Here is a 215349-nt window from a genome sequence, read left to right on the forward strand (position 1 = left end):
TTTCTTTAAAAAAAGAAGAATTATTCTAAATATTGGAAGTGTAAACTAAACCCATCAAATTTTGGGTAGTATATATTTAAAAAATATATTTTAGTTGTTATAATTTAACATAACTATTTATTATATGGTGCAGATAAATAAATATTGATTGTCGGTAGTTCGCAAAGTTCTATTTTATTTACTATTTAGTTTGTTTACTAAACTCCATTCGCTTAGCTGGGGCATATTTTGACAGATTCATTGTCGGAAACCTACAACACAACAATTCCTACTTCTCAGTATTAATAGCTGAAGTATCCTACTATTACAGACTTCTTTCTTTAAAAAAAGAAGAATTATTCTAAATAGTCGAAGTGTATACTAAACCCATCAAATTTTGGGTAGTATATATTTAAAAAATATATATTTAGTTGTTATAATTTAACATAACTATTTATTATATGGTGCAGATAAATAAATATTGATTGTCAGTAATTCGCAAAGTTCTATTTTATTTACTATTTAGTTTGTTTACTATTAATATTGGCTATGAGTACGTGTGCTTGGTTGTATAGTAATTTCCAGCCACTTTTAGTCTGTCAAAAAGTAACTACCTTCGCAAAAAAATAATTACTAAATTCACTAGACAGTTCGGACTGGGAATAGTGAACCGAGTTTATTATATTAATATTGGCTATGAGTACGTGTGTTTGGTTGTATAATAATTTCCAGTAACTTCTAGTCTGTCAAAAAGTAACTAACTTCGCAAAAAAATAATTACTAAATTCACTAGACAGTTCGTACTGGGAATAGCGAACAGAGTATACACTTAGTTTTAAGATTACTGCAACACACTAAAATACATAAGAAAACATTTTAATACAAAATTATACATTCTAAATTTTAAACTTACCACTTTTAGAGCATTAATAGTAAAAATGTCCCGCCATTATTTCTTGTTCAAAATAATCTATCTTATATGAAAGCTTATCAGCTTTCTACAGACTATTTAGTTGTTTTGGCATAGCACAATCACAATACACAACAATAATTAGTTTTTAAAGCTTTTTATCTAAATTTAATATGTATTTATAAATACAATCTATTAATATATAATATATACTGATCAAATTGTGTAAGAAATCAAAACATAAACAAAATTCTTACTCTAAAAAAGCGGACCACACGCTGAACTGTCAAAAAAAGTATTTCTATATCAGTTGCGTACAATAATTGTCTAATATATTTAATTAAAATTATTATTTTGTGGAATATTAGACTTAAAGAGTTATTTCATAAAATTTATATTATTAATAATAACAAATGTTTTTGGTTATTTAATCAATATAATTCTAAAATTCCCAATATAATGATGATTACATTTTTCTGATTATTATATCATGTTGACGCCTATGAAAGATCGAGCAGTTCCGTATGGGTCTCCACAGTAGGCCACCACACCTATACGGAGTCCCAAAAATTCACAAAATATGCAAAAAATATCAATAAATTTTTCGTAAAATGTTTAGGTATCAAGTCGACTTGGCGAAGACTATCCATTTTAGAAAAATCATAGACTTTACAACAATGCCCGTTTTAGCAGATTTCTGTTTCTTTTAACATGTCATACAAATTTTTCAGTATATCATAACTTCCTGTGTTATATTTTTGTACTATAGATTCACTTCTTTCATCATACAATCTTTATTGATCATTATTTCATCATACCTTCACCGATAGATAGCCAAGTTTTTGCCAAATTTCCTCTATTCTAACAAAATATCTTATGTTTGTTTTCCCCTCGGCGACAGGAGCAATAAGCCTCAATTACACAAACATCAAATATTTTTAATCGCCGATTCTGTAATGCCCATTTAGATTTTGCATCTTTACGTTACACCTTTATTACGTAGAACTAATACAAGACGATGAGTCCTTACGTGACACCAACTCACGTAGATATTGAGTCTGTACGTGGCACCAGATCACAGAGCATTTCATAAACCTAAATCGCCATTGCCTGACGATGTCTGAAAAGGAACTGATGATTATTGCATCATCCAAGCCACCTTAGGAAAATCTAGTATGAACCTGCTAAATTCAGAATACAACGAAATATTCACAAATATGTAGCGTAGCTTTATCCGCTATGCTTGGATAATTTTATTTTAACTATATCCGGTTAATTCTAGTATATCCTATATTCGCGTTTTAACCAAAACATATATATTTCATTTTAATTGAATTTTAGTTCCGTTTTAATTTTATTATTTAATAATCGTGGAGTTAATATCACAATAGTTAATTTTTTTAATACATATTTATTAATTGCCGAAATTGGATTCCCGTGCTTAGCTACCTCTTTGGTAATTTCTTTCAACTAAAATTAACTAAACTAACACTGTGTGTAGCGCCTACTGTGGAGTTTTTAAAAAGCGACATTGAGATTCCTAAGCGAACACGTCTGTCTCGATTCTTAGTTTCGCCACTATGCTTAAGATGTCGCTGAAAACCTCATTTTGAAAATTAAAATTTTATTTATACTGTTCATCATCTACTATTGATATTATCACAGAATACACCAGTATGATGTATTCTGTGATATTATTCATTTTAATTCTGATGGGTTAGCAATAAAATGAATATTCGCGTAAAAATGATAAAGTCTAGTCCACACGGATTTCGATGTGTCATTTTTTGACTTAACGATTTTACTTGGTAGGCCCAACTCTTTCATTAGTTCTACATCTGTTGTCTATTTCCCCTATCGCAGGCCTGCTTAAAGTCAACGAACAGAACATGTACTGCTGTTTTATGTTTGTAACACGTAGTCTGTATTCCTTTTAGCGCAAATATTTGGTCTGTCGTCGACCTATTGTTTCTAAATCATGCCTGATATTCACGCAATATCTTTTCCGGGTATTAATTTAGCTTTTGCATTTTGATTTGAGTCAATATTTTGTAAACTACTTTTAGTAACTTGATGCCTCATAGCTCTCTTGGCATTTTTTACATTTACTTGGCATTTACTACTACGTGATCAGCTCCTAACTTGTTTTTCTTTCTTCTTATTTTTTATTTAACAGTTGTGTAAATTAAGTTTGCAATTTCTCACTATTTCCCCTGGATGACTAATTAATATCCCTTCAGCATTTTTCATGTATGGGTTATTCTTCTGATATCTTCTTTCCATTTTTCTTGTTTACTGGTAAAATGATCTTATTTCCTTTTTTTTGGAAATTTTGAGTTTGTTTTTGTTGTATTTTCTTTTGTTTTGGCATGTTCTCTTGATAGTTCTCCTCAATTCTCTGTATTCTTGTTTGCTACTGTCACTATTATTTATTAAATTTTCTATTTTCACTTTTCTAATTGCTTTTGCTACCTTTTAGCATTCCTCATCATACCATCCTTTTGTTTTGTGATTTCCATTAGTTTTACCACCTCTTACCACTCCAACAGAACCTTTAAAATTACTTATTACGGGTGATTAATAAAATTGTTAGATGGTGGGCGAACAGCATTCAGTATTTAGGCTGCCATTAGACGTTTATGATAGCAACAACACTCTTTTAGAGATGAAGTATTTTGTACTTTATTAAAGGATCCTGTAATAAAGGCGGCTGTCATCTTATCGTTTCAATAACTCTCTATTAACCATAGACGTATATATTAACCATCTTTTGTTGTCGTTGTTAGTTGTGTCTTACATCAAGTAAGTACAGCAGCATCTCTTTTTGGTTGGGAGAGCTCGAGTGAGGAGTTTTACTGTGCTAGATAGAGACAGATCGAACAACCGCCAAAATATGTTGTCGTCACTGCTCGTTGCTCACATGCTCATATACAAACGTCTATGATATTAAGATAAACGTATATATTAACATAGACCGAGCATACCGGCCGCGCGTACTGACGACAAGATCTCTTGCGGTTGTTCGATCTGTTCCTCACTAGCGCATTGCAACTCCTCACTCGCTTTTTCCCTCATCAAAAGAGACGCTGCTATACCTACTTAATGTAAGACAGAGACACAACTAACAACGAAAAAAAAAGATGGTGTCGCTTGGCTCTACAGACTGCTCAGTCTATGTTAATATATTCCTCAGTCTATGTGTATTAAAATAGAATGAGCATGACAACATATTTTGCGGTTGTCCGATCTGTCTCTCTCTTACTTGATGCAAGATAGAGACAGACGAGACATAACGAACAACGAGAAAAAGATGGTGGCGTCACTTAGCGCTACAGACTGCTCAGTCTATGTTAATATACATTATTAACTAACAATTACATAAATCGTCAATATCACAAAATAAAGGATAATAGAATAAAATACACAATCCATTGCAAAATTAAAATAAATTGCAAATTGCATAATAAAATATATAAATATATATATATATATATATATATATATATATATATATATCTCAACTAGCCTCTAACGTCCACTGCTGAACATAGGCCTCTCGCATGCTTTTCCACAGATTTTGCGCCATCTTAATCCAATATATATATATATATATATATATATATATATATATATATATATATATATACATATATATATATACATATATATATATATATATATATATATATATATATATATATATATATATATATATATATATATATATACTTTAGTTACTTGTGCATAAACGTAGTAATTTCTTAGTTATTCGTTAAGAAACTCTTCCACTGAATAATATGGTCTTTCAGATAGATAGGCTTTTGTCACTTTACGAAACTTAAGGAAACAAGTTGCAGATTTAAGTTGCAAAGGAAGATGGTGGTATAATTTTTTTGCCGAATCATTGATTATAAACCACACCCATTGTGTGGTTTATAATCAATGGCCGAATATAATATAGATTTCTTTACTAAATCAGTGGATGGGATCGGTCCCGTCACTGAGTACACATCAAAGGTTGAATTTCTGGTGGAGTAGCCATGATTAGGCCTTACTGGAGAAACATGTAGGTGCTTACGAATTTAGCAAACAGTTTCTAAAATATATAAAGAGAGAAGAGTTAAAATCGCGTGATTTTTGAAGTAGCTTCTGCAATGTGTTATTCGTTATTCTACTGAGGCCAAAAAGATACCGTATTGCTCTTTTTTGTAGTTTAAAAATAACATCAAATTGGGCAGGTGTACTGGAACCCCAAAAAGGAAGACCATATCAAAGATGAGACTCGAACAAAGAAAAATATGTTATTTTGGAAGATGCTGAATTGATTTCCTTCGAAACAGATCTTATTGCATAGCAAGCTGAGGCTAGTTTCTTACTTAACAAATCGATATGAAGGGACCATTTACGGTTGCTGTCTATAAAAATGCCAAGAAATTTTACATAATCAAAGATACTGAGCTGGCTGTTATTAAGAAGCAAGGGTTGAAGAGCTCCTTTATAGGATAATGCTACTGTTTCATCCACGTTAAAAGAGAGTAAATTAGAGTCGGACCAAGTTTTTATTGTAAGTAGATCAGAAGTTATAGTTGCAATATTAGAGTTACTCCAGGTAATACCGATATCATTAGCAAAAAGAAAAATTTTTCCATCGATTTTTAAGTTGATGTCATGTATAAAGATAAGGAAGAGTAGAGGACTCAATACTTAACCTTATGGTACTCCTCATACAATGCTATTTTGACTAGTCAGTATTATTTGCTCTAACTAGTTGTTTCCTATTCCTCAAGTAAGATTGGAACCAATTCAAAGAAATACCTCGAATTCCGTAAAAATTTAGTTTTTTTATCAAAATGTCGTGATTTACACAATCAAAAGCTTTGGGATAGTCACAAAAAACAGTGGCAGTGTAAAGATTATTGTTTAATGATAGACTAGTGCTCACCTAGTACAGAAAACAGCATCACTGGTACATTTATTAGATAAAAAGCCGAACTCACTGTGATAAAATGTTTCAACAAGAAAGGACATGAGTCCTTTTATAAGTCTCTCAATAATTTTGTATAGGACCGGTAGTAAGGCAATAGGTCTATAGTTGCAGACATTTTTATGAAGAGTGATAATTATTATAATTATTATTATCTTATAATGGCTGTCTTTAGGCACTCTGGAAATATACCTTTCTCAAAGGAATCATTAATTAGTGAGACCAGGACTTCCAACACATTTTTTGGGAGATTTAAGAAAATTTTTATGGATACTCCATCAGTACTACAGAAAGATTGGCTTTTGATACTACTGTTTGGATCAGTTCAGATTTATCAACTAGTCTTATAAAGAATGAATTCGAGACCTTTTTTGAATTAGGGAGTTAGGAAATAGGATCTTGTTGTGGCAAAATAGTTGATCGTTATATTTTTACTCACATTAACGAAGTATTCATTTAGATTTTCAGAGTTTGGAGTTCGAAGATCGTTTATTATGGACCAAGTTTCTCTTGCAACATTTTTAGAGCTTCGCAGACGATTGTGATAGTACATTTTTTTAGCTGTTTTGATAAGTTTTAGATAGGTTCCTGTGTACTTGGAGATATATTCAGTGACAGAGACGTTGGTAGTTAATTTCTTGATGTACAGTAGTGAACGCATATTCTTGGCTGCTATACGAATACCTTTGGTGGTCCAAGGTTTGTGATGTACCTCACTTTTTCGTCTGTCCAATGTTGGATATCACTCTTTATGTTTAAATTAGCTTAAGATTGTTGCTACACTAGTAAGAGAATAGAATAATTTAAATCTTACCTTAATCCACTTATTCATTTTATTTTCGCTGCATCGCGGGGTAATCGGGTAAAATGCAGGCGAAAATTAAACACTTTGTTTAATATCTAATGCCACGTCTATCTATACTTTGATAATTATATCTTAACTGTAAGAAATTTGTAGGACAATAAAACAATTCATAGAAACAATGTATATAATGAATGATATGCATATTTCTTAACAGATTGTTGAAATTTAATACTGTACAGTGTTTTAAAACATTTTTTAATGTTTAAACATAATCTCATTATTTTATATAATACTTGAGCAAAAACTGCCTAAGTGTATTTTTTAGGTTCTTTAATTGTATGTACATAAAAATATTTTTCTGATGTCCTTTTCTAAAATTAATCCATCTGTTATAGTTCAAGCAGTTAAACCAATATCAAGAGTAATGTTTTGTTCTTGCTTAGCTTATTCTTATTCAACCATCACTTTCCAGTTGGCCGATGAAAATTGAGCAACAAAATACATTTTAATATCCGGACTGACGGACCAATCATACGTAACTCTTCGATCTTTCGAGTCGATGTTTATTCTGAGTTTATCGTTTACTTCTTGGCATGTGAAACTAACCTAAAATAAAAAAAAACTCGAAATATAATAATAGACAGTAAATAATAACAATATGCACCTAAACATGCTTCCCAAATAAAGACATACACAAAATGACATGGATTTCACCAGATGGAACCACAACCAATTAAATCGACCATGTGCTGATAGACAAAAGGGTAGCCAGTAGTATCTCAGATGTGAGAACACGACGAGAAGCATGCTGTGGATCAGACCATCTTTTACTCCAAAACAAATTTAGATGCAGAGATAACAAAGAAAGAAACGAAAGGCAACAAAGAACAAACAAACTGGATCTGGACAAAGTGAAGATTCAGGAATGTAAAGAGAAGTAATATCAAAACAGCAGTACTGACAGTGGCAGCGTTCACCCTGGGAAACAGAAAAAGGCGAGAAGAGGAGCATGGTTCGATGACGAGTGCAGACAAGCAATAGAGGAAAGAAATGAAGTACATAAAATGTATATAACAAGAACAACACGGGAAAGACGAACATCATTTGAAGTCGCAAGACGAAAAACAGACAAGATATGTAGAAATAAAAAAAGGGCCTGTGAAAATGGACAAATAGAAAAAATGGAAGAAAATTTCACAAACAACGAAATTAGAGATTCTTACAAATATCTAAAAAAGATAAAAAGTGGGTATAAACCTCAAACAAGTCTATGTAAAGATAAAAGTGGGCAAATAATCAGTGACCAACAGAAAGTCACAGAAACCTGGAAGCATTATTTTCAGACCCTACTTGGTACACAAGTAGACATGGAAGATGAAATGGGTACGAACTACGTAGAAGAGAATGAAGTAGAGAATGGAGTAGAAGCTCCAACCATAGAGGAAGTTCTCGAAGCTATTAAGGCTCAGAAAAACAATAAAACCCCAGGAGTTGACGAAATACCAGCAGAATTGTATAAGGTAGGTGGCGACCACCTAGCAAGTCACATCCACGCGATCATCAAAGACATATGGCAAGAAGAGAAAATACCCGACGACTAGAAGAAAAGTATAGGATGTCCGATCTAGAAAAAAGGAGTCCTCACGTATATTATAAACCAGCGGCTCTAGCCACTAGCAGAAAATATTATTGGAGAGTATCAGAGGGGCTTCCGAAGGGGAAGATCGACACTGGATCAAATATTTACAGTCAAACAGATCTTGAGTAAATCATGGGAACATGACATTAATGTTCACAACGTGTTTGTAGACTTCAAACAGGCATACGACTCAGTCAAAAGGAACAAACTACAATATATTGGCTGAATTGGCAATACCACACAAGCTAACTAGACTCATTAAAGCCACAATGGATGAAACTCAGGCATGTGTACGAATACAAAACCACTGGACAGACTTTTTCAAAATTTCGCAGCGACTAAAGCAGGGAGATGGGCTGGTCCCAACTTTGTTTAACCTGACAATGGAGTATACGGTTAGACAAATACAAACTGGACGAGGAAACCTACTGACCAACCGAACGGTTCAACTGGTCGCTTATGCCGATGATATTAATATTATGTGTAGAACATCAACAGGAGCACAGAAAACATACGCAGAGTAAAAAACGCAAACAAAAAGGCTAGGTCTGGAAATTAACACAGAAAAACAAAAATAATGATACAGACGACAAGAAATATAGTCCCACAAAACAGTACACATGAAGATAAAATTGAAATGGTTGGAAAGTTTGCATACCTGGGAGTAGAAATATATGCCGACGGATCAGAAGATGGAAAAATACGGAAGAGAATAACGCAGGCAAACAGAGCTTATTTTGCCCTCTCCCATATATTTCGGTCTAAAAATGTCCACCGAAATACAAAGATGAGAATCTATAAAACCTTAATTCGACCAATAGCATGCTATGACAGTGAAGCATGGGTTCTGAAAGAAACATCCAAAAGCAAACTCGATACATTCGAAAGGGAAGTACTGACGAGAATACTAGGACCTGTGAGGGAAAACGTAATCTTCAGAAGTCGATACAACAACGAGCTTTATCAATTTTATAAGGAAGCACCACTGTCAGACTTCATTAGAATACAAAGATTGCAATGGGCCGGGCATGTGATAAGAATGGGAGAGGATAGGCTACCAAAAAGAGCACTGAATGCTAGAATGCAGGGAAAGAGACCGGTTGGAAAGCCAAGAAAGCGCTGAGAAGACACAGTAACCAGCGACGCACAAGCCCTTTTAGGAGTCCGTGTATAGAGAAGATCAGCCACAGACAAGCAAGGATGGAGGCAAAAAATGAAGAAGGCCAAGGCTCAATTTGGGCTGTAGTGCCCAAACTAACACAACTTTCAAGTTAAAATTTTTAAAGAATTTTTTTTTTGGGATTGTGCACTCGAAAGTACACATATATAAACCCCTTTTGTCAAATTTTTAGCTTCCTAGATGGCCCCAGTGGTCCCCTATCGCAAAAATGCTGTTATGTAATATAAAATTGATTGTTCTTACCTTAGAACCTCTGTGAAATTCTGGCAAAACTGTCGACTTTTCAACACCATCAACACTAATCTTCCCATTTCTATTAATAACAAACGTGCCTTCCTGGCATTGTTTTACATTTTTTGGCAGTTCATCTAAACCTTCACATACAAGACCCACTACTGCATCGCTCGTGTGACCTTCTAAAAACTATAAACAAGATTATAATGGTTTAATATTTTATTTATAATAATAATACTTTCTTAAAAATTATTCATACCTTTAATAATATTTAAAAGTTCCTTTTAAAACAACATTAAAAGTAGCATTATATTTTTAACATTTAACCCTTAATTTGGCAAGCCTTAATATAACAGTAATTTTTGTGGAATTGTTGTTTAGGTAGTGTGATATGGTATATCACAAGGCATTTTGTCCATTTTTATATCATTCTTTTTATAAATAAGGGAGATATGGACTGTATCCCACAAGAAACATAGTCAAATATCCAAATTTATTGTGAAAGTTTGTAGATGAAACCTCACAATAAAAGCAGAAACTAAAAGTACAAAAACTAGTTTTTAATAAAAAATGGAAGCGTAATAAAGTAAGATATTAATTTTTCATTCTAGTCAAAAACAACGAAAACTGTTGTAAAACTTACTCATGTGCTATTATGAAAAGAATTAAAACAATTTCTATCCCTTACTAAACACAATCTAAGAGAACATTTTGAACATGACCAGTGTGTCTCTGCTGATTTGCAATACCTACACTTGCCTTTGGTATCATAAATAGAAAAATCATCAAATCGTATTTCCTCTGATGGTCTGGGCAGAACGCACTTTTTAATTTTTTTAATTTCTTCGTTTTGCACGGCAAACACTCTCTTATTTTTTCTGCGCTTTGCTGTTAAAGAATCTGCTATGCACTGTCTAAAATATTTGAGAGTATAACCTTTGGACGTGTGTTGTAAAATATTTTTATCCTTTTATACAGAATCCATGCGTTATTTGTGAAAATATGGAGAGGCATTAGCGACGAGTTTTTAGGGGAATTCTGTAAAGGCTTACCAGCATGTCCATCAGATCTACTCTACCCATGTGAGAATTGTAGTGTTTTATAAGAGAGGGATAAGGGATTTCAATTTTTGTTCGCTGACTTTTATCACACATTTTAATTCTTTGGACAGGTGTAGAAAATATATGTACTAGCTAGGACAACAGGTTTGTTGTCAAAGCATTTCACAACATTTATTTTATAATTGGTGTCAATTCTTGAACAAAACGACTTTCTTCCTTTTTTCTTAGAGAGTTATCATCTTCTAAAACACAATTTTTTAATCGATCTTTTCTCATTGTTCCCAGGGCTAAAGTTCCATAATCATAGTCATGGGAGAAGAATGTAAAACAAATCAAAACTTGAAAAGAAATTATCGACATAGATAACACAGAGCGCCAGTGATTTCATTGATGGTGTTAGAGCAAGAACAACTTTAGCCCCTATCTATCCTAAGAATTCTTCTTTTTGTGAAAAAGTATGCTGCCTAAAAGTATCATCCCCTCCATAACCTATGAAATCGTACATCAACCCTGAAATGCCGGCTCTAACAGATATTTTAAAACCCCATTTTTTGGTTTTGATTTAATGTACTGTCGTCGTGAACCAGCCTTTTTCCCTTTATAAGGGACCATATTTTCGTCGATACTCTGGCGTTTTTCTTCTTCTATAATACAACAATTTCTTCTCACTATGTCCAAAACTGGGCGAATTCAGTAGTACTGATCGTTGTTTATATGATCGTTATTCTATTTATCTATACAGCTCTTGCTGTCCAATTTTGGACATATGCCTCCTCTTCCTTCTTCCACGTCTCTCTATTGTAGGCAGTTTGTATCCACTTCGGACCTGCGTGTTTCTTCAAGTCATCTGACCATCTCATTTGTGGCCTTCCTCTTTTTCGTTTGTAACTATATGGTCTCCAGTGTACAATCATCTTATTCCATCTGTCGTCTTTCTGTCTTATGGTATGTCCAGCGAACTTCCACTTAAGTTTTGCTATCTGCGTTAATACATCGGTCACTTTTGTTTTGTTGCGGATCCAAGTATTTCTTTTCTTGTCTGATAGCCTGATGTTCAACATTTGCCTTTCCATGGCTCTTTGGGTCTTTGCTGATCGTTATGTTCGCTGATAATCGTTATTAGCGAAGTGAATATACCGGCAAATTTTCTGATATTGTTTGAGAGGCATTATTTCTGATATTTTATCGTATCTGAAGTTTACACCCCAGTAGTCCAAGTATGATGGCATAGCTACTATACCCATCAAAATCTGTATCGCTATGAAGTCACTTATCTTATCTTTAGTAACGCTTATCGACTTGCCTGTTTGCTGAACGAAATAATAAAGGTTTCTATTAATCATCTCTATCGATAATCAACTCTAATAGATCGTCTGAAAAAAACATTTTGAAATATTCTAATGGTGACTTTAATTCATCCACCTCAGAAAAGTTATTTTCGGGAATGTTCACAGGATATTGAAATTCATCTTTCGTCCAGTGGTATTGAACCAAATTCTGTCGTTTCGTGCGTTTACTTTGTAGTTTGCCTTTAGGTTGGCTAGTATTATCGTTAATCTCTTTAGATGGTCCAGGTATCTGATGTTGTGATCGTATTTTTAGAGGAGTCAAAGCAAATTTAAGTATACTGCAAATAGATTTAGGAGTACTAAAAGCAGATTGATGTATTGATAGCTCTGGTTTTGATTTGTGAATGTTTAGTTTCGGATACTGAATCTGTATCTGATAATGTATCAAAAATCTCTTGATCTTCAGAAGGTAAACTTTCGACATTAGAACTTTCATCACTTTCAGAACTTTGAGTTTTAGATGGTTTAGTATAACTTTCATTTTCTTCATCGCTCGAATCATCCATATCAGATGAAGGTGGTGGAAGTAATGCCAAAATTTTTTCGGACCTTGATGATGTCATATTGGTATTTCGCTGAAAACAAGGAAACACTATACTTATATAACTAAATGAATTCATTTTGAAACGTTTCATTAAAACACATTCAATTAATGTAATTAAAATGAAGTGTGGGATAGGTACAAAACAAAAATATTTCACAATACTGAATATATGGCAAAGTAGACTATAAGATACATAACAAAAAAGTTCCATTAAGCTATATCTTTGGCAAAGTAGATTATGGGATTCAAAACAAAAATACTCCTTTATGCTGTATCTTTGGCAAAGTAGATTATAGGATACAGCTTAAAAAATGGTTCGGTATTGTCACTTCTGGCACTATTGGCACTTTACCACCTGTGTGACAAACCTGATATTATTAGGTCCATCAAAAATAAACCGGCTGCGGTGGTTAGGTCACATAGAGAATGAATTAGATGGAGCCGCCAAAACATATTTATAACCAAAGAATAGATGGAGTGAGAAGGAGAGGCAGACCCAGAGCATGATTTAAGGATCAGGTGGAGGAAGACTTCATAATGTTGGGAGTACGAAACTGGAAAGACAAGGCGAAGAATAGGAGAAAATGAAGACTTATCCTTGAGCAGGCCAAGACCCACCATGGGTTGTGGAGCCAATGATGATGATGATTGTGACTTCTGGATATTTATATATAAATATTGCGTTATAAGAGTTTCTCGTTTTCTGTCTAGGAGTCTAAGGCTAAGGTTTCGGAGGGGATCGGAAAATTACAATTACCTCGTACAAGGCAATGTTGCAGATTTTAGCGCTTTATATAGTTTGCAATATCTAATCCAAAACTTAACGTACTATATATATATATATATATATATATATATATATATATATATATATATATATATATATTTATATATAAATATATATATATATATATATATATATATATATATATATATATATATATGTACAGATAAAAATAATAGTCTTTGAAAGTCTAATTGTCACATTCATGAACGTTTGCTTGAATAATACGGGTTGCAGGTAAACAAAAAATAAATGATTAAGTTACCTTTACAGGCAACACTAATACATATTATTTTTGTTTGGATACATGTAGTTAATGATTATCAATTACCTCTTAATTGTTTGCTTCTTTTAATTATACCCACTTTCTAATCACAATTAAATTTCTTTGGTATACCAATTTGTATATTGTCATTAGTAATAAATAATAATAAGTGTAAAATAAATTTTTCAGTTAACCTTTCAGCTTCCAGATCAAACTTTTTTCCAGAAATACAATGTTTACAATTACCTATTAAATTAATAACTTATAATGGCAACTTATACATTTTACACGAACATCAGTCAGCATTTTTTAACGAAAGATATTCCATTTGATTACAGGAAATCATCTTTAATTCACTAAACTATAATTCCACTATTTGGAAGAGTGATTCATCGTTTGAAGGAGAAGTGGAGAAAGACGTATGAAAATCCAGTGGCGTACACTCACTTTTATTTCAACGTTAATTATATTATATTGTTTAAATATTATTGTTCGAAATAGGCCACAATATATTTATCTGTAGGTTTTTACTGAAGTTTCCATCTCTATATCCAAAGACCGTTTTCAAAGATATAAATTATAGTTATATTTATTTTATTTGTTTATTATTATATATTTATATAATCTTATATTATTTATTTTCTTTTTTTTCTTAACTTTAAAAACGGCCTCTGCAATAGAGATCGAAACGTCAGTAATTTAAACATGTAAATAGATGTATTGTGGCTTATTTCCAACATTTTCCCTAAAAATACGGAATGCCACAAGCAGAAAACTATAGAAAAATAAATATATATATATATATATATATATATATATATATATATATATATATATGTATATATATATATATATATATATATATATATATATATATATATAAATATATATATGTATATATATATATATATATATATATATATATATATATATATATATATATATATATATATATATATCATTTGTATATTTGAAAACGATCTCTTTATATAGAGATCGAAACGTCAGTAAATTAAACATTTGAATAAATATATTGTTACTTATTCCCAACATTATTTCTAAATATACAGAACGGCAAGCAAAAAGCCATAGAAAAATAAATATTACTATAATTTGAATATTTGAAAACGATCTCTTTATATAGAGATCGAAACGTCAGTAAATTAAACCTATGAATAAATATTTTGTGGCTTATTCCCTACAGTCTCCTAAAAATACAGAATGCCAGAACAAAAAGCTATAAAAAACAAGGAATTTTGCAGAAAGCTTACTGATGCCACCCGGCTGTCGCAGAAGTTACGCTAAAACGTCTTTTGACGTGACCCGTCCTTAAAGAGTTACACAATGAAATTTTTTTAAAACAAACTTTAATACAGTTTCCATACCACCCCAAAGGTATGTCTTGTGGCGCGTTACTTTTTTTAAATGAGTGTTCGCCAAGAGCCATATTGTCTCATTAAATAAAATGAACAAAACACTTAAACAGTATAAAACAAAACAAAATAAAATCCTATAAAACAAAATGAAATTCTATAAAAACAAAATAAAAATAATTTTTGATGTAACAAAACATTGTACTATTCTACACTATACACTGTACACACTTACTATATTCTTCTCGTTTTTTTTTGTTTTTGGTTTTTTTTTATGCTGATGTTCTTACTAAACTATTAGAAAATATTATGCGCTGTCTAAATCTGAAGATGCAGTGCTGCTATCGCTGTCATTATCTTCACCTGGTGTAATTATAATTGGCTCTAGTAAAACTTCGACATGAGTGTCAAGTTCCCACATACGATGTTGTTCTTTAATTATGTGGCCTATATATTTAGCCCATTTCTCTGGAGTTACATGGAGGAAAAGCTTGAATCAAAAGTTCCTTAACTTCGTTTAATTTGACGTTTTGTTATTGCGTGCTACTTCTCCTTTCACTTGCGCCCAGATAAAGTTCAATGGGATTAAGTTCGCAATGATAAGGTGGTAGACGCAGAACTTTGACACTATAATCTTTTGCAGTTTCATCCACAGCATATTTAAGATATTCACTTTTCCTTAACCGTGCAATGTCAAGTAGCTGAATTTTGAGAATTGATTCTTCGTATGGAATCCCCTTTTCTGTAAGCCATTCTTGAATTCTCCCATGCCGTCGTCGGTAATTGTTCTAGTCTGCGGCTATGATATGGCGCATTGTCCATAGCAACCAAAGACCCAGGTTCCAATTTTGGTAAGATTCTCTTAAACCAGCGCTCAAATACTTCGGAAGTCATTCCTTCATGATAATCTTTCCTGATGGAGCTTTTAATTCTGTAGACCAGCCTTTTATAAATGATTCGCGTTTACTTTTGACATTTAAATCTTGCCAAACTTTTCCAACTGTATGACCTTCGTTAATCCAGGTTTCATCCAAATAATATATTTTGCGTCCAGTGCTGTGAATTTTGCGTATTTCTTCTAAATATTTTCTTCTCCACAGAATAATTTCATTTTTTTCTAATAGCATACTTTTTCTGTTGCGTTTTACATATCGAAAGTTCATTTCGCTCATGGTCCTGATTAAGCCTCTACGAGATATCTTGTGTAAGGGGTCATCGTTTTTTTTTCAGTGTTGGAATTTCACTCCGAAAATAAAATGAATGAATTTTTCGACGTATAATATTCCTTGTCTCGTTATACAAAACAATGCTTTTCCTACCTCTAGTTTTACCTTTTTCTTGCTTTTTATTTTCCGATGTATTTTTAAGTACACGATAAATACAGCTAACGGATACTTTTGTTTAATGCCATTTTTCTGCCGACAATTCCTTCATAAACGTTTCGTATCATTACCTTCTCTTCGAACGTTAACATTTTCCGTCTCTTTTGCGGCTTTTCATTTTTGGAATCAACATCAGAATTTTGCTGTCTTCTCTTGGAACAACTCGGTTTTTCGTCCATTGTATTTCAATAATTACAGAATATAACTAAAAATTCACTATAAACCAAAACTTTACTATAAAAAAATTTACTATAAAACGACAAACTATAACACTCGTATTATCAATAACACGTTTTATCAATACTACAATACAGTATTGATAAAACAGTATTGACAACAATAAATTTACAAACTTATATCATAAAATATACTCACAAAATGCAACACATGCACTACCCTCAGAAACGCTAATGTAAATGAACGATTTTTGATTTCTTGATTAGCACTTGCTCGGCCATAAAATAATAATCTCTGGGTCGGAATTGTAAATCGGAGTTTCCTTGCTAATTGCAAAGTTGCCAAAATATTGAAAAATGTTTTAAAATATCGATTTTTATTTTATAAATTTAAATATGTAACGAAACGGAACATTTAAATAAAATTTATTTCATTACAATTTTGTGCTTAATTTTTACTATTGAAAAAATCATGTTTTTTGGTATTTTTATGACGGTAATAATCGCTGCGTGGAAGAATACAGGTTTTGTATGACCATAATTACTACTTGTGAACAAGAATTGGCTACACTGTACGACAACTTCTGGTCCAGTCTTCTATAGATAAGTACAAATAAATATACTACTTTATATATTCTGTAATTTCTTATGAGAAAACGCAAATTGCAATTAAGAAAACGGGAAGTTTTCGAGGGCCGCTGTGTAAATTTAAATTTGAGGATATTCGATACTCTTCTAAATTGAGAATTTATAGTATAGTTCCCATTGAACAAAAAATATTTTTATTTCTATACTTCAAATGGGACGATTTTAAGTAAAGCTGAAAAAAAATGATTTACCATAAAATCAATCGCATGCCCAGCGGAAAATTGAGCACCTTCTGAATACAACATATCCATATCATCTCTTTTAGGTTTGGCCACTTTGAATTCATTTGTTAACTCATAATCTTGACTAAATTGCCAGGAAAAGTGTTTAAGGCTAGTAGAACCTACTTGAGGCAAAGACCATGGAGACCACTCGGTTGTACCTTCGAATTTACAACAAACTCTAAAGGAATACTTTTCGTTGGCTTTGAGATCTTTTTGGAGGAACTGGTAATCTAGTCCTAAAAAAATTCGTATACAAACAGTGGAACATTATTTTAAAGCTTGTTTATTATAAATCTGCGGAAATTTATTGTGGACCTAAAAATACATACCTAAGCTAATAAAAAAGGAAAATAAATTGGGATCCAATATATTTTTTTAATTATCAACCACTAAAAATATTTTCTTCGTGTGTTTTCTTTCTGAAATTATGCGAGTAAACTTACTCTGACACTTGTACCAACCTTGTCCTTTCATTAAACTTCACCAATACATTATATGCTCCTAATAAACGCCAGCAACTTTCTTAAGGGGATTTTGAAAATTTCCTCCTGTCTAAATATTTGTTCTGCTGGTGTTTACCGCCTCATGTCACATTCACAAAGGAGATGTATAACAGTTTCTTCCACCATTTCGCATTTCCTGTAATATGGTTCATTATCTGCCTATGTTGTAAATATGTTTCCTAAGTATCCAGTCACCATATCTGTGATAATGCTAACATACAGTATGGTTGACTATACTAACTTACACCTCTAAACGATTAATGGAATTCGCAGAAAACCTTTCGTTGTAGTAAAAGGCACGGCAAACTGCACTGGAGTTCTCCATAATATTTTTAATTACTTTTCCCTGTATTATCAGTTAGAGTTAATTTGTATAAAATGAGGAGCAAAAATTCAAATCGCATTTTAAATATTATTGTTTATTTGGCTAATAATGAATGTATAAATATAATAATTAACCTGCTGTACAATTATTTTGTAAATAACATTATAATAGTGTACTTACTGATTATTTAAATTTCTAAATCATTATCATCGTCACTAAATTCACTATCTCTATCATTATGTAAATCTATAATCACTGGATTAATTTCACTAATTTTATTTTCCCGGATATACCACTCTTCTATTAATTTTTCACATTTATTTAGAGTTTTGGCCCATATTTCTGGAGTTGCAGTTTTAAGAGCTTCTTGCCACATTTCCCTAACTGCATAGTCTCTGTATCCACTGCATCCAACGTGATTATCATAATACGTTTTACATATACCCCGGATGTGTTCGATGGGATTAAACTGACAGTGATACGGCGGTAACCGTAGTACTTGATGTCCATAACTTTATACAATTTGAAGTAACTCTGATTTGAAGGCGTTTTCCGGAAAATTGATATTATTTTTAACTAACCAATTTTTTATGCTCGGTAGGTTCCACGACTGTTTTGGTTGTTTCTCAAAAACCCCCGAATGGTAAGGTGCATTATCTAAAATTATAACTAATGGTTCACTCAGACTAGGTAATAGTTTCTCCTCAAGCCATTTAACAAACATATCTGCATTCATGTTTTTATGGCAATCAGCAGATTTTGATTTTGAAGAAAAAATTAAATCTGCGTTTTCTATAAAACCTTCTTTCCCTTCTGCATGAAGAATGATGTGTCTTTTGCCTTCGCTATCTGTGTGTTTTATTGATTTTATGCTGTCATCTTGGCAAATTCTTTTAATTCCACCCTTTGCAAATATTCATGTCTTATCTTAGTATACGAATGTTGCATTTTTAGATTTAAGTCTAGTATATTCCATCAAAAATTTAATTCTTTTGTGAACCACACTACCCATTTCGCATAAAAGTGGCCTATTATTTTCTTTTTTGAATTTAAATCCTAAATCTCTCAACACTTTCCAAAGGCTAGTCCCCTTAATTTCAGAAACTTGTCTTTCTCTTATTTTCGCCAGTATAGTATCTAAACTGACATGTTGATTGTTTTCACGCATTCGATACAAAATATTGCGAATTTCAAATTTTTCTTCATCAGGTAAGTCAATGCTCCTAGAATGTTTACGAGTTGTTTTCTTGTCTTCATGATACTCAGTCACAGAAAGATCTTCTTAAGAATCTCGGACAGTCTTCATTACAGGTTTTAGCGTACTTTCACTTATCTCGAGTGCGTCACAAACGCGTTGATTTATACATAATAATGACTTTAAAGATCCCCCTTTGTCTCTTTCCATGGTAAGGTATTTATGCACATTTGCAATTAATTCATCAATATCCAACTTACGCCTATGCATGATGGTCACTTGAAACTACACGTTTGAATTACAACATACTGAGTTTAGATCAATATGACAGAAACTTTCTAACTGTTGTGCTTGAGAGGTAAGATATAATATAACCGCTTACAAAGATCCTAAACACATTAAGCAAATTAGCCTAATTAAAATGTTTCCCACAATTATTTTATTTTCAGTACAAGTATTTTCATTTGAAAATAAAAAGTTAAATATATTTACCAAAACCCTAACTTTAACCCGTAATCTCAAATGTCTCATAAACGGTACACTCTAACAGACATATGGTCAATCTAACCACCACTATTTAAATTGACAAAATGTTTTAGTTTACTCCGAAGTATTTTTTAACAAAAATTAAAAGTGATATTTTAGTACTTTGTATATCTACTTTGAATATAAATTATCCTTAGTACGGTAGTATTTGTTTCAGAAAAAAATTATTAAAGAAGTAGGTGAAAGGAATTTGCGTTAAATAGCATTATGCAGCAATTAGAAATTAAAAAAAAAATGTAACAAAATATGCAAAACTATGAACAACAGGTTAATGACACATATATTTATTTTATACCTAAAATTTAGCAAAGTGTTAAACATTATGGAGAACGCCGGTGCAGTTTACCGTGCCTTTTACTACAACGAAAAGTTTTCTGCGAATTCCGTTAATCGTTTAGAGGTGTAAGTTGGTTGAATGTACTGTATATTAAACCAGCGTAAATCTCCTGTCAACTTTTTTTATGCAGAAAGAACCCACTGTAAGTTAATAAAGTTATTAGCGGAACAGTAACAGTTAATTACACTTTGCTTAGTAAATTAAAGTCTTTTAAAAACAAAAGTAGGTTATCTATAGTGTTCTTTGAATATAAAATGTCTTTAAAATTGTTTAGAAAATGGTATTTAATTCTGTGACGATTGAACTATTCGCCCTTTTCCACTAGCACATGTTTTACCATAAGGTGAAATGCACTCGTCACAAATTGGGCAGTTATAAACGGGAAATAATTATTTGCTTTCGTCTGGATACTTCGGGTGGTTCTCCTTCGTGGTTCTCCTTCTTAGGGTGCCTGTCCGTTCCGAACGTTGGCGATCATTCTGGCTATGATGACTTTGTTGGTTGCTATATGGAATAGCTGTGTTGAGGTCTTTCTATACCATGCTCTCAGGTTAGCAAGTCAGGATATTCTTCTTCGTCCTGGGGCCCATTTTTCTTCAATTTTACCTTGCAAAGTGCATTCTGTAGCTCATATCTGCCTTGATTTCTCATTATATGTCGCAAGTACTGCAGCTTACAGCCCTTCACGATATTGACCAAATCTGCGGTTATGTTCATCCTCCGTAGTACTTCTTCATTGGTGACTTTGTCTCTCCATGGTATCTTCAGGATCCTTCTCTATAACCATATCTCAAAACCTGAAGTTTTGATAGAGTTTCCGCCTTCAATATCCATGTTTTACTCCATACAGAACCACTGAGTACACGTAACATATAAGGAGCCTTATTTTTGTTTCTAGGGTGAGGTCATGGCTCTTGAACACAGAGCTCGTAGTCAAGAATGCACTTTTTGCCTTTTCGATGCGACATTTAATCTCTTGGGTATTGTCCCACGACTCATTGATTATAGTTCCCAAGTAGTTGTACTGTGAGACACGTTCAATTCTCATTTAGTTCACATACAGATTTGCTCGGGTGGTTGCCACGGTCCAATCTTATTTTTTATCTGCTCAAGCTTTGATGGTGTATATATACTATATATATATATATATATATATATATATATATATATATATATATATATATATATATATATAGTATTTATTGAAAATGCACCGAATAGAGGCTCAGAATCTACAAAAGAAGTCGAGGCAGAGCACTAGATGGACTGACGACGTGAAAAAAATAACGGGAATCTGGCTAAGAGGTACCCAGTGTAGAGAACATTGGAAGAGACTGAGGGAGGCCTATGTGCAGTAGTAGACGCAACTGTCTCAATGATGATGATATTAAAATCGCAAATATTTAAGATCCATGCCAGTGGCCGAGGAAATTAAAATTCATTTAACTCACCTTTGTAAGTATCGTGAAAATTGACAACTAAATGTTTATCTTCGTACACGTTTCCCAGTGCCTTCTGAAGTCTAAATTCTTCTATATCAGTCACCTTTTCTTCATTATCAACCACAACTTTCCATTCAACTAAAACTGCTCCAGGTTTTTCTGTTAATTCAGCTATCTAAAAAACTAGAATATTAGAAAATAGATAACATATTTATACAAAAAATATTTTGTTTGTAGAATCTCATTTAGATTTTAGTAATATCTACAAGATAGTGAAGAACGTGTATGTCACAATTATACTCTACGATCAATTTCTTAAACATAATAAAATCGTAAAATACTTCTTGAAAATGTTACAAAAGTTCAACAATGTACATACAATAACAAAATTTTAATTTCTATATTAGTCCTTTTAAATCCAGAAAGTATTTTGTGTTCTGAACAGTTTTATTAATGCCGATGCGACATTTTGCAGTTAAACAAGGGATATATGTTTGCTTGATAATTTCATTTTTTTAACTTTGATCAGATAAAAGGCATATATCGAGCACAGTTTAATTAAATCTTGCCCAAGTACTTTCGATCCCTAGATCATCTTCAGGGGCATTTCGTCAATTGTGGCCTATCCGGCAAGAACAAGATGTCATAAACATATAATTGTACATTACACTACACTACAAATGTAAATGTACAAATGTAATGTACAATTATATGTTTATGACATCTTGTTCTTGCCGGATAGGCCACAATTGACGAAATGCCCCTGAAGATGATCTAGGGATCGAAAGTACTTGGGCAAGATTTAATTAAACTGTGCTCGATATATGCCTTTTATCTGATCAAAGTTCATTTATTCGAGCATTCAACCTTATATTTATTTATTTTTTAATTTCATTTTTATTTTCGATAACCTACTAATGCACTTTTAGGTATTACATAAAGATTTACATACAGGGTGAGTTTTTAGTGCGATCGGTCGATAATTCCATATTGGTATAGAATATCCAAAAAACTTACTTAGAAAAAATGTAGGCAATGATATTCTCCATACTTGGAAAATATGTGGAATTCTACAGGGTGATTAATAACTACGTGGTATAGTAAACATACAATTTTTTAAATGGGACACCCTATATATTTTTTATATTAATATTCCTCTCATAATTCTTGTTCTTATAATATTAGGTTTTGCATTACTATACAGAGTATTTAACAAGTGATGACCATTTTTATTTCGAAATCCCTATGAACAACACCATGTATGTAAAGAAGTAATGCATTAACAATTATTTATTTTATATAATAAAGTAAACAATATATTGTAGTTTTGAAATTAGGTTTAATTGAAATCATTGACAAAAATTTGTATGCAGGGTGAACTACAAAACAAAATTACGACTTTCTCATTTTTTTTAATGGATTATCCTATATTTTATTTTTTAGAAATATTGTATTTATGATACTTTTTCATTTTTATCTAGCATTCCCTATACTTAAACTCATTACATTCCGACATATTTTTAGTTTTCTTCAAATTTCGGAAATACATTCAATTTTTGTAAGTAGAAATAAGTATTGAGTATTGAGTGATAATATAACAAAATTATTTTTATTCACTAAGTAACTAATAAAAAATATGAACCATAACTACATGCAATGAATGTCTCAATAAATGTGATATTATGGAAATATCATATTTCCTGAAATACAAGATTCCTAAAATTTCTACAAGATAATATGTTTTGTATAATTATATAACAAGATTATTTTTATTCAATAAATAACTCACACAAAACAAAAAATAAAACAATATGATTGTTATATCAACAGTATTCTAAGCCAGGAATTTTTAATAAAACATTACATAAGTAAAAGGCCATTTGTGTCAGTTACAAAGGTAAAATAGTAGGCTTTAAAAAAATTGCAGTTTTCATCTTATTAAACCGTAAACGTAAAATGAGAGTTTTCATACTATTATCATTTTAATCGGTCTGTGTGGCTTGTCTTTATTGTTAAAAATGAATTTTTCTGTAGAAGATAACAGATATGATCTGGGTATTAGGAGAAAGTTCCAAAAATTGCTTACTTGCAATCAGAACATATCACGAGCGATATCCTGAATGGAGGAAGCCAAACGCAAGAGCTTTTGAAAAATTAATGGGCCGTTTTGTTCGCACTGTGTCAGTTGTATATGAAAAAAATGAGAGAACCAAAACTATTCTAAGTAAAGAAAAGGATTTTGGCTAATGTCAACATGACATTGGTCAAACTTCAGCGGCAAAAATCCTTTGTAAACATAAACTGCATCCTACCCGAATACAGTTACATCAAGAATCAACAGTCGATGATTATCAACGCAGATTAGCTTTTTGTCAATGGTCTCAATAGCAAGTGCAAAGAGATCGATTGTTTTTTCGATTATGTGCTTTTTGGAGATGAGGCTAGATTTCACAAAAATGGCACGGTGAATCGGTATAATTTTCATTACTACGCATCAAGTAATCCCTATTTTGTTAACACTCATAGTCAAACTAGGTGGTCTATAAATGTTTGGCGTGGTATTAATGGCGATTATGTGATTGGCCCACATTTTTTTGACGGCCGTGTGAATGGTCTCGTATATCTGGATGTTCTAAATAATCATTTGCCAATACTACTGCAAAATGTACCGCTTAATATTCGACAACGAATGTGGTTTTTATATGACGGTGCTCCAATTCACCACACTGCTTCTATGCACAATCATTTATATAATAAGAGGTGGATAGACAGAGGAGGACCAAATGTTTGCCACCGCGATCACCGGATTCTCCAAAATTGATTTTTTCATGTGGGGCTATATAAAAGACCTTGTATACCAGAAACCTCCAACAACGCCAGATGATATCAAAAATAGAATAAGAGAAGCTTTTAATAAAATTGACTTACAAATTTTAAGAAATGTGGCTCGGTCATTTGAATATCGGTTATAAACTTGTATACGTTGAATGTGGACATTTTGAACATATACTTTAGAATTATTTCCTTAATATCACATTAATTGTTACATTGATTATTTATTATTATGGTTTATATTTTTTGTTAGTTACTTCTTAAATAAAAAAATTTTACTTACAAAAATTGAATGTATTCCCGACATTTGAAGAAAACTAAAAATATCTTGGAAATAATGAGTTTAGGTATAGGAAATGCTATATAAAAATGCAAGAATGTCACAAATACAATATTTCTAAAAAGTAAAATACAGGGTGATCCATATAAAAAAAAATTAAGAAAATCGTAATTTTGTTTTGTAGTTCATTCTGTGTACAAATTTTAGTCAATGATTTCAATTAAACAGACGTAATAAACTGCAGAAGTTATAGAGGCGCAAACATAGACTCAGATCATTGCCTAGTGATCTCAACATTGAGGGATAGAATTTCAAACACCAGTAAAGAAAATAAAATGGACACAAACAAAAGGAACGTGCAAAAGCTGAGAGATGCCACAATTGCAGAACGGTACTCGGAAAACATCACCAAAAGGCTAAGGAATCAAAATGTAAATGAAGAAGGCCAGACAGATATAGACTCCTACTTGACTAGAATAAAGGAAGACATTGAAGCAGCAGCGAAAGATGAAATAGGAACAGAAAGTTGTGCCCGTAAAAATTATTGGTTTGACGATGAATGCAAGAATGCAACAAAAGAAAAAAATGAAGCCTACAGAAAGATGTTTACCCGACGAACTAGTAGAACAACTGTAGAGAATTACCAGACAAAGAGGAGAGAAGAAAAGAGAATATACAAAAGAAAAAAACGAAACCACCTAAATACGGAACTTAAATATATAGAAAACCTTAACAGAGAAAGAATTCAGAGCATTCTATAAGAAAGTTAACATCAACAGAAAAGAATTCAAGGCAACTACAAGACAATGCAGAAGTCAGAATGGCGACCTATTAACAACAAGGAAAGATGTATTAAGTAGATGGGTGGAATACTTTAACCAGGCACTTAATATAAAGGAAGAAGAACCACCAACGATTCTTGAAGTTAAAGATGCAGTTAAAAACTAGCCAGAAACAAATCACCCGGAATAGATAATCTTCCAGCTGAACTATATAAAGAAGGTGGCCTTGATACCATTATGGCATTACAGCAGCTTATAAAAGAAATATGGACACAGAAATCCCTCCCAATGATTGGATTATTGGAATATTTTTCACCATACACAAAAAAGAAGATATCTTTGAAAGCTCTAACCACAGAGGAATTACGCTTCTAAATGCAGCGTATATAATATTTTCCACAGTACTATGTCACCGTATGGCACCATATGCAGAACGGATAGTAGGAAAATACCAGGCTGGTTTCAGAGGTGGTAAATTAACAATTCATCAGATTGCAACCCTGAAACAAATTTTAGAATAACACAAGTAGATGGCATTGATACTCATCACATATTTATAGACTACAAAGCCGCCTACGACTCTGTGAATAGAAGAGAAATGTTCAAGGCAATGAAAGAGCTAGGAATACCAAATCAGTTGGTAAATTTAACAAAACTAACTCTTGAAAAAGTTGAATGTATAGTAAGAATTCAGGGGGAACTGTCTGAACCTTTTAAAACAAATAACGGGCTGCGCCAGAGAGACCTTCTCTCTTGTATACTGTTCAATCTGGCTCTGGAAGAGGTAATACGTATGTCACAAATCACAACCACTGGTTCAATATATAATAAATCAGTGCAAATCCTGGTGTATGCTGATGATATCAATATTGTTGGGAGAACGGAAACCGCTGTACGAGTGGCGTATATAGCATTAAAACACTCAGCTACAAAAGTGGGTATAATAATAAACACCTACAAAGCGAAGAATATGAAAATAAGAACGCAACCACAAATCCTACGACCACTCGTTATAGAAAACGACGTCATCGAAGCAGTGAACGAATTTGTATACCTGGGAGCGCTCCATAACACTGAAAATAATACTACCGCAGAATTTGCACGGCCAACAGATGCTATTTTGGGCTCCTTAAACCCACAATTATATCGAGAAATGCAAAAATAAAACTCTACAAAACAATAATACGCCCAGTCCTAACATATGGTTCAGAGACCTGGACTCTAACAAAAAATAATGAAAACATGTTAGGATACTTCGAAAGAAAAGTACTAAGGCGAATTTATGGAGCAGTGAATGACAATGGAGTGTGGAGAAGACGATACAACTTCTAACTTTATAGAATATACCAGGAACCTGATATCGTAAAACATATTAAGATATGACGTCTGAGGTGGATAGGACATGTAATGCGGATGGAATAAAATGACCCAGCTAGAAAAACGCTCCTTGATAGACCCATTGGTCAGAGAAGAAGAGAAGACCCAGAACAAGGTTCCTTGATAACATCGATGAAGACATGAGAAATATGGGAATACGTGCTTGGCGGAGAGAAATTCTTGAGGAGGCTAGGATCCACGCAAGGTTGGAAAGCCAAAATGATGATGATGATGATTTCAATTAAACTCAATTTAAAAACTAAAATATATTGTTTACCTTATTATATAAAATAAATAATTTTTTATGCATTACTTTTATATATATATATATATATATATATATATATATATATATATATATATATATATATATATATATATATATATATATATATATATATATGGTGTTGATTTCATAGTGATTTCGAAATAAAAAAAAATGGTCATAACTTGTTAAATACTCTGTATAGTAAAGCAAAGCCGAATATTATATAAAAAAAAATTATTAGAGGAATATAAATATGAAAAAATATAAAGGGTGTCCCATTAAAAAAATTGTATGTTTGCTATAACAGGTATTTATTAGTCACTCTGCAGAATTCCACATATTTTCCAAATATGGAGAATATCATTGCCTACATTTTTTCTAAATTAGTTTTTTGTATATCTTGTACCACAATGGAATTATCTACCGATGTTGCACTAAAAACTCACCCTGTATATTGAGCAATGCTTTTTGTATAAATATATACATTTGTGAATGCACTTGAAAGCGATTTATCTTTGGGAAAAAATTATGTATTTACAGTCATACATTTCGTATTTACGGTACACAATGTATTTAACGGATAATAAAACCGACCATTCCTCCAAATTTAGAAACAATACGAAAGCTGGTAGACATGACTGAAAGGAAAAACCGAATTCACCTATACAATGCAGGTCTTAAAATTTTTGGAATTAGTCGGGTGACAATTAATACCTCTATTGGAGGTACATAACGGTTGCTTATTATCTTAGCTGGCCTTCCCGGAAAAACAATAAAGCAATAACACTAGGTAAATAATAAATACATAAAAACAGAAGTTAGAGATTATAGTAGGTAACTGACAGGAATATTTATTTATATGAATTTTTTTATTTACAAACATTGTCGCATCAACCTCTGAGGTTATTAGCGACATATATACATATATATGGGATAATTTACTTTATATACATATATATATATATATATATATATATATATATATATATATATATATATATATATATATATATATATATATATATATATATATATATGATACATATTAAATTTTTTAAAGAATTCTTTAAATAAAATTTTAAAGAAATCTTTAAAGAATTTTACCAATTGCCCAATTTTACATTTTTCTCCTAAGATTTCACTTGTGTTGATCAGATGATGTGGTTGGTCTGTCTCTGCAACTGGTATCTTGGACACTCTACAAGGACATGCTTAACACTGAGTGGAACATTAAAATTGTCACATAAAGTAGGATTAGTGTGGCCGATTATATATGCTTGTGGATAAGTCGGGAATTTCCTAGACGAAGTCGAGTATTAACGACATGATGTTAGTTATTATCATGTTAGACATGATGAGCTCATCAAGTCGACTCAAAAATGATTTTAAGTCATTTAGCACTACATTTCTCACTCTACTTCACTCGCGGTTTCACTGTTTCTTGCTTGTTGGGCAATGCGGTCCGCTTCTTCGTACCCTTGAAGTCCAATGTGTGAAGGAACCCATAGAAATTGTACAGTATGGTTGCTGTTTTGTATGGTAGCTAGTTCTTTTTTAATTAGAAGAGCAATTGAATGTGCTGTGTAAAGCTGTGTAATGGTATTAATGGAAATGAGGGAATCGGTAATTATAAGAGCTTTGGATATATTACCTGAGTAAATATGAGTGAGGGCTTGGTATATGGCATATAGCTCGCCGGTATGTATGCAGTTAAGGATGTGTAGTTTATACTAAAATGTAATATTTGAAGTAACGACAGCTGCCCCAACTCCAGTTGATGTTTTAGAGCAGTGGTTGCCAACCTCTTCAATGTGTTGAGCTACTTTGTTAATTTTGGATTAAACAGCGAGCTACCCACAATAAACACAAAATTTTATCCAGCCACAACGGCATGTCACGTATGATTTAAAAATAGTTAATAATAACAACAAAAAAGTAACGCACTATCATAAACATAAACATTGAAAAATAAAAAAGCACGTTCAATGAGAAGGCTGACACTCACTCATCGATAATTTTTTTAATGTTTGCAGTATAATTTGATGCAGCCATTCGAATACAATTATCCAAATGTTTATCTGTAAGTCGATTGCGATATTTGTTCTTAATAAACTTCATATTGGAAAAAGATGATTCACACAAATAGGTTGAACTGAATAATGCTTTCACTTTCAAGGCAACACGGGATAGAACTGAATATTTGTCTTTACTTACAATAGGCCAGATAGATTCAGTACTTGAGACTAACGATTTTAAGGCTAAAACATTTTGAAACTCAATGACTTCCATTTCTGTTGCAGCGATGTCTTCGCCAAAGTTCTGCATAACACAAGCTGCAAACTGCTGGATATCAATTTCCATAAAGGGTGAAACAACAAACAGCGCTACTAAAGCCATTTCATTGAAATCCTTAAAACGATTTTTGAAGTTACTTTTCAGGGTAGAAATTATTTCTACATGATATTTGTTGTCATAGGGTTCTAATGGATTTTGAGATATTTTTTCTGAAAGAATAGGAAAATGCTTGGAATCGCTGTTAATTAGGTTTTGTTCCCAAAACTCCAGCTTTTTGATAAATGCTTTTATGTCAGAAATCATTTCCGCTAGCTCTTTGTCTCTCCCCTGAAGCTGCAAATTAAGTTCGTTTAATTTCTCTGTAATGTCCACGAGAAAACCAAAATTTCTAAGCCAGATTGAATTTTCTAGTTCCGGAGTCGGTTCATTGCGTTGTTTGAAAAATTGAACTATGCCAGATAGGACATCATTAAAACGTTTCAGCACCCGTCCTCTACTTAACCATCGGATTTCAGAGTGAAGGAGTAGGTCCCCGTATTGACAGTCAACTTCATCGGCCAAGGTTCTGAATAATCTTCTTTGTAACGCTTGAGCTCTAATCTTGTTCACAATTTTTACCACCAGTTTCATAACGTTGTTTAGTTTCAGGAAATTTCCACATAATGCTTGCTGATGGATAATGCAGTGGTAACAGAGAAATTGCGGAAAAGTTTCATCTTTACGACATAACGCCCCCAGACCCTTATCATAACCCACCATAGCTGGAGCGCCATCGGTTGTCAAGCCTACCATTTTCGATATTGGAATTTTCTCGGAAGAAATAATATTTTTTAAATGAGAAAACAACTCCAGTCCAGTAGTGTGTCCTTTCAGTGGAATGAACTTCAAAAGATCTTCTTTAATCGTAAAATCACTAAAAACCATCCTGACGAACACGGCCATCTGGGCAGTGTCAACGACATCTGTTGATTCATCCAGTTGAAGTGAACAATAAACACAGTTATCTAAGTCAGTTCTTAACTGTAAAAAAATATCATTGCTCATTACTTCTACACGTCTCATCACTGTATTAGCAGAAAGTTGCATAGATTTTATAGCTGAAACTATCTCGTCTTTATTTCTAAAGTTGGCAAATAACGAATCAGCAGTTTCTAAAAAAGCCTGTTTTATCATTTCCCCGTCTTCATAAGGTTTCTTTTTTTGTGCAATTATCTGGGACACACGGTACGAAACTTCAGTTGCAGCCTTATTTTTGTCGACTGTTCTTAAAAATATTGATTGTTTTCCAATTAACTGTTTTTTTAACTGTTTCAGTTTCTCCTTTCTGGCGGCAGAATGTAGTGGGAATAATTTTTCAAAATTAGAATGTACAGTTTTATGATGTCTCTCAATATTTCCTTTTTTAGCAACGGAGACCGAAGTATTACATAACAAACACACATTTTTATCTTTAACTTCTGTAAAAAAGTATTGTTCTTCCCATTCCGAATGAAAGTGGTATGTCTTTACCTTCTTACAACTGCTTGCCATAATATTATTTTTGTTGTTCTCTACTAACCCAACCGCTGGACGTTGGTTACGCGTTCAGTTTTAAACTAAGCGCAATGTCGCCGCGCCGTGCGTATTTATCCCGTTCAAAGCAATCCAGATCGTTCTCGAACACTAACGCGCTCGTCCGGCTGGTCGGTTCTATAAATAGCCAATTCTAGCTTGACGGCGTCAGGGGCAGATCGCTCACCGCAACGTTGCCGCTGTTTATGTTTAATATTATGACAATTAGATTTTTTTGTGGAATTTTCGGAAGCTTCTCTGATTTTTGCAGTTTGTATTTTTTAAATTAAAATCGTTGTGAGAGCTACCAGAATTGCCTCCGCGAGCTACCGGTAGCTCGCGATCGACAGGTTGGCGACCACTGTTTTAGAGGGTGTGTACGTGATAGAAGTTCAAAAATTTTGTAAGTTTTTTGTAGAAGGTATTTTTTATTAAGGGGTAGGGAGTATCGTTCTTTCTAAAGATATTTAAGGATGTGTCGGATTGAGGAATGCTTATTGTCCAAGGAGGAGGAATTCTAATGAAGTTGGAATAGGTATTTGGTATCGGAATTTATAAAACGATCAGAGTTTGTCTAACCCTTTCGTGGAACGGTGGTTTCACATTCCTGTTTTCAGTATATAAGTTTTTAAAACGATCAGTGAATATTTTGTATCTAGTTGGATTGTTTGGAATAGAATGCATCCTTCTATATTTAAGTCGTGCCTCTCCAGTTTCTGCTCTCAAACTTTCTGTTGGGTTGGTCCGGAATGCTCTTGTGGCTATTCTTAATGCCGTAGTTTGAATAACGTCAAGAGGATATAATAAAAATTCTTTGGCAGATGCATATACTATGGAATCGTAATCCATTTTACATCTTATTAGGGTTTTATAAACATGGATTAAGCAGTTATAGTCCGTTCCATAATTTTTATTACAGAGTTTTCATAAAATTGATTCCATTTTGGCGTGTTTTTTTAATTTGCAGTATATGTTTTTTCCATGTTAGTTTCGTATCATAGGTCATTCCTAAAAACCTAATGTCATCAGCGTAATTTCAGATTTGGTTATATAATTTTAGCTGTGGTTTAATTGGATCACGTTTCTTTGTAAATAAGAAGCACTTTGATTTGCTGAGTGAAAACTGAAATCTTGTATTCTTCGACCAGTTTTCGAGTTCGTGAAGTGCGGTTTGTAAGTGACGCTGAACTGATAATATAGTGTTCCCTGAAGATATTAACACCAGATCATCTGCATATAATCTGCCACGAACCAGGCTAGATTTTGATGGTATAATATTATTCATGGATTAAAAATAGCGTTGCACGCTTGAGAGGTGCTATTGCTTGCTGTCTCATTGAAGATGTCCAGTGGTTAACCGTTACTTGAAAATTCCGTTGTTTAAGAAAATTTGAAATGTAATTAATGATATTACCACTAAAACTCCATGTGTGAAATGTTTTGATAATATCATAACGTCAAGCCGTATCAAATGATGCTTTAGTAATATCTATGAATACTGCAATAGTTTCCTGTTTGTTCGCAAAAGATTCCAGAATTTCAGACTTTAAATCAATGAGGTTATCAGTAGTAGTTCGGTTTTGTCGAAATCCACTCTGCTCGTTTACCAGGAGGTGATTTTCTTCTAACATCCATAGCAATATTTTGTTAAGTATTTTTTCCATGACTTTGCACATTACATTGGTGAGTGAGATGGGTCTATATGAGGAAATTTCAGTTCATGCATTGCTAGTTGGAAAGACAATATTTAACCATATTCTATTGAAAATTTTTAGAAGCACATTTAGCGTTGTCTGGCATTTTTTCCAAGAATATTAAAGGTATATTATCAGGTCCAGGAGTACAGTTTTTAGTAGTATTAAGGGCAAAGTTAAGTTCATCTAAAGTTAAAAGGGTATTGAAAGAACTATTATCTTTACTAATGGTTTCAGAAAAATCTGTCCCACCACTAACAGGGTTTGATGCGGGATAACTATTAACCTGACAAGTTACCTTCCTTCACGATTTGACCTTGGTCATCTTAAACTTAACAGTATCCTTCATACCCCTTACGATATGAAAGGTTCGGCTTTTGAATGGAATAACTAAAAAACCTGTGAAAAAATATTTGAGACTACAGTTCATGGGATTCAATGTCTAACGAACCATATTTTTATGAACTGATTGAACATGATAGTATCGTCATATTGGTGAGTTTACCGTGTTACCAATCTAGCAACAGCGATTCAAAACTAAAATGCTGCCTATACACCAAAAATAATCGAAATCTGGATCGTCTTCAAGATACATAATACGGATATTTTTATAAACAAAAGGTAGAAAAATAATTATATCTATATATAGACGACTCATTTTTAAAGGAATCGTTTTTTTGTCAGAACTTGCACTTTCAAATGCCTTAATGTTTATAAACAAAGCCACGGTGAATTTTTCAAAAATGCCAATTTTTGCCAATGCCAATTGGACCCTGTTCTGCAACAATGGTGTAAGCCACCGGCATGTTGTGCTGAGATAATTAGCTTTTTGTATTTCGTTATCATAGAAAATTCCCTTGCTGAGATATTTTTCTTTAAATATGTTTTACTCTTTTACAATAATACATATAAACGGAAAATATCGAAATAAAAGAATAACCTTTAATTTTTGGTATAAAAAAACAATAAAAACTGGGTTACATGATTGTTGCAAAATTGAGTAAGTGATCATAGTTAATTGTGTCAAAATAGTTTATAATACAATTTGATACAAAAGATAGTCAGAAAGCATTTTTATTGAGAAAAAGTAGATACAGCTATTTTTATTATTCATATACAACGTCAAATTGCTCTTCATCAATAGTAAAATCTGGCATCTGTCCATGTCCTTCTACATCGTCTATGAAATTTTCACTTCCGACTTTATCTAAGAAATTATAAAAGCCTTTTGCATCTGTAGGTACCAAATCCAAGATGCCTTTCAGGTCTTTTATTTTTTCAGCAAAAAGCTGTCTACCATTTGGCTACAGTGGAGGCAGTTCTATGTTTCCAAGTAAAGGTTTTCTGCCCTTTCCTGCCTTTTCGATGTATACTGCTGAAAAAGAAGGATCTCTAACGTGATTTTTCATGTACAAAATAGTGGGTTCATGCTTGTTCACTCTCATAACGTGGGTTTTTATCCAATTAATACGCTGTTTATTATTTGAGTCGATCTTGCGATTTGTAATCGACCTCTCTAACTCATTAACTGAAACAATATCATTAGTTGCGATACGGTTTACGATAAACTTTTGTTTTCTTCGATAGGATTTCATGTAGTCAGTATCTGAGTATACTCTCTGTTGTGATTTTAGGGAGTATTCGACGTCTCCAAAATGTTGGTCGTTGGGTAAAAAACTGTGCCCAGAAAGTAAAAATTTTAATGAAATCGTTTCGAGGGAGGTATGATTCTGTAGTACATGAATAAGCATTAAAACAAGCTTAATACTTCGATTTTGACCTCCACATGAATCGGATCACGATATAAGTTTTTTAATGGGGGCATGTACATGTTCGTTAATGTATTTACGCAAGCACGAACCAACCTCTTGTGTGCCTCTGCCAGCTTCGTGTTCTAACCATATATTAAAAACACCTTTTCCTGTACTACCAACATTTATACCGAGATTAAACAGATTGAGTTGCCTTTTATAATAAACGATTCCAGTTGGCAACTTAGGTGTGGGGAGAGTTTTTTGTAGATCAAAAGTCAACGTCTCCAATGTGTCATCTTGTTTTGCAGCTTTTAGATCATCGTTCATTTGTTGTCTCAGCTCTTCCGCGATGTCAAGATGTCTCTTGTGATCTGCTTCCAGGTCTGCTCTTTCTTCATCTTGTTGTGTACTACGAATTTTGGCAGCGTATATATCGCACATGTGGCAAGTATAAAATAATTGATTTACTTTTTCTGCCAGTGCAAATACTGATATTAATGAAAAACATTTTGAGAGGTGTTTAATTTATTTTTACAGAATTTTTTGTTTAATTTACTTTTTGCAAACACTACGGATTAATAGTTTAAAAAATATTATAATGCATACCTTGTCTTTTACACGAACCACTTTATAAATGTTTTTAAATACTACTAGTAGTTTAAACTACTCAGAAAACTGCAACGGACGTAAAACGTGTTCTGTTTTGAAAAAGAATTATTGTAGTTTATGTTGATACATATACCCATTGAATATTTTTCAACAACAATGTAACCCGCACTGTGGATTACCTGGTTGTTGTAGATTTATGTATTATCACTAGTTTGACGAATGTGGATTAGAACTTTGGTTAATAGATGTCGCTAAAGTACCAGATACGGCTTCTACCATTTTTGTTTTTTGTCAAACCAGTCGTAATAAACTTGTTGGCATGTATATCACATTTGTAAACAAATTGTGGGTTACACCATTGTTGCAGAACAGGGTCCAATTTATGTTTATTCGAAATGCCATTTCGAATAAACATAAATTAAGTTCCTATTTTAATGCGTTCGAGTTATTTTAAATGTTCGTTAAGTAGTTTATGATATACAAATATAAAATTGGCAATTCAATTTATTTTGACGTAGAAGGCTTTATAAAATCTAACAAAGTAGTTTGACGACACAAAGATTTTTTTCTCCCGAAAAATTTCTTCATATCAGGCTAATAATTTTTTTATCCCTTGTTTGGTAGAAGAAATGCGCTCTTCGTTGTGGTCTATATGTTCTAAAAATTTTAATCTCTTTTTAATTAAACTGAGGCCTTCAGTCAAGTTTCCAATCGTCATTTGATCCTCAGATTGAACTGGATCCAAACACACAAGCTCTTCAATGTCTTGTTCTTCCTCGTGCATGTCTATGAGGTTATCTATTGTCAGCTCCTGATTGTGTGAATTCAACAGTTCTTCAACGTCATCACTATCAACTTCTAAATTTATTTGCTGGGCGATATCAACAATTTCTTTAATAACATTACTAACTTCATCGTGCTCTGGCATCAATTCCATTTCAGTGTCAGTGATGAAGAAAAAGGACACAGTTTTTTCCAGACGCCATTCAACGTTTTTTTTTTGTGAAACTTCATTCCAAGATTGTCCAATGATTGTCACTGCATCTAAGACGTTGAATTTTTTCCAAAAGTCTTTAACAGAGAGTTTGTCGTTTTTTCTTATAACTTCATGGAGCTGTGCAAATGATCTCTGGTGTAATAAGCCTTGAATGTTTTAATGACTCCCTGATCCATCGGCTGAAGTAAACTGGTTGTATTAGGTGTCAAAAATTCAACTTTCATACGTGGATCAAAACTAGTTAAAGTTGCAGGAGGATGACCTGGAGCGTTGTCGATAATTAGCATCACTTTAAATGGAATTTGTTTAAATTGACAATAACGTTCGACTTCAGGTATGAAATGATCCAAATGACCAAACCAATCCTCAAAAAGGGAAGCTGTCAGCCAAGCTTTACGATTAGACGTTCAAAATGCAGGCAAGTCAGATATAGATTTATTTTTTAGTGCTCTTGGATTTTCTGAGGGATAAACTAAGAGTGGTTTTAACTTGCAATCACCAGCTGCATTTGACCCGACCATCACTGTCAATCGATCTTTGGCAACCTTAAAACCTGGAAAGGTTTTCTCTTCACGTGCGATGAAAGTTCTCCTAGGCATATTCTTCCAAAACAGGCCAGTCTCATCTAAATTGAATATGGTTTGTTTGGTGTAGCCACATTCGTCTATTACGGCTTTTAATTTCTGTGGATAACAAGACGCAGCCTCTTTATCAGCACTTGCCGCTTCTCCGCTTTCTGCAATGCTATGCCAATTACAGCGACTTTTGAATCGGCTGGACCAACCGTTCTTCTTCAGCCTTAAGTAATCCAATTTTGGACATAGGCCTCCCCCAAATAAATCCAGTGTCTTCTATTTTGCGCCACTTGCTTCCAGTTGTTTAATTTTCTTTGTTAATTTTCATTATCTGTCCCAGGTAGATGTATTCGCTTACTGTTTCTAAATTTATGTCGTTCAACGTTATTTCTCTAATGTTCGGTGTATTTGTCATTATTTTTGTTTTTTCCAAGTTCATCTTAAGACCTACTTTTTCCGAAGCTTGAAATAGTTGCGTCATCATGGTCTGTAGTTCTTCGAAACTTCTAGCGAATATTACAATGTCATCAGCGTATCTTAAATGATTCAATTTTAGTTCAGATTTGGACTCAGAACCAACCGTTGCTAGCTTTAAACTGTTCATCCTTAGCGATTTCTCCAGCATCCTCTTTCAATCTCTCAAAAATTAGCTTAGCATTATCACACCATAATTTTAACATTGTCTCCATTTCGGCGATAATACCATGACGTTGTGGAATTTAAATATCATGCACTTTTCACAGCTTCGAGAATTTTTTCCTTGCCCTTTTTAATTGTTCTGACCGTTGATTCCGATAGATCAAACTTCTTTGATAGTTCACAGAATTTCATTTTTGATTCAAAATGTGTAATTACGTTAAGTTTATATTCCAAAGATAACGTTTTTCTTTTCTTATTTGCTACAGAAGGATCAGTTTTACTTCGTTTGGATGACATCATTGCTCTTTTAAGTCTACAGATATAAAATATAAATTCCCGCTATAAAAGTAACAAACACCCACTCCGTAGACAAAACTGTAGATAAGAAATACCTAATACAAAATAAATGTGCTGATTTCGTGCGAAAAGTAAAAACATGTACTTTGGATGAGCAATAATTTGTGGGCGGTAATTCTATCTAATGGATAATCGAACGATTGTGTGGAACTCAGATGACGAATCGACAAGATTTGAAAATCGTGTAACTTTGGATTTGTGTCGGGGTAGCGTAAGTCGAGATATTACTGTACTTTTGTAAACCTATTTTACAATATTTAAAATAATTTTTTTTTAATAGTTAAATGATTTAATTTGATAAAATAAGCCTTTCTCTTCAATTTGGTGCCGTCAGAATTCATGCAGACGCAATAGTTTATGCATAATAACGTTGTAGATAAAAGCTTTCTGGCATAAACAATTTCAATTTTGCAATAATTATTAATTTATTATTAAGGATAATTTTGCAATGTAAACACGATAAATGTTATTATTTTAAACTGGTACCCCAGTTTAAAAAAGAAATAGCAAATTTGGATTTGGATTTTTTGAAGAGCACTGCTGGCCTTTCACTCGGATAATCTCACTCCTTTTACTCTAATCAAAAAGCAAAGTACTGTTTCTTTGCAATATTCATGTTTAAACAATTTTTAATAATTTTGTTTGCTAAAAATTTTGTTAAAACGTTTACTTTTCTTATAAAAGATGGGTTAATTTCAGCTCTTAATGTTGTTAATTTACGTAACAGTGATTTTTTTTAAGTGGCTATCTTGGTTCCTAAGAGTCGTAGAACCTTTTTTGTTTTTTTTAAAAGTTGTGTTTTTAATCAGCTTCCCAAATATGTTTTTGTCATTTAATTTGAACTAAAATCTACGGAGTTATTGTAATTGTTTATAAGCGTAAAAAGAGCTATTACACATTCCAACGATAATTTTTTTTTATAAAATTACCTGTATCTTATGTATTTTAGTAAGCTGAGTCCGAAAATCAGATTAAAATGCTGTATCATCCACCATTCTTTCACAATTTAACATTTAAAATTGCATAATTACATTTTATTTTGTTTAACGAGCTGAGAAATCTAATGTTACTTGATTGGTAGCACTGTTAATTAATTGTACAACAAACTTTGTTCTTCTTCCTCTTCATTAACAAGTATGTATATATTTCCTTTATTCTAATAAACATAATCTCACTTTTCAGTGTTTGATTCATACGCTTTTAAGTATGGCTAGTCGCGGTTGTAAAAACTGTCCAAATACATTTTGTTACATACTTATGTGGTGATTTTGTTATTAAAAAACATCAGAGAAACATTACTGACTTTGTAAAAAAGGTGTATTTAGCATATTTTGGTGTGAAAATTGGTGACTAACACAAAGATTGGGCTCCTCACAATATATGTTATGTTTCTGTTGAGAATTTAAGGAAGTGGTCGAAGAAAGAAAAAAAAGCTTTCAGATTTTCAGTGCCTATGGTATGAAGATAGCAAAAAAAATCATTCAAATGATTGTTATTTTTGTACTGTCGATATTTCTAAATATAACTCCAAAAATAAGAAAGTGATTGTTATCCTAACCTCCCCTTTGCTATCCTTCCGGTAGAGCATGGACCTGAACTGCCAGTCACTGAGCCTCATCTACGTATTGATTGACTTTTTAAATACTAGTGAATCAGAATCTGCTGAAAGTGGTCCAAGAAGTGATGGTGAATTTCAATGTCCTTCAGAAAATTTACAACCCTAGTTATTTACACAAGCTGAGTTAGATGACTTAGTAAGAGATTTGGGTTTAACAAAGGAAAAATCAAAATTGCTTGGCTCAAGATTAAAAGAAAAGAATTTATTGTCGCCTGGTACATCTATTTACAAATACAGATACAGAAATTAACAGTTTGCTCAGTTTTTTTAGGCAAGAAAGGGATTTGGTCTACTGTCATGATATTGGTGGTCTAATGAATGAGTTTGTTATTGAGTATAATAAGGATCATTTGAGGCTTTTTATAGACCTTTCAAAAACAAGTTAAAAAGCTGTACTCTTACACAATGGGAACACTTATGCTTCACTTCCTATTGCTCATTCAGAGGGATTTACAAAGTTTCCATATTTCATTTGTGGGATAGTAGAGCAAGAGATAAACACTGGTCCACAAAACAATGGCTCATCAGAAATGTTTTAGCACGTGGCAAGAAAATTTTGTACAAAACTTTGGTAAATCCAAAAAAGTTTCTCCTTTTACCTCTATACATAAAGTTAGGCTTAATGAAACAGATTGTCAAGGCCCTGCCTAAAGATGGAGAATGTTTCAAGTGCTTGAGTGGAAAGTTTCCCCATCTATCAGAAGCCAAATTGAAAGAAGGTGTTTTTGTTGGGCCAGATATTCGTAAAATGATGTTCGACTCAACCTTTGAAATCAAGATAACTACTAAGGAAAAAGAAGCTTGGATATTCAAAAAAGTTGTAACCATGTTTTTATGTAAGGTAAAAGACCCTCACTACGAGCTTATAGTAGCTAATTTATTATATAAGTTTCAAGATTTGGGATGTTTAATGAGCCTCAAAATCCACTTTTTGCATAACCATCTTGACTTTTTCCTTGAAAATTTGGGTGATGTCAGTGAAGAACAAGGCGAACGATTTCACCAGGATATCAAGGTGATGGAGAAACGATACCAGGGACGTTGGAGCACCAACATGATGGATGATTACTGTTATTTACTTCATCGGGAACAACAGAGTGCCTCGCATGGGAGAAAAAGCTAGTTGAGAAGTTTTACAGAAAAAAAGAGAAAAAAAAATACAAAAGCATTGACTCCTGTATTTCGGTATTTTGTCTTTTTCAAATTTTATAATGTAGAATAAACCAGCTTTATATTGTGGGAAAACTGTGGGTGATACGTAAAATCCAATTTCAGATATTTTAAGCGCCAAAAAATACATAGGATTCGCAATAATGTGTAAGAAAAGTTTTATAAATATTTTTTTGTTGACTTGTGTTTTAAATCATTTTGTGTACATAAATATAATTGTTTTAAACATGTTTTCCATAGGTTATCTAAAAATCTAAATCTTCACTTATAATCTGTTCAATTTTCAGTTCCGTCAATGAAAATATGATTTCAAAAAATGCTATCGTGGTTCCTATTGGCCATAGAAGGTTTCTTCTTTTTTTTGAAGATTATGTTTTGCACCATCTTTTGAGTGAGTCTACTTACAAGCGCGTGATCAAAAATATGAAAGTTATTAGAAATGTTTATAAGCTAAAAAGTCAGCCCTTATTCAAACGATTTTGTTTAATAACAAATTTGATCAAATGTTAAAATTTTAATATATCTTAAAATTGAAGCCACAAAAAATCAATTGCGATCTGCTAAATACCTCTAGCGTCTCTGTATGGACAAGTACAGTTGTTTAAATAATCCCTTTCCGGGATAAACAAATTGAATAATTTACAAACTATTTGGTCGATCTAGCTGATATGCGGCACACTTCAATAACACATTAATTACTGCAAAAATAAGAGTTTTTGCAATTATCTCGGTCAATTTTTTATGTTATTTTAATTTAGAAACTCATAAATTAAAGAACTTTTCAAAATCTACATCTTTTATTTAAACCATTTCTCTAAAATGTATAAGTAACGTTTTAAATGCAAAAATGTTTTTTTTTTTTCACTTTTTACGATTGTTTAATAAAAAAACAAAGCAAAATCAGTTATACGTCTTCAACGATTTGTAATCAGCTATCCCTCATATATGTAGATACCTTTTAGATTAGAACCATCAAAAACCTGTATTTTATGTGAAATCGATGATTGTTTTCACAGATTGACTGGGGTAACTGGGGATTGACTAGTGGCGAGACGACGATCATTGTTCTAAGGCAGGTTCTTATGATTCAGGTAGGGAACTGTATTTATGATAGAGTTAGTACATGACATGACATTGTTCGTGTATAGGATTTTAGTTATCCTCTTCAAAAATACTAAATGGTTGAAAAAAATTGTGTTTTTTATCAAAAATAACTAGTAATTCGAGGTTAATTTCGACATAATTATTTAGTTTGTTATACCGCGCTTAATACAGGTATATACATCATGCTTTGTTAAAAACAACATCATAGGCATTCCACAGTCGCAAACTAGACAGGAGAGGGTGGGACTTACTTACTAGAGTACCTAAGCAATACGACCAATCATGACACAGGACTGTTTAGCCATAGCTTTGCGTGGCTTTACGTAAACTGAAGAAATTAGTTTCGGCGCGTTCTTATAGCTAGGCAGTTAATTTGGACTTTTCTTGTAGTAGTGAGCGAAAACGACAAATACTGGTAAGTAAATTCATTTCATTCATTCAATTATTATGGAAGGATCGAAAACATTACTGCTCTAAAATTTTTTTTAATGATATTTAAAAATTTTTAATAATAAAATAACCTAGAAGTTGTAAAATTAATACATATATTATATTGTAGATAAGAAGGGTTTGCCGCAAACGAAAGTTTGTCTAGACTTGAAAGCATATAAAAAATAGGACATACTTATAACGTTTTTCATAGTATAAAATAAACTGCGGGCATAAGTTAGGGATATAACTAAATATTAAATAAACAATTATACAACTGTATAAATCAATTAAAAATTACGGGCGCTATTTTTTAACTGAAATATCTGGGGGAAGTCAATAGAAAAGGCGTATTATCTCGTGGTTATTAAAAAGTTTACTGCATAATGACATTTCAGTAAACAAATGGACTTTTTTCATTAATTTCAATATTGTAAAAAACTACGCATTCTAGATAAAAACGTTTAACAGACGACTTTTTTGAAAATACATTCTCTTTAAAATGAGATTTTCTAAATTAAAGTTTATAATTATTAAAATAAACAATAAAAACATTTAAAACATATTTCACAATATGAATTTTTGGACATTTTTCACATTTGGTCCCGGCGAGGATAGCCTCAAATTAGCTGTCAATTACAGTACATTCAACCAACTTACACCTCTAAACTTTTCGTTGTAGTAAGAGGCACGGTTAACTGCACTGGAGTTCTCCATAATCTTTTTAATTATTTACTTTGTTTAGAATATTTTAGCCTGTATTATCAGTTGGAGTTAATTTGTATAAAATGAGGAGCAAAAATTCAAATGGAATTTTAAATATTATTGTTTATTTGCCTAATAATGAATGTATAAATATACTGGTTAACCTGTTGTACAATTATTTTGTAAATAACATTATAATAGTGTACTTACTGATTATTTAAATTTATAAATCATTATTATCGTCATTAAATTCACTACCGCTATCATCATGTAAATCTATAATCACTGGATTAATTTCACTAATTTTATTTTCCCGGATTCACCACTCTTTTATTAATATTGCACGTTTATTTACAATTTTGGTCCATATTTCTGGAGTTGCAGTTTTAAGAGCTTCTTGTCACAACTACAGTGACGATGCAGTTTCCTAACTGCATCGTCACTGTATACTGCCAGTTTATAATTTTTATGCTCGGTACGTTCCACGACTGTTTCGGTTGTTTCTCCGAAATCTCCGTATGGTAAGGTGCATTATCTAAAACTATAACTGATGGTTCACTCAGACTAGGTAACAGATTCTCCTCAAGCCATTTAACAAACATATCTGCATTCATGTTTTCATGGTAATCAGTAGATTTTGAAGAAAAAATCAAATCTGCGTTTTCTATAAAGCCTTCTTTCCCTCCTGCATAATGTGTCTTTTGCCTTCTCTATCTGTGTGTCTGTGCCTAGAAAAATTAAACTGACTGTATACAAAACACTAATAAGACCAGTGCTAACATATGGTTCAGAAACTTGGACACTAACACAGAATGACCAAGAATTGCTCGAACGTTTTGAGCGAAAAATACTAAGACGAATATATGGAGGCATAAAAGAACAAGGTTTGTGGCGCAGGTGCTACAATTTTGAGTTGTATAGAAGATTTGGAGAACCTGACGTTGTAAAATTCATTAAGGTAGCACGCCTCAGATGGATAGGTCATGTAATCAGACGAGAGGAAGATGCCATAGTCAGAAAAGTTTTTGACCGAAGAGGGCCGATCGGACAACGAAGAAGAGGAAGACCGAGACTTAGGTACCAAGACAACCTAGAAAATGATTTGAAGTCTATCGGAATTAGAGCATGGAGAAGAGTTGCCAGAAACAGGGGCGAATGGAGGATTGTTCTGAAGAAGGCTTTGGTTCATAAAGAGCTGTAACGCCACTGATGATGATGATCTGTGTGTTTTATTGATTTTATGCTGTCGTCTTTTCAAATTCTTTTAATTCCATCCTTTGCAAATATCCATGTCTCATCTAAGTATACGAATGTTGCATTTTTAGATTTAAGTCTAGTATATTCTCTCAAAAATTTCATTCTTGTGTGAACCACACTACTCCTTTCGTATAAAAGTAACATATTATTTTCTTTTTTGAATTTAATTCAGAAATCTCTCAACAATTTATAAAGGCTAGTCCTCTTAATTTCAGAAACTTGTCTTTCTCTTATTTTGGCCAGTAAAGTATCTAAACTGACATTGATTTTTTTCACGCATTCGATACAAAATATTGCGAATTTTAAATTTTTCTCCATCAGCTAAATCAATGCTCCTAGAATGTTTACGAGTTGTTTTCTTGTCTTCGTGATACTCAGTCACAGTAAGCTCTTCTTGAGAATCTCTGACAGTCTTCATTACAGTTTTTAGTTTAGTTGTGCTTGAGAGGTAAAATATAATATAACCGCTTACCAGTGACGGCTCGTGGCTTGAGAAACAAGGTCGGCAAGGTATTTTTGTCTCCTCAGATAGGTATACCGTCTAATAAAGACTTAAGTAAATCATCATAGGAGATTTTTTGTTTTCTTGTTTTTTGTTTTTTTTTTGTTTTTTCCTATAAATTTAGAACCTAAACATGTTTATAAATTAACTCAAGTCTACGTTGTTTGGAAGTAGCAAAATGGGTTATAACGTCATCGTAAAATTTATTAGAGTTTTGGAGAGATTTTAAAAGTTTTTTTTCTATTGACATTTGAGACAAGCTTGACATTCTCTCTTGTTTCATGGTATTTCGACAATAAGTTTTGATTCTTTTGAGGCAAGAGAATCTCGTTTATTTGAGGCAGACGTTGGTGGTAATGAGAGAATTAATGACAATAATTTATTAATTTCAGTAACAGTTTGTTGTAATGAATTGCAGTATATAAAATTATACATATCTTGTAACTTATCCTATCTTCCGAAAATATTTGGATCAGCATATAAAACTTTTAATTCATTTTCTAATTTTATTTTATTAAAGAATGATGGATAATTTTTAATTAACCTGTCTAATAAATATCTTGGAAATTCTTTGGCGTAACTTTTAAATTTTGAATCGTCAAAGAGGTCAAAAATTTGCAAATCTTCAAAATTCGAAAAACGAGTATCTATTTGCATAATAATAGTATCCAAAATTTCAAAATATACTCGTTTTTCGATATCTGTTTCTATGTCATGCCTTTGTCTTTTTTTTTTGGGGGTTCGGAAATATCAAGCGAGTCCAAAACTTCACTGCGTATATACTGGAAATTACTATCATTACGAAAATCTCTGAGATTTTGCACCAGTTTTGTTATTCTATTTTTGGAATGAATAATGTCAGTTAACTGATTTTGAACAACATTGAATATCAAATCGGTTTAGGTAAACACTTTCTTAAAAATATTTAAAAGTATGTTAAAAGAATAATCATTTAATAAAGTTTTCAAACCGATTGCTTCACGGATCGAGATATCATCACTTTGAAAATCATCGCATTCAATAATAAAATCAAAAACTTCCAAAAGCTGTTCACGAAAATCTGCTACAGTGAAAACTAACCGAGATTTAAAATTCCATCGCGTCTGACAAACTGTTGGCATTTTTTTCGAAACAAACCGTTCTAAAACATTAGTCTGTTTAGGTGAGCTTGAGAAAAATGAAGCAAATCCGCTTAAACTGGCAAAAAAAAGACGACATTCTTTAATTTTTTTACATGTATCCTGCAAAACTAAATTCATTCTATGCGCATGACAGTGAGTAAATAAAGCTTGCGGTGCAATAGTTTTAACTTTTGCCTGGAGACCATTTAATTCACCAGACATCACGGCAGCGCCGTCATAAGTTTGCCCTACCAATTTATTTTTGATATCAAAAAATTTTAATCTGTCCTTTAAAACACCAAAAATATATTCTGCCTTATGGCTTTTACTCACGTCTGTAAAACCTAAAAACCTCTCATAGATATTACCACGTAACGCGTATCGAACAACAATTGATAATTGTGAATGACATGATATGTCGGTAGTTTCATCTACTTCTAGTGAAAAGCAAATGGTTTCCTGAATCTCAGATTCAATAACGTTACTCAAAATGTAACTAATTGATTCTATTAATTCATTCTGGATTGTTTTAGATACACCGCTAAATGTCTTCGAATCAGAAAGTAAATTAGAAAATTCCAAATCGTATTTCTTAAACATTTTTATTAGTGCTCTATAATTACCTTGATTTAACGAATGCTCCGATTCATCGTGTCCCCTAAAAGATAATTCCTGACAACTTAAAAAATTACAATATCAATTAAACGACGTAAAACTGCGTGATTATTTTTTACAATTTCGTTATGTTTAATAACATTTTCACGTTGGGCATTATCTAATGAAACATAGATATTTTGTTTTCCAAATAAATCTAATTTAATCTGGCTGTAAGTATGATCTTTCGAAATATCATGTTTATGTAAAGCCCTAAATAATTCCTTTAAATTATCGTAACCAGATTCACATCACGGATTTTGATGTTTGCCCCTATTTGTCGAAAATAAAATGCAAGGCCAACAGAAAAGTTTGTTTTTTATTTCACTCCCGGTAAGCCATGAGTACTTGCTGTACCAATTATCTGAAAATGATCTATTACTTCCCTTACCCGCACTAATATTTATAAGCCGGGACATTTTAGGCAAAGGACGCCCCTTATTTTTAATAACAATTTGTTCTTCGTATGGAATAGATGAAAACCCATTATGCAAAATATAATTTACAATATCAGACTTATCAATACTTACAGTTTCTCCCATGGCTTGCATTTTTTAGGTTAATTTACCTGAATTTGTTTACACTTTAATTAAAAAAAAACTTCTACGTCAAACCCTTTAACCTTTAACTATTTACGGCAGACGTAACGTATCACAGTATTACTTTGGAAAATAAAAATAAATCACATAAAGAAAGGCTAGTTCGTGCACTGAATATCACTTCACTTTACTACTTACGTTCTTATATGAAATAACATTTCATCCCGCGCTCGCAATGTACAGTTCGCGACCAATCACCAATCTAAATGAAGCATCAGCAAATTTAATTTTGCCGTACTTGGTAATTAAGTTCATATGGAAAGAAATGTATATTTGGTTGCTAATCAACTAATATTCCGTTGATTTTTACAAGTAAATCGTCAAGGCTGCGATCGGCTCGCCGAAAATACAAAACGTGCCTTTTTAAGAATCCACAGGCGGATGGATGTCTCCGATATCGGATCATCAATTCGAAAAGTGTCTACGCAGGGATCACTTAACGCTCAGATTGGACGAATTCTTTTAAAAACCATGAATAACATTTAGTCTGGTCGAATTGGTCGATTTTTTTTAAAAACCATGAATAAAATTTAGTCTTTATTATCTCATTATCTCACAGATATTTTTTTATTTCACAAAAACAAATGACATCAACCGATTACCTGCCACAATTAATTATTGAAATACTGATTAAATTAAATATTAAAAAAATCTATAATATCTATAAAGGTGTGGGTCGGCACTGCCGACCCTGCCGACAATGACCGGCCGCCACTGCCGCTTACAAAGATCCTAAACTTTCTAGCCTAATGATCATTAGGAATGCCGATTGTAATTTAATCATGTTTGATAAAACGTTTAGAAATAGTTGGAAAACGTACATAAACAAATTAAAATGTTTCCCACAATTATTTTATTTTTAGTACAAGTATTTTCATTTGAAAATAAAAAGTTAAATATATGTATTTACCAAAACCCTAACTTTAATCCGTAATCGCAGACGTCTCAAAAACGGTACACTCTAACAGACGTATGGTCAATGTAACCACCACTATTTAAATTGGCAAAATGTTCTAGTTTACTCCGAAGTACTTTTTAACAAAAATTAAAAGTGATATTTTAGTACTTTGTATATCTACTTTGAATATAAATTATCCTAAGCATTACGCTAAATAACATTATGCAAGAATACTATTTATTAAAAAAAATGTAACAAAATATGCAAAACTATGAACAACGGGTTAATGACACATATATTTATTTTATGCCTAAAATTTAGCAAAGTGTTAAACATTATGGAGAACTCCAGTGCAGTTTAAAGTGCCTTTTGCTACAATGAAAGGTTTTCTGCAAATTTCGTTAATCGTTTAGAGGTGTAAATTGGTTGAATGTACTGTAAGTTTCACAGAACGAAATATTGCGTTGGTAGTGTTGCCAGAATCTTTAATGTATATGTTATATGCTTCAAATACAAAGAGAAAAAGCTTTTAAAAAATACATTTTTATTATATTATTTTATGGATTCTGCAATTTTATAATTTATATAAAACACGAATGAATTAATATTTGTTTCTTTTGATAAAATTTGCAATTACATAATTATTAGAAATTTTTTTTTTGGCAACTGCTCTTTGATATGTTACGAGGATAGATTTGGCAATGTAGTCAGAACCCTCAAACCACCAGTTGCCAGATTGCAAGAGATGTCTTTTTAACTTTATTATTAATAGTGACATTTTACTATTTACTTTTAAAAACTGTTTTAAAACTATTTACTTTTTCTTTTTTGGTAATTCTAAAGTATTAATTTTTAAATATCTTATTGCTTTTGATTGCATATGTTTCATTTGTAATGTAAATTTCAACATTGCCAAACACCAATATTTCCTTTTGTCAAACTCATTTGAGGCTATATTCACTGGAACCAAATGTAAAAAATGTACGAGTTTTTATGTAGTTACTACATTTGCGAAACATGGTAACAATCGGTAGTTGACGGTCACAATAATTGTTTAAAAAAAAGTAGTTCCTAATCAATTATATTTGTTTATCCCATTTGAGAGAACAAATGTCATTTTCAAATGGCAGTACAGGTGCTTTGTCAATACTTGGAATGTTTTTTTTTTGGTCTTCTTCTTCTTCTTTAAGTGCCGTCTCCGGATCGGAGGTTGGATATCATCATCACTATCTTTACTCTATCTACTACTGCTCTGAAGAGTTCTATAGAACTGCATTTAAACCAGTCCCTTAAATTCTTCAACCATGACACTCTCCTTCTTCCTATACTCCTTCCTCCTCTTATCTTCCCCTGTATTATCAGCCGTAGCAGTTCATATCGCTGTCCCCTCATTACATGTCCCAGATATTGTAACTTTCTTATTTTTATTGTGTTTATTATTTCGCATTCTTTGCCCATTTCTCGCAATACTTCAGTGTTAGTTTTCTTCTGTGTCCATGCTATTCTAAGCATCCTCCTGTAACACCACGTTTCAAAGGAATGTAACTTATTTATGTGTTCTTGCCTTAATGTCCAGCTTTCAAGTCCATATTGCAGTATCGAAAACACGTAGCATCTCAGTGCTCTTACTCTCAGTTCTAATCTAAGGTCTGTGTTGCAGAGAATTGTTTTCATTTTTACAAACGTATTTCTTTCTATTTCTATCCTGGCTCTTATTTCGGTTGTTTGATCATTATTGTCTGAAATCCAGGTTCCTAGGTATTTGTATCTATCAACCTTTTCTATCGGTACATTTCCCAAATGTATGTTTGTTGGTATAGTTGTTTTCTTTGTTATTATCATGTATTTGGTCTTTTTTATATTCATTTTTAGTCCATATTTTTCTCAGAAACTGTTTGTTTTGTTTAGCAGTAATTGGAGTTGTTCAGCAGAGCTTGCCATAATCACGGTGTCATTTGCGTATCTTATGTTGTTAATAGATCTTCCGTTAATTATTATTCCTTTTCTTTGAAATAGTAATGCTTCTTCAAAAATGGCTTCACTATATACATTAAATAGTAATGGGGACATAATACATCCCTGCCTAACTCCTCTACTGATTTCAATTTCTGGACTGGGTTCGTTATCTATTACGATTTGTGCTCTTTGATTGCAGTAGAGGTTTGTTTATTAGTCGTAAGTCCCTATGGTCTATGTTTTTTGTCTTTAGAATTTGGACTAATTTTTCATGTCTTACTTTGTCAAATGCTTTTTCAAAATCAACGTAACAAACATCAACATTTTTTGGTCTGGTTATCTTTAAAAGTCTCAAATTTTCATGTTTTTTAAAAACTATAATAGTTTTAAATTTATATAATAATAAAACCAAAATTTCCACAAAATTTATTATAAAATCTTATCACTACAGCTGTTTCGGCAGAGTGCCTTTCTCACGTGATCTATTTTTGGTATGTGTTTACACCTTAGAGTCTTTACCGAAATAGGTTGAGGAGGGGAGAACTGTTTGTCTCAAGTTGGTCATTCAGAATTATGTCTGTGTTTTTTAATTTGTTGATTTCAATAGATTCTAACAAAGATAGCTTAAGCCTTTTATTTTGGATGTGAGGAATTTGAAATTCGTCATTAAAAGAATGATTAAGATCTAGAAGGTGAAGTACGTATGTAGAATCTGTTTTTCTATTATTGATAGCCCTTTTATGTTCTGTATTCGTTTGTTAAAATTTCTACCAGTTTGACTGATGTAAGTTTTTGGTCAGTCGCCACATTTAAGTTTGTATACACCACTGTGTAAGTGCTTTTTTATTTTGGCTCTTGTTGTTTTGAATATATATTATTTAAGTTGTTGTTTGTTCTAAAAAGCTGGTGTTATTCCTTTCTTTTTTATGTTTGGCTATTTTTGTTGATATTTTTCCTGTATATGTAATCGAGCAGTAGGTACTGGGTATTTTCTCTGGTGGTGGAAATACTAATTTCAGGGCTTTCCTGTGTAGTTTTTGAGTTAAACTTTTATTAATTGTTTGTTTGTTGTACCCATTGTTTACTGCTATTTGCTTAATGATTTTCTGTTAATCTATGTAACATGCTATGATAGGCTGTCAGTTTATGTTGTGTAGGATGGGATGATGAATTGTGTATAGTCGTGTCAGTATGGGTAGGTTTATGAAATACGGAGAACTCATATTTGTTTTTAAGTCTGATAATTTTTTAATCTAAAAAATTTATGGATTGATTTTGTTCTGTCTCTATTGTGAATTCAATATGACTATGGAGTGAATTAATATACGATAAGAATTAGTCAAGTTGTCTGTTAGTTCCTGTAAAACATACCAGTACATCGTCTACGTCTATCCACCAATATAAAAACTGTTTGAATATGGGATGTTTTGAAATCTTTGTCTGTAGATGATCCATAAAAATATCTGATAGCAATGGGCTTAGAGGATTAACCATTACAAGTCATACACTGTTATTTGTATATATTTGATTAATACATTCAAAGTAGTCCTGGTTTATGCAAATTTCAAGAAGATGTAAAATTTCAGATGTAATCTACCGTATTTCAATAAAGGCATCTAAACTTCTTGGTTTCGCTACTAGGAATTGCAAGTATTTCTCCATTGATTCAACAAGATTAGTGTATTGTTGCTTAGTTGGAACTATTTTGGAATACTGTTCAGTTAATTGGTCACCCTATTTTCGGAACAATATTGATACCATATAAAGAGTCCAGCATAAATTCCTGGGATATTGTGCTTACCATGTCCACACTAATATTGAAAATCATAATTATTCCCATATTGAACAACAATTACCTTTACCCTCACTCAAGAACCGTCGTGATATGTCAGGAGCTATATTTATATAATATAAGATCATACATGGATTTATTGAGTGTTCAAACCTGTTAAGCCAGATTATCTTTAATGTCCCCCATTAAGCTCTATGTTACCACAATGTTTTCAATATTCCTTTCCACAGAACAACCTATGGTATTTAGAATCCATTGGATAGACACATAAGACTATTAAATGTTTTCGATTTTGATATTTTCAATATAACTTTATCTCAGTTAAAAAGATCTCTTGCTTTGTAATATGTATATTGGGATTGTTGAATTTTGTTCTTGTTATATTTTGTTTGTTTTTTTTTAGTATGTAAGATTTTTAGTCTCATTTTTTAAACTTTTTAATATTCATTTTATATTATAATTTTTGGTTTTGAATCCCAACTGTGATATTTTATATTGTAATTTAAACTGTTAATGGGGATGCTGTGTATTAAATAAAATAAAAATAGTTGTTGATGATGATGATATTGTGGAGTTTCGTTTTTTATAAATGACAATCATTTTTTGTTAAAACCTTTGATAGTAGGTTTTCTCATACAATGATTTAATGATCCTTTTTTTATGTTTACGTTGTGATTTGAGTGGTAATTTAATTTTTTTTAGTCATATACGCGCTTTGTCAAGAAATATGAATTTTATGTAATAAGATACCCCACAACTCATATTTTTTAACAAACAGCGTATTTTAGTGAAAAACTTTAATATTTGAGGATTGTATTTTAGGTTTTAGAACATGCAGAACTTTTAAGAATAAAGAATAACATTTTTTCATAAAACTAAAGATAAAAAAGTTTCTTTCCCATATGCTGCCGACGTAATTGGACACCCTGTATATACCATTTTTAAACTTAAGTACAATACTGTGTTTATTACAATTTTTAAAATATTTATAGTTTCTTGTTATTATAGCTATAAACGGGATTCTCTTATCAAAATCACTCATTTAATATATTCCATGTAAATATCATAAAATTAGACTACCATGACCTTCTATCTATTATTACTAATATGATTCAACTAATTATCTGTTACTACTGATTGAATGTAAAAATCACAACTTAACTATTATATAAGCCGGGAATCTGGGTAAATTTAAAATAAACAAACAATCCAGCTACCAAATTGGTAGATTTTTCCTGTTCCTGTCATACAGTAGTTGCAATAGTTTATCACGGAAGTAGCCATCGATTATTGCTGTAAATTGCATTTAAATATTACATTGCAAAAATACCCAACCTTCCTTTTTCAAATTTTACTATTGTCAGTGACTCATTTTTCATAAACTTATTATTTTTATTATTTTTTTATTATTTCATTAAAAGAATTGGTAATCAATTTTATGAAAGCCAGGATTATGAATCAGATTTATTATAAAAATAATTTTAAAATAAAATAGGTAAAAGGAACTTAGTATAACGTATGGTCCTAAAGTTTTGGGAAAAATTTCAAAAGCATATAACTCTGACCACAATAATCTTATATTTTATTAAATTATTCAACAATTTAACTTAACTATCCTTATTATAAATCAAAATTCAAATGACAGACAAGCAAGATCTGGCCAAAAGACTATTTGATCATTTGCATGATGTGTGTTCACAAACTGAAGCAATTTAGAGAGACATCTTTGAATATAAATATTTGCGTTTAAGGCTTCGCCTCGAACAACACCAATGTAGGGCTGTGAGATAAAGCCAGCCTCAGAAATTGCACACCATACCAAAATGTTGTCATCAAATTTTTTCTTACTTTTGAATTTTATTTCATCAGGTACATTTTCGTAATCGTTCGTGTAAAACCCATCGTTACCCTTCATCTCAGAGTTGGACAAAGTAAAATATTTTTCATCGTCCATCACGATCAACTTGTTGACGAAATGCACTCACCTTAACGCGCGGCAACATCTCGGAATTCTCTCTAATTGATCCTCTGTGTATTTTGGAGCTTTCCTTCTTTTCCGGTAGATAATATTGTTACTCGATAGGGTCCTGTATACTGTAGTCTTTCCATGAAATCTTCTGGCCAGTTTTCGCTGTGAGACCCCAATTTTGTTCTTAGCTGCTTCAATCAGTCTTGCCTCTCTTATATGGTTCAAAATCCGCGGTCGGCCACTTTTACGCAAGTTAACACATGGTATCGCTTTTTCACATTCTCTGATTGTGCGATAAATTGTCGATTTGCTTATGTTTTGATCTCGATAAATATTAACAATATCTCGTTTCGACATTCGCCCAACCATATTATAAACACCTCGACGAATATCAATTTTATAAGACATTTTGCAGAGCACAAACCAAAATATTCTGCTTTGTTTATTAAATGTCAATAACTGATGACATTTCAATTCCATGGCCTTCTTTGTTAAATGCATTTTGCTTCTCAATCAGACCAGGTGAAATTTTTCCCAAAACTTTAGGACCATACGTTAGTAGCCCTTATCAAGTTACTTAAGGACTCATACCCTAGCGGGGACACATAAGTGGAAACCAATATAACCTACGCCATATTCTTTCACCCATTTTTCACTAATTTATGACCATCCTAATAATTTTTCAACTCTTAACCACATATGGGAACGATTCTGGAGACTTAAAGTTCATGCTAGCAGAATTGAAAATATATATATATATATATATATATATATATATATATATATATATATATATATATATATATATTTTTAAATACCAGTGTTCTGCTAGGTGTTTACGAATTTATTACCACCCTAGTAAACCCGTCACCTACACCTTGTAGGAAGTTCTTAGGTTAAAATTTAAAGTGAACAAAAAAATTTTTACAATTGAATCGGTGAGTTGAAAAAGGTACACATTCCAAAATGGCTATTTTTCAGGAACTAAAAAAAACTGTTTATCTGCAAAACTAAATATGTTACAGAAAATGGTTCCATTATGAAGTTTCACAAGTAAATGTAAGACATTCAACTGTTATGGTTATTTTGGTTTTTTTAATACTATGTCTGAGTTATTAGCATTTTAGATAATGGAATGTGTCCCTTTTTACACTCAATATCTTGCAAATGAGATTTTAAGGCAACATGAAACAAAATAATTTGAAATATAGCAATGTAATATTAAAATACATACATGATTTATAAAAAAAGTTTACAGCACAATAATGGAAAGTTAATTTTCATCATTTTCATCAGGGGTCTCAGCTTCTGTCGTTGGCCAAGTACGACGTTCATCATAAAAGGGCAAGTATTCCTCTGGAATGTATTTGATGAGTTTCATGACGTCATTGATCTTGCTTGCCTTAATAGGTACCTTTCCATAATCGTAAGCCTTGCTTGAAGGAAGCACTACATCATTGGATTTTGTAAGTTTAAAGGTGTGTGAGAGAAAACCACCAATGAACGATGACGCTACCACGTATCCTTTCCGGTCACTTCTGTGAATCAGATAACTATATTTGCTTATGGCAAAAGATATTCTTTTATCTTCAAGGCTTTTTGGTAATTTAACAAAGTAAAGAGGCCACCACTTCTTACAGGCTAGTACATCTTCATTTTTTACTTCTTTTACTTTGTAAGTTGGTTGAATCTTTTTGGCGTTTTCTATGATGGCCTTGTATTGGTCTGGAGAATAAATGCGATCATATTTTCGTACTGCTCTCTTAATAACTGCAAAGGTTCTATCGCATGGCAAAAAGCTATGCCCTCTTACCGGGTAATATTGATGGATTGATGTAAATCTACCGGTCATAGTTAGGGCTGAAAGTACCCTCACCATAGTGTGGTTGCGGTTTTGGCCGCCACATGCGTCACTGAAAATGTGGAGTTCCGTAATCTCTGCAGGGATTTCATTTTGAAGAAAATCTAATACAAAAGAGGTGACTTCATCTGGTCCTTTGTTTGCAACACCTTCGGGGTATGTGTAGAATACTGCCCTATCGTTTTTAAAATCATAAACATTAAATACATAGTACCATAACTTTCTCAGAAAAAACATTTCTTGTACGGGCAAACTAGGTAGCGGTAAGTTTTGCATGTAGTCAAAAACTATCCCCATTACATTAGGTCTAGTTTTACTCAACTCTTTCACTTCATTGAGCTTAGTGTAAAATTTTTTTGCACGTCTCTTATGCACTATTAGCTCTGCAGCAGCGGTACGTTTAGCGATATCATTTAATGTAGTGGATTTTATTTTAGTTTGAAGGTCTTCGCAAGTTGAACATACGTTGACTTGTGGCTTCCCAAATCTATATCCAAAATTTTCTTTGAAGTATTTTAGAAAAAACTCGTACTTTACTTTTGTTCCAAGGTCAGGGTGTTTTTGAAGAAACATATCATACATTTTCAGTACATCTAACTTAGCATCCAAATAGGTTATAGGTTGCTTAGTGTAATGGGTTAAATATTTAGGATATGAATCGATATGTTCATGTATTTTGGTAGTTATAGTGGTTGGAATAGTATTAACACGATTTAAATGCTTGCCTCTCATGTCAAGAGGAGACATTCCCTTCGCCAAGAGATTTGTGAGTCTGATAACTATTTTGTGTGAAATTGCATACAAACTTATGAATGCTTTGCGACATACTTCTGAACGATTTCCAGACACGATCACATAATACTTAAATGAGGCATTGATTTGTTTTGAATGATCAACTGTTGGTCTGTGCCGTTTGACATCGAATCTTTCAATACACCCCATTAAAAAGGTGTCTTGTTCATTTTTTGATTGGCCAGCATAAAGTTTTTCTAAAATACGTTTTTTGTCTTCATCTAATAGCTTAGACATACACTGTTTCTTACACTGACAGTCAGGGCCAGTTTGTTTAGCTTCAACTAGTTTACCTGATGACGTAACAAACTCTTCACCCTTGCATCTAGCAATTTTTTCCATCTCTCTGACATGTAATTCTTTATTTAACTTTCCCTTCTTCCGGCGTGGCTCTACATTTTCACTGTCTGAACTCGACATCGCAAATAACACACTATAACTATTCACTGTTAACTGTTTACGTTATAACACAGCTCCACACTAACTAAACAACAACAGATAAATGACTGGCCGTTTATGTGTAGAAGCCGGATATGCGCAAACGATAACTGTGCGGACTCCCACTACACTTGCGCTGTGTGACACGCGTCGAGTTGAAGAAGGGACACATTCCAGGAATGTGTTCCTTCTTCAACTCAACGGAATATTTTGACCTCTGCATAAGTAATATTTTGTAATGTAATGTGTACCTTTTTCAACTCCATAGATGGAACTTGATCTTAGAAACAAAATGGCTATCTCAGTTTAAATTCGCATTTTTTGGAATGTGTACCTTTTTCATCTCACTGATTCAATTTCACTTTACTCTACTTATAACTGAAAAAGAAAGTGTTCTGGTAAGTTTTTACTAAACTTTGACCACCCTGATAATTTACCACCCCTAAACCAATCTTATTGGGAAAGGTTCCTGTTAGGTTAATATTCGAGCCAGCAGAATTAAAAAAAAAGTGGAACAGTAGATGGTACGGAAGACTAGCATGAAGTTTCATACTAGTTTTAGCATTTCAAGAGTTTAAAATTAACTCTAGACCTGATTGTGCCTAGATGAAAGTGCCGCACTGCTTTTTACTATTAACAATTACTCAAAAAATATTGTATTTAGCATAAAAAATACATTGAAGGAGTATTTTTGGTTACTATTTTTTTTTTGACACTGATCATTCTGTTTTGTGGCATTCTGCCTGATTTACCAGTAGATAAAGGAAAGACAGAATGACGGTATTAGATTTTTGTTTTGATACAGTGCAGAAAGAATTGTACAATTTGGTTATTTAGGTATGATTCCAAGGTTCCACGGATATTTTGAGCCTCCTCTTTTATACAGAGTTACTATTATTAGTTAGTATTCTATTTACATAGAGCTTGGAATTGACCCAGTGACAAGAGAGAGGTTAACTCCCATAAAGTTATAATCTTTAGCAAATCCTACCAAGGAAGGTATAAAATACCAAATATTTAGTTATTAATAAAGCTATAAAAAACAATGATACAACCAATAGTAACGTACCTACTACAGTTAGATATGGACAATAACAAAAAATGAACAAAATTTATACGAGATCTGAGAAAGGTCAGTTCTAAGGAAGGTGTATGGAAGGTTTGTGAATCATAAAAGACAGTCTATGGGTAAGGAAGTCCAACAACGGAGTTAAAGGAACTATACAATCAACCAAATATAACAACAGTGATAAAAGCGCAGAAACTTAGATGGCGAGGTCACTTAGAAAGGATGCTGAACAAGAATACTCCAAAAAATCTTAAAGTACATTATATGCTCAAAAAAGAAAAAAAGGAAGACAGAAATAAATAGGAAAGAAGCAATACATCAAAAAAGATATGGAAAGAATGGGAAGATTGAAAACTTTCGCACCAGGTTGGGTATATGTAAAAAGTTTTTTAAAAAAGTTACTTATTCATTACAAAAAATGTTTTTTTTTGCAGCAGCTATTTTCCCTTCTGATAAAACTCTTTAAAAACAATCAACAACCAACAACAAAATGAACAAACACATCCAAATTATTTTAGTTTTATATTGATAAAATTGGATTTTTGTTATTTCTATAGTATCTTCAGGTAATTTTCAGAATATATTTGTAATCATTACTAAACTTGGTGGTACTTAATTGTATTTCATAAAAACACCAAAATTCATAATCAATTCCTTGTCACTACAGATAGTGACAATATTACCATATACAGAGTGATATTAATGTACAAATTAAGAAGAATTATAGAAATAACTCAATATTGGAATATTTGCAATATTACTTAAATAGAAACATTCACAATGCAGAATATATTGTAAATCATTATTTAGAAATATTTTCAACAAACTTTCCAGGTTTTACAACCTCCTTTATCACTAGATTGTTAAACATTATGGCTGAACTTTACAGATTTTAACCTGGTCCTAAGATTAATGTTTGATTAGTTACATTAACATAACAACCTTAATTTCTAAGTCTATATAATATGTATTTTTTTATGAAATTGCCAGTGCTTAATTTAAAGCCATATCACCCTGATTAACCACTTGTGAAATGTTAAATCTGAAAACATACCTGTACTGGAGGAATCTTATAAATATCTCCTAGCTCGGACAATTTATCCACTATTTCAATTTCTAGGGATGGTTCATAACTAAAACTTATATAAGGCACTTCTTTGAGCTCTGGAACTTCTGGAAGAGTTCCCAATAAGCTTGCATTTTTTGAAAATATTTCAATGTTTTTAAATTCCGAGCTAATTATTGCTGAGCCCGTATTAATTAATTTAACTGTAGATTCAATTTTATCTAAAATCATACTGCGGCATTCTCTTAGAGGAGCCAGGGCTTCAAGTTTTGTCTGAAATGATGTTGATGTATAATTTGTCTTGATGATCAAAATATAGAAGTAACTAATAAGATTTAAAATACCTTTTTGGCTTTGTCCAAGAGGAACTTTTCTCTTTTATTAAGGGCTTCAATAAAAGCTTCTTTAAAGTTACAAAAAGTTTTGCTAACATTGGCTTCTGTTTCTTCAAATGTACTTAGAATTTGTTTCATTGCGTGGTCCAATTCGCTATTTAACCATTTTAATCGACTAAGGTATATATTAGCCGCTTGCACTGTATCATGTACTTCTGTATTATTCATTTTTAGTCTTTTTTAGTTATATATGAGAAAAGTATGAATTGAATGGACTGAAAACGAAATGAATACAAAACAAAAAATTTTAAACTGACACTTGACATTAACTAATTCTGCCACAACGTTTAGAGAATAGAGGCATATATCCACCAGTGACAGCCTGTAACATTATTTTGTATTACCTGTATTACCTGTATTACCACTAAATAAGAAACTATTTGCTATAACACATAAAGTCGTGGTTTCATAAAAAATACGCATATTAAATATTTAAAATTAACAAAAATAATTTAATTTTATTGCTATAAGATCAGTGAATAGGTGATTCCTTTTTTCGCTCCCGTAGGATTATAACAACCAAATAACAACTATAAGCACACTTATGTATGCGCACCGAGTGCGTATTGCAGTACCAGGTGGAACGTCACAAACATTTCTTTATTTTTAATGATCAGAAGGTCTAAGAATAATGTCCTCGCGATAAATGAACATTATATAAAATTCGTAATCTACCTAAATCGCACTATATCTACTTGTACAGTTTGCATCCCATGAGATGCTAACAAGCACGTAGCACAAAAACCATTAGAGAAATGGCGATGCGATAAGTCGAGGTAGGTGATCTGTGGATAAGTCAGTACAAATAGATTTGGCTGCTGATAGAACCTTTAAGTAGAAACGTAAAATAGAAAACTAAGAACAGCAATTAGCTGTTCTAAATGAAAAATAATTTAAACTATTTGCATGTTAATAAAGCCAAATTTGAAAAGAATATTGCAGATTAAACAAGCAGAGCCTTCATTCTATTACATGACGAGTTGTTGTGGAGGACCTATGAATCTTGCTTTTACCTAGCTTACGACCCAAAGTTTAAAAAATACTGCTGTAAATTATTAAAGAATACCAAAAAAAAATATTCTGAATTTAAATTAGCCTTCTTTATAGTATCACGGTGGTATCACCGTACGGTCATAAAAAACAACGAAACATTTAAGGGTATTTACTTATTGAGTACTCGCTAAGAATCTCATTTTTTACAGTTTACTCGTTATACATTTTTAGCCTGACAAATCCTTTATCGCCACCAATGTATTGTCGGAAATACTTTCAGTTATTCGTTCAAGCACGGTTGTCAGTTCTTGATTTTTATCACACCATCGTTTTTTATTTAGAGATTGATTTGAATGATTTGTTTGTATCATATAGTATAGGTTATAGTTCTGTTTATAATACTTTAGTTGTTGTAGTTTAGTGATAGTTTTAGATTTTAATGAATGTTCTGGAGGTGATTATTGTATTATCTATTAAAAACGTATAAATAGAAAAATCTCAAACATATTTATTTAGGAACTTCCCATATTTCTGTGTAATTTCCGTCTATAAGTATAGTACAAGTCAAATTCAAGGTTACTACATTGCAGTTTTGTTTTGGAAGTTGTCTAGTGCAATAGTGCAATATTTTTTCATAAAACCGTTGAGTCAAAACTTTGTTAATCATTATTTTATCGTAATTACAGGTTGATAAACGTTGCTGTAAGAGTATATATCAGTTCTTTATCAGTGTCAGTGATTATTCATCATAATGGCCGCACCAAGGAATCGGCGGGTAAGTCCCCGAAATTCTTTATATGTATTTTTAAAATGATTATTAGATTATATTAATAATATAATACTAATACAAATTATTTATATTTAAATATTTTCCTAAAAATTATTGAATATATAAACGAGAAGTAACACAAATTTTGGTTTTCTAATAATTAAATAAAATATGTGGTCAGCAATTCTAGTTAAAAAAAAATTAGTACAATTACAATAATTCAGTAAAATAAAACAATTAACAAAAGGCGTGTAAATAACTACAGGTCTTCCAAATGTTTTTATATTTTTACTTGTTACATTCATTGATATAATAATACTATATAGTGTATTATATCAATGGTTACATTTATATTTTATTAGTATAGCCATCTATGTATTTTTAAGAATCAGTATTTGTGTATTTTTATAATTGTCATATTTTATTTTAATATTTTTTTGTTCCTAATATGTACATATCTATTTTAATATTGTGTATTCATTATAACAATAAAGGTTTGATATTTGCATTCCTTATCTTCATATTTCCAATATTGATTATCTTATGTATTATTAATATTGTTTTTGTAGATTTAGATAGTGGTATTATCAATTTGTGTTCGTATGAGGTTTTCTATAAATGACTCATGTGTTTAGTCTGCACTTGTATAATTGCCTATTATTTTCTGCAATGTATGAATAAGCCAAATTCTCTCAAAGCTTTTTTATCCATTGTTCAGTTTTGTAAATTCTTAATTTGATGCATTTATAACTTAATAATCTTTTAGATTAACTTTTTATGTAGAATATTTATTTCAATGATAGAACCATTTAAAATAAAATACAACAAATAGTAAAAAGTAAAGATCAAGTACAATAAACATAATAACAATAACAAAGAAACAATTAAACAGTAAAAATTTGTACATTAAAACAATATATCAAATCACAAAAGTTAACATATATAACATATTTAGATTATTAATTAGACTCTTAAATTGCCTTTTGAAAACATTAATGTTTGGACAGAATGGATCCAATAGGAGGTCATTGCAAGAGCTGAGCAGTCTCGACAACAGAAAATGACAAGCATAAACAGTCCTATGAAAAGGAATATAAAAGAGTTGAGTGTGTCGAGTTCTATGTATAAGTACACATTGGCTAATAACGAAGGACAATTAATAACGTTGTTTAAAATTTTAAACAAAAATAACATATCAGCTCTCAACTTGAGGTTCTTTAGTGTAGCAATCTTAAATTAAGACATTATTACAGAATAATCAATGAAATAATTTTCAGTATTTCTTATATTAATATATGCTTTAAAAGCTAAAGATCTTAGAAACTTCCACTGAATGCTCTCCAATCCATCAATGTAGACTTGATGAAATGGGGACCAAACAACAGAGCAGTATTCAAGACCTGAGCATACCAGAGAGCAATACAAAAATTTGAATACAATAGGTGAGAGATCATGACTGTTACGATAAATAAATCAAGATTATGAAATCCTGTTTCCTTAATTTTTAGAAAAGGGCTTCATAATGTCAATGCACAATCCAATAATACACCCAAATCTCTAATCTCAGTAACGGAATCCAAGAGTACATCATTAAGAACATATCTATTAGCTATTAGATTATTTATATGACCAAATGAAATACAAGAACATTTAGTTGGATTTAAGCTTAAACCATTTTGTTTTGACCATAAACATATATTATTTACATCATCTTGCAAGAGATCTCTATCCAATTTATTATGTATACAACGAAATATCTTAAGATCATCAGCCAATAGCAGAAATTGTGAGTTTTGATAGCCTTACCAATATCGTTAATGAACAAGTTAAAAAACAAGGGACCACAATGAGACCCGTGTGGGACACCAGAACAACAATGGAATTCTTTTGAAATATAATTATTAATACGAACTTACTGTGTATGTCCCATCAGAAAAAATTTAATCCAATTAACAATAGAGTCACCAAAGCCAGATGCATGAAGTTTGTGGATCAAAAGGTTATGATTAACCTAGTCAAAGGCCTTTGAGAAATCAGTGTAAATGCTGTTGACCTGAATTTTATTCTCAAATGCACTCAACAAGTATTGTTGGTAATTCACAAGGTTTGTTACTATTGACTTCCTGTTAGAAAATCCATGTTGTTCATCAATAATTATGTTTCTGCAAGCCCAGGTGAGATTTATCGATACCAATTTATCAAGAAGTTTTGGGATTGCTGATTCAAAAGTTATACCTCTATAATTGTTAACACACTCACGATTGCCAGATTTATAGGTATGTGTAAGAAAACTATTTTTCAAATGTTGTGGAAATACAGATGATGACAATGATAAATTAAAAATTTGTTGTAAAGGTTTGCAAAGGGAAAAAATACAGTTCCTAATAAGTGCTGCAGGTACACCATCAGGCCCTGAAGAATATGTAGTTTTTAAACTCATAATCTCCTCTAAAACATCAGTCAGACTAAATTTTAGAATCTGGAAATCCACACTATAGTCCAATTCAAAATTAGGTAAATTATACCCACTATCATATATTCCTGAAAAATAACTGGCAAATAGATTGACTATTTCATCACCATTCTGAGCTATTACATCACCACCTTTATTAGAAATTACATAAAGATAAGCACTAGACCGACATGTAACACTAACATACCTCCAAAAAGAGTGGGGATTACTTGAAAGATTTGCTTGAATATTCTCTAAATAGTTATAACATTCTGCTTGTAATGATTTACATCTTTCCCTTAACACTGAAAATTCCTCATTAGAGTTACCTGATGCTTTAAAATTCCTGTAAGCTATTTTTTTCTGTATGACAAGCTCAATTAATTCTCGTGAAAACCAAACTGAAAAGTTTAATGATTTAAACCATTTGATAGGAACAAAAATATTGATGGCATCATATAAAATATGATAAAATATATGTTTATGAATAATTATCTCTTTTTTAGGTATGCCCAGTATGTTCTGTAGAACATGATGAAAATGATAGTATGCACAATACATCTCTTAGACACAGGCTCAATTATTTGTTAAGGCAATGGCATAATGATAGGTAAGGAATGGATGTTTATATATTTTGTATAATTTTTGTATGAATAACTACCAAAAACTTTACCTAATGAATACATCCCGAAACAGATCGATTTTTATTTTTAAATTATGGTCGCTTGATCATACTATCTATAGTGATGTAATCCATTTGGGCATGATACGTGATTGATGATTTTTTAACCTTTATCAGACTGGCTGGGGTCTATTTTAACCCCAGATCACAATTTTTTCTGTTACTTTATAGATCTTAATTTTTAATCGGCAGTCTTCCATCTATCTTTAATTTATAAAATATATTGTATTGATAAAAAATTATGCCTACAAGAACATTTAACGGTTAGATTAAATTTAAACTTCAATTTTATAGGCTGGGGTCTCCTAATACCCCGGCCAGCCTTTTATGTCATATAAAATGAATTCTAATAATGTTGTAATAACGTGGGAATCCCAAAGATTTTACGGATTCGTACCGACTATCTTGTCGTATTTGTGAATAGTGCATAAAATTCTTAACATGAGTTATGTTTCATTTATATCTATCTGAAAGCAACTGAGTGAAGATAATCTTTTACATTTACTTGAAAGTGATGATCCAGAGCTTGATATCAATGAGGATACAGCAAGTGATTTAAGAAGGTGAAGACAATGTAACATAGGTAGAAGAAGAAAATGACCTTATTATTGATCAAAGCATAGGGCAAAATGAACCAACAGTTACTGACTCCAAAGGCTTACCGGTATATGTATCTAAAGATGGAACTGAGTGGTCAAGGTTGCCAAGAAACACAAAAGTGTTCTAAATACATGCTCTAGGACTTACAGTGATGATATATCAAGTATCAAAAACGCTTTCCTTCTGCTTTTTTTTTCAGATGAAATTCTAAACATAATAATTGTCATGGAAACTAATCGGAAGGCTTAAGTGTATTACGATAAATGAAATAGTGAAAACCCAAATAAAACTAAAGTGTATGTCTTTGTTGATTCTGTAGAGATTCAAGCCTATATTGGAGTACTTCTTATACTTGTTGCTTTTCATGGATCAAAAGAGGCGATCGATATGCTTTTGGTGTGACGATATTGCTTACTGCCGCTCTATAATACCAGCTGCTATGTATAGTGATAGGTTCAAACAAATAACTTCATTTATATGTTTTGACAATTTTGAAATCAGATAAGAACGAAAATCAGTAGATAAACTGGCCCCAATAAGAGATGTATGTGATATTTTTATTTCTAATAATTGTAAATCGTTTAATCCAGGCGACCATCTGTGTGTAGATGAGCAGCTCGTGCCTTTTAGAGGTAAAGCACCATTTTGAGTTTATATGAAGAGCAAACCTGACAAGTACGGATTAAAGATATGGGCCCTTGTGGACAGCACTAAGTTTTTGAAGTGCCAATAAGAAAACAAGCAAATTTTTAAATCTATTAATTTTTAGGAAAACAGGGTCCTAAGGCGGAAAAACTCAACGCCAACGGAGGAGGGTTTGGAATAACAATTGACAATTTTTTTATGAGTTTAAACTTGCGGATAAGTTATGAGAGAAAAATATAACTCTATGTGGAACTCTTCAAAAAAATAAAACGTTTATTCCAAGGGAGCTTCTACCAGCATCATATAAAACAGATTGTTCAAGTATATTTGCTTTTAGAAAACATCGAACATTAGTCTCTTATGTTAGAAAACCAAGAACTGCAGTCATCTTACTTTCAAGTGAGCATGTTGACGACAAAGTGGTTGGTGAAGAACACTCCTATAAACCTGAAATTATTCTACATTACAACAAAACGAAAGGAGCCGTTGATACAACCGATAAGTTAGCTAAATAATATACAAGAATGTACAAAGAAAAACAAAGCGTTGGCCGATGGCTATATTCTCTCATCTTATTGATGTCGCAGGTATTAATTCCTATAAATTGTGACTACTAAAATATCCTGATTGGAAAAAGCACTGTATGAGTAGCGTAAAATGTATATTTTGGCACTGGACAAGGGACTTATAAAGGAATATGTTTTCAGACGTTATAACAATAGAAACATCGAAAAGAATAAAAAGCGTCATATGGCAGATGTATTCCCAGAACTTTTGAATATTACTGAGCCCAGAGTAGAACAAACAAAAATACAAGGGGGCGGTGCTATGTATGTTGTAGAGGCAAAGACAGAAAAACTAGTAAAATATGTGTAAAACGCAACAATTTTGTATGTATAGAACACGCAAAATCAGAGATAGTTTGTGTACATTTTACAAATAGTATGTAGTTGTTATTTAGTCTGTTAGTGTCAGCAGTAGAATGTATTTTGTAGTAATGTGTATGCTTTAGTCTAATAAATGTTCAATACTATAAAAATAATGTGTTACTGTTACAGTTTTTTTTCTTATAAGCATAGTTCACCCATTTAAGAATGGGGTCCGTTCAGACCCCGGCCCGTCTTTTGTGTAATATTTTGAGGCCCGTCCGATAAAAGGGGTCGTGTGATAACTCATTTGAAAGGTTATTTAATTTTTTCTGATTTACTATGATAACAGATGTTTTCCTAGGAGATGGATTGGTAGATGAGGAGCAATATAGTGGTCTCCAACATCTCCAGATTTTACACCACCTGTTTTTTCTCATGGGGTTAAATAAAATCAAAAGTGTACATTGATCGACCACAAATAAAGATAAGTTGTAGAGAATCTTCCTGAGACCTATTCTTAATATTGAAGCCCATATTATTTTTCTCCACTCTTTCTAAGGGTGTATTGTTGTATGTTAGTATTCTTACTAATGATCATTATTTTTGTCTTAGTACAATTTAGCTTCAGGCCGTATTTGTAACATGTTTCTACAATATTATCCATAATCCTTTGGAGCTCCTTCATAACAATCTTGTTGAAAAATCTTGAGAACATTTGGGCAACCTTCTTGAGAAATGCAATAAATTCTTAAGAAGTTGATCTTTTAAAAGTTATTCCCTCGAACATTCTACGGTAATTAATGACAAGTGGTTCTGAGTTGATAAAAAACACAAATATAGCCAATTTTAATGGGGAATTCAAAGATATGAAATTAGCTTTTAAATAAGCTAATATGTTAAAAATATTAAAAATAATAAAACGAAATATGTATAATATTTACTAAATACTTTTTCAAACATTTACTGTATCTTTTTAATATTTAATATTTCGATTTTTAGGAAGTCATTGGTAAGAAATCGTCATGGTGTAGAAGTCACGGTTGCACTTGGAAACACCCCCTTAACAACCAATGTTAATAACGGAAAATATTATTATAAAGTAAGTTATTAGATGTACAGTGTAAAAATTTTATGTGCCATATACTCATCATACATCAAAGGGCAGTAAATCATTGAGGTACTAATACACTGTTGTTTTAGAAAACATTTCAACATATTTTGTTTGTATATGGTTCAATTAGTTATTTAATCATATTTTATAAACTAGTTAAATTAGGTTTAGAACTTTCAGAGATAATTAAAATAATAGTTAAACAACTCATATTTAAGAGGTACAGATTAAGTGAAGCCTAGTCCGCCATTTGCATTGAGGAAAGAAATCTGCGTTGCCCGGTCATACAATTATAAAAAGGTCATTGAAACAAACAAATAAATAAATAAACCTTCTATTCTAAGACAAATAAGCAAACAATTTACTAAATAAACCTATCCTCAAAAATTTTGACAAGTACGACTTCTATTCATTTGATTTCTTTGAGAATTTTAGAAGAAGTCGTTTTATCTTCCAAAATTGCAGTGATTTTGTAATATCTCGAAAGCTGTTAATAGTTTGTTGATAAACAAACACTTAAGCATTTTTTTTATAATAATTGCTAGGCTTTCTTTATTAATTGTAAATTAATGAATCATAAAAAATTGTCTCTGATTACTTCTGTCTAATACGGAGTATGTGGCGTCATCTATAAGTTTATTCAAATGTAATATTCTTATGTATCGTTATTAAAAAGATCAATACCTCAATCTTCCGGCACTGATCTAGAAAAGTGAGGATTCCAATAATAATACAGTATACAGACTGTTGTATTTAAAAAACCAAAGTGACTTATGATATCAGAAAAATGATAAATATGGCAACATTACAAGTATCAAATTTGAAGTTTTTATATTGCAGAATAGGCGTCTCCCGGTTTTTGTACAGTTCGGACCATCCATTTGAGAGATACCTACGCGCTTTAGGACCCTCTGTATATATTTTATTTTTAAAAATTTAACTGTAACACCCTGTATAAATTTAAGTATCAGAAATGAGCGCTCTTAGACCCATTATTGTCAAATAAAATATTAATTCACTTGGTTAATTAAATTAAATACCTATTTCATATTTTAGATTACGCTGGCGTCATTGACGGAACGAGAAAATATACTTGATTTTAAATGTACGGCGACAAACAGAAGAAGAGATGATATATTTCTTACTAGAGTATTGCTATTATGTGAATATGAATATTTTTCCATTTTTACTACTAACAACAACATTACACCAGAGACTGTAATACAGCTAATGCCAAGTAAGTAAAGCAGTTTTTTAATATATATATATATATATATATATATATATATATATATATATATATATATATATATATATATATATATATATATATTGTGTAGTAACGACCGTATATTATTTAAAATAATTTTCTTGGGTATGTCAGGTTCTATCGGCCAGTAGCGCGGCTTTTTAAATCAATTTAATGTTTTAATTCAAATATGTAATAATGCAACCCTGCCGCTATTTCTTACGTATAAGCTGGATCGAAAATAATCGTCTAGCTTTCACTAATGGGCGTACATAAGGAATGTGGAGGGGGGACCAAAGGGAAATATACCTATATATATATATATATATATATATATATATATATATATATATATATATATATATATATATATATATATATATCATCATCATTCAATCTTCGCTTATCCACTGCTGGACATAGATCTCCCTCATAATTTTCCATCTATTTCGATCTTGTGCCTCTTGCATCCAATTCCTATGACAACGTTTTAGATCGTCAGTCCAACGTGTTGGTGGACGACCTCTACTTCGGTAGGCATCATCTCTTGGTCTCCATTCCAGTATCCGCTTTGTCCATCTATTGTCTGTCATTCGAGCCACGTGACCTGCCCAGTTCCATTTTAGTGTTGCTACTCTCTCTACTGCATCAGCCACTCCTGTTCTTTGTCGTAGCTGGCGATTTGGGATCTTGTCTCGTAGTGAAACGCCCAACATAGCACGCTCCATCGCCCTTTGACACACACGGATCTTTTGAACTGTTCTCCTTGTCATGGTCAACGTTTCGGCACCGTAAGTTAACACTGGCAAAACACACTGATTAAACGTTTTTCTTTTAAGGCATATTGGTATATCAGACGATTTGAAAATATGGTTTAGCTTGCCGAAGGCTGCCCAAGTCAGTCTTATACGACGGAGAAGCTCAACGGTTTGGTTATCTTTTCCTATGCGAATCTCATGACCTAGGTATTTATTACCTGGTCTATGGATCTTGTTCCTACGCATATATCTTCGCTGACTACAAGATTTGTCATCATCTGGGTTTTAGATATATTTATTTTCAATCCCCCTTCTAGCGAGGAAAGGTAGAGCTGATTTAAAAGTTCTTTGGCCTCATCTATCCTATCAGCTATTAGTACAATATCATCTGCAAACCTTAGATGGCTAAGCTTTTCTCCGTTTATGTTTATGCCCTTGTCGGTCAGTTTTGCCCGTTTACATATATATTCCAAAAGCGTAGTGAACAGTTTCGGCGATATGGTGTCTCCCTGGCGTACTCCACGTTGTATCGGGAATTTCTGGGTTTGACGATCACCCACTCTAACACTGGCTGTTGCGTTTTGGTATATATGTTTAATTATATTTATATACCGATAGTCAATTCGGCATTCTGTCAAGGCTTCCAACATTTTTTGTTGATTTACGGTGTCGAATGCCTTTTCATAGTCGACAAATATTAAAGCTAGTGGTTTATTATATTCAGTGCATTTTTCTATAAGATTTTTTATTACCAGTAGGTGATCGTTTGTTCCATAGCCTTTTCTAAAACCCGCCTGTTCTATGGGCTGATAAAATTCCAATTTATTTTCTAGTCGTTTCGTAATTATTTTTGTAAATAGTTTATAAATATGTGAAAGTAGACTTATGGGCCTGTAATTCCTGAGGTCGGTAGCATCCCCTTTTTTATGAAGTATGATAATTTCTGCGTTATACCACTGGGTTGGTGTTATTGCTTCCTGTAAACATCTAGTGAATAGTTTGGCAAGGACCTCCCATAATCTTTTTCCAGCCACCTTCAAGGCATCTGCCACTATTTCATCGCCTCCGGGGGACTTATTGTTTTTCATTTCTTGCACTGACCTTCGAACTTCCTTGGGTGTTACGTCCGGTAAAATTTCAGATCCCTGATTGATTATCTTTGGTAATGATCCACTCCGGTTACATTGCTGTTCTTTGTTATATATATATATATATATATATATATATATATATATATATATATATATATATATATATATATATATATATATATATATGTATATATATATACGTAGGAATATTTCTTAGTATAAGTATTTAGCACAGTTTTATTCATTAGTTACGCCACTCCAAGAAACCACTTAAAGAATAAGCTTAAGTCCGGTAGAGACGCGATTCAGTTGCGAAGGGGACAGGAGATATGTAGACGAGATCACATATTCCTCCTGAGCTAAAAGGGGATTCGATTTTTGTCGCCCGAACTGAATAGAATTAAAATTATCGTGCACGCCGAAAAAGACGAAAGACGAAACCAATTAACGACGGGGGTGTTCGATATTTTAATTCGCAGACAATTATCCGTATTTTTGTGTACATGTAAATAACATTACAGTGTATTTTATGTAATAAAGACTTCTCGCATAGATCGCGGACTTTTACTATAACGTTAACCTCTTCAAATAATAATAGAACTTAATTAGACCTACATATATATATATATATATATATATATATATATATATATATATATATATATATATATATATATATATATATATATATATAGTAAACTCTTAAATATTGGGGAAATCTGCAAGAAAGACTCTAATGAGTATCAATTGTTTCGCCGAACGTTTTCGCCAAAGAGAATTAATTTGGCTTCTTCAGGGCTGAAAGAGAATAAATTTATAAGTAGCTACCATATATTATCTATTAAAAACATTATTGATCTTACCGTAACTTAGAATTGTAGAGTTAGAATGTTAAAAAACTTAGCTAGTAACAACATAGTGGTGTTTTTTGTTACTATGTGCAAAAAAAATTTTTTTTTAACGTTGGAAATGTATGGTAGCTTTGAACTTAAAACGCAAAGGTTTACCCAAGGTTAATCGAAAAACCCAATGTAACTACATTTAAAAGGAGGTAATTCTTTGAATTGTCGGCAATAACCAAATTTTTGATTGTTAGAAAGTTTAAATGTGTGGTTCTGTTTTACCAGAACGCATGTGCTGACAATTCAAGTAGTTCTTTTGAATCTTTATGTCCTTAAGGTTCATTGGTAAAACCGAATGAAGTTAAATCCCAGTGTAGGGAAATATTGTTTTATTACCATATTTCAGAGATATCACTCCGGGGTTAACAAGGATTCTGAAAAGTGTTTTCATTTATACCCACAACGCGTTGTGAATTTCGTTTACTTCTAACATCACGTTTCGGGTACTTTTGACGTGCACAGGACGCGTTGTGGATATAATGCGAAGACCCACAATACGAAACAACGAAGATCGTTGAACATACACGACGATTTTTCGTTCGAGGAGGTAATTCTTTGAATTGTCGGCAATAACTAAATTTTTGATTGTTAGAAAGTTTAAATGTGAGGTTCTGTTTTACCAGAACGCATGTGCTGACAATTCAAGTAGTTCTTTTGAATCTTTATGTCGTTAAGGTTCATTGGTAAAACCGAATGAAGTTAAATCCCAGCATAGGCAAATATTATTTTATTACCATATTTCAGAGATATCACTCCAGGGTTAACAAGGATTCTGAAAAATGTTGAAAATAGCTTTGGTAATAATAATAACAACATTAAACTTAATGTGATTCTTACAATTCTCCACCGTGAGAAAAGAAAATGTGCGCTTTTTAAACATAAATTTGAATGTACAGGGTGATCCACGCAAGATCCACGCATTGAGCAAAATTTATACCCACAACGCGTTGTGAATTTCGTTTACTTCTAACATCACGTTTCGGGTACTTTTGACGTGCACAGAACGCGTTTTGGATATAATGCGAAGACCCACAATACGAAACTACGAAGACCGTCGAACATACACGACGATTTTTTGCGTTATGGACAATACAAATATCCACAAAGCGAAGCTTAATTTTATTTAAAAAATGCAGATAAAAATACGTTTTAAACACAAATATTTTTAGAACCAAATTTCTTCATTTATTTTTATATGTCAGCGATTCATAACACTTTAAATTACCTACATTGTTTGTTCCTTTGTTTACAGGAACATTTATTGTCGCCACAAAACCTTTTAAAGTTGCATCTGAGAAAACTTTGACCAGAACCTTTGGATGACATATTTGCTGCAGTTCTCAAGGGTATTTTCTTACTACTAATATCGTTTGATTCAAACATGAATCGGTTTGAAGGAGTTAATTTTTTGAAACTAACCTATCCAGTGGTCCATTCTCATTACTGAGTTTGTACAAGCCATCATTATTAATTTCAGAAACAATGGCTAATACAGTTCGTGGCGACCTCGTATCACATCCGGCACTCGAATCAAAACATTAGTCCCTTTTTTAAAGGAGAAAATCTTTTATTTGACTCACATATCGTCTTTGATGCCTGACTTATAATTTTATGTGATTGTTCTCACTCATTCAATATTCTCTTACTTCTTTGGGTTAACTGATCTTTGAAATTGCCGTCAACTTTGCCTTCTTGTATATTAGGTGCATCTTCATTATTTTTAATCAGGTTATTATTGTTCAGCATTTCTAAAGATTCATTCATATATTTGTCTTGATTCTCTAAAGTCTCTTGGCAGAGTTCTATACTGTTGCTTTCATCTCTATTTTTTAAATAATCATAATCATCTTCGTTTTCCATGCTATTTATTAATTATTCCAAGTCTTCTTCATTTTGTAGTTCGGAAGGTCTGCATCTTCTAAATCATTTGCTTGTCTGCTGCCAAACATGGCCTCATAAGGGTTCCTACCAATTCCTCTATGAAAAGATCTGTTTTTCTGTACAGACTGTATAAATCTCAACCCTTCGGACCATTTTGTATTATTATTATCGTTTACCCAGGTAATCAACATATCCATGACATCTTGATTAGCCTTCTCTACAGAGCCTTGACTTTGTGAGTGTCTTGGTCGACCGTGAACTATTTTCAGACCAGGCCGCATAGTAGTTAGTTCCATTAGCCACTTCAAGTGCTGTTTTGGTTTTCAGTGGTCTCAAAAACAAAAATTTAGTCAAATAATCCTGGTAGTTTAAAATAAAGTTATATGGACCATCGGACTCTGTTTGCATATATATCAGGTCAACCTACCATATGATTAATATTATTTTTTCATATAATTAGAAATTATAGGCCTGACAACCAAGCCTGTCTTTGGAATTTTTTTTCTTCAACTGGCATAACTTGCATTTACTTAGGTATAAGTTTATAATTTCTCGGGATATTTTTTCTTTAACTCATGCTCCATTGTTAAAAAAAAATTGTTTAAAGACTTTTTGACAAGAACTTTCCAGAGAGAGAGAAAGGGAGGTACCTAAAGACTGTGCCTAACGCATAGTTAAAAAAAAAACGGAAATATGTACCTACCTTGTTCTCTTTTATGTCATATATTTATGTGGGCTGTATGCACAATATCAAACAATTGCTCGCGATGAACAAAAATTTTGATTTCTTCTTCGTTAGTGTGTCTTTTGGCTATCAGATGTCCATTTTCTCCAATGTTTAATAATTTATATCGATTGAGTCTTCGATAATGTTTAGATAATAGTCCTTTGCCGAATCTTCACAATTCTTATTCTTCTTTAACCTCATAAATTAGTTTTTTATAGTCGCCTTCTAAAAGTAGCCTAGACCTAATACTTGACTCCACGTAAAGTTTATTCAAACCATCCTCTAATTCCTTTTTATGGTTTTCGATTGATTCACTCATTGTATTAGAAATTATCAAAAACTACACTAAATAAAACTCATGTTACCGGTAAGATTCGATATGCGATTTAAGTATTTTCCTTTGTGGGTATTTATATTCGCCATATAGCGAAATCCGTCGTGTGTTTCCGACGGCCTTCGTAGTTTCGCATTGTGGGTCATTGTAATCTATTTACAACGCGTTCTGTGCACGTCAAAAATACCCGAAACGCGATGTGAGAAATAAACGAAATTCACAACGCATTGTGGGTATAAATTTTGGTCAATGGGTAAATTCGGATATTGAGTAGAACATATATTAGAATAAAAGATCATTTTAAAAGTTGTAATAATTGAATACTCCACGAAATGTATACATATCTTGGAAAGTACTAATTTTTTTTTGGATTTTGTACTTGAAGTACCGATTGTTTTATACCAAGTTCAAATAGTTCATGTAGTGAGTCAAAAATTAATCATATATCGTTTATAAGTGATGTCATTCAACGAATTCGAATAATTTCTGATATACCTAAGCATTTTTATGCCTTATTTATAACGAAAAATATGAATTTTACGTATAAAACGTCAACATAATATATAATATAAAAATAAATAAAATGCGCAGAATAAATTCATAACATAAAATGCTCGATTTATGCAAAATTGAATAATATTCATAAGAGTAACATCCCTTTTGTAAAAGTTCCTCTGCAAATTATTTATTAACATAATCTTGTTTGTCCCAATTATCATATAATAAACTTCAAGCATTTAATTTCTAATTACGGATGGGTATGGCTGAAAGTGCCTTTGGAAATGAGAGGACACTTCAGTATTTAGTCCGACTTTAATCGAGTCTCATAAATTTAAACGCGGTGAATCATTAAATGGTTGCGCTAAACTGGTAGTGTTGAATGTTTTGTGTTTTTTACAAAATACGGAACAACTTAATGTCAGTGCTGCTGTAATGCGTGCTTCGTTGATGACTGGTGTTAGCGAAAGAAGCATTTATAATATCAAAAAAGAAAAACAACAAAATAGAACGTTGAAATCATAAAAAAAACGTAAAAAACGGGTGAGTCAAATCAATTCTAGAATGTTTACATATGACGAGGTTGTAAGAAGTTCTCTACGAAGAATTTTTTATGAAAAATGTGCCGCCATACTTAAAACATATACATAACTTTATACAAAGTAATGAGAATATACCGCCGTTGTCTCTTTCTACTTTATACAGACTTCTTGAAAGAAATCTAATTTATGTAGAATAAACGTGGCCGAAGAAGCATCATGGTGGAGCGAACAGATATTCTTTTTAGCCGTAATTATTTGAGAACTATATGACGTTTGCGAAGAGACGATTGCAATATCATATATTTGAACGAATAGTGTGTCTTTCGCATCTAGGTTATGATCATCTGTACTTTAACTATAAATAGGTAGCTTATTCGAACGTTCGGTGACGTCAAAACATTGCCGTTAGGATGGGGATCAGTAGCGTAGCGAGCGGGCTGACGTAACAATACTTATTACTTTGAAATTTCTATTCTGTTATGATCTATGACAACATCTCTGATTATTCCTTGAATATAAGTTCGAATTCTTCCTTTCAGATCATTTAGATTGGTAGGTTAACTTTTGTATCACTTACAACCCCAGATCAAAAATTTAGTCAGGCGATTAGGGATTAGTAATAAAAAAACGAAAATTCTAATCTTACGAGGACAATGAACGATTCCAGTAAAAGATATTATCTACCAACGAACTCTGGTGTAGATTAAAGAAGCAAATAAAAGTAAATTTGTGAAAAAAAAAAAAGTAAAAAAGTGATGAAAAGGAAATAAGAAACAAAAACCCACATAAAATGAGCAGAAAACAGCGTTGGAAATATATTTATTTACACTAGAGTAGAAAAAACAATGTTTCAGTAAGCTTAAAATGGTTTAAAATAAAGTGAAACAATAGTATAATTGGCAGTTGAAAAAAAGTGTTCTTTGCAAATAACTGGGAGTTAAGATGATATATAAAGACATTTGTAGAAGTAAAGTGAAATGAATGTTTTAAAGCTTAGACATCGCTAAGCCAAGCTCTAAAGGCAAATTTAAATAGACCGTTGGAGGAAGTGGTATTTTATCTTACACTATAATTATAATCACAATAATTTAGTATTTAATGCAAATGAAAATAGTATTTAAAATATAATGTAAATAGGAAAATAAAATTTTAATTTTTTTAATTGTTGATATATATATATATATATATATATATATATATATATATATATATATATATATATATATATATATATATATATATATATATATATATATATATATATATATATATATATATATATATATATGTATAAACATAATATGTTTGTTGTTTTTAGACACAAATCATAAAGTTATGGTTAGATTTGCTCCGGACAAGTCAATTGTTGGAGGTTACAACATTCCAATTTGTTTTAATTTCCAGACGAATAAAAAAGAAACTTTCTCCATAATTCGATCAATTGTAAGTATACTATATGATAATAAACCAAATTAAACATAACCAAATTAGCCGAACACAAAATAATCTTGCGTCAGCTTTTGTAATCGTTGACATTCAGTGGTAAATTTTCTGTAATATTCTAATTAGATTTCTAAATTTTTTTATCAATATGGTCGATTAAGATATGGTGCCTAAAGATTGGCACAAAGATTGAATTTAAGGTACTAGTACACTTTTGGTGTGCAAAAAAAGCATAATTCCAGTAACTTTTTTCTAGACTCCTTTATTATATTACAAATTGCACTTTTTTGCAAAAGTTTATTTAATTCTTTACAAACATTTTTTTGTTTTCTATATTTTTTTCCATTTAATAGAGGGCGCCAGATTCAAGGCCAAAAAAAAAATATTCGTCCAGGTATCTATCTAAATAAAGTAATTTTCCATCTGAAAAAATAATGAAAAAACGACGCCACTCGAATTGTGGAATTCTTCAATAGTTCACGATATCAGAATTTGTTTTTGAGAGTGAATCACCCTCTCCAATATATTGTTGGACAATAGTACTAATATTTGTATGCAAGTTTCGATCGCTCACTTGTTTTTTTTTTTCGACAGTTGCTCGAAATATCCATTCAATTTTTCTACAGAAAGATTATTAGCTATGATAACGATTGTCTTGAACGAATATATGTAAAACATTTCTTAGTTTTTGAATTTGATAGTAATCTTCCATAAATAATAGGTTATTAAGAGTACAAAAAAGTCAAATAGTTTATACTTTGTAAGTTAAGAAAATAACATTGCGCTTATGGAGATTAGTGTTGCCAAAACTCTCAGGCACGTGTTGCTATTAGATTGTCGATATATGGTTCATTCTAATCAGAGCTATATTCAGCACTGTGTAGTTGTAGTTAATTAATTTCACTAATAAAAGGGCATGTATATTTCAATACAAAATAATGCATTATAAATACTTGTTTCTATAATTGACAGATATAGATATGTAATTATTTTAGGTCTAATAAAAATAGTTAAATTTTACTATAGTTTAACATTACATATTTATTAACGATTTAGATAAGATGTAACTTAAAAAAAAAACAAGAGCAGCTTTAATTTTATTTTCATGTAAGTAATAACAACAATTACATACGTAAAAATTTTTACTTGTATACAGGGTGAATCACCACTAACAGAACGGAAGATTACATAAGATACAAAGCTACATTTTAAAATTATTTTGAAATATACAGGGTGTCCCAATAAATTTCGGCGTATCACAGTTTTATTTTATCTTCTTATTCTTCTTCCTCTTCCGGTCGGCCGATACTTCTTCTACCGATTAATGATTTATCTCTTGCGATTTTGACCACACGGGTCTCCCCCATTCTGCTTATGTGGTTATTCCATTCTTTGTTCTATTTAGTGTCCATTCATTTATACACTATACGTTATATATATATATATATATATATATATATATATATATATATATATATATATATATATATATATATATATATATATATATATATAATATATATATATATAGAATATATATATATATATATATATATATATAGAATATATATATATATATATAGAATATATATATATATAGAATATATATATATATAGAATATATATATATATATATATATATATATTATTATCTTTTCATATATATATATCATTATATATGAAATTTTTCGCACTATTCGCACTCACCTTCTCTATTATCGCTATCACTTTCATTACTGTCACTGTCAACCGTCACATTTATTACCACAGGATCAATATCGTCCATCAACCCGTCAATAACCAAAAATTTTTACTCTTCCTTAATAGCAAGTTTATAATAGTTTTTCCAGTTTTCCACTGTTACTACACCAAATGCACTTCTTATTAATTGTTCCATAGCGGCGGTATTAAACTCTGTGTTGTGTGAGGCAATATGTCATTGACTTAACTCCATACCATTTCAATTGGATTTAACTCTCAATGGTATGGAGGTAGTCTCAGAATGGCAACATTTTTCTCTTTGCACATCTCGTTGATTTTATATTTTATGTATTTTTCTTTGTATGTGTTTAAGACTTCCATGAGCTCTGATTTTAAATAATCTTATTCAAAAAAGATATCTTTCTCCAGTAACCATGTCTTAATTTGATCTTTATTGAATACTTGTGTCGGAATCACTTCTTCTCTCCTGGAATGGTACGAAGCGTTGCCCACCACCACAACAGTTTTCTCTGGACGATTAGGAAGCAGCTTTTCCTTAAACCATTGTTCAAATATAGGACCATCCATCTCATCATGATAGTCCGCTGAACTTTTTTTTAGCTAAAAACCAAAAAGCAGCACCTTCTACAAAGCCCAATTCGCTACCCACATGCACTATAACAAATCGGGGGCCTCGTTGTGTCGGCTGTTTTAGGCCTGTTGACAACCCCTTAAAAAACATATCCTTGTTTGAAGTCACTGAGAGGTTCTTCCATTCTTTGGAAACACTATCTCCAACATTCACCCAAGTTTCGTCCAAATAAACGACGGTGTATCCTTGAGAATGAAATTTTTTTATCTCACGCAAATACTGATGCCTCCATTTTAGAATATCGGGCCGTTCAATCATGCTTGACTTTACTCCTCGTTTGCAAAAAAAACAAAGTTCATTTCATGGAGTATTCTCCACATTGTTGTGCTTGACATGTTTGCTAAATCTTTGTCTTTTTTAGCCAGTGCAAAATCTTTGTTCAGTGTCGGCGGTAAATTTTTAAAGAAAAAACTATGCACGATGGTACGTAGCCACGTATGAACTACTGCATCGTAAGTGAATTTTCTGCTGTTCACTCTACTTTTGGTACGTTTTCTTGTTTTTTTTTTATGGGCCTTAGTCCTCCTTCCACAGCTTCTTTGCGTATTTTAGAAATAGTACTAAAACTTACTCCCGTCATAGCACTTACTTTATCGGTTAAACTTCTAACACTTTCAACACTTCTTAAATTTAGATGATAATTAAATACATTTAAAACAATTTGTTTTACACGGATGTCCAAGATATTCCCTTGGTTGGTTTAATTTTTGAATTTCCATTTTCAAATAACATTTAACTGTAAAATCAGAATAACTACTAAACACCCACAAAGCCTTATTATCATTATGTAGTCAGAGAAAGACATAAAATCGCTGACATACGCACACCGTATTATTTTAAGTTGCAATTAGTAATTAGATATATGCATTCCAACGGATAGCTGGACAACCGCGCTACACAAAGCGGTCCGTTTAATTGCTTATCTTTAATAGCCGGAAAAATGCATGATTTAGCTAAGCAATATTTTCTACTGATTTCCATGATTCATGTCATGGTATTCTCACCGAAAAACAAATAAACTATCGTTACTATAATTAAAATAATATGAAATAAAATTATCTTTTGTAAATACTATTTATTTAATTAAAATCATTTTCCCTACTTTTCATCTCTTGTTTCGAATGTCTGTGGAAACGAAAATACAAATAATACAACCCTGAATCGTGCTTGTGTTCGTCGTGGCATCGCCGCGCTTCTATCGTCCATAAGAAATACATGGCCCTATCTCCGCAATGTTATTTTCTTAACGTGGAACGCTCTATAGTGTCCGAATTTTATTATTGATTATTTATTAATGAAGGTATAAATGTTTTAATATGGTTGTTTATTAGAAATAGCGTGACATCTAATGATAAATAATTTATTTTTAAGAATATCTCAGTGGAAGAAAGTATTGAAGAAAATGAAAATGAACATATGACGAGCCCATTTACCGGAAATCCATGGCGGGATGTAACGCTAATACTCCCACCTACAGATTCAATGTAAGTATTAGTATCAGTAACTGAGTTTATCAAAAAAGAATTTTAATCATTTGCTATTTCAAGCAGTTTGCACTTTCTTGTTGAAGTTTTTTTTTCGATTCGCTTATGTTCACGAATCAGGATAGCATGTTTTAATTTTAATATAAATGTTGATCTTTATTGAAAATTTTTTTTAGCTAGTATTTTTATTTTTAGGAATTACTCCAATATGTATAAAATTCCAGAGGCTTCAAAACGATTTTACCTTTACGGTCTACAAGAATTTCAAGAAATGAGGGGAGACGATTTTTACCGCTTAAGAGAATTACAGTAAGTATGGTATATTTATAAATTATTATAATATATTATATTTTATTATAAATGATAGTCGACACACCAGCGCAGCCTCTCCTTGTCAAACATTGATAATGTCGGTACTAACCAATATATATATATATATATATATATATATATATATATATATATATATATATATATATATATACATATATATTTACTTGGGTATCACATGCAGCAACTTAAACTTATTAGTTCGTAAGGTTTTAATATGCAATTTGCAATTTATTTAAATTTTGCAATGGATTGTGTATTTCATTCTATTATTCTATTATGGGGACTTAAACCTCGCCTGATGGATTAACGAACAACCAAATTAATCATGTGATCATAGATGCTAGACACTAGACACTTCTGCAACCTTATGGATGTCCGCACCTATCGAGGCGCCAATATTGATTCAGATCATTTTCTAGTTGGCACAAGAATTCGGGCTAGAATCTCAAATGCGAAGAAGGAGAGCAGTACCAAAACAAGGCGCCTTAATATTGAACTCCTCAAAAACCCGCAAACGGTAGAAAGGTTTCAAAACTATATCGAAACTAAATACATAACTTAAGAGAATCTAACAATTAGTGAACAATGGAAAATGTGTAAAAATTACATTAAAGACGCAGCAAATAACATTCTAGGGCCGCAAAGACCACCACCATGCAATGAGTGGTTCGATGCTGAGTGCGAGGACATTTCAAGAAGAAAGAACAATGCATATAAACTGATGCAGCAAAGAAGAACCCGAGAAAAAGAACAAAAATATAAAGATCTCAGAAGAGAAGAGGCATTAAAAAAGGAAAATCAAACAAGAAAATTCTATAAAAATCTAAATGAAGCAAGAAAAGAATTTAAGCCAAAGATCGGACTATGTAAGGATAAGGAGGGGCATATATTCAATACAAAAGAAGTATTGAAAATGTGGGTGGAACAGTACCGATCGAAGTAGAAGATCCAAATCAACCACCCCCAGGAGCAAACAACAATACACCATTGGAGCCTCCATCAATTCAGGAGTGGTATATTGGGATCGTTTGCCCGCTACACAAAAAGGGTGATCAATTGGAATGTAGAAACTATAGGGGAATAACCCTCCTTATACAGCATACAAAATATTCAGTGCATATTCAGAGGAGCTTCTTGGCAAATATCAAAGTGGTTTTAGGCCTGGTCGATCAACAACAGACCAGATCTTTGTGCTAAGGCAAATACTGGAAAAAACCAATGAATTCAATATCGACACATACCATCTTTTCGTAGATTCTAAATCGGCCTATGATAGTGTCCTAAGAAATAAATTGTATGAAGCCATGGATGAATTCCACATCCCCGATAAACTGATAAGATTGGTTAAGGCTACAATGCGTAAAGTTGTTTGCAAAGTCGAAATACAGGACGAACAATCACAGGCATGACAGGCAAATAGACAACAGAGGAAACATTTTTAATAAATCATCCCAAATTTTGGCATATGCAGATGATGTTGACCTAGTTGCCCGCACAACACGCAAGCTAGAAGAAATGTATACCACCTTGTCAAACGCCTCAAAAAATATGGGCCTGCAAATAAATGAGGAGAAAACTAAGATAATGGCATCAACACCCAACAATAGAGGCAGAAACATCGGCCACCAATTCATGGTTGATAACTCTGCCTTTGAAGTGGTGGACAAATTCACATACTTAGGCTCCCTGATCACCAATGAGAACGTCATGACGGAAGAAATCAAGCGAAGAATAATCCTAGCAAACAAATGCTATTTTGGACTGAGTAGACATATGAGAAGCAGAAACTTAAGCCAAAAAACAAAAATAACCATATACAAAACCCTTATACAACCAGTATTGACATATGGGTCGGAGACATGGACCATTTCCAAGGCAGATGAAAATCTCCTGCTTATATTTGAACGAAGGATCCTGAGAAGAATATTCGGTGGCATCTGTGAAAATGGTGTTTGGAGAAGGAGGTACAACTACGAGATATATCACAGATATAAACATATATTTGGTGGTAAAGACGTAGGATCCTTTATAAAAATAGGAAGACTAAGATGGGCAGGACATCTGGCAAGATCACAGCAGAAAAACCCTCCTAGAAGAATTCTTATGTCACAACCTGTGGGAAGTAGCAAAACTCAGATGGAGAGATGGTGTAGATGGCAACAGTTGGCAATGGATAGAACTGACTGGCGTAATAGACTTGGGAAGGTCGAGGCACTTTTTTTATATGGCTGTAGCACCAATGATGATGATGGTGATGATGATATATATATATATATATATATATATATATATATATATATATATATATATATATATATATATATATATATTGCAGAGATTTTTTATATCTCGGTCTTATTATTGATGGAATTTTGATCTATTTATATGTGAATCATCACCACAGTATGCAAAGCATTTTTTTAAAAAAGTATTTTCTGTTTCTGATGAACGCATATCCAGGGTTCTAAAAACTAAACTAATCATATCTACTCCACCGATTGATAGAAGAGGGAAACATGTCCCTGTTAACAAGGACATAAAACTTCAAAAAGTGAAAGAATTCATTGATAAAATCCCCAGATATGAACACTTCATAAGAGTAGAAGCAGAGTATTCTTGTAAAAAATGTGATAGTCTAAACATTAAAATAGAAGTAGCTGATACACAAGAAGAAAAACGTAAGATGGAAGTGCAAAAAAATCTACACCTAGCTAAAGCTGACTCTCCTAAAGCTAACTACTTAAAAGACAAACAACTGGCTAAAGATAACTCAGATGTAACTGACATTGTATTTCATCTTATGAAAACGTTGCCTATTCCAGTAGTATCATCTACTGGTGTGTGTTATTATAAGAGGCAGCTCTGGACCTACTGCCTAGATATACATGAGACTGCTAATGACAATGCATCTATGTGTGTTTGGGATGAATGAACAGCTTCAAGAGGTCCGCAAGAGATAGGGTCTTTTTTGTTGTACTACATAAAAGAAAGTGTTAAGTAAAAAAATTAATTTTATATTCTGATCAATGTGGTGGCCGAAGCCGAAATATTAAAATGGCTCTTTTATGTCAATATATAACTAGCTATCCAGACTATGTTGTGGAACAGATAGGCCATAAGTTTTTTGTAAGTGGGCACTCATACCTAGCATGTGATCAAGACTTCGGCTTGGTAGAGAAACAGAAGAAAAATTTTAAGAATATTTACATACCTGGCAATTGGATTAAGGTAATAAAAGCGGCAAGAAAAAGAAATCATGTCATGATTATAAGAATGACCAAAGAATACTTTGTTTCAACAAAAAATTCAGAAAACAATATTACTAATAGAAAAATCACTACTACAAAGTCAAAAGTTAAGTGGTTAAGTATTCAATGGCTTTCATATAGTAAGCTATATCCATTCAGTTTCTGTTTTAAATACAGTAATAATATGTTTGGCAGTGTTGACTTAAAAAAAAAAAAAATTCTGTACATATACAAACTATCCAGCTAGATCAGTAATATCTAGAGGGAAAACAAATAACTGTTGACAAAAAAAAAAGATTTGGTGGAGCTTTTTCAATATATTCCTCCAATTCATCATGAATTTTATCAAAATATTAAAGACGGTGCATCTGAGCGGAATGATTTGGATATAGGCCAAGATGACATATTTAGTGACTAAGTAATACTAAAGTTCTCCTAATTTCGTTTTTTTATGTAGGCAACTGTTTTTTCTTAAGCTAAAAGTAAACAATATAACATTTTTAATAATTATGTTGGTTAAGTAATATTAGTAGTAAACTGATTATTGTTTGTATTAACTAAGATAACAAGAATATTATTTTGTAAGAAATAAATAATTATTGTGTTATTTTAGTTGAATCCTCGATGCCAAAGTGGCCTATCTGTAAATTAATTAGCTTCTAGGTTTAATGTAACCAGTAAAACAATGAAATATTACTTATTTTTAAGGATTTAAACCAAATTTAATCATCTTAGTCAACATACAATTACTAAACAATCATACAATTTTAGCCTCTCATATTTTCCCTTGATTATGTAAAGTAATGCTCATATCAGTTAGGCCACTCTGGTTCTCATGGCCTCATTTCATCTTGCAAGTCTTGTATATGTCTGCTTAGTGTATCTTCAAACAGGTCGTTGTTTTCTGGGGGAATCATTTCTTTTTTCCTTCTTTTTAGGATCATCTTTGTTCTTTCAAATTTGACATTTAATAGTATCTTAGCTCGGATTAATCTGTGGTCGCTTTCTATTGAAAATTTGTTGAGTACTTCGATGTCTTTAATTATTTCTTTTCTGTTTGTTATGATATAATCTATTTCATTTTTGAAACTGCCACCATATATTTATTTCCTCGTATTGATAATATTTATTTCTACATATTTTCTTGCAATAGGGAAAATTTCTAATAATTGACCCTATATTGATAATTACTTTTATAATTCAGTTAAGTTTGTAAAAACTTGGTACTGATATTCTGGTGGTCCACTTGGATTTTTATGTAAAATGAGTTCTCGATTTCCTAAAATTCTAACACGTTTTTACATTGGCTCTTTTTTTATTATTTACAAATATTGAACATTTTATGAATATTTAGGAGAGAAATGGAACCAGGAGAAGTTACTAGAGAGAATTTCAAAAAATTTTGGCATAATGTTCTTTGGATTGAAGAGATAGGACAAACCCTTGGTCTTCAACAGTACAATATGGAAAATGTAAGTATAATTATTTTTTCTTGAAATCTCAAACGTATTGTAGCGAGATTAAATAAAACGAGCGGTTCGAATTTATATAAATATATTTATTTATAAGTTTACAGTTCGGTACTCTCTTATCAATTAAACTACCTCAATCATCGTTACTTATATATATATATATATATACAAATTATTATGTTCGAGAATTTTCGAGAGTAGCCCACCTTTAATTCGTGTCGAAAGCGCATCGAAGACGTGCGTTATTGAAATGCCAACTCTTAGAGTTTTCTAGATTTATCGTTCTAAGAATAGTGACACATAGGAGATGGGCTATTTCGTTACAGTATGTATTTTTTTTTTGACAAAAATAATCCCGCATCGATTACTGAGAGTTCTTAGTAGACTTAGGGGATTAATAGGCCAATTTGCAAAAAAAGTGAAAAATATGCTCATAAATATGCACTAATTTACCCAAAATTATGCATTAAATATGTATTTCTTTCAGAAAATATGCATTAAATATGCATTTTTTTTAAATATGCATAGTTTCTTCTTATAGTTTTTTTAATAGTATATTGTTCTTGTCTTTTATAAACAAATAACAGAAAAAAGTCGTGTAATATTATTTTGCTAATTGAATAATTTGATTACAGAATGCATACAAATCCCGTTTAACTTTAACAAGAATTCAAATTCTACTCTCCAATTACGTCATGTGCGAACACGACCTATTTTGCGCTACGGGAAGATCCTATCATGTCATTTATAGTATCATGGTCTGAATAGAAAAAAGCGGCTTTCAACCATGTTCTCATCGTGTTAGAACGTGTTCTGCTGGAAGTAGAAAGTGGAATTCTTATAGGAGATTTGAGGAATACTTTTTTATGTTTAATATCAGGAATTATAAAGAATTTATCAAAGGATTTTTTTTTTAAACTTATTCCTCAACTCTATTCATTTCATGTCATAAACAAGTAACGTGTATTAGGTTGGTATAAAATTTAATATTTTTAAATTATGTCCTTCCTTGACCGTATATGGTGCAGTATCGAATAAAAAAAGCAATAATTTATGTCTAGGACCATCTATAGGAAAAAAAAAATGATATTTCTTCTTTTACAAAACGTGATATTGTTGCAGAGTTGGGTTGTTCTAGTTGCTTTGCATGAAATTAAATATGATTTTGGTAAGATCTGATCACTTAGAACACCGATCATTAAATGAGCGATATATCTTCCTGGCGAATCAGTGGTTTCGTCAACACACACGTAAAGTAATTGTCATTAATCTTAGTTTTTATATTATCTATTATTGACGAGTACAACGAGTTGACATGGTTTCTCTTTAGAGTCCTTTCACTAGGAATATTCAATTTACAATATTTTTTTTAAAAAGAAGTTAAGTTTTTATTGGATAATTTTAACAGCGGTATATTTGAAGAGATTAATGCATGACACAAGTCTTCATTAAAGGTACCTTGTTCGTTTCCTTCTTTCGAACTTGACCGAAGACTTAAAACCGAAGCTTGATATTTTTCTACAGATTTAGTTTTGTCTTTTTTAGAGCTAAATGTGACGCAGTTCTTACATGTTAATCTATCTGAAATGTTTTTTCACACGCAACTTGTAATAGATTATTTAATATAAATAACTGCAGTTTTACTGCGATTTTTAATAACCGATTTCTTTATAGTCTTAGACTAAAGGCATCAATAGAAGAAATTCCATGCAAGAAACTGCACGATTATTGCATGGCAGTCACTGATATTTCAGCAATAGTTAAAATACAGTGGTACCTCGATATACGAGCGCCCTAATATACGAGTGTTTTGAGATACTAGCCGCGGAGCGAGCGATATTTTGTTTTGAGATGAAAGCAAGATTTGAGATACTAGGAATCGGTTTTTATTCAAATTCATACCTCTTATTTAACTACTTCTAATTGGCTTTGTAAATAAAAGGTAGTTTTACTGGTAATAGATCTTTTTACGGGCCTGTACGTGATTATTACTTGGACCGACAAATTAAATGGTCATTGGAACCGACAAAAATTCTAATTCTAATACTAACCATATTGCACAATTTACACTGTGTAAATTTTTACTATAGACCTCAGTCTGTCTGCTTTGCTTGTTTCCCTCATTTTCGAAGTATTGTTGATAAGTTGGGTTCGCGTTTTGTGCTTTTTGTACATTACAATATTAAATTTATTTTTACGACCATGGGTTCGAATAAGATGATGTCTATTGAACTAAAACGTGAAATCATTGAAAAACATGAGCAACTTGTACGAGTAACTGACTTGGCGAGGATGTACGGGCGTACCACATCAATGATACGTACTGCACTTAAACGGAAGGAGGTGATAAATGGTATAATGCCAGTTAAGGGCGTACAATAATTTCTAAGCCTCGGACTTCTTCATGAAAATATGGAGAAACTACTAATGCTGTGGGTGACAGAGAAGCAGCTTCAAGGAGGAACCTTAACACAAAGCATCATATGTGAGAAGGCACGAGCGATTTACGAAGATTTGCTGAAGCAGATCTCACACACTTCCACAAATGATGAATCGGAAGACTCGTTTAAAGCCAGTCGGGGCTGGTTTGACAACTTAAGAAAAAGGACCGGCATTCACTCCATCGTCAGGCATGGTGAGGCAGCAAGTTCGGATGTGAAAGCAGCTGAGGTTTACATCAAAACGTTTTCCGAACTCATAGAAGCCAAAGGATACATCCCCCAGCAAGTCTTCAACTGTGACGAGACAGAACTTTTCTGGAAAAATATGCCGAATAGAACTTACATGACGGCATAGGAGAAGACGATGCCAGGTAACAAACCTATGAAAGATAGATTAACTCTACTACTTTGCGCCAATGCGAGTGGCGACTGTAAAATCAAACCTCTTCTAGTGTACCATTCAGAAAATCCCAGATCCTGTAAGTCACATAAGATTTTAAAAGAAAAATTGCCAGTTATGTGAAGAGCAAATCCAAAGGCGTAGGTCACCAAGAAATTCTTTGTGGAATGGATAAACCTGGTGTTTGCCCCTTCTGTTAAAAAATATCTACAGCAAAACAACCTACCCATGCAAATCTTTCTTGTTCTCGATAATGCCCCTTCTCACCCACCAAATCTCGAAGATAACCCAAGAATTCAAGTTTCTCTACCTACCAGCCAACACCACTCCTATCTTGCAGCCCATGGATCAGCAAGTGATTTCTAGTTTTAAGAAGTTGTATACCAAGCACATTTTTCTGTGCTACTTTGAGGTGACGGAGGTGACACAAACCTTACCCTTCGAGAGATCTGGAAGGACCACTTTAACATAGTAATATGCCTAAGAATTATTGAGCAGGCCTGGCTAGGTGTTACAACAATGACCTTAGACTCTGCATGGAAGAAGCTGTGGCCTGAGGCTGTATATAAAAGGGCCTGCGAAGGATTGGAACCCAAAGTGTCAGTGGTAGATGAGATTGTTTCTCTTGGAAAATTCATGGGTCTGGAGGTGAATGAAAGAGATGTGAACGAACTTGTCGAGGAAGCTCAGGAGCTGACAACCGAGGAGTTAGACGAACTATATTCGCAGCAGCATACGGTGGTTCAACGAAAAGTTAGTTTTGAAGAGGAGCCAGAATTGGAAGACGTTGTCTCTACAAGAGATATAAAGGAGATCCTGGGAATGTGGGAGAAAGTTGAGAGTTCGTGGATAAAAGTCACCCTGAAAAAGTTACAACTGGTCGTGCATCGGTGTTGTTCAACGAAACTTGTCTAACACATTTCCGCAATATTCTGAAAGGGATGAGGAAACAAACCTCCTTGGACAGTTTTTTTAAACGATCTGCAGATGAAAATGAGCAAAGTGTGACGAAAAAAGCGAAGACCTTCTTCTTCTTATGGTGCCGTGCACCTATAGTGCGTTGGCGAATTATCTTAAGGTCAGACGTCTGTCTTTTGCGGCATGCAAAAGTTCGCCAGTGTTAGTTACGCCTGTCCAGTTCTTTATATTTCGCAGCCACGACATTTGTTTGCGACCTACTCCTCTCTTGCCCTCAATCTGTCCTTGGATAATTAGTTGAGGGATTGCGTATTTTTCCCCTCTCAGGATGTGGCCCAGATCGTTTCTCCTGGGCTCAGAAAAACTTCCTCGTTTTTCACCCTATCTGTCCATGGTATGCGGAACATTCTTCGCAAGGTCCACATACGACCACTTACGAAAATTAAGCGCTTCACTTTTTCTTATATATTTACAGAATATGTATGTATTTTTTGTTACTTATAAATAAATGTTTCTTCTTTTAAATGCATTTTTCTTTTTTAAAACACTTAACAAAAACAACTAACGGGTTTTTTTTTGTTGACTGCAACGGATTAATGACGTTCCAGTTTATTTCAATGGGGAAAATTGATTTGACATTTGAGCAAGATTACGGAACGAATTACACTCGTATGTCGAGGTATTGGTATTATATTAAAATTTAATTATATTATTCTCATTTTATTAACGTTAATTTATGCAATCATTAAAATATTTTAAATAATATCAAATATAGAAAAGTATTAAGAGCGTAGGCGCAAAATTTCGGGCCAATGCTTTTTAAATGCATTCATTTTTTTCGAATCCTAAAAAAACTAATAAGTATTTTTAAAAATTTAAACGCAGAATGAAAGAATACATTATTACTGAGCGCCGAAAGTCCCTGCAAACTTCTATAATGTTCATTTTAATAAGTTACAGGGATGAAAAAAAAGAGAAAATTTAGTGTGATTTTTAATTTCAAATACCTCATTAAAAAAACTTTTTTGTTTATTCTAAGGTACTTTCGGCCCTCGGTAATAATGTAATCTTTCATTCTGCGTTTAAATTTTTTAAAAATATTTGTTAGTTTTCTCAGGATTCGAAAAAAATGATTGCATTTAAATAGCATTGGCCCAAAATTTTGCGCCTACGCTCTTAAGTATTTAGTACTTACAATTTTGCTACAAACTGAACAATAAACTTTGTCCATATCCTTTTGTACGGTTTAATCCAAGTAGCGACATAAGTTATTTTCGACATTTTAAAATCAAAATAGTTAAACAAATTAAACAAGCTCGACTGACGATGCTTAAGTTATCACTTTCACTTTTGAGAAAAAAATTATTTGCAAAAGAACAATTATATTCATACTCCACGCAATAAACTTTTAAAACACCCTTTTATTACGGGATTATAATCGGTTACCTGCTACAACAATATCAAAAATATTAGATAGTATCTATAGATACTATCGGTAATATCGAAGACTGAAGTTAAATAAATATTATTTAAAATCCGCAATTCGAAATAAATTGACGTATATGCATTTTATGCAATTTTTTGAACAAATATGCAAAATCCCCAGGTATTTGCATAAAATATGCAATATATGCATTTTTGTCTAAGTGTAGTTATTAGTAAGAGGGTACAACACAATTTACAAATTGTTACAATTATAATACAGTATTTTAAATATTTCAGGACTTGATTAAACTGTGAATTTGAGACTTTTTGTATTGGTATCCATTTTGTTTTCTTTACATTACCGAATTTAAGTAAAATATAGATTAAAAAAAAATAGTAGTAAGAAACCCATGACCATCTTGATTCATTCAACACGAAAAGCAAATAAATTATATACCAGTCATTTATAACGGTTACTACTATGATTTTGATTACAGGTTGCGTTAAACTTATTAGACAATGAACGACTAGAACTATATGTGCCTGGTTTAGCTGAAAAACGCCCATCAGTGATTGTTGGAGATATGGTACATATTCGTCCTCACATTGACCATACTGGTTACACGGGAATCATAAGAAAAGTTAATGATTCGACTGTAGAAATTGGGGACGTACATAGAGAGTGAGTATCAAGATTCTTGTTATGTATTATATGTAATATTGATATTTAAATATGAAGAGTACACTACAAAAAGGGGGAATATCAATCAAGTAAAATTGTGAGAAAATTGGTTTTAAAGGTTTAGAGCACCACGTTTTAAAAACTGTTACTTTTGGCAACTTCTCATGTATATTGTTTTGATTCTTAGATTATTTTTTAAAAGATTACATGATAATTTTTATTTATTTTTGACATTATTTATTTCTTCGTCAGCCTTTTTGAAATAGTGTAAAAATTAAAAACCGGTGTTATTGCAGTATTTCTTTTTTTGATTAGTGACTTCTGCGACTGGTTAATTTTCAAAATATTTCTTTGCTTTTGGTCCACAAAATGTCTTTAATTGCTGCAGATCTTTAAATTCAGCATCCGATATTGGTAAAAGTGCTAAAAGAAACATTTTCTTAATAACAATAATAATAATAATGATGAAAGAACAACCACAAGCGAGCCAAATAATACCAAGAGCTCGACTAGCTGAAGGTGCTGCGCTGGAACATCAGCCAGCGCTCACCCAAGCGGGAAGACCGAGGCAGTGCATGAAACGGACTTCGTTCATATATGAAAATATTTTGCGCTTCTATTACCAGGTGACAAACCTTGGTCAAGAAACGATCGGGTATCGACAAAATCTCTATGTCGAATTTTGCAGGGAGTACCCAGACATTCAAGTAACTGAACAACGAGTTGCTGATCAATACCCGGTAATTATAAAAAACAATCTTATCCCAGAGATTAGACGCAATACCATTAGAAGCGAAGTCGAACGGGAAATTAATCACCAAGAGGTAAATGTGGATCAAGTGCCTAATGAAATACATGAGCAGATTCCTGAGCTTGCCATACAAGAAACTCAACCTGATAATACACAATAGGACAACAACGAGTTACGCGATACCCTGGTAAACCAAATGGCACGTGCTGTACAAGAGTTTAATGGAACAAATCCACTTAGCAGACTTCTTCTTTAGGTGCCGTCTTCTTAACGAAGGTTGGCGATGACCTCTGCAAAGTCTTCCCTATTTTGGGCTTTCCTTATTAAACTTTGAAAGTCTAATCCTGTCCAATCTTTGATGTTGCGCAGCCAGGTCATTTGTCGTCTACCCGGGCCGCGTCTGCCTTCTATTCTCCCTTCTATAATAAGCTGAAGGAAGTTATACCTGTCGTGTCTAAACATGTGTCCAAGATAAGACGTTTTACGCCTCTTCATTTCTAACGCGGTCGGTCCATGGAATTTTCAGCATACGACGAAATACCCACATCTCAAAGCTCTCTAAACGTCGTAACGAGCTGACTGTTAACATCCAAGCTTCCACGCCGTGTAATAGTACACTATATACATAACACTTTATCATGCGGTATCGTACGGACAAATCAAGATTACGGGTAGTGAGTAACTGTCGCATCTTTAAGAAGGTGTTTCTTGCCTGTTCTATTCTACCTACCAAAAGTAAATTCTTCTAAAAAACTAGGTGCTCTGTTACAAATTATGAATACTGAAGTCCTACCCAATTACGTTGTAGAAGCCCATACGCTGGAATATTTGCACATGCTTATTTACTGTGCAGCAACAGCAACAGCTAATGTAATGGGAATTAAGATCAGAACACCACAGGATACCTACGTCGGAAGGACAGATAACAGAGTTGCACACTGGGAAAAACGGCTTCTAAACAAGATTGAATTATTGCGTAGGACATTGGTCAAATGACAGAATATATACGAGGAATAACAAGTAGAAAAGTCATTAAAAGAGCTGATCAAATAATGCTAAGCACTGCAAGACACTCGAAATATGATCCAGAAAACAACACAGCTCAACAGTGCCTGGATACATTAAAACAAAAACTCGCCGTTTATTCAGGACCACTAAGGAGGTACAAAGTTAGTAACAGCAAGAAATGTGACAATGCGCTTTTTGAGCATGCCGAGAAGGCGTTCTATCGGAAACTTAATTCCACTGTTGAAAGTGACAATAAATCATACCCAAGCCAAGAAGAAATTCAGGAGTTTTGGGGAAATCAACTTTCCACACTAGCTGCTCTTAACACCAATGCTGGATGGATAGAAGATACGACGCACATCTATCAACAATACCGTACAACTGTCTATGAACTCTTCACCACAGAAGAAGTCTCTAATATCATCAAAGAGCTTCATAACTGGAAATCTCCTGGACCAGACGGAGTTCAAAACTTCTGGCTTAAGAAGTTTTGGAGTACTCATGAGTGCTTGTTAACACTAATTAATCGTGTTATTTCTAATCCGCAGGAAATACCATCATTCCTATCTCAGGTAACAACTTATTTAATATCGAAGATTCAAAATAATACCCAAGATCCAGCCCAGTACCCTCCAATTACTTGTCATCCAACTCTGTATAAATTGGTCACATCCTGTGTAGTCCAGCGTATCTACCAACATTGCGCTCTAAACAATATCATAGAACCTCAACAGAAAGGATGCGCTAAGGGTTCCATGGGTTGCAAAGAACAACTTATTATCCACTCAGTCATTTCCAACGGGGCATATACCAAAAAAAGGAACATCTTCACTGCTTTTATTGACTATAAGAAAGCCTTTGACTCAGTGTCGCATCAAGGGCTGGTAGATATATTAAAAATATCTATGATAATATAGTGACCTTGGAAGTTCATTACTTGCCATTCAGGATCAGGTTATACCAACCAGAAATTACCTGAAATATATCGTCAAAGACCCTCAGGTCCAAAACGACAAATGCCGGTATGGATGTCAAGCCCAAGAAACCATCCAACATCTTACAGGGTGCTGCCAAGCATTTGCTGCTACTAAATATAAGGAACGGCATAACTCAGTAGGGAAGATCCTATAGCTTTTAAACTTAGACTTCTACAAACAAACCATCTCCCATATTATCAATACGTTCCTGCGAGTATGCTTGAAAATGACAACTACAAGCTATACTGGGATCGCACTGTGCTCACAGACCAAACTGTAGCACATAATAGACCAGATCTCATGCTAATTAATAAACTAACGAGACAAACAACACTAATCGATGTAGCGATACATAAAAAAAAATAATCTGCGTGTTAAGTATAACGAAAAGATCGCCGAGTACAGAGATCTGGAAATACAAATAAGGAGACAATGCAGAATGGAAAGTACTCAGACGATACCTATTATTCTTTCTACCGAGTCATTCCGAAGAACCTCCTAGAAAACATAAAAAGCTGGGTCTTAAGATAACATCTATATAAGATCATGCAGAAAGCTGTGCTACTTTCGACGTCCAGATGCGTGCGAAAATTTTTGGGAGATTCACCGACGTACCAAGTCACCCAGGACTCGATAACATGGAAAGAGTCCCATCAGAGCTCAATATTTTTGATACCATAGGTATCTGGGATGAGTGAATTTTCCCCTTAGAGGGAGTGTGAGCCGTATGGCTAAATCTGGGATAATAATGATATACTTACCTTTGCATAATTTTTGTGGCAACTCAAATTGGCCTTTTGGGCATACATAAGTTAGGTCTTTGATTGGTTCACGAATCACAGAAGATTCCCAATGCCCATTGTAACTTGATCTGTGTTCCACTGTTCGTGGATGAGGCTCATAAATTTTAAACTATCTAATAGTCCTTGATGCAAATGGACATTTCTTTTTGTAATAACAATCCAGAAGTGTTGACCTATCCCTAACCATTGCTTGATCTACTTTAATCACCTGAAATGGAGAAGGCTTTATTGGAGGATCTTCAGCTTTTGTCTTTTGGCATACCAATGCCATGTCTCCATCACACTCTAAATACGAATGCCCACGCATTGAAAAAGTCACAGTGATGCTTGATAGCCTCTTAGCAATGTGAACAACGTAGTGTAGGAAACGGAACATTGTTTTTATTTTGTCCGCCACATGAATCACAAAATATGGCTAAGTGGCGTACGCTTTCGTCAAGACACAAAACTATAAAATTACGAAGAAATGAGACAAGTTCATTTAAGCGTTTTCCTCCAACTGACTCTGTTTTTCTTTTTTTTTTTTTTAAATGGTTCAATTATATTATATGCACAAAATGTCTTAATCACTCTTTAATGATTACTATTAAACGACACTAAAAGTAACATTAGGTGACCAGCAAAATAAACGCATAAATAGGTTAAAATATTCTAACCTTTCGTATTACTTTAACCGCTAACAGTAAATGGCATCTAATGACATGACATTCCCCCGTTTTGCTTGGTTCGTTCTGATTATCCCCGTTTTTGCTTGGTACCATATATATTTACCGTTTCAGCCTTGAACGATAGTTGACATTAATCTGCTATATTCAGAGTAACTGTTACCAACCTTAACTCGAAAAATGAAAAAAAAAACTGCATTCTCCCCTTTTGCAGTGTATTCAAATATAAAACGATTAATCATTAGAAGAAACTCAATCTGCCAAGAGAATGTATGTACTGAGAATGTTTAACTGCGTTGTAACAGGTTTTCTTCGGGATACCTCTCCTATTTTTTACTTTGATCACTTCACACTAACAAATTCACTTTAACTCTTAATAGTCTCTTTTATGAAGACCGAATTTTTCAACATTTTTATGAATTCTATTTTTTTTAATTGATTTTGACAATAGCTATGAGTCATGCGGGTACAGTACACAAGTTTACCTAATATTTACAAGGGCATAGCTCTTGTCAAAATCCATTACCTATAACAAACTCAATTCCATCAACTCTCTATAGCCATATATAATACAGTAGAACTATATTCTAACTTCTCTTCTTCTTCTTCAAGTGCCCTGTCCGTTGCGAACGTTGGCTATTAACATGGCAATTCTGATCTTATTTGCGGCGCTTCTGAATAGTTCGACCGATGTGAGCCCGAACCACTTCCTCAGATTTTGGAGCCACGAGTGTCTTCTCCTGCCTGGCCCTCGCTTACTGTCTATTTTTCCCTGGGCAATCAATTGCAGTAGACGGTACTTATCGTGTCTCAATATGTGTCCTAGATATTCAAGCTTTCTTTGTTTAATTGTATTCACGATTTCTTTCTCCTTTCCGATTCTTTGGATTACCTCTGTGTTGGTGACATGTTCGGTCCAGGATATACGAAGAATGCGTCGGTACACCCACATTTTGAATGCTTCTAGTTTTCTCGTGAGCGTCTCCGTCAGCGTCCAGGCCTCCACACCATACAGTAAGATCGGAAAAATGTAGCATTTAACTAGACGTAGTTTTAGGGGAAGAGACAAATCCCTGCTTATGAGGAGCTTTTTCATATTGCTAAATGCTGCTCTAGCTCGTTCTATTCTCGCCTTAATTTCTGTGGCCTGTTCCCATTTTGCATTTACGTTGGTGCCAAGGTACACATAAGATTCTACATGGTCAATTAGTATGTTACTTATCCGTAACTGTCGAGCAGGCTGTTGCTTCCTGCTTATCAGCATCCACTTTGTCTTCTTGAAGTTGAGGCTCAGGCCGTATTCCTCACTAACTGAATAAACTCTTTCCATTACCTGCTGTAATTCGTCTATGGTACTGGCAAGGATCACCGTGTCGTCGGCATATCTTATATTGTTTGTTAACTCGCCGTTTATTTTTATGCCCTCATTTGCATTTTCCATACATTTATTAAATATTTCTTCGGAATAAATATTGAATAGGAGTGGGGATAATATACAACCCTGACGGACACCTCTTTTGATCTGCACACTTTTAGTGAGTTCGTTGCCAATTTTTGCTCTTGCTGTTTGACCCCAGTATAGGTTTGCCACAATTCGAATGTCCTTGTCGTCAATACCTGTCTTTCGCAGAATATCTATCAATTGTTCATGATTGACATTGTCAAATGCTTTTCTAAAATCCACAAAGCACAAATACACGTCCTTATCAACGTCTCTACACCGCTGTATGAGCACCTGGAGAGCGAAAATTGCTTCTCTAGTTCCAAGTGCTTTCCGAAAGCCAAACTGCGATCTATCAATATTTGACTCACATTTATCATATATTCTTCTATGAATGATCTTAGTGAACGCTTTAGTGACATGATTAATCAAGCTTATAAGCCGGTAGTCATCACAGATCTGGGCCTTTGGTTTCTTCAGGATTGTAATAAATGTTGACTGCAGCCAGTTCTCCGGGATTTTACCGCTATTATATATGTTGTTAAAAAGTTCAACTAGATTATCAAGGAACTGTTTGTCTGATTTACATAGGATCTTTAATATTTCGCAGGGTACATTGTCCGGACCTGCTGACTTATTGTTTTTTAGTGCTGCAATGGCATCTTCTATCTCCGATTTAAGGATTGAAGGTCCTGTTTCTCCTTCTCCATATAGGTGATCATCAGTCCTGTCAGATGCAAATAATTTTTCTATGTATGATTTCCATGTTTCTAAGATCGTTGATGGCTCCGAGATAAGATTTCCATCGCCATCTTTTATGCTGTTGGGTGACTTATTGAATTTCCTCTTGTTTGTCATTGATTTTATTTTTTTGTGCATATTGTAACTGTCGTATTTTCGTTCGTATTGTTCTATTTCCCTGCATTCGTTGGAAAACCATTTTTCTTTGGCTTCTCGAATTTTCGTTCTTATGATTTTGTGGATCTGCTGGTATTTTTCTTCATTTTTATTCTTGAATTTACGTCTTTCATCCATCATATCCATTATCTCATCAGACATCCATTCGTTCTTCTTTCGTCTGTCACGCTTTAATAGAGTCGCGCATGTTGTTTGGATTGCTTCCCTCGATTTATCCCATCTCTCTATTATGTCCGACGTGTTCTCGTTAATGTCGTTTATTTTCTTTCCTAGTTGTTCTCGTACTTTTATTTCGGTTTTTGGGTTAGTGAGTTTCTTAATATCAATTGTGTTTAAATTAGATCTTTTCTCGGGCCGTTTTACTCTCATGACCATTCTGCATACCAACAGATTGTGGTCCGTAGGAACATCGGCACCTGGGTACGTTTTTGATGATTTTATCATGTTTTTATATCTTGTTGGTACTGCTATATAATCTATCTGATTCCTTATGATGTTGTCAGGTGAGTCAGCGGGGGATTTCCATGTGTAAAGTCGACGTTTGGGGAGCTTGAAGAGTGTATTACTTAATAGCAGGTTATATTCCTGGCAGAAGCATATAAGTCTATCACCTCTATCGTTTCTCTCTCCTAGGCCGAAGTTACCCACGATCTCATTCACCTTGCCTCTGCCAACCTTTGCGTTAAAATCTCCCATCACTATTGTTACTTCATGTTTTTTTTGTCATTTTCATCAGGCTTCCCAGTTGTTCATAGAATTCTTCGCTGGTTACCTCATCTTTATCTGCCGTTGGCGCGTATACCTGTAATATGTTAATATTCACCGGTGTTGCTTGAATTTGTAAAAGCATTATTCTATCTGAATGGGGAGTGAAAGATTTTACTGCCGAATTAATACGTGGGGCAACTATTATTGCGGTGCCGTTTCTGTGATGTGTTGTGTCGTTTCCAGCATAGTAAACTTTATATCCAAGTATATCGCTTTGTCCAGAGTTTTGCCAGTGTGTTTCACTAATTCCCAATATATCAATTTTTAATCTTTTCATCTCTTTTACAATGTTATGAGTTTTGCCGCTCTCGTACATACTTCGTACATTCCAAGTTCCAATCCTTAGGTGTTGAGGACTTGCTTCCTTTTTTAGTCCGTAGGGATTTCGCTGGCTGACGACCAGGGAGGCCCTACTATTTGTTTGTGTGCATCCTCCCCTGCCGGATCTTGGGATCCGATCACCATGATCAGTAATGTTTTTGTTATCGTAGTGTATTGCCATGATAACTATTCTAGGAAATTCTTATGGGGTGGTTTTCCGTTGCCTTCCCCATCGCAGTACCACAACCATTCAAACTGCTCCAGTCATGCTTGTGGTAGTCCAGTTTTAAGCCGATCCAGGATCATTTCCTTTGCGCCTTGAGCTGGTACTGATGATCGCTGCTGCCCTTCATCAGGGTATCACTCGGTAATCACTCGGTGAAATTTTCGCCATAACTGGCTACCCTCACTTAGTTTAGCCTGCAGACCAATGCAGTTGCCCGGGGTGTGGCACATGGAGCCATAAGTGAGAGTTAGGTGTCTTATGAGGACCAGTTATCTAGAACCATCTCCCGTCTATGACGCTCGATGTGGTCGTTCCGATAAAAGGTACTACCTCTATAACACAACCCTACACCCCTACATTCTAACTATATATGTATATCGTATCTCATATTATATATTTGTTTTGTTTCAGATTAATAATGATCATTGAGAGTCAATCAGAAATTAGAGAAATTTACGATGTAAAATTTTTGTTAAGTAGGTTATCATTTGAAAGACAACACGCAGGTGTAGATCGAGTTTCGAAGAATGGTTTACTTCCATGTATATTTCCATCCCAAGATGCCACTTTAAGAGTTAGACAAACACAAAGAACCATTAACGATGGGGAGTAAGTATTTGTGGTAAATAATATTCATTAATGCATCAGTTCAGAGATATTTTAAAAGAAAATTGTATTTACATTTTTCATATACATCGTCTTTCCCAAAAGTATACATGTTCGCAATGTCGCATTCTTCGTCTTTCTGTCTGAATAATCTCCATGTAACTTAACAAAATATTGAAACAATAAACAAAGATCCAACGGAAACGTATCAAAAACAAATTAAACTAACGTTAGAAAATTTAAAATCAATATTATATTCAATAGAACAGAAATACCTTGACATCATGGACCCACATCCTCATAAATTATACTCTTTTATTAAACTACATAAACCTGATCACCCAATAAGACCTGTAGTTTCTTTTTATACAGCTCCGTCATATAAACTATCAAAAAAATTGTTAGAGATTATTTTAGAACACACTAAATTTTCACCTCAATTCACCGTAAAAAATACAAATAGAACTAGTTAATAAAATAAAACATTTTTAAATACCTAACAACTCAAAATTAATTTCATTTGACGTCAAAAACCTTTTTCCTAGTATTTCTCCTACAGAAACTTTTGCTCTAGTAAAAGACCTTCTAGACCATAATATTACAAATCCAATCATTACTTCTGAAATTTTACTTCTTCTTGAAATTTGCATAAGCCAGGACTACTTTGAATTTAATAATCAAATACATACAAATAACATTGCATGACTTATAATGGGTAATCAATCCTCTAAGCCCATTGCTATCAGATATATTTATGGACCATCTAGAAACAAAGATTTCAAAACATTCCATATTCAAACAGTTTTTATATTGGTGGATATACGTAGACGATGCGATGTACTGGTATGTTTTACACAAACTAACAGACAACTTGACCAATTCTTATCATTTACTAATTCACTCCATAGTCACATTGAATTCACGATATAGAGCGTTTCACGTTAAGAAAATAACATTGCGGAGATAGGGCCATGTATTTCTTATGGACGATAGAAGCGCAGCGATGCCACGATGAACGAACACAAGCACGATTCAAGGTTGTATATAATTTGTATTTTCGTTTTCACAGACATGAATTATTGAATTAATGTTTTTTAACGTAATTGACCAAAAGTGCCCATTCGAAACAAGAGATGAAAAGTAGGGAAAATGATTTTAATTAAATAAATAGTATTTACAAAAGATAATTTTATTTTATCTTATTTTAATTATAGTAACGACAGTTTATTTGTTTTTCGGTAAGAATATCATATACCATGAATCATAGAAATCAGTAGAAATATTGTTTAGTTAAATCATCCACTTTGCCGGCTATTAAAGGTTTAAAAGCAAATAAACGGACCGCTTGGAATGCATATATCTAATTACTAATTGCAACTTAAAATAATACGGTGTACGTATGTCAGCGATTTTATGTCGTTCTCTGAGACTACATAATGATAATAAGGCTTTGTGGTTCTTCAGTTGTTATTCTGACTTTACAGTTAAATGTTAATTGAAAATGGAAATTCGAAAAATATATCGACAATCTAGTAAACCGCATGCCTGAGAGTTTTGGCAACACTGATCTCCATAAGCCTAATGTTATTTTCTTAACGTGGAACGCTGTATAGAAACAGAACACAATCAATACATAAATGTTCTAAATTTAAAAATTATCACTTAAAAACAAACATGAGTGTTACGTATTTCATAAATCTACTCATACTGACACGACTATAGACAATTCATGATCCCATCCTACACAACATAAATTGGCTGCCTACCATAGCATGTTACATAGATTAATAGAAATTCCCATGTCAAAAAATAGCTTCGAGATATAACTGAATATCATTAAGCAAATAGCAGTAAACAATGGGTACAACAAACGCACAATAAAATTTTAAATCAGAAACTACATAAAAAACCCTAAAATTAGTATTTCCACCACCAGAGAAGAAACCCAGTACCCTCTGCTCGATTACATATACAGGCATAAATGTTCTAAATTTAAAAATTATCACTTAAAAACAAACATGAGTGTTCCGTATTTCATAAATCTACTCATACTGACACGACTATAGACAATTCATGATCCCATCCTACACAACATAAATTGGCTGCCTACCATAGCATGTTACATAGATTAATAGAAATTCCCATGTCAAAAAATAGCTTCGAGATATAACTGAATATCATTAAGCAAATAGCAGTAAACAATGGGTACAACAAACGCACAATAAAATTTTAAATCAGAAACTACATAAAAAACCCTAAAATTAGTATTTCCACTACCAGAGAAGAAACCCAGTACCCTCTGCTCGATTACATATACAGGCAAGATATCAATAAAAATAGGCAAACACATAAAAAAGAAAGGAATAACATCAACTTTTAGAACAAACAACAACTTAGGCAAATATATTAAGAACAACAAGAGCCGAAAGAAAAAGCAATTAAACAGCGGTCTATACAACCTTAAATCTGGCGACTTCCCAAAAACTTACATCGGTCAAACTGGTTGAACTTTTATCAAACGTATAACAGAACATAAAAGGGCTTTCAATAATAGAAAAACAGACTCACGTACGCACTTCACCTTCTAGACCATAATCATTGTTTTAATGACGAATTTCAAATTCTTCACATTCAAAATAAAGGCCTTAAGCTATCTTTACTAGAATCTATGGAAATTAACAAATTAAAAAATACAGACATTATTCTGAATGACCAACTTGAGACAAACAGTTCTCCTCTGATCAACGTATTCAGATAAAGACTATAAAGTGTGAACACACACAAAAAATAGATCACTTGAGAAAGGCACTCTGGCCGAAACAGCTGTATTGATAATTTAAAATAAATTTTGTGGAAATGTTAAAAACAAAAGTTTTCAGTGTTTTATTGTTAGGTAATTAATAGTATTCACCTCCACCTGTAACAAGGTTTTACTCAACAACTACAACTTACTGACATCTGACATGATAAACGAATAAAAGGTAAAATGTATATAACGACTACAATGATAGATGGCGCAATATAAATATGGATTAAATATTTATGATGTGATTTGCTTGTGATTTTCCAAAAACTGTACTGTGTCTTTTCTACTGTGTCAAATAAATTTTGACGAAGAAATCCGTCTGAAAATGTGACGTTTTCCTCTTACTGTGTCATGCAATCTTCTCAGAACTTGAAGCTAAAATTCTTTTTAGATTGTCTGACTTTTGGGAGCATAACAGCTTCATAATCGAAAAAATCAACACATGAATGTTTGAATGGAAGCTTCCATTGTGAAGGTTTTTTGTTTTGTTTCGGGACAATAATTGTCAACTTATACCCATGATCATTTTAATCGTGTGATTATTACTGGAGACCATTTCTAAAATGTCCAGAGCGAACCTGTTTCTACTCTGCTGTGAGAAATTTTGGAAGGAATTCGACAAACTTGTGATTCGTTCCAAATTCTCATTTAGATTTATCGAAGCATAACTTATCATAATTCCAAGATCGCTTTCTATTTCTCGCACAGTTAAACGATCTTCAGTCGCATATCTCACACGTTTAATATTTTCTGATGTGCTGGAAGATCGACCAGAACGCAGATCACTGTCAATAGACGTGCAGTCATTTTTAAACTGATTGAACCAATATGTGATCTGTGTTTTCATCATCAGTGGCTTTACAGCTCGTTATGAGCCAAAGCCTTCTTCAGAACAATCTTCCATTCGCCCCTGTCTCTGGCAACTCTTCTCCTAGCTTTAACTCCGATGGATTTTAGATCATCCTCTATGTTATCTTGATACCTAAGTTTTGGTGTGGTTCCTCTGGCTCGTCTTCCCACTGGTCCTCTTCGGTCGAACATTTTTCTGATAGTTGCATCTTCATCTCGCCTAATTCTGTGTTTTGCTCATACATTAATATCTAGAGTAAATAGTTTTCGTACAATTTTTGTTAAGTTTAACGCGAAACATAATGCAAATTCGTTACTTTGCAAACTCAAGGAAAATAATATAAACAAAAGCAAGTTATGAAGGAATACTTTTGGGACAGGCGTTATAAATGTTAAAAAACACACATGTTACGTCTGAAGATTGGGATTTGTTGGCAGTCAGTATTATACATATAAGTACGTATATTAATATTTATTTTTGATTATTTCCAGATTCTTAAATCAAACGATTGCTACAAACCAAGAGCAGAAGACGGCCGTTAGAAATATCTTAAATGCAACTTCAGTTCCATACCCTTACATAGTGTTTGGGCCTCCTGGAACAGGAAAGACTGTCACGATTGTAGAGGCTATTTTACAGCTTAAATTTAAGACCACTCACAAAATTCTTGTCTGCGCCCCTTCAAATTCTGCTTGTGATTTAATAACCGAAAAGCTGCTGGAACATTGCACTACGAACGAGTTGATTAGAGTTATGTCATCCAATGTTGACTTGTAAGTATATTAATTTTCTATGAGACCTTCCTCGTGTCATGATGTTTGTCCAAGCTAATATTCAAAAACCACTTACCAATTGCAATAAAATTTTTTGAAAGTGTATTTTTGGTTCAATTTAGGAGGTAGGATATTTTTGACCTCGATGAATGACCCTTATTTTTTTTAATTGTAAATTCAAAATGTTTTATATGACTTTACCTCTACAGTTTTAGTTCATTTGATCCGTTTGTTAAACGTCATTTTATGATATTTTATAACTACATATAAAATATCATAAAATGACATTTAACAAACGTAATTTTATGTTTTTTTTAACATTTTTTATAATAAATCGAGAACGACTGAATTGATTTGGCTTATTTTAGTTTTGAAATAATTATTTGAAATCTTAGGAAGGTCTTCTTCTTCTTCAAGTGCCGTCTCCATCAATGGAGGTTAGCGGTTATGGTGGCAAACGTTTGTCTATCTTCAGCTGTTCTTAAGAGTTCCTCAAATCCAAGTCCTGTCCAGTTTCTGATATTACGTAACCAGGACAATTTTTTTCTTCCAATTCCTCGCTTTCCTTCTATTTTGCCTTTTATTATCAACTGAGGGATGTAGTATTTCTCGTTGCGCAACAAATGCCCTAAATAACTGGTTTTTCTTCTTTTGACTGTTCTCAATAGTTCTTTTTCTAAATTGAGTCTCGCTAGTACTTCTTCATTTGTTTTTCGTGCTGTCCAAGGAATTTTTAAAATTCTACGGTACACCCACATTTCAAATGCCTCGATTCTATTCAGGCTCTTTATTTTTAAAGTCCATGTTTCGACTCCGTAGAGAAGAACAGACCAGATAAAACATTTTACAAGTTTTAATCTCAATTTAATATTTATATGTGTATCGCAGAATAGAACGCGCATCTTAAAGAAACTATCCCTAGCTTGAGCAATTCTCGCTTTAATTTCTTGTTCTGGGTCCAGCTTGCAATTAATCCAACAGCCAAGGTATTTGTATTGGTTTACCTGTTCTAAAATATTCCCATTTATTTTTATAGGTAAGGGGATATTCTGTTTTCTTTGGATCACCATTACTTTTGTTTTTTTTTCGTTGATCTTCATTCCAAACTCTCGACAAGCATCCTTAAGGTGGTCTATAACCCTCTGTAAGTTTGTGTCTGTATCAGCCAGTAGGACAGTGTCATCTGCATATCTTATGCTAGATATTGGTTCTCCATTAATTTTTATTCCTGTGGAAAGGTTTTCCAAGGCTTGCTTGAATAGTAGTTCCGAGTAAAGATTGAACAGCATAGGGGACAGTATGCATCCTTGCCTTACTCCTTTATTTATACTAATATTTCTAGATGTATGATCGTCGATCCTAATCTTGGCACTCTGCCTCCAATATAAGTTCTTAATTAGTCGGAGATCTTTGCTATCCAAGTTGATGCTCTGCAAGGAATTTAACATTTTATTATGGTTTACGCGATCAAATGCCTTTTCAAAGTCTACAAAACATAGAAAGACATCCTTTTGTTGGTCGTAACACTTCTGCAGCAGTACTTGTAATGAGAACAAGGCCTCTCTGGTCCCCATTCCGGCTCTGAATCCAAATTGATCGTATCCAACTTCTTTTTCACACCTTTTGTATACCCTATTGTGAAGTATTTTTAATAGAATTTTAAGCATTTGGCTCATAAGACTTATTAATCTAAAATCTGCGCATCGCCTGGAGTTAGCTTGTTTTGGAATGGGAATAAAAATAGATTCTAACCATTCCTCTGGTATTTCCCCAGTATCGTAGATTGTATTAAACAAAATTACTAACAAATCAATGTTATTACTTTCGATCAATTTAAGTATTTCAGGATAAACTTCATCAGGTCCAGGGCTTTTATTGGTCTTTAATTGTTTAATGGCATATTCCACTTCGACTTTTAGAATTGGTGGGCTTTCAGTGACATTATTTATTGTAATGTCTATTCTTTCATCTCGGAACAGCTGTTGTATAAATTTTTCCCATTCTTCTATTTTATCTTTGGTGTTATGAATTAACTCTCCGTTGTTATTTACCAGTGGGCAATGTTGTTTTTTGTGGATGAATGAAAATTCTTTCACCTTCTTGTACATATTAAAGTAATCATGTCTATGTTCTAATTCTTCTATTTCTTTACATTTTTCTTCGAGCCATTTCTCTTTTGATTCTTTTATTTTCCTTCTTATTTCTGTATTTAATCGTTTGTAATCGCTTGTGTTCTTATTTTTGTATTTCCTCCTTTCGTCTATCATCTTTAGAATAGCTGGTGTCATCCAGTCTTTTTTTGCCATTAATCGTGTATTTGGAATTTCTTCCCTTGCAGAATTGACGAGGATGGATTTTATTTGTTGCCAAGTTGTATTTATATTTTGGATATTTATTTGGGTTCGGTCTATTTCTGAGAGTTTTTCATTTAGTTTTACAGTGGTTTTATCTTTAATCTGTACATCTTTTAGTAGTTCCATATTAGGTTTGTTCTTCGGCTTTGCATTTTTTATTACTTTAATTCTTGTGCGAATATTTGCTACTACAGGGTTGTGGTCGGAATTTGCATCAGCACTAGGATATGTTTTTGTACTTGTAATGGAGTTACGAAATCGTTGGTTGATTAAAACATAATCTATTTGATTTCTTATTATTCTTTCTTTTGTGTGTAGCGGGGAAGTCCAGGTGTATAACCTGCGTTGAGGTAACTTAAACCAAGTGTTTGTTGCTATCATATTGTGTTGCTGGCAAAACTCTAATAGTCTCTCTCCTCTTTCATTTCGTTCTCCTAGTCCGTATTCTCCTACGATATTTTGGAATTTCCCTCTTCCTATTTTAGCATTAAAATCTCCTAGGACGATGTTAATATCTTCTTTCTTTGTCAATTTCATGAGCTTTTGTAGATCTTCATACCATTCTTCTAGTATGTCATCTGACTTATCTGCGGTTGGTGCATAGACCTGAATAATATTCACATTAAAAGGAGAACTCCTTATTTGCAACAGCATTGCTCTGTCAGAGAGTGGTATAAAGTTTGAAACTGCGTTACTCAATTCATCGTTTATTATTACACCTACTCCATTGAAATGTTTTGGATCATTGTTGCCTGAATAATAGAGTGTTTTGTTCATAATTTTTGTTGTTCCTGAGTTAGGCCATCTAACTTCACTCAGACCTAAAATATCTATATTCAATCTGTTCATTTCTTGGCACAGGTTTGCTAGCTTTCCAGCCTCATAAAGGCTTCTGATGTTCCAGGTCGCTACTTTGACGTCATTGTTTGTTTTAGTTTTGTATTTGTTTTTGTTCCTCCCGGGGATTCTTAGCACCCCCTGAACATTTAAGTTCTGCCGGCCACTGGGGGCCATCGATTTAGTTCCATTTACCATCATAACTTTCTTGGGAAAATTAATGAGGTGGTTTCCCATTGCCTTCCTCATGTTTTCTGTCGGGGTTTTCTCCCTTATCCGGAGTGTTCCAGTTTTAAGGCGCCGGAAGCTCGCCTTTCGCCCTTTCCCGTTAGCGTTACCCAGGAAGTACCACGTGGAGGTGGGAATCGGACTTGCTAACAGACGTAATGTTTAACTATTCATCCAGGAAGGTCTAATAGGTGAGAAAATATGATGAAATTATAAAGAGTACACTAAAAACAACTGTTTTATTTTCCCATACAAACAGTTACATTATACCCTTATACAAAATGTTTTATTAAGACTCTTCCTCTACTAGACCGGTGGTTCATTTAAACATAAAATGACGTTTAACAAACGCCATGTCTATTTACTTTTTTCGTTTCGCATAAACTCGAGAAAATATGATGAAATTGTAAGGAAAATAGTAGAAGCAGTTTTATTTTCCCATCCAAACAGTTATAATATTCTGATCTATACCATATACCATTATTTTTATTACTGTATATGAAGTGTTTCTTCTATGTTACTTTTATTAGTTGTATATGAAGTGTTTTAAAAACTGTGGTTTTTTCGAGAGTAAAATATTTTTATTTTTCACAGAATTATGTATGATTATAATTAAAAATAATTTTTAAAACGTTGAACACTGTTTATTTACAATAAAATACGATTTTTCAACATTTTCTCTGCAATAAAGTTAAAAATATATAAGATTGTGCATTAATTTAATACATTTTAATAATAATTATAAATTTTATGAAACCATTTTAAATAAACTTAAACTTCATAAAATTCATAAAAATTTTCATAAAATTTTCATAATTCATATTAATTTTTAATCGTAATTTATGATAATTTACAATCATTGAGTTACGCCAAATGTAAGCAACTTACAGTTGTTGATTCAGAAAATTTTTAGATGGTGGGCATCAACACATTCAGTACTCCAGCCGCCATTAGACGTTCATAGCAAACCAAATGCAATATTTAACATTAAACAAAGAAGTATAATGGTTGCATTGATATAAACGAGTTCAGTTATAATCTGGGATAAATGTACTATGGCTCATAAAGATTTACTCGACAAACTATTCGTTGATGCTGTATTTCTACTGTCTAGTGACTTCCGACAGACATTACCAGTTATTCCTCTTTACATATGCGGATGAGATTAATGCATGTTGTAACACAATCGTTTTTATTTCGAAATTTCGAAACAGTGCGATTGGCCATTAAGATTAATTAATTGGAAGTGTCTTCCCGGCTATTCTGAATAATTACTTGAATCATAATTGGCTCATTGAGCGCGCAATTTTGGCGGCGAAAAATATTGATGTTAACGAAATTAACTTCCAGATTCAACAGTTGTTACCAGATGATCTGATATCTTTTAAATCAGTCGACAATATTGTTAATGAAGACGAAACCGTAAATTATCCAAAAGAATTTTTAAATTCTCTAGATATACTGGGGATGCTATCACGGATTTCATGATATTTACTTAACTCTGTTAAATAAATTGAACATAATATTAGTCATATAATAACCAAACCACAGCAAAGTCTGACCGGGTCAGCTGGTATATATATTATTATTATGATTTTGAAATATATTTGAAAATTAAAAAAAAAATCTATTTTTAATGAATTTCAGTCTTTTAACACCCGCTAATAATCTTTTATGGTTAATGCGGCTTTGTTTAAATAAAAAAGAACTTTTATGTCATACTAGTTTATTATTGTGTTTTTATTGCTTAGTTACCAACTACGTAATAGTGTACTTTATGCCCGCGCGGGCATACATAATACAGACGATAGAATGTCTACTAGTAAATGTAAATAATGTATATATATTTATAAAATATAAAACGAACTAGTATGACATAAAGTTTGTACGCACCGCGGGTATTAATAGATGTATATGCCCTCGAGCGACTTACAAACTCTCTGGTCAGAGGCCCTCGCGTTTGTAACATCGTCGCCCTCTGGGCACAAACATCTATTTAATACCCTTGGTACATAAATAACTATTATTTACTCCACTTGTTCACTGCAAAATTTTTGTGTTTTAGGTCAAATGTCCACGAACCAGTTTTACCATACTCCAACTACGAAGAGTATGAGGGATCATGGCTATATAAAAAAATTGATACGGCAGCCTTGAATACTTATAGAATAGTCGTAACTACTTTAATTCTTGTCGGTAGACTCGCCGGTTACTACAAACCAGACATGGTTTTCATTGATGAAGCTGCGCAAGCATGTGAACCTGAAGTTTGCATAGCTTTAGGTATGGTTAAACATGGACAGCAGATAGTATTGGCCGGAGATCCCAAGCAGCTTGGACCATCATTAACTTCTGACGCTGCCGTCCGATATGGCTTAGGTTTGCAATGTCTATCTTTTATTTATTGATAGTTTTACATGCGCAGATACTGAAAAGTGTTCAAAAATACATGTAAATTGTAATAGAAAGTTCAGTGTCTAACTTAAAAGTGTAATGTTGTAATTACCTTTATATTCCAGGCGGTATCTATGTAAAATAAATATTTTTGGGTGTGATGCATATAAACGCAGATTTTTGCATAAATCGCTCCAAAATATTACTACAAATGATAACTTCACTATGTGTGAGTTGTAAAATGTGGGCTTAACAGAGCCAAGACTACATTCGAACTGTGGCTTCTACTATCATATATATATATATATATATATATATATATATATATATATATATATATATATATATATATATATATATATATATATACATATATATATATACATATATACATATATATATATATATATATATATATATATATATATATATATATATATATATATATATATATATATATATATATATATATATATATATATATATATATATGAAAATTACTGAGTTCTCGGGAAGAACCGCGTTGAGAATTTAAAACTCGACGTTTCGGCACCCATTTTGGAGCCATTATCAAGAGGGATACGGTTCGGTTCGAGTTCGGGGTCTCAATCTGCCTACTCCCCTCACTCGAGACGTACCAGTATCGTGTTCTATATTGCAAGAACTGTCTCTCGGCACTGAGGTCTCAATCTGCCTACTCCCCAGTGTCGAGTGACAACCGGTCTTACCCTGTGTCGCTGCTTTTATACTCGCTGTATGCGCGGGAACGGTATGCGCTGACGTGGTCTGAACTGACGTGGCCTGAGCGGTGTGGGCGGGAGGTCGCTGAAGAAGGGGTCGCCATGTTGCCGGCAATCGTTTCGCGTCATCGCGCGTGTTCAAGCTGTGAGGCCGTTTTTCGATTTCGATAGCTTCACGAATGATTCTCGCTTTTAATGAGCGGATGGGAGCGATGGTTTTTGCTTTTTCGAAATCTATTTTGTGGCCTGTCTGAATATGATGTTGGGCTAGGGCTGAAGTGGTATCGGAATGTTTGACTGATAGAGAATGTTCGTAAATACGGTTATGGATTCGTCGGTTTGTCTGTCCTACGTATGTACGTGGGCAACTGGAACAAGGTATCTCGTAGACACCATGGTCTTCATTGGGGATTTGGTCTTTTACGGATCTAACGAGATTGGACAATTTGGAGTGAGTGGTGAAGATGGTTTTGATATTAAGAGGGATAAGAGTTCTACTGATCTTGTCAGTGACACCTTTAATACAAGGTAGAAAGATTTTGGGTTGATCCGGCGGCAAGGTTTCTTTTTTGGATGGAATGGGGTTTAGAAGTTTTTGAATGCTTCTATTGATTTGGGTTTTGTGGTAGCCGTTTTGTAGGAGTGTTTGTTTTATTGAATTGATTTCGGATGACCTGTGATTGTTGTCGCTAAGTCTTATGGAACGGGAAATAAGAGTGTTGATGACTGAATTAAGTTGGGCGGGGTGATGATGTGACTGGGCATTGAGATAGCGGTTTGTATGAGTGGGTTTCCGGTACACGGAATAGGAAAAACTGTGAGGTGGATTTTTCTGAATAAGAACATCAAGGAATGGCAAAGACGCTTCAGACTCAACTTCCATCGTGAATTGAATGCTGGGATGTATTCCATTCAGGTGGGAGAGGAAGAGATCTAATGTGTCTTTACCATGGGGCCAAATGACAAAGGTGTCATCAACGTACCGTAACCAGCAGGTGGGTTTGAGATTTGACGAGGACAAGGCTACTGTTTCGAAATGTTCCATGTATATATCTGCTATTACAGGAGAGAGGGGCGATCCCATTGGGGCACCTTTGATTTGACGATAGAAACGATTTTGGATATATATATATATATATATATATATATATATATATATATATATATATATATATATACAGGGTGGTCCTTAAGTAATTGTACAAACAGAAACCGTAGATTCTGCACTTTAAAATATTACGATTTATGCCAACTTGCTTTAATAAAATGTTGATATTAAGAAAGATACAGGGTGTTAAAGTGGAAATTTAAAATTTTATTTTTCGCTATAACTTTCATGTTTGTAAAGATTTATGTATAAAAATTTACAACTGGGTACTTTTAGATATGACAAAATATAATTTGATGCACACTTTGATGTAACTGATAGGGGGCGCCACATATGTGGTATAAATTTGCACTTAACTTTTTTGCTCTTTAAGTTATGAAAGTCTTTTCAAATTTGAAAAGCCGTTGAAAGTATTTCAGTATATTTTTCTTTGATTCAAGAAAGCATATTTGTTTATGTACTCGCTTAAATATTTTAATTAGTTTTTCAACTTGTTACTTGTTTACGAAAATCAGTTCAGTTTCATTAACGATAAAAACGTCAACGACTCACCTGTACTGTTTTTCTCGTTAGAGAATTACGAACACAGTTTGTAGTTCAATGTCCTTACTTTTAGAGCTCACGTTGCCAAATAATTTTGTAAGAAGGTTTTTTATTGTGGTTTGATATTGCAATTTATTATTTTTATTGCGAATAAGGCACAATGTGACTTTAAAATAAGCTTATTTTGATGTTTAAATTTCCAATTCGGAAATCGTACTTAAAATACGAAACAATAAATTTTATTTCCATAAAACGATTTCCGAAGTGGAAATCAAAATGTTAAATTAAACTTATTGTAAAGAAAAACTGTGGCAAATTTAAAATAAAAAACAGTAAGCTGCCATTTAAATCAATTCGCCCAAATTTGATTATCTTAGAACGTTGTTAAAATGCTAAAAAGACAACAGGTCAAATAAAACCAATAAGTTTGGCAACGTTGAACTTCTCCTCTTTTCTTAGTTCCACTAATGCTATTTCGACGATATAATGGGCTGACCTAATATACCTCTCTCTTTTTAAATAATTGTTTCTCACTCCATCTCACATAAGGTACATACCGACCATAAACTTTTACCTACACTGTATATATACATACATATATATATATATATATATATATATATATATATATATATATAATATATATATATGTATATATATATCTTTAAGGAATATGACCGTTTAATTTATATAAAAAAAAATGTGCACTCGTAAGTGAATGGGATATTTTCGGTCAATTTGGAGATAAAAAAGACAAGAGTTGTGCTACTTTATCTATTTATTGAAGACGTTTCGCCCAATGTTCATTGGGCATTATCAGTTCATCTAAAAGAGTATTATAAGCGATACATCTATATGGAAAACAATTAAGTAAATTATCTTACCTTTAAAAGATCTGTAGCATTAAGATGTTATTATTGTGAAGAAACATCAAAAATTAATCTATTAAATAAATCAGCAAAAACACAGAAACACAGAACGCCGGAAGATTCCCAATTAAAGTAATTTTATATTAATTTTTTTAATTTAACTTTTGAAAACATTGATTGATTCTAAAATCTATCAAAAAATGTAATTGTCAATTTTGAAATGTTATATTAACAAAGGCAAGGCTAGGGATCTTCACTGTTATGATCATATGATGCAAAATAAAGTATTTGAAAGCTTGAATGTCAGAACTGACAATCAGCTGGTGAGATTTATATATATATATATATATATATATATATATATATATATATATATATATATATATATCGATGACTTAACTTGCAGAGCGGCTAACTCCGTTTTTTAAAACTTTACAGGAACACAAAAAAACTTCTTAAAAAAATTAATACTTATAATATCAATATTCCAAAAATCTATTTGTTGTCTATTTATTTTGCACTTTGAAGTTACTAAAAAGCAAAAAAAAATATTTTGATTAAATAACAATTATTTAAATTTTTGGAGTTACCCTGTTTGTAATTAAAAGAAAATATTAAATAATCGGAGTTGCCCATTTTTCTCTGCATCGTGTTATGGAACCTCTATAGGAAAACAAAATCAATCTGTAAGTATATTTCTGTTTATTTTTATTTTATAATCAAGTATTTTATTTTTATTATACCATAGAGTATTTTATTTATCAGTCTTCATGTGGCACATTGTCATAGTAGTCCCTGTAGTCCACCTGGCAAGGTACTTTTTAGTTGTTGTAAGTCTTTGAATTTACGACTACTTATTTTAAGCCGATTTTCATATAGATTCGGTAAGCTTTCAATAGGTTTAACTGAGACCCTTTTATCACATCGCTGTGGCAGTAAGTGCCATTTATCTGTAAACCGTAACTTAAAGTACAGGTTCCCTTGTTTATATTGTAGTCACGAATATCTGTGACCTAAAAACAAAACATTAATAATTTAACAATGTTTTCGTCTTCTGTGTCTGTAGAAGACCAAACAAAATTAACATTAAAAATACCTTGGCATCTCCTATGGCTTTTCCTGGTCTTATTGACTTTTATAAAACTGTAAACTTGCGAAAGATTTAAAAAATTCATGGGTTAGGTAAGATACGTTGTAAGGTTTAGGATGTTTGCGAGCTCCAACACAAACTTGTGCATATTCAGCTGGTACATGAATTATTTTGTTTTTCAGTTTCCTCTCTATGGTGGCATGCATTAAGTCCGCTTCCATCTGGGTATGGCCTACCTCTAGATACTTTTGCTGAATTGTGACATTGTTTAATGTTGCCACGTTTAGTAATGCATTTATCAATATTACGTTTCTATTTTGTGCTGTACATCCATCACTGTACAATATAATTTTAGTATTCTGTCCAGATTCTCTGTGGATACTCGGCAAAAGTTTCTCCGTGATAAACTTGACAATTATAGTAGCGTAATTGTCAGAGGATAACCCACCTTCGGTCTCGTTCCAGAGATAACAAAATCCGTCTTTACTTTTTATATTAAATAGACAGAAATTGTGCGTGCATATCTTAGTTTTATAATATAGAGATGACACATTAGATTTGGGTGCCAATAACACAGCTTGCGTGTCCGTTGTGAATACAAATTCTTCTGTGCTTTTATCCTGTTCTTTTTCAAGTCTAGCTTCATTCTTTCTTTCTATGTGCTCCTTGTATTCTGTGTCAGGTATATTTCATTAAAACTACTTACCGCCACTCTTATACACTGTATCGTTATCAAATCAACTTTATTTTATCTGGTAATTCAGTTTTCTAAAAAAGACCGCGCACTTAAAACGTGGCACTTGTTACTCACCGTCAAATACAAATAAACTGGCGGTTGACCTTGGAGTTAGCCACATTTCGGTGTTGTTATTCTAGTGTTAGCAGTTGACCGTTTTACGTGTTCGCCGTTTTCTCCGTTATTTTAAAAGCTAGGGAGATATTTTATTGATCATAATGTGATCGACAACTAGACGCAGTCGACAACGCCAAAACCTATATTTCGGTGAAAAATGGAGTTAGCCGCTTTGCAAGTTAAGCCATCGATATGTATATATATATATATATATATATATATATATGTATATATATATATATATATATATATATATATATATATATGTACGTGTGTATAAATATGTGTATACTTTGAATATAGAAATAATACGTAATGATGTACAGTTTGATAATTTCATATTTTTTTAGGTATATCCCTTCTTGAGAGAATTATGCAAACAGATTTGTATAGCCAAAACAACCAGAATTGTATAACAATGTTAATCCAGAATTTCAGAAATCACCGAACGATTTTACGTTTGCCCAATGAATTATTTTATGGAAATCAATTAGAGGTAAAAGTTATTTGAGACTTACTAGTTATTAAGATGTTTTAATATTCATTCAAAAGAGCCTATCATTACTTATTAGAGGAAACACACAAAAATCTAGGATCATACTAAGAGACACCAAACCTTTCAAATCCCGTATCACTTGCTGTATATTGTCATTTAGAAACCATGTCAATGGCTGAATATTGACAGATGACATAAAATAAACAAATGAATTTTATTAGAATTTGCCAAATTATAAAAATAAATTCACGTTTTCGAGTGTTTTTCCAAATTATTAGGATTAGTCCATATAGTTCGTCCCAAACCCTTCTTTCAGTGCGTCATAGTTGATCGAATTCTCTCTAACACATTAAGCTAGAAGTGACAGAAAAAAACGTGAGTCTGTGATTATTATACATAGAACTTAGAAAATTATTTATGGTAAAGCTAATTCTACTTACGGATGTATAATTGGTTGGAGTTTAGAATACGCTAAATAGATATCCAATCAACGATGCGCATAAATATAATTTGACGCAGATTGTCTCGATTGTGACAGTATTTTCACAATGTTAACTGATAAAATGATAACTGTCATTCCAGGTTAGTATTATCAGACATTTTACAGTGAAAATTAAATTTTGTATTTATTGTCATAAAAATATTTTAAATATGCCGAAATATATCGAGAACGAACAAAGACTAATATTAAAATTATTAAATTATTTTCAATTAGAAAAAGAGAGATTATGATCCTGCAACTGTCAATTTAACTAAAATGTCATGCAATAATTCTCGACATTCTTAAAATCCTATACAACGTCAAAATTAGTGACGCACTGAAAGAAGGGTTTGGGACAGACTGTACTTTTTTTGCTACACAGTCATTAAATACTGAACAGTCACTATTTTGAAATGGCGCTGCTTGAGTGACACAAAATGGAGCTTTCTGTTATTTGAATGTCACTAAAACATTTTATAAACAGAGATATACAGGTGCCTTAGTTCAGTTACCCAAAAATAATTTAATTTAACTTTTGTGGTCCAACTTTGGATGCGCATTGTACAGCAAACAGTAGACTTTAAAGTGTAAAGTTAATAGTGATATATGACTACTAAAAGACGAACGTGAAAGGTGCTTTACGGCTGTAGCATTAAATTTTTGGAGAAGAGCTTTACGAAGGTATAGACAAGAAGAGATTAGAGGGTGTCAAGCATATAATAAAAGACAACATCAAAATCAGATACTTTGAAATGGTATGACCATATGCAAATAATAACGTAGAAAAGTATCTAAATTGGAGTTAATAGGTGGTGACAATCTAGAAAAATCTGGATCTCTAACATTTCGTTGACCATTGGTATTTTTATCGTAATGTTAATAAGTGATGGATTCGACCGTTACTTGATAGAAATACATTTTATCTAACAATAAAACACTGAAAACTTTTGTTTTCAACACTTCCACAAAATTTATTTTAACTTATTATCACTACATCTGTTTCGACCAGAGTGCCTTTCTCAAGTGATCTATTTTGGTATGTGTTTATACTTTAGTCTTTAACTGAATAAGTTGAGAATTGGAGAACTGTTTGTCTCAAGTTTGTCATTCAGATTTATGTCTGTATTTTTTAATTTGTTGATTTCCATAGATTCTAATAAAGATAGCTTAAGGCCTTTATTTTGAATGTGAAGAATTTGAAATTCGTCATTAAAAGAATGATTACTGTCTAGAAGGTGAAGTGCGTACATAGAGTCCGTTTTTCTATTATTGCAAGACCTTTTATGTTCTGCTATACGTTTGATAAAAGTTCTACCAGTTTGACCGATGCAAGTTTTTGGACAGTCGCCACATTTAAGTTTGTATACACCGCTGTGTAATTGCTTTTTCTTTTGGCTCTTGTTGTTCTTGATATATTTGCCTAAGTTTTTGTTTGTTCTAAAAGCTGGTGTTATTCCTTTCTTTTTATGTGTTTGGCTATTTTTATTGATATCTTACCTGTATATGTAATCGAGCAGAGGGTACTGGGTTTCTTCTCTGGTGGTGGAAATACTAATTTTAGGTTTTTTTATGTAGTATTTGATTTAAAATTTTATTTATTGTGTGTTTGTTGTACCCATTGTTTACTGCTATTTGCTTAATGATTCTCAGTTCTATCTCGAAGTTATTTTTGAATGCTGAATTCAGAATTCTGAATGAATAACTTGAGACAAACAGTTCTTCCCTCCTCAACTTATTCAGTTAAAGACTATAAAGTGTAAACACATAGCAAAAATAGATCACTTTAGAAAGGCACTCTGGCCGAAACAGCTGTAGTGATAATACTTTAAAATAAATTTTGTGGAAGTGTTGAAAACAACAATTTTCAGTATTTTATTGTTAGATAAATGTTATTATTTACTTGCTCAAAATATTTTGTAGTGCTTTTCAATATAAAGCAAGTAATGCAATAAATTTTATACCTTTTTAGGCTCGTTCACAGAGATCAGAATTAGATCCCTTATCAACGATTTGCGTTTTCCAAAAAGTGCAAGAAATTTATAATAAAGGTAAGAAGAAGCAGCAGCTGCAAAAATTAAAAGGCCAGCCAGTTGAATTTTGTAGTTTGTTATCCAAAGAACAGAGACAAGGAAAGTCGCCGAGGTAATTTTTCATTAAGTTTTAATTTCAATACAATTCAATGTAATATATATATATATATATATATATATATATATATTGTTATGATGTGTTTTTTTGTTTGAATGATGAGCAATGAGTATTTTTAATAATATAATATATAGGGTTTTTATCGCGGTTCTCAAAGAATTAGCTTGTAAGTACTTTTTTAAATTATCTTTATTATAACTATTATGAAACACACATATATATCTAACCTAGTCAATGTAAATTTAAAATAAACTATCTTTAAACTGATATTCTTATAAAACTAATTAAATTCTATAGACAATCTAAAATTTAAACAAACTATCTTCAAAATTGAAATTGTTATGACACTAACTAAATTATATTAACAAAATTTTGTACCTTTCTTTCACTGAATGCCTAAATGAACTATTTTCCACTAAGTATATAGATTCTAATCACCACTGAATGTCTTCGTACTTCAGGTATCCTTGTTTTTTGTGAAATTACTTTTTTCAATTATCAGCTTCTACCAATTTAAGATATATTTTTCTTCACCAGCATCTATACACCACCAACCAAACCAGCAAACAGCATTTATATTTATTCTTCTTTTCAATATACCAATATCCAATTATTATAAGTTGATTTATACTAATCTCCAACCATAATATAATTTAATTTCTTCCAATATACCTTTTTTTATCTTCAATAATTATTTGTGTATAATTATAAATGTGCATTAAATTATATGCATAATTTTTAATCTTCATTTAACTCACTATATTAAACTATTGGACTATTTGTACTTGATTCACTGACTCTAACTAACTTTCATAATAAACTGCTTGACTTCTGACTAAAAAAACTTAAAAACTGCCTGACTTCTGAATAATAACTTAAAACTGCCAAAAACTCTTCTGACTGCACTATCTAAAACTTTTCTGACTAAAAACTTTCAAAAACTGCCATCTTGAATCCAAATCACGGGTATTTATATCTTTTGGACATTCTAGAACCATCTCGTATGAGATCCTGTTCCAATTTGTTCTATTTCATACTTGTATGAATTTTCTGGAACAAACCATTTCGCAAACATGGCCATCTCCGGAGATCCAGAGAATTCCATTCTTTTCTATTAATAATTTTGTTTACATTTAGGCTTTTCAGATCAGAATATATAATTAAATTAGTAACTAACACTCTAATTTAATAAAATACACATTTCAAACAATATATTATATAACCCCACTTTATATTCCCATTTATTTCCTAAAATGTCAACTTGGAGATAACGTATAGTGTGTTGCCTAGTCACATGGCTCACTTAAATGTATCTACAAAATCATAACTACTAAAATACAACTTTTTACAATTATTATATGCTAATTTCTTAAAATTGCCCTCACATAAATATATTTTTATTAAATTCTCTAGTATATAACTTATTTAAAACAACCAAATATCTAATATTATGTAGTATATAACTTATAAATTATTTTCTATAAACCCTAATCGTCACAATACCCCAAAAATAATATTTAAAATAAATAATTTACTTATTATTTTTTTAAATATTAATTTTCTCATACCTTATTAAATTTAATAAATTAATAATTCAATTTTTTTTTTTTTTTTTTTTTTTATTATTTAAAATGTGTTAAATACATCCCTGTTCGCTGTCTATGTCAAAACAGAGAACAACGGATCACAGTTCGGCTATTCTATGGTCAAACTGTCATGTCAAATGGAGAGAATAAAATATAACCTTAATTAAAAATATAATGGATATTGTGTTCTGTTTATTTATAGACAAAATCTAGGAATTATTTCCATTCAAATTAACTTTCATCAATATAAATTGGTAAGTTTTTCCACTTTTTATAAAGACATTTACATAATCAATTCTGTATCTAACCCCAAATTATGATTTTTAGGGTACCAAACAATTTCCATATGTACAAAATTCAACAAGTATGATGTCAAATTTATTCACAACAAAGAAATCTACCATCTATCTATGAAATGGATCTATCAGTAAGTTTTTTTTAAATTCTTTTCTTTGTTTAGTTGACATATTGGGCATTGGTTAGTAATTTCTTTTGCTATACTTATGTCATTCTTTGCAAAATAATTGTCCCTAAATAGCATCCATAGCTTTCTTGAACCAATATGCATATAATCGTTATGTAAATTTTTCAATATTTTCTTTGCTAAAGTTCTAGTTATTACATATACTTCTATGCCATTTATTATTTTATAATATACTCCATCTTTCCTAAGGACTTTTTGTTTTTCACTCAAATTGATCTGATCTCTTATAATTTCTTCTTTAGAATATAATCCAGTACTTTCTACTAATTGATTTAGTCCAATTTTTATTGTTCGCTGCCCTTTTTGTGGTGTATTTTCTAACCTTGATAAAGCATCTGCCACTATATTGGATTTTCCAGAAATGTATTTGATTTCAAAGCAGTATTCACTAAGTATTAGACTCCACCGATGTATTCTACTGTTTCCATATTTGTTATTTAATATAGACGTTAAAGCTTGGTGATCTGTTTCTATAGTAAATTCATTACCCAACAAATAAAATCTTAATTTTGTGACACAGTGTATTATACTTGCTAGTTCTAATTCTGAAACTGAGTAACCCTTTTCATGTGGCTTTGTAATTCTTGAAATGAATTGTATTGGGTATTCGACCCCATCATGTATTTGTAATAATACCCCTGATAATCTCTCTATTGATGCATCTGTTCTTAATATGAATGGCTGTGTGTAGTCAGGATAGTATATTTTCAAATTTGACAGAAAAATGTTTTTAATTTCTTGGAATGCTAGTTCTCTTCTCTGATCCCATCTCCATTTTACACCTTTTCTCAGTAGTTCAAGTAATGGAATTTCTTTTATACTTAGATCTGGTATCATCCTTTTATAATAATTAATTATTCCAATAAATCCTCTTAAAGTTCTTAAATTGTGTGGTGTTTTATATTCCTGAATGACTTGTGTCCGTTCTGGATCCATTTCGATTCCCTTAGTGTTAAGTTTATAACCTAGATATATGACTTCTTTTTGAAAAAATGTACATTTTTCTTGATTTATTTTTAGTCCAACTTTGTCTAATCTATTTATTATAATTTTTAGGTGTTTCTCATGATCTTCAGCCGTTTTAGAAAAAATTAATATATCATCAATGTAGTGAATTACAAAATGTTCATATTGATCCAAAATATCATGAAGACATCTACATAGAGCACTGCAAGATGATTGAAGTCCAAATGGTACTACTTTGAATTGATATACTACTCCATCTATCTGAAATCCTGTATACTGTCTACTTTTTCTTTCTAGAGGTATTAACCAGAAACTATGCTGTAAATCGATTTTAGTGAAAAATGACATTCCTGTAATTCTTCCTAGTATTCCATCTATACTCATTGGTGCTTCAAATTGCTTTTCAGTAATCTTGTTAATATTCCTTGCATCCAAACATAACCTGATTTCACCTGATCTTTTTCGTACTACTACTATGGGGTTGATAAAACGTGTGTCTGCCTTCTCAATGATCCCATCTTCTAACATATTATTAATTGTTTTGTTTACTTCCTCTCTGTATTTATATGGTATTGGGTATGATTTTGTTTTAAAATCTTTTTCTTCTTTAACTTTTATACTATGGATATAATTTTGTGCAATTCTATTTTCTTTATTGACAAGTCCCTTGTGTTGCTGCAATATGGAAATGACTATTGATTTATATTCTTCAGGGCAATTTAAAACTTTTATCACATCTTCTTCTTTACAAATAAAATTATTCTTCATTATGTACTCATTATTCCTTGCTTCCAATTTTACGCACTCCGCCTCGTAGGCATCCATCTGCTTAAAATTTCCATTCCTTAAATATTCACTACAATAATTATTCTTTACATTCTTTTGGGACATTTCCCTATCATCAAAATACATTTCTTCTTCATAAACATCATTATTTTCTTTTAATAATATCCTATCAACTCTTATTCCTTCTTCTACCTCATCTTTCTGCATAAATTTAATTATTTGCCCTTCCAAAGTTACCATTTTTTCTTCAAAATCTATCTTTACTTTCTTCTTTTCCAATTCATCATTTCCCATTAATATATCAACACATAAATCCTTGACAATAAATCCTTGCATATTAATTTCTTTATTAAGAATATTAATTTTAAAATTGGCTAGTTTATCAATTTCACCCAACTTCTTATTATTTGCACCAATAATTTTAATTTTTGGAATCTTTATTATATCTGATAGTTTTAATGTATTAAAAATAAAATTCTCCGAGACTAAAGTACTTTCTGAACCAGTATCTATCATAATCTTAATCATTTTATTTTTGGCCAAAGCATTTATATAAATTAAATTAATAGATTCAATAATTTTATCTTCATCTAAAGAAATAAATTCAGAAGGTTTTTCATAATAGCAATGGCCTAACTTGTAATTCAGAAAGTTTACTGCACAAAATTTTGATTATTAGAATTGTCAGATTGTATCTGACCACTTGGATCTGATGTACTATGTCTTTCCCTACTATGACTTCTACTCACATTTTCTTGCCTTGTACGATTTCGTTCCCTGTCTTCGCAGCTCCTATTCCTTCGAACACAATTTACCTGTCTGTTATAGTTAGGTCGCTCTGTATTTCTTCTATTGTTAAAATCTTGTCTATTATTATTAGTACTGTTATTAAAATGTTGTCTATTATAATTAGTATTATTAAAATTTTGTCTATTATAACTAGTATTATTATTAAAGTTCTGTCTATTTGGATTACTGTTATTATTATTAAAATTTTGTAAACTATCACCATATCTATTATATGATTGTCTATATTGTTGATTATCATTATTATATTGAAAGTTATTATTGTTTTTTCTGTTGTTATTATTACTTGTCATATTGCCTCTTTGTATTCTTTGAATAAAATTAATAAAACTATCTATTGTTTGAATATTTTGTACAGTTACGGTTTGCACAACATCAGCATCAAAATGTCTAGATACATTTAAGACTGTTTCATCCTCTCTAAGTGGTGGTTCTAAATATTTTGCAACTGTTATCAATTTCAATGCATAATCTACCATATTTGATTTTAAATTTTGATTATACTTTCCAAAATATAGAATTTCTCTAAACTTGGCTTGCTCTAGTTCACCCCAATAATAATTTAAAAATTTATTTTCAAATGTTTGAAAATTATCTAAATCATTCTCAATACTAGCAAACCAAGTTGCTGCATTGTCATTTAATGTCATTCTAATATAATCTTTAATATCATTAATATTATTCACAAATCTTAATTTATGTTTTAAACTATTTATGTATACTCTAGGATGCAAATTTTTTATATTACCAGAGAATTTAATCCCAGTCTCATTTGTTAAATTTAAGTAAGGTCTCCCTATGTCTCTCATTTGTGAAATATCATCTATTCTCTGTTCCACATTTCTTATTTGATTACTATTTATTTGGATATTTTGTTGTATATCGTCTAATTTTTCTTCTGTGTTTCTCCTGTCTTCGTTAATTTTTACTTCTAAGTTACATTTCTGTAACTCTATTTTCTGTTCTATATCTATTTTATTATCTTGAATAATCCTCTTTACTTCTGTCCTCTCATTGTCTATCCTTTTCTTGTAGTCATTCCGTATACTTTTTATTTCATTTGCTACTTTTTTTTCTGCAGCTTCAAGTTTTTTATCCATTTGTTTTTCCATTTGTTTTACAATTTTATTATTATTATCTTCTATTTTCTTTTCTAATTTTCTATAATTCTCTTCCAATTTCTGTTCCATTTTTTTCATGTCTTCTTTGACTTCTTTTGAATTCTCTTCCAATTTTTTTATGTCTTCTTTGATTTCTTTTGAATTCTCTTCTATTGTCTTGTTCATCTGCATCATTAATGACATCAAAGCTGCCATATTGACATTTTCCTCTCTTTCTGGATTCATTTCTGCAGTATCTTGTGGAACTTGAACTAAACTCTCCTCTTGTATAGGTTGTGTTTCTACTTCCACATCTTCTTCATTCTTTTTGCTTCTTGTACCTTTCTTTCCTTGAGACATTTTGAGACTTTACTTGTTCAAATATAATTAAAAATAAAATCTATAATTTTTTCTTTCTACTGATAATTAATTTAATTATATGAGAGCACTTATCTTCCCAAACTAATTCTTTTAAATAGAGAGCCCCACGTTGGGCGCCAAATTGTTATGATGTGTTTTTTTGTTTGAATGATGAGCAATGAGTATTTTTAATAATATAATATATAGGGTTTTTATCGCGGTTCTCAAAGAATTAGCTTGTAAGTACTTTTTTAAATTATCTTTATTATAACTATTATGAAACACACATATATATCTAACCTAGTCAATGTAAATTTAAAATAAACTATCTTTAAACTGATATTCTTATAAAACTAATTAAATTCTATAGACAATCTAAAATTTAAACAAACTATCTTCAAAATTGAAATTGTTATGACACTAACTAAATTATATTAACAAAATTTTGTACCTTTCTTTCACTGAATGCCTAAATGAACTATTTTCCACTAAGTATATAGATTCTAATCACCACTGAATGTCTTCGTACTTCAGGTATCCTTGTTTTTTGTGAAATTACTTTTTTCAATTATCAGCTTCTACCAATTTAAGATATATTTTTCTTCACCAGCATCTATACACCACCAACCAAACCAGCAAACAGCATTTATATTTATTCTTCTTTTCAATATACCAATATCCAATTATTATAAGTTGATTTATACTAATCTCCAACCATAATATAATTTAATTTCTTCCAATATACCTTTTTTTATCTTCAATAATTATTTGTGTATAATTATAAATGTGCATTAAATTATATGCATAATTTTTAATCTTCATTTAACTCACTATATTAAACTATTGGACTATTTGTACTTGATTCACTGACTCTAACTAACTTTCATAATAAACTGCTTGACTTCTGACTAAAAAAACTTAAAAACTGCCTGACTTCTGAATAATAACTTAAAACTGCCAAAAACTCTTCTGACTGCACTATCTAAAACTTTTCTGACTAAAAACTTTCAAAAACTGCCATCTTGAATCCAAATCACGGGTATTTATATCTTTTGGACATTCTAGAACCATCTCGTATGAGATCCTGTTCCAATTTGTTCTATTTCATACTTGTATGAATTTTCTGGAACAAACCATTTCGCAAACATGGCCATCTCCGGAGATCCAGAGAATTCCATTCTTTTCTATTAATAATTTTGTTTACATTTAGGCTTTTCAGATCAGAATATATAATTAAATTAGTAACTAACACTCTAATTTAATAAAATACACATTTCAAACAATATATTATATAACCCCACTTTATATTCCCATTTATTTCCTAAAATGTCAACTTGGAGATAACGTATAGTGTGTTGCCTAGTCACATGGCTCACTTAAATGTATCTACAAAATCATAACTACTAAAATACAACTTTTTACAATTATTATATGCTAATTTCTTAAAATTGCCCTCACATAAATATATTTTTATTAAATTCTCTAGTATATAACTTATTTAAAACAACCAAATATCTAATATTATGTAGTATATAACTTATAAATTATTTTCTATAAACCCTAATCGTCACAATATATATATATATATATATATATATATATATATATATATATATTAATGCATATATTAGGGTAGTAGTGTCTAGGAGCTCGGGAGACTGAAAACTCGGAATCCCTCAAAAAGACATCAGAGAGGATGCCGAAAGCTCGGCGCAATGATAATCGACACGGTTCAATCCGGAAGACTGTTGAGCTTAATATTAATTCTTGTAATATTATTAATCTTAGCTTTAGGTTTAATTGTCCTAACCGCGAAAATCTTTCTCAACATTTCGGCAAGTCGTACTTGTCGCCATTGTCAAGTTAGGTAGTAACGCTTCTTGTTGGTGTTTTGCTGACTCTCCTGGTCCTCTCCTTGGCAGGTAGGTGGGTTCCTACTAGTTGGTCTTGTGATCTGATGTATTTTTGATGTTTTATTTAATACCGTTTTTCATGTTAATGGAAGCCTTTGAGCATCATCTCTTTGGTTTAGACTGTTGGAATTATTTTCTATTTCTATTGATTCTCTGATTACGCGTTTTCTTTTAATTTTAATGTTAGCTAGCATCGTAGTTTGGTTCAGGTTTATTGTATGTTATGTGCTTGAGACATGTTGTGCAAGAGACGTCGTTTTTCCCTCCTTTCGATGGCATTTCGTTATTCTTCTCGTCTAACATTGATTCTTTGGTTGGTGTGTCCGATGTATGATTTGTCACAATCCCCACAAAATAGTTAAGATTTTTTGTCGTTATTAAATATCGTTTCTATTTTGTGTTTTCTTAACACTCCCCCTATTTTTTTTTGTTGTACCCTTTACATATGGTAGAATGGCTTTTGCAATAGGTTTTGCGTCTTCTGTTGGGTCTTTAATTCTTTCTTGAGCAGTATGAGCCTTTTCAATGGTATATATTGAAAAGCCGTTTTTTCTTAGCGCTGTTTTCACATTCTATAATTCTTTGTGTTCTTCGTCTATCAGTCTTTCAGATCTTGTTATCAGGGTTTTAATGTCAATGTAATTATGCAGGATGGTGATGTGAATCGGTATGTAGATATCTTGTATTGTGGGTTTTTGGTATACTGTGTGTCCTATGTGCCTGTATTCCTTCTTTATTATTAACACATCTAAAAATGGTAGTTGTTCGTTTTCTTCCAGTTCCATAGTAAACTGGATTTTATGGTGTATATTATTGATGTGTTCTAAAAATACCTTTAGTTGTTCTTCTCAATGGATCCAGATTTAAAAGTATCATACCTACCTAAGCCAAAGTGTGGGTTTGTGTTCAGCTGTTCCTATTGCTCGCTGTTATATTTCTTGCATAAACAGGTTTGCTATTACCGGCGACAGTGGTGAACCTATCCCTGGTGCTCCAGGGGTGGGTAAAATTTGTTGATATCTTTGCTCCTTACAGATACAATATGTGTTGTTTAAGCAGTGCTCTGTTAGATTTAGAGTATCCTAATATACGAGTCCATTCCCATATCAGTTGGCTCAACGGTAGATTGATAAGGAAATTAAATTTTAGTTGTAAGTTTACGTTTTAACTTTTAATGCATCGAACAACATGCTTGAATTTCCTAATTATAGAAAATATTTTCTAACGTAATGAAAACTATTGATTAAACAGAATAATAATTCATTTACAAGATGCATAGAATATGTAATATTAACAAAAAAAATGTGAAAGTTTACCACTTAGTTACATCCCCTTTATTTTTAATGACCATAATTGACCACAATTTTTCGAGGCATAGTTTTTACCAAGTTTTGACAAAATTTCATCGAGTTAGAATCTATGGAGAAACTATGAGCATATTAACGTGTGTATTAAAAACGGCGTCAGTAGGTGTGGCTAACAATTATACCAATATGGCGGTGGGATCAGGGGTTGACTCAATAATAGTAAAACTACTATACAAATATGACTAATTATTCAGAAGATTTAATCATAATCTAAAAAAATGCAATACATTTTTAATAAACTATGATTTATTTATCCCACGGTAAACACTAAAAACATGACATATTGTACATAAAGATAAACTAATACAGTCAAATAATAGGTTGTATCTGAAAGAGATAATAATATAAATAATATTTTAATGGGTAAAATGAACATACGGTATGAAATAAAAGAAATACGTTCGTTTTACGACTTATATATTTGATAACTACAAATTAACTGACACTTAAAAATTTAGTTCAATTAACAAAGTTAGGAAAGTTATTATTAAAAAAAAACAAAATTGAATACCTGCCGAATATCACAATAGAAATACTGTGTAGAAATAAAAATAATTAGGTTGCAGTAGTTAATAAGAAATTTTAAGATATTTAGGATAAAGATATTTGAGTATTCTCAAGAAAAGCACGATCTACCTTACTTATAAGATTTTTTATAAATACTATTAATTTATTTTCTGAAGTACGGGCCATTACTTTGTTTACATATTTGTATACTAACCTGTGGAACGTTATTCCTGAAGATTTTTTATTAACATTGCTTCTGCTACTGCAACTACTTTGAGAACAAGAAACCATTATTACGCACTATCACAATATAATATTACAGTTTTTATAAAAGTATTATAAAACTAAAAATATTCGAAAAACAACAAACGTAAACAATCATACACGATCTGTCAAAACGATCATAATAATATCGCCGAAGTGAGGTCGTTTTTAGTCACGTGATGCCCTCTCCATAAATTCCTCGATGCAAAATTCTAATGTAAACGAATCCCATATTTCTTGCAATTTTTCCTTCAATTCGTTGACGGACCTGGCAGGATGTTTTCTCAAAGCTTTTTTCATTTCACGCCACAAAGTCTCTATCGGAGACAAGTCGAGACTGTTAGAAACCCATTCCAGAAGTGGTATGCCATGGTCTTCAATCCATTTTAAACTCTTTTTTGAGGTATGACAACCTGCGCCGTCCTGTTGGAAGACAAAATCCTCAGCTGATATTAAACGGTGTTGCATAATCGGTAAAAGAGATTCTTCTAAAATATTCAAATATTTTTCCGTGTTTACTATCACATTAAAAAAATGTAACTTTCCCACACCTTTAGACGACATGCTGCCCCAGATCATGACAGATGCAGGAAATTTGACTTTTCTCTTCAGATAGTCGGGATGGAAAGCTTCATTTTTCCTGCGAATGATACGACTCCTACTGTCTCCAACACACACTTCAAATCCCGACTATTGTATTTAATCCCATTGCGACTGAGTCCAATCTTTATGCTCTTTTGGCCATCTTAGTGTATTTTTCTTTTTGTTGTAATGTTAAAAGTGGCTTTACCTGAGCCTAAAATAAAATGAAATTTATTAAAAACAATTCGTACTAATTTTTTCAACTATAAATCTTACTTTCTAAGTACCACATCCTAATTTGTGGTCCTCTCGGTGACATGTTGATCTAGAAACGTGTCTTCCAGTAACGTCACTCCATAAAACGGTTAACTCCATATAATTTGTTCGTCGATTTTTCACTATAATGCGTCTTAATGCCCTTCGATCTGCTTTGGTTATTTGACTTTTTCATACATTTCTAGGTTTTGTGACGACCGAACCTGTAGTTTTGTATCGCTGACTATATTTCTTACACTATATCGTGACAATTGCAACATATTCGCGATTTCCGAATTTAATTTACCAGAATTAAAAAATCTAATAATGACCTTTTATCGATGATTTTCTCATCGATAGCTTTACCTCGACCCATTGTACAATTCACAAACGGCAAAAGCTTGACAATATTACAAAATACATTTGACATTAACTGACAATATTATTGTTTTAATGTCATTTTTCCATAGCTACCTCTGGATTTAACGTAATTATGAAAAAAATCAACGTATTGTAGCGAGATGAAATAAAACGAGCGGTTCGAATTTATATAAATATATTTATTTATACCATATTTTAGCATATCCTGAAGAAGCAAATAAATTTTGCGAAAGCTTGATAAAAGAACAAAGAGTTTTACTTATCCTGCCCTAATAATGACTGCAACCTCAAAATAAAACTTTAGTTTTTATATATATATAATATAATTTAAAAGAGTACACGTTTCATTTTTTATTGCTGCAAACTCACTATTTAACGTTTACTTCCTTACGTTGTCAGCAAATACTTCTGGTTCATTATATATATATATATATATATATATATATATATATATATATATATATATATTTATATATATATATATATATATATATATATTTATATATATATATATATATATATATATATATTTATATATATATATATATATATATATATATATATATATATATATATATATATATATATATATACGTACTAGCAAAAACATGCCGTTTTTTAATAGTAATACTTAATTATGGTGTATGATGTTAAAATATGTTTTTAGTTATTACAATGAGAAGGAATTACAAATGATAGTAAAGTATATCAAAGCTTTGCACGCTTTAGAATTTGTAGATGAGGAAGATAAAGTGAAACCTTCCGATATTGGTGTTGTCACGCCATATGTCAGACAGGTAAGATATTTCTTATAAAATATTTGCAATTTTTATACCCACAATAAAATCATTTATTTTTCAAAATTTAGTTTTACTCACGAAAAAATATCATTAAGCACATACTATGTGGACGTATAATGCAACTTTCCTTTTTTTATTATTATTGCAACATTATTTTGTTTTAAAATTTGTGGAAATGCGATTTTTATTTATAGAGAATGTCAAATTTCTTAGGAGGAAAATCTAGCATATATCAATTCTTGTTTTTTTGATCGAATTTAGACCAAACTTTACCACAATTTTTTTTTGTAAATTATATTTTAAAATAATTTTAATTTGGTGCGATAGTTAAACTGATTTTTAACGAAATGTAAAAAATATACTCTTAATTTTCCGCAAGCTGTGTAGTAAACTCTATCGTTGTCCGAATATAATTCTTTGTAAGGTTTAATCCAAATAGAAACACTGTTCACTTTCGGTATGATAAAAATTTCAGTTATGCACAAAATAATAAATTAAATCAAAATTTTAAAACTTTCTCTGAGCTCCACTCTCTTGGGTTACCGCAAAACAATAAACGAAAGTTCTTAGGTAAAAACAACAAATTAAAGTTGCGCCAGATGGGACGTGGCGGCCAACCAGTTGAGAATTTCCCAGGTAATAAAGTAATAAAATAAAAATATAATTCTACGAAATTATGGGACAATGACAGTTCATTGACAGTAATGATTTTTTAACGTATTTTAGGTGCACAAATTAAAATACCTTCTTGAACAACATCATATCGAAGGTGTCGATGTCGGAACTACTGAAACTTTTCAGGGGCGGGAAAAAAGGATTATTATTATATCCACTGTAAGAGCTCAAAAAGATTTGTTGCTGTTCGATAAACTTTATAAGTTAGGCTTCGTTAAAAATGAAAAGGTAAGTTACTAAAAGTTCTCGTTAATTATTTTATTATGATCCAAGGTGAGTCAATGAAGCCAATAACGATACTTATGTAAAACTAGTTATTTTGCCCGTCACCATGCGACGAGGATCCAATCAATTGCATCTGTAATCACTCCTCTTAATTTGTTTCTGTCTTCCTCCTATTTATGGCTAGGGTGACAACAGAATAATATTTTAATCTGTTGTATAACTTTCATAACAAATAAGTCACTTTTGGAGAGTCGCTGAACTTTTTGCGTAAACTTGTCTTATGAAATCGACGTATAAAACCAGCGTAATTCTAGTTTGGCAATTTATTTGTTGGTAAAGCTCGAGTTTTGTATTATATTTTTTACCGATCACCAAATTCGCAGCAAATTTTTTACGATCAACAACATTTTCAAAAGAATTAAAAATCAATTTTTAAAATAATAAACTTCTTGCATGAAAGGGTCGGTCTTTTCACCTCCAGATAAATATTGTCCTATCTGAAAGATAGTTAAAAGGATAGACATTTATTTATAAAATAAAATGTATTATTTGGCAAATATAGGAAAAGGTTTCAGAATCTTAGCCGTTGGCGCAGAGAACAGGGAGAGCGCATTCGGAGAGTAAAAGAGGGAAGACGTAAACGCTCGGTTTGGTGATGAGGTACAGTCTTCCTCAAAAATTATTTTATTTTAATTTATTATAACATCTCGAGTCGGTAGGTAGGCATCATTAGGAAGTTAATGAATTTAATGGGTTTTTCAATGCCAAAATTTAAATACTAAGAAACATTTGGATATAATACAAATTATACAAATACCTAGTATGGAGTCATTAGCAAGAAATATTTTGTTGAATTTGACGTAATCCATTAATGTCTTTTTAATCATAATCAAGTTATACAGGAATGAAGGTTTTATTTAAAAAATACATCAAACATTTATTTTTTATTCATTAGCTTTTTGTCTTTATGGTTTACATTTTACATGTGTTTACTAAATAAGTAAACAATAATAATGAAATAAAACTATAAATAAAGTAGATACTACACCTAGAACTACGAACCTTGGACTCCCCCAAGGCAGTATTTTAAGTCAAGTTCTGTTTTATTGCATTCAATGGATGCCAGTATTAAACTAGTAAAAGTATTATATTTACAGATTGCAAAAGTCTCGTAGAGAGACTACAAAATATAAGCGCGTTTAAGAACTTAAATCATCTAGAAGCCATCTAATTAATAAATATATATATATATATATATATATATATATATATATATATATATATATATATATATATATATATATAAAGAGTATAGAGCCTTAGAAATGGACAGAAATACGGCGTCTAAGCAGGATCTTCCGGATCTGAATCCTTGTTGTTCATCTGATAAAATTGTTACTTTATTGATTTTGTTGGTTAGAAGATTTGTGGTACGCTTAAGTGCGGTGTTCAGTACATTTATACCTCTATAATTGTCGGGGTCTTCTTTATCTCCTTTCTTGAACATTGGTATCATTATGCTGTTTCTCCATGCGTCTGGTATCTTGCAGTGCAATATTAGTTTTTGTATAAATTTTGTCATCTCTAGGGTTATATTTTCTCCTCCGTGTTTTAGAAGTTCATTGGTTATTCCGTCTGGTCCTGATGACTTTCTATTTTTGAGTGAATTTATGGCTATCCCTGCTTCCTGAAGACTGATTTCTATTTCGTGTCTTAATTTAGGTACGTTCTTGTGTTGATTATTATTTTCCTTTCCTTTAAACAGTTCCGTCAGGTATCTTTCCCATTCGTTTGCTGGTATGTTATTGTATTCCTTCAATTCTGCCATTTCTTTCCGTTGGTTTCTTATGAATCTCCATATTTGTTTTTGTGTACAGTACAAGTCGCTTTCCATCCTTTTTGTAAACTGTTCCCAGTGTTCATTTTTTGTTCTTCTTACCAACTGCTTTGTTTCATTTCGTATTCTTCTATAGGTGTCTCGGGATTCTGAAGTATTTGATGATTTGTACTTCGTGTAGGCCTCTCGTTTCTCTTTACATTCATATTTTATTTCTTTTCTGAATGATGATGTATTGTTGTTGTTTCTTTTGTTCAGTATGACTTTGCGTGTTCCTAGAGCTTCTGTTGCTCTATAGTCGGACAATTTTCAATTAAAGGTGACTAATCTACAAATTGAACTAAACTAAATTGGTGCGATTCACGAGTGTATAGTGAGACAAGTTCAATGAATAGTTTGAAACATCGGTAAATTTATCAATATTTTGCTGGTCTATATTAATTTACGTTCTTAGAAAGAATGGGAATGAGAGAAATTTGATATGTTAGTTTATTCGTTATACATTAAATACGTGCATAGGCGTAGTGTGCTCTATTTCTTGGGAAAATATTTATTAAATAGACTTTATTATTAACTTTAAAATTGTTTGACGTAAGTAAAGTAAATTTGAGGCAAGTTTATTCTTTATATAGTATTAACCCATTAACGGCCGCTCAATATACAAAGAGAAATTTGACAATTAATTTATTAGATTGGAATAAAAACGCATAAATTAAGACTAATTTACAACCAAAAAGATTTTTTTTCTCGTTTTCAAGGAAAACAGTACAATTTTTAATCAAGAAACAAATTGTATCTTAAATGTAAATTAAATTTTAAGGTGAAAATTTTCGAAACATTCGGGGTATAGTTGCATTCTACACCTTTTACATAAATAAATAGTATTACTTTTGCATATCCTATATTCTTACACTATCGTCTCTTTTTGTAATGTGGCCAATATTGTCGAATCTGGTTTCATCTGGTAAAGCAAATTTAGATTGACGTCCATGTACTAAGTTTGACACTGATGTAGCGGTTTCTTCACTATTATAAATTATAAATATAAATCTATGTCGGCTCATGCTTTCTTTTATAATGTGCACTTCTTTACCCTCATCCTTTGACCAATGCATATCAACTTGAAGCAGAGTGTGAACGAGATAATATACATATGCTAATAATTTTTTTTAAATCTATGTTATTCATTTCAAAATCGTGACGGTTATTCTGCGATACATAAATATTTGTAAAATATAGAATGCTCTCAATTACTTTTTTATCAAAAAAGAGTGAAAAAACTTCAATGTATGACTTGCCTCCATGATTGGCTTTTATATTGTCTAAATATCAATCAGACTGATGTTGAATTACTACTGAGCATGAAGGAGTATCTGTTGTTACAACTTGAGACAAATTTGGATTTACTATTTTTGCTTGGTTTTTTCTTTGGACGTTTTATCTGTGGTTCAGAGGAATATCATAATCAGAATCGTCGAATTTCCAATCACTTGTATTTCCTATGTACCTGCAATATCCGATTTTATTGATTCTTCACAAATATCGGCGGCAAATAAACCACATTAAGTGAGTCAGAATTTTCACAATCTGAGTCTTCTTCTAACAAAGCTATTAACTCTTTAGTAGTTAGTGCCATCTTCATTTCATATTTCAAGAATTTACTGAAATAAACAAATGCACTACTATATACACGTATTCACATGATAATAGTTTAGCTTACTTCATTTTAATTTATATGAACTTTATACTATATTTTTATATTTATATAAACAAACACAAGGAAAGTTTCAAATTAAGAAAAACAAATATAACGTTTACAGCACACAGCAATTCTATAAATAGAGAATGATGTGTAATGACGAGATCGTATGTTAAAATTTCAGATTGTTAGTCTAATGAAAAAAGGGTAAAAGTTTTCTGTTTTTTGAAGTACTGTACTAGGTACTCTATAATAACAATAAAATTTTACTTTATTTTGTTAGACAACTATAAGATACCTGTTAAAAGACACATGATAATTTAATAATTATATCGGTCTTAGATTTAATTTTTACGTAATTACTTATGTGTTTAAATAAATAATTAAAAATATTTTTGGTACGCCTCTGCAAAATTGATAAGTGGAATATGATTTCGTTGAAAAGTTATCGTTAAGGGCTTCGTTAAGTGCGATCTTGCCAAGTAATCACCTTCAATTAAAAATTGTTTTAGTATAGGAAAGCAAATTTCTGTGTGAATTTATTTAATTAAGACGCAAGTAGACACTACGCAGTTAATATTTTCTTTAAATGTCTCACATATACACCTGGGTAAACAAAACTTTAGATTATTATTACGTACCAGCCAGGGGCGTATTAAATAAATTTTTATACATTTTAAATATTCGATAGTTAAAGACAATATTCATGCTATATTCTCTATAACGTTTTTTAATGTAATTTTAACTTTATTTTTCAGAGATTCAATGTCGCAATTACCAGAGCTATGAGTAAATTAATAATCATCGGATGCGCACAAGTTTTGGCTACGGACAACAAATGGTTGCAGTACATGAATCTATGTGAAACGTTATGCACTTTCTGGGGAGCTCCATTTCCTAGAAGGACTGATGCTGTTGTTAATCAAATCACTCAAAAGATTGGAGCCGTCCAAATAGACACTCAGTATCAACAATAAACTCTGTATTTTCAAAAATTTATGTTGTTAGTTTAAGAGAAAAACTGTTTACTTTTCAATTATTATTTTTATCAATCAACGTTCTCTTTCCTAAAAAGAATTTTTGTAATATGTATTTTATAATTAAACTCTGACACTAGTAAATGACAATCGAAGATTATACGGAAGAGAAAAAGGGATTCCTGGAATGTATAGTTAAAAAAAAAACAAATTTTAATGTACATACATGATTTTTTGTTTTGTTTCCTTAATTTTAAAAAATCAGTATTATTGGTAGCTTGAAAAATATTTTTAACAATAAAAACATTATTCTTAAATCCGCTTTGACACGCTAAAAAACCCGAGAAATCCTTTTATACTTGTCGATATTTCTATATTGTTTAATTTTACAAATACACGGCGTGAAAAATGTTTATATAATCTTTTGGCATCGTTTTAGAAATTTTGTAACAGGTCAATGTTCTAAAAAGTACTTCTTTTAAATCAACATTTGGGTGCACATAATAAGTGATTTTTAAATGTTGAGCCATCTTTGTTAAATTAATCACACGGAAAAAGTTTGGACCGAACGAAAAAAAATTAAAAAATCGATGTTTTAGTTTTGCTGTCCGTCCGGTGATTAATGCAGCCAACAATGCAACAGATACAGAAAACCTGATGGCGAATTTGGATTCCGCTTTAATAGTTTAAAAACTAGAAAAAATATATTTACTCCTAAAACTAGTTTAGGGTTTAATGTTTTAAGGCTTTTCGTTGTAAATTATCAGCATAATTCTTCAGATTATTTGTACAACCCTTTCATTACCGAGTTCATTGTACTTAAATAAGACTGTTTAAAATGACTTTACTGATATTCGTTGATACTCAAAGACATAACAAAGCGATTTTTTTTACATTGTTGCGTGTCCTTGTATCCTTAGAATGGACATGGGAAATATATGTCCCATTAGTGTTGAATGGTGGGATAAATAAATCTCATCAGGAAAGAAACAAACTTATATTCAAAATAAAAAAGTATATTACACAAAAAAACATTACTTCTTATGAATGATGTGGTAAAAACATTTTTTACATAGAGGCACATTACACGCTGTAAAAATCGTAATCATGATCTTCCACGTCGTAATCGAACTCAGAAGTAATTCAATAATCTGGACGTTGTATCAGCCTTTGCGTGGACTATTGTTTTTTTTGTACTTAATTGTGTAATTACTTTGAAGAAACAGTGCATAATGTTGAATTCTAGTTGTAGTTACTGATGGTAAATTTTTAGATGGAGAGAATATTTGAATTAAAGGATGACTATCAATATACAGTGTAAACTCTCTACCAAAATATTTTAATACCAAAAATTATTGCATATGCTTCCTTATTCATTTGGGCATATTTTTGTTGAACTTAAGTGTTGGTGAAGCAAATTGAATTGGTCTCTCAGATCCATCTGGATATATGTGAGGTAATACTGCTCAAAATGTGCCCAAACTTAATCAGATATCATTTCTCTTTTTACTACTGTAAATGCTTCTTGATATTTTCCGTCCCATTTGAAAGACACTCCATCTTTAAGAATATTGCAAATTGTTTGTAAAGTATGGCTCAAATTTTGTAAGAACCGTCCGTAATAATTTATGAGTCGTACCAATGCTCTTCTGTACCAAACTTCTGTCTTGTTTGAAGGCGCTTTTGATTTCTGGATAGCTTCCATCGTTTCTTTGGTTTTATGTATACCATTTTTGTCAATTTTATACCCACATTACTCAATCTGATTTGCTAAAAATTAACATTTGTCACGATTGACTCCAATATTTTAGTTTGGAAGTCTGCTACGAACTAATACTAGTCTTTGATAATGTAACCCATCATCAGGTGCTGTAATTTTTCTTAATGTCTTGTAAAATGTTTTAAATGTCTCTCTACCATATTGCATATGCTCCCTCCTATATAATCCTCTGGGTGTACTGTTTCCTGTCTTCTGAACGTACTTCCATTTCTAGGTATGCCTGTTTTAAGTCACGTTTTGTAAACTTATCTCCACCAGTAATTGTAGAAAATAGAACTTCAATTGTAGGCAATGAGTATTCGTCTACCACTAAATGCTTGTTAAGTGTACTTTTAAAGTCTCCGCAAATCCATACTTGACCATTACTTTTAATAACTGGTACTATAGGTGTAGCGTATTCAGAACTATTAACATTTCCTAAAATACCTTCTTTTTCTAGCTTCGTAAGTTCTTGTTCCAATTTTGGTAATAATGCTTATATTTCCCTAGCTCTTATATAAAAAAGGTGAAGTGTTTGATTTAACTGTTAATACAGCTTGTAAACCTTCAATTTTTTACATATTTTTATGTAAAATTACTGCATATTTTGTAAGTAAATTTGCTAGGAATTTAATTCGTTCATTTGTTCATAAGAGTGTACAAAACATTCCAATATTTTGCAAATATTTCATTGAATTAATAACAAAATACATTTTTTCTATTACTAATGTAAATTATTGACTGAACCCAGCGCTACAGGTCCTTTGGCTTCTAAAAACTTGGTTATTTCCCTCCATTTTTTCGGTCCCTTGCTTTCTCTCTCTTGATTTACAGCTTCAACTTCTTCTTTGGACGTCCTATTATTTTTTCTCACTTCTGCCTCCTTCAGTATTGTTTTAATATTTCGATTCTTTGGCATTCGTATAATGTGACCAAGCCATCTAGCTCTTTGGGCTCGTATTTTTGCCGTAATTGTTGGTTTTCCATATATCCTCATTATTTCTTTATTCGTTCGTCTTCTCCAAATATTCTCTGCCGTCTTTATTCCTCCGAAGATTTTTCTAAGTAACTTTCTTTCCTAGATCTCTACTTTCTTTTCTTCCTGCTGGTTCGTAATCCACGTTTCACTGGCATACATCACTGTCGGTCTGATTACTGTCTCGTAGACTAGCAATTTAGCTGTTCTTGCCACATTTTTTGCTTTCAGTAATGAATTTAGTGACCCTATCGCTCTGCTTCCCTACATTAATCTTTTGTCTATCTCTTTTTCTTTTTTTCCCGTGTTCGTTATGGTTACTCCTAAGTATTCAAATTTTGACACTTTTTCAAAACTATAGACAGTCTCTGCTCCTTTCATTTTGATATATTTGTTATGTCCCCTCTCATTTTCATATATTGCGTTTTTGTTTGGTTTATTATTAATCCATATCTTTTCGCTTCTTCTTCAAATTTCTGGAAAACTTTTTCTAAATGTTTTTTTGTTCTCGCTAGTATTACCACATCATCTGCGTACGCTATGCACTGTTCCCTGCTACTGAAAATAGTCCTGTTTGTGCTCATATTTGATCTTCTTACGATTTGTTCGTTGTTAAATAAATTCGTTGATAGCGGATCCCCTTGTTTTAAACCTCTATTCACAGTGAACTGGCTTGAAAAGCTTCCTTAAATTGTTACCCTATTCATCGTGTTCCTATGCGTCATTCTCACTAGCCTTATAAGCTTTTCTGGTATTTCTAATGTTCTCATGGCCTCATATAGCATCGTTCGATTTAGGGAGTCATATGCTTGTTTAAAATCAATAAATAGCATATGCAGTTTGGTCCGTAGCTATTATTTTGTATTAATTTTAACATACTTATTTGATCAGTAGTTGTTCTTTCTGATCTAAAAGCTTCCTGGTATTCTCCAATCACCTTGTTATCATATTTTATTAATCTTTTCCTAATAATTTTTGCAAGTATTTTATAGACTACTTCTAATAGTGCTATACCTCTATAGTTTTCGCACTCCGTTTTGTCCCTTTTTTTATAGATAGGACAAATAAGAGCACTATTCCATTGTTTCGGCATTTCTACCTTTTGCCAAATTATTAGTGTCAAGTGAAATATTCTTTCCTTCAATCTTTCGCCACCTTCCTTAAAAATCTCAGCTGGGATACCACTTTCTCCTGCACTTTTGTTATTTTTTTGGTCTTATTATTTCTTTGACTTCATTCAGAGTTGGTTCCTCGCACGTCCCCTCTTCATCTTCTTGCCAATTCTCTTTCCCCTCCAGTTCCTCTTGTTGGTCTGTATTTAATAGATTTTCGAAATATTCCGCCCATCTGTTTAATTTTTCTGTTGTTTCACCTAGAATTAAGCCTTCTTCTGGAATACTGTGGATTATTCTTTGTAGTTTCTCTGGATTTCTTAACTTCCTGCTAGAAATTCGTTACCTCTTTGTTTATGTAGGCTTCTTCTATGTTTTTCAATTGCTTTTCTAGCTGTTCTCTTTTCTTTTTTCTACAAATTCTTTTCACTTCCCTTCTTCTTGCCACATAGTTTTCCATCACATTTTGGGTATTTTCTTTATCTCTTGGCTGTCTGTATGGTCTGCCATTCTTCATCTATATCCATGTTGACTGGATTCTCTATTTTTTTATTTATTTCTTCCTCTAGTCCGTTTACAACCTGCTTCTCTTGAAGGCACTCTAATTGGTAATTTAATCTATCTCTAACAGGTTTTGGTATTATTGGTAGTTCTTGTTTTAGTTTTGCTATTATTAGTGTATGGTCACTGTTGTTATCTGCCACTCTGTAACTCCTACAATCGATTATCGCCTTATCATGTTTGCTTTCAATTAGGACATGATCTGATTTTTTATGTTTTACTCGGGAGAATTCCATGTTACCTTATGAATGTCTTTGTGATCAAACCTTGTGCTAGCTATCTTCATTTTGTTCTCTGTAGCAAATTCTATTAACTTTTTCCAGTTTTCATTTGATTCCTTATTCTTCGTCCTCCTGTTATTCTTCTATATATTTCTTCTTTTCCGACTTCGCATTCATGTCACCAATGATTATCTTTATATCGTATTTCTGTATATTCCCTATTAGGGTGCTTAGCTTTTCGTAGAACTCTGCTTTAGTTTCTAAGTCTTTATCTTTTTCCTTTTATTTTATTAATTTTAACCTAAAGTAAACAATTATTGTTACATGCAGTTTATCAACAAAATAAGACTACATCAATGAAAACAATAAAACAAGGTTTCAAATGTTTATTTTACAATTTTTATTTACAAATATAAAGTTTTTAATCAAAGTTAATAAATATTCACTTCCATTAGTAATGAGTATTCTTCTTTTTTCAATAGAAGTCCACAGTAGAAAGATTCCTAACAACACATTCTCGGAGTAACTAATAACTTTCTATAATAAATTCTGTGAACCAAACTGTTGAACCAAAAGTATTGCATGCCAGTGAACCCGAATGACAATGAAAACTATAAAAATGTTTGTTTAGAACTATTTTTTAGAACAAAAATCGACATGCAAATTTCTATAATTTTGTATTTGTTCACGCGTGGTAAAATTAGTTGAAAAAAATTGTTTCCATCAGAATTGACAATCAAACATGACAATAAGGTATTTTTAAGTTTATGTGATCGTTGTGCAGTAAAATAGTATTCTTGTAATATTTAGTTTATACATTATTGTAGTTGTTATTAACTAATAATTATTTTTGTAATATTGAGAAAGGCTTGAACTAAAAATACGTAAAATAATTGTCATTATCTTGGGATATAGTGTTTGTTATATTTCTTAGTTACTATCAGTCACGGTGCACATAATATATTAATACAATGTATTAAAAAAGTCGCTCCGTAGTGAAATATACAATGAAACTAGTACAAGTTAAAAATTTATGCAATATTCATTTTTAAAGTCACAAAAACATTGAATACACAATTCAGTTAGTCGAATCATGTTTCCCATACCACTGTAACATTTTCCCTATAAAAGAGGTACCGAAACTGGATATTGTAGTTTTCAAGTAATCGATGAATTTTGGATGGTTCGATAGATAGTTGCTTTCACTGTTAAGTCGCAGAACAAAAGGTCAAGTGGTGATAGTTCAGGCGATCATGGATATCAAGAGTCCCTATAAGATTGTGCAAGTGATAAAAGCATCTGCAGCAACTGAAGTATTTCTGTAGCTGGTCTAACATTCTGGAATTTTCCAGGTGGAAAAGAAGATGAATTTCATGCATCTCAATTGTCTTCAGTATAACTTTGTACATGATTAGTGTATTTTTTATTGACTTTCTGGCGAATAGGAATTTTGAGTGAGTCCATTTAAAGGGAAGTAACGTAGACGGAACAACAATACGTCGCATGACTACTGCGGAGCGACTTTTTGAAGGCAATATACCTGAAAATACAAAACATTATCATCGTAAAATACATCTAAATTGTTTAACATTACTTTACTTTAAATGACCATTTGCCATCAATATGTAAATTTATTTCACAATAAGTTTCTGGAAAACTTTCTTAACTGACTGATGTTTAGTTTCATAGGTCATAAGTATAAATTTATCTCATAAAAAGGCGTTGAAGATCCCACAACTAATTTTCCCAACAAAAACATGCATCAATCTATCATTTTATGTATTTGTTTTCCAGTCAACAAATATGGAATCCAACGGTTCGTTTATTTTCTTAAGGTCTGAAGCAGACGAGACTACTGGGTGGCGCTACCTGGGTCCTACGACTCAATAATCAAGGGAGTTTAAATTAAGCGTTCAAATGCGTGGTGGCAATGTATAGGTTGCACAAACTGGTCGACCATCGGTGACTCAATCTACCCACTACACTCTACACTCACACTACACTCATATTAACATAGACTGAGCAATCTGTAGAGCTAAGATGTGTGTGTCTCTGGATTGCATCAAGTAAGTATAGTAGCGTCCCTTTATGGTGGGACAGGAAAGTAGTGAGGAGTTTCAATGCGCTAGAGAGACAAATCGAACAACCGCAAAAGAAGTCTGTCACGTGTGGTCGTAAGAAGCAGACACAGCGATGAAATTGCATAATGCCGAACCAATTTTTATTGAAGTTCGTCAGCGCCCTATTTTTTCTGTGTAATTTCTGCTTGCATGATGTCACGATGTTTCTTAGAATATAAAACCATACGCGGTCATTTGCGCTTGATTGTTCATCGGTTAAGCACATTAGTTATAAGTCATAAAGATGGTAATTCCTGTTGCACAATAACATATTTTAAAATCCTTTCAATAGTTTTATTTTCTTAGCAATGGGTCGGGAGTTTCTTTCAGATTGGTGACTACTTCATCGAATTATGTCAGGGAGATCCGAAGTAAATTAAAAAACATATCAAGATATTTTCTGAGATGCTGATATAGTTCTTTTTCTTCTTAGGGTGCCTGTTCGTTCCGAACATTGGCGATCATTCTGGCTATGATAACTTTGTTGGTTGCTATACGGAATAGCTGTGTTGAGGTCTTTCTATACCATGCTCTCAGGTTAGCAAGCTAGGATATTCTTCGTCCTGGGGCCCCTTTTCCTTCAATTTTACCTTGCAAAATGCATTGGAGTAGCTCATATCTGCCTCGACTTCTCATTATATGACCCAAGTACTGCAGCTTACGGCCCTTGACGATGTTGACCAAATCCACGGTTGTGTTCATCCTCCGTAGTACTTCTTAATTTGTGACTTTGTCTGTCCATGGTATCTTCAGGATCCTTCTGTATAACCATAGCTCAAAAGCCTGAAGTTTAGCTAGAGTGATGTTTCTACTCCGTACAGAAGCATTGAGTACACATAACATTTAAGGAGCCTTATTTTTGTTTCTAGGATGAGGTCATGGCTCTTAAACACATAGCTCAGTCAAGAATGCACTTTTTGCCTTTCGGATGCGACGTTTAATCTCTTGGGTACTGTCCCACGACTCATTGATTATAGTTCCCAAGTAGTTGTACGGTGAGACACGTTCAATTCTCATTTGGTTCACATACAGATTTGCTCCAATTATGTTTTCCTTACTGATGATCATTAGCTTGGTTTTGCTGGTGTTTATATCCAGTCCATATGTTCTACTTGTTTCCGTTATTTTGTTCATTAAGTTTTGCAGTCCTTCTATGGTATTGGAAAACACCATTGTATCATCTACATACCGCAGGTTATTGAGCTTGACTCCATTTATTGAGATGCCTTTATAAATATCTTTTAGAGCCTCTTCAAAAATGTGCTCCGAGTACAGATTGAATATCAGTGGTGCAATTATGCACCCCTGTCTCACTCCTCTTAAGATTTTGACCTGATCTGTATATTCTCCATCTATTCGGAGCACCGCTGATTGATTCCAATACAGGTTAGCTATTATTTTTAGGTATCTACCGTCAATCCCTGTTCTCTTCAGCACTTCCATCATTTTTTCATGCCTGACTCTATCGAAAGCCTTCTTGTAGTCAATCAGGCATGCAAAAACATCACAGCTGACATCTCTACATTTCTGAAACAATACCTGCACGCTAAATAAAGCTTCCCTCGTACCAACGGCGTTCACAAATCGAAACTGAATGGGCGCAATTTGTTCCTCGCATTTCCGGTAAATTCTTTTATGAATGACTTTTAAAAACAGCAACAGCAGATGACTCATTATATCATTATATAGGCTTATGATCCTATGATCTTCACAAACTTTTGCTCCTGGTTTTTGGGCAATGGTACGAACTCCGATAAAAGCCACTGTACTGGTATTTTTCCTGCCTTGTATATTTCATTAAATATTTCAATTATTATTTTTATTTGTTCTGCATCTAATAGCTTTAGCAGTTCTGCAGGAAGTTCATCGAGTCCCGATGCCTTTCCATCCTTCATTTGTCTGACGGCTGCCGTTATTTCTTCTGGTAGGATTTCGGGACTTGAATTTTCTTCAATGATGAATATTGTTGTAAGGTCGTGAAAAAGTTTCTCCAAGTATTCTTCCCATACTCTCTTTTTATCTTCTTTGGTTATGGCAAGATTGCCTTCATCATCTGTTATTTTTCCGCTGTTGCGTTTTCGGAACTTTCCAGCTATTTCCTTCACTTCGATGGGCATTGAAGTTATCATATCGACTCTGATACTCCTCTATTTCTTGACATTGTTCTGTTTTTTGTTTCTCTTTGGCTTCTCTATCTTTCTTCTGACGATGGCATGTATTCTCTTATATTCTTTAAGATTTTCTTTGTTTTTTTTTCTCTGATCCATAAGTTTAAGTATTTCATCGATCATCCACTATTTCCGTTTCTCTGTATCTTTCTTCAGGTGTTGTTCTGATATAGTAAATAAAATAAATTAGTTTCCTTCATTTCTCTTAAGAAGGGGTGCACTCAAAACCATCTGTATCTAATTTTTTCCATTTAAAAAAGATAGGTTACAATTGCAAACTTTTTAATTTCATTGTTCAACTGGCCTTGAAGTCTGCGTCTGTGCTTTAGGTCTAGCCTAGCAAGTGACGTCAAAATAATTAGCCTGACGCAGGTAGCCCAACCTTGGAAGCCTCATCTGTTTGTACTGTGTGATAATACAAAGTAGGAAATAATGTTAAAATGACAAATATAACTTTAGATTAGACTATAGTTGAGTATCACAATTGTAGACACTAAATTCTGAGAAATGATAATTGAGTTTTAAGAACAACACTAGTGTCGGGTGATTATAGATAATTTATCAACTTCTTTATCAATAATTCATATACAATTACAAAATTAACTTTATTATATGAGGCAATATTGACAAAGTAGTTCGACATTCACAAAAGGTCAAAATATTAACTATCGTCTGAAGAAAACTCGTCGGATGACGAAGAACTATTGCAATTACTATTACCCACTTTTCAGGACATTTCATATCATGTCCATTTTAAAAGTCAAGTTTCCTCTCGCTCCTTGAATTTATAACTCTATATTTGAACTCTATAAAAACGTATTAACCGCTTCAGATTAACTATAGTATTGATGTATTTCAGTAATAGCAAGAACAAAGACGTTATCAATAAACCAGTTTTTTAATCAAATAAAAGGCAGATATCGAGCACAGTTTTTATTATTAAATCTTGCCCAAGTACTTTCGCTCCTAGAGCATCTTCATGGGCATTTCGTCAAATTAGGCTATCCAACAATATATATAGAATGTCATATACATTAAAAGATACATTGACACAACACGACACAAGGACAAACAGTTTAAAAATTATTGAGCTTGGTCGTTTTCAATAATTTTCAAACTGTTTGTCCTTGTGTCGTGTTCTGTCAATGTATCTTTTAATGTTTATGACATTCTATATATATATATATATATATATATATATATATATATATATATATATATATATATATATATATATATATATATATATATTGGATAGCCTAATTTGACGAAATGCCCCTGAAGATGCTCTAGGAGCGAAAGTACTTGGGCAAGATTTAATAATAAAAACTGTGCTCAATATCTGCCTTTTATTTGATTAAAATTCATTTATTCGGGCATTCAGCCTTATGTCACTTTAATAAACCAGTTGTTGATAAACAATATAATGGGAATTCCCAAATATTGAAAAAAGTGAAATTTTGTTTGGGAGCAAACTAAAGCATCTATTGTTTTATATTTAAATGTAAAGTTTGAGTGTTGATAAAATCAATGATTTATGAAACATGATTGAAGTTTTTAATTGTATAAATTTCCCTTCCTATCTATCATATTTTTTAAAATTTACTTTGTTAGGTCCTACATGTTGTGTACTTCATAATGATAACTTTACAACAAAAATAGTTTTATCTCCGTTTGTCCAGGACGAATTATAAGAAATTGATAATGAAAATACTGAAAAACAACAAATATCTGGTATATCAACATTCCAGGGTTTATCACAAAATTTGTAATTGATCCAATAATTTGACCTCATTTAATTCGAACAGATTGTATACATATTTTGACTTTTTGATAGTCAATACAATCCATAGTCCATATAATAATATAGAAAATAGTGGTACAAATAATTTGTAAAAATTCTTTAGTACCCTCACCAGGAAGACCAAGAATAACCCAGAATGGTCATAACCATTTCCTGCAATTTAGTGTCTACAATTTCAAAACTAAAGTATGTATAACATCTTTTATATTAGTGATTATCAGTGCCTTAATTGTAACCTATAAAAGTAACTTGTATAGAAGTCGAATGTGAGACTGTTTTTACTCTTCGTATCGATCAGTTTTAGAATATGTTCCTTATTAAGGCAGAATCATGTGAAAGTGATATAAACTAGGTGATTTACACTCAAGTAAAGGGTAAAATCAAAATCTGGCAAATTTTTCGACTTTCAGATATGGACTGTTGTCAAAATCAAATTATGAACATAGGTTTTAGTCAGGTCAGGTTATCAGTCAAGGAGAATAAAAAAGTAAGATATCAATCCACTGTTGTAATACCAAACTCTCTATTTTGCTTTTATATTAGCTACTATAATATTACAATTCCGCGCAAAAAGCTTTACCCATTATGTTTATATGAATATCTTTAATCGACACTAGGATTTTGTAATGTAACTTCACGGCAGTTTGTTATTGTTCTTGTTTCTTTCATTTCTTCTGATCTTGTTACTTTTCTCTATTCCGGTCTTTTTTTGTTTGGCTTTCCATATGATTGTCTATAAAGACTAAACATGTAGTGTAGATATAGAGATCGGTTTAGGGCGAAAACCTTCTGATTAATAATTATACCGCTACGAGTCCCTTCCCATATCAGTTAGCCCAACGTTAGATTGATAAGAAAATTTAATTTTAGAGAACAAAAATAAAAGCGCAGCTTAAATTTTAGAAGTTTTAATGCATCGAACAACATTTTTTAATTTTCTAATTATAAAAAATATTTTATAACGTAATGAAAACTATTGATTAAACAGAGTAATAATAAATTTTAAAAAACGCATAGAATATGTAATATTAACAGAAAAAATGTGAAAGTTTACCACTGAGTTACATCCCCTTTATTTTTAATGACATCCTCAATTCTTCGCAAATAACGTCGCACATTTACAACAAAATGAACTGAAGCTTCGTCTTGCTGAAAACACTATCTTAAAATTGGCTCAAAACTTGTTTTCCAAGGCAGGTACAATTTCATTCCTTAGTGGCATTTTATAATTATCTCTTGTTAAATTTCCTTATATAAAAAAAAACGGCAAAATCAACTGCGTACCCACCATACTCGATCATACATTTAGTTTTTTTGGTTTGAGTATGGTTTTGACGTATCCAGTGTGTATTTACCTCACTCCAATATTGTTTCATTGGAAAAACTTATCTTGTTAACGAAGTTATCGTCAGTTACAATTTTATTCATCATTACCCCACTAAACTGTAATCTACGGTCGTAGTCATCTTCATTTAATTCTTGCAACAACTGGATTTTGTAGGGTATCCTGCGTGAGGGTATTTATTCACATTGGCGAAGAATACACAATAAAAATGACCCCGGTAAGAATTTACTTCTGACGACATTAAACATCGTTGCCGCATGCTATCAGTTCAATTTGTAGATGAGCCGCCATATCGTCAGTTACAATTTTATTCATCATTACCCCACTAAACTGTAATCTACGGTCGTAGTCATCTTCATTTAATTCTTGCAACAACTGGATTTTGTAGGGTATCCTGCGTGAGGATATTTATTCACATTATCGAAGCGTACACAATAAAAATGACCCCGGTAAGAATTTACTTCTGACATTAAACATCGTTGCCGTTAGCTATCAGTTCAATTTGTAGATGTGCCGCGTTTAATTTAAAATTGTCCTATTATAACTTTATTTTAACTCACTCAACTACAAATATTATAAATTTTAATTACATTAATAATCACGGATATCGCTTTACAAAATAATCACTTCGCCAATACTCATAGAACTGATTCATCAAAGGCCGACTTAGCGCCTTACATAATAAGAATACCTGTTCTAGAAAAAGCTAGCAGGTGACGATGTGCAATAACACGAAATTCCAGAAAGGCACCATCGATACAACGGTTAGTGGAATATTCGATGAAGAGCTCGAATTAAAATGTACTGTACCTACAGTACTAAAAAAACAAATAAACATTAAATCTGAGATATTTCTCGTTAATTAATACTAATCGCAATCCATATCTAAATCGTCCTCATCCTCTGAATCATCTCATATATTAATAATCACCGGTTCAATATCTTCCTGCAAATTGTCCACCGCAAACATTTTTTTTCTACTTTCACTTTCTTGACGTGGTTCACATAATTATGCCACTGCTCTTTAGATACGCATTGGTAAGCTTCTTTTATCAACCGTTCTACCGTTTTTTCTTAAAAACCAGCTCCATGATATAGCCATTTTCATCCGCTTGCGAAAATGAAATAGAACTGAGCTTTCATAATTTTTGCCAACAAGTTTTTGGTCTAATGGCCAGTACCCAAATCGATAAAGAGACATGTTTACTTTGCGTGGACAATGGGGATTAAAGCTGATTCACTTCTCTTAATCACTTTATTTCCCAAAGAATGTGTTTACAATGGAAGCTATTGAAAATTGATAAATATAGATAAGCTATCGACAATGAGTTTTTAATATATTTTACCTTTTTTGTCGTATTTTTCTTCATGTTATTGTTTAGTTCGACAATGTAACTCTCTTATTTATATATCGATGATTGAATCATGCTTTAGTTGAAACAATAATGATAGTCTTTTATACAACTGTAGGCAATTGTTGTGTGCGCGTATATTCCAATGCTATGATTCTTAAATCCGGTCCTGATGCGCCGCTCGGTGCAAACCGGCAACGTTGTCGGCCGTTCTCCCGTAAGAAATAAATTGCCTATCTTACCTGCATTGCATTCTAACTGTGGCTTCTACTATAGAAATAGTTTTATATATTCTAATGTATCTGATCTGGACGTGATATCTTTATAAGCTTTATCTATTTATAAGACGTATTATACAATGTCCGTTGTGGAAGTCGAAACAATATTAACAAATTAACTTTACACAGCAGATTTTAAAACTGAAATACCAAAGTTTTTCTGTCGATTATATACATTATTTTTAAATATTATGAATGTAACAATTCTTATCTTTAAGATCGACAGAAACACTTATGCAAATCGAGGTGTTATGTTACCATTATGATTATTCAAAACTCTTTTGTGTTCCTGGTATATTAATTTTATCATGCAGTAATACGTTAATAACAAATTAAGACAAAAAATAGAGATTTACGTGATTTTTTTCCAAATGATACGTGATACCATCGATAAATACCAGATATAACATCAGTAAAAAAATCCTAAAAAGTATTATTGTATTAACCGGGATACACATTTAGAGTAATGAGAATGAGGATGTGATAGTTTTATTTAAGAACTTACCGTTAAGTTTTAAAGACTTTTAATTGTTATTTTTTAACAATTCACCTCTATTAAATACATTTATTAACTTTAGAAAAAAATCAAATACTTTTAGGAAAGATCTGCGATATGTGTTAAGTTTAAATAGTTTAAGCTTAGATTAGGTTAAGTTCTGTGTTATTAAAATGCAGCGAGTGCAATAATAAGTATTGTGTGTGAAATATTAACAGTATTTTATATTGTAAAATATAAAATTTAAGTGCCTCTAGCATTTTATGGCGCACAATTTTTGGAAATATTTTTGTGTTGTATTAGTTTTTTTATTATATATTTTAATAAATTAAAGTTACATGTCTATTTTTTGTAAATTATCATAGATGGTTCACTTCACGGCCTTTTTTCAATGCCTTATTTACTCTGTTCTACAAAAAAAAAAAACAACAACATTAATGAAAGAACGAAGAACCCTTGTTCAAAAAAACAAGGGACTGACATTAGAGTATTCGGAAATAAAACTATCAAGACAAAGATAAAATAAGAAAGGAATAAACAAAAATCTGGGAAAAATAGAAATACATTCCATTAAAACATCCACGAAGAGGAAAAAAAATCACATAAATGAAATAATAATACAACAATATTGTTTGTAGCAAGTCAAAAAAAAATACATAGTATATAAAAAAGAAACTTGAAATATCAACAGAGTAGGTAGCGGCATAATTTTGAACGTGATAAAGAAAGGCCGGCAGTGCTCTAGATAACCAACCCCTGCTAAAATCCTGATAGCTTTCTTTTACATTCTAAAAATTTTAAGTGCATTTGTTGAATTGCCCCATATGATTAAACAATAGTTTAGGTGAAAGTGGAATAAAGAAAAATATGTCATCTTTAATGTTTCAAAGTTGACAACCCTTGCTAGTTGGCGAATAACAAATAATGAACTTGATAGCTTTTTCTTAAGTTGTTAGATATGAGCCGACCAGTTCAGTCGATTATCTATGGTTATTCCCAATAGTTTAACAGTCTCTTTGTTATCTGGATCATTGAGTAAATTACTTGCAGATATAACCAAATTTTGCGTTATATCAGAGTTAAGTTTTAGTTTATTTGCAGCAAACCATGTACTAGATTTAGTAGAAACTACCTCATGAGACATTTTTAAATCATCATCATTTTTTTCTTTATGTTTAGAATTTAGGCAAATCTTTAACATAATTAATAAACAAAAGAGGTCCTAAGACCGAATCTTGTGGTACTCCATGTTTTACGGATAGAAAATCGGAGAGATAACCTTTAGACTCTACCTCCTGGTGTCTGCCACATAGAAAAGAAGTTATAAGTTTAAGAGGGATGCCTCTGATTCCATAGTAATTTAATTTGTCGAGCAAAATGTGTGAAACGCAGTCAAAAGCCTTCGACAAGTCGCGAAAAGAAATCACTTTCCCAAAAGTAGAAACAATGCTTATGGCGTAATTGTCAGTTTTTGAGAAATCACCCTTTTTGTAGATAGGTATTTTAGTACTTCTAGAAATACTCCAGTTGATAGAATTAAATTAATAAGATGAGTGAAAGGTGTTAAAACTATTTGGTAAGTTTCTTTTAAAATTTTGCAATTAATTTCGTGAACGTCGCTACAATTAGAATTACTAACAGACTTTATTATTTAAGAGTCCTCTTCTTCCACAACGGGACGAAAAAAGGACTTGCTCGGAGAAGGATAATTTCTATAATTGAAGAGGACATCTACATTAATAGTGGGAAGAGATGTAATTATATTCTCTACAATTGTAGTAAAAAACTGATTTATTTCGTCTGGAGGTAGATCAGGTTATACCAAACTGGATCTTGTGTTGTTTCCTTCGAAATTTTCTATTTTTCAACAATCTAGGTTTATTAATGGAATTAGTAATAAAATTACAGTAAGTTGACAATTTAGCTATTTGTAATTGCCGATTATATTCAAATTTTTGTTGTTTATATACTTTGAACAAATCGGGATCCTTAGTGGCATCTGTAATGTGTTTAATAAGAGAAAGATTAGATCTGTAATACCTTATTTCATTATTAAACCATTGCATGTTTGTCGTACTTTTGTTAGTGGGACATGCTTTAATATTAAGGTGTTATTTATAAGTTTCGGTAAGAAAGACTCAAAAATCAGGATCATTATTAATATCATAGAAAAAGTTAAAATATTGGTTTTTATTGAATGTACATAAATTGCAGAAAACTGGCTGTTTGCTCTACAATATATTCATTTAGATTAAGAGAACAATACATAAGATTTTCTTTTACATAAATTGTAACTCCAGCTTGTTTCTTTTTTACCCTACAAAAGAAATTAGCTAACGAAAAGTCGGAGATGCTAATTAATTTTAAATTTTCTTCACTTTGCCAGTGCTCCGAAAAACATAATATGTTTTTCAGAGCACAATTATGACGTCATATAAATTTTGATCCACAAGAAAAGCATTGATCATATCGACTTTATTTGAAATACACTGCAAAGAAACATGCTTACCGTACCTTGTCGAATTAGTTTATTTTGATAAAAGTTTGTAGTAGCTTCTAGGTTTCATCCGTCTTCTTTATGTGCTGAAAATTTCTTTTTGCAGTTAAATCTCCTAACTGCAGCTTCTTTGAGCCAAATATTAGGTCTGAAAAGATACCTTATATGTAGAGTATTTGTCAGTTTTATGCCATTCCACGTAGTTAAAAGTAATATCGGGTACCGTCTTACTTAAGAATTTTAGAAGATGATCGGCTGTCATATCAACACCTATGCCGGACACATGTACATGCGTTTGTCTAGGAATGGTGTTTGCAGTAGACGATTCGTTGCTTCCAATAATCTGTTTGTATTTGTTTTCTTTTTTCGATTGGATATTCCAAAATGAGTGTCCTGTTTTTTAAATTTTTTTTATTTTCTTTTTGTTTATCACTCATATATGGATGAGGTCGACTTGTGTTTTTGTTTAATGAGAATTTAATGGGTTCTTGACTGGTAGAACTCGAGTTGCTCGGACCTGCTTTATTTACAGTTTTTTCTCTAGATGACATTAGTATAGGTATGGCTGAATTTTTATTATATTTATCTTTTAATAAAGAAATTAAATCTTGTTGCTCCTCCGTACGTTTTTCTAGATGTAATGGTAGTTTACTTACTGCTACAAGTTCACTTTTTATTTTAGTTATTTTGTCTCTTTATACACTGATCACACACAATAACGTCTAGGTTATGTTCGTATCTTTTTGCACTGTTTGTGTTAATCTCGGTGCTCCCTATCTCCCTTCTAATAATTACATTCAATAGACTTCAACGTATTATGTTTATATCATAAGGATCGATTTGTAAACAATATATCAGTCTTTCGTGCTCGACTTAATCTATGAAGCACAAATATGCATCTTTTTGTTGATCGTGACATTTTTTGCAAGAGCACAATGAAACTATGAAACTTTGGAGAGGATGAACAAAACGATAACGGAGAACGTCTGATTGAATTATGCGAACTAAACAAGCTATGGACGCAAGAAACACGAAAGCTGAAATCGATAGACTACGTAATAGTCAAACAAGATACCACAATAAAGATAAAAGATGTGAAAGTCAAAAGAGGAGCAGAATGTGGAACAACATAAACTACTGACAGCAAAAATGGGCATTAATTGGAAACATAACAAGACCCCCTCTACAGAACCGTTGAACACTATAAGAGAAAAACAATACAATATAGAACTCTGCCTCATAAGCTAAAAGGCCCTAACTCCAACATTTTTGTAAATGTGTTTTATGGGCATTTATGAATCGGCGTATAAAAATACACCTATAATGTTGTTAGAAAGCCTTAAATCCATCAAAATGACGAGTTATTGTGAAATATATATTGCCCTAAATCCAGTTTGGTGTCATTTTTGTTAAGAGAAAGCCCTATGTAGCGAAAAAGAACTAAAAGTACCCCGAATCCACAAACATTTGTATTTAGGACCTTTTTTCTTCAAATTACGCCTATGAATACGGAATTAAGGAATCGTTTTTGGAGTTAGGGTATTCTTTCATCAAATGCTTTGGCGTGACTGGCTGTTTTGACATGGCTTTCGCCAGTTTCATTGTCATTAATTGTTTGACGCTGACGAGTACTACTTCTTTCGTTTTTGGATTTAATTTTGTTTAGTTGTAATTTTAAGTTGCCGTTTTCCAATGGCAGATAATAGTGCAACTTCCGAAATAATACCTGCTTATCCAGTGAATGAAGAAGATATGGACTCCTTAAATTTTCTGCAACCTACGAAACTTTTAAATAATCCAGATCAGAATTCTTCAAAATGTAACGAAGAAAAAGAAGATACGTTAATTTACACAACACTTGAGGTATTTACTCCATCTCAAAATGTTCCAGTCCGCAGTGAAGTAGAAACTTTAAATAACACGGTTATACCAGAAGAAATACAAACAGAAAATAAACAATTCGAAGCACAACAACAGTTCACTGACACAACATTAGAAGTTTTTAATTCATCAAATTTAAACCAAAATTTTCAAGGTGAAAATGATCCAGTACAAAGAGAAATAGAAACTGTAAACAATAGTGTAATTTATAATGAAAAACCTCAAGAAAAAGAACAGCAGTTAAATTTAGAACACGAACCAGTTAGAGAAAATGAGGAACTTGGTATTACAAAAAGTGGAACTAAAAGGATACGGAAGAAAACAAGTAAAACTTTAAAAGAAAAAGTACGAAACAGATTAAAGAAGTTGAAAGATCATCCCACGCGCGATCCTTGTGGTGATAAATGTCGCTACACATGTCGTATAAAATTTTCGGAAGAGTGGAGACAGCAATGTAACGCCGAATTTTGGAACAAAAATTTCACCAAAAGACAAGACTTTATCGTCTTATGCGCCACTGCGCTCCCGGTAAAAAAACATCGAGGTATATCGCAAACCAAACACAATTCATTTAGTAATTTTTTTAATGACCAAAAAGGCGAAAGAGCAGGGTATGTAAAACATTTTTTCTAACGACTCTTGGATTTTCTAAAGAAAATAACTCAGTTATTTATGATACCCTAACATCTGGTGACAAAAATACAATGACAGGTACGGCGTCAGGTGTAACCGATAAAAGGGGAAAGCATTCTAATCATAAGAAAATTGACAGAAGCGTCATTAAAAATCATATAGAGAGTTACAACCCAAGTATTGCTCATTACAGAAGAGAACATGCACCAAATCGCCGATACCTCCCAAATGATGTGACCATTCAAAAGATGTATGATGACTTTAGACGAAGTGAAAATTTTTGTGACCGTTCTTATGATTTATACAGAAAAGTTGTTAATGAACTCAATATATCATTCACAAAACTCGGTCATGAAGAATGTGGAATATGCTTCAAGTTTAAAGAACATAGTAAAGACCACAGTCAGGAAAACTTATCATCAGATTGTTTGGTTTGCGTCTGTTGGAAGAGTCATATTGCAAAAGCTACAGAATCAAGACAATTATATAACGAGCATACAAAACTACAGTGTTCCAATAACACCATGTTCTTTTGTGCTGATCTTCAAAAAGTCATCATATTGCCACGCATGGATTCCTTTAAAGAAGTCTTGTTTACTCGAAGAATGGTAGTATTTAAGGAAAGTTTTGTACCTATTGGTACTAAACGTAAGACTAAACCTCTCGCGGTATTGGGGCATGAGGCAATAAGTGGAAGAAAAAAGGAAGACATCCTAAATGCCCTTTACTCGTTTTTTTACCATTTCAGAGATGTAAAACATATTTGTATTTGGCTGGATAATTGCTCAGCACAAAATAAGAACTGGACTTTCTTTACCTTTTTGGTGTATATTGTTAATTATTGCCCGGAGATTTCTGTCGACGCCATTGATATTTTTTATTTTGAACCAGGTCACACTTTTACGGCTGCTGACTCCTTTCACCATCAGGTAGAATTAGCTATGAAGTATAGTGGAAACGTGTAAGATTTCCAAGATTTTAAGTGTGTTCAGGAAGCAAACTTAGGGAAACCGGAAACAAAGGAGCTTAGTGGTGAGGATCTTTTCGCTTAGAAAGGCTACACTTCCAATCCAAAACTTAAGCATCGTGGCAACGATAGCGTTCCTTATCTTACAGACATTGTAAAAATAATAGCTAAGCGAGGCAATACAAATCTACTATATTCCACTGATTACCAAGAATCTAATACCAAAGTGCTAAATTTCTTACAAGCTAAATATATCAAGAACTTTCGAATGTCTGAGAAAACTAAAGGAGTAAGAGGATTTAATAAAGCTAAGAAAAAAGAAATAGTTGCCACACACACATAATAGTTGAAAACAATTGTGCCCTCTTATGCCATCTAATAGCCGTGGATTTTGGTTAACCATTCAAGAGTCAGAGGAGCCAGATTTATTAAACACTGACTGACGCTGAATGAGTCATAAAACCAATTTTTCCCTTATGTTACTTAGTTTTAAATTATTTCATAACTTCAAATTTTTATATGTCTATTCATTTTTAGATATTACACAGTTCTTAAAAACATAAGTTGTATTTTCAATAAACCTTCTATGTTCAGTATGTATAAAATTAGTTAATTTTTAAAGTAAAAAGCTTTAACTGCCTATAAGAGGGAGTTAGGGCTTCTTAGAATCTTATATGTCAGCATCCAACTTTAAAATAAAAAGCCCTAAATCCATTTTTCTCCTAAAAAAATTTAAATATTCTTATGTTAAAACCATAATTTTAACATTAAAAACAAAACCATTTACACATTAAATTCATTTAAAAATATCAAAACTGTGATGCTGGAGAAAAAATGGATAGGAGAAATAATGACGAAATAAAGCAAAGAACATCAATAAAAACAGACATTAACATATATACAACAAAAAAGACTAAAGTGGTATCGACATGTAAGAAGAACTAGCGGCAGCAGATGGATAAAGAGAATAACCGAATAGAGCGCCATAGGAAGGAGGAAAAGAGGACGACCCCGAAGATCCTGGAGGAACGAAGTAGACTACGCCATGAGTAAGAGAGGCCTAAACGATGGAGAATGGGACAAGATGGGAGATGGAAACGGTTGAGCGAGGGAAGGCAGTGAATACTGTAGAATCCCTGAATATATATATATATATATATATATATATATATATATATATATATATATATATATATATATATATATATATATATATATATATATCGAGCCCTTCCAGGAAAAACATCGTAACCAACAATTTTTCGAATTTTTGATTTTTCATGGAAAATGATCCTAACAACAAGCTTTTTCGTTGACCAAAACATCGTAAGCCAAACGAACACGGTTTTTAATTTAAAAGTAATACTGCATTTTATCGTTACCAACACAAGTCCATATCAGTGAAACCCGAAACATCGCAACTGTGCGTATAAAAAATCGTTAGGATACTTTTGCATAGTTACGATGTTTTGGGCAAAACCCAGTCGAGTCGGGATGTGACAACTTTTCTTGAAAACTTTTCTTATCGGTCAACAAGCCTACACAACATTAAGTTATCGGACTCAAGGTAGTCGATCAAGACAATTCGGTGGTTTAGGAGGGATGTGTGCAGGGGTGCAATTTACCATTATCGGCTGGTGAATGGTGACCTCATCAAACACACCCGTACGTGCCCGTACAGTGTATCCTATGTACAGTGTAGATAAACAAGTTTTAGTAGTTTTTGAAAGTTAACAAGTTTTATTGTGAATTAATTATTGTTTGTTTTTTTATTGTAATCAATACATAAATCGGATTACCTACAGCGAAAAATGCATCGAGTTAGAATCTATGGAGAAGCTATGAGCATATTAACGTATGTAATAAAAACGGCGTAGGTAGGCGTGGCTAACTGTGATATCAATATGGCGGTGGGATCATGGCCGGACTCAATAATATTAAAACTACTATAAAAATATGACTAGTTATTCAGAAGACTTAATCATAATCTAAAAAAGTGCAATACATTTTTATTAAACTATGATTTATTTATCCCGCGGTAAACACTAAAAACACGATATATTATACATAAAGATAAATTAATACAGTCAAATACTATTAATTTATTCTCTGAAGTACGGGCCATTACTTTGTTTACATATTTGTATACTAACCTGTAGAACGTTATTCCTGAAGATTTTTTATTAACATTGCTTCTGCCACTGCAACAACGTTGAAAATAAGAAACCATTATTATGCACTATCACAATATATTATTACAGTTTCTATAAAAGTATTATAAAACTAAAAATATTCGAAAAACGACAAACGTAAATAAACATATACGATCTGTCAAAAGTGTCAAAACAATATGGCCGAAGTGAGGTCGTTTTTAGTCACGTGATGCCCTCTCCATAGATTCTAACTCGATGGAAAAATGTCAAGACGAAAAATATGTACTTAATTTTAAGATTTTAAAATTCATAACCTAACCTAAAATAGTCGTTCTTGTTCCTTCTTAACTTAAATTAACTGAAAACAAATTGTTTTTTTTTTGTGATCTTTTATTTTCATTATCGTACAATTTAATTAACCTGTCACTGCATTATGTAAAATTTGCAGCAAATCCTACTCGAAAACAACAAAATATAATCGTATAGAAAAACAATTCTTTACAAAATCTACTTATTTTTCTTGGGCCAACTGGAAAACTCATTTTTATTTCCAAATGCATTTAAAAATGTTTATGATCAGGTGTTTGTTATATTTATCATAAATTTGGTTACTTGAGAATGACGAAAATTATGTATGTTGGATATTATAAAGCCTGATTTTTTTGTATACGAGAAAATAATTCATAGGTATTTCAGGGTGAAAAGGCAAACCGAAGTGCAAGAATGCTGAATATGGTATTATCTTCGAAAAACGACGAGTATCAGATGGAGGAAGACCCACCAGTTGAATTAAATGAAAACGTTTCACAAAGAGATTTTTTAAGTAACAGTACATATGAACGTGTTCAGGAGTGGATTAATAGTAATGTACCAGATAGCCAACACAAAATCTTGTTTAAATACTGATGTCGGTCCACTAAGTAGTCATCTGGAAGATTCAGAAATGTCATATAATCCAGAAATTCAACAAGAAGATAGCTCTGATCCCAAGAGCCTTGAAAGTATGCCACCCAATGAAGATCTTTTAGTGATAGGGGAAAGAGGAATCCGAAAGCAAAAGTCACTTCCGAAAAAGGTTTCGAGAATTGAAAAATGCACAGGAAAAACTAAAGCAGTACAACCTAACCCTTGTCTTATTAATAAAAAATGTGGTAATAAATGTGCTGAAAAGTTAAGTGAAGAAGATCGAGTTTTGATTTTTTAAAACTATTGGGGTATGGCAAGCTCACAAAGGCAAAGAGATTGGATCTTATCCTGTATGGTGGAAACCCCAATTAAAAGAAAAAAGGCTGAGTATACGCGATGATCAAAAACCATGGAATATTATATTCTATATAACAATGAAAAAGTAAAAGTTTGCCAACAATTTTTAATTAAAAGGCTTAATATTTCCCAAATGACTCTACGATATACGAAAGAAAATGCCCTAACCAATAACATGGCTAAACAAGACGAAAGGGGAAAAAGAAGCCCTAAAAATAAATTTCATTCTAATCAAGTTTCTTTGGTTAAGGAATACATTAAGCAACTACCGGCTGTGTTCCTTCGCATTATTGTAGGAACAAAGCAATAAATTATATCTTCCAGCCGAGTTTGAGAATGTTACAAACTTGTATCGCTTATACAAAAAATATCTCGTTGACTGTGAAAAACTAACTGAAATTGTATCACTCAGTAAATTTCGAAAAGTATTTCGGCCAGATTTTCATAATGGTTTTCATCTGCCAAAGAAAGACAAATGTAATCTTTGTGAGCAGATTAAATATCTACCTAGCCTTGAACAAGAAGAAGAAAAGAAGACAGAATCCTACAGGCAACACATTAAAGATAAAGAAAAGTGCCTTGAAATTTTTATGAAAGACCAAAATCTTTCAAAAGAAGGATCTGTGCTGTGTGTAAGCTTTGATCTGGAGAAAGTACTTAATACTCCTCATGGAGAAAGTGTAAATTTATTTTATTGTAGAAAGTACGCATTCTATTATGAAACATTTTATTAGAGCGGCTCTGCAAATGTTTATTGTTACTTGTGGGGTGAATCGGATGCAAAACGAGGATGCAACGAAATTTGTACAATAGTTTACATGTATTTAAAAAAGAAAGATATTGAAGCCACACATGAAACAATTTACCTATATTGCGAAAGCTGTTCCAGATAGAATCGTAACAAAGCAATGCTGGCTATGCTCTCCTACTTCATCGAAAGGAGTGCATTTACAAAAAATATAAAAATAACATTTCTGTTACCAGGGCATACAATGATGCCCGTAGACTCTGTGCACGATTATACGCAATTCAAGAACGAATCCTTTTAACTATGTTACCGAGTCATTGGATTTTTCTAATTTTTTAAATTGGAAAGATTTCGCTGAAACATTAATACCAAATAAATTCAAAATCAACATTAGCAAACTTCGCATAGCCATGTTTAATAAAGATAACCCACAAAGCTTTATTTTAAAGTATGGATTCTTTGACAGTAGTGAACTGAAAACTATAAATTTGCAGGAAATCTTAAGAACACGCCGTAATCGTAATAGTAACAATACCGCTCCCCAACAGCTCTACAATAATCGACTCAAAATTTCGTCAGCTAAATCCCTAGATCTTAAAAAGTCTGTAATAAGGGTATTATCCCAGCAGAGTTTAAAGATGACTTCCTTTGATTACCCCATAGTGGTGATATTATAGACTGCTTGATGGAAACAGATAACGAGGATACAAGTGACGTTGATTTTTGATTATAACTTTTGTTTAATAAACGTATAATTTTCATAATTGTAATTTTTTTCATTGATTCTCAGCAAATAAAACACAATTAAAATAAATCTTAAGCAACGTGAATCCTTTAAATTTGAACACACGAAACATCGTAACCATCTCGGCAAAAAGCGTAAGTGACACTTAAGCACAAAAATTTGAAAAACCAAACATCGTAAGTAGCATTACTATTACAAAAATAAAACATACAACATAATTACTCTTGTCATTTGTAAAGTACACTACCAAATAATATAATATAAAATATTTAACTTTCAAAACTGATTGGAACGGATATTAATCTAAAAAAAAACCTCCTCCTGTAAAATTGCACTACGATGTTTTTCCTGAAAGGGCTCGATATATATATATATATATATATATATATATATATATATATATATATATATATATATATATATATATATATATATATATATATATATATACATCCTACTATCATTTTCGCATCGATACATTATGCTTTTACCATCACTTTAGCATCGTCTTGCAAAGTAGCATCTGTATATCGACGCTACTTTACAAGACCTTAATAACTTTTTTCCTGTACTTGTTACAAAAATTTTAACCATCTCATTGATTAAGAGTGTTGATACCGTGTTGATATTTTAAAATATCCGCTTTCTCTTTTTATCCCTTACTGAGTTATACAAGTTTATTCCAGAAAATGTTTGAGTCTAAAATGATGGTACAGTGAAAATATTATATATATTTAGTTCAGGGTTTTACCGTTTACTCGCTGCCATTATATACATGAAAATGTATATCCCACTTTCATTATCAATCATTTTAGCATCAGAAATTTGGCATCGCTGTTGAATATAATATTACCCACAACGAAATAGTAAATTTAAGAATATATATATATTTTTTTCATCCACAAATCATTCTGGCATCATGTTTGGTTAAAAGTAACGGGTTATGATATATTGCAATTACCTATTGTATCTTCGCTCCAATTGGTCCAGTCGCGACATACAGCCCCTCAAATGATAGGATTTAACCAATAAAATACAATAAGACAGAAAAATCAAATATAGCAGCATGTCAAAAAGGCCTTAATTATATATCTTCGTTTCTATAAGTCCAATCGTGACGTACAGTATCTCAAATGACAGGATTTAACGAATTGAAAACAATGAAATAACAAAATTAAATACAGCCATGTCAAAAGGGCCGTAGTCACGTATCTTCGGTCCTATTAGTCCAATCGTGACGTATAGTACCTCTAATGATAGGATTTAATATAAAGAATACAATGGGATAGAAAAATCAAATGCAGAACAATGTCAAAAGGACCTTAGTTGTGTATCTTTAGTTCTATTAGTCCAATCATGACGTGCAGTACCTCAAATGAAAGGATTTAACAAATAAAATACAATGAGGTATAAAAATTAAATGGAGTAGCATGTCAAAATGGCCTTAGTTATGTATCTTCGGTCCTATTAGTCCAATCGTGACGTACGATACCTCAAATGATAGAATTTAACTAATAGAATACAATGAGATAGAAATCAAATACAGCAAAATGTTAAAAGGGCCTTAGTTACGTATCTTCGTTTTTAGTAGCCCAATCCTGACGTACAGTACCTCAAATGATAGGATTTAACCAATCGAATACAATAGGATAGAAAAATAAAATACATCAGCTTGTCAAAAGAGCCTTAGTTATGTATCTGCGGTCCCATTAGTCCAATCGTGACGTTTCGTACCTCAAATGATAGAATTAAACGAATAGAATACAATGAGATACAAAAATTAAATAGAGTAGCCTGGCAAAAGGACCTTAGTTATGTATCTTCGATCCTATTAGTCCAATTGTGTGGTACAGTACCTCAAATGGTAACATTTAACCGATAGAATACTACGACGTAGAAATCAAATACATCAACACGTCAAAAGAACCTTAGGTATATATCTTCTCCTATATATGTTATGTCAAAAGAGCCTTAATTGCGTATCTCCGGTGCTATAGGTCTAATCATCACATATGGAGCCTAAAATGATAGGATTTAACGGAGATAATAATATAGAGTGTAAACCATATTTCCAATGCTTTATGAAATAGAACCAGTTTATAATATTCCGGACGACGTAATAACACCTTATTTTAGAATATTGGTCGATGAATTGAAATCATTGTTCAAGAAACGAATTATTCATGTGCAGATGTTTTATTATAAAAACATGTAAAACCAAAATCTCGATTAAAAAAGTTGCAACCAGTTACTCTCGATGAAACTTAACCCCATTATTGATTTTACGAGTGATAAAATGGGTCGACAAAAGACCAGTTTTAATCCTTGCAACATTTAAACATAATAGTTGTATCTTGGTTTAATTAAATGAAGAGAAAAATTATGCACAAGTACTAAAACCACAAACTATTCTCGATTATAACTTGGTGAAAAAGAGTATTGATTTTAGTGATCAAGTGGCTTCTTACCAAAGCCTGCAAAATGCTGAAGTGGTACCGGAAAGTGGCAATGGAATTAATATTTAATACCGCAGTAGTCAATGCTTAGTTGGTAAATAATAAAAAACGTAAAAAAAGCGACAACCTATCAGACTGGAGTTCGCGAAGGCATTTACAAATAAAGAAATGTTGTAACCCTCACGACCAGTTACACCCAAAAATACCATTTAAGGCAAAGCGATGTAGATAATACAAAGAGAAGAAAGTGTACAAGATGTTACAAAGTGTTAAGAAGAAACCTGACTAGTAGAAAGGCCGATAGAAAAGTTAAAAAAGTTAAAACATACCCTGAAGAATGTGATTGCAAAACTGAAATATATCTAGTGTGCTTCAATGAAGCACATTAAAAAACAATTTTACTTATACAGAAACTATTATTGAGTAAAAACGTATTGTGCCTCAAGTGGCCTTATAGTATTGGAAGTCGTAAGTTGATAGTTTCCAGTAGAACGTTTTTATAGTTAATTACCTCCGTAAAAGTACGTTATAGTATTTATAAAGAAATGGATGTAAATAATATGCCTTTGACATCTAAAAAAGCTAGATGTGAAGATAAACGTAGATTGACCACTGCTGAATTACAATCATTGTTAGAAGCATCTGGCGAGGACGATGTAGATTAAATGAATTGTGGAAGTGACTCTGACGAAATACTTGCACAAAGTCGTTCAGAAAAATCGAGGATTGCGTTTTGGAAAGAGACAACACAAACAGAATTTAAGACTTTTCTCGGGCTTATGTTCCATATGGGAACAATTAAGATGAACCGTCTGCATGACTACTGAAAAAGTATGGGTAACTTCTATAATAGTGTTGACTTGACTACACAATTGTTCATAGCCCATATAAAGAAATAACCGAATCCTCACTTGTCAAAGAAACTAAAAAAACATTAAGTGGTCTAAAAACTAAAAAGTAAAAAAAATTAATAATATGTTAAAAGTTTTTTTAATATACCCTAAAACTGAAAGCACAAAGAATCGATTGCAAGTTACAAAATACTTGTAGAGTCATACGAGTTTGGACAAGTACAGTTGTTTAAATAATCGCTTTCTGTGATAAACAAATTGAATAAATTGTAAAATATTTTTTGATCTGCTTGATATTTAGCACACTTTAATAACTCATCAATTGTTATGATTTCAAGTAGCTATATTACCTGTCGTTAGTCAAAAAACAAAGTTATTAACATTTATAAATTACTATAAACATAATATCTTAGAGTTTATGGTTTTTTGGAATTATCTCAATTATTTATGTATTTAAATTTGGTATTTCTCTACATAGAAAACTTTTTATGGTCTACAACTTTTATTTAAATTATTTTTCTTTAGAATGTATACAAAACGTTTTATAAGCAAAAATGTTTTTGCCATTTATGATTGTTTAAAAAAACAAAGCAAAATCAACTGTACGTCTTTACGAATTTTTCGTCGGCTACCCCTCATACTATTTAGAATTTAAATTTCTGTATAAGATTTTTTTAAACTATTTAGCGAGGTTCGTGAACTACTTTCTTATGGCATGGTCAAAGTCAAATATTATTTTTTTATGTGATTAAGCCACAATTATTGGTCGATATTGAGATGAAAATTACATTTTTAATTAACTAATATTTAACGATACGAGTTCCAATATTTAACCTTGTTTATTGTACAAATTATGTAAAAATGTGTATACACATTTTGTACAAAAAACGTTTTTTGAGAACGATTTCCTGAATGTAAATCAGAATAAACATTAAATAATTAAAAATGTGATTCTAATCCCAATCACAACCAATATTTTTGACCTAATCCCATAAAAACCTAATATTTATCTTAAACTATTCACTGATAGCTTCGATTAAACAGCTTGGAAATTCAAATATGTAAAATATTCCCCTACACAACTCTCTGGGAAAAAATATCTAAATTGAATAACAACTGAACATTGATATAAAAAAACTTGTTGGTTGACCCCAGCCGGCCGGCAGGAAGTTTCAATGTCTTCATTTGAACTTGACCCAAAGCGATCGATATTTTTATGTTTTCAAATATTATTTAAGTATTAACACTGGCAACATCTATTGGCTTTAAAATGATACCAAATACAGTAATTTTACCTCCCAATGTTAAAATGATGGTTTGATGTAAAAAATTTAATTTATAAAAAAATCGGATTATTGAAAAATCGACAACAGTGCCAAGCCTACAAAGGTGCACTAAACGAACATACACGACTTATAAATAGAAAATGATAGCATTTCTTGGTGATGCTAAATTACTGCAACGTGAAAAGAGCTTAAAACGATAGCGGGATGTATATATATATATATATATATATATATATATATATATATATATATATATATATATATATATGTATATTGTTACGAACATACATTCGGCGTAGCCCGTGTAACGGTTGCATCTCGAAGTTTCCGGCGATGTATCGAGCGCGAGAGAGATCAACCCGTCAATTAGGCGAATTAGAGGTGGGCTACTCCAGAATGTTCTAGTACATAGTGACTTATATATAATCATACCTTCTATAAGTAAAGGTTAGTTAATTCGTTTTATTTAAAAACGTTACAATATATATATATATATATATATATATATATATATATATATATATATATATATATATATATATATATATATATAATTATATACACAATGAAATTAAAAAATGCATTTAGTGTTTCTCTACCGTTCCTGAAACAAAATTGTTCTTGTCCATATCCTCTTCACTTTTTTCTTTTTTTCTTAAATTCTGTCATGAATTTCATAAATAATTTAACATATGGGACATGAGACTTATCAGTCACATTTTTTAGCGTTGTTGAATTTAGGGAGTGGTACAAAAGGAATGATACGCAATGAAACTACAATTTAACAAATAAATAATTTTATTTACTTAAATATAAATACATGAAGCTAGTTGAAATATTGTATAATTTTAAAAAATCGAGTTAAAAATTCTTTAATGATAAATAAACCTAATAAGATCATTATACACTTTAACCTTAATGTATTTATACAGCGCGTTTGTTCACTAGTAAAAATCAAATTACACAGTTGTTGCGATTTATCACAAAAAAATACAAAAAATGAGCTTAATTCATTTTTGAACGTTTCATTAGATTTTACTAGATATTATTTTTTCAAACAACACATTCAAAATATTCCTAATCATATTAGCGTTTGTGGAGTTATATGGGTCAAGTATATATAATACGAATGAACAATTTAAGATATTTTCATGTTTGGAGATAGTTATATAAATTCACAAAGGATTCAATCATCGTATTGCACATATTAATTATTTATACATATAAATTTTCTTTACCCCCCACTGTCAGATCTAATTTTCAAGCTGCCCTTTGTGGGTGTTACTCAAGATGTTGCTTTCAGACAAAATATAATATTTTAGTTTCACATAATCACAAACCATTAGATAGTTTCATTAGTACTGAGACATAAGATTCCACAGGGTTTTGTTTATTTTTTATTGTAAGACAGTAAATAGAGATTACAGAAAAAGGATAGACCATTAGAATAGGTACATTAATCATACACAGAAGCAGTGTCCTACTCACTCAGTTGTCCAGATTGTACGTAGATTGTAGGTAGCTTTATATTTTTTTTGGTATTTCTATTAAAGAGAATATTTTACTGCCCTAAAAAACGCCAAGACGAAAAAATAACCATTGAAACAAAGCAACTAATGGAAACTAGAAGAAAAATCAAAGGAAACGAAAGCATTGACGAGGAAAAACTACGAAAAATAAATAAAGAAGTATCAAAAGCTATAAGGAAATATTTAAGAATGTTCGGTCCACTGAACTATAGAAGAGAATAAACGTCATGAAAGTCCTGAGAAGACGGCTAAACAATGGAAAATGTGAAATATACAAACTAAAGAACAAAGAAGGAGTCCCCATGTCAAATAGAGAAGAATTACTACACATAGTTAAAGATTTCTATCAAGAACTATACATAAGTCAAAGAGAAGATCAAACGAACTTGGGAGCCGCCGCATTACGCAAAATCATCAACCAAGGTTCAGAGCTCATGCCAGAGATCACACTAAAGCGAAATCCAAGACAATCCAAAGCAATAAAAAAAAATGAAAAACAACAAAGCACCAGAAGATGGAGTCGTAATAGAAGCTATAAAGATGAACGGACGTGCCCTTCTCAACCAAATAAAAATTTTGTTGCAACAAAATCCGATATGCAACAGATTGTTGCATATCGGAAACATGGAACAATGCTGTAACAATTTTACTACACAAAAAAGGAGACAAGGCGCATCTAGAAAACTATAGACCAATCAGCTTATTGAACCATATCTATAAAATGTTTACCCGAATAATTACAAGACTAGAAAAAAAGTTCGATTTCATTCTACCAGCCCTGAAAACAAGCTGGCTTCCGCTCAAAATTCGGAACAAACGATCACCTACAAACAGTAAAAACCTTAATAGAAAAATCGATAGAGTATAACAGATCACTGGTACTTATCTGCGTAGACTTTCACAAAGCCTTCGATACCGTGGAATTAGACAGCATTATAACTGCTTTGAACAATAGTAGAATAGACTACCGGCTTATAAACTTAGTACAAACTGCTACATACTACAAATGCGTGTAAAACTACATAATACCACCAGAGAAATGCATATAAAGCGAGATGTGAGACAGGGTGACACTCTCTCACCTAAATTATTTATAAAGGCTAAAGTGGGAAAATAGAGGAATAAAAATAGACGGGGAAATGCTCAATCATCTGCGTTTTGCCGACGATATAGTACTTATTACCGAAGATCTGCGTGAAGCACAAAAAATGCTACAAGAATTAGAAAACGTATCTTCAACAATAAGTCTAAAAATAAACATCAGTAAGACCAAAGTTATGACAAATTTAGTCTCCAGCGAACACCTAACCATCCAAAATAAAGTGGTAGAATTGATATAAAAGTACATATATCTCGGTCATGAAATCACAATAAGCAAGGATAATCAGACCTTTGAATTTCAACGACGAATAACACTTGCTTGGGCGGCGTATGGTTCACTAAGATACATCTTTAAGAGCAACATCCCGATCGATATGAAACGGAAGACATTTGACCAATGTCTTCTTCCTATTATGACATACGGAGCAGAAACTCTCACTCTCACAAAAACAACACGAAAAATGCGAGTGGCACAAAGGCGCATGGAAAGATCGTTTCTCGGCATGACAAAAGAGACAAAATAAGGAAACAAGACCTAAGGAAACGAACAGGTATCACTGACGTCGTCGAACATATAGCCAAGCTGAAATGAAATTGGGCAGGTCACATAGCGAGACTAAAAGACTCAAGATGGACCAGAAAACTAATTGACTGGCGCCCAAGAGAAGACAATCGCAACAAAGGGCGATCACCAACACTGTGGATGGACGACATTAAACGAATATCCAAGAAATGGCAACAAGGGACCGTCCTTTTAAAGTCTTTGCAAGAAAATCCTATAAAATTAAGTTTTTAGGTGACGCCGAGTAACAGATTTGTGCTGCGATGCTGGTTAGGTTAGATGAAAAGTTACTTTTTATTCGTGTTTTGTTTATTTGATGGGTAGCAGCACTATATATATGTAGGTAGTGCTGCGTTAAATTACCCTATATGTTATAAATGTGATCTGTTGTCGTATTTTCTGAAAACGATCTGATGGAGCAAATCTGGTGGCATTTTTGGATTCAGCAGACCCAAATTATCTAGAAACAGTAAAAAAATTTCCGGCAGCAAACTTTGTGTTTACCAGTGTAATTAATCGGTATTTTTATGAACAAAGTAACGTTTTTAATTAACAAATTATACATTTTTAGCATGGATAACGCTTTCGTAAGTTTTAAATTTTATAAAAGTAAAATTTAATTATGCCTCCAATTTCTTAATTATTATTTTAAGTATATCCCCGAGTATGAACCAATTTATATTTACAGCAAAACTTCATGTGTGTTTTTCGGTCACTAAAAAAACTAACTTAATTTCAAGTAAATTAATATTATATACGTTTTGAACTATTTGTTTTATGATTTTTATACCTTACCTTCGAATACCTTCTTTCACTTAAGAAGTTCATTTGTTTCTTTAAATAAGTAACATAAACATAAAGTCTCAGCACGTATTCGTTCTATTGCCAACGACCAAAATGGCCTTTAGATACTTAGACTGTGTTGAATCAAGTATTATAAAATGCTAATATAATTAATATTAGCACGAGCGCTGAAGCAAATATGTGATGTGAAAAGCTTGGATTTTAAAAGTGTACATTTATTTACAATATTTTTAAATATATAAAAATAATTAATATTATACAGACTCCCGAAAAACAGAATACATTTTGACTTAAGTACCGAGTATTAGTAACGAATCTATGAAACAAAATTGTTCAGCACATTTGTAAAGATTCAAAGTTTCATGTTAAATAACCATTCGTTTTCTGACAACAGAAATTTAATCCAAAATTAAATTACAGGTGGGAGGACTCATTGTAGCCACCTTCAAAACGATTGGAAGGTCTGCACTCATTCTGTGGCGTATTTGCGAAGAACTAATTGGCAGATTTGAGCCCTGTTGACTGTGTAGACTTGCGTTACTGTTTCATTGCCACAATTTACTTAATCATTGTTGCTAAAACGAGTCCGTTTACACCTAGATGACGAAACTTGTTGAGTTTGCTGTATGTTTTGGCTTTTACGCGTCTTAACTTCTTCCGGTAGAGATCAATAAATGTACGTCCCCGATCCTCGAGACCCTGTAGTCTAAGGGCCATATCTGTTTCGTGGCCGATCAAAATCTGTTGTAAACAATTTAATTGTTTACAACAAATCTTTCACTGCGTCATGTTGTTTAAAAACAACATACTAAAAATAAACATTTATTTTAATAGCAGATAAAGATTAATCAGTTTGTGCATGACGTTGTTCACTAACAATGCAGTATTAATCAGCGCAGTGTAAGTATACTAAACAATCATAGATGGTGTTGGTCACCAGTATTGGGTCTTCTTAGTTAGATAATGTGTATTGTACCTTCTTAGTTAAGTAGTGTACACGATTAGACACTGACACATGCTTCAGATTCTTTTTGTTAGTTTTACCAAAGTAATTTGAGTAAATATATTTTACGTGTTATTAATAAGGTAAGTAAAATGCATGATTTCTTGCGGTATACAGTACTGCGCATATTTTTCTCATGATGATGTTTTTTGTTGTTGTTTACAAACAACTTCATGAATATCTAGTAAATTTTATCTTTTAGATAAAACATCATGAGTTGGAAACATAAAAGGACGCTGACTGACAAGGAACTTAAAAATATAATAGATAGGCTTTGGGACAACGAAGATGGGTTTGATGATGATGATGATATTGTCGATCCAGATTTCTTACCTGACGTAAAAGTTGGTAGATATGATGAGTCTGATAATAAAGATTCTGAACCAGTGAACGAAATGGATGAGGATGCTGTAGACACTACTATAGTTAATAGCACTGTAGAGGAGGAGCTTCCAGAAACTCTGGTTTACTCCAAGTGCAAAGGTATACTTATTTTACAATCAATTTCTGATCAAAAATACTAGATGTTTTTTTTTAGAGAAAAAAAATTTGAACTTAACCCAACAGCGACTGGAATTTAGAGGAAATCGGTCTTCCAAATCATATCCTACAACTAGAAAGACCCTATGAATATTTTAATTTATTCTTCACAGATAGTCTTTTAGACAAAATTGTGGAGGAGTCAAATTTATATGCCATACATTAGAATTCTAACAAACCACTGAATATTACACGAAGTGACATAAAGCAGTTTATTGGAATTACAATATATATGTCCCTTGTACATTTGCCCAATAAAAGAGCATATTGATCAGAACAAATTGGCTTTGAGAAAATAAAAAGTGCTATATCAGTCAACAGATACGAAAAAATCAGACAAATTTTACTTTATTTCAATCATAACGAGAATGCCTTATCCCGTGACAATCCAAACTACGATAGAGTTTATAAAATTAGACCAATAATTGACCACTTCAATAAAGCATTTTCAAATGGAATTCCATTGGAACAATATCTGTCCGTCGATGAACAAATTTGCTTTACCAAAGCTAGGCACTATATGAAGCAGTACGTACCAAACAAGCCACATAAATGGGGTTTTAAATTTTTTCTCTTATGCAGTAGCTCTGGTTATGCGTATCGTATAGAATTATATTCTGGATAAGAGAATGATAAAAAAACGAGACCTGCTTTTGAACCCGACTTGGGAGCAACTGCAAGTGTTGTGGTGAGATCGGCTAGAATTATTCCTAGGAATATGAGTCACAGGCTTTATTTTGACAATTATTACTCTTCTATAGCTCTCCTTGTATATCTTTCCGAACGAACCGTAAGAAGGAATAGTTATTTTAAGTAGTATCGTTGGCCGGCTGAATTGAAGCGTACTGCATTCGATAAAGCTATTAAAATTTCTGTAGTATTATTGCTATTGCATAAGGTGAATATTGGGCAGGTAAATATTCTCAAAAAAAAAAAAAAACATGTGAGTGGCTAATACAAAAACTATGATCAGTTTGAAGTTTTATTAAATATGAATCCCTTCTACAATATTTTTTGTGCACCTATCTCGCAATTAATCTAATTGTTCGTTCTTTGTCTCTTTATAGCCCAAGATCCCACTGCAGGATCACTACGTTCATAACGTAGTTAATGAAACTCACATTTTTACATACATTTAAAATTAGGAGAATACATTGATAATAGGTTGCCAGTTAAAAAGTGGCCGCAAATATTTTTAATTCAATTAATAGTAATTGTTTTTTGAATAAAAATTTTATTTCGTTCACTTATTTATTAAATAAAATACGCTGCTCATGACGTATAAGCATGTGTGTATATCAAATTAAAGTTAATTTTTTTTAATATGATGATATAAGGTTGCCTGAGAAAAAAATGTCGCAAATTAGGGTTGCCATCGTTAAAAATGCGAGGTATCATAGATAAAGTAAAATAGACCTAACGCGCAACGCCACTGGTTTGAAATGTCAGTTTTGTAAGTTTTTAAAGCATGCGTCGATGGATAGTGTCATAATATACAGATTATCACTTGTCAAACCAATATTGTTGCGCGCTAACTCTATTTTATTTTATCTTTGATACCTCGAGTTTTTATCAGCTGGCAATCCTAATTTGCGACCATTTTTTCTCCGACACCCTTATATCATCACATCAACCCATTTATGTCCACCGTATTTTATGTAATACACGAGACACTGCTATATATTTCGCCATCTACTAGTCAGAAAAAAAAGTAAACAGTTGTTTTCCCAATATAGGTTACAGAGTAGATGTTAGAAGGTAAGTGTTGTTATATTATAGTTCACCGGTTGCATTTTAGGAGAGTTTGTAGGACTTTTTCGACTTATTTTGAAAAATATTTTGTACTGTTTAAGTGGTAAGGCTTCTAAATATCAAATAGTGATATAAATCGTATTGCAATTTATACTGGTGAGTATTTTGAAGGTATTTGATTCTTGCGTATGATATATAATACGCTAGGTAATCGTAGTAACTAATCAATATTGTTTCTGTTTTAGAAATAATGACAAAAATATGATTCTAATAACCCCAAAGATACAGAGGAAGTGTTAAAAATATATGAGAGTTTAGAAGATGACATTACTTTGGCTCAGGAAATTGACCAGTGTAACGAAGTTCAACTCACGTTGCATTATCCAAATGACGGAAATGATGCCGGAAGTGATGAGGAAGGCCAGTTCAATTACACTTTTGAAAGTATTAGCCGAGGTACAATATTTCAAACCAATTGAGAAAATAGTGCTGTCCAATACAACTATGACTGAAACTCACGAATCAAGTAACAAAAGAAAAAGAGTGGTTGCAGAAATTTCAAAAGATTCTGAAAACAGAAAAAAATCTATGAAAAGAATCGATCGTAAGTGGAAAGAAAAAAAACTGGAAGAAGGAGCCATAAATGATATTTTCATAAACAATATGGAACCCCATATACTAAATGAATGGAAACAACAAAATTAATTCGAATTCGATCTAAAAAATGGTATTGGGCGATATTTAGATTTTGCTTGAAAGGAGCAATAGTCAACATGTGGCTTTTTTACCGCAACATTAAGGCAATTTCTTTATTAGAATTTTAAAGGCAAATTGTGGAGACCCTGTTGATAGCTCTCCAGATATTCCAACGCCACGTGGAGTATGTCCAAAAAACATGTTGCTGACGAAATTCGTTTGGATAATGTGGGTCATTTGGAGGAAAAAAATTGAAAAACAACGAAGGTGCGGCAAATGTGGCAAGGGTACCAAATATCGATGCATTAAATGTAATGTAGGACTTCATCCCGAGCAATATTTTGTTAAATATCACACGTAAAAATTTTAAAATAAATAATGTTTTATGAAACATTGTGTCGTTCATTGCCCAGCGAATGATAAAGTGAAAAACAAAGACGAAAATTTTGTACATTGCTATTAAAAACAACCTCTCTTTATTTCATTCTGAAGTTTTGATTTCGTTTTGATAAAAATTTAATTTTGTTCAATGAGTTAAGAAAAAAATTTAATAATGCTTTAATTTGATATAAAAAACATGCATATACGTCATGAGCAGCGTACTTTATTTAAAAAAGAAATGAAAGAAATAAAATTTCTGCTCAAAAATTAATTACCATTAATTGAATTATAAATATAGGCTGTCGCCTATGCTCCTGATTTTAAATGCATGAAAAAATGTAAGTTTGATTAACTACGTTATGAACGTAGTGATCTGGCAAAGGGATCTTGTACTATCATGGTAAGGCCCATGAAGGTTATGTATGAGGGAGCATACACCAAAGTAAAGACTTGTGACGGATTGACCGAAAACTAGTGGAAGAAAGAAAGAAATGATGGAGGGTTGGAGAAGGGCTATTGAAGAGGGAGGACTTACGGTTAGCATGTCGAAAACGGAGTATATGTGGTTTGGAACATCGAATTGCTTGGGGAAAACTAGGAGGAGTAGGAATATTTAAATACCTTATCTCCTACATAACGGAAAATGTTTTGGTGGTGATCTTTTGGTTACTGATCACTTTTATATTCGGTTCAAATGGAAGCTAAATGTATAGTACGGACAGGCAAATAAAATTTTCAAAATACAAAATTATTACCTTACCATATCATAAAAATTTGCCGAATGCTAATTTTCTATCGCATTCATTCTATTTTGTTGCATAAAACTTATATAAGCCAACTTTATATGTACAATAAAATCAACATTTTAAAAACCGTTCAACAACGCAGTCTAAGCATCTCATTACCGAATTTGAAACACCGATAAACCGTCGTCTTTTTTAATTTAACCGCTGTGTTGCAGGTAAACGTTTCTTGCCTCTCCGCCTACCGCTACCTTGAGTCGCCAGCCAATGTTCGTAATGTCGCTCGTTGGCCAACCAGTCTTGGTATTTATACCACCATTCCTCCCATTTGACATAATCGTCCAATGTAAGATCACGCAAGTAGCCCAGATCTTTATAGTATTGATAACGGACTCGCACATCGTCCCATGCAGCTTGTCTTGATTGGCCGGATGACATTAACTTATCTGGAAAATGACCTGTTGGAACTGGAGACAAACTAAAAGAGAAAAAACGTTGAAACAAGATTGCACAATAGCATTTTTATTAGGTGTAATGAATTCGCGTTCTCAAACGACCGTGCTTCCAACTGCTGTGAAAATAGATAACGAATAAAATAGGGATAAATGTCAAAAATTTGAATAAATTAGAGTTTAAAACTGGTATAAATTTCATTAAATTTTACAAATATTGAGCTTGCTTGCCCTTCAACTAGGGGTCTTTTAAAATCCCCTATCAAATTTACAATGTCAACAAACGATATCCCTATTTCGTCCGCCGTCTTTCAAAACAATTGCTGACACCTTATAGTCGTTTGAGAACGCGAATAGAGACCGACCTTTAAGCTAATTTGCTTTTACGTTTTTTTTGCTTTTTTTCTTTTTTAATGTTTTTTGTTTATTTTTTAAGTTTCTACTTATTTTTTATAATTCAAATTATTTTGAATTTCTTGCAAGAGGAAATATTAAACTATTTTCCTTTATGGAATAATGTTGACTTTATTAAACTAAATAATTCATAGTGCTACTTTATCCAAACCAAATAAATAACTACTATTTACCGTCATAGATAAAACACACAAATAATAATAACTAGGGGAAATAAGATTTCTTTCAGGACTATGACAAATCCAGATATACCACAATATTTTTAGTTATAGGCCTATATAAAGAAAACCTATATGTTTTCTGCAGAGATTTCGGCGTCTTTTTTGATACTAGTGTAAAGAATTCCATTTTTTCGATTTTTTGCTTACCACTGAAAAGCTTAATACAGTACGTTAAGTTTTAAATTAGATACACACTATAAATGGCAACACTGCGCGCCGTCGACTTTTCAAGAACCACCGTTACTCCGTCGCCAATAATTTGTCATTATTCAGTGGTTGTTTAAAGCAATAAGATTTTTAATTTATTTTTGTAAACAACATGTCTGTTTATACGCCCGCAGAAAAGGTCCAAATAAAAAAATGGTTTTATGGAGGTAATTCTGGACAACAGTGTGTAGTATTATAGTTTATTCGTCTTCCGGGTTTGGACCGTGTCATTTGTGAGTGACCCAAAAGTGGGTTCATCTCGACGTTTCGCTACAATTGTATGTAGCTTCTTCAGGAGAACAAAAAAAGAAAAAGAAACAAAAGACAGGAAGATGGTAGTTAGCAACGGTAACTCAGTTACTCAACGCAACCAGAGGCGAATACTAACTACCAAGATGGGCATTTGGTCACAGTAACTCAACTACTCAACGCAGCCAGAGGTGAAAACCAAATGCCAGGACAGGGATTCACGTCCAACAGTTCAGAACACTAACGCGTCGAGAGGCAGGGAGTGAATCCGACGATTACTCCGCTACCGCTCTATTTATAGTCGCGGTGGCCTGTCGTGTCGGGACGTATCGGCACACTCCGTGGCGCGAACGTCAAGAAGCGCGCGCTGGCCAATCATGTGGCTGCATCGTGGTAGCGGGACCGGACGGCGGCTCTAGAGTGAGATTCCAGATGGGAGACAAGTAGTATCCTTCCTCTCGATTGATATTATGTGGATTTTTTCGGATCTCTAGAGATTCGCGGATTTTCCTAGAATAAAAGAAGGGGCTCTTAGAAATAATATGGGTTTTTTCGAACAATATGGAATGACCGGTTTCTTGGCAGTGTTCTGCAACTGCAGAATGGGAGAAAAGACCTGATCGAATGCATCTTTGATGCTCTTGAATCCGAGTTTTGACGGAGCGACCAGTTTCGCCAATATACACTTGTCCACATGAACAAGGAATAGCCCATCTTGGTAGTTAGTATTCGCCTCTGGTTGCGTTGAGTAACTGAGTTACCGTTGCTAACTACCCATCTTCCTATCTTTTGTTTCTTTTTCTTTTTTTGTTCTCCTGAAGAAGCTACATACAATTGTAGCGAAACGTCGAGATGAACCCACTTTTGGGTCACTCACAAATGACACGGTCCAAACCCGGAAGACGAATAAACTATAATTCTGACTCTGGCCGTGGAAGCCTACGATTTCAACAGTGTGTAGATTTATTTTCTGGTTCTTGAGGGGAGACCCATTCCTTGCGTACAGTCAGTTCATAATATTGTTAAAAATTTTGAGAGTTGTTTTGCCTCAAAAATTGCCGAGAATGTCACGCTCAAGAAATGTCACCAGAAAAAGTTGAGGAAAGAGAATACCGGGATACACAAATTTTTGCAATTATCGAGGTAGATTCATTCAACCCGTTCAAGAGAAGTGTTGCTAGAGAGTTAGATGTTAGCAATGTTACTGTAACGAAAGTGTGGAAAAAGCACGGTTACAAGAATTTTAAATATTCGAAAACACAGCAGCTTTATCCAGACGATTACTTTTGAAGAATGAAGTTTTGTGAAACTCTAATAACGAAGGCTAATGATGAACCCAATTTTATTAAAAACATTTTATTTACCGATGAATCTTCTGTTTTGTTAGTAGGGAGACACAATCCTTCCATTACGAGGTATTGGGCGCGGAAAACCCAGCACAGAAGTATTGTTTACCGAATTCAATGTCCTCAAAGAGTTAACGCCTGGACTGGCATTTTAGGAGACCTTAGGAGAGATTTTTAGTATACCTCGATTTGTTACAGAATCATGTTCTTCCTGCTATTCTCAATTTTCCTTATGTAAACGTGGAGAATCTTTGGTTCCATCAAGACAGCTTTTCAGTTCACAACGCTCGAATAATTAGAGAGTACTTAAACAATACTTTCCCGAATCCAGTTATCAGTGGAACAGGCGATATTAAGTGACCTGCGCGATCTCCAGATCTTAAACCCATGGAATTCTTTTTTTGGGGACATTTAACAAGCATCATCTACGATCATCCTTAGGCTAGAGCCCAAAATTTGGATAAATTAAAAAACCGAATAAGAGAAGTCTACAATTCTGTTACAGCAGAAACTCTTACATCTGTCCGTAGAAGTTTTTATAACAGATGGGATACTGTTCAGCCACAGAAGGTCAAATATTTTAATCATTTCTGTAGGGCATAAAGAATTATTTCTTATTTTATTTATTATTTTCTATTTTTTTATTTCGAATTATTTTTTATTTTCAATAAGAGTATATTTTTTGTTTTAGCTTTTTAAAGAAATGCGCTTTTATTTTTAATTCAATCACAAACAATTGTTCACATTATTAAAAACCGATACAAAAGCACCACCTTATAATGGTCAGTGTATTTTTATCAAGTTTATGTTATACGAAATGAACCGGGTATACGTAAGCAAAACAAAAATCGACAGACGTAGATGCATACCCCTTACGTTGTTATGTTACAAAATGGTTTTCGTTTTCTCGTTTTCTGTTTAGAAGTATAAGGCTAAGGTGTCGGAGGGGATCGGAGAATTACAATTACTTCGTACGAGGGAATGTTGCCGATTTTAGCGGTTTATGTAGTTTGCTATATCTAATCCAAAACTTAACGTACTGTATTATTTGTTTATAACTATTGTAAAAATAAACCTAGGCATCTGTTATTCCGCCCAAAGTTGAGTATTGTGGTTCTTAATAAACCCTCAATATTTCAGATCGATCCATCAATTACTTTAAAAGTTATTCTATTTGTTTATCCCTAAAGTTTTTAAACTATTGCTCGTAGATAAAATCTTTGCTCATAGTCGAAAAAGCTGAGCTGTACAAAAAGTTGTACAAACATTACACCTTAACAGGATCCTTTGTGAATTGTCAAAAATATGGTTCAAATAGTAGAATAGTAGTGCAAAGAATAGTAGTGGTGAGTGGAGATGGAACCCACAAATCTACGCGTTCAAAAAATAAAAACTTATCTTCAAACTACTTCTAAGGAATGGTGCCCAATTACATTTTAATTTAAAAGGTAATACACAGCTTCTATATGGTTGAGAGAACCACTCTCTTCGACTTTCGCGAACGGCCTTGAACGTTTGTATACCAAAGTAAATAATTTTGCTTGAAGGTTACAAACGACAGATGTCTATATCATTAAAAGGTGACCCCATTGGAATAAAAATCGATATTCGAAATATCTAAATGTAGTTTTTGTAGTTTTGTAAGTATTATAATTTAATTGGGGGCTTGCATTTTTACATTTGTTTCAAAATATAATGCTTTCTTTGGCAAAATTTAATGAGCTTATAAATCAGGTCTCTAGTAATGCCAAAGTGATGATATTTTTACTTTTACAGTATGTTATAAACACCCTTTATATCAATATTTACGAAAGTAATATTGAATAATCAATTGAATAAAAAATCATTGGAAAATTATTCATACACAAGCAAAAGCAAAAAATATCTTAAATAGAAATTACATTGATATCAACATTGAAAGAAACTTATTGGATAAAATCGAGATTTTTATAATACAAGGTGATTCAGTGAAACAGCACGATTTGGCAACGTTGCTGGTAAAAAAATAGCGGATCCGCAGGCTTGCGACGTAAACATTGTGAATAAAGAGAGTGGGAAGTTTAGATATCATGGAGAAGTGGTCAGATGAACAACGCGCATTTGCTGTGAAAGTTTATTACAAAAATGGTGAAAGTTTTGTGCGTGTACATAGTACAACGACCGTTTCGTTTACACTACCATTTGTCGCCCCGCACACCAGTTCCATCTAACAAGGCTATTCAGACCTGGATTAGGAATTTTGAAAGTAGTGGTTCATCACACCACCCTGAAGATCCCTGCGACAACGAAACTTAAATCTGGGATTAAGCTGTACCACTACGAGCAGAATTTTGCATAAAGATCTCCAGTAATATCCATACAAAATCCAGATTGTGCAAGCCCTTGACGTTCGAGATTATCCCACCCGACTAGGGTTGTGTGAACAAATGTTCTCCTTCCTCTTTATAAGCCATTCTGCCTGTTCATTGGCGGATTAATACCTCTAGGGAAGGTTGTTACTCCATCTTTTTTGCGCGGTCGTCCGATACTTCTTCTGCCGATTGGTGACTTATCTCTTGCTATTTTGACGACAGGGTCTCCTCCAAGGTTCTTGAACCCCCAAGTGGAGCATATAGCTTCAGTGAAAACGCGCCATCGGGTTCTATTTTGCGCTAAGGCCTTCACCTCATTCCAAGACTTTCCTTGGCCAAAATAGAAAGTCACCAGGACCAGACGGAATAACCAACGAGCTTCTAAATCACGGACGAGAAAGTATAACCCTAGAGATGACAAATCTTATACAAAAACTAATATTGCATTGGAAGATATCAGACGCATGGAGAAACAGCATAATGCTACCAATGTTTAAGAAAGGAGATAAAGAAGACCCCAACAATTATAGAGGTATAAATCTACTGAACACCGCACTTAAGCTTACCCAAGAGTCCTAACCAACAAAATTAATAAACTAACAACTTTATCAGATGAACAACAAGGATTCAGATCCGGAAGATCCTGCATAAACGCCGTATTTGTACTAAGACAAATAACAGAAAAGGCCATCGAGTACAATAAACCAGCATATCTACGTTTTATAGACCTGACAAATGCTTTCGATCGCATTCAAGTCGAAGACGTCTTACACCTACTCTATAAAAGAAACATACCAATCAATATTATACAAACCATCGAAAACATTTACTTCCATAATCAAATACAGGCAAAGTTAAATGGAAAATTAACACAGTGTATATCAGTACAAAGCGGAGTCAGGCAGGGTGACTCGTTAAGCCCACTTCTCTTTAATATAATAATAGAAGAAAAATAATACAAGCAGTATGTAAAGATGTATGATCTCTTAATGACACAATCTGGAAGAACAAACACCTAAGACACAAAAACAAGAATCTATAAAGCAGCAATTAGACCTATATTAACATACACGGCGGAGACAAGACCTGACACATCTAAAACGAGACGACTACTAGAAACAACTGAGATGAAAATACTCCAACGAGTATCAGGGAAAAGTTTGTAGGATAGGTAGAGAAGCGAAAACATAAGAAGAGCATGCAATATATAGAAGACATAAAGGAGTGGGTGACAAAACGGAAACATAAGTGGAACGAACACATTAGTAGAATGGCAGAGGATAGGATAGTACGAATAGCACGAGATAAGTCACCAAATGGACGAAGAAGTATTGGCAAACCAAGAGAAAGATGGTGCGATAATGTAAACAATTTAGGAGCCTAATATTGAAGAAGAAACAGGCTTTATAGCCTACATACAAGAAGGAAGAAGAAGAAGACCCCATTATTTTTTTGAGGACGAGGATGGGCACGCAGTAACAGTAAACTCTGATCGCTACTTCTTCTTCATGTGCAAAGAAGGTTGGCAACCATCATGACAATTCGCACTTTCGATACCGCTGCTCTAAAGAGGTCAGCAGAAGTGCAGTTAAATTAAGCTCTCAAATTGTTTAACCAGGAGATGCGTCTTCTTCCGCGACTCCTTCTACACTGTATTCTTCCTTGCATTATTAATTGCAACAAGTTATAACGCTCGCCCCACATGACATGTCCCAGATATTGCAATTTTCTGACTTTAATTGTATTTAAAACGTCTTTATCTTTTCCCATTCTTCTCAACACCTCGACATTCGTGACTGTATCCACTTCTGTAGGCCCATAACTCGAAGGCTTCCAATCTGTCCGAAACATCTTTCTTTAAAGTCCAAGCCTCTAACCCATAAAATAATACGGAAAACACCTAGCTCAGAAGTCTTATCTTTAAAGAAATTGAAATGTCCCTGCTGCAGAGTACTTTTTTCAGTTTATTGAAAGAATTTCTTGCCTGTCCTATTCTTGCCTTAATCTCTTCTGTGTACTCATTATTTTCGTTAATTATTGTACCCAGATATTTATATTTTTAATTTGTTCTCAATGTATTGTTGTTTTCTTGGCGCTGTTAGACTTTCGTAATTACCATAAATTGTGTCTTTTTTGTGTTTAGGGACAGTCCGATTTCTTTACTGACTTCTACGACTCTGTCAACCATTTGATGTAAATCCTCAAGACATTCCGCTAATAAAATAGTGTCGTCGGCAAATCGTATATTATTGATTGGTCGGCCATTTACTTTTATTCCCATAGTTAGTTCTTCTAGTGCTTCCTGGATTATTTCCTCTGAATACAAATTGAACAAAGTAGGAGACAGGACACAGCCCTGCCTGACGCCCCTCTCAATCTGTATTTCATTTGAAAAGACGTTGTTCTCTTTTACCACAGCGATCTGATTATAATAGATAGCGCTAATGATCCTGATGTCTCTCATATCTAAGTTTTTCTTTTCAAGTAATTCGATAAGACGGTTATGTCTGACCTTATCGAAGGCTTTGTTGTAATCCAAGAAACACATATATATACTGGCTGATTAACATCCACGCACCTTTGCACAAGTACATTGACAGCGAACAGGGCTTCCCTCGTTCCCAGTGCATTTCTAAATCTAAATTGTGTGTCACTTATGTCCTGCTCATGTTTGTTGTGCATTCTCCGGTGTATAATTTTTAAAAATATTTTGAGCGTATGACTCATTAAACTTATTATCCGGTGGTCTTGGCATTCTTTTGCATTTGGTTTTTTTGGTAATGTTATGAATGTTGACATCAGCCAATCTCTGGGAATCATTGCTGTACTGTATATTGTATCGAATAAGTCGACCAATATTCCAATTTGCTGTTCTTCTATTAACCGTTTTATGTCTACAAGTATTTCGTCAGGACCTGTTGCCTTGTTGTTCTTTGTTCGCTTTATCGCCTCTAATACCTCATCTTCTGTTATGTCTGGGCCGTTGTCGAACTTTTCCTGCTCTAGTACTATCTCAGTCCGTTCGTCTTTAAATAGCTCTTGAATATATTCCTGCCATCTTTTAAGCCTTTCACCGACGTCTATAATTATTTTGCCGTTTTTATCCAGCATTATATTTGATTTTTTCTTAATATTAGTGCCTGTTATTTCCCTAATTTTTTTATGAAGGTTTAAGTTATCACGTTTCTCTACCAACTGTTCAATCTCTTCTTTCCTTTGCATCTCTGATCTTTCTGCTTATTTCTGTGTGTATAATATTATACATGTTTTTGTCTTTGGTTTTATAAGATCTCCTTGCATCTTGTGAGATCCAGAATCTCATCGGTCATCCATTCATTTTTGTTCTTGACCAGCTTAGGTGTTAGTGTTGTCTCACATGTGCGTATAAGAGCATTTTTTAACATATGCCATTTCCTGTTCGAATCTTCAGTAGGAATAATTTCTATTTTGGTGAGCTCTTCTTTAATTTTTAGTGTGACTTGCTCTTTTGTTAATGGATCTTTCAAACGGGATACTTGTATCCTCTCTACTTTAGTTTTAGCCACAAGCTTTTTTAGATTAATTCTAAACCATCCTACAACTGGGTTGTGATCTGATCTCACATCAGCTCCGGGCTATGATTTTACTGATTTTATGGAATTTCGGTATCGTTTGCAGATGAGAAGGTAGTCAATTTGGTTTCTGATGACGTTATGTTGGTTGTCTGCTGGAGATTTCCATGTATAGAGTCTCCTGGGCGGCAGATCATAATAAGTATTCGCGACAATAAAATCGGTCTCTTGGCAGAATTGAGCCAATCTGTCTCCTCTCTCGTTACGGGTGCCCAGTCCAAAGTTTTCAATAAAATCACCTTGACTTCCTCTACCGATTTTTGCATTTAGATCTTCCATGTCTATTGTAACGTCTCTAGACTTGGTTACTTCTAAAGCTTGTTGTAATTCATTATAAAACTGTTCGAGCTCTTCATCCGACTTTTCTGCTGTGGGAGCATATACTTGAATTATATTGACTCTAGATTGAGCTGTTTTTAGTGTTACCATAATAAGTCATCATAACTCTATCCGAGATGGGTAAGAAACCAGTTACAAAATTCTGGGTAGTTTTGATCGCTATGTGCACATGTTAATTAATTTTTTTCTTCCGGCAATCAAGAATTACAGAAATTAACACAAGACCTTTCAACAGGAAGGTGTCACATGTTACACATCACGAGTGTCAATGGATTTATTAGTAAAAACGGCGACACTCCCTGGCCACCTCGTAGTCCAGACCTCTCCCTATGCGACAAATTTATTTCGGGTATCTAAAGTCGAAAGTGTTTCAAAGTAACCCTCGAAGAACTATCGAGGCTTTGAACGAACGAATACGCGAAGTGGAAGCAATATGAAGCGTAATGTTTAATTGAATCACCTATTATAATGGAATTATGGCAAAAGTGACAATTGCAATTCTAATATAGTAAGTTATATTGACTTTGCTTGACTCAATGTAAAAGAACTGGAAATATAGCAAAAAGTATTGCTAAAAATAATTGCATTGTAAGGCGCAATGTAAAGTGGCTTTTTCTAGTGTAATAGTGCATTATTGTAGTTTTTTCCTATTACTACTGAATAATTTTCCAACATTTTTTAAATAAAATTATAACTAACCTGTACCTTCTTGGGGGACTGCCGTAAAGAAATTCCTCTTCTACCAGCACTTTCATGCTGCCTCCTGTTTTCGTAATCCGCATGTTCTCCATTTCCCTTCTCTCCCTATCTGCACTCCACTGGGCTATTTTTCCAAATCTTTCTGACAAAGTCAAATTTGTAGTAGCTACTATTGGCGAAGGTAATACAGCGGGACCACTATCAGCTGAACCGGACGATTCGCCGCCTGGAGAACCTGGTCTGTTTCCTGTCCGTTCTTTTTTGATCCTTTTCAGCACCATCTAAAATCGTAAAGTCGTTCGAATATATGTACACTCAGATGCAAAAAAACGCAACGGAGAAAATTTTGGTCAAATTCAAAGTATTTCATTTTTTTTTTATTTTTAGCCCTATTTTGATGATTTTTTTAGCACACTGTGTATAAATTTATAAATTTAATTTGGTATAGTTAGTTTTCTGATAAAATTGTATATTTGACTATATTGTACGAGGTTAATTAAAACGTGGTTTTATTATCCTAACTTTGAAACATCCTGTGGAATAATTCCGTTTGCGAATTTTCGTAAAACCTTATTATTTGGTTGCAACCATGTCTACTAAGCATGGTGTTTTTTGTTTCATGTCAAAATATGCCTTGGTTCTTTTTTTAGAGCCAAATGAATTTGACACTCACAATTTAGGACTTTTTTAATTATGATTATTTTGGAGTTACTTTGTAATACGACGAGGTGGCTTTGGTGACTTTGTTGACAGTTATAGAGGCTAAGGGAGGCAATACAAAGTATTAAGTTATTTTTTAGTAGTTTTTCTTTGTCATTTGCGTACTTAGGTTAAGTTACAGTTGTTTTTTTTATGTTTTGTTATTCTTATCATTGTTCATTAAAACCAAGATCATGTCGTTGCTTTTAATCATTATTTAAATACAGTGCTTCTGGGATGTCGATATGATATTCCTTCGATATCAGTCACCAAAGCCCCCATCGTCGTATTACAAATTAATACAAAAGATAATGGTAATAATAGGAAAAGATGTAAATTGTGGGCGACAAAATCATTTCGCTCCTAAAAATAAACCAATCCATATTTTCACATGAAACAAAAAATATAATACTTAGAAGACATGGTTGCAACCGAAAAACAAGGTTTTACAAAAATCCGCTAACGGAATAATTCCACAGCATGTTTCAAAGTTAGGATAAACTTTCGATTAATCCCGGACCTTTCGATTAACCCCGTATAAGTCAAATACAAAATTTTATTAAAAAACACACTATACTAAATTAAAATTTATAAATTTTTACACGGTGTGCTAAAAAAAATCATCAAAATAGACTAAAAATAAAAATCTGAAATACTTTGAATTTGACCAAAATTTTCAGTTGTGTTTTTTTTTTGCATCTGAGTGTATATTAAAAGCACTATATTTGGACTCTTCAATATAAATCTGTGCATTCTTAGAAAAAGGATTAAAATTGAACCTTACAAAAAATTATGACTAATGCAGTTATATCGGCAAGAACATAGGTAAAACAAATATATTGTAGCATATTTTTTGCTAAGGTTTTAATTTGCATCTTACAAATCTTAGGAATATAAACCCGAATTGCGTCTCAAAATCGTCGAATAGAATAAACACAATTCAATTGTTTGTTGACATTGACAAATGCCCCTAGTAGAATCGAAGTATTTGTTTGGGATATGCCTATAAAAAGTGAGTTCTGCTCATCGGGAGGTAGGGGTCGGAGATTAGGACAGCTCGCATTCATAAAAAAAGATTCTCGTTTAGATCGTCAATATAGTCAAAGTTCTTAATCTGGAGTGAGCCAGTTTAGAGCTGCAATCGGGACTTCGGTCCTGACGAGTCTCATGAAAAAATACCGTTTTGTCGATATAGGTGTTGGCAGTTTTTGTGCTTTTTTGAGAAATCTGTTATGGTTTCCTTCCTATGGTTATGGTGTTCATTAACTCCATGAATTCCTACTTTGGTCCAGAACCAGTCCTGCGTTGCAGTTCACCCAATTATTCATTATTAGAGACCGAGAAAACGTCCATTGTAATATTAGCAATTTTCTAATTCTTATAACCGACGTAAGTTTGGCTCACATGTTTTGGTTTATTTCCCATGATACAAATGACGACAATGTACAAAGATCCAGCAGATCTACTATACATATAGATTTGTAAGAGGGCTATTTTTTTTTCTTGCATGTCTAGTAATGAAGTGATGTGGAAAAGAGAGATGTAAGACATGGATAAATGTAGGCGAATGGAAGAGACCTATATTTAAACACGAAGAGATAACAGATTAATAATAAAAATTGAATTTTAAAAAATGTCTTGTTTTAACTTACCGGTTTCACCATAGGTTTTTCTCCAATTTTTTTAAGGGTTCCAGGTTTAGCAGGTGGTTTCACACCTCTAACATTGATAATCTCGCCGGTACTTCCCCTTGGCCTTGGAGGCGGAGGTTGTCTCCTGGGATCGGTAGGTCTATCTGAGGTACTTGGTTTCGGAAGTTTTCTTTGCACTGGTGGAGGAGTCGTGGGTCTAGGTACACGTTTGGGCACTGGTGATGGTGACGGCGGTCGTTGACGAACTCGTGATTTTGGAGGAGGTGAAACAACTTTGGGAGGTTGTTTGCGTGGTCTCGGTGAAAATGATCTTGATCTGAAAATTAAACAATAATGCTAACATTTAAATCTGCCCCTTTTCTGATTGAATGTTTTTTTCGTCATATTCCACCAAATGCTTTGTTGAAATAATATAGTTTCCCTTAGAATCCGTAACATCAGGCTAACGTAAATGCAATACAAACTAAGATAAAAATGTGGCGTTTATGAGCCAACGAGACAAAATCTGCGCAGGTAACATTTACAAACCGCAAGGGACACTGCCCTCCGTTATCGTTAAATGGTCAACCTCTGCCATAAAAAGACGACATAAAATACTTCAATCGCTTATTTCAGAAACAACCTAAGTCACATTCGGACAGTTTGCAGGAGATGAAAAAAACGTTTTGGGGTTTATCTGAACATTTTCACTAAAATTGAAGTTTGAAATTAATGGATTACACCTAATGTAATAATTTATCAAAAACAAAAGCATTCTAAATCGTTACTAAACTCTTTAAATAAACATTTTTACAATGGACTTACGTTGTTTCAATAATGAAATGTCAGATTTCAAAACAAAAGTATTTATTACTAAATAATTTTAATATCATACAGTTTATTTTGTGACTTCCTTGGATTTTTTCTTAGATGCTGATGTTTGAATAATGTTGTCATAAAATGGTTTGAACGGTTCCTCCACCCACTGAAGCAGTGTGGTCAAATTTTCTTTTTTGGCCTCTAGTATTGGAACTGGGTCTTTATACGCCTTTTGAGTTGGCATTTTAACTGTGACATTGCTTATTTTTGGAATGGAAACATTGAAGGTACTCCATATCGCACCATTAATGTATTCACTAGCTCGAATACTACCGGGAGCATCAACGCTGTAGACAAAATGATGCAATTTGGAAATTGAGAACGAAATTCGTTGGTCCCTTGTTAACTTCTGTGTCTTGGTCGAGGCACATGTAGACTTATAATACCTAGGCTACCAGTCTTTAAAATTTATAATACTTTCCCTTTTAATTTCACAGACCGTGAATAGGTTTTGGGCACTTGCGGTAACAATAATCTCCGTGTACTTATGGATGTCATAAACTCGGTCAAATTTTCTGAGGTTTCATTTAATAACCCCAAAAACATGGTCACAGGAAAGAAATGAGTGACCTCGAAGTGGGAAAAACTATTGAATTTTTTTAAATCTGCCTGTATCGGTTAAATCCAAACACATTCTTGTAATGCAGTGGTTTTTGTTTTGATCTGGGCAGTTGTCAGAAAACAGGCGTAGTTCTTTTACATCTGTTCCAATATATTTTACAATATAATCTAATAGAAAGCTGCAGACTTCGTTCGGGCTTTTTCGTGCTTCTGCTTTGTGGTAAATATAAAGAACGGATTTTCGTGACTTAATATTGGTGACACAAAAAACATTAACGGTAAGCTGAGACAGATAAAATAGGTCTTGTACAGGAATTGAAGGAAGTTGAAGGTTCTGTATAAAATCGAAGGCGATTGCTTTTATATCATACCTTTGAATGCATTCCTCAACTTGATCATGTAGAGCAGTGCAAAATGTTTACTTCGGTGGCAGTGTACGACTTTTTCGGCAACCGCTATTTTTTTGCTGCTTCGCCAAGACTTGGGCTTTTAATTTTTAAATTAAGCTCCTCACAGGCTAAAATTTTCATGAAAAAAATTGTAGTAACTGTATTTTACTGTACTCTCAGGATACTTTTTAATAAATAATTCGTGCATTATTTTTATATTAAGTTCCGCATCCAAGTACTTAAATTCCTTACCAGAGTAATGGGACTCTTTGACTGGAAATGTAGTTATGTGGCTAGGGATAAGTTCTCTAGTTCCAGCATCAATTATGTTCCCTTTTATATTTTTTCCCTTTTATCTGTAGGTATCACACCACATACCACAAGTCTTTTAATTCTCTTTAGCCTTCGCATATTTTCTTTTTAGTCTGATTAACATTAACAAAGAGCTTGTAACTTCTTGTCCTATCTTTACCTCCTTCATTACGTTTTCTTCTTCTAGACACCTCCATTACTCCTATTAATCCTTGTAGATATACAGTGATGAGTGTCTTAAGAACCGGCAAAATAACGCAAAAGATAGAAAACATAATACGTTGTGAAATAAAAAGAGATGAAAGTAGTAGAGGTGGGAAATTGTCGATAGAAACCTCTAATTTACATTACATTAGGACTATCGATAGTTTCCCACCTTTAGACGTTAGCTTATGAGCTAGTTGACTTCAGTCATAATATTACAAGTATGACGTCGAACATTAACATTTTTTAAATTTCGCATAAAGTAAAAACTGATTGAAGGCAATAAAGCAAATGTAAATAAACAGCTTAATTAGTAGTAATTTGATCATTAATTCTGTGTTGACGAATACAGAATAACAAGTTATGATAATTCTGTATTGAGAAGAGTGTATGCGACGTCTCAAATCATAGTTTATTATTGATCAATACTTTAATTTTGGATAAAAAAATACTCCTACTTAAACTGTTTTTACTTACATTACGTGATACGTATTACTATGACTGAAGTCAACCAGCTCATAAGCTAACGTCTAAAGGTTGGAAACTTTTGATAGTTCTAATGTAATGTAAAGTAAATTATAGGTTTATATCGATAATTTCTCACCTTTACTACTTTCATCTCTTTTTATTTCACAACGTATTATGTTTTCTATCTTTTGTGTTATTTTGCCGGTTCTTAAGGCACTCATGCCTGTATATCCTGTTCGTTTTTTGTTGTCATACCGTAAAAGTTATCAAAAATAATGTTCCTTTGATCTTCGTTCACTTTTTCAAAACATTTGAGTACAGTCCATCTAATTTACAAACCGTTGCACGTCATCGGCGTCATAGCCCGTGCTCCATGATACATTCCAAACAAGACGATCGTACGAGACATCAAAATAACAACTTTCAACGAAGAAGTCACCAAACTCTCCCAACAATATGATCATAGACTAACGGACCACCTCAATCATCTAGCCCAAAATTTAATGACACACCCAATCGGACGAAGGCTCAAATGAAAAACCCCATCCGACCTGTTAACACCAAACTATAGTAGAAGCCACAGTCAGAATGCAGTGTTAGGTGTAGTGGTCTTAGGCGCGCAGCGTTGCCGCTCATGTCAGCACAGTGGTAGGTGTATGGTAGTTTGGCGATAGACTGAGAAATCAGGACCGTACGCGCTTCGTTTCAAAAATCTTTACTCATTAATTTAAGAGCGTAGGCGCAAAATTTCGAGCCAATGCTTTTTAAATGCATTCATTTTTTTCAAATCCTGAGAAAACTAATAAATATTTTTGAAAAATTTAAACGCAGAATGAAAGATTACATTATTACCGAGGGCCGAAAGTCCCTGAAAACTTCTATAATGTTTATTTTAATAAGTTACAGGGGTGAAAAGGAAGAGAAAATTTAGTGTGATTTTTAATCTCAAATATCTCATTCAAAAAAACTTTTTGTTTGTTCTAAGGGACTTTCGGCCCTCGGTAATAATATAATCTTTCATTTCGCGTTTAAATTTTTCAAAAATATGTATTAGTTTTTTCAGGATTTGAAAAAAATGAACACCATGTCCGTGGTAATATTTTCCAAATCGAAAATTCGCTATCTTTGTCATACAACGCACTCAGTCGAACTGAAAGTGGTGACAAGGCTACTAAATATTTGGACGGCTTCAGGAATATTTTGTGTTGCTTATTAAATAATACTGATAATTTATTTGATAAATAATTGATTTAAGACGTGAAATTAATGAAAAAATATTTATTGTTTATTATTTATGGAAGATTCAAGTATTTTAAGTCATTAAAGTCCAATGAAAGTATTATTTTATAAGAGTTTGTTTTCATAATCGTAAATGCGAGTTTGGCAATAAACTAAAGTGTTCATGGTGTAGATATGAAAAACTATGAAGTTGACACATGACAATATCTTGAGTGAATTATTAAATTTTGACATCATATTATAATAAAAGATGATTGTAAGAGTTTCTAATTAAAGGTTTTGCTTTTCATGGAGAGGGTTAACTCTTTTTTGTCTCTTAAGAAAAATAATGAAATGGTATTTTCGGCTACATATCTACATATTTTTTGTTTATTTTTTTTAGAGTGTAAAGATTAAAATACTAGGTTCAATTTACATTCATTGTTTATTTACAATATTTATCCTAAACTATGGTACATTTAAGACTTAAAACTAAAATGGTTTGTCTATTTATATAGAAGATAGTGGCTACATAGGCCTCTAGAAAATACATAGTAGCTAGGTTAGCATACATTGAAAGTAAAATAAAAACTAAATTAAAAGATATTTATGATAATTGTAATAAATATTCTCCGCAATAAGATCCTATTAATCATAATTAATAACTTATCATTATTGGATTATTTCAAAGTGTGCTTCCTGGATTATTTTATATGCTATTTATTACCTACCCTAAGAAATTACATATAAATGAGTGTTTACAAGAGGTAAAGAAAAACATCTGTGCTTGAAATGTTTGGGTCTCGATGCCGTTCGGAGAAAATGTCTCAACTCTCAAAACAGATGTATTACCGAAAGTGTTCCAAACCAAATTTGCTGATAATATAACTAAATAGGAATGTAAAGGCAATTTTAAAATTATTTTGAAATATACCAGGGGTCTCATAAAGTGGACATATTAAAGTATGTTTGTTTTTATGGAACTCCCGTATTTTATTGGATTTTTTATACCTTAATATGTACTTCCGGAGATATTTCGATTTTCCTAAAATTATAGGGCATTAAAAAAATGTTAACTCCGAAACCCATGAATTTAGCAAAACAATATTTTAATTGTGGGTACAAGCGTAATAATAGAAAATACCGACTTATATAAAGTTAGATGCAAATACACAGGGTGATAATTATTTACAATTATTATTTTATTATTTGTTATATCACAATTATTTCACAATTAAATTTGGTTGTTTTTAGTTATATTAATTTTTTTAATATTTTTTCCTTAATTAGAATACTTTGTATATGAACGTATGACTATAGTTTAATTATTTTATCGTTTTAAACAATATTTAGGATATCTTAAGCACAGAATACTGAACAATCAGAATGCCACTCTGCTTAAAAAAATAAGTACGCGCATCTTGTTTACGCAGACGGAATCAGCCATGTTTAGTCGAAACCAGTGCTGTTCAGTGACATTTTATCTGGTGTTCATAGACAAATTAACCCAGTTTAGGTTTATTTACGGCAACTACAGATATAATATGCACTATTTTATTCGTACCTTTAGTTGAAGAATAGATTAAATTATTTCAAATGTACTAAATTATTAATCTCTAAAAATTTAAATTACAGTTCTGTCGTAGCTTGTCACAAATTTCTCAGTTCGAGTCTATGTTTCCGCCTAAAACATGGCGTTCGCGTGCTGACAAACTTCAAAGGCGGCTTTTGAGAGTGGGTATTTTGATTGTTAATTATTCTGTATTCTTAAGTGTACAACGTGTTTCAATGACAGTTCAGCGTGTGGCAAAATTGTTTAAAGTGTTGCCGTTTTTATATAGTAACAATTTTGTTTATGTTTTGATTTCTTACCCAATTTGATCATAATATAGGACCCCCGAGAGCTATAATTTATTCTTTTACCTCCTAGAAACTTTGCTATTACATTATTATATTGTTCAGCATAATTGTTACTCATATTTTTTATCAGACTATTTGCATGGAATTTAATCTTGCTGCACATGAGCTAATATCTTTCAAGAGGCTGCATTCTTTCATTGGTATTGTATAATCTGTTTCTGATGATTTTCTCTGACAAAAATAATCTGTGCAATTCGAATGATTTCCAAATACATGAAGATGGCTATTAGATATATCGTTTTTCAAAAACTTTATTTTTAAGTCACTTGGTTTATCTGACTGTCGATGGTATTCAGTTGCTTTTGTCACAGCAGTTCTTAATCTTAATATGTTATTTTTTAAAAGCTTTCGTAAAAAAATTGGTACCAGTTTTCCATCGGAACTATATCGTTTTGTTGATAACTCTTTTAATCTTGTACAATGGTTTCTTAGGAGGTGGTTACGACATTCAATTTTTTCAACAACATTATTACCATATGGTCTATTTTCTAAATTTTTTGATGAACACTGCTATCTCCATCAGCTATTAAAAATTTGTAAGTAATTCCATGCATGTATTTACTACATTTAAATCCATCTAGAATTATTTGACTTTCCATTGCAGTCGAAGCTTTTGTCCAATTTTTATAACATACGTGTTCTTTATCTTCTCCGTATAATTTACAGTAGGAACAGTATTTGTTCCTAACTCGAAGATACAGAATCTTTTGGGTTCTGTAACCAATAATGGCTGCAGCTCCAGAATTGGCGTTATAATTTGTTTTATATGATCTCTTTGACCAAGAGCAGTCCGCAACAACAGTTATAAAAGGATAGCCATCTTCATTAATATCTCCATGCTCTTTTGCTAACTTGATTTCTTCTTGTCCAGCCTCAAGCATTGATGTCCAAGAACTTTCATGGTATAAGTCAATTAGATCATTTTGAATTGATAAATAATATTTTTTTGATAGTGGTGGGATATTTAAACTGGACGTTAATTCAGTTAGTTGTGTGTATCCTCCACCAGTACTAACTATTCCAGTTATTGCTGCAGAATTGACGTTGAGGGATGGTTGTTTATATTTTTCAGTTTCTACTTCATGTTTCACGCAACACATTGGGCAAAAGAGAGTGAATTTAGAATAAAATCCTTTTCGCTTTTCACTAGTCACCGTAATATCTTCTGAAGAGCAATTGAACAATCCGTGATGAGGAATTGCAGTATTTGCCTAATAAAATATTGCACATCTACAATTCTTCTTCCTTGTAATATGAAATCTGAAGTAGTTTGTCTAAAAGACATATAAATTATTTATTTAAGTTTAAAAGTTTACTGCACTTTAAATACATTTTATATTTGGTGAAAAAACTTACGTAGTAGCTGAATATTCCTTTATTATGTTCTCCTCGGCAGATTCTTCGAAATTACGGGATTGACTGTTAAAAATCGTATTAATTTCATGTTAAAAAAAAATAAAAGTATGGCTTACTTAATAACTATCTCTGCTACTTCTTCAGCCGCCTCTCCAGAATACCGTGCCCGTCTATAATAGTCCAAATTAAATAACTTAAAAAAAAATTAATGTGTTACTTACTTAGTACCCACAGTTTCCCCTTCGACAAACTCTCCACTCATTTCTGGATAACTAGTGGATCGTCTGCAATAGTGAAATTAAATAATTACATAAATAAGCGGTAAAAATGATGACTTACTTATTTAATATCTTTTATTGGTTTTCTTATCGTTAAAATATTTCGAATTAACATTTTGAGCAATCTATCGCTGTATATATAATATACTACAAAGCGTGTACGATCGAGGCTATACGGCTCGCGGCGCTTAAAAATCTTTGTTTTAAATTTAAAATTGTTTTTAGCAAGATAGAAACCACTTATTCTTGTCATAATATCTTAAATATACGTAAAGGTTTAAAGATTATACAGCTTTTTGTAGAATTGTAATTCATTTTAGTAGTAGATTTTTAGAAAAAAAAATCCAAAAATAACTAATTCAGGCATTTAATTAACAAAATATTAACAGGAAAGAAACATTATTTACTTCGATGAGATACGTCTAAAAAAATTCGGAGCGATTTGAGAACGTTATTTGTTAATAACAATTTCCGGCCCAATTGGAATAAAATAAAAAAATACATTTGAACTTATGAACGAAATATATATATATATATATATATATATATATATATATATATATATATATATATATATATATATATATATATATATATATATATATATATATAGAATCGAATAAAAAAGGATTGGTGCGGTAGAAATGCAAAAAAAATATCAGTATTTTCCGTTTCTAAGCATGTTTTTAGGGGTAAACCGCTCACCTATTAGTAATAGGCACAAAATACTAAATAGTGTATAAAAATGTAGACCTTCTACTACAATGCTAGCAGTGATAACCACAAACATACAATCCACAAAAACCAAACAGATACTTTATTCTTTTAAGCGAAAATAAAATTTAATGAAAAAATTCGTGGTTTACTGATCGATTTTATAGAGGATATTTTCACTATATATTTACAAATCAGAAAGAAAGTAATTAATTAATTTTATGTAAAAAGTACTTACTTCAATTGAGCTAACCGTCTATTTCTTCGTCTTACACTAACACATTTCTTGTAATAACGTCCCATATTTTAATTTATGCAAATAAAGAAATAAATAAAGTCTTTATGAAATAATTGAACAATCACTATACAACGGAGTTCTTTACAGATATACACGTGCTAAGCCGATTCTGGATAAACTAGATACCGACAGTTTTAAAGCTTTTATACCAGTGAGAGTTTTACTACACGTAATTTGCTGTGTGAAGAAAAATAAACTAGGGATAGGAGCGCCGGTGTCGATTCGCTCCGTTTAAAATTTGCGCCTACGCTCTTAACTGAGTTAAGAAAGAGAATAAACAAAAAAAAAAACAAATCAATTCTATAAAAAATGCCTGTATACATAAAATATCTGGTACCTCGTAAATACTTATATACATATATACAAAAAAATACAAGTAGTTTACCCTATACGGCACGATAAGTATATATACATAAAATACACAAGAAGATCATAACTGAAATGTACTGTACGTACGGTACTAAAAAAAAGTGAGCATTAAATCTGAGATATTTCTCGTTAATTAATACTAATCGCAATCTATATCTCCTCATCCGTCCTCATCCTCTGAATCATCTCCTATATTAATTATCACCGGTTCAATATTGTCCACCGCGAACATTTTTTCTTCTACTTTCTTGACGTGGTTCACACAATTATGACACTGTTCTTTAGATACGCGTTGGTAGCTTCTTTTATCAACCGTTCTACCGTTTTTATTTAAAATCGACGTTGTTTGAAGCCACATACCTTTTCATTTGACTCCACACCATCTCAATCGGGTTCAGCTCGCAATGGTAAGGCGGCAGTCTCAAGATCTTGACGCCATATTTCTCCGCAATTGTTTCAATTTTGTACGTCTCTAAATGCGGCCGCAGTATCCAGTAATTTACTTTTTAGGTAATCTTCCTCGAAGAAAATGTCCCTTTCGATTAACCAATCCTTGATTTGCCTTTTGTTCCACACTTTTTCGGAAGATCAAACTTACGGGAGTGGTATGGCGCGTTAACCAAAACGACAACGTTTTCTTTGTCTTTGGCAAGCTTGGAATTAACGTCTTTTCAAACCGTTCTTCATATAGATCCCCGTCCATTTCGTCGTGGTAATCAGCGGTTCCCTTCTTGGTTAAGAAAGTTAGTTCGGCCCATGCCACAAAACCAGTTTCGCTTCCAGCATGAAGAACAAACCGATGACCTCTTTGGGTTGGAGCTTTCAGTCCAGTAGAGAGTCCTTTTATGATGGCATCTCATGGATTCTTGATTGTTGTGTCCCTACATTCCTTTTTGACTGAAGCACCGACGTTAGTCCAAGACTCATCGGTATAAACAAGGTTTACATTATCCTTCTTCCTCAATGTTTTTACTTATCTGAGGTACTTGTGTCTCCAGGATATGGTATTTTTTCTTTCCATCATTATCGAATCTCGACCTCTTTTATCATATTCAAAACCCATGTCATTTAGTAGAATACGAAATGTGGTTTTTGAAAAAGCTGGTAGGTCCTCATCATCCTTTACTCTGTTTATTCTGCTGTCTACGGTTGGTGGTATGTATTAAAAAAAAATCATGGACAATTTTCCTTATTCGAGATTTCACTCCCTCATCGTAAGTATTCTCACGTGAATTGGACTGGAAACTGTTTTTTTCCTTTTTTGTACCGGTTTCAGTTCGCCTTGCTGGGCCTCTTCGCGGATGTCATAAATTTTGCGAGTACTCATACAGCACATTTTCGAAACTTTTTCCACAGTAATAGTCAAGCTTTCACCATTTTTTAAGTTCAGATGATAGTTCGATACATTTAACACCACACGTTTTACTTGCACATTAAGTGTCATACCCTGTTTGAAATTCACGACAGATACTGGCAACGGCTCCATGATGTAGGTACTTTCATCCGCTTGTGAAAATAAAGTAGAACTGAGCTTTCATAGTTATTGCCAACAAGCTTTTGGTATAATGGCCAGTACCCAAATCAACAAAGAGACATGTTTGCTTTGCGTGGACAATGGGGATAAGAACAGATTCGCTTCTCCTAATGACTTTATAATGATATTTATTTTCCAAAGAATGTGTTGACAACGGAACCTATTGAAAATTGATAAATATAGATAAGCTATCGACAATGAGTTTTTGATATATTTTCCTTTTTTGTATAGTATTGTTCTATGTGTTATTGTTGAGTTCGAAAATGTAACTCTCTTAATTATACATCGATCATTGAATCATGCTTTAGTTGAAACAATAATGATAGTCTTTTATACAACCGTAGGCAATTGTTAGTGTTGTGTTGTGTGCGCGTATATTCCAGTGCTATGATTCTTAAATCCGTCCTGATTTGCCGCTCGGGACAAACCGGCGGTCCTGATGCGCCGCTCGGGTTAAACCGGCAACGTGGTCGGCCGTTCTCCCGTAAGAAATACATTGCCTATCTTACCTGCACTGCATTCTATAACTGTGGCTTCTACTATAGTCGTAGAAGCCCAATAAAATCTAGAAGCAGAAGGCCAACTAAGCCCCAAGACATACGTGACCCTATTCTAGTGTCACGTATGTCTTACAATACACAGGAAATTGTCAATGGGCAATTTTCTACAAGGTTTGTTTTTCTTTATTAATATTTATAATGTTAAATAATATTGTCAGACAATTTACTTATAGTAATTATATTACAGATTTTAAATATATTGGGATGTTAAAAAAAGTTATACAAACCTCGATCTAGCATTTCTATGAGCCTTTGGAGAACAAACGGAACAAGAGTCATCAGAACAGCTACTGATAGAGCTGTTCGAAACTGATCTTCTCTTCAGATGTCTAGATGACGGTGGGTCCCTTGGTGATGGCGGAGAACGCGGCCTGCCACCTCCAGGCACATGTCTTCTATACGAAGGCGGTGGCGATCTACGACGAGCATGAGGCGAGGAAGATCGAGAACGAGAACGGGTGCTACGCGGAGGCGGCGATCTCGGGGAACGAGGCGAGCGCGCAGAGCGTCCTCCGTACATTGCCGGCGACGTGCGACGCATAGAAGGCGGCGAAGTACGGCGACCTGTTGCGGGTGAAGAGCCGTGACCAAACGACCGCGAACGACTTCGTCTACCGTTGGACGATGGAGACGACGAACCGTCGATATACAGAGATTTATAGCCGCTGTGACGCCACCTGAAACAAACGAATTCATTTAGAGCAATCTTTAAAATGTAACGTATAATAATACTAATGATTAAAATGATGTCTCAAACTTTTGAAGTATTACTTAGTAATTCATTTTTTTAAAAACGTTATTATTAACTTAATAAATGCGACTTGAAAAGTTTACCATAACATTTATTTTACTTTTCTTTAAGGGCGACCGTGGTTTTAAGTGTCAAATGCCATCCTAAAACTCAAAGACCCAGGAATCCATGTAATCTCTCCGGAAATGTATAAAAAAGGTGGTGATAAACTTTTTGCAACAATCCATAGACTAATCACATAGACAATCCATAGACAATCCATAGACAAGTACTTATATGGAAGAATGAATTGGTAGCAGAAGAGTGACTAAAGGGAATAATATGTCCATTGCTTAAAAAGGGTGATCAACTGGAGTGTACGAACTATACTCTGTTAGTATCTGCGTATAAAATCTTCGGCAATGTATTGTTTGAAAGACAAACATTTTACAAAGGGTATTGTTGGTCAATATCAATGTGGATTTACTCCTGGAAAATCAACTACACAGCAAATTCAAGCACATAGGCAGATTTTAGAAAAGTCACTAGAATATAATATAGATACACATCATATCTTCGTCGACTTCAAAGCAGCCTATGACAGTGAAAACTGTCAGAAAACTGACAGAAAAGAACTGCATTATATATTGCAATGATAGACTTTTGGATCCCATCTAAGTTAGTTAAGTTGACCCAACTAACAACGCAAAACGTAAGCTCATGCGTTAGAATTGAAGGAGAAAACTCTACGTGATATTAATAATGGTCTAAGACAGGGGGACGCGCTGGCGTGTCTACTCTTTAATATTGCCTTGGAAAAGGCAATCAGACAATTAAATATTAGAATGAATGCAATTATTTTTAATAGATCGATCGCAAATTCTCACTTTCGGTGACGATATAGATATAGTGGGCAGAAGTATGGGAGACATGGTGCAGTGTTTTACAAGGCTTGCGGACGCGGCAAGTGAATTAGGACTTGAGGTAAACGAGGAAAAAACCAAATATATGTTGGTTTCTAAAAACCCCCGAAATATCCAACAGAGAATTCAAATTAACAACCATACCTTTAAGCAAGTCAAAGAATTCACATATCTTGGATTGCTAGTAAACACAACAAACAAGCGACGAAATAAAAAGACGCATAGCAATAGCAAACAGAACTGTTCACGGTCTCCAGAAACATTTAAAAAATAAAAAAATAAAAAGTGCAGTGAAGCTCAATATATACAAGACCTTAATAAGACCGGTGTTGATATATGGGGCTTAAACGTGACTTCTTGGTATTTTTGAGAGAAAAATTCTTAGAAAGATTTTTAGGGCAGTAAATGAAAATGGGCTATGGCGTCCTTTGTTGTCCTATGGCGTCCGTAAAGATACAACTTTGAACTATATCAGTTATACACCGATCCAGATATTGTAAAATTCGTTAAAGTGCAGAGACTTAGATGGGCTGGACACATTGCTAGGATGTCAGATCGCGAATACACAAAGAGAATTCCGTCTAAAATCGTTTTAGACCATATCTGAAAAGTATATTTAAATATACCTACTTTATTTCAACAACAATTTCCTGAAAAAGCAAATCAACCAATTTGATATTAAATATTTCTAATTTTTAATTAATTAAAAATCTCGGGTGCGTCGATACGAGTTGTATAGAGGCAAAATTATAAGGCCCAGGCCACTAAGATCGTGAAAAACTCATGGACTTGTGTGAAGGAATCAAAGAGGCATGAAGTTACTTTCAAGTTTGAGAAGAGCGTAAAGGATAATTTTTTTTGGTTAAGACTGTGTATTTCATAAAATATTGCTCAACTTTGAATTTGGTAAAATTTCAAATAAATCGTTGATGAATTACGAATTTACTGCATTTTTGTTTTTTACGAATGGTTGTGACAACTCAAATTACACTGGAAAACAGAAATGTTTTGTCCCATATGTTATTTCCACTATTCCACACACAAGGTACACTACCTCGTGTATTTTTTTGAAATTTCGATATGTATTTAAAGTATAACACTTACTCATTTATTGCCAATTCATTCTATAAATGTATGATTTAAATATCTTTTTAGTATTTTGTGGCGAGAGTAGAAAAGTTCGTCGGATCGTGACGTATGATAAATCATTGGAAAGGAGAAGGGATAGCGAATATGTTGAGACAGAAAAAACACACATGGCGGCATTGCCAAAAGGGCATTACATCATATCTCCGTTGTTACTGGCCCGACTGGAGCGTGTAATGTGTCAAATGAAATTGAAGGATACAAAGAATACATTAAGATCGAAAAAACAAACAAGGCAATTACCAAAAGGGCACTACACAGTGTCTGCATTATTAATGAATGTACAGCGACATATGAGATATAAGGCACTATGGATAAAAATAGATTTACTACAAGACAGAGATATAGCCATAGGACACTATAGATCAAAATAGATTTACTAGAAGAAAAATTTTAATTGATTGACTTAAGAAGTTCTCTGACTGAGCACAAAACAAATTGATCGAATCCTAACATGTGAGATAGCAAATGAAAGGGGAGAATATAACGAATATATTAAGAAAGAAAAAACGTTTTAGACAAACAAGACGACTACCAAAAGGACACTACACAGCATCTTCATTATTAATGAACGTCTAGCGACATACGAGATATCACATAACACTATGGATGATAATAGATAAACTAGAAGGTAAATTTGAATTATTGAGCTGAAAAAGGCCTCTGAGAGAGTATAAAATAAAAAACTAGTCGAATCCTAGCATATAACACATCAAATAAAACGTCGTATATATATATATATATATATATATATATATATATATATATATATATATATATATATATATATATATGCATACAGGATATAATAAAAATCATTACGTCAGGTCAGAAGAGTACCAGAGCATACTTTATATTTACTTAGTTTACATGCAAGAAGTTTATTATTTTAAAAATTTAATGAGTGACTGTAGATGGTAATTGATTGGATCCCGCGGGTAAAATGACTAGTATATGTATATGGATGTACATTCAATGTCCGCTGTATACGCTGTCAGTCCGCGTACCAAGATCACAGACACGCAACGATACGCTCGCTCTTGTCAACTCAAGCTTAGTCAATGCTGTGTGGTCCTCAAGCAGTAAGCTTCATTCAAGTCACACTGCTTTTGAATTGCAGAGAAGAAATTTTACTCCTTTGATGAAAAGGTGTCGTGAACTTTATTTTGGATGTAAGATGGGTAACCAGTACAAAAACTACTGTAAGATGGGTGACCAGCATGTAACATGCTGTAGACTTTTGAATGGACGAGCCAACGTTTCTCGTCACATGCTGTTTGCAGTTCCAATAGTGTGGAAGGAAACGACGGTTCATACCTCAGACTGTTACTTTTGCTTAAAAAATACAACTTGAGAAAAATGTTGAAAACATGCATCTGATTTATCCTAAAAAAGTATACCTAATATAAGAATAATTTAAAATAAATTTTGTGGAAGTGTTGAAACCAAAAGTTTTCAGTGTTTTATTGTTAGATAAAATGAATTTCCATCAAGTAACAGTCGAATCCATCACTTATGTATAGAACTATGATTAATTTAGAATAATTAATACTTAATCTACTTTAAAATACAAAAACTTTATTTACAAAATTTATCCACCTTACCTTACCTAAATTATTATTTAAATGCTAACGTTTTAAAGTAACAATAAAACCCACAAATATGACTATCTAAAGTCACATCATAAATTTGAAATTATTTATTCACCTGTTTGGATCTTTAGCTTCGACTTCCAAAAGTTTTTTGTCCCAAAATACGCCAGAATTAGGTGATTTTTGAGCCCTAGCTTTTTTCATAACATTATCAATTTCTCTTCTTCTGCCAGCAGGTAAACTAGGGTCTGAAAATAAAGTTTTCCATAAACACTATGGAATTTTCGTTTCCTTTTTAGTGTAAGATTACTATAGGCAATTTTTAAACTAATTTGGTTTAAAACCCCTTTTAGTACTTATATTAGAAAAAAAGAAACAATAGACTGATTAAAATAGTTCATTAAATCCTAACATATTTTATAACTTAATTCCATTTATACCAACAGATTTGAGTTTGCTTAATCACTTGTGTTAAGGTTGATAATAGAGGAATAGCTTTTTTACATATGATTTGTCATTCTTAAAGCTTATTGGTAAAATTTAGAAGATAATATTTTTTATAAATGCCATTATTGATTTTTTATATTTTAGAGTAAGTATGCATCCAGACCATCAGGCCTCTCTCGATACCGATACAGATTTTATCTGGGGAGATATTTTGTTTAATTTTAGTTCACATTTTTTTAATTCAGAATTTGACTGAAATAATTGATGCTATTCAAAAGTTCTAAAATAAAACCTCGTTATACATTCACTTTTAGATGTTCCTATGTTAAAAATAATTTTTTACTGACTATAATTTAATTTGAAAAATTAAAAATTAGACTAAGTATTACTAACATGAATTTTTCTGATTGCTACGGTTTTTGTGCAAGGAGAGTATAACAAAAATGTGCTACTATTAGCAATAATAATTTATCACCAGCTATTCCATGATAGATGACAACCAAGCAGAGGAGTATTATAGAGCGGGTTAAACAGACTGGACTCATAGATTATAAGAAATGAAGGGTACAGGGGAAAAAGGAGGAATGTCAGAAAGTTTCATTTTTTGTTTTAATAATTCATTAGATAAGTTATATTCTGTACTTCACTGTACTTTAATAACATTGGTTAAAATTGGGTTGAGTCATGAGATAACACGAATAATAAAATACCTATATAGGAGAAGAAACGGGAATGTCAGGATTTTACCGGTTAAGAAGAGGGAATGTCAGTTGTGAATCACGCAGAAACAAGTTAAGATGCTTTTATTGTTACTCATTGTTTTCGTGTGTTGCTTTGATGTATAATATTTGAGGTTATTTTCTTCAAGTTACTGATACAAAATAATTTTAATATGTATGCCAAGTGATAAAGAAATAAGTGGTATGGATGTAAGTAGTTCAGCAAATGTAAAGTTAAGTAAGAAAAGAAAATCATTTAGCCGCATGACTGATGTAAGTAAAAAACTTAGATTACAAAGCCATGTTCAAGGGCCTGACTGTCACTGTAAAAGATTGCGATATTTTAAAAATGTTTCTGACGCCTGTAGGAACAGTATTTTGAGCAATTTAACAGCAATTAAATTTAATGTGTTCTGTTGATGAACAAAACTGATATTTATGTGGTCTAATTACCACACAACAAATTCAAAACCGACGTTCACGTCAAATGAAAGAGAACGCTAAATTTAAAGATGCTGTATATAGTTATAGAGTAAGGTTTATAAATGATGATGAGAATACAATAAAAGAAGTTCAGGTTTGCTTCAAAGCTTTTATGGCCATCCATGGTATAACCAAGTAAAAGATGGAGGTCCTTCAAAAATCTTTAAAAGAATTTGGCATGTTTCCAAGAGATCAAAGGGGAAAGCATTCTTCAAGACCTAGGAAACTTTCTAAAGAACAAAGAGAAACAGAAAAAGCCATTACAACTTGACAGAATCTTCCAAAATATATTTACCAGAGGAGCTAACTATTAATAAAATACACAAAATGTATATTGAAAAATATCCAAATTTAAAAGTGTCTTACGAAACTTACAGAACAATTTTGTCAACCGAATTTAATTTGTCATTTGGGTATCCCAGGAAAGACACATGCAGTACATGTGATGAGTTCCAAGTGAAAATAAAGAACCTAGAAGTTGAAAAGGGTAACATTATTTCAGGAGATAATGATGGTCCTCTTAGGCTGGAGAATGAAATAAGGCGTTTAGAAAATGAAAATAAATTCCATAAATTGAAAGCAGACACATTTTATAAGAGGAAACGAGAAGCTACAAAAAGAAGCAGGAAAAGCAGCAATGAAGAAGTAATTTGTTTTGATTTCCGGAAAAACCTACCAACACTTAACATTTCTACAAATAACGTCTACTACAGGCGCCAACTTTCTTTGTATAGTTTTAATGTCCACACTTTATCAACCGGAGCCAGTACATTTTATACTTGAAACCTGAAACAGTAGGAAAAAAAGGTAGTGATGATGTGTGCTCAATGTTGCATGATTTCGTATATAATCATCTTGATATAAATGTCTGACATATTTCCATGTTCTGTGAATCATGCGGAGGACAAAACAAGAATTATACTGTTTTAAGATTTCTCCACAACCTAGTGCACAAGGAGAAAAGATTTGATGAAATAAAAATATGATTTCCTATTAGAGGCCATTCCTATCTTGAAACAGATAGGAATATGGGCCTTACCCCAACAAGTGCCCATTTAAAACTAGACCTGTCCGAGAAGCCAAGGTTGTAAAATCGCACCCTCGTTTTATTTATTACCGAAATTCATATTATGGTCTGTTTATATCAAATATCAAAGCACTCTAACCTGCAAAACAATGAGTTTGAACTACCAGATCTATCTATCTTTATGAAGGTATGAAATAATAATAAATTAATGTAGTAGTATTGGGAACTAAGTATTCTGTTTGTAGTTTGATTCCTATTTCGAGGGCAAAGTTTGATGACGTTGTGCCCCTGTCCAGATTTTGCACAAAGAATGCGGAAGAGTATTTAAAAGAACTACCACATGTTGAATGAGGACAAGTTGGATTATACGCAATTATTATATTATTATTATACGGACTAAGCAAAATTGTAATATCTGAATGTGGTAAATAAATAAGTGAATAATTGTCAAAGTCGTAGCTAATGTGTGTTTTTAATAATATTTTACACAGCAATAATCTTAACTACTTAAATATTTTGATATCTCATCCAATATTAACAAATTAAAGCTCAGTCTAAATTATTATGTATTTTGTTGGTCGAAAAATTAGTTTTGATTGAGTATTTTCATGGCCAACCTAATAAAATTTCACCTAAGTAATTGTTGTTGCAATAAATGTTTGGCTTAACGAAACATGAATAACCCATAATTTAAAGCAATAAGATATAGGTAATACTAAATAAGTAGTAAAGTACCATAAACATTTCATTGAAATGCTTATTATCAAATATAACAATTGTAGAAAGTGACTCATGTTTTAATTATTTTTGTAGTCCAGTAAAATTGGATGTTTACCCTATAGAAAAAAGTATTTTGTTCCGACAAAAGGAGAAAATTTAATTTTCATTTAACAAACAAATTAGAGGATTATTGCAGAATCTGTTTACTTAATTCCTTAAAAATTTACAAAAACCTTCTGGTTGTTGAAAGAATATGCGTTGAGATGGAAGAGATATAATTTTACATGAAATCAATTTCAATAATTTGACTGGTCTATTTTTAAACTATTCAAATGTTTTGGCAAATATTTGGGTTCTAAGAAAAATGTAACGTTGTCAGCGTGTATGATTCAACTTGAAGTTATCTGTAATGTGGTAGTTAATATCTTTCTCGAACGGTAGATAATGTCTGCAATCAACAAAATCATCGCAAATTACGGCGATGTAACTAGCAATAACGCCATTGTTCGGATAGCGATTTCATCGTCTGTTATCTGAACGTCGGTTTCATAAGCGCACTGACAGGGGTTTCATAAAGCAAAGAACGGAATTGTTTGTAGTATTATTACTAGTGAAGGAGCTTTTACGTTTACTTTTTGTAAATTGTGAGTAATTTAGTTTAATTCAATTTTGCGACAAATAATAAATTTGACTGACAGTAGTATAGCGAACCATGTATCAAAAAGAAACGTCACAATTTAACACCCGACGAAAAAAACTATGATCAGAAATGTGTTTGAGGAATTTTTATATATGGTTAGTGTTTTTTTCCAAAATTTATCGTAAACTGTTGTGGATACGCATCCAGTTTGATAGCTGCTCCAGTCTGATATGTTTAGTTAAAGGATGTATATGTATGTAAAGTATATGTGTAAACCTTTAAAAATCATACAAACAAGCCGAATTTTGCTGAAAATGTCAATTTTAGAACGCTAAAAAAGATGTAAAAAAGTTTACCACTTTTACCCCCGGGCTTTCGCCTGAAACCCCCCACGTAGAGGGGGGAAAACGGAAAAAAATCGATTTACCAAGAATATGTACGCCATCGAAAAAAAAAATGTTTGAAATAAAAAATGTAGCTAAGATAATTTTAAACAAAAAGGTTTATTAGCATTTTTTGTGTAGAATGAACCGTTCTCTCAGAAATAACGATTGAAGCGATCGGCGATTTTTAATGTCAGTTACGCGCGCGAAATCAATGCTCAATAAAATTTGTATCAGCTCGACGGTAAAAATTAAATATCTTTTGATCCGAGTTTCCTATCGACAAAAATGAAGATGCGTTTTAAAGGTAAAGAGTGTAGCTTTCACATGCAATTTTCGTATTTTGCTGCAAATAAACTGACGTTTTTATAAAGGTGATAAACGGGACGCGATTTTTGCCATTTTTTATTATTCTCATGAGATCAATACAATGTATCCCTTTCATTGACCGGCCACTATGGAGTTTCCATAACTAGAACCTAATATTCAAAACCTATAGCATGAAATTTTAGTTTTGAGTTTTGGCAACAAATGTGAGGCATTTGAAATATGTTAAAAAACACTGAATTTAACTTTCACATTAAACCAACTAAAACATTTAAAACTGCTCTTTTTTAATAACACTAGTACGTTTTTCAAAAGTACTTAACTACTACTATAAATTACACCCACAACCGTCTTCTTTGAGGCAGTTTCCGTGACGTGCGATCATTTGTAATGTAAAAGTTTAAATTCTGCGTTTTTAGTCATATTTCAAATGCCTCGTATTCGTTGCCAAAAATCAAAACCGAATTTTTATGTTACAGGTTTTTTATAAGACTGGTCTCCAAAAAGAGAAATTTCAATATGACCAGTCAATGAAACTAATAAATTTTATTGATCGAGAATCGTAAAAAATGCCAAAAATGGCGCAAAGTTTATTTATTGAACAGCTTTATAGAAACTGACTTCATTTGGCAAAATACAAAAATTACATACAAAATCTTCGCAATAAAAACGCATTCTAATTTTTGTCGATAGGATAGTCTAATCAAAAGATATCTATTTTTTACCATCGCGTTGATACAAATTTTATACATATAACATTTATTTGCGGGCGGAACTGACATTCAAAATCGCCGGTCGCTTCAAGCGTTGTTTCTGAGAGAACGGTTCATTCTACGCAAAAAGTACTTACAAACATTTTTGTTCAAAATTCTTTTAGCTACATTTTTTATTTGAAACATTTTTTTCCACCGCATACAGATTCCCCTATAATGGGGGTTTTAGGGGGAGGTCGGGGGGTTAAAGTGGAAAACTTTATTGCTTCTTTTTTGGGATCTCAAAATTGATATTCTCTGAGTAAAATTCAGCTTGTTCGCATGATTTTTAGGAGTCAAATCTCTGACGATTGGACTAAATACTGATCCTCTGTAGTTAATAGATTGCAAAATATCTCCCTTCCAATCTATACACCCAATTTTTTTTGAGTTTCCATTAATTTTCATATTTCCTTCTTTTAATATGATCAGCAAGGTTTGCAGACTTCCTAATATATTTTTTAATTCTTCAGTGATTTGAATCTTCTTAATTCATCAATTATTATCAATACATTATTGTATATTTTTAAGCTTGAAATTTTAGCTACTACTGTCATACTGTATAATCATGTGGTTAAGTTAGAAGGTTAGATAAAGAATTATGCAGGAAATATTATTTCTTATTGTTTTTCCTTTTACCTTTTCACTAGTGGATTTATTCTATATTTTATACCGATCTTACATAATAGTGCCTATTGCCTAATGTACCACAACTTTTGTTTTATCCTCGTTCTACAACAATATCATGGTAATACACTCACCAGCACAATTAACTGCCTACCTCTATTATGTGTCACCCTGTGTGTTTATATTAACTATGTGTGGCTTATCAACTGTTTTGTGTTCTGTCTACACCTCTTATGGCTCCTCCACACATCGGCAGACGCGTCCGCGGACGACATCTACATATGCATCTGGAGATGTGTAGATGGGGTAATTTGATCATCTGTTGTTTATATATCACGTCGGCGGATGCCTCTGCAAGATATCCGATTGTTGTCGGTTTTTTTAACACAGATCAAAGGGTTTCGGTGCGGACGTCGACGCCTTTCCACACATCTGACTTCTTCTTTTCCGATCATTTTTTTTTAATGATTCTATTCTGATGTACAATCAACTACTAGTTGAACGTTTTAAATAGGCATATAGCTGCGGCAGCTATGGTCTCAACATCAACATCCATTTTTTTAATGCTTGTGTAGATATTGCATCTCCCATGAATTAACACAGACTGAACGATTTACAGATGAATGGTCAGCTTGTGATGATACATCTGCAGATGCGTCCGCAGATGCATCTGCCAATGTGTAGTGGAGGCAATATTCTGGTATCCTCAGTTTGATTCCTAAATACTCTTACAAAGCTCATCCGGATTTTGTTCGAATGAACAAATGAATTTTGTTGAACAAAATGATGTTTGTTCGAATTTTCTTTGAATATTTTTAAACATTGTATTTTTGCTAAGCATCCCTTGATAAACGACTTTGTTTTCAATAATTTTATTATTTTCATTTCCTCAAAGGTAATTTTCGCCATACTTTTCATAAAATATGGTCCAAAATTGACAATTTCTGCAAATTGAAATAAATACAAGGCGGTTGGTTAATTGTCCCGGCGAGTTTATTAAAATGAAGATACACATCTGACATTATTCACATCTCTTACTTCAAAGTTGTTTAATATGCCTAAAGTTCCTCTTTTCTAATATAAGTGAATTTATTTTTGAAAAAATAAATTTATTTATTTTTCTATACCTGTAATTCGAATTGCCTGGGGTTTTGTATCCATTCTAAGTTTTGCTGGCACATTTTTCCTATCTTTACTTCTACTTCTTCGTCTTGTAGACATTCTATAAAATGTCCTATATCCATTAGATATTGGTAATAAAAAATATATTGGTGATTTTACTTATACAAAATGTATTTTTTTTAATAATTATCTAATAGACCTAAACCCTTAACACATCTAATCATTTTGCAGTATATTTTCATTATTTTAATGGATAATTGTTTCACAGAGTCACAGAGATACAAAAACAAACAAAACAAAAGTTACTGCATAAAAAATAGTATACATTAAAAATATAATGGCAACTTATACTACACATACACATATAAATATAACAAATGATAATTTGAAATAGTAAGGATATTATGGTTACTATTGTTATATATATATATATATATATATATATATATATATATATATATATATATATATATACACTTGCGATCATAAAATCCAGGTCACCTTGAAAATCACCGATATTTCATTTTTAACGAGCTTTATTGTAAATAATAATAACACAAATACAAACTAATGCATGTTGCTGAGAATTGTTCTCGGCTTAGCGGTTTCCTTTCAGGAGACGGGTTTGAAATCCAGACGACCTGTCTCTGGACGAAGAAGAACGACCACGGCACGAGATGACCGTTTTCTTGTGTTTCAGGTTTTGCGAAACCGGACCCCAACTGCGATTACGCATCGAAATCATCTATAGGAATTACGAAATCGCAATGTTAGCGTTGCAACAGTCAGGAGAAGACTTCGTTATTTTGGACTATCTTCTCAGGTAATGGCTACAAGACCGCCACTTCGCCTGGCGCATCGAGTTGCACGACTAGCTTTTGTTCGATAATACGCACATTGGGGAATTAACGATTGGAGCAAAGAGTTATGCTCAGATGAATCCCGTTTCTGCCTAACTGTATCCGATGGACGTGTAAGAGTTTGGAGGAGAACCGGTGAATGATTTTCACGCTTGCATTGCTCCAAGAATGCCATTTGGTGGAGACTCGGTCATGGCTTGGGGAGGTGTATCTTCCGACTTCCGCACAGAACTACCCTTCATCGAAAATGGGTCCTTAACTGCACGAAAGGACATTATGGAGATTCTGGAAGAACACGTTATACATACCATGGCAGGGCTGGGAGAAGACGTCGTTTTTATGCAGAAAAACGCGCGAACGCAAGTTGCCACGATCAGTATGCAATACTTGGACGAGGTTGAAATTATGAGGTTACTCTGGCCAGCTAGGTCTCCGGACCTGAATCCCGTCGAACATCTCTGGGACGATTTGAAAAAACGTATTCAACCCCTAAAATCTCCTCCTAACAACGCACAGGAGCTTAAGGATATGTTAATGCGAGATTGGAATAACATACCAAAACATGTAATCTGGAGAAAAATTGAGAGTTTACCCCGTCGTCTGCAAGAGGTTATTAGAGCAAGTGGAGGCAATACACGATATTAGTCATTGAAATTTCACTGATATTTTACCACATTCTGTATTTTCCATTTTTTTCGTATGTCTGTTTTATCAACAATTTGGTTTGTTTTCTGTTTTTTCAACAAAAACAATAAAAAACCGTTTTTTTTCTTTCAAAACAAACATTGATGACAAATAAAAAATATGTTAGCCTAAAAAAAGGTTATTACTGCACCAAAGGCAAAAATATTCAAGAAACTTGAAATTTTCAAGGTGACCCGGATTTTATGATCGCGAGTGTATATATATATATATATATATATATATATATATATATATATATATATATATATATACACTCAGATGTTTGGTTTTTCATATGGTTCTTTTTAGATGAACTGATGATGCTTTCTGATTAGAAGTGATATATATATATATATATATATATATATATATATATATATATATATATATATATATAATATATATATACATGAAGGCCAGTGTACATCCATTACATTATAATCTCCTAGTTAAATAGCTGTCCCAAAGAAAATTTTACCAACACCTTAATCTACATATATAATTGTAATTCTGTCAAAATTTACATATACATTTACATTTAGAAGATGGCTAAGACTACAATCCATTCAGTTCACACCACATTTAAGCATTGAAACTTACGATACATCTAAGAAATTTGACTGGTGGCTACAGCGACTTCAGAGTGCATTCAACATATTGAAGTACCAGAAGACAAAAAAGCTGCATATCTTTTACACTACATGGGTCCAGAGGCATATGATATTCTTTGCGATAATATTTCACTCCCAAAAACCAGATGACAAATCATATGATGAACACATAATTACAATGAAATTACATTATAATTCGGAACCTTTGGAAATAATGGAAGATTTTCACAAACAATACAACATGAAGGGGAAAGTGCCAATGAATATATTACAGCTTTACATAGATTAGCTACAACTTGCAAATTTGTAAAAGCCCTGTGGAATCAATTTGTATTTGGTGTGAGGAACCAAAATATTCAAAGCAGACTCCTAGAATCCAAGGATCTTACAAATGAGAAAACATTAGAAGTTGCCATCAGAATGGAGACATCAACCAGATATGTTTCTAGTGTAAATAAATCATTCATTTTGCATAAACTATTGATACTAAGATATTGATTCGATACAACAAAAATAAAGATAATAAAAAAATATGGTTTTTTGCAACTTAAAGTGCCATAAAAAATAATAATTAACAGTTTTGAATTGCAAACACATGAGGTTACTCCAGGCATTCCCCTTCATAAAGCTTTGCTGGTTTCAAAAATTAACTAATCAATGCACTTTTTTTCTCAATAGCTTGGACTATATCTAGATCTATTATCTATGATATGAGAATATCCTGAGTTGGTGCTGTGATTGAAGTGTCTGTCAGAAAGCTTTTATATCTATGCACACTAATAGCTTATCCAGAAATAGCTTCGAGACAATTTTATTTAACAAGCTTAATACAGGGATGGCATCAAAAGATAGAAAAAAAATCAATTTCATGCAGAGTAAGACACATTGGGTCAATTTGAAAAGATCACTCTTTCAAGACCCTGAAGGAATGTGATCTAAGGACAACATTAACATATGTCACCTTCCTTAGAAAAATACCAATTTTAACTGTTTATTTTTGTGTGGGATGGTTTGTACATCCAAATATTTGATATCTTATCAATATTTTTGTTATCCTTTTTATCTGAAAGTGTTTTTCCAAAAAAAAAATGATTTCAAAAGGAAACATAAGCAAACTATTTTCGATACCTATTTGCTAAAGGTGAGGATAATGAACCATTAACACCAGACCAGACGTGACAATAAACAAAGCAATAAATATTGAGAAGGGAGAGTTCCATCTCATGGAACAACAACTACTGGATATTTACTGGAGGCGCATTGAAAAACAGACAGAATCACATCTAGACAAAAAACAGAAGAAGATACAAATATAAAAACTACTCCTCTACTCTATTCTGAATCAAATTTCAAGAGTTTTTACAAACTTTAGAAATAATTTTTGGTGAAAATTCATTTTTGTAAACATATAATAAATTTACGAGAGGTCCGGATTCAAATGCTGGCAGCTGAGCCCACTTTTTCATTTTATTTTTATTTACTTTAATGCCATTAATTTCCTGGTTCGCCTCACTAAACCCAACTCATGTCAAATAGTCATGGACTGACTCATATACATATTAATTAAAACACTACAAAACATTAGCAATATAATACCAAATTAAAAATCATTTGCCATAAACTACATCCTAATTTTTTTGTCTAATTCAATTTTATCATTTTGTAAATTGGCTGCTGCAAAATGAGAAGATATTTAACTCTACAATCAACCATTTAAGGTCTATTATATTCTCAGCTTATATAAATAAAATTGTAAACAGTGGTGGATAACTCACTTTTTGTTAATTTTTCTAAATGTTGTTTTCAAATAGAGACCACAGCTTCAATAGTGAAATTCTTTCCAATAAAAAGCAACACTTGGAAATCGCATGCTTTACATTATTACGACGCTAAAACCACGAATCACGCGTTAATTATCAACGAATTTATAAATCACATTACAGAAACCGACACCATAAGTAATGTGACTTACGAATAACGATCGAAATCATGTTAGTACCTAAATACCTTAAAAATACTACAGTTAATATATAAAAATTTGTCAATTACTCTCAACATACTAAATGTTTACCATTCATACAAGTGCTATAAATTCATACCATAAATACTAGTCATACAAGTCAGGTCCAGGATCATTTAAATAAAATTCAAAGATAAAAAAATGTTCCATAAAACTTCAACAGGACTATTTTCCAAAATGCTATTTAAAAAATAGTGATTACATAAACACACACTGCAAATCATAATGAAAAAGAAAAAATAAGCTAAATAAGGTAGGTTAATGACCTTTATGAATATATAAATAGGAATATAAAATATGTGAATACTAAAAGAGATATAAGATACTATAAAAACATTCGTAATTTGATGGTTCCTTTAGATACCCTTGGAACAAAAGAAAATAAAATATGTAAGAAGAAACATATGGGCTGAATTCGGCTCTGACACCAAGCACACTCCCTATCAATTCTACTAAAATACTTGACCTGTAATGAATGCTATACAAGTTTAAAATAATACTAGAGTATTGGTTTGGCTCGGATTAGCGAAAGTAGCTAGCAAATCGTATTGCCACCCACGGTTCACGGTCGCGAGAACACAAATAAATAGGTCACCAAAGGTGGTGAGAGGGAGTCACAAAAAAAAATCAGTCCGCACATAAAGAGAATTTTCTCAAAATACACTACACTAAAGTCTGTATGAAATTAAAAATGCAACACTTGAGCACTTCGCGTCGTCAATTGATTGCCCGAAGACGGTACGAAACGAAAATATCTAAATTTACCTGGAAGGAACACGACGCGTCGATATGGTTGGAAACGAGACGACCAAAAAATCAATACACATTACACAAGTATCACCATCTAAACACTACATTTCACTTACTTTATTTGAACGAAATATTACTTTTCGCCTAATAAACAATATAGGTTATTGTTTATACTTTTTTCCAAGATTTTCTCAAATATTTCAACTACAACCTAAGCAAAAACCTTCCTTTATCGGGCTGTGAATATGACATACTGAATTTGACACAGGCTTAACGGTGTTGCCACATATCTGAAAGTAAAGTACCGTATTTGCTCAACCAAAATTACTGTACTTGCAATTAAATATTTTAGCCCCTTCTAAATGAAATTATTAGGACGTATAAAAATAGATTTAAGTGTTTATTTATTTTTTAAGACAAATTTAATAGTAAAAAGTTTTATTATAAGCCAAATTACCCATATCAATACCTATATTCTAACGCTTTTTTAGATTCTTTAATATAAGA

At 32.4% G+C, this 215349-nt stretch overlaps 3 protein-coding genes across 10 annotated transcripts; 1 reads left to right on the forward strand and 2 right to left on the reverse strand.

Annotated features, from left to right (window-relative positions):
* Positions 1 to 6848: 6848 nt before the first annotated feature.
* LOC140445600 (cytokine receptor-like factor 3) lies at positions 6849 to 59565 on the reverse strand. The gene is made up of 6 exons (XM_072537778.1): positions 59240 to 59565; positions 58884 to 59168; positions 21895 to 22060; positions 17505 to 17773; positions 9741 to 9920; positions 6849 to 7284 (listed from the first exon to the last, which is right to left on the reverse strand). The coding sequence occupies exons 1-6, from the start codon at positions 59456 to 59458 to the stop codon at positions 7129 to 7131; spliced, it is 1275 nt and encodes a 424-aa protein (XP_072393879.1). The 5' UTR covers positions 59459 to 59565; the 3' UTR covers positions 6849 to 7128.
* LOC140445599 (putative helicase mov-10-B.1) lies at positions 42082 to 136534 on the forward strand. 2 transcript variants are annotated; one of them, XM_072537776.1, is made up of 18 exons: positions 42082 to 42202; positions 60970 to 61058; positions 64011 to 64114; positions 67300 to 67399; positions 68468 to 68648; positions 76712 to 76836; positions 80561 to 80673; positions 80869 to 80982; positions 85609 to 85726; positions 91408 to 91592; positions 99882 to 100079; positions 104224 to 104505; positions 109990 to 110303; positions 115872 to 116017; positions 118468 to 118640; positions 130672 to 130801; positions 131531 to 131707; positions 135999 to 136534. In XM_072537776.1, exons 2-18 carry the CDS (start codon positions 61035 to 61037, stop codon positions 136215 to 136217), a joined length of 2703 nt encoding a protein of 900 aa, XP_072393877.1. In that variant the 5' UTR covers positions 42082 to 42202; positions 60970 to 61034; the 3' UTR covers positions 136218 to 136534. The 2 variants fall into 2 exon arrangements, with proteins under 2 accessions (XP_072393877.1, XP_072393876.1); XM_072537775.1 differs by lacking the exon at positions 42082 to 42202 and adding an exon at positions 60604 to 60737.
* Positions 136535 to 166669: 30135 nt separating this feature from the next.
* On the reverse strand, positions 166670 to 215111 carry LOC140445601 (uncharacterized). 7 transcript variants are annotated; one of them, XM_072537783.1, is made up of 8 exons: positions 214959 to 215103; positions 213848 to 213961; positions 209923 to 210017; positions 202786 to 202918; positions 198507 to 198956; positions 187241 to 187556; positions 184896 to 185170; positions 166670 to 175478 (listed from the first exon to the last, which is right to left on the reverse strand). In XM_072537783.1, exons 3-8 carry the CDS (start codon positions 210014 to 210016, stop codon positions 175196 to 175198), a joined length of 1551 nt encoding a protein of 516 aa, XP_072393884.1. In that variant the 5' UTR covers position 210017; positions 213848 to 213961; positions 214959 to 215103; the 3' UTR covers positions 166670 to 175195. The 7 variants fall into 7 exon arrangements, with proteins under 7 accessions (XP_072393884.1, XP_072393880.1, XP_072393881.1 ...); XM_072537779.1 differs by having other exon boundaries at positions 184890 to 185170; XM_072537780.1 differs by having other exon boundaries at positions 184890 to 185170; positions 209923 to 210029.
* Between the last annotated feature and the right edge of the window lie 238 nt (positions 215112 to 215349).

This window comes from Diabrotica undecimpunctata, chromosome 7 (genome assembly GCF_040954645.1).
Source record: "Diabrotica undecimpunctata isolate CICGRU chromosome 7, icDiaUnde3, whole genome shotgun sequence".
NCBI classification, from domain to species: domain Eukaryota; kingdom Metazoa; phylum Arthropoda; class Insecta; order Coleoptera; family Chrysomelidae; genus Diabrotica; species Diabrotica undecimpunctata.

Bases quoted from the DNA above. Each gene is read 5' to 3' on its own strand.
- LOC140445600 (XM_072537778.1), bottom strand. From the start codon at position 59,458: ATGAATAATACAGAAGTACATGATACAGTGCAAGCGGCTAATATATAC. The intron at 22,061-58,883 runs GTATGTTTTCAG...CTAGTTTTTTAG, and splicing joins ATAAGATTCCTCCAGTACAG to ATAGCTGAATTAACAGAAAA. The intron at 17,774-21,894 runs GTGAGTTAAATG...GAATTTTTTTAG, and splicing joins TTTTCACGATACTTACAAAG to GACTAGATTACCAGTTCCTC.
- LOC140445599 (XM_072537776.1), top strand. From the start codon at position 61,035: ATGGCCGCACCAAGGAATCGGCGG. The intron at 61,059-64,010 runs GTAAGTCCCCGA...TCTCTTTTTTAG, and splicing joins CCGCACCAAGGAATCGGCGG to GTATGCCCAGTATGTTCTGT. The intron at 100,080-104,223 runs GTAAGTATTTGT...GATTATTTCCAG, and splicing joins AGAACCATTAACGATGGGGA to ATTCTTAAATCAAACGATTG.
- LOC140445601 (XM_072537781.1), bottom strand. From the start codon at position 210,016: ATGTCTACAAGACGAAGAAGTAGAAGTAAAGATAGGAAAAATGTGCCA. The intron at 202,919-209,922 runs GTATAGAAAAAT...CTTTATTTTCAG, and splicing joins CCAGGCAATTCGAATTACAG to ACCCTAGTTTACCTGCTGGC. The intron at 198,957-202,785 runs GTGAATAAATAA...CGTTTGTTTCAG, and splicing joins GAAGCTAAAGATCCAAACAG to GTGGCGTCACAGCGGCTATA.